The sequence below is a fragment of the Perognathus longimembris genome, chromosome 9 (genome assembly GCF_023159225.1).
Source record: "Perognathus longimembris pacificus isolate PPM17 chromosome 9, ASM2315922v1, whole genome shotgun sequence".
Taxonomy (NCBI): Eukaryota; Metazoa; Chordata; class Mammalia; order Rodentia; family Heteromyidae; genus Perognathus; species Perognathus longimembris.
Genome location: NC_063169.1, coordinates 13,387,051 through 13,675,408, shown reverse-complemented (window position 1 = coordinate 13,675,408; position 288,358 = coordinate 13,387,051). Strand labels below are relative to the sequence as shown.

The 288,358-nt window shown below is 43.2% G+C and overlaps 1 protein-coding gene across 2 annotated transcripts; it reads left to right on the top strand.

Moving 5' to 3' along the window:
• The first annotated feature begins 133,554 nt into the window (after window positions 1-133,554).
• On the top strand, window positions 133,555-232,823 carry Prdm1 (PR/SET domain 1). Of its 2 annotated transcripts, none has more exons than XM_048353755.1 (7): window positions 133,555-133,662; window positions 211,984-212,232; window positions 219,141-219,260; window positions 223,456-223,708; window positions 229,345-230,435; window positions 230,871-230,999; window positions 231,415-232,823. In XM_048353755.1, exons 2-7 carry the CDS (start codon window positions 212,050-212,052, stop codon window positions 231,988-231,990), a joined length of 2,352 nt encoding a protein of 783 aa, XP_048209712.1. In that variant the 5' UTR covers window positions 133,555-133,662; window positions 211,984-212,049; the 3' UTR covers window positions 231,991-232,823. The 2 variants fall into 2 exon arrangements, with proteins under 2 accessions (XP_048209712.1, XP_048209711.1); XM_048353754.1 differs by lacking the exon at window positions 133,555-133,662 and adding an exon at window positions 209,613-210,301.
• Window positions 232,824-288,358: the final 55,535 nt, after the last annotated feature.

Genomic DNA, 288,358 nt, shown 5'->3' with positions numbered 1-288,358 from the left:
TTGGCTAGCGAGTGTTGCTGCTCTTCGGCCAGGTTTGCTTTGGTTGTTTGAATGTTCAAGTTCAGGTTCAGCTAAAGCTGCCTTCAGCGAGTGGGAGGACAGGCCTGCTGGCTGGGCAGGAGTGAGGAGGAGTGACTTTCTCTGCAGTTGTGTGTCCTAGATTTTCTGCAGTGATTACATTCTGAGGACTCAGAAGCAGCTCACACTTTCAAGTCTGGCTGCTGACTCACGCCCCTCGCTCCAGGGCAGTGGAAAGGGTGGAAAGGAAGGGTGGAGTTGGAGGATGGGGGTTGAGGGACAGAGTAGGGATGAACAGGGGGCTGATGGGAAGTGAAGAGGGCTCTAGGACAGCAGCCAGGCCCCCTTGCTGAACACCCGGCTTCCAGTGTTCTCCAAGGCTCGTGAACCTCGGTGGAGGAGCCGGTGGAAACTGTCTGAATCCACGTTAACACTTTCTCTCTGCTTGGACGACTCTTTCCCTTGGTTTCCTTTGAGACCTTCAAGACCCATGGAGTCAATAAAAGGAAAGGGGGAAATGTCAAAAGGATATTTCTGTCTTGTTTGCAAGAATGGATGAAATGACTCAAAGAAATGGAGGAAAACAAAAATAGCCCCCCCCCCCAAAAAAAAAAATGTAGGGTGATCCGGAAGGGAACCTTTGCTGAGACTTCAAAGTATCATTTCCTCTGGCGACCTAAGTGACTCACAAAAGTTCTGGGTCATGCACACAGCTGCCCATCCACAGGGGCTGGGAGCAGCCTGGTCATAGCAGCAGCAGTTTGACAGTGTTGCTGGGAAGTTCCACACACCCGCCAAGGCTCAGGTACCCTCTGAGTCTTCCATCGGGTCCTTGCATGGATTCAGACATGAACTTACTTCTGGTGACCCAGGGCAGGGTGAAAGCCAGAATCTTATGTTACATTTGTGGTGAACACAGAGATGTCTTCCACACAACTTATGCTTGAGGAGCTTTGGATGGTTTTACTGAACCAGATAATCACTCTTTACCACCGACTCACTGGGTCAATAAATGTTTATCCTATGCCTACCCAGAGCTGAGTAACTTCATAGAATAGGAGCTCAAGATACCCACAGCTCATGTCCACTGGGAAGTCTAAGAGTAAATACAGGCCCACATAAATATAGGTACTTAGACTGTGTTGTAGTACAGGCTGGTAAGAAATAAACAGGATGCAGTGATACAATGAAGAATGAGGTGAAGTCCTTTCAAGTAAGGAAGAAATTATGCACTCTACTGGCTGGAGTAGAGTTGGGAGCTGGGATCTCTCCTGTGCTGGGATATCTCCCTGTGTTCTATACAGTGAACATTTAATCGTGTGGGACTCAGCTGTATCCCCTACTCATTACAAATGCTCAGGACAGACAAACACTGCACACAGGACACACAATGGTTCAGTTGCTACTATTGAATGCGTCTGCAATGCCCCTATCCACCCACCCACAGTTCATTCCTAGGACCTCACCTGTCATTCAGCAATGACCAAGAGACATGTTGGAGGATTCCAGACCCTATTCTATCACTCCCACTGGTTATCATTCTAATTCAAGAGTGCTAGAGCTGACCTGTCCCTTAGATATTTCAGGAATGATCCTTGTTCTTAGAATAGGGGAAAGAAGAAAGTACAGGTTCAGCTGCCTTAAGTCAGTCAACTTGGGGAAAATGGCTGGGATGTAGACAATGTTGTTGCCTTTGTCAATCTCATTATGAACATCAAGTAGTGCATATGATGCCTTAACCCATTTTGAAAAATCCCAGAATAAAATGGCAGAGAAGTTGAATAGATACAATTCATGCTTTCCTGTGTCATATAGCTAAAACGCATAAGGTAGGCCATATACAAAAAACAGCCTTAGGTATAAGGAGATCAGGTATTTGTATTATCTGAGCAAGGTTGGTTTGGGGCAATGTCATTCATTGTCCAAGTTGTCTGCTTTCTCTCTTGAGAATATTACCTAGCATTTTGGAATCTGTGTGCTAGGTTGTTCAAACAGCGAAACTCTCTGCAACTTTAGGAACAGGGAGAAGTGTGAACTGAAAACTATCAAAATAATTGTCCTTTTCCTACATAAATATAAAGCAAGCATTTACATGTTCAATATTTGTGGTGGCCAGCTTACATTCGCAGTATCACAATAGTTCAGAAAATCAACTTAAAGTGAGATTTGTTGGGGCTTAGGGTTTCAGAATTTTAGTCCATGCTCTTGTCTTTTGGTCCCATCACTGAGGACCTGTGGCAATGAAGAACATCTTGATGGGAGGGCATGGAATAGCCCAGAAGCTCACCTCATGGAGGCCAGGAAGCATGGGGGAGGGACCAGGGATAAGACACAGTGCCTAAGAGCACACCCTCAAGGACCTATTCTCTTCCACTAGGCCCCGCCTCCTAGGTTTCCGTCTCCCAATAGCCCATCAAACTACAAATCCATCAGAGGAGGAATCCAACAATAAAGTTAGAGTCCTCATGAGCCAATCACTTCCCCAAAGCTCCATCTCTGAACATCAGTGTATTAGGGACAACACTTCCATTTAATACAAAAGCCTTTGAGGGATATTTCAGATAAAAACCACAGTAATACTATTTAATGTCTAAATCGTATGAATGGAAAATACACCTTTAAGTTGTGAGGATCAACATATAATTCAGAATATATTTTGGGGAGATCTAGCAAAGTTTAATCACAAGTGAATCATCTTGCTCTCTCTGACCAATCGCTACTGAACTAACTGATCTGATTTTCTTTCTTTTTGATTTAAGGAAGTTCTTTTCGATCTCTGCTGAGATTTTTTTTTCTTGTTCTGGCTCCTGGCCAAGGGCTGCCCAGTTCCTCTGGATTTCAAGAACACTTGGATGTGGTTGTCCTGCTTGTTTTCCTGCCTCTGCTGTGGGTCCTGACGTCCCAGTGCAAGGGACTGTCTCATTCTTTGCATTCTCAGTCCTCATTCCTTGATTAAGCCCCATTCCTGCACACTTCCCTCACCAGAAGAAGAAAAAGAATAACATTAAATCTCAGGGTTGTGGATCATTACAGAAGTTCCTACTAATCGCATCTTTTTGGTTTTTTTTTAACTTAAATTTTAATTAATTGTAGGTGTCAGTGGCATCTTACCATTCACATATACAATGGCATGCCTTGACCACATTCAAGTACCTTTCTCACCTCACCCCACTCTTTCCCCTCAGTGCTCCTCTCAGTCCCTGCAATCAACAGTCTACATTCAGAGAGTTCTTTTTTCTTTTTTGCTCACACATATGTGAAAGAACTTTCGATCCTTGTTTTCCTGTGTCTAGTTTATGTCACCTCACAGATATCCAGCAATTCCACTCATTTTGCTGTGAATGCCAGAATTTCTTTATGATTTCTTTATGATGCACTAATCCTCTGTTGCATATATAATTTATGCTTTCTTCAACCATTCCTGTGTTGGTGGGACCCAGGTTTATTCCCTATCTTAGCTTTGTGAATAGTGCTACAATTAGTATGGGCTTGCAAGTATCTCTTTTGTTGGCTGGCTTCATTTCCTCTGCATTTCTACCTCAGAGTAGGATACCTACATCATAGGAAAACATCTTTCTTCTTAGAAAAAGAAGTCTCTCTTCATCTTAACACATCACTCTGGTGCTGCTATGTCCTTTAAAATGGAAGTTCTTTAAGTGGAGTTGAAAGGGCAACTACCTGGGACACAGAAACAAACCACCAGATCTTGTCTCTCCCAGAATAGCTACCCCTAGCTTTCTGCTACTCCACACCCATGTGCTTTATTCACATTTATTTAGACTTCCTTTTCCTGTCTTCTAGCCAGGCCTCCATCCTCTAATGTGATAGCTCAATCCATTTACTTCAATTGTTTCTATTCAACTCATATAATTAAGTAAAAGAGGGTCTGTAAAATAAAAATCTGTGTAACAGTAAGATGCTTTACAAATATAGCTTATTTCCAAGCACTAAATATGTGCTGTTTTCCCTGCTACAGTACAGATGAGAGAGATGAATAGAAAATTTTAAATTTCCTGATGTCCCGGGAGCTCAGTGGCTTAATAAAAGAGCTATGAAATGCTTAAGAAAATGGATGACTACAGGAAGACTTACAGCCTTGGATCACAACAGGAGTCCTGTGAGCCTGTGGTGGAGATGGGGCTTTTGAATGGACCAAGAAAGACACAGGGGGCTGGGGATATAGCCTAGTGGCAAGGGTGCCTGCCTCGGATACACGAGGCCCTAGGTTCGATTCCCCAGCACCACATATACAGAAAACGGCCAGAAGCAGCGCTGTGGCTCAAGTGGCAGAGTGCTAGCCTTGAGCGGGAAGAAGCCAGGGACAGTGCTCAGGCCCTGAGTCCAAGGCCCAGGACTGGCCAAAAAAAAAAAAAAAAAAAAAAAGAAAGACACAGGACATTTCTGCAGGCAGAAATGACACAGGCTTGACAAGCGCAAGGCGGATGATAAACCTACCACTCCCGCAGAGGTTCACCTGACTTGTGCAAAGTGAACCCCTGCTAAACAGAAAGGAATGGCTAATGAGGACCCTGGTCCCCCCAGCCAAATCCGGAAACATCCTCAGAGTTTAAATGTTCACACTGCATCTCTGTGTTGAAAAACATGTTAAGTGAAACACAAGGACCTTGAATAAATATGAAAAAAATTCACCTGTGCACAGAAAGATGCCAAGTCCCCTTCAGCCTGACTGAAGAATCTGAGGGCTTCTTTGACTACAGAGAATAGCCTGGGTGTGGGGAGGCTCTCTTCCTACTCAGAGGTGCAAACACTGTCCAAATGAAAGGTGGCTTTAGAAGGAATGCAGTCCCCATCTATCACCTGTGATTGGCTTTTGGACAACTTTTGTGGGCAGGAAGGCTTCCATCAGGAGCAGACAATTCACTCGATTACCTGTGAGTCTCCGGCCATCCTCTAACACTTGGAACAATGCCCCTCCATCCTGTGGAGGAAACTCCATCAACCAACTCCAGTGTGCAATGAAGCATTTGAAGAGTCATTGAATGTACTGTTTACTCTCATTCACCTTTTTTTTTCCATCTCATTTTTGAATGAAGGTAGATAAGATGTCTTTTATTTAAACCTGGGAGATTTTTTTTTTCTCTGTTTGGGGCTTTTTACCAGTTCTGTATTCAAAGACTCACACAAAACCCTATTTACTTTCTGTCCTGGACAAAAAAATGCTGTCAGTTCTGCCTTGAGTACTTCCTAGAAAACCCTCCCCTCCCCCTTAGCAGAAGTCTCTGCAGCTTGGCTGTAGGATGGTGCTTACCTCCGACAGCCAGCACTCAGGGTCAGATCTGCTCAATCTTTCTGGGTCCTGAGGTCACAAGACCATGCTCTTTCTTCAGAGGACACTGTGCTTTCCTGGGTACATTTCAACCATTCCCTACCCTGCTTCATGTTTGTATTTGGAGCCAGATCTAACGTGCTTATTGGAGACAATTTTGTCAGCTGTGAGTTTCCTCAGGCAGGAATCTATATTCAACTATGATAGCAAGAGGAAATTTTAGCCCAGGCTTTGGCAGGGGGGTGGGGAGGGGGTGGGGGGAGGAACAAGCTGAGAATCACAGCAAAGCTTCAAGGCTTTTCTAAGGGAAAATAAGGGCAGAATGGTATCTAATAAGATTCTTACACCATTCCTGCTTTTCCCTCTTTGCCACTGATTCAACAAAGTTATTGCTTCTTTGATGAAGTTCAAAATAGATTGAACTTAGAAGTGGTTGAAAATAGAAGCCACCTGCATGCCAAAGGTTCACATCTATTGTCCTAGATACTTGGAGGCTGCTATCTGAGGATTGTAGTTTGAAGCCACCCCAGACAGGAAAGTCAGTGAGACTCTTATTTTCAATTAACCACCAAGACAGCCAGAAGAGGAGGTATAGATCAAGTGATAGAATGCCAACTTTCAGCAAAAAAAAGCTAAGGGGCAGTATATAGGACAGACCTGAGTTGAAGACCCAGTACTGGAATAAAAAGAAGGAAAAAAAAACCCCAGAAACCAAAGAAGAAAAACATCCTATAATTTGTACTCAGACAAAACTAGTCACTAAGATGTTTGTAAGAATAAACTAGTAAGGGGCTGGGGATATGGCCTAGTGGCAAGAGTGCCTGCCTCGTATACATGAGGCCCTGGGTTCGATTCCCCAGCACCACATATACAGAAAATGGCCAGAAGTGGCGCTGCGGCTCAAGTGGCAGAGTGCTAGCCTTGAGCAAAAAGAAGCCAGGGACAGTGCTCAGGCCCTGAGTCCAAGCCCCAGGACTGGCCAAAAAAAAAAAAAAAAAAAAAAAAAATAAACTAGTAAAATAAATCTCAAGAAAATGTAAAAGAGGAAGTAAGAGATAGGCAGGTTCCAAGCTTCTCTTGTAAATCAGCAATGAGTTTAGCTGGCTAATCACAGCTACAGTTAGAGCAAAAGGGACACACAATAGGGCCATACAACACAAGCAGCAGTTTTCTGCCCATACCTTGCTAAAAGGAAACACTGATGACCCTTGTCAGGTAGACGTGGAGAGGGGAGAGTAAAAATAGACAAACCCTCCTGGTGTCCACCCACAGGGAAAGTTTTCATACGCCTTACCATGGAAACAATAACTTAGAGGAAGGGAAGGCACAGAACCTTGGGGACTTCCATTCTAAAGCCTTTCTGGAAGGGAAATACCCAGAAGTGCATCCAACAAGGAAGATACTACCCAATGGATTTGTGCAGAAATGCCAGCCGAGTCAGGACACCAGATGTGTCTGCACACGCTGTACTGACTCATCAAGGAGCTGGGAAGATCATCTCTCATCATCTACAGCACAGCTGTCCTGGTCAATCACAAGCCAGGGCCCATGGTAGATGAAACACCACACTGCAGTGCTCATCCCTATTCAGTATGTGCAGACTCCCTTTCAGAATCCATGTAGTTACAACATATAAAATCTTCTCTGATTTGGGGGTGGTGGGCAGTGGGAAGCAGACAAACAGGAGACCCACATGGAGATCTGAAGTATTGTGAAGTCAGAATACATCTCCAGCTACTGTGCCAGACAGATGGATCACCCTGAAAGACTGCTACTGAATTTTCACATGAAAAAAAATCACCCTATTTCTGTTTCCTTCCAAGAGAGTTCAGAAAAGAATTTGCACAGTCATATGAAAAATACTGAATTCCAACATTAGGTCATTTGCAGAGAAATGGATGGACCTCAAAAAAAATGATGTTAAGTGAAGGAACACAAGCTCAGAGAGAGAGAGAGAGAGAGAGAGAGAGAGAGATGGTACATGTTTTCTCTCATTTATGGATCTAAATTCTAAATGTACATGAAAGATATATAGGGTTTTAGGCATATATACACAGACTAAAAGATAACAGAATGAGGGGAGGAATCCCATGGTGTAACTCCTCTGAACAAGTAACAGACAGTTTAACAAGTGGATGCCAGGAAGCTGAACTAGTTGTGTTGGAGGGAAGGGGGGCGGGGCAGATGAATAGAGAGAATGGGTAGGCAAATATTTTTATTTATTTATGGTAGTGGGATCAAACATGGCCAGGGCCCCAGTTTCCTTACTCCTTCTAGTTTTTCAGGTTGAGTCTTAGGCTTTTGCCTGGGCCAACCTCAGACAATGGTCCTGCTACCTCCACCTCCCAAGTAGCTGGGATTACAGGTGCTCAACCCATCCCAGCTTTTCTTAGTATGATCATTTGAATTTAACTCTCTAGTTGATTGAGCCAAAAAAGCCACTCAGAAGCTATACACTGGAAGATTTGCCACACACATACAATAGGACATGTGTACAACAAAGTCCCTTCAAAACTATCAAGATGAAAGAATGAATGAAAGGAAGAATCTGGATCATTTGGGTTTTTGCTACTTATTTTATCATATCCCTTTAAATTTTCTTTTTAGGAGTATGCTTTATAATATAACAATACAGTAGGATCTTGTACATGTTATTTATAAACAAGTATACATCTATTGACATATGTATGTTAAAATTGGGGGCAATGTTATTTACAGGGGTATGTAATCAAAACCAAATTGAAACACTGAACATCTACAACCTACAACTGGCTGCAGTCTGTTTTTATAAATAGTTTTATTAGGACACACTCATTTATTTATTTATTTTTTTTTCATTTATTGTCAAAGTGATGTACAGAGGGGTTACAGTTTCATACATAAGGCAGTGAATACATTTCTTATCCAACTTGTTACCTCCTCCCTCATTTTCCCCTGCCTCCCCCCACACACCCCCATGAGTTGTGCAGTTGGTTTACACCATAGTTTTTTTTTAAGTTGTAAAATATGTTTATTGTAAAAACAGAATCAATAGAGGCAAACAATACAAATTTTATCTCAGAACATTGCTCCTCAGTTCCTGATCTAGCTGGCTCCCTATGTACCAACCAGTTCCCATTAGTCTTTCTTCAGATTTACACCATACAGTTTTGTAAGCATTGCTGTTGCATTGGTTTGTCATTTTATCCTTTGTCTCTCCATTTTGGTATTATCTTTCCTTTACCTAGTTCCAATGCACACATATATATATGCATATATATATATATTATACAATATCTGGGGTACTAAAATCAGGTACATTGATATCAGGGGTAAAACCACAGGAGAGAAATACAAAAGAAAAAGGGCACAATTTCACAAGGCATGTTGAAAATAACAACAAGGACACACTCATTTATATAATGTCTAGAGCTATTTTCATACTACAGTAGTTGCATCAGAGATATTACAGCCCACAAATTCTAAAATATTTACTACCTGGCCTGTCAAGAAAAATATCATTAATCCTTGATCTAGACAACCCCATTTTTATAGAGGAAGGGATTAAAATTTGGAGATGCGGAATAAATTGGAAAAGCAGAACTGGAACCATCGGAGTTCTTCAAGACTTCCTTTAGCCAATGCTGGGAGTGGTGCATCACACTGCCATCCACATGCTGTGTTCTTTGAAGGGTATTGACACTCAGACAAAATATTACTAGACTACAACACAAGTCTACAGTTGGCTGCTCCTGCCAGAGCTGATCTCCAGCCTTCCCTATGCTTCATTATTCCTGTAGCTGACTTGATTCAGCTTCCTTTAATTCAGTGCCTGGCCTACCACTGCCCCCCAAAAATGCTGTTGCCCTCCTCACCTGCTGTTTTAACCCAAACAGAAGGACCTCTGTTGGGCTTCTTTCTTTTGTTCATTTGTTTCACCATCTTGAAAGAGCTAGAGATGCAGTAGCAAGTAATATGAATACTTGAGACATCTGACAAAGGTATTAAGATTGGTAAGATCATAAAAGTCACTTGGAAATCTCCAACTTTGAAGTCATGAAGAGATCACACTCCACACTTGAACATCCATTCCTTCAACAGCACAAAGTGTCATACTGTTGAAGAAATGGGTGTCACTAAGTCATGCTTAGTGACTTAGAGTCAGCAGGAAGGCGCCTGGCAGCCTCTTCTTCTGAAGGGAAATGAGTCTAGTGCTGAGTTTCACACTAGAATTACATACAGCAGTGGTGGGTAAGTTTGGTCCCACACCTGCGGCATCAACATCACCTGCGATCTTACTAGAAATGCAAATTCCCAGGCTCTACCCCCTAAATTACTAGATCAGAAACTCTGGAGGTAGGCCACAGAAATTGTGTTCTGGCAAGTGCTCTTGTTAACTCATGCTTGCTGAAGTTCAAAGTAAGGAACTGGCATCACAGTCAAAGAGCAAGAGCAGAAGGAAAGGACTCTGTCTCCCACCACCATGGCCAGTAATTGAAGTCTATCCTGCCGATGCTCACTCCAACTATATATTTGAAAACTCCAGGAAGAGATACTGCTTCCTTGTCTTCAGAGGAACAATCAGTATTAGAGTAACCTTTGGGCACTGAATGGAAAAAATAAATTCCAGCTGGCCCAATGACCATAGTTCTGAACTCAATTATGCTCACTCTGTGTTGCTGACACAATGTATTTTGTTTAATGCTTACATTCAAACTCTATGTAAAAAATGATCATATATACACATATGATCAAACTGTAAAATGATCGTGTACTCATGTGTATGTGCATACATGTATAGATCATGTATATATACATATGATATGTATGTTGTGTGCATGGTGTATGTGTAAGCATGTGTATGTATGTGATCACTTAATACTGTGGAGTTTATAGTCTGCTGGAAGAGGTAAATTATCAACTAAAAATTTTAAGCAAATAAATATTAGGAACATCAAGTGCTTTGAAGGACAATAGCAAGTTGCTGTGTGAAAGTCTCATGGAGAAACTTGACCTCAGTGGGAGGCTTGGGCAGGCTTCCCAGGGGGGCTGACATTTGAAGTGATATATGCAGAAGAAAATTCCAATAAGTAGAAGAAAGTGCTGCCTAGTCAGAGAAGAAGTATGCACCAAGCCTTGAAGCAGAAGGAAGGAGACTGTTATTCTTAAGAACTGAAAGCAGACCTGTGGGCTGGCCCAGAGGGAGGGTGAACATGGCATAGGAGAAGGCAGAGAAACAAGATGCACCCACGTTGAAGATTCTCTTGAGTATTGTAATAGTGAGATCAGCCTGGCTACTGCATGGAAAACTGGAAGGAAGCTAAAATGGAGTGGCCACTGCAGTTTGGGGCAGGGGAAGGTGGAAAACATGAACAAACATAGTTACAATACTATTTAAGCAATAGCAGTGTAGACAATTTGGTGACAGAGTATGGGAGAGAAAAGTATGCAAGTCATAACTCCTTAGTTTCTGAAGAAACTGCTCACAGACAAAGTGCTGAAAGAGGAGCGCACACCGTGGGGTTAGTGTGAGCCTGGGAAATCTGAGAGGTCCATCTTCAATGAGCATTATTAGACTGCTTTGTGTTGCTATAACAAAACATTCGATTCTGGGTAATGTGTATAGAAAAGAGACTTATTTGGCTTATGATTCTGATGGCTAGTAGATCCAAACATGGTGCCAGCATATTACTAAAGATCTGAGGACTGTATCACAAAGGAAAGAAAACGGGAACTGTCTACCCACAGAAAAGACACGCATACAAGCAAGAAAGCAAGACTATGGAGCAAGTAGCCTCAATTTTTAACTGCTTTGCTAAAAGGCAACTCCTTTTACAACTACTTGAAGATAAAAAAAGAAACGTAAATAACTGAAGCAATGATAAAATTGTAATAACTGTTAAAAATAAAAGCAAAGGAGGCAGACTGATTGAATGTGTTCAGAAAGAAAATTGGTCCAGATCTCTGCCCTCCTACAGAACTCCGCGAAGGACCAGCATTTTGCATGAGCTATGTCAATAAACAGGGGCCTGGCAAACAGTTTGCTAGAGCTAGAAAACCCATCAGAATTTTCTTCTGGAAAAATATTATTCTGCTCTCTTAAACTTTATCACACACTTATGGAGATATCAATCTTTTCTAAGCAGGAAGAGACAGTCATTAAAATTCCATCAAACTAACAAAAAAAGAAATCATTGGCCAAATTGATCTGTGTGTAACAAGTGAGAGAAGTTTCCATCTCCTAACCTTTCTTCCTTAAGTCTCCATCAGGGACTCAAGACTTTTGAACAGCACTGGAAAACTCCTTTCTTGCTGCTAGCTAAGACAACAAATATAAATATCTTGGCTATAAAATCATGTCTCAGAAGAAAAGCATCAATCAATATAAAAAAATGCATCCCAGCCTCCTCAGAATACAGCCTTAGGATAGCTAGCTGTAGACACTGGGAACTAGGTTATTATAGTAACTGGTACAACAGTGGAGATGCTGCTTTAGATTCATAAAGTTCCTCTGAACTTCTCACTAGGCCTATCAAACATAACCTCACATCACATCTAGTCCATACGAAAGGACTGACAGAGACAGGTATAATGATGTAGCCAAGATAGCCTAAGTCGGGTAACCTTTGGGCAGAGGGTATCCTGTATCTCTGCATCTTTGTGTTCCCCAACAATACAAATGAAAATCAGAGCTGCACCCCCGTGGCTCATGCCTGTCAATCCTAGTTATCAGGAAGCTGAGATCCAGAGGATCTTAGTTTGAAGCCAATCCAGGCAGAAAAGTCTGAGAAATTCCATCTCTAAAATAACCAGCAAAAAGCCAGGCCGGAGGCATGGCTCAAGTTGTAGAGTACCAAAAGAGAATGCATGTCAGGAAAGTGTGAAGCCCAGAGTCCAAAGTCCAGTTCAAATAGGAGCATTTAGGAAGATTACTGGCTGCAAATTGCCATGAGAGAACAGAAGTCATCAAGTGTGCACTTAAGATTTGCATACTTTGGAGCATGTATACTACACTTTACCAAAAACAAAATAAGCATGCCCATAAACATTGTTTGATTTCAAAATGTATACCCTGTGCTAACCAATCTGAGGTTGCCTCCACACTAAGAAGTTCCTTTAAACTTGATTTTTTTTTTCATGGTTCTTTTGGCTAGAGCAGGAGTGAGAGAGTGGTTAGCCCTCAAGGTCTCTACCGCGAACTCCCATCTTCTGTTGCAGGCACTAAAGATGCCCCAACAGCTTCAATCACCACAGAAACCCAATGAAGTCCTTATTATATTATTTCACAGAAAAGAAATTTTAAAAAATGAAATTCAAAGGAGCTAAATGATTTACTAGATGCACCTGAGTCCAAAGCCTGTGATATTTTCAATAAAGTTACTAGGCAATAATAAAATGTGGCCCAAGGGAAAATATGACAAAATGGTGAAGTCCATTAGCTCCCAAATTTGAAAAGGCAGAAAAAGGGGAAGGGACAAAACACACACACACACACACACACACACACACACACACACACACACACAAAAACAACCAAGTAGCAAAGCTTGCATATGTATAGAAAGCTTTGCAAAAACTGCTATGTGTAGATTTTTGGGAAAAGCACCATGGAAAGAAGCTACAAATAAAGAATTTTAAATGCTTGAAGATTACAAGCCAGTATCATTTTCAGCCACTTGTGAACTTACAGAGAACTGCCAGAAGGAAACATGTCTTATTTTTAGGCAAATTTTCTCCAGCTGTTTTATTGCATTATAATATAATGAGTTTGAAACGAGTACATCATGCCATGTTTTTTTGGCTCACCTTTTCTCCATGTGTTTCCATGCGTCCAGCCACTTACTGAACTGCAGTACTTCAAATAGTTGACTGTCTTATTTTCTTGGGTATTCAAATATCGTGTACATTATATATCTACACATAAGGACAGCTGGCATCTTTCTCTGTGTTCTTTATGACTCTTGTTCATTTTTTTTACCTTATTGCATTAGCTGAGACTTCCAGTTCAGTCTTGGATATACTATAGTAAAAAGGTGTCTCCCTCCTCAATGGGAATGTTTCTCATTTTATGTTTGTGCTTTCCTTTCCTGTATTTCCAACTCTCACATCTCCTCTGTCTTTGTTTTCACTGTACTTGAAAAACCAGTCAGCTAAGTTTCCCATTCCATTTTCAGTGTGTGTGTGTGTGTGTGTGTGTGTGTTGACTTAGGGCCTCAGGCTTGCTAGGCAGGGAGGCACTTTGCCAATTGAGCCATACACCCTAATCCTTTTTACTGTAGCTATTTAGGGGTTAGGGTCTCACATTGTGGGTGATATGGCATCAACTGTGATTTTTCTATTTACACTTACCTGTGTCTGAGATAACAAATGTGAACTACTATATCTAACATTTAACTGGCTAAGATGGGGGTCTTGAGAATTTTTTGCTCAGGCTGGACTTGAACTTCTATCCTCTTGATCTCAACCTCCGAAGTAGTTAGAATTATAAGCATAAGAGGTTGTATTCAGCAAGTTTCTGGCTCTTTTCTTTCAGGTATGGGGAATGAAGGTGGCAGGGTAGATTTGGAACACAGAAGGGGGGTGGGGGGGGGGCGGGGAATGTCCCAGAACACTACTGACAAGGGAAGAGAAAAATAGCTTGAAAGATTTCTAGGACAAGACTGAGTCCCTCATAGCCTCTCACTAAAGCCATTTTCTTTTTGAGTCATCGCTTTGTTTTCATAGAACGAATGAGTCCAACAATGTTTGAAAAGATCACCACTCACAGAGCAAGAACTTCCCCTTGTCCATAGTATTTCTTCATCCTGCAAAACATTTAAAAGCTAAAGGATCAGGAAGATGGGTGTTTTTCTGCTTTTTTTAAACAAATAAACTAAAGTATGCCTGCAGAAAAGTGCACATTTTGGGTTGTGCAACTGGGATAACTTTTGTAACTAGCACCCCTTCAAGGAAACTGAAGGCTGCCAGCACCCAAAAGCCTCTCTTCACCTCTCCTCAGTAAATAACTCAAAGGTAGCCCATTCTTTTGACCTCAAGTAGAATTATCTCATTTTGCCTTTAAAAAATGATTTATACTGTCTGTGCTGTTTTTCTGTCCTTCTTTCCTTCACAATGTTAAGTTTGTGAAGTGCATTCACATTTTTATAGGAAATTTTTATTTCCATGGTGTATTTTATTGTATTAAGATATTACATTTAAATTTTTAATAATATTATGCATGGGTAATTGTTTGGCTTGTACTTTGAACTCATAAATAATGTTGCTATAAAAATTCTAAAAATGCCATTTGGGGCCCATTTTATTTCAGCTTTTAAAATTAAGTATCTTTGGGGAAAGGGGAAAATATTTGAATCTAATGGTTGGATAATCAAAATAGCAGTGTTGATGGTATATTTGGAAAGTGTTATGAAAACCTGGCCCTGAATTTATACTCTGAAATTTGTAGACTTATAATGATAAAATTGGTACTGAGAACTGTTAACATTTACTTTAAAAATGACAAATACAAGTTCCAAAGTATTACAAAAGTAATAAGACTAGTGTCTTCTCTTTTTTTATTTGATTTTGGGGTGGGTGGGTGGGTGGGTGTGCGCGCGCGCACGCATGCGCACCAGTACTGAGGCTTGAATTCAGGGCCTCAGGTTCTCACTTGGCTTTTTGGCTGAAGACTGGTGCTCTACTACTTGAGCCACACTTCCATTTTTCATTCGTTTCTCTTTTGACTTTATGTAGTTATCATTAATTAAAAATAAAAAAAAAACTACTGGTCAGGCAGCGGTGGCTCATACCTCTAATCCTAGCTATTCACAAGGTTGAAATCTGAGGATAACAGTTTGAAGCCTGTCTAGGCAGGAAGGTCCATGAAACTCATCTCCAATTAACCACCAAAGGCTCAAGTGGTAGAGTGCTAGCTTTGAGCAAAAAAAGCTAAGTAAAAATCTTTTCAGATTTATTGTGAAGGGAGTGAGAAATAAGAACTTGCCAAAAGAATGTACTCTGGAATGTAAAATGACAAAATCACATTTGATCTGAATAGAGACCCAACTGATCTGTAAGAAACACAATTGGTGTTTGTTTACAAGGCAGCACAGTGAAGTGGTTAGAAGTGAATCGCGGAATCCATCCACACTAGGAAAGGTTTCTCAGACCAGACAGCTGTCTTAGGAAAGAGGCCCACAAGAAGATGATGATCACGTTTTGTCTTAAAGATAATAGGTAAATTCATGTTTCTCAGATACCTAAAACAGGAAATGATGCAGGGGGAGAGGATAGGACTTAAAATATCAAGAGGAAATAATTGTTACAGTCTCAGAATTGTCTAGTCAGCCACAAAGTATGATTGGAGTAGGTACCATTGACTGGGCAAAGCCCATGTGACACACAAGTTCAAAGGAGGCCTAATGTACCTTTTCCTAGAATATCCTCAGTTGCTTTTGCTAATGAGACAAACAACTCCTGCCCAGAAATTCTATCTCCTATTGGCTGGAAAAGGAAGCAAAAATGACTGTAGTTTCTTATCTACGAGATAAAGACAACTAAAGGAGACAAGCGTTGTACCTAAGGCAGTGATGCTATCCATCTACTCCAAACCTCAGGAGCCCTGAGCATTTGGAAGATTCAACCCCTCAAATGTGGCCTGGGATAGGAGAAGCATGAGAAATTCTCCAACAGACAGAACTCTGAAAATGCACCTGCAGAACTGGCCCAGGACACTAGACGTGGTCTTCATATCCATGCTCTGTTGTGACCAAGAAGATCGTTTAAGGGATAAGGAACAGACTGATGAAACGCTATGTGTGGCTACATGTCTTGTTGGTATCTTTGCAAAGCAATTGCTCTCCGTGTAGTAGTGAAGATTCTCTAAGCTCACCAAGAACACCCATTTAAGTGAGAGCCTCACAAGGACTTATGATCTATGGTCTTGAAACACAGCAACCTGAACAGCCCTGACAGAAGAAACCATTTGGATCCCAGAACATGGCACTAGCCATTTAGGATATCTCCACCTTTTCTTCCCATCCCAGAACCAAAGATGAACACAGAAGGACACTGTCTTCCATACACACCACCCTCTTAACTTTCACCACTGATCAGAGGAGCAATTTCTCAATACACTATTGGCCCTTCGGCAATTCCTGCTTAAATATGTATTTCTGGGCCTGCATGCAACTTGGGTTCATGCACTTAATAATCCTTTCTGTTTTATAAGGCTAATTGCCTCTGTAACTATTTCTATACCCTTAGGTGCCAGCATAGTCTGGTTTTTTGGAAATGTGAGCAAGTCATTCAAACCAGCTTCAGAGCTGTAATTTATGGCCCACACTGAGTCACTGATCTCGGTTGGCTGCCTTTCTCGTGGCACACTTCCTTCTTTTCTGAAGGGATTTTCTTTGAAGAAGGAAAAAAAGAAAGAAATCACTTTGAGAGTACTTGCTGCAGAACTTTTCTGAAAGGGAGTTTTCTTGGAAAATTATGTGAATCCAATAGTGAAGTTCTCATAGAGCAAAAATTCTATTCGTGGACACATGCTGTGAATGTTTACGAAGGGCCTAAGGGAAATCAAGTGTGGTTGTCAAGGGCTTTTAAGACACTCCAACAACAACAATTGTCTCTCTCTCTCTCTCTTCATTTCTTACTGTAGTTGTTTATTTATTTTGGTGTATGCCTGGTACTGTGGCTTGAACTCAGGGCCTTGCTCTCGTGCTTGGCTTTTTCACTCAAAGCCAGTACTCTACCACTTGCGCCATGCCTCCAGTTCAGCTTTTTGCTGGGCAGTTGGATTTGTCTCCTCAGCTGGCTTCAATCCTCAAATATTCTGCTCTCACCGCCTGAGTGGCTAGGATTACAAGCATGAACCACCAATAGCTGGCCATAATTGTCTCTTAATAAGATAGATTTGGGGGGTAGGTCACAACTAAGATTGAGCCATTTAACTGCTGCTGAATTCTTCTATCATGAAATAAATTAGTGAGATAACAATTGTATTTTATCATGCTGAATAGACAAAGGTGGAAAATGTTTTAGATCCTAAAACAAAATATAAGATTTCTTTGGTAAGACAAAAAACCTTAACTTACAACGCATGTACTAGGCAGTAAACGCAAATATTATTTTAAAAAATTGTATAGTGAAGACTGTTCTCATATTCCATATCATGCAGGGTCTCTCAAAATAGGCTCCTATTATTGATCCAGTTCATAAAACCTTTTGACCGTCATGATATTGGAGCTGTCAAGTTGTTTGAATATAATGCCTTAAATGTACCCTGATGAATACTTTCAACTCCATCAGATACAGTGATGTTCTGGGCATTTCGTAGACACCGTAAGTATAATTATCAGTAACCTGAAATTTAGAGATAAGGAAACTGAGAGTAAAGTAGATGACTGCTGCTTAAGGTCTCATAGGAGTAGGGTAGTACCAAGAACTGGGGAGCCCCTACACACACACACACACACACACACACACACACGTCTGATGTAGGCACTTGAGTTTACTGTGCTTTATAAAGGTTTGTTTCCAATAAGTCCTCATTTTGTCACAAAAAGAGATCTAGTCAGGTATGTTTCTTCCTTTCAAACAGATTTTGGGTTTAAGTTCCTTTCTCTTCCATTCCTCACCCTGCCTTCCCCAACCCCAACTCCTTTCAATTTTAATGGCCTTTTCTGTTTTGTGGCTGGGTTTGATTTTAAGCAGACTTCTCAGGAAAATTGTGTACTTGTAAAACTGGAGGGTCAAAGACCTTCCTAACTGGAATAGGCAGGTCATAGTTGAAGGAAATGGAACTCTTAGGGAGGGGAAGTGACCCTCTTCAGTAAGTACTGAGAGGGATTTTTCTTAATACATGTGTGAGTTATGATATATCTCTACACTTCATTCTCTGAATTATGTAAAAACTAAGAGTGCATTTTCTTTTCTAAAGGAAATTCAGAAAGGGTTATCTCAGTTACCAAAGACAATCATTAAGAAATTTCAAGTCATACTATAAAAGTAGTTAGTGTCTTCCTACTTCTTTTTATTTTTTAATTTTTTTTTTTTTTTTTTTTTTTTTGCCAGTCCTGGGGCTTAGACTCAGGGCCTGAGCACTGTCCCTGGCTTCTTTTTGCTCAAGGCTAGCACTCTGCCACTTGAGCCGCAGCACCACTTCTGGCCGTTTTCTGTATATGTGGTGCTGGGGAATCGAACTGAGGGCTTCATGTATACAAGGCAAGCGCTCTTGCCACTAGGCCATATCCCCAGCCCAGTGTCTTCCTACTTCTAAATCTATAAGCAAATTGAAGCCTGCAAAGTATCTACATTGATTATCAGTGATTTTTGTGCCTTCATAGGTCCTAGCACCAAAATTATGGTCTGAGAATAAATGATACCCAATGCCAGAGCTTTCAGAAAGCCACTTTTCTCCTCATTCTCATCCTTCTGGTCTAACTTGCTACTCAGAGTCACAGGAACTTTCTAGACCTTTCTAATATAGACCTGATTTTCACAGACTGTGGTCTATTTAGATGAAATTTCTTTGAAACTGATTTTTCCCCTATAGAGTATTCTGGATTTCTTATTGAGCAAATATCTTAAAAATTCCAGAAGTAAGCATGCTAATATCTTCTTTATATTCTACTGCTCTTCTCGCATCCTGACAGTTATGTCTTCTTATTTCTAGACATCCATAACTTGGACAATCGGACTAACTGTCTTCAGATGGCTGGATGACACTCTGCCAGAGTGCCCCCATTACCAATTTTCTTCATGGCTCAGAGCTTGGCTGCTTCCACGGCATGCTTCTTAGCATCAACAGTATCTCCTTTGCCTGGCCCAGCAGAATAAAGGCTTTAGAGAATGCCACAGAAAAACCATGAATCCCAACGCTTCAGCCAGGCACTGTTTTGTCAAACTCAGGCCTTGATGTTACTCTGAAACCTACAATACCTTGAGAACAGATGTACCGTCCAAAATAACAGCTCATTTACATACATTACCTCGTTTCATTCTAACAATAATCTTGTGAGGTAGAAAGGACCAAAAATACTATTGTAATAGCTCGTATAAGGAAAGGAAGAGTCAAATAAATTATTTATTACTAAGACAATAGTGAGCTGGGAGTAAAGCATTTGCCTAGCATTCTTAAGTCCTTAGATTCTATCCCCACTAGTGCAAAAAGAAAAGAAAATTTTTAACTAAAATAAAATGAGAGAAGAGAGAGAGAAAGAAGTGGGTATTAGGCAGGGATAAAGACATATATGTGTATGTGTGCAGACATATATCTCTGTGTGTGTGTGTGCATGCGTGTGTGTCTCTATATATGTCTGTGTGTATATATCCACATATATGAAAATACCATAATGAAACTCTTGCAAATATTCTTTTGAAAAGGAGGGGAAGAAGGAAAATGGAGGGGGCTAACGAATTATAATAGAAAGAGTAGTTTATTCAGGTAGATTATGTTTGTAAGGAATCATCACGGTCAAGTTCCTTTGTACTATGAATTTATGTGAACAAGGAAAAGTTGGCAAGATCCTATTAAAACAACAGCAGTCAACATTGAACAGGCTGTTGTGCACAATATGTTTAAATATGCGTTACATCCAGAAAAGAGACAACTATCTCTACTTCAGGTGAAGAAACAGAGGAACCAAGGTAATCGCCGTTAAGATTTCAGCTAACAAGTATTTCTACAGAGCTTTTTGCACAAAACCCCTCTGGCAGTGCTGCCCCTCCTGGTGGATGGTTTGGGGGGGGGGGGGGCGCCATGTTTTGTCTGCTGGTCCTAACTCCACCCCCATGCCTCCTACTCATCCTCAAACCCACCAGGGTGCTTCAACACAGCTGTGGTGGGCAACTTAATTAGATATATTTTCATTGGTAATTTGAATAGAAGTAATATAAATAACATGACTGAAATTTTGGAAAATAGAAAAAGAAAAAAATAAAATAACCAAGAAGTCCCATGACCTCAACTTCTGTTTTAGGTGAAGTTTCCTCTAGCTTTTCCCCTGAACATCTGCTCTTCTCCTATCTGTAATCATGAGGTAGGCTTGTGTACATTTAGTTGTGCATTTTCAGTTGACCATGTGTGCCTTTAAGCGCTTTTACCTTGCCACCACATTGAATCACCATTAATTCTAGCAAGTGAATAAAACACAAATTGTTTCCCATTACCGTGTAGTACATTACTTAGGCTATGTCTACTTTTTCAGGTGTGTGGCGTTTGCCATATTTTGGATTGGTTCCCACAGTAGATTCCAAACAGAATCAAACAGCATGGATATTTCCTGCCCCTCGGTAGTGTCACATTGCTTTCCTAAAGATTTGTCTCAAACTGCCACCGGCAAAATATAAAGACCCATTTCATTAGGATGACTATGGCATTGTAATTTTTGCTATTTTGTTGCTTCTTGCTTTATTATTTCAAACTACATGTTGCAATTTCAAATTACATTTCAACATTTTCTTTACTTATATATGTTCTTTTTGTGAATGATCTCAACATGACAATCAGATTTTGATAGTGTCATTGAGTAATTAAAACAATGGTTCATTTCCAGAACATTAAGGAAATGTGTGTTAGGGGAAGAGTGACTTCTACAGTCATATTTAAATGATTTATAAGTTCTCCTTCACACTCTTCACCAGTCATGTGCCAGACATCAATTCCACTACATCAGTGTTGTATAAATGATCCTAAACGAACACACATTCCCCTTCTCTTTAGTTGCCTGTTGCTCACCTTAAAATTAGCACACACACAAAAGATAAAGGTGATATAATCATATGCTCAAATCCAAGCCTTACATCCCAACTCAGTTAACTAATTTGGGTTAAATCAAATAAACATGCTGAGCCTGTATCTTCATTTATAAAAAGAAATTAATTCTCACTGTGCACTGATGGCTCATGCCTGTAATCCTAGCTAGTTCGGAGGCTGAGATCTGAGGCAGGTGGTTATATACCAGTTGAAGCAGAAAATTTCATGAGATTCTTAACTCCAATTAACCCACAAAAAGCCTGAAGTAGAGATGTTTCTCAAATGCTAGCATGTCAGTCTTTTGAGTGAGAAAGTCAAGAAAGAATGTGGAATCCTGAGTTCAAATCCCAGGACCAACACAGACAATAACAACAGCACAACTTATGCAAAACTGTTGGAGGAATCAAATTTGTATTAAGACATGATGAATGATCCACTTTGGCTTAGTTTTGAAACCAACTGTAAAGCTGAAAATCCCTAGTAAAATAACCTGCTTAAAAAAAAAAAAGAAAAAGAGGAAAAAAATAATAAAACCTGCTAGTAGAAGAGCCAACAAATACAGCCTTCTTATTTTTAAACACTCAGAGGTATAGTTCAACAATACAAATAATAAAACATTTTCCTTCTGCTTGTACTTCAACTTTATTAAGAGACTTGGTATGTTCCACCAGAGGCTGCCGGCACTGGATAATTGGCTTTAGCTCATAAATGTCTTTTCTAGAATCAAGGCTCTGGTGGGAACAGAAACTATTGCATCTACAATGCAATCTCCAAGTGACACCACCATGGCTAGAATAGGACGCATTCAATAAATCTGTTTTGACTGAATTCAGACATAACTACATCAGAGTAACTAGAATTGAGCGAGTCTTGCCTTAAAATAAACAGGTAGAATGAAGAAACATAGCCCGTTTAAGAGAAGAAGATGCCCATTTAAGGGAAAGTAGAAGTTGAGTAACATAACTTACTATTGTACGAAAAATAATACACAAACTTAAATACCAAATGTACATAGTCCGCTTAACAATGGTCATAATAAAGGACCTCACTTCAGCACCCAGGGCAATCAGAAACCTATCAATGCAGAACATTAGCATGCAATTGAAAGCTTGCCACTATATATCCTGTTAGACATAAAGAATCAAATCTAATGGGTTTCATTTGAACAGCCAGAGAGTTTTGTTTTCAAGGAGAGAAGACCTGGTGAAATGAAAAAAAGAAAGAAAGAAAACTAAAAGTCAATGAAAGGACCACATCTACTAATGTGTTTAAACATTTAAAGTCAAGCTATTATTTCAAGCACATGTCAAAAGCTGGGGAAGGAGCAATGAATGACAAAATAACAAGTGTTTGTGCTGGAGAAGTCCCTGGGCTGTTCTGTACCTCCTGGAAATTGTTTATGGACATAAGTCCTGTGATCATGGGGCTATGATTAGCGGCTGCTGACTACGACAGCGAAGGAAGGCATGAATCACCCCGTCTCCACATAGGAGAAAGCTGGACATCAGCACTGCCTGAGAGGCAGACTTGGTTTTCCCATGCTAAGTTTCTGGGGGCATGATACTACAAAACCACATGGGACAGGAGGGAAAGGACCTGTGAGGTGGTGAGGAATGAGTTTTCATTTGGAAATTTCCCCTTCTGAACACTATCATTTGTGAAATTAAAATGTCTTCGTTTGTAATGAACATTAGAACCAATCATTTCTCACCTTTTCCCAATATTGATCCCACACATTTTTTAACTGATTGAATTTCCCAAGACTCCAGCACTGCACTTCTAGAATGATCCTAGCTAGAGCAACAAATCCAGTGCATTTTTATCCAAAGATAGAAAGGACACAATGAAAGGAAAGCAAGTGACAACTGGTGACATCCTCAAATTTCTAGGAATTATCTATCAATGGATTTGACTGGTTGAGTCTGCATAAATATCCCACCCAACTAGAGATGTTTTGATATCACCTGGAAAGAGTAGAGGGGAAAAGGCAGAAAAAGATCTTTCCTGAACACAAGTAAAGGTATACATCTTTGGGGCCGGGGATATGGCCTAGTGGCAAGAGTGCTTGCCTCATATATTTGAGGCCCTGGGTTCAATTCCCCAGCACCACATATACAGAAAATGGCCAGGCACTGTGGCTCAAGTGGCAGAGTGCTAGCCTTGAGCAAAAAGAAGCCAGGGACAGTGCTCAGGCCCTGAGTTCAAGCCCAGGACTGGCCAAAAAAAAATATATATATACATCTTTGGTGACTTCTGGACAATATTTCTTGGTTGAGATGGCTTATCTGTTTTCCTGCAAGAAAGACCAGGAATCTTAATGAAACAACTAACAACAACAACAAAAAAGCCAATGAGGTACAGTGAAAAAATGTCTGACACTAATTTTCTTGGCATTATTTCATTGAGAAAGATTTTTCTATACCTTACATTCCATACTTTAGTGTCCATTCAATACAAGGTATTGGACAAAAGTATATGCATTTGCTGTAGAGGTGGGTTTAGAAATGTACCCTCTTCCTTGTGTGTCCCCTGCTTACCCTTGTTAACTTAGAGAAAATAGGCCTTGGGAAACCAGTTCACTACAGGTAACCAAGCAGAAAATGTCCTCAGTAAGACCTGAGGTGGCATATTCAGGGTTGATGTCATCCTCTGATGTCCTTCCAGTGATTTCGTTAGAGGGTGAAAAAAAAAAAAAGAAGAAGAAGAAAAGAGAGAAAAAGATCTGCCCATGATCACTCACATAAAGGCAGGGGAACAAAATCCCCGGGGTTAGACAAGGCCTTTATCCACAGCTGAAACTGATGAGCCCTCCTGGCAAGACCCCAAGCCAAAAGACTTTGTTTCCTGTCTTCTCAAAGTCCTGACCTCCAGTATTTAAGGAACCAATAACATTTTTTTCTTTTCTGGAGTTATTTTTCTCATGCAACCCCTGGCAGCTGTTTGCCAGCTCAGCATTCAGACTAATTCGTTACAGAAAATGGGGTAAATGCATGTGCACCATGGTCCAAAGATTAGGACAAGGTCTAAATACATGTTAAATACAATCAAACCAGGTGTACGGTGCTTTCATCAGCTGTGTACATGGTAAAATTAGAAGCTGGCCATACTTCAATGTCTCACATTTGTCCTTTTGTTTTCTTTGGCTTTGGAAAGTTGTTCTCTTTTAAAAAAAAATGATCTGAGAAGAAATCACTGTCTATATGAACTCACACAAGTTGATTTTTAAAAACATTTTCTTCTATATTTATAGTAATGAGATTTATCTATAGCTAAGCAATCTTGCATTCTTATTTTGAGCACTGACAACTTCTTCCCAGTTGATGGGGAAGGGGCTAGTGAAGACATGCATTGCTTTCATTTCTTCAAACACTACAAGGTTGAAAATGCTCTAGCTCCTTTATATCATGGTAATATATACTCACACACGAAAAAAATAGTAATAAATATAAAAAAGGGAAAAATGTTATTTGTCCCACTTGTAGCTAAAATCCACTAGAAGCTATTTACATTTACTTCCTTTAAGAAAGAGTTTCCAGGAACTCAGAAACAATCAACGCCTCCTAAGATGGAGGCAGAACGACCTTCACTTATCTGCTTCATGCTTTCGTAGCACTAGCTGGTGAGGGAAAGGTGTTGAGCTGTTGCAACCATTTTTCAAGTTTAAAGTCTCCACAAAGATTGAACTTCATGTGTGACTTCACTGCTTTTTGCAGCATGTTTCTGTGAGTCTTCCCTTGACCAGATATAGCTTCCTCTATCTAAGCTGGGAAAAGGCTGAAGCTATATAGTAAAAAGGCTTCTTAGATATCAAAGAGTGTTCATAAAACCACATTGTGATGAGTACAAATGAACCAAAAATCTTATGGCTTATATTTCCCTAAAACACATTTGGATTCTTAAAAGAAATGAATAAAAGAAAATGTCCCCAACACAGTAGATTTGGCATATTGTTCACCATTGTTTAAAAGAAAATAAGTAAACACTTTACACACACACACACACACACACACACACACACACAGAGTTTGTCCATGCTAGACCTGAGAGAATATAGACATGTAGCTCAGCTGTTTCCAACCTACAACCAAGACCAATGTAAGCCCAAAAGTACATTCTCATTAGCATAAATTAATTGTGCAAAGAAGTTTTGCCTGTAGTATTTCCATGCAGATGTATTATGTGCTTTGATCAAATGTATTCCCTCTTATACTCCTGACATCTCCTTTCTCTTCTCTCTTTAAAGATATTTAGTAGGCTTCATTATACTATTTTAATACATGTAAATGTATAATTTTTCACCCTCCTATACCATTGGTTCCCACCTACCTTACATACACAGTCTCCCTTTTACAATCATTGTTATCATTTTAGGTCCAAATTCTGTAAATGAGTGAAAACATGCCATATTTGTCTTCATCTCATTCAACATGAGTTCCATCCATTTTCCTGCAAGCTACATCACCTCATTCCTCTGGAGGGCTGAGTATGTCTCCACTGTGTATCCAAACTACGTCTTCTTTCTCTGCTCATTGGTTGCCAGGCATTCCTGCAGACCCTTTAGCTTGGCTATTGTGAATAGTCCCCAGGACAAACATGGGTGAAGCCCATACTTTCATTCAACTTAAAATGGTAAACAATCCAATGGTTTAACATTTGCATTACAGAATGAAAGCAGGCCCCAGATACCAGCCATGGCGGACAATGTAAAGTAAGACATTAAATTTTTCACTTTAAATTTTTCACTTGCTCTTTCTTTTTCAGTGAAAAATTATTATCTACATATGCCAGTCACTGTTCTGAGCTCAGGGCTTTAATGGTAAATATGACAGATAGGGCTCTGTATTTATGAAGTTTATCATAACAGGAAATCTTTTCTGTCATGCTAATATTATGAGTCAATTCTTCAGCTAGTGTCAAGAACTTGAATTTAGATATCTGAATGAGTAACTTTGTGGATCTCCTAAACATCTGAGAAAGAAAAATGAGAAAAAAAAATGTCCCAGAGAGCCCCAAGTAGGCCTCAAGCTCACTTTGGGTTAGCTTTTTAGCAAAGATGAAATGCAAAAATGATGTAAATTGACTCAATTTTTTGAAGTCAACTAATGTTATAAAAGCAAGTCATAATCCCTTATAGGCATCCTGTTTTAACCAGCTCTAAGTGACCACTGTAACTACAGAGTAGAGGTGGTTAGCCGGTTACAAATCAGTTTAACAGGGCAAGCATTCAGATAGCAATGTATAGAGTTCCAGCTGTGGAAAGTTGCTATGAAGAATTTGGGAAAGGTAATCAGGCCCCGAGAACAGCTTCAGGTAGTGAAATCCAGGTCCAGCCCCTCTGGTGTCTGGATCTGCACATGTACCATGTAGCCCCCGGACCTTCAGACAGTTCCATCTTAAATCATACATCCCAACCCTGTTCCAAACTCAGGCTTCCTGTCCCTACCCCCTTCCTTGTATGGCTTTTTCTGAGGCTTAGGTACCCTCTATCCAAACAGGTACCTTAGTCCCTTATTTACATCTCCTCCTGTAGATTTTCCACTGTGATGTCTCATTGCCTGTCCCAATCAATGCCTTGGTCATAAATGGATAAATGGATGGATGGGTGGGTAGATGGGTGGGTGGATGGGCAGAGATAAGTGGGTGGGTGGGTGGGTGGGTGGATGGATGGATGGATGGGACAGATTTCTCTGGAAAAATTCTTGACCTGAAAGTCTAGTCTTTCAGAAAGTAATGCTTCATACTAGTCCCTAGAGAGGTGCCCCAACCAGATTTTTTCCATCTTTATGTCCCTGACGGAAGTCAACACAAGTGGACTTAGCTGCCAATCAGACCAGGATTCAAATTCCAGTTCTTCTGTTTGCCACTGCCTTCCACTGGCCACTGTGTGACACCCCTGAGTCTCAGGGTCTCCTATTACATCTGCTCATCAGGTTTGAGGAGGTATGAAGTTACTCTACAAAGCACCAGGCACATGCGCTACACTTCCGCTATACCTACTAATGACAGTATTAGCTTCCTCTATAGCTATTTGCCTAAAGTAAATCCAAGTCCAGTAAAGTAGGGGAAAAATCAGCCACATGCAACTAAGTTTTATTTGTGAGCTCCTCGTAGCTTGGACAGGCAGAAGATGGCCATTTTTTAAAAAATGTTGTTGAGTTCAAGCCACAATATAGACATATAGACAGACAGACAACAGGTAGGCAGGCAGGCAGTTAGGCTGGTGGGTGTGCGCAAGCGTGCACAATTATCACAAGAGAAACTGCTAGAGAGGAGCTGGAAAAGGAGACGGGGTATGATGGAAGACGTCAGAGCCATTCTACGTCAGGAAGCAGTGACAGTCAGAAGTATGACCAACTGGGCTGTGGCACACACTAAAATCCCTGTAGCATTTTTATTTTTGGTCTAAAACCAAGGTCTTTTCCTTTTCTTTTTTCCAAATTAAGCTCTACCGGTATGTACGATGTAGGTTGTCACTGGTCTCACTGCCTTATCTGCGTGTCCGGAGGTCATAAGCTCAGGGCAGGCTCAGAATGGGGTCACAGGAGGCTCCCTCTCTCCCTCCTTCCAGAGAGAAGATTTGGTGGGCAGCCCAGCCGGGGGCTTGTTCATGCATTATAGGACACAGGTGCCTGAGTTAGTAAGCTTACAACTCATACCATCTAGTTTTAACTGTGCCAGCTTTCTCAGAAATGGTCAGGTGACTCCAAATCTTGCCTTAGAAGATCCTGGAGACTGAAAGGTGTACTTCCGGTAGAGCCCTGGGGACTCACGCCTGTAATCCTGGATACTCAGGAAGCTGAAATCTGAAGGTCTTGTTTCAAAGCCAGCCCTGGTTTAAAAAAAAAAAAAAGTCTGCAAGATTGTTAATCTACAATTAGCCAGAAAAAAAGCCATAAGTGGAAGAATGGTTCAAGTGGCAGAATGCCAGCCTTGCTTGAAAAAGCAACAGAGCAATGTTCTGAGTTCAAGCTTCAGTATCAGCACAAAATAAAAAGGTCCTTATTACTCATAATATGAAGATCTACAGACCAAGTCATCATTCTAATAAGCATTCTTCATAACTGATGTATTAAATCACACTATCATCAAAGACAGTATCAATATGTAGCCAGGTACCAGCTAGCTGTTCACGCCTGTAATAGTAGCTACTCAGGAGGCTGAGATCTGAGAATTATAGTTCAAAGCCATCCTGGGTAGTAAAGTCTGTGAGATTCTCCAATTAATGACCAAAGAGCTGAAAGTAGAGTGGTAGAGCACTAGCCTTGAGCACAAAAGCTCAGAGTCAGCACTCAGGTCCTGAGTTCAAGCCCCAGGACTGACACACACACACACAAAATTATTTTACCAACAGCAAAACAATTGTTTATACCATTTAACAAATTATGCTTCACACATTATTTCTTGCAACCTTAGCTCATGTCTCTAACATACTCTATAAAATGCATTACACTTTCATCCGATTGAATAATGCATATGTCCTATATCCATAAAGAAATAGATGCAGAAAGACAAGCATCGCGAGTTTTCCCTGATGTGTTCTGAGACCCTGGGTGGACAACACTTCTTACGGAGGAGGCGTGGTGCAAGCGATCACCTGGCTACAATGAGCAGAGCTCTGCCAGTAGGAAGGGGAGCGAGCCAAGTCCTGTCGGTGTCTCCACAGACCACCAACAGTCAGGCCAGGAGAGAAGATTCACACTGGCAGGCGTCCCAGAGCCATTCGGTTTACATCTCAGGAAAGCAACCTCATGATCGGCAGCCAGGAGTGGGGCCCAGGCAGGAAGCTCGGCCCACGCAAAGACCCACTATCGTTAGTGGACATTTATGGCCCTGTTTCCACCCTTTACTCATGGACAATGTCAATTCAAGACTTTGAAGACGGTTCTGAGGAGGAAGTTGAAAGAAAAGTGGGATTTCGTTTTTGTAGACAGGAAGGGGGAAACCGTTCAATGGGTGTCAGCTGTCTGGAGGAAATGTAACAAGAAAGGATTTGAAGATAAGAATCCAAGGGGGCAGTTGGATAAAATGACTCAGTCCAGGGCAGAGATGGAGAATGAAATGAGCTGCTCTTGTAGTAAGTGGAAACCAGGATTCTCCGCTGGAGGCATTGCTGTGAATTGAGGCATACTTTAAAATGGAAGAAAGAAATGCCTGGATTGGAGGAATTCAAAACAGGCCTGCCACAGAAGTAGGCTTTGTCCCGTGGGAGGCGCTATCTTAGTGGCCTGTGGCCAGGACAGGGATGGCATCTCTACTCCATTCCCCTCCACATCTTCGCCCTGCACAGAGGAACTGTTGGTACTGCGTTTGTGGGCCAGTTTGTAGAGGGGAATGTTTCTAGGAGATGAAATGGGAAACTACACCAAAGGGATGAGAAATGAGAACAGAAAAATAAGAGAAGTCAGAACAAAACTACCAAAAGACAGAAGATTTAAAAAAAAAAAAGGATCACACACAAAAAAGGAATTATAATAGAGAATGAAAATATTGGGGCTTGAGAGACACCTATTTCATGAAAGATGATGTAAATAAACTAGCTAGCATTATCCTAGGTTGTAAAGTCGGCTTTTCACTCATATGATGCTATGACAGAAAGAAATATTCAGCCACATGGATCGCAGTCCCTGCCGGAAGTACCTAGAGCAAGTTAGCCTTATGGTATCTGGACCAGGGCTCTACTTAGCCGTTTGTTAGGCAAATATCCAGCCAAATTCCCCGAGCTTTAAGTCCTTGACTCAGCATGGAGATCTCAAGGGTACCAGGCTGTTGAGTTCAAAGTCCATAGGCTAAAACGAAAAAGAAATGCTAAATTATATTAAATGAATAAAAATACTCAACACAATAGTAGGAGAACCCAATACGAGCAGTCATTCTTTGAAGGCTATCTCCACAGAATTTCAGCCCCGTTGTATCTTTGCCTCTTGCTGGGGGCAGACACATTGGCCAATCTGCATATTTCAGGAAAGAGGAGCTCATTCTTTAGTCATGAACCATGATTCTTGGAGCCAACACTTTGGATCTAGTGAGTTAAGTTTAAATTGAGCTCCTATATTACTTGAGGAATTCTTTATTTGAGGAGTTCCATAAATTCTAACAGCCCTAATTTACTTATGGCCATGGATTTAAGGGAGAATGGAAGAGAGACGAGGAGAAAAGAGGTAGGAAAAGGGGAAAGGGAAGGAGAAGTGGGGAGGGGGGAGAGCCAGAGGGAGGAAAAGAGGGTGTAAGAGCAGAAAAAAGAACTCTAGAACCTCATTTTCTAATTCCTTATATTCAGCTCATTATGGTATAGTAAGCTAAACATATTGACTTAAAGACAGTAAGAAGAATATTTGGGGATATAATATTCTGCATCCTTAACATCTAGCAACTGTCTTTCTTCCATTTGAGTTTTGAAGAAATTCTTCTCAACCTCTTGGTACATTTAGGAGGCAGCGTTTACTTCAACTTAATGAGTTTTCTTTTCTTCTTGTTATGGTTTTTTAGGATTACATTCTATTTCTAATAAGTAATAAGGGGTTTCCAGTTGCAGTTGTGATAACATGGTTACTTTTAAGATATATTTAGGTTTAAAAAACATGGGAGAGATTAAGGGTATTGAGGAAAGCATAAACTATAATAAAGGGGTATGAAGATAGAGCAGATTGTGCAGGTGGAGGGATGGAAGGCATGCTGTTCTAGAAGACTGTGCAAGGAAATAGCTCTTACCTTGGGCAGTCTGGGTAGAGATGGGCAATAGGACTCTTCATCCCTCATTTGCCCCATGGCAAGTTACAGTATCCAACATCTAAGTCATTTGTGACCAGGAAATCCCAAGATCATTGTCAAGACCATCTGGACAAAATCCAGACACTGGCAACGCTGGGTTGGATCTAGAAAACAGCCTAAGTTGGCAGAGAAAGCCATGTCCACCACCATTTGTCTCCAATAGGCCAGATTGCATGCTGGTTTGCAAAAATAGCCTATGTATTAATCAGAAGAGGCTTGCCTAAAATGTCATGGCTTTTCAAGAGGAAGGGTTCTGTCTAGTGCAGAAGCTGTGATTAGTTCTACAGCTCCTTTGAGCAGCTCCCTTCCTCGTGTGAGCAAGGACTCAGGCGGCCTCCATCATTGGTACCATAACTGTAACTGATTTGCAGGCCATGTTCACAAGAAGAGCAAGAGTTTCTCCCACAAAAGAGCTTTCTTTCCTTAGAAGTGCATACATCACTTTTGCTTAAGAACCATCTTCTGGGCTTAGTTGCAAACTGTTCCCAAGTGTCCAAGAAAGAGAAGGAAAGTTACTAGTTCACCCCCAGATAATCTAAGAGTACTCTTTATACCTACAAGCATTTGTTTTGAGCTAAATTAGGAGTGAAGCTGGAGAATGGGGGTGGGGACAGAGAGAGAGCACACAACAGAGAATGAAGTAAGCAATTTCTGTTTTCTCAGGAATACTTTCCCTGAGCCCTTTGCCCCCTATCAAAGGCAAGTGAATTCTATTTTAATATTCTGGACAAAATAAACTTCATATTCTAGCAGGTGCCTCATGTATAAATCACCAATGGTAATGGAAAACTTCCCCCTCTAGATGAAGAGAAACTTTTCAAGGCTGATAAGGAGCATCCAAGAGCAATAAAACTGTTTCCTCCCCAAATAACTTGCTGAAAACTTTCTTAGAACTAGAAGTTGAGTCACTTCAATGAGCAGTGATTTTCTGTCATTATTATCCCCCAAAGCTTCATCTACAACTGATTTTCCTGTCCCCAAAGATTCCCTGTGTTCTCTTACTATGCTTTGTTCCTCTCCCAAACCCATGTGACCCACGAAAACTGAGGCTACTCAATGTGTTTCCAAGTGGGACAGAGTGACTGAAGCCCCCAGCACAGCAGACAAGGGGCAGTGCTACTACGGCTGATGGGAATCCCAGGTTCCCATCTCCCAAGGTTTCTTGGGAACATAGAAGGAAGACACGCATAAAAGAGAATGACCCTTCCCCAGCAAACCCAAACTTGCTTCCTTGTTCACTGTTTTGCCTAGTGCAAACCATTGCAGGGTAAAAGTAAAGACATGTTTCTGTCCCTGATTTTGCTAAGATTGTCTAAATTATTGGAGCCTCAAGCAACCTGTAGAACTAGGGCTGACTCAAGCTAATGCCTGAGGACCTGCAGAGGAAGTCTGGGAGGTGCAAAGCATGCATAGAATGAGATGTACTGGGCTGCAGTGAAGTGATCCCCAACAATGCCTGAACGTTTGTGGAAGGTCCACAAGTTGATATCCTCATCTAGGAGTAAGAAAACTACCTGGCCCTTTAGCCACTCTGCACTTCCTTCTTCCCATCCATGAATTGAGGCTAAAAGTAATGCCTAGCTCAAATAGGGACAGAGGAGTCAACGAGATAATGCTGGAAGACACTGGAACAGGGCTCCAGCAGTGCCATCTCCTCTTAGTTCATGAGAACAGGATGAGCTACAGGACACCGTTTAGGGACTATACAGAAAGCAGGATTTGCTTCCTCTACCTTTGTTCCTTGAATTCCTCTCTTTCTCAACTCAAACCCAGACTTCTCTCATCCCACACAGATTGCTCTTAAAATTTGGTCATTCCACAAGATTAATGAGAGAACTACAGTGCTCCAAAATTAAGAGAAACAAAGGAGAAAAGAGGGGATGAGTAAAATGAGATTCACCCTAGACAGGAAGAGCAAAGGACTTTATGATCCATTCCTAATAAAGTTCTGCTCCTCTTCTGTACTGCAATCTTCTGTCTTAGAAAAAGGCCCATGGTGGTACATCCTGGGTAGTTTTGAAATGCACATAAAATGAGATGGAGAGACCACAACATGTCCACACATGGCCTAAAGCCTCTGATTGACCCAGGTTCTTCAGAGGGAAAATGAATATTGCATCAAACTAAATGTGCCAACACCTAGACCTTTAATTATACAGCTTCACCATCTTTAAGGAGGCATCACTAATTTAAAATTGTCTGGCTATTGCCTACACAAGTAACATTTGCCAGAGAACAGAGAAATCCCTAATTGGGTCATAATGACCAAGGTCTGCACCATTTATTGCCCCAAGATAGCTAAACCAAGACACAACTCACCTTACTTCAATCTAGTAGGATGTGATGTAAACTAAGACGTAACTTTCATTGATGAAGGCCGCAGACGGTCTACAATGCAAGGAAATAGCCATCCAGTGGCTACCTTCACTCAGATTACATCTATGAAGTATTGAACCCAAGGAAAAACTCACTAATAGGAACAATTCATTCCTCAATCACTAGCAAGAAGTATGTGATAATAATACTTGTACTTTGGGAAGTAAATGTGTTCTTGTTTGTGTTTATAAATTCAAATCTCTCATTTTTGAGCAGACTACATCAGTACTTTATAAATGCCTGTTTCTGATATGTAGCACAAACACAAGCACACACTGGTTCTGTTTCATTGTTGATAAGTTGTATTTGGCTATTAACGTGCACACACACACAGTTCCACATGAAATGGTCGATAAACACATACTGCTATTAGATATTTCTTCTTTGTTTTTATGATGGTCCTGGGGCTTGAACTTAGGGCCTGTGTGCTGTTTCTGAGCTTGTTTTGCTCAAGCCTACTGCTCTACTATTTGAGCCACAGCTCTACTTCCTGATTTGTTTGTTTGTTTGGGGTGCTTAATTGAAGACAAGAGTCGCACGGACTTTCCTGTCTGGGTTGGGCTTCAAACTGTGATCCTCAGATCTCAGTTTCCTGGCTACATTTCCTCAGCAACACAAACTAATCACGTATGTAACTGGTATGAATTAGAATTAGGGATCCCCATAATGGTAAATCCAGAGGTGAAACACTCACTTCTCTTTAGAAGAGGGGCTATGGATGGGGGGGGGGGGGTTCTAGGAACTCATGTAGATGGAGACCCCAGGTGCTGCCGCGCTTTCTGGAACTAGTGGCCCGTCCCTGCTAGAGAGCAGCAGCTTGCGTTTCCCCTCCCAACTCTCTGTCAACGCATCAAGACCCCAGGGAGCGGTGCTCCTAGGCCAATGCCAGGGTGCTCTTAGGGATAGTACCGTTGGGGCTGTGGCTGAAAACTCTCCTTCAGCCTCTGTTTCCATCCACAGAGTCCCCACGCCTCCGCATGTGGCATGTAAGGAAGCAATCAGGGCTATTTTTAAATATTTGTTCAAGTTCTGTGCCTCGTTAGCAGTGAGGCTAAGGGAAAACAACAAGCCTTGCCATTGGGATTCCCCAAACTCACCTCTTAGGAATGATTATGGATGAATGAACAACCTATTCGTTCCTTTCTTTCATTCATCCATTTCTTTCTCAGGTTTTTTTGTTCTTTATTCAAAAATAGCTAGGGACCCTCTTCACCCCCAGCTGGTAGCTGCAGTATTACACATGGGGGACTCATCAGTAGCCATGATGAACAGCTCAGCAAGGACTTCAACAAGCAGTAACAACCCAAAGGAAATTCAGGGCCATGGCGGAAGATATGCTAAGCAGGGGCCTGACAGGTGATCCCAAAGGTAGGGACCCAAGCAGTAAGGCAGAGAAGGATACACATTAGAAAGGAAGTAATTGGCTCTGCTTTCAGTGCAAGGAACTAGGGTGGATAGAACTCAGCCCCTGCCAGAAAATGATAGAGCATGAGAGCAGAAAGGTATCCACAGTAGCATACCTCAGATACTCCCCAGTGAGAGAGACTCAGAACAGGAAAGGGCTTGTCAAAAATCTCATCAGGGGTTGATTCCATGCAAGAACAGCTCAGGAGATTCTTCTACAGAGCTACACCAATCAGGTCCTGAGGTTTTTCTCAGGAGACTTTCCCCTGGGGGTTCCATAAATACACAAATGTATATGTTCTAGTAATTATCACACAGAGATGGAGTACAAAGATGGAATGGTTTTCAAGTGGAAACGTTTGATTTCATTAGTGTCCCTCTATGAATGGGGCTGAACTCCAATATTTGGATTGTACTAAATAAATAAGGCTAAAAGAAAAGCAGCTGCCTTCCTAGCTCTGCCATTTCAGAGCTATATTCATGTCCCTGTTCAATCACCTTAAGAGACAGTGGTAAATCCCACTATTACTAAGCTTTATGTGGATATCTGTTCAAAGGCCAATGGTAACTCTAGGAAATGATGCTGAACTTTTTAAATCTGGTAGACACTGGCCGAAGCCCTCTTTAATCAATATGTTCAGCAGAGAAGATTCAAATAAGAAGAATGCAAACGTGGTTATTCCTTTATTACATTACCTGCGCTCCTCTGCAACTATCAAATTCTATCCCTTTGCGACCCTCTCCATCCTGCTAACTGAACACAGTAATGGATGTGAGAACAGTCCTTGCATTTTTTCCCCCTATCAAGTGTGTTAAAAGGGGAAGAAGGTTCCTGTTGTTAATTGTGGGGATCTCCACTCTTTGTTTTAAGGAAAGTTTAAACAAAATGATCACCCACTCTGGGCCTTTAAACAGAGTTCAAACAGAACAAAGTTCTCTTGCCAAGGTTTAAGGCAAATTTCCTCTGTCCAGATGGCTTCCTCGGGCTGGCCAACAGAAGAACCAACGCCTCACCCCTGCTGCCTTTTAATGCAGCAACTTGATTGTTGCTAATGATCCCCAGCTGTCCTGCCCTGCTAGCTCCCTAACCTCTGCCTGCAGCTCTCAGAAGTAGAGAAGAGCAGCTGAGGAAAGGCTGCGCCCAGAGCAATGCAGGGAGGAACCAGAAGAGTGAAGGCCACACATTGGCCACCTGGGGAGAAACTTGTTTACCGATAGGAACTTAGGGGGGAAACATCTGAGAATTATTTTTATATCAGATACATGAAGCTGATTACGGAGAATGTCACTAACTCTAGCAAACCCACCAAGGACCCTGGAATGGAAAGTGACTTTTCCTATTGGTCAGTCCACTTGTTACTAAAAGAGTAGGTTGGATTAGGGCTGCGGCCTTGAGGATTGAGATAGTGTTTCAGCCATGGGGGACCATTTTCTTCACTATCCATCCAGCTCGGCATGCCTATCACCTGCCCATAAGACACATATTCTCTCTCTCTCTCTCTCTATCGCTCTCTCTCTCGCTCTCTCTCTCTCTCTCTCCCTTTCTCAGCAGGGGTATGCTAGTACTAGGGCTTAAACTCAGGGCCTTGTGCTCTTGCTTGGCTTTCTCAGCGTCAGAGTGCTCCTACTACAACCACACCTCTACTTCCGGGTTTTTGCTAGTTAATTGAAGATAGGAATCTCACAGAGTTTTCTGCCCAGGCTGCTTTGAGCCATTATTCTTAGCCTCCTGAGTAGTTAGGATTATAAATGTCAGCCACCAGGACCTGTCTAAGACACATTCATTTTCTATCTCTACTCAGATATCAGTGGGTCACATTCAGGTCCCTGTATTGACCTCGATCCTCAAGTTTTTTCCTCATCCCATAACCCTTGGCCACATGCGGTGGGCATGAGAGCTTTTGTCTTATCATCTAGGGAACTCTGGGACAGGCTCCCCCTTTGGGGATCATTGGGAGAATTCCATGTAAGGCTCTGGCCAGCATCAGGTGCATTGTCAGCACTCACTAGCAAAAGGTTCCTTGCACTTAGTTGAAATGTAAGCCAATTTCTTCCCAATAAGTTAGCATTTGTGCATAAAGAGACTAATGTTAAAAAAAAAAAGTGGCTGGCTCAGTTGAAAAGCAAACTACCAATAGCAGCAAACAGATGGGTAGCTAGGATCTGCTCACCAACAGTGGCCCCCACAATCCTTCCAAATACCCTTCAAGTTTTTATGATTAGAACATACCTACCATGAATGTCAACTGCCCAATGGGCTGCCCAGGGCAAAGCCCCACCTTCTCAGCTTCACCACAGTCTGTGCCTACAACACACCTGGCAACAGGTACAGCATTTAAGTATCACCTTAGTCAAAAATCCTTCACTGAGGCCCCCTAATATATACCTCTATTTATATATTGATATCATTTAATTTTATTGATATAATTTACAAAAACTCACAGCCAAACTGACTTACATACGTGACCGTGTTTTCCTCATGAATGGAATAGTCTACCATGTCGGCTCTCACATGTGTCCTAGAGTATGAAGACCTAAATGCTGTCCTGGGCAACAGTTATAGACTATAAAGGCTTTTTTGGTTGTTGTTTTTACAAAAGGGAGGGCATTTTTTCAGGAAACACTGGCAGGCTCTTTGTAAGCCTCCTTCCAAGTCAATAGTATATGCATGATATGTGTGACACAAAATTAGGGGCAAGCCCTCATATTTTTCTGCAAGAAAGATTGGTGAACAACCATGTACAGTGTGCTCTCAGATTCCCAAACTGAAGAGTGAGGAAAGTGTAAAAGTAGCCCAGCTGGGTACTGGTGATGCTTGCCTATACTCCTAGATCTCAGCTGGTTTGAGCCAGGCCAGGGAGGAAAGTCCATGAGAGTCTTATCTTCAATTTACCACCAAAAAGCCAGAAGTAAAGCTATAGTTCAAGTGGTAGAGCACTAGCCTTGAGCAAAAAAAAAAATGTTCAAGGACACTACCCAGGCCCAGAGTTCAAGACCCAGGACCTGCATACCCTCCTCCCCCCCTCCAAAAGCAGCTTGGCACTGGTTCAATTACCATGTAAACTTGACTGCGCTAGAGACTATGATCTGGAAGATCACAATTTGACCCAGCTTGGGCAAAAAGCCTGAATCCATTTCTTTTTTTTTTTTTTTTTTTTGGCCAGTCCTGGGCCTTGGACTCAGGGCCTGAGCACTTTCTCTGGCTTCCTTTTGCTCAAGGCTAGCACTCTGCCACTTGAGCCACAGCGCTGCTTCTGGCCGTTTTCTGTATATGTGGTGCTGGGGAATCGAACCTAGGGCCTCGTGTATCCGAGGCAGGCACTCTTGCCACTAGGCTATATCCCCAGCCCCTGAATCCATTTCTAATGAACAAGTAAAACACCAGGCTGGAGGAAGGTGTGGCTCAAGTAGTAGAGCACTAACTGAGCAAGCGACCTAAGGGAGCACAAGATCTTGATTTCAAACATCACTACCTCCAAAAATACAAAATACAAAGGCAGCCCATTCTTCCCAGAGCATAGCATCCCCTAGGTACATGCCCACTGCTGCATGCATTTTGAATCACACTAATTTATGTTTGTTGAGACTTTCTTCAACATCTCAACATCACTTATCTTTAAAGAGGGTTAGGATGGAGCTGGGTTCCATCCACGCACATGGAGATGCTTTTACTTGAAAGCAAAGCAGAATAATCACTGGTCCCTTTTCCCAACTCTCAACTTCCCTCTCCAGAGGATGCGAAGATTTTCGTGCATATGCTGAGTCCCCCAAATCTGCCTTCTATTCAAAAGAACAACAATGTAGTATTAAGTTTTTGTGAGAATAAATAAAACATTATGTAATGATGAATCAACAATAGTAATAAGTCCTATAACAAAATAAAACAGCAGCAGCTGCAGCCTGAAACAGATGGTAAGGAGCCATGCCCAGAAATCAGAAACAGCCTTTGTGCTGAATCAAGCAGCGGTACACTGGGCACTCCCCCGCCCCCAACTCCCCAGCCCTACTTCCTTGAGAAACCCCCTAGGACCTCTGTGGCTTGGCCAGCGGGAGGTCTGCCTTCTGAAGAACAAACACATCATCAAAGAGAGCCAGTGGTATGAGACTTTAGTTGGCTCCATATTCCTTTTCAGCTTGGCCAGGTGCACTGAAGCAACATCTTCCAAGGACCAACTTCTTCACAGGTTCAGACACCAGGTGTAAGTCCAGCCACTGCCTCATCTGCAGGCCCTAGCTGAAAAGCTTGGAGAGATTAACATAGAATCAGGGCTGGTATCACGTGCCAAGGCCTGCCCCAAAGGATGACCTGGTGGGAAGTCGGCAGGGTGATGGCTTCTCTGTGGTTATAGAGACCGGGAAACTACAACTTCCAGGGCTTTGGGGCTCATGGACTTAAGATAGCAATATTAATTTGCTTCTCTGACAGTTATGCAGTGAGAAGGCTCCTTGGGTGAAATATTGCAGATTAGATGAATTAGGCCCCACAAGGGATGAAGGGAAAGGTTCTCTTCTCTTCCTGGGGGACCACCCTGCCTTGAAGGCTCCCCTGAATTCAATGAGTTGTGGCTAGCACAGATGTGATTGTAAAGGGCGTTACTGCTTTCATTTTATTTCCTTGTTTTAAAATCCTTGAAGGCAATTATAGACACAGATTTGTTACAGATGAATTTGGTGTCATCAAAAGCAAACTAGCAGAAAAGAAAAGAATTGATCATGAAACAAATAATATGGCTAAGCCTTGGGTTAATAATACATTTCAAAGGCATGTATCTTTCATTGCCTGAGCTACTGAATAAGCAACATGTTTCATAGCCATCTCTTTTATTAAAAAGAAAAAAAAAGATGAAGCTAATGAGCAGACAGACAAGAAGAATGATGTCCTCCTTGAGCAAGTCTGAAAATCCTGTTTTGTCTGCAGGGTAACAGATGCAGGCCAAGGGTAGTCATTTAAACTGACTTCTGGGGGGAAACGCTGCAGACAGCACTTGGCTACCTGACACACTATGCACCTGGGATGAAAAGTGAGGACAATGGAAGAAGGACAGATGCTGCAGACCCTGCTCCCCTCCCCCAAAGAGAGAATACTTCCCATCCATAGTAAAGCCGGGAGTGCTGACATAGCCACTCCTTTTTTCTCCCACCCAAGGCTTCTAGTGGTCATTTGAGTTGGGTGAACAATCATGTGAACAGCACTCTGGTCTCTGGTTTTACGAGAGATGCCCTTCTCATCAGAGAAAAATGGAATAGATAATGCAATGGGAATCATTGTCAGCAGGGAGACAAAAACAAGTTAATAATAACATGGTTTTGCTTATGTCTTCTGGCAAGTCTTGCAATGTAATGAAAAAGAAAAGAGAGGGGAGAAGAAAAGAAATGACAGAGGGAAAGGAGATAAGACTTTTCCAAATCATAGTCAGACCATAACCATGTTATATACAAATAAATAAATACATAAATAAATAGCAGGAAATTCTCCTTTAAAGTAGAATCTTCATATAAACTCTATTTCCTAATCTGCCATTCCGTTTCTTCTCTTTCCCTCTCTGCCTTTTGCATCTCTCTCCTTTAGAATCAACAAGAGACATAAAATGAGTTGAAATGAGTTGTTTGCAATATACAAAACAAAATTTTAAAATATGAATTAGGTTCTACTGGTGGCTCAGGCCTGTAATCCTACCTACTCAGGAGGCTTAGATCTAAGGAGCACAGTCCAAAGCAAGCCTAGACAAGAAAGTTAGTGAGATTCTGGTCTCCAATTAACCACCAAAAAGCTGAAAGTAGAGTTATGTCTCAAGTGGTAGAGCAGTAGCCTAGAACACAAAAGCTCAGGGACAGTCAGGCCCTGAATTCAAATCCAAGTACCAGTATATTCTCTCTCTGTCTCTCTCTCCATATGTATACTCTCTCTCTTCTTTATCTCCATATATATATATGCAGAATACTCGTAGGCATACTTGTAGGCAGATATAATATACACCGCAATGGCAGCCTAAGAAGTTTAGAATACAGTGATGCAATTATGCAAACAGAGCTCCAGATTATTTTATTATTTTATGAAATGTTTGGGAAGCCGGCCAAAGTGAAAAGGGAAATGCAAGTATGTGCTTTTATTGTTTATGTCAGGACCAGGGATAGTGGGGAACTCAATCTAATCCTCCAATTGTGACCAACTAGCTGTGTGTTCTCTGGTGGAACTGTAGTTTCCTATCTGCCAAAGCAGAATATTTGTTTCATGTTTTATAACAATAGATATGATGAAAGGTAGTAAGATATTTTCTACAAAGACCTCATCTTAGGAAACAAACAGTAGACACTTTTCACACTGTTTGGAGCAAAACAAATATCATAGTCTGGATATTAAGTATGTATAGTCAAGCCACTATCTTTTTGACAGTAAATCAGAGCTGCTTCATTAAATTGAGCCTGTTTGCTGCTGAGGTATTTGGGTCGTTTTATCATTCATTAAGTAAAGTAAGGCTGCTACTCCATCCAAAAATACTTAGTGACGATCTCATAGAGGTAGATGATTTTCCAGTGATTATGAATAAAGATAGACCATTTTGTAGTGATTTTAGAAGCTCTTGTACTTATTTTCACTTTTTCTCTCCCCCCAGCACTCAGGAGGCTGGTCAAGAGGGCTGTAATTCTTACTCTAAATAATAAGAGACTATCTTGAGAAAAACAAAAGGATGAGAAAATTCTAGTGGCTTTGAAAATAGATTACTTTTAAAGGACTAGGAATCAGACTGATACTAGACTTCTCTTCGTCATGCTAAATGCTACAAGAAGCAGCAGTGCCAGTTATTTTCTAAGGGAAATTTGTTTGAATTTAAAAATATTTGTCCCCTATCAAATGACCAATCATGGGTTAGTAAAGGCATTTTAAGCATGTACAAACTCAGAAATGTTACTAGAATTATCCAAGAATTCAATGTGAATAGATTAGGCATGAAGGCACTACCACTCTCCTATCTACCCCCAAAAAAGAGGAATTTTAAAAGAACAAGAACCATAGGAGAATCCCAAAACAGTGGAATCTGATTATGACACATATGGACTAACAGAGATGAAAATAACTACTGAGACCCAGCAGAGCTTGACACATCAGACTCTATTCAAATAGAAGAGATTTTCAGTGACACAGCATTACCTCCAAAATAACTTTAGTCAAGTGACTTGCTGTTTGGGTATATTAACTTTTAGAAGTCTTTAAAGCAGCAACGAGAGAGTTTAATTTTGCTATAGGAAAAAATGTAAATGACATAAACCTTGACAATTTAGAAGTGAGACGAATCAGATGTCGAAGCAGGAAAGGGAAGTGAGAGGTAGCATGATTTCTCGTGGGGGTAGAGATGTGTTTGAGAATGCAATAAAGCAAGGGAGAAATTTAAGTGTGGGTATGTTCAGTAATGAAATGTGCATTTTCTTGGTCAAAATGGCCAAGGAGCACTCTCTTCTCTTCCCTGTCAACTGCAATAAAATATAAAGCACATTGAAAAGGTGTAGCAAACCCACACTATCACAAAAACTAAGAGGAGGGGAACCATCAAAACATGAGAGATTTCAAAAAGGTTCTCAAAGATGAATGGAGAAACAGTGAGAAGAAATCAGAGTAAAGGCACCCCCATCTAGAATCTGGGAGGAAGAAGCTGGAGTGGAGGAAGAAAAAACCGGACTGGCAAAAAGAAACAGTAGTGATGTGAAAATTTGTGACAGGAAGCAGGGATGAGGAAAGTGGCTCAAATGCGAAGGTGAGTGGGAAGTCTTTGGAAGTTAGTCACTCATTCTTCCTGCTATACTCACATGTCCCTGCCTCTTTATTGTACCAACACAGCCACACACATCTCTAAGACTCTCCAAGGCTGAGGAAAGTCAGTGGACTCCCTGAAGAGAATGAGGATGCTTAGATGAAGACTCACATCCTGATATAGGGAATGTGCCACAATTTCCTCACTTTCCATTGCTATTAATGCTCTCACATGTCTTTTGGTGCACATGTGACACATTTCTGTTGCATATAGTAATCTAAATTAAATTACTGGGTCATGGGGTCTGTGGACTTTAATAGATAATAGCAAGCAGTATTCCAAAGTGGTTGTACCAATTTACACTCACAGATTCCTACTTGCTCTTCTATCCCTCTCAACACTTGGTGAAAATAGGATTGTTTTCTCTCTTAAACAATTGAATTCTTTAAACTAACCATTCTAATTATATGTATATTATCATATAATGCAAGCTATATATGTGTATTATTATATGCCATATATTATATGTATGCCATTATATTCTGGTTATATGTATGCCATTATACAATCATTATACACCATTTTATTACATATTCCATTATGTGCATTTTTATTACTAGAGAGGTTAAGGATAATTTATGTATTCATTGAATATTAAAATTGAGATATTGGGTATCTTCCTTTGTACAATGGCTATTCCATTCTTTTGCCCATTTTTATTGTATTGAAGGACCTTTTAGTTTTACAGTGTGCATGTGTTCTGAAAAACAACAGAGAAGCTCTTTATCCCTTTTTCTGCATTCTAGTTAAGAGCTCTCTGTTAATTACATGCATTGTAAGTTTTCCCACCCTGAAGCACAGAAGTAATAAATATTAGACAATAGAAAGAAATCCTGATGCTATTGCTGCTCAGCCTTTCAAGTTTTTGTCATTGCTGCTGTTTTTGTTTGCTTTCATTGCTTACTGTTGGGTCTCTCTTCATGCACAGTACCTGTGTAAAGGTAGAGCAATCTGCTGCACCATCGGTAAAATGCCCCGCGAAGAGAAGGAAGATAATAGACAACTACTGAATGAAAGATAGATATTCAATCATTATTTTCATGGGAGGTCCTAGTTATGGAAATGTAACCACTTAAAGTACATTGGATAAGGGGTTCAATTTTGTAGTCTGTACGTGCATATGCATGTACGCATGCGCACATGTGCACACACGCACACACATGCCTTCTGGTCTCATGGCTTGAACTTATGGCTAGGGCACTGTCCTCGAGATTTTTTGCTCAAGGCTAACATTCTACCACTTGAGCCACAGTTCCACTTACAGCTTTGTGGTGGGTAGTTGGAGGTAAGAATCTCACAGACTTTCCTGAGTGGGCTGACTTGGAACTGTGGTTCTCAGATCTCCGCCTCCTGAGTGGTTAAGATTATAGACGTGAGCCACCAGTGCTAGGCTTTTAGTCACTTTTTAAATACTATTAACATAATTATTATGTTGCTTTGCCACCAAGAAATATTTTTTAACTCTCAGACAACTTTTGAAATTTTTATGCGGTAACTGTTACTTCTCTTTCCTAATCAATAATGAATCAAACTTGGTTTCACCTGGCCTGCAGATAGAACCATCCCGCAACTCTGCTTAGGAGAACATTATTACATCCCTAAATTCTAGCAATTTAATCAAAGATTAGAAGAAATCCTTTCTCTCCCACAAGACTTGTTTAGGGTTTGTTGTTGTTGTTCTTGTTGTTGTTTTATTAACTGGATACTGGACTTTCGACTCTGGGCCTTACTCAACTTGATTGCTTGGCTAGTACTCTAGCACTAAGCCACACATCCAGCCCAGGGTTTATTTGCTTGTTTTTGCTCTTTACTTTGGAGTTTCATCTGGATAGAGTTTCATCTGTCTTGGACCTATAATCTCAGCCTTCTGAGTAGCTAGGATTATAAGCATGAATCCTGGATGTCTGGCTATTTCCTACATTTAATCCTTTGCTTTTGTATAAGACATATTAAGCATTGAGCACACTAAGAATTAGATTAAGTTTGAAAAAAGAAACAGACAAGAAAATATAGCTATAGAGTAAACTTAAATGAAAGTGAAATAGTTATTCAATCATACAGCTTGATGATCCCTGGGTTAAAGGTAATATATCCACCCACGGATATATTTGAAGCAAAGTATCTAGCAGATCCTAAATATTAAAAAATGTACTAAAGCATGAGTTGGTAAAGAGAATGAGAAAAGGGAAATAAATTAATACTAAAATGATATTGAAAGGTTCACATGATAGTTGGTAACCTAGTATACACTAAAATCTGGTTTCACACTAAAATGTCTGCTTTTCCCTGCTACCTTCTAAAATTCTTTTGTCATGAAATTGACTTATGGAAAGTACTGGTATTCCAACAAGTTGAAGGTAAGATTCAGTTCTTGGCTGGTCATGGGAGCTCATGAAACTCAGGAGGCAGAGATGGGGAAGATCAAAGCCATCCTGGGTATAACTTCCCTAAGACCTTATTTCAACCAATAGGAAGCTGGGCACAGCGGGGGATGTGTCTGTCCTCCCAGCCACCCAGAAGCATAAATAGAAGGCTCACAGTTTAAACTGTGATCCATTTATTCTGGATTACAATTTGGGCACAAATGTGAGACCCAATCTCAAAAATAATGGACACAGGCTGGGACTATAGCTCAAGTAGTAGAGCATCTATCTAGCAAGCACAAGGTCTTGAGATCAAATCCCTACCCCATCTTTAGCACCAAAATAGAAGTACCACTGACTTCAAATTGTTCACCTTCCTAAGTGGAGAAGACAAGTTAAACAAGTCAATCCAGAATGCCAAGGACTGCAAGAGTTAAACACAAATCACTGTGTCAATAGAGCTTACCTCAGGCCGATCATAGTTTAAACTGAGTCCCTGAGAGAGGAAGAGAGGATGGAAGCAGCCTCCTCCAGGCAGAGAGACCAGCTGTGGGAAAGGGCAGCATGCATTAAAGGAACTGAAAGCAATTCAGTATCAGCCAGAGTCAGTGTGGGCCAGTATTTCAAGACTCCACATTGAGAGGTAAAGAGTCCAGCTCATGAAAACTCTGGAAGCCTCAAACAGTAGTTTGAAATTAATTCTGAAGTCTATAGGAAGCCACTGAAATATTTAAAACCAGCAAGTGACTGTCAGATTTGTGTTTATAAAAAATCACTTTGGAGGGGTAGGACTGGAGGCAGAGGGTGGGTATTGGCTACAGTGAGAACCACAGTGATGGTCCCATAAGCCAACTTAGAAGCAGAAGGAATAAAGAAAACAGAATAAGAAAAACCAAGAGGGGAGGATAAGGAGCAAGTGAGAACAACTCCTCAATTTCCAGATGACAATTAGAGAAAGGAATATTGTGTTTTAGAGTCACTGATCAAGGAGGACACTTTCAAAGCAGGAGAGAGGCGTTAATTTGCTTTTCAGAACCTGAATTCCGTCCATCCAAATTACAATGTTCTCCAATCCCATCAGAGGGCCAGAGCACGGCGAAGAGAAAGCTCTGCTCTGTGGTGACCTAAGTCCTCATTCCATCTGAAGAGGAAGAGGACTTGCAGCAACAGCTGATTATAGTCTAGGGGAAGGACTCCAAAGAGGAAAATTAGATGTTGGTCAACCTCTATAGTGTCCTGGCAAGAAAGCAGGGGGAAATTGAATACAATGGAATGATTGGTGCTCCTGAATGTCAAAGAGAGAAAGAGAGCCCCCCCCCCCCATGGATGAGCCTCCCCACAGGTGTGGAGTCCAGGGGAGAGCCAGACAAGAGTCACATGGAGTAGACACGGTTGATTTGCTGGGAAAGTTATTATGCAAAGGCAAGAAGATGACAGTGTAGAAACTTAGACCCTCTACTTTAGGGAGCTGCCTCAGCCACATTTGATTATGGGAGATCAAATGTCTTCCTGTTTGTTGTTAGACTAAGAAGAGAAAAATGAGATGCTATTCAACCAACAGGCAGAAGTCGCCAATACCCCACTGTGGGAGGCTGTGGCTCTTACATAAGCAGCTATTTTGTAGACCAATGTATGAATAGGTCCAGGGACACTGAATTAACTCTGAGCTAGGTAACTGCTACCACACAGGTTCATAGGGACAACCACCGGCAGACTACCACTGCTGTTACAAAGCTTCTTTCTTTTTTAAAAAAATAATAATTACTTATTTATTATCAAAGTGATGTACAGAGGGGTTACAGTTTCATACGTAAGACCATGGGTACATTTCTTGTACTATCTGTTACCTCCTCCCTCATTCCCCTCTCCCCCTCCCTCTTCCCCTTCCCCCACCCCCATGAGTTGTTCAGTTGGTTTACACCAAATGGTTTTGCAAGTATTGCTTTTGGAGTCATTTGTCTTTTTATCCTTTTTTCTCTCGATTTTGATATTCCCTTTCACTTCCCTAGTTCTAACACCAAAGCTTCTTTCTTGAACCCTAGTATTCCTCCTTGGTACAACAGGCTAGACCAGTAGATGCCATCAGCTCTCTGTGCTGTCTCAGAATGATGCCCTGAGATGAGAATTCTGCAATTGGACTTGGAAATTCTCTTTAGCTCTGAAGAAGTATTTTAGGGATCCTCAAGTTCTCTTTAAGAACATTTTAATTTAATGTTTCTCTTTCAATAACAAAGTGAAAGTCAATATAAACATTTAAAAAAAATATCTTCATGACCCCTAACAGTCCACTCCTAACCTATAATGCCAGTGTCACTTTTTGTTTCTAGTTTATTTTCATGTTGATGGCAAATAGTGCTTTGTTGTCACAGACTAATGAGGGGGAAAAAACCCCACAGGGGGGGTGGGGGAGAATGCAATGGAAGAAATTCTGCAAGGCAAATACTAATAAGCATCCCAGCAATGCTCAGCATGTCAGTACCTAAGTAGGAAATAGTTACAACACTGAAGTGACAAGTACTAAGATGATGGCAGGCAGACCGGAAGAAAGAAACACATCCTGCTTTAGTAAATGATAAAAAAACCATCTTTGATCTTTATCAGAAATACCTCAGGGTGGAACTTTAGATCATATAGGCAGGGCAGTGAAGGTTGGAAGGACAGCAAAGTGGCCATGAGGGCCTTGGTTCCCAGCATCAGAAACCAAAGGAGGGGTAAAGGAAGCTTCCGTGGAAGGTAGGACAGGAAGGTAGGATGGAAGGCCTTGGGAGACCGAAGCATAGGCAAAAGTATTGTCAACCAGAGTGCTTCAGGAAGTGAGATTGAACTTGATTCACCTCTTCTCCTGAATTCACCAGTCATAATGGTTTGGTTGTGCTATATATTCAGACATTCAAGGTTTGAGTTGCTTTTTGCTTCTTGTCAATTCTGGGGGCAGTGTGTGTGTGTGTGTGTGTGTGTGTGTGTGTGTGTGTGTGTGTGTGTGTGTGTGCAGGTATTGGGGCTTGAACTCATGGGGTCCTGTCCTGAGCTAATTGAAGAAAAGAGCCTCATGAGCTTTCTAGCCCAAGAGAGCTTCACACTTTGGTTGTCAGATCCCAGCTTTCTAGGTAACTAGAATTATAGGCATGAGCCACTAGCACCTACCTTTGTGACAATTCTGAAAGCGGGGGTAGCCTTATTTTTACATTAGAAGATTTGTGCTTCTTTGTATTCTTCTGCTTGTGGGATGAGAAAAAGCACCATTGCTAGCTAAATGATATTCCTGAAATGTATTCATTTACTGAGAATCTATTCTGTGCTAGCCACTTAGGGACTCTACCAAAAATAAGTGGTCAGTCCCTGCCCATAGGCCCTTTCTACAATCTAGTTATCTCAGGAAGGAGCAGCCCACAGCCCTGAGCAGTGCTGAAGATAAAGGTTCTTCCCCTCTCTGATACCACACTTACTTTTTTAGTACTCAAATAAAATAACACCAATGTAAAATGTCTGTAGCCGAGGGGTTATTTGGTGTTCTTCAGTACCTCTTTATTGAGACTGTAGGCTCACATCCCACGTCAGCAGTGGCCTTGTTGCCTGGCATCTTCTTAAAAACACAGGATCCAGGTACTGCCCCAAACCTCTTGCCTCATCCTCCACATTCAGTTACTACCCACTGGGCCACAGGCACAGCAATATTCCAGAAGCACCATTCTCTTGACATGTTTGCCTTCTATCAGGAGCATAAATCTGCAAATACTTTGTATGCATTTTTCTAACAATGTTAATAATTTGGTAATAATAAGTTCCAATGAACATTTTATAATTTTTTAATGAAATTATAAAAATATTTTATAATAATTCATAATAATAATTTAGATCCAATCACATTCTGGATGAACACTATTGCAAGGGGCTTTGGAACCAACCACCAAAAAAGTGTGTCTGGTGAATAATCTAAAAATAAATTCTCAAGTTCCCTTTATAACTTCTGCATTTCTCATACTTAATTTTTTAACTTTTACTTCCAAATACTCTATTAAAAGGGAAAAGTCTTAATTGTTTTGGCTTTTCTCGGGAATGTTATAAGATTTTTCAGTCGTGAAACTCAATTTATTTAGATTATTGATGGGGATTTTTAAATTAAATCACAAATCGGATTCTTTCTACCATGGTTTAAATCTTAAAAATTAGTGATGTAACAATCACAGAAGTTTCCCACCAATTATAATGAGGATATGTATTTGCATTTCTTATTGCCAGCTGACCAGAATATCGAGAGATTTGTATATTCCCAACAATGGAGAAAGAGAGAGATCAACCTTTGCCAATGTTAAAGTATTTCAAGACTTCTATTGCTGTACACTCAAATAACAAAGAAAGTCAGAATTCTCTTAGATCTAATGTCTTCATCCCTTCATCACTCCACTCTCCAGGTTCAAGGCTCACCCCTACATTTCCAACCACCCTGTAAAGGCCTTCTCTGCTCCTTCCTCCCTGGCTATCAAAGTCTCAGATTGTCCCAAGTCTCTTCTGCTTTCTTTCCTGACCTTCTACTACTAACTTCAAACACCATCACACTGTCGGCACATTAACATATTCCTTGCTGTTAGTATCTCAAGATCTCCAAGATAGAATTTAAAGCTATAAATATGTATGAAAACTGAGCACATAACAGCTACTTAATAAATACTCACGACTTGGCCAACTATGTAAAACTATACTCTCTCAAATTGAGTAACAAGAGTGGAAAAAATCTTATATTACTTACAGTAAGCTAAAAATTGATTTGAATTGATAAGATTTGCAACAGACACCTGGCCAAGCTCAAGAAATGTGGGGGTTTCATGGTATTTGGTTGCTCTTTTTTGTTGGTGGTGGTATTCAGTTTCCTCTTCAAATTAGATGAAGAACTAAAAGAGACAGAAAAGGTTCTTTGCAAAGTACTTACAAATTTTACCATTCTGAGTAACAACCTGATGAGCACAATCACATGGGAGCTATAAATAAAAGGAACCAAGTGTAATAAAGACTGTGAAGCACTTACCTCTCTCTGTGCAATAAGACGACATAGCTCAACTTGAAACTCTCTATGCAATGACCCCAGTGTGGACCCCAAGAAAGCTCAATGTGGATTTTAAAATTACCTGCCTTCTGTTGTCTGTCTGATGTTTTATAAATGTTATGCTGTCCTCAAAAATCACTCAAATTCTACCTCTCCCAGAAGCTTTCTTCTGCTTCTATGGAACCACTACCCTTTTTTTTTTTAACTATAGACACTGCAATTAAACAAGATCTCCAGCCACCCCGAAAAGGATTTGTTCTCATAAATGCTTGGCGTTTACATCTTATCTTCTCAGCTAAGTTACAGATTCTTTTAGTAATTCTCCTTAAGTAGTTGTGCAAAGGAGTTGCCATTTAACAAAGCAGTTTATGAATACAGCACACCTTGATCGGTGTCGCCCTTTTCAACATTCTCACCCCCTCCCCCTCCCCTTCTCTTCCCTCCCTTTTTAAAATTTTGTAATGGATGCGTTGAATTCTCGAATTCATTCTCCCTCATTTCTCCTCTTTTGCTCATGTACATCTACATAAGCTAGTACAACGACAGAGAAAAAAAATGCTAGTCGAGCAGAATAATTTTAGTTATAGTTACTACAGAAGAATGAGGATTTGCCCAAGTCTTATAAGATGAAAAGTTTTAGAAGTAAAGCTGGGTGATGGTAGCTCATGCCTATAATTCTGGCTACACAAGAGAATGACATCTGAGGATTATCATTCAAAGACAGCCCAAGCAGCAAAGGCCATGAGAGTCTTCTCTCCAATTAACTACCAGAAAGCTGGAAGTGGAGGTGTGGCTCTAGTGGAAGAACACGAACTAGCCTTGAGTGAAAAAAACAAGGAAGAACTTGATGCCCTAAGTTCAAGCCCCAGTACTAGCCACAAGAGGAGAAGGGAAGGAGGAAGTAGAAGAAAAAGAAAGGGAGAGAAGGAAGGAGGGAGAGAGGGAGAGAGGGAGGGAGGAAGGGAGGGAGGGAGAGAGAGAGAGCAAACAGGGAGGGAAGAGCAAGTTTTAGCAAGTCGTGCTACTCAAGGAAGGTAGATGATTGAGAAATCACTATTTTGTATCTCAAAAAATAAAAAGATTTGTGCTCATAAGATTCTATAACTTGAGATATATATATGCTTATGAACAGACCGTCCACTGTCCTGAGCTTCAACTTCTAAGAAAGCATACAATCTCTGCCCATCAGCCTCAGAGAACCTAATAAATTCAGCCTGGTTACACTCTTCTAAAATCATTTGCCAAATCTTCATACTGGCTAATCTTCATAAACTATAAAATAGCTGTCTGTCAGTCTATCAAAGACAATGAAAAGATTTTTTAAAGTTCCTGGAATAAATGTCATTCTTAGTATGGGATTTTTTTTTTCTCCTTCTTGTTCTACAGGAAAATAACCTAAGACTCAACTTTATTACAATACCAAAACATTCCAAATATTTCCAAAGTCCTTTCATTCCTAGCACCCAGGCCTAGTCCACCACCACCCCCCACTCTCCAGTTCCTAGTGATAGATTTAAAAAAAAAAAAAGAACTTCCCCCAAGGTCTGCTGACGTCAATGGACTGTTTGCGTGCTGAGAGTCTTGCAGGCAGGTTGAAGACAGACAGTGTGTTGTAACTTTTCTTAAGGCCTCAATTATTCCAAGAAATCTCATTGCTAAAAGGGAGAGACCCAAAACTCCAGTACTCTCAAGGAAAAAGCAGCAAGTAAGTCTTAAACCAGCTGAATGTGCTGCAAAGTATGTTCTTCAACTAAAAGTTGAAATTCAGATTTTCGATCATGTCTTAAACCTCATACCAATAGCAAAATAGGGATCACATTTCCTTAGGAGAAAAAAATAGGCAAAAAAGAAAAAGGCCTAAATAAGAACAGTATCACAATTCCTCTTATCTGAGGGTTTTTCTCCCTTTGTTCCTTCAACATTTTCCAGATGCCATAAATATCCAAGAACCTAGGTTCTCATAGGATTTGCTAACCATGGGGCTGGGATTTATTTACTTGCAAATAGCCATTGGTGTGCAAAATCAGTTAATATTTACTAAGAAATAATAAATGTCCAACACTGGCCTTCATGCTACGTGGCATGGGACAGTGAGAATCTTAAAAAATTGAAGAGATTTTCCTCCTCTTCCAACATTTGCAAAATAAGTTTAGGTACGCACTCTGCATTCTTAATGCAACAGACATTTGCTACCCACCTGGTATTTATATGAAATAACTAAATAAAGCTATAAGCCATAATCAATAAAAGCAGAAAGGCCTATGCATCCTATGCTATCAGTCTGAGCGTATCCTAAAATGAATAAAGTAGGTATCAAGTGGGGGGGGGGTGTTGGCCCCAAGGGAAACTTTATATTTAGCCAGTCCTCAAGACTATCTACTTCCTGTACTATCCCTCCTCACAAACAGCACTCTGGGAAATAGCTCTGTGCTTTGGAACTGTTCTTGTTTACAAAGCTGTATCAACTGTAAGTTCAGCTTCAGGGTGTGCTTCTTTTTTCAATTTCTATATGAAAAGAAATGTTTCATTCCAAGAAAGACAGTATTACCCAAATGTATCACAAAACTGTTCCTTTGACACACTTCATATTTGTGGTTGTGAAAAGCAACTTTCAAATAGAAAATGCTGTCTAATAGCTTGTTCCTTTGAGTCTTTTTTATTAGGTTCAGGGGACAGAGCAGCTGACAAGTTATTTCAGTTCCATAAACCATGTGTAAAAATCTGTTCTTGTGGAGGAAGAAAGGGAAAGGGAAAGGAAAGGAAAGGAGAGGAGAGGAGAGGAGAGGAGAGGAGAGGAGAGGAGAGGAGAGGAAAGGAAAGAGGGAAAGTCTCCAGTAGACTTACTTCTACATAAAAAATACTAATGCCACAAAACATCAGGGCCAGTATCTTACTCAGTAGACTGCTTTTCTGTACATTTTAGGCTTTGTTATGATATATGACATTATGACATTTTCATAGATGTAGTGTACATGATATACTTTTATCCTATTCCAACTCCCCTCATTACTCTCCCAGCCCACAGCCCCCTCCTACCCAGTCCCTTTCTACAGATATGTGATGCATGAAAATGTCACGCGTTATTTTGTTCCACATTTAAATTCACTGTTTGTCTTAAAGGACAAACCTATTGGTAGGCATTATATTTAGAACTTGACTTCTAAAAGGGTACTTTAGACCTCTAGCGCTCTCATAGGCACTTACATTCTCTACCTTGCCTGATGGTTGTTCTTAAATATGTTTGTATATTCTTAAGTAATATTGAATTCCATATGCACAAGGAGATGAGTATTTCTTTTCCTGACCTTGAAGATAAATCACTTTGTGGGTTTCCGTGTGTGTGTGTGTATGTGTGTGTGTGTGTGTGTGTGTGTGTGTGTGTGTGTGTGTGGTATTTTTGTATGCCATGCATACACCAATGTTTTCTTGGGAAACCAGACATCCCCTGTAGCCTGAGTTTTCCTGCTGTCATTTCTCACTTATCCCAGAGTACTAGCTGGATTGTAAGTGGAGTGTGGCCTCTCCTTTGTTACCACTGCAGCTGTCTCCGCTTGGATGAGCTGTCTCAGGGCCTAGCGTAACGGTCTTGACCGTGACTGCTCAGGGGAGGCTATGAAAGGATAAACAGGCAGCCACATGAACCCCATGCTCTTTAATTATGAGGTCCTAACATGGAAGGAAGGCCGGCAGACAGGCAGACACATTCCAATTATACTAATACACCTTGTAAACATCAAATATTTTTATTCCGAGATTAAAGAGAGCCTGTATCCTCACAACACTCCTGAGACTGTGCATCTCAATGCTGTTGCCAGTGCTGCTGGTGAAACAGGATTTCCTTTGGTTAAAATAGACTTTCATAAAAACAACAGCCTTAAGTCTGAAGGTGGTCAAATGTGACCTCCACTAGAGACTGTTCAAATTTTAATTGTAGTTCTTAAAAGTCTTTTTTTTTAAAAAAGAAGAAAATATAGTTTTGATTCTCAGAGGAAAATGAAAAATCTGTCCCTGTTTCCTTCCAGTTTTTGCCCTAACCATGCTGATTCTGTGATCGGTTTGCTTCCTTGACAAAGGCTAGCTTGTAGGTGGTACCTAAGGCTTAAATGGGAGTGCTGTGTGGATCACCTGCCGTCATACAATGACAGCTTTCCTTGGGCCAAGGACTATGTTGTAACTGTCCCAGCCACACTTTAATCCAGTTCAGCTGAGGACCAGCAAACTGAATGAGTTAGGTGTGTTATCTGGGTTTCCAGAGACTGGTTCCCAGCCAAGACTGGAAGGCAGGGGCCTGAGGCCTGTCCAATATGAGCTGTCATTATATGCAAAATAATAAGTAAGTGAAATACCTTTGAAGCTCTGGATCTGTTCTCAGGGTTCAAGTGAGAAGGAAAGAAGGGAGGAAGGGAGAGAGGGAGGGAGGAAGGGAAGGAGGGAGGAAGGGAAGGAGGGAGGAAGGGAAGGAGGAGGGAGAAAGGAAAAAGAAGCAAGTTTCTATCTCATCTCTCTAGTGGACTTCTACATAAAACCTATTAATGCCCTCAAATCATCAGGGCCAGAAACTGTGTGGATCTTGTGCCACACGCAAATGTTAGAACTCATAAATTAACTCTGATCAGATTATGTTTTCCATTTCAATTTCCCCCAAGGTTTATTTGTGATATAAGCCCTTTCTGCATTAGAACATTCAGGCTGCCATACAGGGTGGCTTAAAAACTACAAAGAAATTGTATTTCTCATACTTGTAGAGGCTGTGAAGGATCATGTTCAACAGATCCTGTGTCCGGAGAGGACTTACCTTCTGTTTAGAGATGTCACCTTTTCATGACATCCTCAGATGGTGGCAGGGGGAGATCTTTCATATGGATTCTGATCCCACTCTAAGAGTTTTCATCTTTATGACTTACTACCTTCCCAGGACCACCCTAACCTTGAGGGTTAGGATTTCACAAGAATTGGGATCGGGATGGGGACGGGGACCCCAGCATCTTTGTGCACCATGTGACTATAGTAATTCTTTGTGGATGGCCTGCTACATGCAAACTTGTTTTTATAAAGATATTACAGTTTTGCTACTCAGGAGAATTGATAGTGACTCCTTGGACATGACTTTTACCGTGACAGGAACAAGCACTTCTGATATCTCAATCACTTTCATCTGACATGTTGCCGATCGTCTCCTCAACATGAATGCTAATACCACATACTGGGGGAATTCTTGCTTTATGAATTCCTCTATAAAGCAAAGACTTTCTGGCCCAAGGCAAATAAAGCAGACAATCTACAAGTCCTGACCCAGTGACTCTCCTGTTTGAGTGGTTGTTATGACAAAGCTCAGGATAGTGAAAGACTGTGAACAGTTCAAAAGACAAGAAGAGGTAGGCAAAGATAGTTCTGAGAAAAGACAAACCCCTGCACCTCGTGTTCAGCCCAGCCCATCTTGGGCTTTATCCAGAGTAAGAGTGGTGCAGAGGAAATAGTAGAAACACGGTGTGACAGGGTTTAAGGAAAGAGAAGGAACTGAGTCTAGAATGACTCCTAGATTCTTGGGAGCTGGAAAAGGATGACACCAGGCATTGAGTAATGAGGATGGAAAGAGGGACATGTGAATCAAGAGAGAATGGAGTGTTCTGAGGTTGAAATTCCTGCTCACATTCAAAGTTAAGGTGCAGAAGAGTGGTTGGTGCTGAAAATATATTTAGGATTTGTCAGGTTGTTAAAATGAAAAGAACAAACCAGGACCCAATGACTCACACTTGTAATTCTAGTTACTCAGGAGGTGGAGATCTGAGGATCAAGGTTCAAAGCCTGCCAATCCATGAGACTTATCTCCAATTAACTACAATAAGCCAGAAGTGGAGCTATGGCTCAAATGGTAGAATGCTAGCCTTGAGCCAAAGAAAAACAAAGACTCAGGGATAGCACCCAGGCTCTGAAATCAAGTTCCAGGACCTACACTATGAATGAATGAATGAATGAATGAATGAGCCAAATGACTTACCCAAGGAGGGCCTGTGGGATGGGTAGGAAGGTGACAAATGCCAGAAATAAGGGTGGTGATGGGCAGAGAATTATCTCTTCCATATTGGGGCACAGTAAATATGTTTTAATTAGATGTGTCTATAAGGAAGGTATAATAGGAATGAAAACATGAAAAAAAGAATGCTAGAACTAAAGAATAGTAAATACTAAACAGCGTACTAAGGCTTCTTTGTAACAAGCAAAGGAAATGTCTTCTAAAATTTACTGCATTTGATTATAAATACCAAATTCTATCTGATAAATTTAATGAATGTCATCTGGTTAAAATAATAATAATAGGTTATTTTTCCCTTTTCCTTAAACTTCTGGGAGAATTGCCACATTACAAGTAACCTCATTTCCAATTGCAAATTTGTTTTTACTTTTCAGAAAAACTGAAAGTGCTGTGTCTGAGCAGGAATGGATGTATCTGTTCAGAGCTGTCTGCTTTTAGGAAACTGAGTCGATGTCAGACATGCCTTCTTTTGTGTTTTTGCTAGGATTACTAATACATTTTGAAAACGCATCCTTCTTTAAATAGAAAAAGTCCACTGTCCTATATCACTTACATCAGAAAAGCTGCTTCTCATTTGCTGGGGGTTTTCATACTTGCAGCCTAAATTCAGGATGATTTTTACAAGGCGAGGAAAATATACATCCTTCTGCCCCCCCTCCCCCCAAAAAAGGAACTTTCACAATTAGTGAAAACCAAGAGTGCTGACACGAGGGGTTGGAAAGATGACATTGCCACAGCGCCCAGTGAGGGGAAGTGCAGCCCCCCCCACCAGCACCCCCAGCTGGAGGCTCCCACGCCCCCACACCCCCACACCCCGGGCTGACTAATGCTCTTCATGTGTTTTATCTGATTCCTGAGGCAGGTACCACAAGAAAGAGCAGAATGCCTATCTTTGCTTCTAATATTGAAACCAGCTGTGTTTATTCCTTTCTGACCACCTCTCCCTCTGTGTCCCCCAAGTCGTTTTCACAGACAAACTGTTCTCAGGCCAGATGAGCAACCTTTCAACTTCATGGTGCATGTGACTTATTAGCAAAAGCCTTTTGTAGGCTTGTTTTCAAAAAACGCCAAGTACCCAGTAGAAGCCAGGGTGATATATAAAAGGATGTCCTTCTCTTAGAAGGAGAAACTTCAAAGCAATCGCTGACATCCCAGAATTCACTGCTTTTCCGGTAAATATTCGCAGTTTGGCCCGAAGAATTTCAAGGTTTGGGTTGAATTCAAAGATGAAGAGCCTATGTTCTGTGGAGCCTTTCTTTTTTTGTGTTCTGGGCCAGAAAATCCTCACCAAGTGGATTTGGATGACATGACAAACCGAGCATTCAAAGGCAATAGGACTAGAGGTCACCTTGACTTTCATTGAGAATGCATGTGGTGGGGGGGGGGGAGAGGGGATGTGGCTGAACACAAAGAAGGAGGGTGGTGAAGGGGTGGGCAGGTGATACTACAGAAAGGGAGGTTGAAAGTTTCTCATACACTTCTGCTAAGAAGCACCATAAACGAATTGCTCCATTGTAAATAATTCATGAGTTTAAGATTTACATGTAAGAAACAGACAGGGGTTTTGATTTGAGGGGGATCGCTCTAATTTGTGTATAGGTGTCTTTTCACATTCTAATTTTACCACCTTTCACACACTATCATTTTCCCTCAAGTATTTCACAGCAGCTGAGTTGGACAATTGAGGCTTTCCACAAATATACCTTCTCTCTCAGTTCTCAACCTCACACAAACCTGACAAAACCAGGTGCTGGGGGCCGTGCCTCACACCTGTAATCCTACCTACTTAGGAGACTGAGATCTAGGGATCAAGGTTTGAAGCCAGCCCAAGCAAGAGTCTGTGAGACTCTTATCTCTAATTAAACAGCAAAAAACTAGAAGTGGAGCTGTGGCTAAAGTGGTAGAGCACTAGCCTTGAGAGAGGAAAAAAAAAAGCTCGGGTCAGTGCCCAGGCGCTGAGTCCAAGCCTCAGCACCGATGCATAACTGAATCTGCAAGCATGCATGTGCACACACGTGCACACACCAACGTGTGTGTGTGTGTTGGTACTGGGCTTGACCAGCTTTTAAGGCTAGCACTCTACCACTTAACCAACAGTTCCACTCTGGCTTTTTCAATGGATATTTGAAGATAAGAGTCACACAGACTTTCCTGCCCAGGCAGAATTTGAACCATGACTCTCAGATTTCAGCTTCCTTAGTATCTAGGATTAAAGGCATGAGCCATTGGGGCCAGGCTTATATCTTCTTTTGATAGGGGCATGTTCCCTCTGTCCATTACTAAAAGCCACCTCAATAAGATTTCTACTTTTCCATGTATGCTTCTAATGAGGACATTGTTTTGCATATGTTAAAGAGCATGCACAAAGTCTAAAGATTTCTGGAAATTCATGAGCCATCCCAAACCAAAAGAGTCAAAAGACATTGTGTTAAGGATCCAGTTGAGGGGAAATACAGACAGTAATGACAGTGGTTGGAATAACTGAGATTTAAACTGAGCACAGGATAAGAAGTCAGCAACACACAAATCCTAACACCACTTTTCCACTGACTCACTGGGCAGCTGTTCACTTCCTCTTTGCTGGAATCTCCATTGTAGAATTTGAATTATCCACCTAATGATCTGAGAGATAGGAGTTATTATTCATTTTGCTCATTCAAATGTGTGTGTGTGTGTGTGTGTGTGTGTGTGGTGTTTCATATTTGTGTGAAAGGCAGTGTTTTCCAAATGTCAGCTGCTTGAGAGAAAATTAAATCATTAAATCTCCAAACTCCTTAATGCCTAAGGGGACATGGCCTCCTGGCGATTGGAGATCCACTTGAGGTCTCTTGTCCTTCCTAGGTTTAAACAAATGATTGTTTTCCAGCTATGATAGTGTGCTTAGTAGGTCCAGAGTGCATCTTACAGGTATCAGTACTTGATGGAGTCACTATGAGTTCAGAGCTTAACAGCATCAAAAACTCCACTTCAGTCCATTGAGTCAAAGGGCTTCATGCTCTAAGCAATGGGTTCATGCTGTCCAAAGCCATCTAAGAGAACTGAGCCAGGGCAACATAGCCAAGTGAGCTGGCCTAGTTTGAGAATGAAGTCCATTCATCTGCAGAAATTTCTCTTTCCCATCCCTTAGACTCACTACAAACTAATTGCTTTTTCTAAGCTTAACTTCAGATCCAAGAAAGTGGGTTGCTGTTAAGGGACTGCTCCTTCTAGAGCTGATTTTAGCTTTGTCTCCAAGAAAGATTACTATGCCAAAAACAGAGGATGGGAGCCCTGAAATAAGACACACTCTTGTCTAAATAAAGCTGGAGATGTTTCTTATTCCTTCCTGGGCTATACTTAAAATTTTCTATTACTGTAGCCCAACAATTATTCAAATTGAAATGCAATAGAAAAAAATTGTAACTTTCGTAAGGTGACCTATTTCAGACTTTTGCATTCTATATCCTAAACTTGCACAGGATTTTTAACACATTACCTCTTAAGGTAAACTTCATTTTCTATTGATCCTCCCAAGCTTCTGTTTCGCAGGATATGTTTCCTTGCTTGGTTCCCAGATCTTAAGGGTTTATCTTCTGAGTCTGCAACTTTCACAGGGAGCTATGAGGATATATGCTCTATGTCTCCAAAGCCAGAGCCAAATTTTGTCTTGTGTTATTATATTCCATTGGACATTCTTAAATGAGTTGCACCATGTAATGATAGAAATCAAACTGACAAAGGATGATTAGATTATCTCAAGAAAGAATAGTTCCCAAAATGTAATCTCTGAATGAACTGATTCAAAATTCCCTGATCCTCAGTCCCCACAACTGGAATTTTCTCTTATAATATCTACGAATCTACTTTTCCCTATATTTTCCTAGAGATCTCTTGTATTTTCCTTGCTTGAACCCAGCTCTGCCACTACTTAGAGACAATCACTAGAAGAGTTATTGAGCGTCTCTGAGTCCACTTAACTTCTTCATCTGTACAATGTTTCTACTATCTGAACCTTAGGATCTATGTGAGGCACAAATGAGCCAATACGAGGAAAATGACCTGACATGACTAGATATGGTGGCTACCGATAACAATAATAAAATAGCAACATAAGTGACAAGTTCCCAGTACGGAACAAGAAAGACCAAACCAAAAGGGACTGAGAACAACAGTGGATGACATTCAGAGGAGCCAAGGTCACTGGAGCATCATGGGAACCCACAGGGATCATACAGCATCTAAGTGTAGGCCAAGCTGTAGGCCTAGGAAGCACAACACAACAGAGATGGCCACATCCAGTGACGGCCCCATTGGAGGGGAAGGAACTCAGCAACAAAGAATTTTTTTTAAAGGCTTAAAAACTCGAGCCACGTAGCAGCTTAAAGGAAGCAGGCAAGGCTTGAAGACTCTGTAACATGGTCCCAGACTATGCCAGACAGGACTGAGCTCAAAGACACGGACTGAGATACAAAGGATAGAACAGAAGCTCAGAAAGCAAAACTCAAGTAGGGCCTAGAGCTCCTCAAATTCTTTCAGAGAATTTAAGGTGAATCCTTGTCATAAATCAGTTTGCCTGAGAAGAATAGCCACATGGGGACTATCGCAACAGTGGGTCTAAAGAGACCCAGGCAGAAAGGCCCTGGCATCATTAATTACCACAACGAGAGAGAGAGAAAGTGAGAGAGCAGACACAGAAAACTTCCAATTGAGCAGGGTACTGGTGGCGCACGCCTGTAATCCTAGCTACTCAGGAGGCTGAGATCTGAAGATCATGGTTCAAAACCAGCCCAGACAGGAAAGTCCGTGAGACTCTTATCTCCAATTAACCACCACAAAACTAGAAGTGGAGCTGCAGCTCAAAGTTGGTAGAGTGCCAGCCTTGAGCAAAAAAAAGAAAGCTCAGGGACAGTGCCCAGGCTCTGAGTTCAAACCCCATGACCAGCCTCCCCCTCAAAAAAAAGAAAGAAAGCTTCCAATTGAGGTGGAATGCAATGAGGCTAGACGGTGAGAAAAATGGTGCGATTGGAGAAAAATAAAGGCCTTTTCTCTTCCCTGCTAATAGAGCCTTGAACTATTTCTTGCTTGGCTTCTTTCTCTGAAGAACAAAACGCCAAGCCACAACAGCACATCCTCTCGTAGCAAACTGGCTGGAGGCTGGGTGGCACCGTGTGACAAGTAGGGAAGCTTGTGCAAGCAAGGACAAATTGCGAGGCATGAGGCAGTCCAGAGAGAGAGAACCAAAGAACAAGACATCGGGTAGTGATGGACGTGAGAGGTTTGGGAGGAGAGGAGAAGAGAGTGAGAAGCTCCCATCAACTTGGACGCATGCACTGGGAAATGCTCCCATGTTAGCAAATCTTCCTGAAAGATGGGAATCCTGGCTTGTTTTGTGCTTCCTCAGCAGCCCCGTGAGACTGGACCACACAGGTCCCAGCTGGGCAACCATTGAAGTAACAATGGAAGCTGGGCACAGTGTTGCCTCTGGAAAACGAGGACAACAAAGCCAGGCACAGACCCAACCTACAGCAGATCCAGCCCTCTGCAAAGTGCCTACCACACCCAACCCCATTGTACAGCTCCTTGTCTCTCCCTTATACCAAGTATTTCCAGGCCTTCAGCCTGTTAAGCAATATGTCCTCTCCAAGAGAAATAGTCACGCTGTTCTCCCTCAACCTTGAGATTGCCCGCAGCCTGATCTGCTTGGTCCTGCCAGCAATTCCCAAGTCTTGGATTCACTATTGTGTGCATATGCCCATCCCAAGAACCCCAGGAGACCTCAGAGAGTGGCCCCTTCAAAAGGCCATGCCTCCAGAAAGATGATTCTGTCCAACCAAACCACCAGGAGCCCAGGATGAGTGAGCGCTTAGCCCTCGGCCACCAGGAGAATCAATTCTACACCTAATAGAAAAAAGAAATATGGAGGGAAAAAGAAAGGACTTCAATGATTCCAGAAGCCAAACGAATTCAATCTGGTGAGGCAGGGAGAAGTGCCACTAGACAGGCATGGCGAGTCCTCAACTGGACCCCACGTAACAGTTCTGGGGCAATTCAGAGTAACGCTAGGAGGCAGAGAAACTGCCATGGAGAACGAGGATGACAAGGGCTCATCACGGGGGGCTGGCCCACGGAGGCTCCTGCCGGAGCGGGGAGTGGGGCGCATGCGTACCACTGAGCACCCCGCGCTCCTATTTGCTGAGTTTCAGTGAAGGGAGACGCAAGCGTGCAGTGCGTGCCTGGCAAATGTCACCTCCCTGTACTCTTGCAAGAAATCTAGAACTGTCTCTCTTTTATTTAAAGCTGAAATGATTGGAGGCTCCGTTTCTCGCACATTCCAGTTAATTCATGGTGGTGCTTAGAGGTGACCACTGGTATACTCCTAAACTCTGAGCTTGTTCCCATGGCACCAAGTGAGCATGAAGCAGACAACATCGAACAACCAAACAGAATCTGTGAACCAAACAGCATCTGGGGTGTGTATGAAAATCATCTGCTGATGCCAAGTGAAATGAACTCCACGTTACAGAGACAAGAGTTATACCACTGTTGTAACTATTATCATCATCCCATGTGAAACCATACCTTTTGTATTTTTTATTATTATTTTTTGCTTGTCTGTTCCATTGCTTTGTTCAGTTTTGTTTCTCTTGTATTCCCTTCCTGTGGTTGTACCCTCACTACCACTATATCTCATCCGAATGCCCTGGACACAGTTTGTACGGGTATTAGAACTGGGGAAGGGAAAGGGAATACCAAAATTGAGAAACAAAGGACAAAAAGACAAACCATTCCAAAAGCAACACTTACAAAACCATTTGGTGTAAATCAACTGCACAACTCTGGGGGAGAGGGGGAGGGGGAGGGCGGAGGTGGGGGGAAATGAGGGAGGAGGTAACAAGTTGAACAAGAAATGTACTCACTGCCTTACATACGGATCTGTAACCCCTCTGGACCACACTTTGACAATAAAGAAAAAAGTTTAATTTAAAAAAAAAAAACTCTGACAAAAAAAGAAAATCATCTGGCAAAGTGAGGAATGAAGGAAAGCATATGGAGGTGGGTAAATCAAGGTATTCATAAAGGTACAAGCTGGAGGGGAACTGAGCCTAGGGGTTCATGTATCATCCTCTTAATTTTTTCTCGGTGTTTGGACCTTTCCATAAGACAAAATAATTTTCTTTTTTTTTTTGCCAGCCCTGTGCGTTGAACCCAGGGCCTGAGCACTGTCCCTGGCTTCTTTTTGCTCAAGGTTAGCACTCTGCCACTTTGAGCCACAGCGCCCCTTCTGGCCGTTTTCTACATATGTGGTGCCGAGGAATGGAACCCAGTGCTTCATGTATAGGAGGCAAGCACTCTTGCCTCTAGGCCACATTCCCAGCCCCCGACAAAATAATTTTTTAATGTGCCATGTGACAAGTCCTGGCTTCTGAGTTTGCTGTTGACTATAAAACTGCATCTCATTTAGAAAAGAATTCTCGCACTTTCCTAGGAATTTGCTTCTGTATTGGGGAAACATACGTTAGGCATAGTTCCATTGAAGAGAACATTTTTCAGGAACTTGTTGCTTCACAAAGTGAGAAAATTAAGGAAGACTCATTTCTTGTTATAATGGCAAGTGAAGAAAACAGAATACAAAAAGAAAACACAGCCTGAAATGAACATGTGAATTGGAATCATGTGGATGGAATTTATCTACAAACACAGGTAGAGGAAAGAGATTCACAAAATAATAACTGTGGAGTTAAGTCCCTGATTTTATAAACATGAGATTGAATACTTATTTATCTTAGGAGAAGAAAAACATCTTAAAAGGAATTTTATGGGGCTGGGGATATAGCCTAGTGGCAAGAGTGCCTGCCTCGGATACACGAGGCCCTAGGTTCGATTCCCCAGCACCACATATACAGAAAACGGCCAGAAGCGGCGCTGTGGCTCAAGTGGCAGAGTGCTAGCCTTGAGCGGGAAGAAGCCAGGGACAGTGCTCAGGCCCTGAGTCCAAGGCCCAGGACTGGCCAAAAAAAAAGGAATTTTATGAATGGGGTTTTTTTTTGTTTTTTGTTTTTTTTTTTTTTTTGGCCAGTCCTGGGCCTTGGACTCAGGGCCTGAGCACTGTCCCTGGCTTCCTTTTGCTCAAGGCTAGCACTCTGCCACTTGAGCCACAGCGCCACTTCTGGCCATTTTCTGTATATGTGGTGCTGGGGAATCGAACCCAGGGCCTCATGTATACGAGGCAAGCTCTCTTGCCACTAGGCCATATCCCCAGCCCCTATGAATGGGTTTTAAAGACACGGAACTGGGTTAATTAAAATCATTGATCTATAGGAGTCTGTCATCATTGGTCTAGCAGTAATTTTTCAATTGCTTATGACAGGCCTATGAATCCAATAGCTAGGCAATGCAAAGGCTATTCCAAAACCTTAGAGCAATCCTATAGATGGTATGTTTTTAATTCTTATTTTTCTATGAAAACCTAAAACTCAGAAGTACTTAAGGAGCATGGGCAGGTACCAATGATTCTGAATTCACCTGCCAACTTCAAGTCCTGAGTCACTCCATCAACCCTTACCAACCTGCTCTGCAGTGTTATTCTCTAGACTGGGGAAAAAAAAAAAGGTACCAGCAAATCCTTGCCAGAGGTCAACTACAGCTTTACATCTCTGACTGTGTTTGGATTTTCTTAGACCTGTTCTGATTCATATCACCCAGTCTTCTGGATCTGACCAGGATAGAGTTGATTAATCATGAAGACAGGCTAGCTTCTTCTCTTGAGCTAACAAACTGAATCCTAGCCCCCCACTTTACGAGTTGACTACCCCTGGTTGTCATTGCAATATTACCATGCTCTCAAGAGAATACTCATACAACAACGCCCATGACAGAGTCACGAGCCTTAGAAAGGAGACACATCTGTCTACAAAATGCCATTCCAATTAGAGGGAAATGGGCCAAGATCACCTAGTCCTCCCTATGACAGAAATCATTAGAGTTAGTCTGGGAACCAGGATGAAATATGGAGTCCAGCGTGTAAGCTGGGCTCTCTCTTGAAGTAGCCAGGAAAAAGTCAGACATCTGAGCCAGAGAGTAAGAACACTTTCCAGACAACTGTCATGAATGGGCTACTAGTGCTGGCGGCGCTTAAGTCGGCAGGTTGGCTGGTTCCTAATGGGCCACAAAGAATAATCCACAAGTCTGGAAATGATAGGCTTCAGGTGGTTATGAATAAGCACGAGGCCTAGAGCACACCTAGTTTATTTTCCTCTGGTAAAGAAGATACCACCTGCTCCTTGTGGCAGGCAGGGTTCTTGTTCTATGAACTGTGTTGACCTCAATAAATGGTGTTCCATACAGGACTGTATTGAACAACAAATTCCCCCAGAAATGGCCAGATGGCTTCCCCTGGTGACTAACACTGCCCACCACACACCAATTCCCCAGTGGTAGGTTAACCACTGTGGCGACACAGCTGTGTCTAAACAGCACCCAGCAGGGAAGTCAGTTCACTCTGTGTGCCAGGCAGTTAGAGACTTAAGTGCTTCTCAGTAATGAACACTACCTATACTTGGTCTTGTATTTCTTCACACAGCATAAAGATCAGAAGGCCTTCTACTCTGGGCCTCACAGCCTCCTCAGATTGTCCCAGAATCATTGGGATTGGGCTGGGGAGTTAACAGGGAAGCCAAAAAAGTAAAACTTCCTACTATCTGGGACCTGACTCTCTGAAATGGTGGCAGAGTGGAATCAAAGCAGAAGAATTAGAGGAGCTCAGTGATCAGTACTAGCTGAAACAGTCAGCAGCTTCTACCTCAGTTATCTAGCCTGTGATTTTGGTAAGCCATTGCTTCTGTCTGCCTTCTGCAGGGTTCACCAGAGCCAAAGACTTCTATTTACCTTGGGCCATGGCAATTTGATTACCTCACTTCAGATCTGGCTGCCATTCTAAACACGAACACTGAAATCTACACTACTTGGAGATAATTTAGATGTAGTTAGAAGAACTTCAGTCTTGCTGAGGGGTTAACCTGCAGAGAATTCCTGCTTTTGGACTTCTTTTTTAATTGATAAACTGAAATATGTTTTGCTATTCTAAAGGGACGAGAACTCTTATAAAATAGCTTAAAGGGACCTAAAGAATTAGGTCTTGGCTATTAGTTCAATTTATATTTGAATGATGACAAAAATTAGTAGTAGCTCAACATCAAGTTCAGAGCACCAAGTCTTTGTATGTATGTGTTTGGGGTTATGTGGGAGTTTTATTTTTATTTTTTAGGTATGTCTTTTGTTCTTTTATTCCTTGTCTTTTTTTGTCTAAAGGGGAAATACATACTGTATTTTTATCAACCCTCAAATGTGAAGAAAAAAAAAAAAACAGTTAAAGAGACTCTGCTGATGCAGCTGCAGCTGGATTCATTGAAGCCTAATTAAAATTCCGGTAACACAAGCACATGCCCAGAAGTGCTGACTACCATAGGCAGCAGCCACGGCCATTTTGCTGTATAATAGTAACAACAACACCACTCAGGACATGTTCAGAGTGAAACCCCAACCTCTATTTCAAGTTTGGCTTTATTTCTCTTTTTTTTAATTATTTTTTTTCCAAGTAGTCATCACAAAGAAGCTAGGCTTCGTTGCAGAAGAAATCAGATCCCATCAATTGCACATCCGCTCACATGGATTCAATCCTTCACTCATTGTTGTAGGAAAACTCTAGAATTGTAGAGTTATCAGTGACCTCAATGAAAGGCCAAAGTCTACAGGGTTAATACATTTTTAAAATCTTGGACTTAAATCTCAACGTGTTTTTTTGTCACACACAACAAAACTGATGAAGATAAGATTGAACAATAAACTTCAGAAAGACACCATGAATGGCTGAATGGAAGGAAATGGAGAGAGGAAGTTGTATATAAATCTCCTTGCTGACAACCTAAAACACAACAGAATACAGTAACTCATTTACCTGTCATTATTCTCAAGTCAACTAATGTAGATATACCTAGTGGTATTTTCCATATGCCACTCAATATTCTGAGCATTTTACATATACAAATGTATCTCATCTTCAAGTAACTTCATAAAGTAAAGAGCAATACTATCTCTATTTCATAAATAAAATACTGAGAGGGTAATATTTCATTAGTTAGCTAATAATTTTTTTAAAAAAAATCAGGATTTGAACCCAGGCAATCCGGGTTTAAAGACTGTGTCCTCAACTACTGTGGTAGATCATTTGCTTGCTAAAAATAAATTAACCATGTTAAAAACAAGGGAACCCACAAGACAAAATGTTGGAAACTAACTGTACAACTTGGGGGGGTGGGGAATGTTGAGGGGAGAGATGGTAGGAGAAAAATGAGGGAGGTGGTAACAAGTATAATAAGAAATGTACCATCTTACATATAAATCTGTAACCCCTCTGTACATCATCTTGACAATAAAATTAAATTTAAAAAAACAAAGGAACCATGTCTAAACTCTATAATCTAGATGATAAATTTCTTTCTCATAAGAATACATGAGAAATGAGTAGTCTAAGTTTAAAAACAATGTATGGTGGGTACCAGAATTTTTGCTATTGGAGAAGGAACTCAGATGAACAACAGGGAAACTCAGAATGAAGACTGTGCAGCTGGATTACAAGAAAAACATTAAACTCATACTATATAGATACTTACTATATCGATAGAGAAATAGATGCAGAAATAGTTCAGATACTTATTTGTAGAACTAAGACATATGCCTGCTGACAGAGCCTAGAGTCACTGAGATCCCAAGAGCAAGGAGCACATCTACCACAACCACCTTGGATTCTAAATACTACTTAGTAACAAAATGAAACCAGAGATCCTTGCAGAGGTAGCTGATTCTAGGGCTGGGGCAAGTTAAGCTTAAGAAATACAGGGAACATATTACAGTGCCAGAAAATAGAGATGTGCTTAAAAAGCAAGTGGATGAGGACATGTCAAAGGACATAGGAACCTTCCTGAAGGAGTTCCCAGTGACCAAACTTGTGGCAATTTAGGCCACAAAATAAATAGCATCCTATCAGCTTATTACCCAAAGTATAAAATAAGCATACATAAGTCTATGCTGATATAAGTAAACAAATAAATGAGCAAATGAATTTGTTCTCATGGCTAAATTCTGAAGAACATATGTAGACACCCTTCACCTAGGAGCCAGAGCTTGGGGCTTGGTGAAATTTATTGACTCACTTCCAAACATCACAGTGGGGAAGTGAAAAAAACCACAATACCTGGACAGTGGAAAAGCCTTTCTGGCAAATGCTACCTTAACCAAATGGTGAGGGTTCACATCCTCAGTGACATCATGTGCCCTGTCATGTCCAGAAGCACACCCGAAACCCCACAACCACACAATCGCTTCATGAGAAAACATCACACAAACCCACATTGGGGAGCATTTTATGGGAAATCTAGCCAGTATTCTTCAAGATTCTCAAGGTCCTGAAGAGCAACAACTAACAATTTGTCACAAACCAGGTGCTGGTGGCTCAGGCCTGTAATCTTAGCTACTCAGGAGGCTGAGATCTGAGGATCATGGTTCAAAGACAGCCCAGGCAGAAAAGCCTGTGAGAGTCTTGCCTCCAATGAACTACTAGAAAATCAGAAGTGGTGCTGTGGCTCAAAGTGGTAGAATGCTATTCTCAAGCTGAAGAGCTCAGGGACAGCACCCAGGCCCAGAGTTCAAGCCCATGACTGACAAAAGGAGAAAAAGAAAAACAATGGTGTAAGATATCACAAGAAATGTACACACTGCCCTATTATGTAACTGTACCCCTTTTGCACAACACCTTGTCAAAAAAATTTAATTAATAAATAAAAAAATTTTTTAAAGAAAAAATTTACTACTCCATGAACAGGAAAAAAAAAAAGAAGAAAACAGAATTTGTCACAAAGCATGGAATATTGGGAAGGCATGATGACCAAGCAATGCTGGTACCTAGAATTAGATCCTGGAGCAGAGAGTGGGCATGAATGGGAAAGCTGGTAAAGGCCGAGTATAATCTTAGTCACTGGCAATGCACCTGTGTCTATATCTTCGCTTTGACAATGTACCACAGCCATCCTAGCTGTTACCACAGGAATGACTGGTACGCAGTACTCCAGGCACTATCTTTGCAACGTCTCTGTAAATCTACATTCCTTTCAAAGCAAAAAGTTATCTAATAAATTATTATATTCCAAAATAGATGCAAAGTAATTGAAAGACCAACTATGCATCATGCCAATGAAAGGAAACTGAAAGACCATAACAATTTTTTCATTCTCTGACTGGGATTGAGACGCCTTAATTCTTCATAAAGCATTCTGTGGCAAGTGCTGAGCTCTTCAAACTCTCATCCATAACTGCTTACTTGGATGCATTCTTGTGCCAGATACTGTTCTAGGCTTTATAGATGTGCAGGTGAGCAAGATACAATTCCTCTCGCCAAAGAAGTTCCAGTCTGGTTGGGAAAAGATAAAGCAATACAAAATAAAACAAAAAATGACCCACGCCACCTAAGAAGGCATTTCAAGATGGTAGGAAGCTACCTAGGAGGGGAACCTGACCAGTCCCATACTAGGGCACTGAGTGGGAACAGAGATTTCATGAGTCCTCTCACACATGTCTTAGGACTGTTACAAGAGCCTCCCATGATGGCAATATTCAGCACCCATCTTTTAATAGCCTAAAGAGCATTGGGGACAGACAAGCCTAATCACATCACCGCTTCTGAACACTCTTCAGAGTTTTCCATTACTCTTGGTGTCAAGACAAAACACAACCATATGTGAGGGTTAGTTTCTGCGCCAACTTTGCTGGGTTCTAGCACCAAGTTATTAAGACAAATGCTATTGTAGATGTTAGTGTGACACTATTCCATTGATTATGTTTAATATCTATAATCAGTTAAGTACTACTTGGCTTCATCAAACCAGTGGATGACTGCAAGAGTAAAAATAGAAAAATCAAGACTTCCCAGAAAACAACACATTTTTTCCAGAACAAAGGAAGAATTTTACCTCAAGATTACAGCATCAACTCTTGCCTAAGTTTTAGCCTTGCTGCTAATTTGCTCTGTAAAATTCAGACTTACCAGTTACAGTAATTGTTTATTTCTATGATTGATTGTAGAATATTGGTTCCACCTATATCAAAATGGCTTGAATGTTTTACATTGTTATGCATATGTCTCATTTGTTCTGTTTCTGAAGAGAATCCTGACTAATATGCCACAATGCCCAGGGTCTGTCTGTGCACTTTGGTTCTTTCCCTCCTCACTTCTACCACACTTTCTACCCATCCCACACTGTTATCCATTCACTCTCTGGATGTGGCTCCGACTGGCACCTTTTAACTCATGCTGCTCCTTCTCCTCTCTGCCTGTATCTCTCTCCCTTCCTTTTCCTGATTGAAACCTAGTCATACCTGAGTTCTTAGCTCAGTTGTTTCTTCCTCTAGGAATCTTCTCTGAGCTTCCAATGTCAACCCCACCTATTAGAAGCTTTCAAAACACCTCCCATCTCTCCTGCATCACTGGACAAGTTGCAACTTCAGCATTCCCAACATGTAAGTTCCGTGAAGGTAGAAACATTGGCTGCCTTTTGGCTCATTTTCTGGAATTCTATTCCTTGGCTTGAAGAACAGTGCTGGAGACACAAAAGTCTCTTGATGGGTATTTGTTTCACCAATGTAACCAGATGTGATTAGACAAGAAAACAGCCCCTCTGCAAAGCCACATTCCTGGAAGTTCTTGTAGAATCCAGTGCCCCTCTCTGATGACTCACCAAGTTTAAACTCAAAACTCAGGGTCAATAAAAAGGGAACTTATGGTCAAAGCAGTCAGAAGGAGGGGGTTTTACTTGCCAGAGATAGAAAGTCTCTGCAGAGGGGCTGAAGGCGGTCTGTGTGGCTTTGGCCTCACATAGACACTGATTTCTTCAAAAAGACCCTCTGCCTCTCGACCTGAACTGGGGTTGAGGCAATACCATTTCCCACTTATTAACAGCTGCCAGTGAGATTCCCAGAAGTACCTTTTTAAATATTTAAATATCAATGTTACTTATTAAAGAGAAAACAGACATGCCTTACCATGTTCATTAGATACGTGCTTATATGTGTGTTTATAATGTATCTGTGTCTATTACATATGCATGTTCATGCATGGTCATTGTATATTAACATATATATACACACACATATATGTGTGTATATATATGTATATAAAATAGTGGATGGATTTTGAACTCAGAGCCTCACACACTTGCTAGGTAAATGCTCTACCATTTGAGCCATACCGCCAGCCCTCTAAATTTTGATAAGTTTAAGCAAGTGATTATTACATTTCTTTTGTAGGTTAGTTTTCCTGAGTGACCTGTACTGCATAAGCAGGTGCACTTCCCAACATACAATGCCACTGACAAAGCCAAATTCCAAAGACAGTAGCTATAGCGGATTCCCCAGTCCATATACATGGACATTTATCAACACATCACACATGCTTGGACATCCTTCCTAGTGAGAAGTGGGTCTACAGCCTCACCTTTTGAAGATGGACAACTTATACCTCACCGATAGCCACAAGATGCATTGACAATGCTTCGGTGTGACTACTGCTCTTTGCTATGGACACAAAGAGGGTCTGCCCTCATACACAGGAACAGCCATGACTGAACCAGCAGTAGGTCTGGCTCTCTGAAATGTCTCATGCCATGACAAAGCCCGGCCACACAGACCGGCCACGTGACAGTGCTTGAGGGGGAAGTCTCCATCTTCAAGTCTCCTCACTCAGGTGCCAAATACGAGTGAAAAAGTTGTTTAATCCCCTAGATGTTCAGAAGCCTCAGAAAAGTGGAATAAAAGACTCTCAGAAGGCAACCCCACTATGCCTTTTAGAAATTCCTGACCCAAAAGTATATTAGTTATTAATTTACACAGTTGTGTTCAAAGATGTATTTAATAGGTAGCCAGCAGTAACCAGAACACTATAGGAAAATGGAAGTCACTTCATAAGCATCAAAACTGTATTCCACCAACAGCTTTTACCTAAGACAAATTCCTCAAAAAATAAGCACATGAGCAATTAAAAGATTGCCTCAATATTTCATCAAAGGTTCTAAGCAGCTTTATCTACTGAAGGAGAGAATAGAGTTACAACTATCCTTCAGTGTCTACAGAGTATACAACCTGAGAGTATGTTTGGAGAAGGAAAACAAACTCAGAAAAATCTATACACTTTGATATGGTGTTAACAGGACACTTGAGTTAAAAAGAGCCAAAGAATGGTTTGAGAGAGAGAACTCAATTTGAGAATTATCAGCTAAAGCTATGGATATATTGCCAAATTTTTACTATGTCAGACTCCATATTAGCTCTTCAGCTTTCATGGAATTTTCAGGACCAAAAAATAAGCTGAAAATATACTTTCATCTCTTCCATGTAGTACACTGCACAAATAATTCTACCCTGTCACAACCATTTCATTGAATGTGATAATTAAGAAGCAAAATACAAATGGACAAGAATGCCTATCTTCATTTAATGCTCTATTTTTAAGAGAGTCCTTCCCACTTTGACTGACAGTCCTGGCCACAGAAATCACAGGCCTACTTGCAGTGCTTTTAGAGATGATCTGGGTGGGCGGCCCTCCCTACTGCTCCCCAGTGAATAAACTATCAGAACACCCAGAGCTTTTCTAGCACCAAAAGGAACCAAAAAATGTGCAGCTGGAGATACCAGCTGGACCTATCTATCTAATTCTGGCTCAAGTAACTCCCCAGAGTGTCCAGCTCTAGAAAGAGAAAGAAGAAGACAGTAATGCAGTCTGGGAAGTCAACAGTGTCTTGAATGAACCTATGCAGAAGGATGGGTGGCTTCCTCAGAGAAGACCTGACCTGATCTTATTTAGGTGGAGAGCTATCACTATTGCCATGAGACTCGTTCAGCAAGTGGCCATTTTCCTGCCGCCTCTCTTGGCCGCCCAGTCCCCAGTGATGGCATGCGCTTCCCTGGCCTCAGTGACATTCATGTGTTGATGCCTATCAGTATTTTCTCCTCCCCAGACCTCTGATCTGAGCTTACACCTGGACGGCAACACCATCTCCTAGAGACTCAGGCCTCCTGTAATGTTTTCCATTGGTGCATTGACCTCCATCTATTTTGGGTTCTCAAGTCGGCCACCTCTTATGAATGCCCAGCCCTTGATCCACACACCAGTCACACCAGGTCCCAAATCTATCCACAGCTCTCCAACTCCACTTCCCACTAGTCTAGGCGAAGAGACTACCATCCAAGCCTTGTAACTTGTCTTCATTAAAGGGTCACAACAGCCTTCTGACTACTCTTCCGGTCTGTGATCTTGACTCTGCCCTATGTCATCCATTCTCACAGACATTACTGAGAAATCCAGTGTGCTCACTTCCTCTGCCTAAAATTCCTCAGTAAATGCTTAGGATAGGTCCTATTTACTAATATGATTTCTATAAGTTGGCCCAGCCACTGTGTGTGTGTGTGTGTGTGTGTGTGTGTGAGAGAGAGAGAGAGAGAGAGAGAGAGAGAGAGAGAGAGAGAGAGAGAGAGAGAGAGAGAGAGAGAGATGGTCCTGGGGTTTGAGCGCAGGACATGGGTGCTGTCCCTGAGCTTTTTTTGTTCAATGTTAGTTCTCTACCGTTTGAGCTACTGCTCCACTTTCAACTTTTTGGTGTTATATTGGAAATAAAAGACTCATGGACTTTCCTGCCTAGGCTGATTTTGAACTGTGATTCTCAGATCTCAACCTCTTGAGTACCCAGGATGCACCACTGTTACCAAAGCTCCCCACCTTTTTGCCCTTTGCCTTTGTTTCCCTTCAAGCTCTAAAATTCAGCCATAGTAAATTGTTGTGGGTTGTGTGATCATTTTTTCAAATTCCTTGAGCCCATCAAGCTCTCCCTGAAAAATAGACTTTTATAATTGCTACTTTGGTATTGTCTCCTCTTCTATGCCATCAAATGACCAGTCATCTTTCTAATCCCAGTGCAATTCTTCCTCTAGTATTCAGACCAGCATGAGGCATTGTATTTCCCATTCCTAGTCACACCTTGCTATTAACATTTATTTATATGTCTTTATCTTCCACTAGACTTTGAGCTCTATGAGGGCAGCATGTATTTTGTGGGTAATTGGATCTCTAGAATCCTGCCTAGTATATGTTACATGTTAAGTGATCACATGATCTGAGGATCACAGTTCAAAGCCAGTCAGGGCAGGAAAGTCCATGAGACTCTTATCTTCGATTACCTACCAGAAAACCATAAGTGGATCTGTAATTCAAAGTGGTAGAGGACTAATCATAAGCCAAAGAGCACAGGCCCTGAGTTCAAGTCCCATGACCAACAAAAATAAATATTAAAACGATCACCTGAAATAATGGGTTTCAGATCTCTAAACATGAGCAGTAGCCAACCACATCTATGTCAAACAACATCCTTTGGAGAACTGGATGGATTTCCAAAGGTCCTTTATCTAAGATGGGCCTGAGGGCTGTAATGCATCCAGTCCTATTGGTTTCCCAAGTTGCAGCCATCACGAAGGTACTCAGATTCTCAGCAGCAGGTCTGTGCAAAGCTGCTCCTACAAGCACACAGTAATCTCTTCTCTTCCATCCAGGGACCTCGAGTGAATGCATCTCCTCCTCGTTTTCCTCCTCCTCCTCTTCCTCTTTCTCCTCCTCTTCTTCCTTCTTCTTCTCCTCCTCCTCCTCCTCCTCCTCCTGCTGCTGCTGCTGCTAATGGTGGTGCTGTCTGGTGCTGAGGGAGGCAGAATATAAAACAGAAAAGTCCCAGCCTTTCCAGAATAGTCTGTATTGGATTACTCCCTCAATCAGGGTTTTGAAAACTTGAGCATCTATCAGAATCATCTGGAGGGCTTGTGAAAGCGCAGCTGTCCAGACCTGACCCTGTAGTTTCTGACTCAGTCTGTCTGAGCTGAGGCCATAGAATGAGCATTTCTCACTGGTTTCCAGGTGCTGCTGCTTCTGCTGAGCCAGGCGTTGCAACCTTGAGAACACTGCCCCAAACATTTGAGTCACTGTTCTTAGTCACTCAAACATAAAAGTAGAAGCTGTCAATGCAGTGGGGCTTGGGGCCACCCCTGTCTAAACCCCTGGAGAGACCATCTCACTGCTGGAAATAAGAGCACAAAGGGAACACTTGAATAGGGATAAAGAACTTCTGAGAAACAAGAAATCAGAGATATAGAAACCCCAGCCCATTCTCTATTGAAGTTAAATATTACTAGCATTGCTGGTTGCTAGTGTCTCTTTCACATCTGTTATCCTAGCTACTCAGGAAGCTGAGATCTGAGGATCATAGTTCAAAGCTATCCCAGACAGAAAAGTCTAGGAGACTCTACTCTCAAATAAACTACTCAGAAAAAAACAGAAGTGGCCCTGTGACTCAAGTTGTAGAGTGCTAGCTTTGAGCAAAAGAAGCTCATGGACAGAGCCCAGGCCCAGAGTTCAAGCCCCGCTACTGGAAAAAATAAAGGGCTGAGAATGTGGCTTAGTGGTAGAGTGCTTGCCTAGCATGCATGAAGCCCTGGGTTTGATTCCTCAGCACCACATACACAGAAAAAACCAGAAGTGGTACTGTGGCTCAAGTGGTAGAGTGCTAGCCTTGAACAACAACAACAACAAAAAAAAAAGCCAGGGACAGTGGTAAGGCCCTGAGTCCAAGCCCAAGGACTGGCAAAAAACAAACAAACAAATAAATAATAAAGATCACCAGTATCACTCTACTAGCTTGGGATATACCCAATTAAACCAACTCTGTGAGTCACACACGGGGACTTGATGGTAGGAGTGCATACCCACGGCTCTTCCTTTCTACTTTGGGAATGACTATTCGCAGGTTCTCAGTCCTTGTAATTCAGGTGAGACAAATCTCATTGAACCACTGAGACCAGAGGAAGGCTCAAAACTTAAATATAGTCAAGAAGCACAGGCCCCGCCCAGCCTGGGATGACTGCTTCAGAGCTGGCATGAGATTCAATGTGGTCTAATGAGAGCCATCCCTCTCTGTGCACTGGGATTGCCAAAACAAAAGGCTGTGGTTCTGGGGGCCAGTTATACCACAGGAAAGAGGGGTGCAGAGAATGACACCAACACTGAAGAAAACTGCCACCCAATGAGAGGAGCATTCTCCTAACAAGAGCATTGGGATCTAGCAGAACCTCAAGGTAGATTACCCCGCCCTCAAGCTGAGCTTTTGACCCTTACTTATAACTGAAATTCTCGACTGATGTGATAACAATGAATTGTACTAGCCAAAGCACTCGTGGCTCTTGGTTTAGGATGCCTAAATAACTGTTCTAGTGATTGCTCTACAATTGGACAAATCTACCAGGTCCACAGTTTGATCAGCCTTCCTGGAATTCTAGTGAGTCTAGTGATCTTTGCCTGGCAAATTGTTCATTGGGCATAGCACTTAGCACCATGCCTCACGCCCTTTACCTTCCTTGCCTCTTGTGAGTCCTCTGAGTGGAAGAACTCTGCTCTTTGTATAACAATCTGTTGTGTGACCATGCATAGGCGCTGTTCAATTAGGCAACCGTTTACAAATAGCCCTTTAAAGAAAAATAACAAGAACAATCTTGATTTGTTTGTAGCCAAATAGAATGGACTTTTAAAGAGGAGGGAAAGGGAGCAGAGACCACAGGAAGTCATACTAAATTCAAATAGGTAACAACTCTCAAAGCTTAGGTAAACCTCCACTCTGCTCTAGAATATTGCTAATAAAATCCCAACTTCCAGTAGAAACTTCACCATGTTTTTTTTCTTGTAAAACCATGATGAGTGGGGGGTTGGCCAGGGAGCGGCAACTGAGATGGTGACTCTCACATAAGTCTACTTCCTCTTCCCAAAATCAGTTTCCTGAAATCCTGCCGCCTGATGCAGTGAGAACCCCCTGACTTCCAACTCAAAGCCTCGGTGACCTTGGGCGAAGAGGGGGCATTCTGTGATACATAGCTTCTTGCCAGAGCAGGGCTTGTGGAAAGCAATGACTACATGAGAACCAGAACCCACACAGGGCTTGTGAGCCATGGCCCCCACACAGATTTGTCACTCACATCTTTGTCCCGTTGCTTCCAGAGGCATCTATGAGATTCACTGCTGTGGCCACCAACTGTCAGGCCAACATCTCACAGTGAGAAGCGGCCTTTCCAGGAAGAAAACAGCATGTCAACACGGATGGAGCTGCCTTGTCAAATCTGTGTGGACGTCATGAGATTCGCAGCTTGCCTCCCAGCCTGCCTCGCTTGCTCGAAGCACGGGCAATGAAGTTCACTCAAAGAAAAACACAACTCCCACATCCAGAACAGCTGGTGGAAATCGTGACTTTCTGATGAGCTGACTTATGTCGCTGAGTCCAAACAAGTGTGAGGGCTTCAAACAGGCACAAGATCAGAAACAAAATTAGGTGTTTATTGAGTGCTGTCCCTCTTGATTTTTTTTTTCTTTTCTTCCTTGCTGGAACTTGAATCCCATCCTTAGCTTGATCTTGGCAAGGAATGAAATCCTTTATGATAAAAAGTTAACATGGTAGATAGAACATTTGTTATGAAGTAAGGGGTCTCCCCCACCCTTAGAAAAATAGTGTATGTTCTTTACAGCAAAGTCAGAAAATCGCAAGACAATGGCAAATCATGGCATTAAAGCCATATGTAATTTCATCACTACTGTTTCCATTTTATTGTTTTAAACCTTGGTTTTTTTACACACACAAGCTGGAAGCAGAGCCAGTGGTAGAGTGTCTGCACATGGGAGGCCCTGAGTTCAAGTCCTAGTATTGCAAAAGAGACGGAAAAAAAAATCCCCCAGTTTGAAGTGCAGCAGTTGTGGCTCTAGATAGACAGGTAGGGAGGATATCGCTACAAAAACGATTAATTTTGACTATCTTCTACCTGCTATATTAGGACCTTTTTCTCATGTCATTTATATATTCTTCTATAATATTTTAGCATCTGAATAATGTTCTATTACAGGATCATCATAAGTACTCAATAACCAATATAAATGTTTAGGACATTTCTAATTCTGTGCTGTCAACATTCACTTCTATGAGTGAAATTACTAAAGATCTTTGTGCAGGTAGATAGTTAGGAGACATAGTTTCTCTTTCAGGACATTGAAATCCATGCTGTAAATTCAGGCAGCATCCAGTGCTGAAGAAGTCTAGCCCTTTCTCCTGAGACATTTTTTGTTGTTGTTTTTTGGTGCTGGTCCTGAGGCTTGAATTCAGGGCCTGGGCACTGTCCCTGAGCTTTTCGCTCAAAGCTAGTACTCTACCACTTGAGCCACAGATCCTACTTCTGGCTTTTTGGTGACTAATTGGAGATAAGAGTCTCACGAACTTTCTTGCCCTGGCTGGCTTAGATCTCAGCCTCCTGAGTAGCTAAGATTACAGGCATAAGCCACCAGCACCTGTCTTAAAATAAATGTATGATAAGGAATGAAATAAAATTAAAAATAAATAAGAGAAATTAATTTTTTTAGGAAAAGGAAAACATAAAAATTATATCAAATAACACATAAGGCTTAATAAGTGGGATACCCAAAACTTTATCTTCCAGAAAACTCTAAATTTAGATAATTTGGAGCATATTCTACAATTACAAGAGACTAGTTCAAATGTTTCTACTTTCTCCTATATATTTTATAAATTAAAAAAGTAATAATTATATCTGGGTGTCACTGGCTCACACCTATAATCCCAGCTATTCAGGAGACTGACTTCTGAGGATTGTGGTTTTAAGCCAACCTGGGCAGGAAAACACATGAGACTCTTAAAAAAGAAAAAAGTGGAAAGTGAATCTGTGGCTGAAATGGTAGAGTGCTAATGAGTGAAAAAGCTCAGGACAGTGCTCAGGCACTGAATGCAGCACAAAGGAAAGAAAAGATAGAAAAGGAATACACAGAGACAGAGAGAAAGAGAAAGAGAGAGAGAGAGAGAGAGAGAGAGAGAGAGAGAGAGAGAGAGAGAGAGAGAGAGAGAGAGAGAGAGGCTGTGGCTTAAAGGGGTAGAGCGCTAGCCTTAAGCAAAAGAGCTCAGGGACAATGCCCAGGCCCTGAGTTCAAGTCCCAAGACCAACAAAAATTAGTTAATAATAAATACATAAAAGCCAGGCTGTGGTGGCTCATGCCTGTAATCCTAGCTGCTCAGGCGATTGACATCTGAGGACTATGGTTCTAAGACATCCTGAGCAAGAAAGTCTGTGAGACTCTTATCTCCAATAAACTACTCAGCAAAAAGCCAGAAATGGTGCTGTGACTCAAGTGGTAGAGTGTTAACCTTGAGCCAAAGAAGCTCTGGTGGGGGGGGGGGGGGGAGGGTGGTTGGGAAGAAGGAGAAAGAAAAGAAACAAAGAGAAAAAGAGACCAAGGAAGGAAGGAGGGAATGAAAGGAAGGAAGGGAAAGTAGGGAAGACAGGGAAAGAAGGGAAGAAAAAAGAAAACTAAGAAACACTCAAGAAAACTCATAAAAGATGGTATTTTTCACTCTAGATTCACCACTACCATTAAATAACCATTGTCTGGACTGAGAGGAAGCAGTCAGACACTCAACTGTTGGCATAAATAACACCCCCCAAGATAATTCTAGAACATGGGTAGCCGAGAAGTCTGCCTCCCACCAAAAGCTCAACAAATGCTGGTGACATTCTGGAAAAGCCTCACTCCGACAGCCTACCATGGCTTCAGACAGCGTCTCTTCATAGTGACTGTATTCCGTGACCTCTGACAAAAGTGTTCCCAACTCCACGCACCACACAGCTCCTGCCAGGTTTCCTTAAAAGTCCCATTCTCTTCAACACCAACGACTGAATTAAAAACAGTTGGTCAAGCGCCACTAATCGACAGCTGCTTGCAATTAGATGAAGTATTTAAAGCCATTCTCTTAACTACCTTCCCAACTGCCTAGCCATGCCGCATGCGCAATACACCGTGACAATTTGCCAGCCTGTTTAACTTATCTCCATCTCTAGCGGTTTCTATACCTTCTTTATTTTCTTCAGTCTTCCCACACACTGTCTGACTCTCCTAGTTCCTCTTGTTAAATTAGGAGACTACAGAAAAGAGATTAGTTAAAACCAGGTTGAGCCATTTGGTGCTAAGATGGAAAATTCGACCCAGGCAACTAAGAAAGGCAGAGTCATCTGCATGTTTCTCACAGAGAACAGAAAAGATGTCTTCTGTTTTTTTCTTCATTCCTTTTATACTTTTATTATGTTTTTTTAATGACTTGGAAACTTCACTATAAATTCCAGGATGAGAAGTAGAAGTAAAAGTTATGGGACTTTTGCAAATGGTTTGTAGTTTTCAGAACTCAGCAGACATTCTAGAGCAGAAAGGGAAACATTCAGATCACTTTCTGGGATGTTTCTTTTACAAATGAAACACACACACACACACACACACACACACACGCACGCGCGCGCGCACACATACACACGCTGGGCAGCAAGAGTCTAACTGCTAGTCCCAAGATCACACAAAAATGGCCAAACATGAACTGAATCCAGTTCTCAGTGCAGATCATGGTGTGAGATGAAAAAAAAAAAAATCTGCCGGATCCAGTGAGTAGATCCTTTTACCTCCCCTCCTCTCCTTCCTGCCAGGAAAACGTCCACCCCTCCACCACCACCCCCATCTTGGAGCTCAGGTGACTCCAGCTTCTCCCATCTAAAAAATATCTGCTTACACACTGAAACAGCAACGTAACCCATCACCAAAATTGGTTGGTATTTTGGTGGTGCCAGGGTTCAAATTCACAGCCTTATGCACTTGCATTTTATCACATGAGCCTTTCCTCCAGCCTTGGCTTTTGCTGGTTTTAGAGACAATGTCTTATGGACTTTCCACACAGATTAGCTTCAAACCTTCAACTTCCAGATCCCAGCCTCCTGAGTGGCTAACATTACAGGTATGAGAAAACGATTGGCAATGACCTATCTCCTGACAGCTTAGTTGGAACCTCCTTCAATTTTACAGAAAGCCAAGAATTGGAGACCAACTGAGTTGACAATAGTTTGAGGTTTTATTCCACGAATGGTCATTCATTTCTTCAGCTTCCATGACTAGATTTTTAGTAATTCCTGTTTTTCTTTCCTCCCTAAAGGATTTTCTACCCTAAGACAAAGCACTCTACGCAAGCTAGGCATGAGTGTGTTATTTCTTTCACACATGGGCAGGAAAAGAAAATGGGCATCCCTAAGTACTTAGCATCTTTTGGTCAGATTCATGTTTACTACACATAAGGAAAGTAAGTCCATTAAAAATACACATGTCTGCGTAATTCTTAAAAAGACTTCACAGAGTCCCAGGAAGATGTGTGCTTCAATTTGAATATCTTTCCAGCCATGATGGACTGAAACTTTTATCTCATGACATCATGAGATAAAACAAACCTTTCCTTCCTTACCTTGTTTTGCCCAGGTGTTTTTGGCACAGTGATAGTGTCAGCACAGGGGTGTATTGGGACTCTGGTCCCTCAGCTCGCCCCCTCTTTACTTCCTAGCCATAGGACAAAGCAGCTTTCCTATGCCACATGCCTCTGCCATGACATACTGGATTGCTACAGGCCCAATGGCAACAAAGCCAAGCAAACTGAGGTTGAAAACTCTGAAACCAGGAACCAAAATAAGCATTTCTTCCTTTTAAGTTGCCTCAGGCAATTTGTCATAGCCAAAGCAAGCCATGACAAACCTGTTACTTGAGCTGATCCACCCTTTGTGCAGAGCACATATTTCCCCACCCCACCCCCATCCCCGCAACCAATGGAAGCAATCTTTATACATTCCTTGGAGGCACAGAACTTTCTCCACTTTGGCCCAAAGTCTCCCCATCAAGCCACCTGCAAACTTATTGGAATTACATTAAGCATTGACTGCCTGCTATATAATCTTCTATCTTTCCTTTGATCTGATTTGCATGTCCATATACATACTCTCCCATCCACTCTTCTGCTTCTTCATCTTCATCCTTCTCAGACATCTTCCTCAGTAAGCTTGTACTCTTCTGGCCAATCACAGCATCAACTTCTCTGGGGACCAGAACCAACTGTAAGAGGGGTAGATAAGATCTGGAAGGAGGAAAGAGGTTAAGCTAGGCACACCTGACAAAGCATGCCCTTCCTCAAAAAATTAAAGCTACAATGACTTTGTGATCCAGTCATTCCACTTCTAGATATAAACCTAAAGAGTGAGAATCAGAGTCTCAAACAGATATGTATATACCCACATTTATAGTACCATTATTTTTTTTTGGCCAGTCCTGGGCCTTGAACTCAGGGCCTGAGCACTGTCTCTGGCTTCTTTTTGCTCAAGGCAAGCACTCTGCCATTTGAGCCACAGCGCCACTTCTGGCTTTTTCAGTCTATGCAGTGCTGAAGACTCGAACCCAGGGCTTCATGCATGCTAGGCAAGCACTCTACCGCTAAGCCACATTCCCAGCCCCACAGTACCATTATTTACAAAGGCCAAGAGGTAGAAACAACCCAAGTGCTGGTCCATACACAAATGTATATCAATAAACACAATGTGGCACATACCTATTAAGGAACAGTACTCAGCCTCTGAAAACAAAGACACTCTAGGGTGGGAGAGTATTTCTGTAGAAGAATGCTTGCCTAGCATGCACAAAAAAGAAGAAAGTTCTGACATGAGAGACAGATAGACAGGCAGACACACCGACATAGACACGGGCACGTTGACATACACAGTGGATAAACTTGAAGAAGATTATGCTAGCAAAATACACCCATCACAGAAAACTACACAGATGCTGGATGATCCCACTTACATGAGGGAACTTTCACAAGGTAAGAGTCTATGTCACAGAGGCGGACGTCGAATGGGAATCTCTGGGGACTACCAAGAGTGCGGTGTGGGATGGAGTTCCAGTTTTGCATGATAGTGCACAACCCACTAGAGATCCTTCGCCTTGCAGTGTGAATGAACTTAATGTTACTGAACTGCCAACTGAGAGACAGGTCAGATGCTAGATGATTATGAGTGTTTTACCCCAATTTAAACAAATGCCTGAAAATACACATGTGTTTCTTAAGTTCTCCATACAGGTGTTGACTACACAAAGCCACTCATATCACCAACAGTGATAGGAGCTTTGCTCAAACTGCATTTACTTCTTAATGGGCCAAACGCTACCGCTCATCAGCTAACTCCAGACAACTATGCACAAAGTGAGAGGTGCTGGGCTGACTGGAGCACTTTCACCAGGTCACATGCTGCCAGAGAATGTGGGACCACAAACACAAGCCCATGTCAACACTTTCGCCTTCCACTTTCTACGCATTGCTGATCAGGCTAAGTTTCATTTCACTGATTGGGCCATTTTCCAAGCTAGGGGTTGAGGGAAGGCGGAAGAACGTGTTAGGATCCAAGTTTCATATCTGCAAAAGATAACTGCTATTGCTTACTGCTGGGTTTTAAGAGACAGGCTTTCAGATGTCAGCTGCGAGCTCCTCAGACAGGCATGCAGACCAAGGCATCTGCAAATGTTTTCTATAAAGAATGAGATAGCAAATATGTATGCTTTGCAGGTCATCTAGTCTTGATTGCAGCTCCTAAACTCTACCATCAACAATACAGGAGGAATGTGTAGAGATGTACTGCAATAAAATTTTATTTACAAAACAAGCCAGGTGCTGGTGGCTCATACCTATAATCCTAGCTACTCAGGAGGCTGAGATCTGATGATTGCAGCTTGAAGCCCGCCAGGCCAAAAAATAAATAAAGTGCATGAGACTCTTATCTCTAATTGACTACCAAAAGAGCCAGAGTGGAGCTGTGGCTCAAATGGTACAGAAGTAACTTTGAGCAAAAGAAAAGCTCAAGCCCAGCTACCAGGCACTAGTTTAAGTCCCAGGACTGGTATCTAGGCAAAAACCAAACCAAATAAACTTTATTTGCAAAAACAAATAATGAGCTACATTTAGTCTTTGCACCATCATTAACTCTAGGGAATTCCTTCAAATACTTTCTTGTGAGATAATGAACTACCTGATTCTGCTTAACACACAAAACAAGTTTACAATTAAACTCTAGTGGAAAATGATCAGTTATACTGAGTGCCATCTTTAATAGGGGAAATTATTATAAACCAAGCCTTAGTTGAGAGAGAAAAAGCCAAAAGAGTCTGGCAACTGCAATCTGAAATTACTTTCATCTATTAGGCAGTAATACCCAAAGTATGATCATAATATTGGTACCACTAACAGCAGATGACATGTTAGAAAAGAAAATCCCAGGCCTATGGAATATCAGAACAGGACCCAGAAGACAGGATTTTAACAGGCTTTCCACATGACTCTGATGAAAGGCTTGTGCCCCAAATTCTCTAGCAACTATACAGGACTGTTGAAGCCATGTTATTTTCCCCTACCCCTGTGTCCACAAGGAGATAGATGTATATTTCTGACAGACATATAAGATCAATTCACCTAACTAAAATATGTTAGTGTTTAAGTTGAAATATATGTTCTTTTTTATTTCTTTTTCTCTGAATGTGGATCGCCTGCATGTAGAAAAGATTATTTAGCTTTAAATCAAAATATATTCATAAAGACTTTCTCCAGCTTGGTCTCTGGAATGATAAAAGAGTCTTTAGGCTTAGAGAGATAAGACACGTAACTTGCAATGTGGAATAAATGCCAGCTGGGCTGGAGCCAAGTATGTGTATCTCCCACGTGTGGAATTAAGCAACTCCCAAGCCTCACTCAATTATCCACTCGTATCACTGATTTACATAGGAAACCAAGAAAATTATGGGGGGGGGGGGTTGGATCTCAAGTCATGTTTAGCATTAAAAATCATCTAGTGAAAGGTATCTGGGAGACTTGGTAGGCTGGGAGAAGAACGAAAATAAAGAGGGGTGCGGAGAACGGAAGCTAACCTGAGCATGCGCATACCTGCAGGCCAGCGTGCAGAACTCACCTCGGGCCTGAGCAGAGTCCAGTTCTGGACATGGCAGAACAGAGCTGCAATGAGGACCATCCCCCACCCACCCCCCAGCTCTCCTAGAGGTGCAGGAGCATGAGATGTGGAGCAATCGGCTTCATTCGGTCTGTGTGTGGAAAGAGTAGGTTCACTGCTTCTATAATGTTTCATGGGGTTCAAGCAATTCTCCAATGCAGAATGTTCATCCTACGTTGCAAGAGGCTACTGACCTCAGAGAGAAGTCCACTGCTCACCAGCAATAAAGTCAGATGATGAGTTGACAGCAAAGCAGGGATCACTGAGTTTCAGTCAGGGGCTGGAGCTCTTTCAATGGGCACTGCAGCCATTGGGGACTTCTTCAACACTTGGGGAAGACTATGCAATTTTCTAGAGTTCCTAAGGCAGCCAGTGGAAGTGTGGCTATCATAAGATTATGCTAGCTCTTTTTTGTTTGTTCTTGTGCCAGTCCTGAGACTTGAACTCAGGGCCTGAGCACTGTTCCTAAGCTTTTGTGTTCAAGGTTAGTTAGTACTCTACCACTTGAACCACAGATCCATTTCTGGCTTTTATTGGTAGTTCATTGGAAATAGTAGACTTTCCTGCCTCGATTAGCTTCAAACTGTGATTCTCAGATCTCTGCCTCCTGAATAGCTAGGATTATAGGCATGAGCCATCTACACTGGCTAGCTCTTTTTTTATCCCCCATTTCCCCCCTCCCCCTCTCCCTCTTCCCCCCTACAAGTCGTACAGTTGGTTTACACCAAATGCTTCTGTAAATATTGCTTTTGGAATCATTTGTCTTTTTATCCTTTGTCTCTCGATTTTGATATTCCCTTTCCTTTCCCTAGTTCTAATAAGGCTAGCTCTTTTTGAAAACTTACTCAAAGTCATTTTGTGTACTCCTCCAAGTGGCCCTAATACCAACCCAAGACCCACCCAGTTATACTGGGGCAGAAAACCTAAGTTCAATAGATTTTTCCCAATACAGAGAGATGGTTACTATACACACACACACACAGAGAGAGAGAGAGAGAGAGAGAGAGAGAGAGAGAGAGAGTTTTGGCATTTTACTTTCTCTTGAAATTAGAGGGTGAACTCAGATCCTCACATTTACTAGACATATGCTCTTACTGCTGAGCCATGCCTCTGGCCCTGTTTCTTGCTGGTTAGTTTTGAGATAGAGTCTTGTTACCTGACAGGTACATACCTGGGCACAATCCTATCAGTCCCATTATGACTTGGATAATGGGTACCTGTCACTGCACCTACTTCTGGTTAAAAGGAAGTCCCCAGAACTTTTCTGCTCAGGCTAGCCCCTAACTATAATTCTCCTAATCTCAGCCTCCCAAGTAGGGAGAATTACAGGTATGAACCACCAGCATACCGTTTTCAGCCTTTTTTTTTTTTTTTTGTCAGTCATGGGGCTTGAACTCAGGGCCTGGGCACTGTCCTTGAGCTGTTTTACTCAAGGCTAGTGCTCTACCACTTCCAGCCACAGCTCCACTTCCAGTTTTCTGGTAGTTAATTGGAGATAAGAGTCTCACAGGGACGTTCCTGCCCAGGCTAGCTTCAAACAGCAATCCTCAGATCCTGAGTAGCTTGGCTTGGATTGCAGATATGGGCCAGGCTTCAGCTTTCTTTTTTTTTTTTTCTTTTTTTGCCAGTCCTGGGCCTTGAACTCAGGGCCTGAGCACTGTCCCTGGCTTCTTTTCGTTCAAGGCTAGCACTCTGCCACTTGAGCCACCTCTGGCTTTTTTTTCCTATATATGTGGTGCTAAGGAATCGAACCCAGGGCTTCATGTATATGACGCAAGCACTCTACCACTAGACCATATTCCCAGCCCCCCTTCATCTTCCTTTTACCAGAGAGAATAAAATCTTAAAACAAATGAGAGGCTGGGTGCCAGTGACTCCTGCCTATAATCCTAGCTACTCTGGAGGCTGACATCCAATGATCATGATTCAAAGCCAGCTGGAGCAGGAAAGTCTGTGAGACTTTTACCTCCAGTAACCAGCAAAAAGCCAAAAGTAGAGTTGTAGTTCAAGTGGTAGAGCATCAGCCTTGGGCATAAAGTTCAGAGACAACACCCAGGCCCTGAGTTCAAGTCCCAGGACCAGCACACACACACACACACACACACACACACACACACACACACACACACATACATAGAGAGAGAGAGGAAAAAGGAGGAGGAGGAGGAGGAGGAGGAAGAAGAAGAAGAAGAAGAAGAAGAAGAAGAAGAAGAAGAAGAAGAAGAAGAAGAAGGAGGAGGAGGAGAAGGAGAAGAAGAAGAAGAAGTTGTTGAAGCAAGGCAGTGATAGTGTGTGTTTACCATGTGTGTAGTGCTGGGTTCAATCCTCAGCACCAAAATTAATAATGAATAAGTTAATAAAAACAAATCATGCAAAGCTAATTTTTTGCTGTTGTTTACTGTGGTTGAATCTAATCCTACCTTATTGAGCACACCCCAGGTCAAAGGCCCTCTAGAATCACCTGTGATTTGAAATTAGCCCATCACTGCTGATGTCTGCAAGTAACTCTGAACTGCATTCAAAAACAATAGCAATAAGATCGATAAATGGCTAGAAGAATATATAGGAGAGTTAGGTTATTGGTAAATATAGTAAAGAACTAATTGGGTATAAGAATATTCACTATATCATCCCTCCAACTTTTCATACTAAGATTCTAAAAATGCTGTTGGCAAGCTATCAGTATCATTTATTATGTTTTCTTTTCATCTAATCCTAGTAATGAGAAATTTTTTTCAGCTTCATTTCTCTCACCCAGTGAGCCACCTCTCTTCCTGTTCTATAAACACAACTGTGAGCTTCAAGTCTTGAAAACTAGAACTCAAAGTCCAGCCAATGGGAGAAACTGGGTGCAAGTAAAAATTTTAAGGGCTGTATAAACAGAAATCCATCTGGAAAGAAGCTATTTCTATCAGCACAGTAAAAGCTAGAATAGAACTTCCTGATATAGATGTGCTGTTGGACGCTGCAAATCCCAGTGGGTACAAGAGCAGAGGCTTGCTCTTTCAAAGTAACTTCCCTCGAAAAAATGAGGCACTTATACCGAGCTCAGCATAAGGCCCATGCCTTTCTTTCCCTGTCTCCATGCCTCCTCCCTCCTCCTTAGTTGTGCAAGGATACTGCGATGAGGTGATTGCTTCAGTGTAGTCTCCAGATCAGCTTGCAGCCTTTTGGTTGAGAGAGTGACAATGGAGGTGTTGGATTGTTTCCCATGGATCTGTACTGTAAGCAAAACAAAATTGGAAATGAGCACTGAACAATTACTGGCAAGAATGCAAAGTTTACAAGAAGCTTGGCAGCGCGCTACCAACGCAGAAGAAAAGGACTTTTCCTCTTCTCAGTCTCATGCAGGAAGAATAGGAACCAGGGCTCCCTAAAGGAATGCCAAAAAACTGGTTTGGACTATTGTGTCTACAAAAATATACATGCTAGTGGGGACTGAGGAGCATCTAGTCAGACAATGGGGCAAATTTATTCCTGAGATGTTAACTTGGCCTGAATCTGACTGTCTGCCTGGAATGTTCTGGATGGCTGGAGGAGAGATTCGAGGCTCAGTGAAGTACACGCTGCCACTACTCGCCTACAACTTGCTATGAAGTTTTGCTTCTGATTTGATGCTTTCCAAACTTGATCTCATCTCAGAACAAATGCTCTTATAGAGCCTGGGAGAATATCTTCAACTGTGTTTGAATTATTCAAGGATGTAAAAAGATGGAAATGAATACAATTTCCATATATATATATATATATATATATATATATTGTTGGGTATAAAATAACCTACTATGTATAGAACTTAGTAGCACAGAGTTTTGGAAAAAAAATGAAAGAGGGGCTGGGAATATGGCCTAGTGGCAAGAGTGCTTGCCTTATATACATGAAGCCCTAGGTTCGATTCCCCAGCACCACATATACAGAAAATGGCCAGAGGTGGCGCTGTGGCTCAAGTGGCAGAGTGCCAGCCTTGAGCAAAAAAAGAAGCCAGGGACAGTGCTCAGGCCCTGAGTCCAAGCCCCAGGACAGGCAAAAAAAAAACAAAAAAGAAAGATAAAAAAAGACATAGCTGTGTGTTGGTGACTCACACCTGACTATACCTACTCAGGAGGCTGAGATCTGAGAATCATGGTTCAAAGCCATACTGGGCAGGAAAGTCCATGAGACCTAGAAACATTTATGTTAAATGAAGTAAATCAGGCCCAAAGAGACAAAGGTTGCACATTTTCTCTTATATGTGGAAGCTAGAATTAGTTTGTAAATATGTCAGGTGGTATGTGTGTGTATACAGATGTATTAACTAAAATAGGTAGATTCAAGAGAGAACTCAAATCATGTAATTCATTAGAAATGCAACGTCAAAATTCAACTAAACAAACCCCAGGAAACAGGAGCTTGATAGGGGTAGGGTAGGGTCAACGGGAGAAAAGTAGACAAATAAAGGTGAAGAGAGAAAGGAAGTCAAGAAAATAATGTACATCCTACAAAAGTAAGAAAAGTGAGGGAAAGGGTAGATTGGATGGGCCAATGTTGAAAGGGTGACATTGATCAAGATGCAAAGTATTCATTGAAAAAAAAAAAAAAACAAGGACAGGACATTATACGTATTATCGGGTTTAAGTACTTTGACGCCAATTACCACCCCACCTCGCAAAACCCCCAAACACAATGTATTGTTACCCCTGCTTTATAGATGAAAAAACGGAGGCTTTACAAAGGTCACCTGCTTAGTAAGTGGCAGAGTCACCATTGAGCCCCAGGCCGGCCTGATGACACAGGTGGATCTTTTAGCTACCATCCGACACTGCTCCAACCTTCGAAAGCCAATGGTCTGTGTTGAGAAGACACAGCAAGGAAAGAGCAAGAGCGAGAAACAGAAAGAGGAAGATTGGAAGGAAAAAAGGAAAACACCCAAGATGGGAATATTAGATTCAGCAGTTAGAAGTCAGAGGTATGGAGACGTGTTCATTCCTGTAATCCCAGATTTTGGGAGGCAGAGAGCATTTTGCATCAAATCTGTATAGTCACTTTGGTTTTTTTGTTTGTGTTTTATTTTGGGGGTTGAGGGTCTTGTTTTGTTTTGTTGCTTTTTGGTTTGTTGGGGTTTCTTTACTTTTTTGACCCTTCATTTCTTCACGTTTCAATTTCTTCTGGTACATTTTGAAGGAGATAGGAGCAAGTATTCCTATCTTTATAAAATCTTTTAAATCTAAACTCTTCCTCCCCTCCATGTTTTCTACATCTTTCTCTCAAATAGTTATTGAAAACCTACTGTATGGAAGACCCTATCTTTTATATAATATACTTCTTGTGCAGAATAAATCAATGTACTTCACTTTTCCTGAATGAAATGGAAACAACTTTCTATTGACAGAGTAAGACAGTGGGTACTGCCCTGTGCTACAAGGTAACGAGCTGGGAACAGGGGAGTTAAGTGTGGACTGAAAAGCATTAGACAAGGGCACTGTCAATGGAGCAGGTGAGTCCTCCAGCTAGCGCTGTGACAATGTCCCCAACCTTGCCAGGAAAGGTATCCAGCCACCAACATCATCGATATTATGATTCCCAGTGCTGACACTGGAGAAGGGACTTCATGGGAAGGAAAGCAGAGAAAGAGTGTGGTCCAGAATCAGAGTCCCACTGAGAGCGATGGGAACTGAGACTACCCCGTCTAGCTTAGTTATGGCCTGGTGGTTCCATGAGGTACCAGAAAAGGTTAATCTCATCTGTCTTAGTCATCACTACATCCACAGACACTTGACAGCTTACCTAGACTCTAGTAGGTAGTCAATTAACTGAATCCATTTATAAATGCCTTAACAAACAAGCCAGAAAATAACAAAGAGCCAAAGACTGTATCTGTGTTCCATGACATGAAAGGAAGAGCCATTCATCCAGAAAATGTTGAGGGGTTCACATCCAAATCATGCACATCTAGAAACCCATGACATCAAAATTCTATGAGTCTCTATCTCATAATAATCACAGTTGGAACCACAGCCATCCATAACCCTAACAGAAACTGTCACCGTAGGTAAGAACTGGAGGAAGGCAGCACTTGAGGGAATTACTCACTTCCTCACTTTTCAACCTGCTATGATTCGTAAAGATTCCGTGACCCTCAAGACTGGTCAGCCCAATATGGGGGCCTCCCTCTTGGAAAGATCATCTCATTCATTTCAGTAAGATGACCTCGCTGAACACTGCTTGCTTTCCTGGCATCCTAAATCAATAAATGTTTGGGAAATGCGGGGACATCTTTTTTTATCTCAAGTCCTAAGACCCCAGAGTCCAACCAATATTTGCCAATATCTAGTCCACTGAACAGGAATTAGGTAAATGGTCTTCCCTTTGTCCTCATCAATGTCACCTGGTTCTCTTCTAGTCACTCTTCCTTTGGTGTACTAGGATCCTAGCACGTTGGTACTTTGAAACATGTTTAAAAGACAGTGGCTTTATTTGTGCAATTCTTTTATTCTGGCCTTTTGTATTCTTCAACATATGTTTACTCCCTGTCTTCACAACAATTTCCAGAAGACAATGGTAGTGGCTGCCCTGAAGCCAACTAGACTGAAGTCAAGATGGATCTCAGAAGAGCAAATCTCAACCGAAGTCAGGAGAGTAACTAAACAGAGCAGGGGGAGTACAAACTGGCAGGAAGTACAGGACCATTGAAGAAAACAACTGGCTTGACAGAGAAAATATGGGTTTATAATACATTTGATTGAGTCTTCATGTGGTGATAAAAGGTGTAAAACTGGCCAAATAAACACGTGAAGGAAGCAGTACAGAGCCAGGCATGGTGGCATATGCTTGTAATCATAGCTAATCTGGAGGTAGGGAACAGACAGACTGAGGTCCAAGGACAGGCAAGGCAAAAGCTCCAGACCCTTTCTGATAAACAAACTAGAAGCAAAAAGACTGCGAGTATGACTTTAAGTGGTAGAATGCTTGCCTAGCAAATGTAAGGCTCTGAGTTCAAATCCCAAAAGAGCTCATAGACAGTACCCAGGCCCCGAGTTCAAGCCCACAACTGACATACATTCATACATACAAACATACATGCATACATACATACATACATACATACATACATACATACATACATGGCTAGACATCCTGACTGTAATCCTAATTATTCAGGATAGCAATTTGAAGCCAGCCTGGACAGGAAAGTTTATGAGACTCTTATCTCCAATTAACTACCATAGGGAAAAAGAAAAAGGAAGAAAGAAAAAGAAAAGCAAAGCCAGAAATGGAGCTATGCCTCAACTAGGAGAGTGCTAACCTGAGCAAAAGAGCTCAGAGACAGCACCCCAGGCCCTCAGTTCAAGCCCAAGGACCCACACCAAATGTGTGTGTTGTGTGTGTGTGAATGTGTGCGCATTGTGAAATCCCCTTGTATAATTAATATACCCTAAAATGATGAAAGACAGGAAAATAAAACAGGCTCTGGTCAGAGTAAGGCCCAGAAGGAAGAGGAGGAAAAGGTGAATGAGGGCAAATGCAGTCAGAGTATGTTATACGCATGTATAAAAATAGAACAATGAAACTTTGAAATTGTTCTAAGAAGTGAGGAAAATGAAGGGTAGGAGGATGGGTTTAATTGGGTACATTGCATGCATGTGTGGAGATGTCACTATGAAATTCTTTTATACAACCAATATATGCTAATTACAATGAAGGAGGGGGATCAGAAATTAAGGATAAACCAACTAGTAGGCAAATCCTTAAAAACTATTCCAGGGGCTGGGGATATGGCCTAGTGGCAAGAGTGCTTGCCTTGTATACATGAGGCCCTGGGTTCAATTCCTCAGCACCACATATACAGAAAACGGCCAGAAGTGGCGCTGTGGCTCAAGTGGCAGAGTGCTAGCCTTGAGCAAAAAGAAGCCAGGGACAGTGCTCAGGCCCTGAGTGCAAGCCCCAGGACTGGCCAAAAAAAAAAAAAACTATTCCGGAAATGGCTTGCGTCAAATAGTCTTATCTCTTTTCTGTTTGCCCACATACCAGCATTAACAATAAAGATATGCTGGATCGCTTTTCCAGATTCTTCTTTGTTCCCCCCAGAAACTGACCTGCATGAATCTCTCTGTTGGTCTGGCTCTTGGGGAGGGAAGGGAGGAGAGGAGAAGGGAGGAGGGGAGGGAATAGAGAAGAAGGCCTTTCTCCTGTAGAATTCTCTCTTCTACTAGATTTCCAGAGGGCTGGAGGGCTGGCTGTACCCTCCACCAAAGATCATCACCGGTCTTTGTCAGATAGCCTTGCCACACACTTCCCCCCGCTCTCTCCATTGCCCTTGCATGTTGGGTAGCAGCACCTGGCTATAATCACCCCAATACACTGCACTACCCACTCGCACTCCTAGATTATCTATGTCGTGCCAAAACCTTATTGCCTGCCCCATTGTTTCTAATTCTCTGATGCAACAGAAGTATAAAATCCAGGAAAACCATCAAACATCGCCAAACCATTGTCTCTTCTGCTAACCCTTGGATTCTCTAGCTTCTAGACTCATCTAAAATATCACCCAAACAACCCAAAAGAGCTCAAGGAGCCCCTGTGGAAATGACATCCTGAAATTTTCTTGTGTAATTCATATGCTGAGCACCAGTCTTAGGCCCTGTGCTACCTACAATGTACCTGCAATAAGATCAAGAGGCTCAACGTTTATTTTTCACAGGCTTCTTTTGAAGCCTGATCAAATTCCTCCATAGAGCTATACACAAATACAGGACCATGTTAATGCTAATAGGATGTTATACCCCACATCAAACTCATAAGTTTAAAATACAGATTAACAGAGCTGGGAATATGGCCTAGTGGCAAGAGTGCTTGCCTCATATTCATGAAGCCCTGGGTTTGATTCCCCAGCACCACATATATAGAAAATGGCCAGAAGTGGCGCTGTGGCTCAAGTGGTAGAGTGCTAGCCTTGAGCAAAAAGAAGCCAGGGACAGTACTCAGGCCCTGAGGCCAAGCCCCAGAACTGGCAATAATAATAATAATAATAATAATACAGATTAACAACACAAAAAATAAACAAAAGCTCTCACCTTCTTTATACCTGCAGTTCAAGGTCAAAACAGAACAGGACACAAACAGCATATCAACCTCCAGACCATCAAACAAAGAAGTCTAGTGACTCCAAACCATCAAACATGAAAGTCAACCTCCAAAACAATGAACATCGGAGTCTAAGCCGAAGGGAGAACATCTCTCATTCTCTGAATACAGAGCCATTCTAAGAGTTCTTTGCAGGAAGTGGGGGTGGGGGGATTGTTGTTGTTTTAATGTAATTGTTTTGAGTACAGGGTAGATCTTGGGCTGGTACTTTACCTAGAATATTTCATTGAACACTTTCAGCAACTGTACAAACCAAGAGCCCTCTGTCAGAATTCCTAGTTCATGAAACCGAGCCTTCCAGACTGTGTTTCCACCTCCAAGCTCATACAACCAGTAGCAAGTTGGGATTCCAATGCAAGATAGACTGATTCTAGAATCCAGGATCCAAACAACTGTAAAACTAATCAAGCCGAAGGCCCAGTGATGGAAAAATGTAATGTTGAGAGTTTGAAAGGCAAGAAAGAACTTCAACATCTCTGTGTTATATTGCTATATTGCTGTGTCCCTTTAAATCCTCAAGGCTACCCCCAGGAGCCCAGAGCTGAGTTGTGTGGGGGTCTAGGTTTGGCTTCTTTGCTCGGAACAGAATGTCTCCTTGGCCTCAAACTCCACTCTCACCACGCCCTGCGAGTTTCTCAAGTTCACTCCCTTCCAGAAACCCCTATTGTCCTGGCTTGATGGAGATTTTGTACTTCTCAAGGCCATACAGTATTTATTCTTGTAGTCCCTTCTAATGGACAAAGGCAAAAACAATGATATCAATGTGTTTATTACCTACAGCTCCATTCTCCTTTGTGATTCTTCAGGTATGTAACAATTAATAGAACAAGTTTCCCAGGATGTTCTAATTATAAATGTCTTCCCCGGGATGTGGAAGGGAATGGCCTATTTCACAGAAGGTTGTTTTATAAAACTCAAATCTCAAATAGAGCTGAAAATAAATGCAATTATTTCCCCCTGGCCTTTTTCTTGTCCCTCAAAACACTGGTATATCAAATTGGAACTTTAAATAGTGGTCATCAGCTTCTTGTTTGGCTTTAAGGTTAGAAATTCATTATGGTACTTGTCTCTTAGATTTGGGGGGACATTATCACAGCTAGTTCTATCAAGGACTCTCAGCCCTCGAAACTCAGTGTCCTGTTTCATTTTATCCCCAACACCAAAGGTTGCCTTATTATCGGAATTTGGTTAGAGTTGCTGTAACAAGATACCATAGACTGAGGCATGGAAACCACAAAAGGCATATCGCAGCACTAGAGACCAAAACTTCAAGATTTAGGGGTTCCGCGGGAGGGGGAGTCCTCCCGAGGGCTGTGGATGAAGATTTGTTCCAGGCTTTTCTTTTAGCCCTGTGCATGAGCATCTTGCCCCCATGTTCCTTCATTCCTCCATGCATTCCTTGTTCGAAATATCTTCTTATAAAGACATCAGTCATATTGGATGAGGACCCACCCCGATTGTCTCATTGTAATTTATTTCTTAAAAGATCACTGACTCCAAAATCAAATCTCCAAAATCAAATCACATTCATCAGACTGGGAGTTAGGGCTTCAACATATGAATTTTAAGGACAGTACAACTCAACCCCTAGAAATCAGTATTTTACCAATGGGTCGTATACTGCCTTATTCAAATCAAACTATTGATACTCAAAGTAGGAATTTTTTTGACAAATGAAGTCCCCCGTACTTCAAAAATAATACTTAGCCCAACCCAAAATAGATCAACTAAAGGCTTCTTAAATTGTTTTGCTTTATTTTCAAGAAGCAAAGAAGGAGGGTGGCAAGAGAAGGGGGAATAACAACACAGTTTATTGAGAACACAAAGGTTCTAAAGAGAGTCCATCTTATAGAGACCCTAGGTCCCAAGCTGAGATTCCCATCTGGCTAGGCATGGTGGCTCATGCCTGTCAGCCCAGCTCTTTGGAGGCTGGAGCAAGAGGATCTTGAGTTTGAAGCCAGACTGGGTTACCTAGGGAAAACTTGCCTTAAAACAAAATAAAACCAAGAAACTCCCATCTGAATTCCCTCATTCTACCACTCTGTGCTCACCTTCTGTCTCTGCTTATTAAAAAGATAGATAGGTGATAGATAGATAGATAGATAAATAGATAGATAGATAGATAGATAGATGTAGATAGATCTCTTTTTGGAACAAGATTAGGGCAATATATTCTCCATGCATTAGCAATGAGAGAGAGAGAGAGAGGAAGAGAAGGAAAGACAGCTGAAAAGCAAAGAAAAAGGTTGCTTGATGCAAGAAGCTACTTACTATTGACCTAGCAACTGCCTCACCATTATAGTTCTAACTAAAATATATAATACATGTGTGTGTATACATACACATACACACACACACACACACACACACACACACACACAAATTGGCCAGCTGGATACAGGCAGCTCACATCTATAATCCCAGCTATTTAGTAGGCTGAGATCTGAGGACCATGATTCAAAGCTGCCCAAACAGACAAATCCAAGAGATTCTTATCTCCAAATAACCAAAACTAGAAGCATGGCTCAAGTGGTAGAGTGCTAGCTGTGACTGAAAAAAAGCTGAGGTCTTGAGCCACTGATTTTCAAATTCCAACACACACACACACACACACACACACACACACACACACGGCCAAAATGAAAACATTATGTTTGCACACAATAAATGACTTGATTTATGTATTTTATCATATAAAAGTAGGTGGGTACTGATTCACAAAAAATAGGATTTAATGATTCCAACACTACCCCGTCTGCTACTTTAAAGCCACCTCTCTCTAACCCAGCCACATAGTCCTCATCAACAAAAAAGAAATATCATCAGAAATACTGACATAGGCCGTATATTTTGGGAGGGAAGAGGGGTTTTCCAACTTTTCAATAGGCTTTATTCCAAACATCCATTGACAAGTGAGTTAGTGGGAACTTAGAGCATGTTTTCCCAGAGAAGCAATGAGAGGGGGTAGCTGGGTGTTCGAGACTTCCCATTGAGCCTGTAGTAAACCACAGTGCTTGCTGGGCCCAAGAACTCAGTCAGCCTTCACGGTATACACAGGAAAGTGACCCATGTTCCAGTGCAGGGTGATTAGGAGCAAAGCCACCTACAGTACATGCCTTCATTGGAGATCAGAGTCTCATGGATTTTCTGTGTCCTGCCAGGCTTCAAAACATTGATCCTCTGCTTTCGTTCACTTGAGTAGCTAGGATTACAGGCATGAGTCACCAGTACCACAAGCGCCGGGTACCATTTTTACTCATCCAACTCAACAAGAACATCTATACCTGGCAGAAGGGTGTGTATTATAGGGCTATGGATGGGGCGACTCCCAAGTAGAGGGGAACAAGTGACTCAGCCTCAGTTGGAGCAAAGAGAGAGGAAGAGAGAGAGAGAGAGAGAGAGAGAGAGAGAGAGAACAAGAGTATAAGAGCTCCATGAACCTGAGAAAGGCTGGCAACAGTAGGGAGCTCCCAGCTTATAAAACACATCCTAACTCGGGTTTACAGCAAAGCATGAAATCAACAAGTGCATTTTCACTGTTTCTCCTAACGTAACAGATACACTTAGTAGTGTACTCTTGAACTAACACTCATGGTACAGTCTGGTTTTTATGGAAGTCTTGTGGCCCTAGAGGTCAAGTGTCTGCTGGGGGTGTCACACAGAGGACACGGCACTTCACTAGATCTTTTCAGAAAGAACAAATGAATTAATATGAGAAATAACTCCGCAAAGATGGGCAGTGAAGACAGAGAAGGGGAGAGAACCTGATGTCACCTTAGCTGAAATAGAGTTGAGTATCTTTGTAAGAGACGTGAAATGAACAGCAGTAGGAGATGTATCACATTGATTTTTAAAAAAGAAAGAAAAAAAAGAAGGAAGGAAGGGAGGGAGGAAGGGAGGGAGGGAGGGAGGGAGGGAGGGAGGGAGGGAGGGAGGGAGGGAGGGAGGGAGGGAAGAAAGAAAGAAAGAATTCACAAAATTTATATGAAAAAACTTCCTTTTTTTGTTTTTATAGTCATTGGGCTTGAACTTAGGGCCTGGACACTGTCCCTGAGCTTTTGTTGTTCAAGGCTAGTGCTCTACCACAGCTCCACTTCTGATTTTCTGGTGGTTAATTGGAGATAAGAGTCTCATGGACTTACCCTGCCCAGATTGGCTTTAAACTGTGATCTTCGGATCTCAGCCTCCTGAGTAGCTAGGATTACAGGAGTGAGCCACCAGCACCAGTGGGAAAAACACTTTTTTGTAAAATTACATGCATATACATGTTTATGATATGTTCAAGATATATTAAGCAATAAAGACAAGTTGCCAAACGTCATATATCTCAAACATGATAGTTTTGTATAAATATATTCTTGGGCTGGGGATGTAGCTGGGTGGTACGGCACTTACCTAGAATGCACAAGGCTCTTGGCTCAATTTCCAGCAACAGACATATACAAATATAATTAATATATAATAGACTTCTAAGGTTATATTAGCTATGGTTATTTCTGAAGAATTAGAAAACTTTGTTTTCACCTTCTAGGCTGTCCAAACGTTCATCATTTTTTCCTTTTTCTTACTACAGAAAATATACCTACCATAAGCCACATTTTAACCACTTTTATGCATATATCCTAGTGATGCTAGGTACATTTATACTGTTGTACAACTGTCACTTCTACCCTTTTCCAGAACTATCATCACTTTGCCACCTGAAACTCTCTACCATACTCTCTAAACAGTGACTTCCTGTCCTCTTCCCCAAATAATGACTTTATGACTTTGGAAATAATACAGAACAACTCTCCCCACCCAAAACGTGCACACTAACTTAACTAAGACAGTAAGACTGCCTTTAGAAAATGATAGGTGTACCCAAGCATCTACTAATACATACCATTTGAAAATAAAGTCAAACTAACAAGCAGGTTTTGTAAGTCCTGTGGAAATAATATCAGTCTGTTTCTGAAACAGGAAATTCCACAACACAAAATCAGATGGAGTACTCATCTGTCTACCATTAATTTGTGCAATTTACCATCCTTGGTGGAGCTTCTTTCCACCCTCCCGACTGTCCTACTACCAGATCATTGCTACATCCATACACAGGGACTTGGGAAGCCCCAAACTGCCCAAGGACCAGGGAGCCAGTGAGTCCTAACTCCTTCCCTCGCCTTCCCAGGTGCCTTTGCTGCTTCTTTCTTCCTAGGTCCAAGCCACCAATGAGTCCAGGGGCAGGGGAGAGCTAAGTTTTATTAACATGAATCATTGATGATGATTTTCTCTAAAGAATAGAGCCTACATACAACACACACTGTACACAGGGCTCACATGTCCAGGTGGAGAACAAGCCAGAGGGAGAGAGGGGAGTCAGGTGGATCTGAGTAGGCAGAAGGGCAGAGGGGAAGCGATTGGAAAGGACCAATCACGGGCCTCCTGAACACTGAGGGCCAGGAGACAGGAGAAGGGAATGCTCATTCAGGCGCCTGCGCAGTAGATGAGGGAACCCGGGATGGCAGGCCCTTTGGACCTTAGAACATACTCCAGAGCCAATACTGCCCACACCAGACGAATGAGATGTCAATCTTCTCAAGAAGTTCTGGTCTTTGTTTATTTGTCTGCCAGTTATGGAGTTACAAAAAGCTAGACATGGAACTTCTATTGTATAAACACAAAGCCATCTCTGCCTGGGAACTTTCACCTCACCAGCCACACTCTGAGAAGCCAACTAGAAGGAAACTAAGCAAGGTGGATGCTGTCTGCCCGCCCCGCTGTGGGTAGCGAGCAATGAATGGGTGGCTGAGGAATTTGGAGACAACTAAACAAAGTGAGTGGGATGGTGTTGGGAAAGCATGTCTAGAATGAGATTGCAATAAAGACAGTTGAGATCTACATATTCCTATCAAGAAAGCTTTCCAGAAAGATTAGCATGGTAGAAGGAAAGAAAACCTAGATAGTCTGAGAAAGTAACAAAAATAATGATATCATTCACTAGGGGGTCATGATTTCAAGGGCTCGGCATATATTAACTCACTAATCTTTATGGCATCATTAAGCAGACAGCACTGTGATTTGTCACCTTATTTATGAAAAGGAACCTGAGCTGTACATCAAGGAAAATATGATTATATCTTTGTGTTGCAGCACTTGCTTATTGAGTGTGTATTTTCTGCTCATTCAGAGGTCTAACCTATTGTTAGACCAGCATGTTTCGTGAGCCTCAAAGTCACCATCAGATGTCCAGAAGGTTACCAGATTCTCTCTTGCTCTGATCCCATTCTTTCCTATAAATCACTGGATGCAAGCCCAGCGTCTCCTGGACCCTGATCAGTGAGCAGAATATCTTAGATACCACGAAGAACATGCTACCATTCCACCATATGTTTATATTCTCAGCCTCTTGTGAGTTTCATTAACTTAACCTGGCCACACAGCCATCTTTGATCTTACACACTGAGGTGCATGAGCCATCGTCACAGAAGGCCTTGTGATGGCCTAGGAGGTCTTCATTTCTCCTCAATCCATAACAGTGAAACCTTAAAATTCATGATGTAGCTGGGTGCTGGTGGCTGCTGCCTGTGATCCTAGCTACTCAAGAGGCTAATAACTGAGGATCACAGTTTGAAGCCAGCCTGGGCAGAAAAAGCTGTGAGACTCTTATCTCCAGTTAGCCCCCAGAAAACTGGAAGTGGTACTGGTGGCTCAAAGTGGTAGAGTGCTACCCTTGAGGGATAAAGCTTAGGGGCAGCTCCTAGGCCCTGAGTTCAAGCCCCAGGACAACCCCAAAAAATAAATTACATGATATTGGATTTCTCCCTTCTTTCCTTGCTCGTAGTCATAGTCCACCTTAAGCTTGCCACATCTCCAGCCTTTTAATGAAGCTCTTTCTTTAAAGACATGTATCTATTCTTTACCAGTAATTAAAAGAACCCCTGGTCCCTTGATAAGACAAAAATAGCATGGGATTGCGTTCACAATTTACATGAGCAAGCACACACACACACACACACACACACACACACACACACAAAATAACAACGGAGGTAGAAGGAACAATGAGTACAATAGAGTAGTTATAAACTTTGCTTTAGAGTGTCTAGAACATACCATCAGCGGTAGGCTTCCAGAGCATGTTTTAATGGAAGGTATTTTCAACAAACATCGATGGAGCATGCTTGCAGGTGCCCACTCTGTACTGAGCTCCACAGATATAAACTTACCTTCACCAGCATTACAGTTGGATATGATCAAAACTTCTTTCAGTTGACTCCCATTGGGGTAATGATGGGGCAGTGAAAGCAATTCAAATCACTGCTAGTAAATGTTCCTCTCTGCCTTTCCCTTCCTCTGGCTGTGGCTACTAAATAGCATGCTTCATTCATTTTCACCACAGTTTTACTCATCACTTACTGGGAACTAGGTTCTTCCTGTAGCTCCATGAATGTTAATGATTCCTAGAATATCAAAGAAAATGCGTTTTGGAGGCAGAAGATCTCAGTGAGGTTCCAGTTCCACCAGTGAGTAGCTCTGTGAGGTTTTTACTCAGTCTCCTCTTTAGTAAATGTATATAATCATGATAATGCCTATCTGTCCTATACTTCTGGGCCTTTAAAGCCCTGTGGGCTCCAGACACTAGGCCTGCTGAGCCAGCTGGACAAGCTAGTCTTTCCCACTGAAGGAGATTATATTGTCTCACCCCTTCTTCCTCTCCAGACACATCTACCCCTGGTTTGCCCCTTAATAACACCATTCTATAGCACCTGGCCTTGCTCCGAGCCTTTGAATATGCATAGCCTATTACCAAGACTATGTTTTAATTCTCTCATCCTGGGTTGGTTCCATAACTTGGCTATGGTGAATCGTGTAGCAATGTACCTGGGTATGCAAGTGTCTTTACTTGTAATGCAAGTATCTGACTTATGATATTCTGGATAAGTGCCCAAGAGTGGTATCACTGGATCATTGAGTAGTTTATAGGTTGCACTTTTGAAGATTCTCCAAACTACCTTCCACAGTGGTTTCACTGGTTTACATTCCCACCAAGAGTATAATAGGGTTCCTTTCTCTCCCACATCTCTGCTGTCATTTGTTGTTTGTATTCTTGATAATGGCCATTCTTACTAAGGTGAGATGGAATCTGGTGAGATAGAATCTCAGTGTTGTTTTGATTTGTAGTTCCTTTATAGCCAGAGATGTTGAACATTTCCTTGAGTGGTTTTTAGCCACTTTTGTTTCTTCTGACAAGTTTCTGTTTGGCTCCCTTGCCTGTGTATTAATTGAGTTATTGATTCTTTGGTGCCTAGTATCTTGAGCTCCTTGTATAGCCTACATATTAGGATTCTGATGATATTGTCAGACATATAGCTGGCAAACATCCTCATTGTATAAGGCTATATCTTTTTGTTTAGTAACAATGCCCTTCACTGTGCAGAAACTTTTTAGCTTGATGTGCTCTCATTTGTCAATTCTCTCACCTATTCTCCGAGCTCCTGAAATTCTACTTGGGAAGTCCCTGCCTATGTCAGTAAGTCCTAATGTTTCCCCCAACTCTTTCCACAAGTACTTTCAAACATCCAGGTCTTAGATTGAGGCCTTTGATCTCTTTTGAATTGAGCTTAGTACAAGATGACAGGGATCCAGACTCAGTCTTCTGCATATGGATGTCAACTTTTCCCAACACCATTCATAGAAGAGGCTGTCTTTTTTCCAGCATATATTTTTGGCTTCCTTGTCAAATAAGATGGCTGTAGGTATATAGGTTTATTTCTGGATCTTCCATTGGTTCTCAGGTCTGTTTTTGTACCAGTACCAAGGTGTGTTCTGTCTCTGTCTCTCTGTCTCTCTGTCTCTCTGTCTGTCTCTCTCGCTCGCTCGCTCTAACTGTGTAGTCAAGTTCCAAGTCTGGAATTGTGATAGCTCCAGCATTGCCCCCTCCCCCGCTCCCCAAACACTTTTGGCTAGCTGAGGCCTCTTGCAGTTCCAGTGAAATTTTTTTTATTGTTTTGTCTATCTCAGCCCACAATTTATAATTATTTTATAATCTAAATGATGACAACAACCTACATAAGAAAAACACCAAGGAACCCAATGGGGGAAAAGAACTCAGACTCCAGTCTTCCCTTTCAAGAATTCTGAACTTTTCTTTGATGGCTGTGACAGTCTCCTGGCCCCCAAACAGAGCTCACAGTAGCAAGAACATCTAAGCCCAAACTCACCACCGTGTCCATGGGTATTGGCCAAGAGACTGGTTCTCTAACTGCTCTCGGCAGCCTCTCCCACCTCTAGCTTCCAAAGCTGCAGCTGGAAAGAGGGGCTGGGAGTATGGCCTAGTGGCAAGAGTGCTTGCCTCATATTCATGAAGCGCTGGGTTCGATTCCCCAGCACCCACATATATAGAAAATCAGCTAGAAGTGGTGCTGTGGCTCAAGTGGTAGAGTGCTAGCCTTGAGCAAAAAGAAGCCAGGGACAGTGCTCAGACCCTGAGTCCAAGACCCAGCACTGGCAATAAATAAATAAATAAAATCCAAATCTGCAATTGAATTAACTGTCTAGACACTGAGTAACTGAATGTAAGAGCTAAACATTTGTTTTTTAATAGTTTTCCCAAACTGGCTTTTATCTACTCTCAGATACACACAGAGACAATTCATTGAAATTTTAAAAAATAAATTAATATACAAAAGAGCACTTAAATTTGAAAGAAATCAAGCTTCAAAATATTAACATTGATTTAAAGCATATTGAGGCTATTATTTTTATTATAAAGGTGATTACAGAGGGGTTACAGTTACTAAGTCCTTTTTCAAATGTCACCTCTTCTCTCATTTTCTTCCAGTTTTTTTTCCTCCTACCCCCTCCCCCTAGTTGTAGAATTCATTTTCAATATCATGTCTAGTGAGTATCACTGCTGTATTCATTCATACTTTGTCCCACCACTGAGGTTAATTTTTCTATTTAATATCAACAATTATTTTTGCCTCTTTAAAAATGCAACCATTTCAGCCACTCTGGAAAGTGGTATGGAGATTCCTCAGAAGGCTAAACATAGAGCTCCCCTATGTCCCAGCAGCCCCACTTTTGGGCATCTACCCAAAAGACCACAAACAAGAACACACTAAAGCCACCAGCACAACAATGTTCATCACAGCACAATTTGTCATAGCTAGAATGTGGAACCAATAACTATGCCCTTATGAACACAAAAGATGATGCTAAGTGAAATGAACTCCATGTTATGGAAATGACTGTTATATCACTGTTGTAATTACTTTCAAGATGGCATGTGAAACCATAGCTTCTATTGTTGATGATCCTCTTGTATCCCCTTTCTGTGGTTGTACCTGCACTATCTCTGTATCTCGTCTGAGTACATTGGAAACCGTGTATACAGATATTAGAACTAGGAAAGTAAAAGGGAATACCAAAATCGAGAGACACAGGGTAAAAAAGACAAACGATTACAAAAGCAATACTTGCAAAACTGTTTAGTGTAAATCTACTGAACACATCATGGGGGGAAAGGGAAAGGGGGAGGGAGAGGGGGGAATGAGGGAGGAGGTAACAAACAGTACAAGAAATGTATCCAATGCCTAACATATGAAACTGTAACCTCTCTGTACATCAGTTTGACAATAAATTTCTTTTTATTAAAGCAACCATTCAGGGCAGGCGGGGGGCGGGGGGGGATGGAAAGGATCTCTTGACCCACCTAACCTAGACAATCTAAAGGAAAACCAATGGCTCCAACCAACTTTCTTCTAAAATTAGGGAGCAACAAAGTAAGGGTGGAGGGTCTCAGGGAAGAGAGAGTTCTTTCTTCTTTCCCAAATTGCCCTATTGTTGACTTTAGGAAGATTAACATTTGAGTCCAAGAGCCTCTAGAATCCACTTATTTGTCATTAGGGAAACAATGGGTTATGTTTTCAAAATACCTGAATAAGATAAACAAACATTTGGTTAATCTGGGATCTAGCCAGCCCTTCAATCATTTCTAGGACACTTTCAGAATGACATTTTTTGTTGTTGTTGTTAATCTCCTAAACAGTGTAGAAAAGTCTTGCCTGAAAATTGAACCAAAGTGTAAAAGGAAACCATCATTCATACTGGTGGAGTCCTTCAGTGTTGCCTCTCCTGGGACTCCAAGCTGCCCTGGAGCTAAAAAGGGGAGGCTTCTTAAAGCAGGGACCAGGAAAGAAATTCCTCTGCTCTTCAAGGCACTCGGGTAGATCTTTCTAGGGAGATTTCTTCAGGTTTCCCTTCCCCAGCTACTAGAATCACAAAACTAAAGCACTGCATTCCTGAAGCACCTGCCAAGTACTGGCATGTATATACACAGGGGTCTCTAAGCCCCTCTCCCCCCCAACTCTACCTTCAAGAAAACCGTGAAGCGGCCATCCATGTGGGTGCATAGACACAATCTACCTCTTATTTAAAATGCTACTTCCTTTGCTTTATTCCCACCTCTCGCACATGCACAAAATTTGAATCATATCCAAAACTTGAACCAGTAAGACTGATCACCTCGATCATTTTATTCATCTACTTTTATTTCTCAGGTCTGGAAATTTTAGAGTTTTTATAAATTTACCCAGGAGAAAAAAAATCCTCCATAACCACAGACAGGTTTCACAATCACTCCAAGAAAATGACAGGTTCTTCTTGGGAACAATTCCTTTTGATTTCTGAAAATTTGAAGTGAGAAATTTCATTTATGTTTTTCTCACCAAACCACAAAATTGGATGATGTCACTTTTATACCACAGGAATTAGTACTATATGCTCTCTCTGCAGATGTGTGTTCTTTAGTATAGATTGTCAAATTATATGTAGTGCTAATAAGAAAAGAGAAAGCAAAAGAGAACGCCACATCCCCTTTATTGACGATAAAGAACCTTATGCTATCTTGGATTTCTTCCCTTCCAATATTTTCTTCTTTAAAGACTTAGTCTGAGGAAATATTTGGGGCTTTTTCTCTTTGTGTCATTTCCTCTCAGTTACATACTGCTAGCTACTTACCTAAATTGATACCAAGCAATCAGGTTCCTGAAAATGGAGATTCCACTTTTTTTTTAATATCAGTAGTGGGGCTTGAACTCAGTGCCCGGATGCTGTCTCTTAGCCTTTTCCCTCAAGGTTAGCACTCTACCACTTGAGCCACAGCTCCATTTCTCTCTCTCTCTCTCTCTCTCTCTCTCTCTCTCTCTCTCTCTCTCTCTCTCTCTCTCTGTGTGTGTGTGTGTGTGTGTGTGTGTGTGTGTGTGTGTATAAAGCTAATTTTATTTAGAATAGAACCAGTAGGAGAATGAGAAAGGGAAAAATGGCTAAAGTACCTAGAGAAAAAGAACATTTACCCAGGGGAAAGGTGCAATCTTAGGAGACCACCTGAAAGAACAGTCTTCTATTTCCCCTTAAATAGCTATCTCTGGAAAGAAATCCAAAGCAGGCCAAGATTATAAAGACTACTGGAGCCCGATAATTTAGCAGAGGAAGGGAGGTAAAAGTTCAGAAAACAGACTGGACTATAGGGGTCAGAGAACAAGAAACTATCAATAAGGCGCTCTTAAGTTGTGGTTATACAAACACATGATAACCTTTTAAATATTCTCTCTGTGCCAAGTGAGGACATACAAAGTAGGTATACATGACAAGAAAAACTGAGAAATATCCAAATAAAATAGTCTAAAGGAAGCTGCATAAATTTGCGGACAATGCAATTATTACTAATGAAGGTGTATTTGTTGACTGCTGAAGAAATTCATGGAAGTAGGGTCTGTAAGGGCAGACATGGCAAGATGCTAGATTTTTATTTTTTGTAACAGGGCAACTTTTTCAAAAGACAGTTGCCATTTGACTGTATTTTTTGTCTTTTTTTTTTTGGGGGGGGGGATATACTGGTGATCGGACCTTGGACGTTGCACTTGCTAGGCAAGCGCTTTGCCACTGAGCTATATCCCAGTCCCCTGACAGTTGCCATTTGAAAGTTTGAGAAACTCTTCTTCCAGACACAAGAACAAGGAGAACCACAACCACCCCAACACACATCAGAGGCCTGATTTTTTTTTACATAAATTGATCATTTATCTCTAAAAAATTGTATAAAAAAGAGATGACAACAGATAATAGACATTTTTAAATTATTTTAAGTAGTTGTAGTAGTTTAAGTAGTTTTAATTCAACAAGCTGGATTATTAGTACAATGCACCTTGATCAATGTTACTTCTTTTATCCATCCCTTTCCCCCATTTTTATCAGTTCTATCCCTGCCCTCAAGTTATATGGTTCCATTTTCACATGTGTATATTGAATATAGTGAATAGTCTTTAATCCTTTCAAAAAATGTTTTTCTTCCAACTGCCCTTTATCACAGGGATGAAGCTCAATGCCTGTCCACTTCTTCCTCACTTGTTTATGAATGCCAGAAACTTCTCAGAGGGCTGGGACTACATGTTATCTGACTCTTCTGCATCTTTTGTTCTGAACAATTAACATGTAGATTCAAAAAGTTAGAGTTAAGCTGCAATTCTCAATTTCATTACCAGAAAGAAAACCAGAAATTCTGGCTAAAATCAAAACAGATTAAAAAAAAAAAAAGCAACTCTCAATTTCCTTTTACCCTGCCAATCCCATTTACCCTGTCACAATAGGAGATAAGATAACCAACCAAGTTTAGCAACAGGCTGTCTGTCACTACCCAGAACCTCATCAAATTGTGAGCTGATTACATCCTTGGTCTCTCTTTTCCCCCAATTACATACATGTAAGTGTTTTGCCTTTTCTAAATGTTAAATGTTTTCTATTAGGCAACAGTGTGAGATCCTTTTTTTTTTTTTTTTTTTGACAGGGGAACTTTTTCAAAAAGCAGTAACCATTTTCATTTTTGTTCCTCTTTTTACTGGATTTCCTGTTGAGAGTAGAAAAATTATTTGTCGTAAAGCGTATCTCCAAGTCTTCTCTTTTTAACCTTAGCTCTTTTCCAGCATAAAAATGATCAGCCTCAGCCAGATACAGATGTTCATGCCTATAATTTTAGCTATTCAGGAGGCTGAGATCTGAAGATCACAGTTCAAAGCCAGTCTGGGCAGGAAATTCCATGAGGCTCTTGTCTCCAATTAACCACCTAAATCCCACAAGTGGAGCTGTGGCTTCAAGTGGTAGCCTTGAGCAAAGTGGTAGCCTTGAGCAAAGTGGTAGCCTTGAGCAAAGTGGTAGCCTTGAGCAAAAATGCTTGGGGACAGTGTCCAGGAACTGAGTTCAAACCCCAGGACCCACGCCAAAAAAAGAAAGAAAAAAAAAGATTAGAGATTTTACCAAGGGGTGTTTATTTGTTTTCCTTTGCCAATACCAGGGATTGAACTCAGGACCTGGGCACTGTCCCTTAGCTTTTTCCTTCACACCTGGCCCTCTTACCACTTAAGCTACCAGCTTTCCTGCTAGCCTTTTGATGGTTAATTGAAGATATAATACCACATACTTTCCTGTCCAGCTGGCTCCAAACTACAATTTTCATCTCTCAATCTCCTGAATAGCTAGGATTACAGGAGTGAGTCACCAGCACCTAGCAAGGTTTTATTTTGTATTAAAAATTTATATTAAAATTTGACAATGTGTTTCATTGAATTACAGAAGGACAATTATTTATATACTTCCTTACTTATAAGCTAAAATTATGTTTGAGCTGCTTTGCTGGTTAGATTTAGTGAATATGACTTGCACACCTTGGCTTCAGTAAGGTAAGTAATAATCTACTAAAGTTGTCATTCCTCATCTTCAAAGACAAGGAGGTTCTCACACCTTTCTCTCAGTTTCCCTTGCCAGACCGAAAAAATAAAAAGAATACTATAAATGTCATCTTGTACATGATAAATCACATTTTTTATGGACCTGGAAGTTAATTTTGCTTAGAAGCATTTTTATGGACTTTGGAAGCTACAAAAAAAAAAAAACCTAAAAAACTAAAAGCAACAGATTTGTAAGATCAAAAACTTTCTTCCTGGGGAGCAGCATTTGTTTTCTCCTGCACATTCACCATTCCAGGTTCCCAACCCAGAACCTGAAAACCATACACTTAATCAAGGAACTTCAGCCATTGAAAGCAAATTTTTATTATGTCTGAGAAACAGTAAAACAATAGTGGAAAGCCTCCCACACTGTTCAGCATCCTTTCTTCTTGCTGATGAAAACTTGCTGTAATTCAGAGACTTGTATCCCACCCCCCCCCCCTCAATTAAGCCCATGAGACAAGGCTGGCCGAGGTACAGGGGTGAGCTTTGAGTCTATAGCGCTATAGTAATGAATGATAAGATTAGGAAGAGCGGTGTCATTTAAGACTGATCCATAAAATCCCATTTCTCTCCCACACTGTTTTGTCCTTCCCACGGAGTGTCAATCTATGAAGCCATCTCCCCACGTGCAGGTGGAAGGAAAGCCACTCTGATGAAAATGGCCACAGAGAAACATGAAACTCACATCTCTGGTGACAATGTTGAGCCACTGAATTAACCAACCCTGAAACTGCCCTAATTCTGAACTTTCATTAACGTGAAATCATTCATTGCCAACCTCCTCAGCCAGTGGATTAGTGGGGGTTGGTTATTTGCAAGTGAAAATGAATAGACTTTCTTCTATCATGTGCCATGATGGGGGAGGGGAAATTCAACATGTAGAGAGAACTTAACATCTCACTCCAAGTAGCAGGAAAGAAAAGAGAAAGGGGAACAGAAGACCAGATCATAAGTGCTCCACCCATGTGCTGTCTTGTATAACTCAAGTGTTCACTACCTCATTCCTACAGTCTGTAGCACACTACACTCTCTGACATTTTTCCGGAGAAGTGAGTAACATAATGTAAGCCCATCTGCCTGTAGATGACACAGAGGCATCGACCACAATTCTTATCACGATGTGATTATAGACTCCTGCGACTGAATCCCTAACTGGCACCTACGTTAAGCTGCTTGTGAGAGTCTAGGCCTTAGGCTGGGTGAAAGGAAATGGACTGTTCAGGGAGAATTCCAGAAGGAATTTCTTGGCCAAGTTATGGAGATATTTTCCTTTAATTTATCCAAACATTTCTCATGTATGAAAGTATTTATTTCAGGGCAAATCTGAAAGACCCTTGGAATAGATCTTGAAGAAAGAGTCTTAGCCAGCGAAAGGGAGCAGGGAAGTAGCTAGACAAGAAGGTTCTAGGGGGGCTGGGGATATAGCCTAGTGGCAAGAGTGCCTGCCTCGGATACACGAGGCCCTAGGTTCGATTCCCCAGCACCACATATACAGAAAACGGCCAGAAGCGGCGCTGTGGCTCAAGTGGCAGAGTGCTAGCCTTGAGCGGGAAGAAGCCAGGGACAGTGCTCAGGCCCTGAGTCCAAGGCCCAGGACTGGCCAAAAGAAAAAAAGAAGGTTCTAGGGAAGTGCTGTTGAGGGAGTCTATCTGGGAACCTGAAGTAGTCCAGCATGACAGATTAAAGGTGCACTCAAGGAAGGGAGCCATGGCCCTGGAGAAACAGACATGGGCCAAATAACAGGCACTAGACCCTAGGAGAGTCAAGTTCTTGTAGGTAATTGCAAGTGACAGAAGGACGTTATCCAATGGGCTTCTAGGGACCAGCAATAGAAGGGACAATAATGTGAAACAGTTAAGAAAGGGATAAGTCACCTAAAGCTAGTGCATAAAACCAATCAAAACCATGGCATGGCTTAAGAAAGCCAGCAAGAAAAATAAGGATACCTAAAAGAAATGGCTGATTAGTGGCAGAGTAGATGAAGCCTTAAGCTGTTTGTCTGGCCTGAAGCACACAGTAAGGGAGATGACTCTGCCACTGAGGGAAACCGGACAGTCCTAGAGAGGAGAATCAGGGCGCTTCATGGTGGGCTGAAAGCACTGCTCTGGCCACAGCTTGGAGAAGAGCTCCAGTGTCTTGACTGCAAACAGCCCATCCCATTGTCCTCCCTGGGATCCGAATCTCTCTGCACTGACCATCAGCAGCTGTAAATGAAGAAATGTCATGGACTCCACTGCTAGTCATTCCCATTCTTACAGTAACAGCAATCCTCAGTGGTAAGATACAAGCGTCCCAGTTTATTTTTGTGATACATGGATACAACACAACGTAATTCTAGGAAAATGGAGGAATAAAAACACACTTCTACACTTAGTACTTAAATGAGTTCAGAATTAAGTAGAGCTAATTAGAGGCCATTTTACTTTTTAAGTTTGGCTATTTGAACAAGACCAGATTATGTAAATGCAACAACTAGTTTGTTTACATTTAGCAATTTATTCATATATATTTATTATGTACTTATAAACATACATTATGTATATGTTGCATATACATGTTTTTACATATAACATATATTTTTATATGTTTAGAATTTTTTATATTTCTTTATTTGGAAATTGTATAGGAAATAGAAAAATGCACAATCATAGATATAACTTTTTTTGTGTGCATGCTGGTTCTGGGGCTTGACCTCAGGGCCTGGGCACTATCCCTGAGCTTTAGTGGCCTACCATTTTGAGCCGCAGAAGCATTGTGGCTTTGTGGTAGTTAACGGAAGATAAGAGTCTCACAGACTTCCCTGCCCACACTGGCTTTGAACTGCAATCCTCACATCTCAGCCTCAGCCTGGGTAGCTAGAATGACAGGCATGAGCCCCCAAAGCTTGGCTGAGTTCTTTTGTAAATAGATTTTTGAGAGAGAATCTCTATGTAGCTCAGGCTACAAATTCATGCTCCTCATACCACAGCCTCCAGAGTCCTGTATTATAAGCATGGGCCACCACACCAGGCCTGCCTGTGTCCTCAGAAACACAGATGTTTATGTGACTAAAATTTCCTGTAGCTTTCAGTGCGACTCTGTATGAAAGGAGAAAACAAAAGGAAGCTCTCTGGGGTCTAAGGCAGATGTCTGTGCCCTTCCCAACATTTGCTCCTTATCCCTATATGAAAGCCAGCAATGGAGTGCCAGTAGTCCCAACATAGCACATTTATATAAGACGTAACTGGGGCTGGTTTCCCTCTCACTTAGAAAAAATCACACTGGCTGTATAAAAGTTGAGCAGTAAAAAATATGCACTACACTACTCACTTTTCCCTGAGAATGCGATGTGGGAAACGTTCCTGTTACAAGTAATGATGACAACAGGTGTGATTACTCCACCCAAAGTAAAAGCCGTGAAACACAGCAGCAGCAGGAGCTGCAAGGTGTCTTCTCAGCAGAATGAGATTTCAGCACAGACCGAGCAAGGTTTACAATGGGCATAAGTAAGAAGGATAAGGCGATTCCAGAGAAAGGCAGATGGCATTAACATTTTTAAAAATGGAGTCCAGGGGCTGGGGATATAGCCTAGTGGCAAGAGTGCCTGCCTCGGATACACGAGGCCCTAGGTTCGATTCCCCAGCACCACATATACAGAAAACGGCCAGAAGCGGCGCTGTGGCTCAAGTGGCAGAGTGCTAGCCTTGAGCAAAAAGAAGCCAGGGACAGTGCTCAGGCCCTGAGTCCAAGGCCCAGGACTGGCCAAAAAAAAAAAAAAAAAAAAAATTGAGTCCAAAAGGAACATGGTAAATGCACAACAGAACTCGTGTCTTCTCCGTAGTGACTTCCCATAGACCTCGAACACCACCCAGGTGCCACAGTACCGCCCTATGATTCAGTCATTTCTTTGCAGGTGTCTGTCCCCAGCTAGAATACAAACTCATAAATATTTGGGTGTGATTTTTCATCTTCACATTCCCTGTACATATTGCCACACCTGGTGCAAGACTGGTATTTGTACTCACTTTCTCATTGCTGAGACAAAATACCTAACAGAAACCATCTAAGGGAGGAAGGGTGTCTTTGGGCTCACAGTTTCAGAGAGCTCAGTTCAGGGTTGTGTGGCTCCCTGAGCTTGGGCGAACATCGTGGTAGTAGGTGGTGGGTGGCAGAGAGAGAGAGAGAGAGAGAGAGAGAGAGAGAGAGAGAGAGAGAGAGAGAGAGAGAGAGACGCAGGAACTAGAGACCAGGAATAACAATAGAATGCTTCTTCTGGAACCTAATTCCTCCAGCTAGGCCCCACCTCCCAAAGTTTCCAGTATGGCCGCAGATAGGACCAGCCAACTAGGAAACTCGCACTCAACATATGAGCCTCATCCCATTAAAAAGAATGTGCACCGAGGGAAGTGATCTCAGTTGTGTGTTATAGGTACTGTTATTCCCAATCTAGAGATGCCTTGTTTAAAAAAATCAATTCACGGGCTGGGAATATGGCCTAGTGGCAAGAGTGCTTGCCTCATATACATGAAGCCCTGGGTTCGATTCCCCAGCACCACATATATACAAAATGGCCAGAAGTGGCGCTGTGGCTCAAGGGGCAGAGTGCTAGCCTTGAGCAAAAAGAAGCCAGGGACAGTGCTCAAGCCCTGAGTCCACCCAGGACTGGCAAAAAAAAAAAAAAATCAATTCACTTTCTTGATATAAAATATGAATATCATTTGAAAACGATGAGTAAATTAACAGAGGGCTCTGCTGGGGGGCTTCCCGAATTAGGGTCCCATTAATATTGAAACAGACAGGGCTTGAGGAAAATACACACAACACACAGGAGTTCAAATTCAGTGTTCAAGCTGAAGGGCCTAGCTGAGACAAGCAATAATCCATGGGTAAAAAAAGCCAAGGCATTTGCTGATCCCGAGGGGAGGCTGACGGGGCACACAGTGGCTCGTTCTGCAAGACTTTCACATGGCAAGGCTGAACTGGACAGCAGCCAGGGCCCATTCACATCAACACAGACAACCAGGAAGAGTCTAGGACTTCAGTAGCTTAGGCTCATAAACAAGAAAACTGCTCATGTCTTCAAAACCACATGATGCTGAGAGCTAGGTACTTAAAGAATGCTAAAACACAACAATAACACAGGCTGAAATATAGCAACTCTAGCTTTTGGCAGTAAAAGTACTTCATCTACCACTCTTTCCTCAACTTTAGGATTGATGAGTGATAAGAAAAAGGACAATTGTTTTTATTTTAAATGCCAGCCCTAGAGCTTGAACTCAGGGCCTGGGCGCTGTCCTTGAACTTCGGTGCACAAGGCTTGAGCCACAGCTCTGCTTTCAGCTTTTTTGGTAGTTAATTGGAGATAGAAGTCTCATGGACTTTCCTGCCCGGGGATGGCTTTGAACTTCAATCCTCAGATCTCAACCACTTGAATAGCTAGGATTATAAATGTGAGCCACCAGTACCTGGCAAGAAGAACTAATTTGTCCTTCACTTGTCTTCCTCTCAAAAGAAAGACACAGGGAAAAGATAAACCTCTGGACACATTGAAAAGATTTTTCCCATACCATTTAAATCAAAGAGGTTTATAAAGCAAAGATGTAGAATAACACACACACACACAAACACACACACACACACAAATGTACAAGGTTGGAGATTTCTTGGCAAAGTAAGAGAAAGAGATAGAATGTCCATGTTATTATTGTACTAAAGACCATGTTTTCTTCCACGGGACATGGTAAGAACCACGTGTTTTTGAGTCTAGAAGTCTGCTCTCAGAGTGAGAGGTAGCTGGTGCTGGTATCTCACGCCTGTAATCCTAACTACTCAGGAGGCTGAGATCTGAAGATCACCATTCAAAGCCAGCTCAGGCAGGAAAGTCCATGAGATTCTTACCTCCAATTAACCACCAGAAAACTGAAAGTGGCACTGTGGCTCAAATGGTAGAGCGCTAGCCTTAAGTTAAAAGATCTCAGGGACAGCGCCCAGGCTTAGAGGTCAAGCTCCATGACTGACCAAAAGAATAAAAAATAGAGTGAGAAGTAAAAGCAAGCACCATAGCCCTTAAGTTCATCTCCTATGATATCCAAATCTGAGTAAGAAACGGGCTCCTGACAACTATAAAAGCATGACTTCTATGAGCATATTTTGGACAGTGAGCAATGTAAGACCCAACTAATGATGTTCTTGACTGTAAGGGAATTTATTTTCTTACCTAAAGAAAGTCCAGAGGAAGATCCATTCTAAGGTTGATAACTTCAGTGACTGCAGCATGGTGAGAGACTGGGGTTTTTTTGCTTTTTGTTTTTTCCATCTTCCTGCTTCGTCTCTGGGGAATCAGCTAGATCTTCTCAGGGTCACAAGACAGTGACAGCATCACATCCTCAAATGCCACTTTCTAGAAGTCTGTGTCTCTTTTTTACAGGGAAGATGCTCAGAAACTCAGGTGCTTGTGGCAAGCTTGGTGGTGGTCCATCCTTCTGCTAGTCATAGGTGAGAACACAAATGAAGCCATGATCAGATTAGACCAGACAGGATAGCTGAGGTTCAGGGGCTGCCAGCGAGAGACATGTGAGCTCCCAGCGCAAGACAGGCTGTTACTGAGTCAACAGACGGCTCAACACAATAACAGAATATTTGCCATTAGGTGCACAGGGGGAACTTTCTATCATTTGTTTGTAGTTTAATACTTTGGCCCCTAAAAAAAGAAGCGTTTATTCTACTAGCTCTATCTTCTTCTCACTTCATATATATTTTTTCCAAGAGTCATGAGAGAGTGAGTGCAGACATAATGATATTTTACCAATAAATATTTTCAGTGTATTGTTTACTCCTGAGGAGTGAAGGCTTTCTTTGCCTTACCATCAAAACAAGGAAGTCAGTATGTAACGTTGACATGTGATCCACTGACCATATTCAAATTTTGCCAGTGGCTCCACTTGTGTCTTCTCAAATATTGTTCCCTGGGCCGGAAGCCCAATCCAGGAGTACATATTACAACTAATTGTCATGTCTTTTTAGTATCTTCTAATCTAGGACATTTCCTCAGCTCTTCCCTGTTTTCATCAGTTAGAAATTATTTTTGCTTGTTCGTTTGTTGGAGGTACTGGGATTTGAACTCAGTACTTGCTGGGCAGGTACTCTACCACTGAACCACACTTCTAGCCCAAGAAATATTTTGGATTTTTAATTGCACCAAACTATATTTCTTAGAATGTAGAAAAAAATCATCTATATTCTCTGAAGCCAAAATGGCTAGAGGAATAGTTCAAGTGGTAGAACACCTGCTTATCAAAGCCACCGCTCTGAGTTTAAACATCAAACTAATTCCAAAATAATAACAATCATAAGAATGATGGCATAAAACTAGATTACAGACAGACAGAGGCTCATTATGCTTTTCTGTTTATAAACATTTGCAATGGCTGATAACAAGCAAAACAAAACTTGCCAAATAAACAAACAAAAGCAAACCAAGTAAAACAACTGTGACATAGGCAAATCTGCCACTAACTTGACCTCCACGGCTTCGGGTCGCAGCTTCTTTATTTGCAAAATGAAGAGTTGGATTTTGACCTTTAAAGACTCTTCCGGTTCTACTGCAGTGATTCTGTTACTTTGAAATCCCCAGTCTGTCACTACATTGGAAATGAACTAAACAACTTGCGGGGGAGGGGGCTGGAAGGGGGAAAATGGAGAGAAATTGAGGGAAGGGGTGACACTGTTCAAAAAGCAATGTACTCCTTATCTGGCTTATGTAACCTTTCTGCACATCACCTTCATAACAATAAAAATATTTTACAAAAGAATAAGTTACATCCTTCAAGAGTTAAAAGAAAAGAAATTCCCATCTCTGGCTCCTTGTCATAAATTCCTTCGCAATCCAGTACATATATGCAAGCAAGGGATTTCCTCTAACTCTCCCAAAAATGCTCTCTCTGAATATGTGATTTACATATCTCACTTTCTGTTCTCCCCACATAGAAAGCACTAGAACTAATTCCTGTACATCTCAATCCTTCAACCCTTGCTGCCCTCCATGTATACATTTGTGTCTATGGCATGCTCTCGGTGTCTATGTTGTATGTCTGAGACGGCAAGCCAGGGAAAGCATCAATCCCACCGGTGGGTGTTTGCTTTAATCAGATTCATGACTGAGCACCTTGTCCACGTGCAGCAAGTGTATCATACCAGAATTCTAGAGCATAAATAGTGACCCTTCTGAGCAATCTGTTGCAGCTGGCCTATCTGTTCTCCAACAGAATATGAAATTCTTGGCTTCTGACTGTTTGCTTCTTTTCCTCCTGTCTAACATTGTGAGTTATAATTTGATGGATCATATTCCAAAGATAGATAAAGGATCTTTATGTTTTATTATAAAGAGACCTAATACACATTCACACACACACACACACACACACACACACACACACACTTTCTCTTTTCTCTCATTAAACAAAAATGTATACAATCTCTTTTCATGTGAAGAATATAAGTTCTTCCAATTTTCAAATTTTGCTTATAACTTATCTATTCAGTAGATTCTGCTCTATGGCATCCTATTTTCTCTGTGTATTTTTAAGGTACTAGGGATTGAAGCCAGGGCTAGGCAAGTGCTGGTGTTCCCTAGCTTTTTTCACTCAAGGCTGTCACTTTATCACTGAGCAACACTTCCACTTTGTGTGTGTGTGTGTGTGGTTAGCTGGAGATAACAGTCTTATGGATTTTCCTGCCCAGGCTGGCTTTGAAGCATAGTCCTCAGATGTCAGCCTCCTGAGTAGCTAGGAATATAGGCATGAGCTACTCCGCATTTTTGTTTTAGTTTGGTTTTTTTCTTGTCTTTGAGACAGGATCTTGATGCTCGCTATGCCCAAACTTCCCTGAATTCATGATCCCCCTGCCTTCACCTCCTATGTAGCTGGAATTCCTCTATGAGCCACATAAAACACAGATGTGGTCTTGTGGAAACCTATGCACAGTATTCTTCTTTGGAAGAAAAGAGGTGGTAGTGAGGAGTTGTTGAACTTTAAGATGTTTGGTTCGTTCCAACTGAGTTCCCATATGTTGCTAACATGGACATTTCACCCCAGCTATACTGTCAGCATGGAGAGGAGCTAGTCTAAAAAGGTGAAAATAATGCAGAAAGTTGAATTTCCTGCTAGGCAGTAAAATATAAGCAAAATCTTTTTTTTCTTCTAGAAAAAGAAAACAGTGAGCATAAAGTCCTGTCACAGGGTTTCAAAAAAGGAGCTTCTTACTGTTGCAAGTGACCTCACAAGTCTCTGCTGCTATGGTAATGTCATTTCCTGACTCAAAATCTCTAGTACTTTGCTCACTGAATTCCATGGAAATGCTTTGGCTGTGTCTACACACAGGGTAATGACAGCGAGCTGCTCCGGAGAGTCCTTTCCGATGGAATGAAACGGTACCCAAGGCTCCATGACAGAGAGGCACCTAACATAGCTCTTTGTAAGCACTCCTGTGCGCCTCTTGAACACCCCAGAAAAATAAAAGTACATTTTAAGTAAACATTTGTAGAGTAAATAAACGAAATCACCGAATAAGAAAAACTACATATTCACTATTTGGAAATATGATCATACAAGCTGTAGAAGATTCTTACACAGGATGTCAAACTATTGAATGTCCCAACAAAGGCTTTTAAAAATCAGAACAACTTAATTTTGAACAGTTAACAGGAAGAGAGTTACTAAAGGGAAAGACTATTTATTCCAATGAATCAACGATGAATCTGAGAGGTAATCATGTTTTATTGTACAGGGCCACTCACCCTTGAATCAAAGCACTCGCCACAGATCGCATTAACCCTTACGACACCCCTGAGGAAGCAGGTAGATGGCTAGGTGATCCTGGGGTGCCTGATGGGGAGTGCCTGAGGCCAGGACACTGAATGGACTTGTCAGAAGCCACATCAAGTGAGTGAGTAATGGAGAAAGGAACAGAACTAACATATCTTCTCCATCCCCAGCATAGTATTCCATTCTACCATGATTGGCCAAACACCCCAATTACTTCTTACTTCAAAATGCACTTTAAAATAAACCTTCCCTTCAAAAAAAAAAAATCAGTGGTGGGGGCTAGTGGCTCAGGCATGTAAGCCTAGCTACGCAAGAGGCTGACATCTGAGGACTGCAATTCAATAATCACACACACACACACACACACACACACACACACACACACACAGAAGAAGAGCTGAGGTTCAAGGGGTAGAACACTAGCTTTGAGTTAAAAAAAACAAGCTCAGGGGCAGCACCCAGGCCCTCAGTTCAAGCAACAGGCCCAGCACCAAAACGAACAAACAAAAAACAGCTAAAAGATTCATTAAGGGAGGAAAAACAAAACACAAGTCAATTGGACTGTGTTATTTTAATGAGTCTATGATTACTTAACATACCTGGAGAAGAAAACTGAAGCAATCATTGGTTCAGAAACAACTTCTGCATAAGACAAATTGTGATGTCTTTCGATAGATTCAAGTGAATTCTAATTTGCTATTATAGACAAACTCCCTGTAGGTCTTGCCCCTGTTTCTCCCATTATTATATTTGGGGGTGATGGGTAAACAAATTCTCTTCCTTGAACCCTCAGGATAAGAATGATCAGAATTCACACGTATTTTTAACTACAACTTCCCCTAAGAGCCTAGGGGATGAGGAGATAGGATGAGGAGAATATCCCTTGAACCCAGGGGAAATAGAACAACAACAAAATGACCAAAAGTTCCTATGAATTCAGTACGTGGAGCAATGAAATTCTTTACTGCCATCTTCGTTTGTGTGTGTGTGTGTGTGTGTGTGTGTGTGTGTGTGTGTGTGTTTTGTTTTCTGTGGTTTTTTTTGGCCAGTCCTAGGCCGCGAACTCAGGGCCTGAGCACTGTCCCTGGCTTCTTTTTGCTCAAGGCTAGCACTCTGCCACTTGAGCCACAGCGCCACTTCTGGCCGTTTTCTGTATATGTGGTGCTGAGGATTCAAACCCAGGGCCTCATGTATAGGAGGCAAGCACTCTTGCCACTAGGCCATATTCCCAGCCCCTCGTTTCTGTGTGTTTAATAATGGTCACTCAGGATAGTCAAGGTGGGTGGCCTGAGTCCCACCGGGTGGATACTGGTGTCTTCCTCTCCCGCCCCCAATCCCAGGGGCACGGTGGGTTGGGGGGCAGGGACTGGATTCTTTATGCTCTCTCTCTCTCTCTCTCTCTTCTCTCTCTCTCTCTCTCTCTCTCACACACACACACACACACACACACACACACATACACACACTCATGAAGAAAAAATTCAACTTGTGTTGCTGACTTTTTTTTCCCAACAACAACCAATGGCCAGCGACAAGACAGGTGCGCCCTGGCCGCGGTTGCCCATCTGGCTGCCTGGGCGCGGGGAGGGGCGCCCCTGCAGCGGACTCTCGCTAAGCCTGCAGTGCAGCACTGCTGCTTCTCGCTCTGCTCTCCCGGAGTCCTGGTTCCTTCGGTCCTTGGCTTTCCTTGTGGAGGCGCTTGCGCTGTGGAACGTGCCAAGGGGATCCAGGCTAGGGAACCCCCTACGCACCTTTTGGCTGCTGCCCATTAGGGTTGTTCGGGCACCCGCGGGAGACTTTGTCTCCCAGGGAGGGCACCTGGGACAAGGCTTTCTGCTTTGACATTCTGGGCTGACTGATTGTCACCTGCCAAGGCCTGCTGGCTTGGGGCAGCTGGGCTAGATGGAGGACAGAGGAAGACATGAAAGAGTGGTTGACAGCTCTGCCTTCCTCTCCATCCCCTGCCCTTTCTGGAGCTATGCATGCTGTACCTGCTACTGCCATCATCGGTCTCTCCAAAGGAGGGTGACACACACAGGCTGTGCACCCAGATGGTAGGGTCTGTTCTTCCCTTCACCCGTTATCATCTGCTCTGTAGCCCTGAGCTGGTCACTAACCTCCATGCCACCTAGGTCAAAAGGCAGTTAAACTATGACATGGTGTGTTTGAAGTGCTCCAGCACGGTGATGGCCCTTTTATGGCAGGGCTGCTTAGCAGAATGAAGTAATCTCAGTAGAAGGAGTGATGTGGAGGAGACAGTCACAGCCATCTTGGGTTCATGCTCTGCCTTCGTAACTAGGAATAAAACACACAGATCAGCCCAGACCAGCCAGGTGATGGGTGGCTCACACCTAGCTTCTCAGGAGGCTGAGATCTGAAGATCAAGGTTTGAAGCCAGACGGGGCAGGAAAGTTTGTGGGACTCTTATCTCCAATTAACCACAAACAGCTGGAAATGGAGCTGTGGCTCAAGTAGTAGTGCGAGAGGGAAAAGCATAATGGAGCTGCTGCCCATTTCCCCTTACTAATTCCTCTCTCTCTCTCTCTCTCTCTCTCTCACACACACACACACACACACACACATCATGGCATCATATCATATGAATTCTCTCTAGGGAGATTTGGCATGGAGCAGGCCAGATAGCTAGCTGAAGGGAAGCCCAATGCTGGCACTCCAGGCACCACTTCTGCCATACCCTTACTCCTGGGAAGAAACCTGAAAGGCCAGGCCCAAGTGACTCACACCTGTAATCCTAGCTACTTAGGAAGCTGAGATCTGAGGATCATGGTTCAAAGCCAGCCCACAGCAGGAAAGTCCATGAGACTCTTATCTCCAATTAACTACCAAAAAACTGTAAGTGGAGTACAAATGGTGAAGCACTAGCTTTCAGTGAAAAGGCTCAAGGACATGGGAAAAGATCTTTTCCAGCACAGCAACAGACAAAGGCCTAATATCTGTCATCTACAGAGAACTCAAAAAACGAAGCCCCTCCAAGCCCAGTAAACTAATTAGGAAATGGGCAAAGGAGCTAAAGAGAGTGTTCACAAGAGAAGAGATAAAAATGGCAAAGAAACATATGAGGAAATGTTCAACATCCCTGGCAGTAAAGGAGATGCAAATAAAAACAACCCTGAGATACCACCTCACCCCAGTTAGAATGGCCTATACTCTGAACTCAGGCAACAACAAATGCTGGAGGGGGTGCGGGGAAAGAGGAACCCTTCTCCATTGTTGGTGGGAGTGCAAATTAGTACAACCACTTTGGAGAACAGTATGGATGTTTCTCAAAAATCTCAACATAGACCTACCCTATGACCCAGCCATACCACTCCTAGGCATCTATCCTGAACAACAGGTCCCAAGATATCAAAAAGACATTTGCACTTCCATGTTTATCGCTGCACAATTCACAATAGCCAAAATATGGAAACAACCCAGATGCCCCTCCACAGATGAATGGATCCAAAAAATATGGTACCTATACACAATGGAATATTACATAGCGATTAGAAATGGTGAAATATTGGTATTCGCAGGGAAATGGTCAGAACTTGAACAAATAATGTTAAGCGAGACAAGCCTAGAACACAGAAAACAAAGGGGCATGATCTCCTTGATATATGACTGTTAAGGAGGGGAAAGGGGGAGACAGTAGAGACCAGGTCTGTGAAGCCAAAAACTTCTTGTCAAATAGTATATCCCACAGGTGTAGGTCAGTGACCCTACATTATGTATCCAAAACCAAACAACTACTCAACATATAAAGGTCAAAAATAGACCTCTCAGTGGATCACAATAGCTCAAAAGCTATGTATGTACGTTCATATAAGACTATTGTTGACATATTGTCTACTGTCAACATTACATTTAAAGCCCTAGGCAAATTTCCTTTGGCGTAGGCCATGTGGCTATTGTATATGTTCTTGGTACACTGTATATTATATATATGTCTACCTGACCTAGGGAAGAGAAAGAAAAACAGGGTGTAAGATATCACAAGAAATGTACACACTGCCCTACTATGTAACTGTACCCCTTGTGCACAACACCTTGTCAAAAATTTTTGTTTAATTAATAAATAAATTATTTTTTAAAAATTAAAAAAAGAAAAGGCTCAGGGACAGCACCTAGGCCCTGAGTTCAAACCCCAGGATCAGCACAAAAGAAAAGATAAAAAGAAATTTAAAAGCTGAAGCATTTTTACAAAGGAAAAAAAAAAAAAAACATAAGAAGACATCAAGCCATCTGCCATCTTCGAACCAGAGAAACCTCAGGAGAAGCAAAGCCTATTAATGCTGCACTTCCATGTTCCAGAACTGTGAGAATTTATTTCTGTTGCTTAAACCAAAGAGGGGAAAAGGAAAAAGGAAGAGAAGGAAGAAGAAGAGGACAATTATTCCCCTGCTAGAGTTATAAAGGGGATAACGAGTTCACATTCTCTCAAGGAGTCCAACTTCCTCTTCCTCCTTTACCTGGAAGGCATGAGGTGGGATAGTAGATTGCTGACACTGACATAAGCCAAGCAAACACACAGGCTTTCAGCTCTTCTGAATGAACATTATTCTGTTTGCTCTCCAGCTTTCAGCAGTTATAGCGACTTCTCAGGCACTATACCAAGAAGTATCATTAACAAATAAAACACTTTAAGCTGGGTGAAATATTGTGAGCCAATAGACAAAAAGAGATTACTTCTAAAAAAAAGGCAAGGCACTATACCAATAATTGATGATAGCCACATCATCGTTATTATTACATTAAAATAATTACTATTGTGTTCTTCTTGTTTAGTATGTTAAGTGTATTTACTTAGCCACCATTGATAGTACTATAAAGTGGCTGCTAGTATCCTTTTATAAATGAGAAAATTGAGGCTTGAGCAGCAGTTAAATAACTTGTCTAAGGTCACAGAGCTTTTAGGTAGTAGAGACAGTCCTTTCCTCTCATTTTATTAAAATAAATATTTCTTGAATGAAAAATAAATATTTATGGAGAGCTTCCCATATGCCTGGCATTGGAAGTTCCAGAAATGCAAAAGAAAAACATCCCTGTCCTCATACTGATGACTTAGAGTCTTGTAGAGAGCCAGATGCAATCGCAGAGAAGGAAAGAATATTAAGTTCAGGAAAAGTTAGGTACCACAGAGAAGAACAAGGAAAAGAAGAGAGAAGGGAATAGGTTGAGATGTTAGCTTTCTTAGGAGAAAGCTTCATCCAGCGGATGGTAATAGGGCAAAGAGCTGAAGCAAAGCCCATCTATCAGGGAACAGTGCAGGTGCAGGGTTCCTAATGCTGGAAACACAAGAAGGTCAATATAGGTAGAGAGGAATGAAATACAGTACTTCCAACAAGGCAATGTGATGAAAAACAAAAACACAACCTTGAGGGGTTTTTAGGCCTTCAGGTAGAGACCTAGCAAGTAAGCAGTCGAATGCAGGTGAAAGAGGGAGTGACCGCTCACAGGGCAGAGACCTAGAAGGACTTGGGCTTCTATTCCTCCACTCCTTATATAACAGGACCCCTCCGGGCTGAAGATGGTGGGTGCCACCCCCTCCCACAAGGGAGAGGGTGATGGTGGGGGGTCCAGGAGTGGTGCCGGAGGCCTGATGCAGTCCTAATCCAGACCTGCGAGGAAGCTCCAGGCCCAGCACTCGCTGAGGGGCTGGGTTTGGAGTGTGTGTTCAGGTGTCTAGACGTCTGGCTGGGGCAACCCAGGACAATCTCAATGGAGGAAGGCTGTGGTTCCAGGGGCAAAGCTTTAGACAAGTGAAACTGAGGGGGTGGCAGACAGGGAGCAGAGCAGGCTGGAGGCTGGTGATGCCAGGAATTCACCTTGCAGGGTGAAGGCAGAGCTAGCTAGCAACAGAAGACTGGGAGGTAGGGGTGGTGGTGCTAGGTGCAGGGGGTGGGAGAAGGGGGCGCAGGGAGTCACCTGGGCGGGAGGGGGGGCGCTAGGTTCAGGGAGTCCCTGACGGGGGCAGTCTTGTCAACTGAGACCGGGATCCCGCCTGATGTGCAGCACAGAGATGCGGATAGAAAAGCCCACTGGTCGGGTCGCATCCCCCATGCCCCGTCCCGCCCCGCCCAGCGGGCACCCCAGGGTCCCAGCTTCTGGCTGTCCCAGAGGCTGGGGGCCCCATGCTGCCATGCTGTCCAGGCAAGGGGTGCTGGCGAGGGTCCTGCTGCTCCCCGCCTGATCCTGGCGTCTGGAAACGTATCCAGGCTTCAATCTAGTTTATAAATGAAAGGCTTTCTTCCCTTGGCCCTCTACTGAGTTTCTGGGGATCAGGGAACCCGGGGTTCTTGCACACAGACCACCAAAGGGATTGAACCTCCCCGGCAGTTGGCGGGGAGGGGTGGGGGGATGGTCAGCCAGAAGTAGGCACAGGGGGCTAACCCAGAGGTGATGTAAGGACACTTCCGATTACTGGAGAATTTGGTTTGGGGGGGGGGGGGTTGCCAGCCTTGAACTCAGGGCCTGGGCACTGTCCCTGGCTTCGCTTTACTCAAGGTAGCACTCTACCACTGGAGCCACAGCACCACTTCTGGCTTTTTTCCTGTTTATGGAGTGCTGAGGAATCGAACCCCGGGTTTCATGTGTGCAAAGCAAGCACTCTACCGTTAAGCCATATTTCCAGGCCCTGGAGAATTTTTTTAATAGTGCTGTTATAGTTTTATTGTTGTTAAGTAGTTGCACAAAGAGATTTCAATGTGCCATGTCAGTGCAAGCACAGTGTATCTTGATCAGTGTCACCCCTCTTGTCATTCTTTCCCATCTCTCCCAACCCCACCCATTCCCTCAACTGTCCTAGCTGCAGAAATGCTTAAGGCCGAATTGTCCATTCATTCCAGCAATGCAGGCCCAGGAGAGCCCAGGCGAGGCCGGTATTATAGGCAGTGATTCTCAACCTTTTACTCCCCAAGCCCTCTTCAAAAGTGAGTACAAGCTGTGGATCCTAGCCCAAAAGACACACAACACTATTGAGATAGCTATTTGTAGTTCCACAAACAGCTCACCACCACCATCACACATGCACACACAGCTCTGCTGTCACACGTGGCTCCTGGATAAGCACTGTGCCTGGCTGGAAGGAGACAGGACCTGTGTGTGCCCTGCAAGAAAAATGGCGGGCTCAGTGAATCAATTCCACAGGGCTTGTCGGGATGTCTCTCCCCCAACCCCTCAGTAACAAGTGGACAAAGTGAATCAAAGGGATCCAGTGGGTTTGGTCCATATGAAAGACACAGACCTCCTGGGAAAGGAAAGATGCAATTAGAATGAAATCATTCCCTTGGGTTGTCCTGGCCTCTCAAACCACCAACAAAAATGTAATTAGGACCAAAAGAAAAAAAGTTTGGGAAGGAAGTTAGCAAATAGAGAAGGTTCCTTTAGATGCAATGATGACAGTTCTGTAATTTTGTTATTCCATTAACCAAAAAATGTCTATGTTTAAAAGCCAAAAATATTTGAGGGCCTCAAAGAAGCAAGACATGTGCTATTTGGGGATGGGGGTGGGGGAAACAGTGCTACACTTAATGGTCTCCAGGGACCATGACTCTCTAGAGCCTTTCTGGCCTGCTGCTCCTATGGGAGAATGAGAAGGAAGGAAGGAGGAGGAGGAGGTGGAGGAGGAGGAAGAAGACAGAGGAGGAAAAAAGAAGAGGAGAAGGGGCTGGGAACAGGGCTTAGTGGTAGAGTGCTTGCCTCATATACATGAAGCCCTGGGTTCAATTCCTCAGCACCACATATATAGAAAAAGCCAGAAGTGGCGCCGTGGCTCAAGAGGTAGAGTGCTAGCCTTGAGCAAAAAGAAGCCAAGGACAGTGCTCAGGCCCTGAGTCCAAGCCCCAGGACTGGCAAAAATATAAATAAATAAATAAATAAATAAATGAAAAGAAAAAGAAGAGGAGAGTGGTGTTTTGTTTAATGGTGGAGAATACCATATCTGCCAGTTTGATTTCACCAGATGGAGAAAATGCAGTAATATTGGGAAGGGGGAAAAAACAAAACAAAACAATAAAACCCTATTTCCTGTCTTTTGTTCTTCACATTTAAAAAAAAAAGTATTTTATGACTATTTCCCCCCCAGCATATTTTCTCCTCCTCTGGGGCACTTTTTAAAACCTGAAAGCCTGTATTTGGCAGGAGTGTCTGAATTCTCACAGTACTGTCTTCCTATCTCCTGCAACCAAGCCTGCTGGACTCCCTCCATGAGGTATACTTGTGTTTTACAAGCTGTAAAGGATAACTACAATAGCTAACCTTTTTTTTTTTTTAGTAAGGGAAATTTTAAACTTAAAACACTTAGTATTTATGGGCCATTGATTTCTTTTATTACCCATTTAACCATGTCTTTTCTTTGACATTCATCCAGGGGACCTCTCATCATCATGGCTACATCAGAGAAAGCCAAAGGAAAGGTCTTCATCATGTCTAATCTCCATCTCTCACCTCCCTCCAGAGCCCTTTACAATAAAGAGAACTCACTCCCACATCCTGACCCTCACTCTTCTTTGATCTTCGTGGTCATTTTCTTATTAAAAACAACTGCTCAGTTGCCACAACTACTACCACCACCACCCGTTTTGAGTTGTCTGAGTAACTATTTTCATCCTTAAATTTTTAATTTTGAAAATCAAGTCACAGATTAGAGTTATTATGGTAGCAAATACAATAGGCCCACTTGAAAAAGAGGAAATCTGTAGAGATCAACCTATTAATTTTCCACCAGCTCAAAAGTACTAAAATGCTACTTTCTGCATATGGGTCTCTGGTTTCCCTGCCTGACTTCTTCCTGTCTCAGTACAACCACCTTCATGTTTTCCTGAGTTGTTTCTTCTTTTGGACAGTAATTAAACATGAACGAACATTAAATTTCATTCCTATCAGCATGACTTTAAAAAATTATCTTCTGTAACAACTCCAGCCAATGAGGCAATATCAATTCCAATTCACTAAATTCCAGTGAAACAAAGTAATTTGAATAAACGCTCAGATTTCAGTTTAGAATTTTTTTTCTTACTTTGAAAACAGACACAATTTCATAAACTCATTATAAATAAATAGGTCAAATAACATCAAATAAAAACAAAGCATTACAAAATTATTTTTAGATTTTATATATCAAGATTTTAGTCAGGTTTTTTCCAGGGGGGGGTGGGGGGAGAAAGGCACTAATACTAGCCAGAGGTGAAGGGGGTGGAGAGAATAAAAGAGATATAGCAAGACTCCCTTAAGGGCTTGAGGTTTGGTTCAAGTGACAGAGAACTTCTTTTTTTTTGTTTTTCAAATTTTTATTATCAAATTGATGTACAGAGAGGTTACAGTTTCATACGTTAGGCATTGGATACATTTCTTGTACTGTTTGTTACCTTGTCCCTCATGCCCCCCTCCCTCCCCCCTTTCCCTCCCCCCCCAGGTGTTCAGTTCACTGACAGAGAACTTCTTAAATGAGAAGTGACAAGAGAACTTCTTCAATGACAAGTGACCAAGAACCTTGTAAATGCAAAACCCTAAGCTCCAGCCCCAAAACAAAAAAACAAAGACCTATTTTGGTATTCAATAAATACTTACAAAGTATTTAATGAATTAATAAATCGACCTACTAGAATTGGTAAGTAGGTTGTTTGGTTTGGTTTTTTTGTCTTTGCCACAAAGAAGCCAAGTACAAGAAACAGGAGACATACAAGCCCTGGGACTTCTTTCACTCAATCTAGGAAGGAAGCCAGAGGAAGGAGTGCCAGGGGTGGGGGTATGGAGGAGGAGCAGCATAAACCTGCCATCCAGATTCAGGGAGGGGGAGGGAGGAGCTAGGAGGATTGCCACCAGGCAAAAGCACAAGACTCTATTTGAAAAATAAACCGAAACAAAAAGGGCTAGGAGTATAGCTCAAGTCAAAGAGTGCTTGCCTGGCAATCACATGGGCCTAAGTTCAAACCCTGATTCTACCAAAACCTAAAAAGCAAAGACAATAGCTTAGTAGTGAAAGGCATAATATCTGAGGTTGAAACCTAGCTTGGATACTTACTTCAGCTAAATTACTTCACTGAATCTTATTTCTTCAGAAAGTAAAGTTCCTCTCCCAGCACTGGTTTAGTACTTAGGACATCTAGATGACATCTGAAGGCATTCTATATTTGTTCACTGAGTGCTTCAGGGTCTGCTATAGGGACTGGAGATGCAAAGTTTGAATAAACCCAAGCCCTTCTTCAAGACCTAAGTCTCTCAAAACTATGGTGAACACACACACACACACACACTCACACACACACATACACAAAACCAGGAGCACCAACAGGGCTGCTTCACACAGAAAGCAGCACGTGACAAAAGGTACAGGCTGGCGGGGGGTGGGGGGGAGAATGCCGACACAAGTAGTTGATTCCCCACTTAATGCAATCTGAGCCCATCCAGACACACACTCACACCCCGTGTTCTCTCTGCCCTCACCCCCTACTACAAGTGGATGTCCTTCATCTAGGACAGGACCAGAAGTGCTTCAGATTTGAGACAATTTTAGATTTGGCATAAATGCATACATATAATGAAACATCCTGAGGATGGGACCAAAATTAAACACAAAGTTCACTGGTATTTTATATGCACCTAACATAGGTCGAAGGTGATTTTGTGCAATACTATTAGTGTGGCTACATATGGTTACGTATGACCAATCAACTAAGGTCAAGTGCAAGATTTTCCACTTGTGGCCTATGTTACCACTTTAAAAGCTTTAGGGGCTAGAGGCCTAGCTCAAATGTCAGAGTGTTTGCCTAGCCAGTACAAGCCTCTGAGTTCAAATCCCATCAATGCCGAAAAAAGGGTTTTGTAATATTCTGATTAAGGATACACAACCTGTATTCCTCCCACTGTCCGTCCCTGATGTGGTACACTCACTCTCATCTGTAGGCTGAGTATTGGATACCTGAGACCTAGATGCTTTTCCTGTTTATGCACAAAGCTCACTGCTCAGCTTGTGCCATCTCCTTGCTCAATTATCACCTTTTTCATGAAGCTAACCCAGATTCATCTAAAATTACCCTCTATATCCTATATCCTATGAAATATGCTTAATAATTGTGTGTGTGTGTACTGGCAGCCTCTCATATATAAACTTATATATATAAACCCCACATATATAAACTTGGGGGCAAGGGACACTATTGTTTCTTGAGTATACCAAGTACCCAGGACAGTGGCTGGCACACAGCGGTGCAGAATGAACGAAGCGTGGCTGGAATGTCATTGGGGCAGGAAGTAGAAGAGGTGAATCAGGAGAGAGCTAAAGAGGCTTTGAATGCTGTGGTGAAAAGCTCAGATTTTTATCTAGTAAGCAACGGGAAGCCTCTAAAGATGAGTGGCATGCCCTGATCTGCTTTTTAGATAAATCACTCAAGGGAAAGACTGGAAAGGAAGAGAATGGCAGGCAGAGCCTTACACTGTAGAGGCTGTTTCAGCAAGTAAGCTAGGCAGTGGGGCAGGGAAGATCCAGTGGGGACCAGCAGGAATGAGAAGGGAAAGGATCTAGGTGAGGCATAATTAGGTTAAATTAGAGGACCTTGGCTTCTAGGTTTTGTTGTTGTTTTGTACTTGTACTGGGGCTTGAACTCTGGGCTTGGCCAGCTGGTGATCTATGAATTGAGCCATACCTCTACTTCCAGCTTTTTAGTGATGAATAGGTGACAAGAGTCCCATGAACTTACCTGTCTGGACTGGCTTTGAACCCCCATTCTCAGATCTCAGCCTTTTGCCTAGCTGGGATTAGGGGTGTGAACAACATGTCTTGGTAACTGACAAAGTAGAGGAAGAAATAAAGACTAAATGAGGTTCAGAGTATAAGTAGATGAGAGGGTGAGTGAAGTGAGAACTAGCTTCAAAGTTTAAGAGGAGTAAGTGATGAGTAGTTTGTGTCATTTCTGAAAGAAAGAATCTGGAGTTCAGGGAAAGAGGTTTAAAGCAGAGATTCATTCATAACCTCACAAGACACTAGTCCTATGTCTCTTCCTCCCTCTTGCTCTTCCAGTGGTGCTAGAAAGTGAACTCAGGGCCATGCTCTATAATTGAGCTACATTCCCAGCCTCAGTCCTTTCTACCAAACAATAATTTTGCTAATTTTAAAGGGAAAACAATTGTCATTTTAAACATTCATATATACTTATAAAAGCAGGGAGTCAGCCATAGCTATGTCTTTAAATTTTTATCTACTCTGTATGATTCTTTTCCCCAGAGAGCATAAAGAAGGTCATTTAAAACAAATATTTAATTAGTTCTTATTCTAGACTTCACTTTATAATAGACTTTCAGCTAACTGCCCAGAGAAAATAATCATCTCTTCCCCTCTGAAGTTATCATGTTTGGTTGTCAAATAACTACTGGCACAAAACCATACCCTTTCATTTTGTCAAAGTATATGGGAGAAGTTAAAGAAATTCAAAGGCAATATTATATATTCACAACAAATTTGAGGAAATGCTTTCAAAATAACATGTAATTAGTTAGTGGAAATTACTATCACAACACATGATTGAAGCAAATTGCTTTATGAGCTTTTCTTTCTCCTTAATCAAACCTCTACATAAAAAGAATGCATAGAAGGAACATATTACCCTGTCACTTAAAACTACAAGTAGCAGGAAATGGCATTGCAAAATTAATTTATTGAGCATTTATTTTATTATAATTTGTTATTTATAATTATGTATAATTTAGTAAGAAACGGTGCTAGGCAACTGTTCATATTTTACCTGGTTTCCTTTTGCTCCTTAAAGCATATACTAAGAAGGAAACAACTAACCAACAAGAGAGTTTAGGCACTTGAGCAACTTACGACCATCTTGCTATGAAGAGGTAGACATACTTTTAAAGGAGAAAAAAACAAAACCCAATCATTTGTTGCAACCTGCCCTGGCTTGCTACAGATGAGCCTCTGCTGAGGAAGGGAGGAAGGGTGGGAGGAAGGGTGGGAGGGAGGAAAGAAGGGAGGAAGGAAGGAAGGAAGGGAGGAAGGGAGGAAGGGAGGAAGGGAGGAAGGGAGGAAGGGAGGGAAGGGAGGGAAGCCGTGGCTGATTTAGTTTGCTGCTGACTCCTGTGACCCGGAGCCTTGGTCAGACACTGGGAAATGTGTCAAGTGTAAAATACCCTTGGTGTATTGACAAAAGACCAAATGGATGAATTGGAAGGGCTGAGTTCTTTGTAAAGGTGGAAATCCAGGAGCAGCCATGGTCGGTAAGCAGTAGAACTGGTGAAGTGATGATTTGTGGCTGTACCTGAGAGAGCCCCCCCCCCCCAACACCACCACCACCACCACCTCCCCCCCCCCCCCCGGCGCCCCACGCCGTTCTTGGCACCAGGCCTCGACGGTGGGACGAAGGCCGTCGAGCGTCCCAAGCCAGCGCTGATCCCCGGGCTGGCTGCGAGGCAAGACCCTTCGCTTCGGCCGCCCCAATAAACCACCTGGATGGTTCCCGGCTCCAGTCACGGCCTGGGCGCCGCGGGGAAGCCTCGCCGGCTTGGTGCTTCGCGTGCGAGCCCGGGGGAGGCCCGAACGTGCCGGCCTCTTCACGGAGGCCCAGGGACCGCTCGGGGCCCCGCGCGCGTCCTCCCCCCGCCCCCCCCACGCCCCTCCGCGCTCCCCGCCCTCCACCGTAAACACCTGGAGCTCCTATTTCTTTAGGAACGTCCTTACTGTCTACGGATCCCCTCAAAACCCTTACACAAGCCCCTGGTCGCCCAGATGCGAACCCCTCTTGGCAGAAAGTGAAAGCGGGGGCGCGAGGCCCAGCGGCGGCTCCGCGCAGCGCGCGCCGGGGCGGGGCGGGGCGGGGCGTCAGCGCCGGGCCACGTGACGCGGCGCCACCCAATCCCGGCAGCCCCCCCGCTGCGCGCCGCCGGGGCCTGGGAAGCCCTGCTGCTTCCAGGAAAGCCGTCCCGGGACTGGTGCTGCCGGAGCGCTAAGGGCTCTGGACTTGGGCCCTTTTCCTGAGCTTCAGGTCCCCCGCCCCGCACCCCCAGCCTGTACACCTTCACATATATGACCACCGCTTAGCTCGAAAGCTCCTGGGCAGCATGCAACCAATTGCACCCGCTGCAACGTCCTTTTCCACTGTGATTTGGGTCTTACCTACGTGAAGAATTACTATAAATTTCAGTTACCGTTAGAGATTATAGAGATGTGATTTTCAGTTCCATATGCAACTTCATTAGCTCCAATTTTAAGAGTTGCAAAAATAGAAGCTTCCTCCTCCTTCTCCTTCATCTTCCTCTTCCTCCCCCTCCTCTTTTTCCCCCTTCTCTGATTCTTGTTCTTTGACACAACCTAGCTAAGGCTTGTGCATGCTAAAGCTTACCATTGAGCTATGTCCTTAAGGTACTACCTACCTGACTGGGCTTTTTCTTTTAGATGTGTATAGTATACTGAGGCCTCTGTTCCCTTGGCTTTGTTTGCTGGAGAGGGCTGCACCCCCTCCCCCCAGTCTTCCAAAGCAGAAAAGCAAAGTAATAGTTGGTGGGGTTTGAAATCTTCAGTCCCCAAGACACCACCTAACGAATATGGCTGTGGCCACTTTTCCCAGTTTGACAGGTGGGGCCTGAGAACAGAAACTGACTCTTAGTTAAAAAATCAAGGCTGGTAGATGTTAAAGTCAGCCTTTGACGATATTTCTAAATGATTTTAGATCTTCTTTGTTTTGGTCTGTACTTTCCTGCCGGGGGTCTTAACGCTTAATTCAGTATCTTAGTTTAAAGGGACTGATGTCCTATCTTAGCTTAGAGTTTGCTCTTTCAAGGACTTTCGGGAGGCTTAACGGTGGCATCTCAGTTTGACTCCCAATAACCACCCGAAACAAAAGCTAGCTTTTCTACACTAAATAACAATGGAACTGGTTTAAGCCACCTCTGGGTAAGCAATTCCCACCCCCAAATCCCTCCTCACACCCAACCTGCCCCAAGGTATGTTTGTGTAACCGGAGCCCGCTTGTAGCGGCGGGGCGTTCCTTCTGGGGAAAGCTGAGTTTGCATTCGCTGGAGTTTGCTTGTTTTCGGAGATCGCCCCGGGCCCGCGGGGAAGGGGGCTCGAAGGTGGCCGGCTTTCCGCCGCCGCGTCTGCGGAGCTGCGCAGGTGCACCCCGGCGATCGCCACGAGGATTGGGGCGGTGGAAGGTCTTGCACATTACTTTTGTTCTTTTAGGACAGAATCAAGACGGGGGGGGGGGGGGAATCAACATTATTTGCACTAAGGTTGTAGTGAATAATGGATGCATGCACGTCAGGTGAGCTTGGTGGAGGGGGGAGGGTGCAGAATCCTGCAGTTGCTTCGTCGGTAAACTCACCCCGCCTCTGACATTGATATTTGGTATTTAAAAAAAAAAAAAAACGGGATAGAAAGGGGGGAAAAACCCACAACGGTTTGTTCGAATAGAATTCCGTGTCCGGCCTTTCGTGCGGGTGAAGGACACGCGTGGTCGGGACGGTCTTATCTGGGGCTGGTGACTTTCTCTCCGGTGCCCGCGGTTGGGCGGTGGAGAGACCCAGGGGGTCCAGGGCGGCGAGGCCGGAGCACCGAGTCCCGTGCCTCGCGGACACGCTGCGTGGACTTTCCAGAGCGCCGCGAGGGAGTGGAAGGCCGGGACGGCCGGCTCTGGGGATGGGGTCCCCGGGCCGCGGCGTCCGGGGCGCGGATGGGAGTGGAGGCCCGAGGGAGGTCGAGGTAAGGCGCGGCGGGGATCGCTGCGGGCGCAGCCGGCTCCGCGGTGATTTCCGCGCGGGGGGCGGGAGGGGGGACGGCTGCGTTGCTCTCCATTGCGCAACGGTTCCACAGCGCTCCCCGGCAAGCACGCGGGCGCCCCGGACGAGCGGGCTCCGCGGCGGGACCCGCGGGACAGACCCGGCCCCGACCGGCACCACGCTCGGATCGGATGAAAGTCCGTCACACCAGCTTTGAAAAAGGGGGAGAAGGGACCCCCAAATGGTGTCTCTTGGATGAGTCGAGAAGAACCAGGAATCTTGGGGTCCCGAGGATCCCCGAGACCGCTTTAGGGTGTCATCATTGGTGTCATCTCGAGCCCGGCAGGACTCGCGGGGTGCCGTGGGTGGTGCGAGACTGAATTTCCCGAGAAATCCATGCCCGGCTTCTCCCGCCGTCCCGGGCAGGCGCCCTGCCTGGAACTTCGAAATGTGGCGGTGTCCAAGCAGACAGCGCGGCCGCGTGGACGGCTGCGTGTCCGCGCGCGCGTGGGGTGAAGCTGCGTGGGGAAGGCGCGCCCCGCGCCCGGGTCCCCCGCATCCCCGCCGAGGGCCGCGCGGGCCACCCAGCTCCAGGGAGCGCGGGCACCTCTCGGGGAGCCTTCCTCCACCCACGAGGGCCTCCACGCGGAGCCCCAGGACGCGCACCCCACGGTGCGGGGGGCGGGGAGGGCTCCGCGGCACCCCGCAGCACCTTCCCCCGGCCGGCTCCCAAAGCCTCGATGAGTCCAGTCTCCAAAGCTCGAGTGACGATCGAGGTAGAGCCTCCTCCCGCCCCAGCCCCTTTAGGTTCTGGGTTCGCAGCCAGTGTGTGTAGGTGAGGCCCCAGCTGGAGGTTTGGGCAGGTGCCAGCCAGGCCGGGCGCTCGCCCAGTGTGGTCGCGCCGGCCGCGCTGGCAGGGGCGCTCTGCAGTCTCGGCAATTCCAGAGACGTTTGCTTCGCCACCCCACCCCCCACACACACACACACACACACACACACACACACACCTTTTATTCTTATTAAAGAAACCTCCTGCAGAAGTACTTTTCAAAGTTGTAGATGTGTTTGTGGTATGTGGAAGCGCATATCAAAATTTAAAAACCAGAGAGGGAACAGAAGTCTTGACCTGGGTGTTGCCTTCGCAGTTGTCCTGCAGTAGAGCAGTGTTAGAAGACAATTACAGAGGACAAATGGTTAATAAAGTCTCAGCTGTACCCTAGCAGGGGGAAAAAAAAAGAAACACCAGTAAGTGGGGAGAATAATAAAATATACAGAAGATACACGATACAGATGAGTGAAGAGCTCTGCTTCCACGGAAAGCCTCTTTTCCCAGGGAGATATTTGTGTGTGGTGGGGGGGGGGGGGGGAGGAGGAATTATTTGGTTATTTTCACAGTATACATCTCCCTTTGAATTAGACTTTTTTTTTCCATCAGTCAACTAGAATTGGTTCTTTAATTAAGAGAACAATTAAGTTTCTAACAGATGTTGTCAGCCACAAACTCTGATCCAGAATAATAAGTTGTAATTAATTTCGAGACATCTTTAGTTTATAAGGCCTGAAATTAAAATATGATGTGTTTTAAACTTGTGGTACAAAAACATGGGGAAACATTTGTTCCAGAGTTTTGTAGTGGAACCATTCCTAAGCTTGCAGTAAGATAGAAAGAATCCTTTTCTCCCGTTACATTCCTCACCAGTTTTGATTTCTTTAAAGTCTTAGGAAAGTCTGTTATTCAAAATACTCCCTGATAGGAAAAACTCAGCAAGGTAGGGTGAACTCTTTAAAACATAAAATAGTTCTGACCAGATGACATCTGGTCGCTGCAGAATCTGAGTGTCACAATTGGCTTAAAATGCTATTCACCTCACTATAGTTTTGTGAACATGTATTTAATCTGAAGTATTTAATCTGAATTTAAGGTTGCCAAACTTCTTGAGCCCTGAAATATAAACATGAAGATCTAGTTCTCTATAATAATTGTTAAATAAATGTGATAATCACCGGCTATGGTTAGTGCAGTTAAACAACAATTGAACTTTTCTAAATTGAGTAGAAGTATGCAGCATAAAGCCAAAATATTGAGTAGGACGCCCTCATGCATCCAGTCTTAATTCTTACAATATTGTACCTTTTCAACTACTAACACTATGTGGCCCACATTTGTCATTGTAAATTATCTGTTGCCTGGGCATTTGGAAGAGACAGAGAGTGGATATGTGTAGTTAATCCTCCGTTGCCAAAAAATAAATTAAAATCTTGGTAGTTTAGACTACATTTCAATGTATGCCACATTTTGAAGTCTATTTAGTTTTGAACAAACTTTAGCCTCCATCCAAAATATTCTATCGTCCTTTCATAGGTTTTGATTCTTACTTTAAATTAGATTTAGAAGTAAGTGCCAAGAGAATATGACAAAGCCCAGTCTCTGTCTTTGGGGGAGCTCATCTGTGTTGGAGTCTTTGGCTATGTCCTAGGTACTTTTTATTTTCTAGTGACAACCTCTCTGAGGGATAGATAGGGCTGTATGCCCTCTCATGATAGAAAGGGACTAGAACCTTAGGTTTGGGATACAAATTTAATACCATTTATACCAAATAGCCTTGTTTCCTGGCTTGAGAAAATCACATCCCCACAATTTTTGTTTGCCACACTTAAGTAAACAAGAAAAAAAATGCTGGCCTTGAAAACATGGCTGCTTATCTCAGGACTGAAGCATCCTTTAACTTAGGTGTTCTGTACCTAAGTTTTTAATTTATAAGCTGCTAGAATTCTTAGAAGCAGCAAAGTGGGTAATGTCATTTAAATGACAGAGGTGGCTAGGCATATACTACAGGGGTGTGGTGAAAAGCAGAAGGCATGGAACTTAATCGTCACAAATGAAAAAGCTTCACCAATAAATAAATTTAAGACTGGAATAAGTCATATAACTTTTTCTGAGAATTCTTTTAATTTATGTTTCTTAAAAACTTCCATTATGATCTGAGTGCCAGTGACTCAAGCCTATAATACAAGCTCTTCAATAGATTAAGATTTGAGGATGATGGTTCTAAGCCAGCCTGGGCAGGAAAGTCATTGAAACTTTAAGTCCCATTAAACACCAAAAAAAAAAAAAAGCAGACCTGTGGCTCAAGTAGTAGAGTACTAACCTTAAGCAAAAAAGGCTCAGAGACAGCACCTAGGTCCTAAGTTCAAGCCCGAGGACACCCTATCCCCACCCCCTGTTTCCGTTTGTTCTTTTTCTCATACTATTTGCTTACATGATAGAACAATTCTAGTGTTTTCTAAGCCAGAGCATTTATTGGTTCTCTGATGACCCTTGTCAGTTTCACTTGATCTCATATTTAGGAATCAGTTCAGGTTGGTTTCTGGAGCTGGTTGGAGGTGGTCATGTTAGGCACCTCTAGTTGACTGAAGTGCACTTCTAAGCCTTTGAAAGAAACAAGCAGGAAATGTTGTGCTCAGAAAACTCATATTCTTTGTATTTGTAAAAGGGATTTTGAAGTGCTTCCTTAAATTTTTAAGTGCGAGTTATGGAATCATTGGGGCCATTATAAACCAATAGACAATACTGGGAATCAAAAGGAGAGATGTCTGGAGGGTTGTAATGGATAGTTAGATGAGAGAATCCAGAAAATGCACTTAAAAGAAGGAACGAGACCTTCTATTTCAGTATTATTTAATTGTTTACCTGTTAAATCTTATATTGGAGGGGTTTTTTTTTCTCCCTTCAGAAATATACTTTAATTTGAAGGAGATTTTTCTCTCAAGATTTTAGCCACATTTGCTTGTAACCTTTAAAGTCTCCTATAAACAGAATTGTTTGTGTATGCCGTGAAAAGCTTTGTACACCAAGCAGAATGTCTTTCAACAGCTGCTCATGTAAAAGATGTGTGGGGTTTCCCCCAATGAAATTTTAAATATGGTTCTAAAATTCTAATACAATCTGTGGATAATATATGAACAAAAGCATGTGTGTTAAACATTACCATTGCCGAAGACAAATATTTTGTTTCTTTTGGCTGGGAGGAATACTTTCAACTCTAGTAACGATGGGGATCGTCGCTTGAAAGAAAAGATCATTGCATGTAGTGTTTATTCACATCTGACAACTGAAAGTCAATTTTTTGTAACTAATTCACTTAGGAAAATGGCATTGCATATAAGTAGAATTGAAAAACTAGCTGGTGGTTTCTGTTTTAGGCTAGAGTGATTATTATAGAACTGTATGTTTCCCTGGTTTCTACTTTACATTAGTACATGTGCCCATAAAGCACAAGAAAGTGGGATCTATGAATTGTAGGTATCCTGATTCCAAACTGAGTCTGTTTCTGGTGATAACTTTCTAACAAGTTTGTTCTCACAACATAATGTGGCTACCCTGACAACATTTCTCACTTTGTACTATCTGTATTGTATTCTCCTCTGGCTATCAAGTTGAGTGTTGGTGGTTAAATATTAACCTTCTTTTCCATGTTGTACTTAAAAATGTTATTTACTTATTATTGGTGATACAAGGCTTTGAGGTCAGGGCTTTGAATTTGCCAGGCAGCTACTCTACACCTTTAGCTAGGTCCCACCCCTAAAAGGATACTTGAAATAGGAGATATACTTGAGTAAAACTATTTAGCATACTCTGCTTGGTAATCAATCCTTTTGTACCTTGCATAAAGTCATCTAAATGATGAAGCATTTTATTAATAGGAAATTTAGACTGTAAATAAACTCCTAAGCCCAATGGATCCGCTTTGGTTTCTTTCTGTATATTTGACAGTTAACTTGTTGAGATTTTTAGATTCAGAGAAGCCAGTTCACCTAGTAAAATAATGATGACATTAATTCCCAATATTTCTAAGTATTTCACTAGTGGTTTTTTGGGTTTTTTTTTGGCCAGTCCTGGGCCTTGGACTCAGGGCCTGAGCACTGACCCTGGCTTCTTTTTGCTCAAGGCTAGCACTCTGCCACTTGAGCCACAGCGCCACTTCTGGCCGTTTTCTGTATATGGGGTGCTGGGGAATTGAACCCAGGGCCTCATGTATATGAGGCAAGCACTCTTGCCACTAGGCCATCTCCCCAGCCCTTGTTTTTTTTTCTGATGTCTGTCAGCCTAAAAACCCAGTCAACTAGCATGTAAAGGTAACTGCTTGGGCTCATGCTGTAATAGCTCAGTGAGTTTAGCCCAGCAAGCGTGAGATGCTGGAGTCTGTTCTCAGCAATATCTCCCCACCCACCAGTAAAAAGGTAACTTTTTAAATTCACCATCCAGCTTTTGAAAGATTTATTAACATACATCTTCCCATATTTAGTTATTGCAATCAACCTGGTTGAAATTTTTCATCCATATATTTTCTACTAATGTATTTTTCAGTTCAATGTAGAAAGTGTACGTGATTGAGGAGAACAAAATTGGTAGGCAAAAGTGATGCACAGTTCTTTACGTTTACATTAAACTGAGCTAGAGCACCAGCTTCTGGAAGTTTCTAGTTAGTCATTACTAAAGTGAAGTAGAGCACAGAAAATTGGTGCCCCAAATACACAGCTGATACTTCTTGATTTGGAACTCTGAAGGTTATGTGTTCCTGATGTCCAATATAGACCTGATATGCTAGGAAACTTTCCTTCCGCCAGAGACTCTCCTGTGGAGACACACTTTGGTTATACGTGCTGGCACTTGTGTGTTGCTTGCCCTGCCCTCAGTCCTCTTGGACTAGAGGTCATTCCATGATGAACTCAGGTATCCTGAGGTATACTGTAGCACTAGCTCGGGGCCTCCAATGCAATGGAGACAGACCTAGATGAAAGCTGGGGCGTTATTTAACTGTGGAGCCTCAGTTTCCCTATATAGATAGGATGATGCTGAGATGGTGTCTATTTCAGGAGAAAAATCCAACTTAAATTTCAAAGCTTCAGACTTATATTTAAAGAAGTATAAAATATACACATTTCAACTAGACAAAAGATACACAAGAATAATCCAGCCAACATGCCCAGTACACTTTGGAGATGTTCTCATCTCCAAGACACATCAAAGCCATCTTTGCCTCTGATTTTAAAAGTATATCCATCTATGTTGTATGTTACAGCCTTCTACACACTTTCTTTTACCTCTTTTCCTTCCTCTCTCACCAGTTATTTCTTGCTTATACTGTCATATGAACTCAGGTCCTTGAGCTCTTATTCAACTTCTACCATTCAGGCACTCTAGCATTCAATCTATGCCTCTACTGCCAGCTTTTTGCTGGTTTACTGGAAATAAGAGTTTCATGGATTTGTCTTCCCAGACTGGTTACAAACCTTGATCCTCAGATCTCCGCCTCTAAGTAGTTAGGATGTTCCTCACCAGTTATTTCTATGCATGAATTTAAGGACTTTGGTAAGATTAATGTGTATTTATGCTATTTGAGGACTTATTGAAAGCTCTGACAAATAGCATTACACTGTATGCTTGTGCTCTTTTAAGCTAAATATTATGTTTTCCTGACATAACATCTGTGATGATATATTTTGCTTTGGTCTATCCCCTTGCCAGTATTACAGAATCTATTGTTGGATGTCATTCATTTATCTATTTTGTCATATTTACAACTCAAATGAGGTTGCTGTAGATTTCTGATATGTCTCCTTCTGCAAAAGCACAATTATCTCTTTAAGGTACTACACAGAAATGGGATTGAGGATTCACAGAACAAAATAAATATGATAAATATCACCAAATTGTTCTTCCAAGTACTAGCAAGCATATGATTTCTTGTTGAGAGCGTATCATCACCAATACTTGATAAAGTCAGACCTTCAACTATCTTCCCACTTTTGATATGTATGCAAATGGTGGCTCATCCTTGTTCAAGGTTGCATTAATCTGTCTGCTGGACTTTGGGGTTTCTTGGCAAAAGGCTTGTCTTGTCTTTGCTTGCTTTTTATGTTGGGGAATTTGCATTGGTGACTGATTCTGTGTCTCCTCTGGAGTCCAGTTCTTTTGTTTGTGGAAAAAGTATGTTCCTAATTAAATTATTCACGGTGTCCTTCACAAAGTCTGAATTTTAGCTTAAATGTAGTGAAATGCACTATTTTTGTCCTTAATTTATCTAAAATGTCTTTTTGTGTTGGTTAGAAGAAAGTTTTTTTTCCTTCAAAATGGATATTCAGACACCATTTATGAATAATCCAGCCTTTCCTTCCTTAAAAAAAGTGCCACCTCTGTCACAGGTTGTTTTGAGATATATATATATATATATATATATATATACACACACATATATGTATATATACATACAAGTATGTATATATATACATACACATACATATAGATAGATAGATATACTTGTGCATGACTTTTCCTAAGTTTATTCATCTATTCTTGTTCCAGTACAGTGGAATAAATTGTTTTATGTCACAATATCTGGTAAAAACATAGTTTCCCCAATTATGTTCTTTAGAACTTATCTTGGTCATTCTTATTTTCTTTTTTCTTCTCTTCCTCTTTTTTCTTTTTCTTTTTTTTTTGGGGGGGGGGGGTTGGTACTTGGGATCAAACCCAGAGCCTTGCATAGAGATAAGGCAAGCACTGTATTGAGATGCTCTCAGAAGTTCGCCTTGTGGATTTTAGGGCTAGTATTTGTTCTTATACTAAATGGGAGAAGTATTATTTTTGGATGCTAATGTCTGCAAATAACTTCCCATGAAATTTCAAACTGAAAACAATATTGAATATTTCTTCTACTTTTGGAGCTTCATTGAAATGTGTTACATAGTTGATACCAAACTTATCTTCAAGTTTGCTGTTGCCTTTAGCTGTCCTGAATTTTGTTAATAATGTCTGACTAAGCTAAAAAGTGTTGGGTGGCATGAAAATGAAGGTTTTGTTTTCTTAAGTGGCCTTTCAGCTGAGTTGTGGAGGTAGGCCCAGGTAATTGCTTCTTTTCTTTTCTTTCCTTTTTTTTTCCCTTGTGGCTAAGTGGAGGTAGAACAATGGGGTGCTATTTGAGAGCTGCCCTTCTAACCTTTGCTGCTCTTAAAATGCCTTCAGGTCATCACAAGGTTCTTAGGGTGGTTTTAATTTTTTAATTTAATGTTTAACTTCTCAGAGAATTGCTTAAAAACATTTACCTTGCTCTTGCTGCTGGGGAAATGCTTAGATATGATCCGTATGGCTGTGATAACAATGTTATTTTGGACAAGTGATTAAAAATAGGGTTATCTAGTAGAGTTGCCTGTGACTAGTGGTCGAGTGCTCTCCTTGAGCAAAATCACTAAAAGACAGTGTTGTGGCCCTGAGTTTAAGTCCCAGTACCAGCACACCGCCCCCCCCCCCCCCCACACACATTGGGTTATCACAGGTGTGTTTAAAAAAAAAAAAAAAACTTACATTATTTTAAATTCTTTAATCCTTAAAGCATCTAGTATCGGAAATTAATTTTGATATTAAAAGGTAGAACAATATCTAGAGCTTTCATGTATTTTTTCAAAAATTATATTTGCTTATTACCAATTTAGAAAATACTTTGGGTTATCCTCATCAACGGCGAATTTGCATGAAAATTTGTATGCATGTTTTGCCTTCATCTACTGCTGTGGCTATGGCTTATTGTTTTCAGCTGCTTCTCTGCTTACCTGGAGGAAGTGTGTAGTCACTGGTGATTTGTCGCGATTTTTCTCAATTTGACATTCTTTTCTGTTCCAAGCATTACTTGGCCAACTTCTTCATTGTGTATGACCAAGAGAAAAGGAAACAGAATTAGCAATTCTTCCATCTAGCATTTAACTGGATGATGTGTTATTTTAGTGCAAAGATATTAGCTAATATATATACATATATATATAAAATCTTTCTCCAGGTTAGTAGATCAAGATATACTTAATGAGAAAATGCACATATATATGTATATATAATGTGTGTGCATATATATATAATTTAATATGGTTTCTCATTTGCATATTCACTCATCATGATCATATAATTAATAGTCCAACATAGGATACTTTTTGGAATAAAAGGGAGCATTAGGAGCAACTAAAGCCAACAGGATGACCAGAATATTCTCTACACAGAGTCATCAGGCACAAACTTCTACATATCATGCATCCTATAGGCAAGACATTTTGAATTAATTAGTCCTGTGAGGATGGGAAAGGAAGTGTTAATTAAAAGGAAGTGAACGATCCTGTGTAAGCACAGCCCTATTAATACAACACAAATACCCATAGGCTGTGGGCTTATTAGGTGCCAAGTGTGCCCTACTGAACTCCCATCTTGGTCCTACTTTTGTAGGAATTGTGTCTCCATCTTGTCTCCTAGTGATCCTTACACAATTTTTTTTTATTGTTAAAAATTACCTTTGCCCTCTGCAGTTATTCTTTTCGTGGGGTTGATTATATATTTTCTGGCCTTTGTCTTTCTTGTAATTTTCTTATTATATGGACCCGATTCCTCCAGGCAACATTGATGAAGTATTTTCGTTGACTGCTTGGGTTTAAGAAAGCCTTCTCGTAGCACCTGTATTTCTTCCTGTCCCTTTGCTCAGGATTGGGAGATGGCTTATTTGGATTATGAAGAACCTGAAAGACGCATAGATTTTCACCTTAGGTCTAGTGTTGGCCCAATGTGGATCCCAAGCTGGGCGGCTTTGGGTGGGTGCCTGTCTTCCAGCGCTGTTGCTTTCAATTCGCCCTAAATGGTTTGTCTCTCTTGAAGGGAAAGAGAGTGGGTGGTGCTTTGGTGAAGAGGTGAGTGGCAGAGGAGGGTTTCCTTCCCTTGTGAAGAACATGTGGACTGCAGAGTCATTTTGTTTATGTGGGTATTGTGCGACACCCCGACTCCCCACACACACCTTCTGGCCCCCATGCCCTTCCTGAAACCTATACCTGTGAATACAAAATATGGGAGTGTGTGTTTGCTGATAGATCAAAGGTTCCCCCAAGGGGCTGGAGCTAAACCATGTGAAAAGGGAAAGGAGTTGTTGTGGCTCTCTACAGCCTGACCTCTCCACTCTCATTGTAGCCATGCAGATAGAAACTTGCATGGCCAGCTGCCCCAGTGCCCCTGCCCGCTTCGGTGATGGAATGTGTGGATCTGTGTCTAGAGCTCTTAAGAGTTAGAAAAGGGGGTTGGGCTGTAACATGTATGTTGATGTAAATACTGGAACCTGATTGTTCATCTCTCATCAGAGTCCCTTGGTTTAGAATTCTTTTATTTTTGGTAATAATGAATGTAACTGTTGACTCATGTTGTTTAAAAGACTGACTGACATTTGTGGCCCCAACCATAAGCATACCCTGGGTTACTTCTTGAGTCTTTACAAATATTTACAGGCTGATAGAATATAGTTGGACGAAAGAGCCAAATGATTTTGTAATGGCTTATTTTCCTGATTTTCTTAAGAGTCTAGAAGACATCTTATCTGGAAAAAAGATATCTGGGGGGAAAAAAGTAGGGAAGGATAGGTTTTGCTTGAAGAGGGGTGTAATAGATTGTTCTAAATCTTACTATTTTCCTTTAAGAATTTTTTATTGTTTCTTCTGTTGCTTTTTGGTTTTTAAGTGTTTGAAAACCCCAAATCTGGACACATTTATTTATGGAGCGATGCTGTCTGGTATATATTAAAGTATTTTAAAGTGTTAAGAGTCGTTCATCAAAAGCCTCATTTACTCCCATTTTATACATTTTGTTGTTGTAGTTAAAACACTGTCAACATAAAATTATCTTTCCTTAGGGGGTTAGTTCAAAAAGTATCCGTATGAGCTCATCAATACAGCTATTAAAAATGCAAAGAAAGAAAGGAAGGAAGGAAGAGAAAGAAAGGGGGGGGAAGAAAAGGAGAGAGGGGAGGGGGAACAACTCTCTCTGCTCCAAACAAATCTTGTTATGGAAACAAGGAACTCAGCTGCATTTCTTCGGGTGCACTGTGTTAGATGTAGTAAGTTTGCTGCAGGACTTGAAACCTATTCATCCGGTGCTTGGGTGTGTTGGTGGGGTGGCTGGAATCTACTTAAGATAGAAAGAATGACACTTTCAAGAAGTATCTGACAGTGTTTAAACACCTCTTATCAAAACTTAATTTCCATGAATGATTGATTTGGGCACTTGAGGGAAGGCTGAAGGAATGTCCAATTATCCCCATTTTCATGTGCTAATGAAGCCGAAAGTGACTTAAGGGGATTTCTTCCAACTGTGGCTGCCTGTTGGGATATGCACATGACTTCTTAGGTTTCCCGCCCAGCGTTTGTCTCTACTAAACACTTGTCTCATTCTGTAACTGTGCCATTCAGTAAGCTGGCAACTTGGGCCATAGGCCTTGGCCTTCCCCTGTAGTGGACTATAATTAGTGAAGTGCTCAAACCAGGTGTTGCATTTCAAGAGAAGCTATATTGTGGAAATCTTCCAGTAACTTGCCAAATCAATGTTTGGATTTCTGGTTTGTTCTCAGACATTCCTGGGGTATTAAGTTTTGAGAAAAATCCACATAGAAAACGTTTTAAATTGGGTGGGTGGGAGGGACAGCTTTCAATTTCAAACTTTTGAGTTTAAAAGTTTAACTATTTGATTCAATTTTCACATACTGCACAAATATTTTCATGAAAACATTCAATCCAAAATGGATTTGAAACAGATTCCAAACAGGAGCCTGCGTTTTCTCTCTCTCTCTCTCTCTCTCTTTCTCTCTCTCTCTCTCTCTCACACACACACACACACACACACACACACACACACACACGAATCTCCCTAAAATAGATGCTGTTTGTGGACTGAAATCTTATGATAGAGTCCCTGTTCTTCCATGGTTCAGTACTAGAAACTGGGAAAGTCCAGTTCAGCCATCTTCTGGATTGAAGTCTCACTGGAGGTTATAATTCTGTGGGATTGGGGTTTTATATCTCTGGCATCTGAAGATTTCTGACGACTGAGATAAGTCACAAGCTGCATTTATGACCAGAGTAAGACACTTGTCGCCTCTTCCATTCAGAATGACAGCTCTCAGTCACAGCTCCACTTCTGTCTAATGTCTAATCAAAGTGTCTTGACTCCTCCCTGCCTGGCAAGTATAGATCCTTGTTTGGATTGTGGCATTTGAGCTACTGAGATGCTCCTGTGGTGACAAAGCAGGCTTAGGGGCCCAGGGCCTGGGGGTAATACAGTATATTTTGACACATAAGGTTTCTCTAGACTGTACTACTCAGTGGCAGCTTAATACCATTTTTATAGGATGTTCAAGGTGCAATGAGGAATGATAGCCATGCTCCAAGTTAATGCTTATTACTGATTGTGTCTCCGTTGAATTTCACTGAGGCCTAATACAATGAGATCTGACTGTCTTTCTCTTCTGACTGTCTCTCCTTTTCTTGCTTTGCTTTCTCACCATTCTGTATGCTGTTGTTGTTGCTTTGCAATGCATACCAGATTACTTTGCATGGTTTTGGGGAGTTGGGAAACTCAAATTTATTTGAGACAAATCAAATGTTGAGTTTTGTTATGATACTACTTAAGCAGATCATTTGCATCAAATTACCTACGCAGGACTGCATCTTCCAAATTACCTGCTACTTAGAATGGAGAAGAGGTTGACAATGAAAAAGTTATTTTCAAAACTTACCTTCTTTTTACTTTTTGTGTGTGTGCACCAGTTCTAGGGCTTGAACTCCAGCTTGAGAGCTGTTCCTGAGCTTTTGTGTTAGCATTCTACCACAGTGTGAGTGTTACAAACTCAGAGCCTTGCATTTGCAAGACAAGTACTTATCACTGAGTTGTAACCGCAGCCCATTCTTTTTGTTATCTTAACCTCCAAACAAAGTAGATAATGTATGTTATCCCACGTTATTGTGATATTTCCTTCCTTTACTATCAAAGGCCTTTCTTCTACTATCCCTCTCACTTGGGGAAAGGCCTTGGATACCTCACTGTTTTTCTTTTCATTGGAGCATCCTCTTTGTGTCTTCTCAAACCCTCTATGGACTCCCTCCAGCTCCTGACTGTCCCAGGGCCAATTCTGCCTTCCCAACAGTGTCAGTTTAAGCTTCCCAGCCATTAGAGGAGACGCCCCGTGAGGAGCTGGGCCAAGCTGCCTCTGCCCTACCACACCCCTGTATTCACTCAGTGTTCATTCAATGAAAGAGACCATTTTGATGAAATCTCTTTTAATCTCCAGACCTCTAATGGCTTTATAGTATGTACAGTCTGAACCTCAAGTGTCTTAATCCTGCATTCTTTCCAAAGCCTTTTAGGAAATGGCCCCAACATTCTTCGGCCTCATCCTTGTGGGAATCCTCTCCATATGCAGAGCAGAGGGACCTTTTCTGTGAGACCTCCCAGCAACTACACACTCCTCCACCCTTTCAAATGCACTCTTTTGCCCCTACTGTCCCTTTTATAACATCAGTGAGCGTGTTGACTATTTAGTAAGTATCACATACAGATGTACAGCGAAGCAGTTCCTGCTTTCTAGGTTTTTCTCTTCCTCCCCTGACTAACAGGCCAAAATTATAGCTCTAGTATAAAAGGGACTATGGGGGTGCTTTGGTGGTACCCCCTACCTGAACTAAAAGCAAGATATAGAGACTGGGTCTTTAGCCATCCCTGTTTCTCAGGGCTTGGCCCCGTGCTCTTCTTTGTGTGTATGTTGGGTGGAGCTTCTGGACTTGAACTCAGGGCCTGGGTATTTCCCCTGAGGTTTTTTTTACTCAAGGCTAGTGCTCTATCAAATGAGCCACACCTCTACTTTTGGCTTTTTTGGGGGGTGAGGATTAATTAGAGATAAGAGTCACAGATTTTCCTGACCGAGCTGGCTTTGAACTGCCTCAGATCTCAGACTTCAGCCTCCAGAGCAGCTAGGACCACACAGGAGAGCTACCAGAGCCCAGCTCTCACTTCTTAAGACAGGTACTTGATTACTAGCCATGGCTTATATTGCCTGGGTCTTCCCATCTTGCTGGTTTCCTGCTCTCACCTGTAGCTCATAGCTAGAATCTCCTCCCCTTCAATTCTGCCAGGAGGAATCCACCCTTTCTACAGGGGCCAGATCAAAGACCACCTTCTCCATAGGGTTATAGCTGTGTCCATGCTAGACATCCCATTTCCCTGCTGCAGACCACAGAGACCTGCGCAGTTCATCGCTGCTAGCATGGGAGGCCGTTGACATAAGATATTTGAAGAAAGGAAATAGGGCAAATTCCAAATCACTGAAATCACTCTAAGTGTGTATGAAACAATCAAGTGTCAAGATGGTACTCGGGCTTCCAACTGGATTCATGCCACTTCCACCTTATGGTATAGCAAGTACGAACACGGATACTTACCCCACCACATTCTCTTCCTTCTGGTGGAAGAGATGGGGAGCAATAGGCTGAAGAAAAAGAACGAGCAAGGCTAGGTATAGACTTGAGTGAGTGGTTCGCCTTCTTCAGGCAAGTCATCTTCCCCAGGGCTATGCTTTCATTCTTCCAGGAGCTTCTGCTCATTTCAAAGATCCCCATGGTCAGAGCTGGTGCAAAGGAGAAGGGAGAGCGAGAGGTGCAGCAGCTTCTGTCCATTAGGATGGGAGGAGAAGCTCTAGCAAGGTGGAGAGCCATGGAGGTTAGAAAGCACTTGGAAGTAAAGAAGGTACTAACTGAAGGGGAGCTTGCTCAGCGTCTGACTAGAGTGTGGTAGTGGGGTTATTTTTCTTCTCTTACTGAATATTTGAGTCACTGCTTTAGCAAATTAGACTCAACAGAAATCACTCTCAGGGGCTGAGGATATGGCCTAGTGGCAAGAGTGCTTGCCTTGTATACATGAGGCCCTGGGTTCGATTCCCCAGCACCACATATACAGAAAATGACCAGAAGTGGCGCTGTGGCTCAAGTGGCAGAGTGCTAGCCTTGAGCAAGAAGAAGCCAGGGACAGTGCTCAGGCCCTGAGTCCAAGCCCCAGGACTGGCCAAAAAAAAAAAAAAAAGAAATCACCCTCAGAGCTATGGGGGTCACAAGATGGGCTCTACCTTCTCTCATAGTGACTCTGAAAACTTTTTTTTTTTTTTTTTTTTGTCAATTATGGGCTTGAACTTGGGGCCTTGGCGCTGTTCCTGAGTGTTCTACCACTTGAGCCACAGCACCACTTCTGGTTTTTGAGTGGTTAATTGGAGATAAAGAGTATTTCAGGAACTTTTTTGTCCAAGCTGGCTTCGAACCTCGATCCTCAGATCTCAGCCTCCTGAATAGCCAGGATTACAGTCATGAGCTACTGGCTCCCGGTCTCTGCAAACTCTTTTAACAGGTGTAGTTAAGTCTTAACTTGAGGCAAGACTCTGCCAGGGCTCTCTTCTATGGGTGTGTCCAGTTTGAGTATTATTGGTATTACTATTTTCTTGTGCAGACATACTGTTTTTCAAAGAAAAGCTTACTTCGAATTCCAAATAAAAATATGTGACAGCTTAATTTTATAAATTCAAGCTAGATAGTTGCACATTAATTTACTGTCTATGGTAGACATTTGCATGCAACACAATTGTAATAAAGTAACTTGATTACAGTCTAGCTGGGTCTCATTTGTGAAATCTATGATTATGGAAGTGGCAGCCTTTCTGCGGCCAGGGCATCTACTTAATGTCTTCACATTGTTTTATGCTCACCTTCTCAAGACATTTCATTTCACAGAAGTGTTACCTCACTTGGTTCGCATGAAGATGGAAACCTGCAGAGCAGCTTGTGGTGAACAGAGCGGGGCTCGGGAGTCCTGCTTTAGTCACCAATGTGCACCCACAGTGCCATGAACCACAGGCGTGCCCGATTCCCACACACATGTGCACGCACACACACAACATTCCCCACGTAGTCCATATCACACACCACACTGCAGACACACACCTCACCTCACACATACACTACACATGATTCCACCACACCACACATACGATACACACAACCACAAGCATATGCCATGCCTGCACACACGTGTGCAAACCCATGGCTGTCTACATGGCTTACGCGTCTCCTCACTCCTAGCATATAGCCCAGACAGAACATTTTCCAGAGGAAAATTCTAGAGACAAACTTCTTCAGAAAATTCATCAAGTGAAGAGCTAACTCTTACTGATGTTTGGGGGGAAAAATTACTTGTTCCATTGTGTATTTGAAAATGCATTTATTGTCTGTCTCGCCACTGTCTGTGGCATGCACTGTTGTGTCTGGAACAGTTCCTCACACACACATAAAAAGATGCTCACAGAAGCCCCAATTCGAAACAGGGGCTCATGTCTACAATGTAGCTCCTCAGGAGGCTGAGGTCTCCCAATCCTCAGGTCTCAGCTTGCACAAGAAAGTGCATGACACTGTTTACCACCAGTGAACCACCCCAAAGCCCTAAGTAGAGCTATGGCTCAAGTGGAAGAACCCTAGCCTTGAGCAACAAAGTTGAAGGACAGCACTCAGAACTGGTTCAAGCCTCAGGACACCCCCTCCCACAAAACCTTGGACAAACTGTGAAATAAATGACTTGCCAAATATAAATTCTGAAGTGTTTAGGTTTTTAAAAAATTTTTAAATTCATTTCATCTTCCTTTAGTCTATAATAAAAGTCTAAACTTGATCAGTAATATGAATTTATTATGAATTAAATATAAATGATAATAGATTATTATAGCCCAAACATGTTGAAACCTACATTTAATCTATAATCATCACATTGCATAAGTTCAGATTTAGCCTGAGGAAGTAGAAAAAGGTTTTAAATAAAACCTTCAAAAGGGAGTAGTTTTTTCTGGCGACAGGTGTCTTCTCTCTTTAAATTGCCAACGTTGTGAATTATGATGGCGAAAATATGTTGGGGAGATGATGGGGTGGGGATTGGCTGGGTTAGCCTTTTGGTGAGGTAAGCTAGAAGAGGGGCAGGTCTGGAGACCTCATAGGTTCACAGAGTCAAGGATACAGGCCCAGGAGGCCGGAGAATTTCCTTCCATTTAAAAGGAGCACCTAGTCCTTGGGGGTAGCCCTGGCCATCCAGAGGTCACCTCTCCCCACCTCTTCCCCCCCTCTTCCCCGCTGGGAGAAGAACTCAAAGGTGGGGAGGTTGCTTTTCTTCCTTTCTTTTACAAGGTGGTAATCTCTTAGCAGCCTTTGGAAATAAAGCTGCTTTGAAAGAGGAGCTTTGCACATTGTAAACTTTTCCCTCTGGGCAAGGCAGCCTTCCCTAATGCTTCTTGAAGTTCTCTCTCTCTCTCTCTCTCTCTCTCTCTCTCTCTCTCTTTCTCTCTCTCTGCCCCTTTCCTTCCCTTCTCCTCCCCCCCCTTTTTGTTAACCCCATAGAAAGTGCACTTCTTGCACTTGTTAAACAATACCTCTTCTGTCCCATCCAGAGCCCTGAAAAATCATTAGTTTTAAGTTCACAGTTAAAGTTTTCAAACTCCTCAAGATGTAAATAAAAGGCAAGATACTAAACAATGGATGTGGTCTGTCACCTTTTATGTAAGGGAGTGAAGAAGATAACACTATCTATGTATTTGCATCCATTTGCCAAAGAAACAGTTGGAGAAATGAAGCAGAAAGTGGTAACAATAGTCTTTGTTAGGCAGGTGGGAAAAGCCGGGGAGAGTGAATGGAATGGGTGTGATTGGAGGAGGGACCTGCAGTGAGATTTCTCCTTGTGTCTACCTGGTCACTAGTGTATCTATCCAGATGTGGAGGGGGTGGGGGTGGGAGGAGTGGGAAGAGAAGAAAACTTTGCACATTCCTTTTCTTCATTATTTTTTTCATTTAATCAATCTCATAAATGTACATGTCACAAGAAATAAACAAGTAGTATAGGACTCATTTTGCAAACTCCTAACTCCCATTTTATTTTTATCTTTGGCTCCAACTCTTCAGTCTTTTCTTGCTTTATTTTTTTTTTTAGAGGAGATGAAGTGTGAATTTTTTAAAATCATGGCAAAATATATATGTAGAAATCATCATTTTAGCTCAAGGCCAGCCTGGGAAAACAAATTTGTGAGATTAACCAGCAAAAAGCCAGACATGGAGGTGTGACTCCAGTGATAGAGTAATAGCCTTGAGCATAAAAAGCTAATCAAGGAGGGAGGGGGAACCTGAGTTCAAGCCTTAGCACCTCCAGGCTCAATGGATCAGCATTTTAATCTTTTTGTTGATGTTGTTTGGCTTGGGGGATGGAACCTGGCCCTGTATGTATTGAGCTCCGCCACTAAGCCACACCCTCTTAGCCCCATTGTATTCATTTGTACATGTGTGATTCCCCAGCATTAATTCATATTGTTATACCACAGTCACCATTATCTGTCCCCAGAATGTTTTCACCATCCCAGACATATCTACATGTGCCCACTAACCAATATCTTTTCCCTCTCCTCCAACCCCTCTTTCTGACTCTTGTCTGGCTGTGCTTCTTATAAGTGGTCATACACTACTGGTCCTTTTGTGTCTGTCTTATGTATCTCAGCATACTGTTTTCAAGGTCAGGCACTAGTGTAACATATATCCTAACTTCATCCCTTTATATGGCTGACTAATATTCAATTATATGTATATACCACATGTATATGTCATTCATTAGTTGGTGGACAGTTGTGTTGTTTTCACCTTTGGGCTATTCTGAAGAATGCTGTGTATCTTCCTTCAGTGCTTTCCACCACTGTAGGTTGAAAATGAGTTCTGAGTTTACTTCCTAAAGGACAAAACAATTCAGAAGTATTTTTTCAGCACTGTCAAATTAGAAACATTGATCTTGTTTGTTTGGAATGCGTATTTTAAATTAAAGCACATTTAGATGATAGGAAGTGGCCACTGAAATGTAGCCATTTTCCCAAACACATTATGGCAGGGAGAAGGCAATATTAATGAAGGCAGACTAATAGGAAACACTCATGCTCTGGGTGTCTGAGTATGTGACTCCATTGTGACCTGGCCAGAGAGGGTGACCTGCTCGCACCCTTATCCTATCCTGCCGGAGGGCTCTGTGGTAAGAATAAAGCAACTAAGTTTAGAACCAAGCAAAGGGGAACGGTGCTGGGTTTGGGATCAGTTCACACAGTTGCTGGGCCAGTCTGACCCTGGCCAATGCCCCTCATCTCATAATGATGGATGAGGCAGCAGCTTTGACCATGCACAGCAATGCTGGCTCCAAGGCCAGCTGCCGGATTTCTTCCCCTGAAGGGATGTTGATTTAGTGGTACCCCCTCACTGTGGACCCTGTCAGTCATGGTGATAATGGGGAAGCTGGGCAGACCAGAGGCCAGGCCCACTTTCGGAATGGTGACTCTGAAAGGCTATGGGTAAGAGGATTTTCGGGGGGGGGGGGGGGGTTGTGTGTGTGTGTGTGTGTGTGTGTGTGTGTGTGTGTGTGCATGCGCATGAGCGTGTGCATGCCAGGACTGAAGCTTGAACTCAGGGCCTGGGCACTGTCCCTGAACATTTCATTCAAGACTGGTGCTCTGTGTCTGGGGCCACAGCTCCAGTTCTAGCCTTTTGGTAGTCAATTTAAAGGAAGAGTCTCATGGGCTTTCTACCTGGGCTGGCTCCAAACTGCCATCCTCAAATCTCAGTCTCCCGAATAGCTTGGATTACAGACATGAGCCACAGACCCCCGCCTTTCTCTGTTATTCTGAATGTGTCACTGGCTTTAGAGATGTATCTTAAGGAACAGACTGCTGCTCCAGTGAAGCTTCAAGGGACTTGTTTTGGTGGGGAAATGAATGAATATAATCGCTCAGAAGGTTTTATATGTGGCTGTATTACTGGGAGGGAAAGCCACACCAATCCCAAAAATATTTTCATCAGAGCTTCTCATCTTTGGCTAAGAAAATTCATTTCTTTTCTTTTCTTTTTTTATTGTAAAGGGGATGTCCAGAAGGGTTACCATTGCATAAGCCAGGTAATGCATACGTTTCTTTCCAGAAAGTGTCCCCCGCACCCCCATTTTCTCCCAAGAAAAGTCATTTTCCAGGTAACTATTTCCTCAACAAAATATTTCTCTTAAAAAAAATAAAGCCTAGAATGAAAAATAAATATTTGACTCTGGAAAGTAAGTTTGCTCATAAGAAAATGTAGTTACTGAAGCCATTTTCTAATGTAAAGATTTATAGTGGGTTGTTGTTTTTTAAGTTATGGACTCTTATTCTTTTAGAACAACTTAAATTAAAAAAAAATAACAACTTGAGAACCTAGTGCTCTACAGCTAGATGCATCGGCTATTAACATCTTTTGAGAGTTAATGAATCAATAATGCATTCCTAGTAACGAAAGTCCATACTTCACTTGACTGTCCTTGTCTGTTTGTTTACAATGCTGGGACTTGAACTCAGGGCCTGGGTTTACTAGGCTGGTATTCCCCTGCTGAACCATACCACAATCCTTGGTGTTTACCTGGTGTCCTCTTTCTGCTCACATCACACTTACTGATCCATTTCTGTTAGGTTCTTTTGGCCTTTGACGATGTCTCTGACTGTACTCATGCTATGCATGACTTGGAGCGTTTTGAGAAGTTCTGTCTAGGTATTTTGTAGAATATCCCCCAATTGGAATTTATCTGATGGTTTTTGATTTTGCTTTTTCCTTTGCATGGTTAGAGTGAGGTTATGGGTATTGAGGAGGAAGATCATAGAGGTAACAGGACATTTCATCACAGATCAAGAGATCACAAACTTGTCAGTGTGACACACATCACTGCTGATGGGAACCTGGATGAGCCAGCTGAAGTGGTGTAGGGGTCAGGGTTTCCCCCTTCTGAAACTGTATACCCTGTGCAAGGAAGTCACGGTGGCCAGTCTGTACTTGAGAAGGGAGTTACTTTACACTTTCTCCCAGGTAGAGAATCTATATAGATTACTTAGTGTAGAGGGTCATTATAATCTTCAGAAATGCTTGGAATTGGCCAGGTATTGGTGCCTCATGCCTGTAATTGTAAGCTTTACTCAGGAGGCTGAGCTCTGAGGAACACAGTTCAAAGACAGCAAAGTCTGTGAGACTCTTGTCTCCAGTGAACCACCAGAAAACAGAAGTGGCACTGTGGCTCAAAGTGGTAGAGTGCTAGCCTTGAGCAAAAGAGCTCAGGGACAGCACGCAAGCCCCAAGCCCTAAAAAAATAATAATGAAAGAAATGTTTAGAATCTTTTCTGTTTCTATTTGCTTTATGGATTATTTACTTGCCTAGTTTACCCAAGTAGCATCTCAAAATAACAAGTCATTGAAATGTGGATAAATCACAAATAGTGAATGACTTTGTAGTTTTTGATTTTTTTCTTCCTCACTGTTTTAGAACAAATTGGAAGCCAGGTGGGGAGGTGTGCTCCTATAATGCCAGCAACTGGAGAGGCTGAGAGGGATTGTTTGAGCCTGGGGTCCAGCTTAGGGATACATAAGGAGACTGTCTCAAAAAATAAAATGAGGGGGCTGGGGATATAGCCTAGTGGCAAGAGTGCCTGCCTCGGATACACGAGGCCCTAGGTTCGATTCCCCAGCACCACATATACAGAAAACGGCCAGAAGCGGCGCTGTGGCTCAAGTGGCAGAGTGCTAGCCTTGAGCGGGAAGAAGCCAGGGACAGTGCTCAGGCCCTGAGTCCAAGGCCCAGGACTGGCCAAAAAAAAAAAATTAAAAAAATAAAATAAAATAAAATGAGGGCCAGGAGTTTGGCTCAGTAGTAGAGTGCTTGCCTAGCATGCACAAAGCCCTGGGTTTGATTCCTCAGTACCACATACACAGAAAAAGCCAGACGTGGCTCGTGTGGTAGAGTGCTAGCCTTGCGCAAAAAGAGCTCAAGGACAGTGCCCAGGCCCAGAGTTCAAGCCCCACAACTGGCCAAAAATAAAATAAAATGAAACCCTAAAATATTGGATACATTTTTATTTTTGTTCATCCATAGCAAGAAGGAGTTAGCTAAAAATGGAGTGGCAGCATTGGAAGAATACCTGTAACTATTTCACATATTGGATATTTGGTCCCTAAATAAAAAACGATGCACTGTGTTGGTTATTGACTCACTTATTTTCTTTCTCCTCCTCCTCCCACCTCTCCTCTTTGTCCTCCTCCTCTTCTTTTTTTCTTCCTCTTCTCTCCCTTCCCTTTCTCTGAAGCTATTATATGAAATTGAATTATACTTCATTAAAGTTAAAGAGAAGCTTAAGGGCACACAGGTCAGTGGTAGAGCTGTGCTTAGCATGTATGAGGTCCTGTGTCAATCCTTGGCATCCAAAAGTATTTAAAATAAGAGAGAGAGAGAGAGAGAGAGAGAGAGAGAGAGAGAGAGAGAGAGAGAGAGAACTACTATGTGTTTAGTGCTCCTTGTAATGTCACACATTATCTGAGAAAAACTCAGAGCACACGGGGGGGGTGGGCGGGGTGGTAGAGCTCAGCACATCATCTGTATTTTAAGGATGAGGAAATTGAGTTGTGGAAACATTAAGTAGTTTGTCAAAGCTTATGCATGGTAATCTGGATCCAGTTTAGGTCTAAAAATCCCTTGAGTTCCCTTCCTATCATACTATTATAATTATAGTATTACAATTACGCACAACATAAAAATAATTGCATTATAATCCTATACAATACTAATATCAAATATCTACATTTATATTATATCATACCCAGCCAATATCAGTCTTTTGTTTCTATCTTTCGTGATGAATGTGATAAAAGTACATCAAAAAAAACCCAAAACCCAGCAAAACTTTTTAAAAACCCAAAAGCTGGGTATAAGTGGTTTATGCCTATAATCCTAACTATTCAAGAGACTGAGATCTGAAGATCCTGGTTCAAATTCAACCTGGGCAGGAAAGTCTGTGACTCTTATCTCCAGTTAATCACCAAAAAGCCAGAAAAAGGAGCTATGGCTTAAAGTGGTAGAATGCTAGCCTTGAGCACAAAAGTTGAGGGACAGAGTGTAGGCTCTTAAATTCTAATTTTTAAAAGGCACATTAAAATAAAAAGGCAGGCTGGGAATGTGGCCTAGTGGTAGAGTGCTTGCCTAGCATGCATGCAGCTCTGGATTCGATTCCTCATCACCACATATACAGAAAAAGCCAGAAGTGGCGCTGTGGCTCAAGAGTTAGAGTGCTAGCCTAGAACAAAAAGAAGCCAAGGACAGTGCTTTAGCCCTGAGTTCAAGCTCTAGGATTAGCAAGAAAAAAAAACAAAAAACAAAAAACGGCAAAGCAATTCTACAAAGTTACTTGTGCAATTTGTAAATTAAGTATTGGCTGTTAGTTACTTGGGCAAGTTCCCCCACACCTGAGTTTCAGTTTCCAAATGGATAAGTAGGAACTTCAAGAAGGTCATGGCAGAACCTCACTAGCCAGCAGTCACGCCTGCTTCCTATTCTCTACCAGTCGGTCTTTCTAGCAACCAGCTCAGTAGCTTCTGAAAAGTTCCATTCTACTGGTGTGGATTTGGCCTCTTATAAAGGTGGGAATTGTTAAGTAAAAGGTAATTTAAATAATTTATTAGAGATAGTTGTATTTGGTTTTTACTTACCAGAGAAAAATGCAAATGTGCACAAAAACTAGATTGTCAAGAGTAAGGAATCTGATACCAACTGTAAACTGAGCAGACTTCAAGCCTACCGCAGAGTCTTTAATGCTGTCTTTTTCCTTTTAAAAACAGAAGTTCCAAACTGGGTGCCAGTGGCTTGCACCTATAATAGTAGCTACTCAGGAGGCTGATATATGAGGATTGTGGTTCAAAACCCATGGGGACAGGAAAGTCTCTGGGACTCCTATTTCCAATTAACCACCAAAAGGGTGAAAGTGGAGCTGCGGTTCAAGTGGTATTGCAACAATCTTGAGCAAGAAAAGCTAAGATATAGTACCCATGCCTTTGAGTTCAAGACCCAAATATCACACACGTACACACAGTAGTTCCTGTTTTCTACTTGTCTTCCTAACTTTCTCCTCGGTCCCCAGTCCAACTTAAGCAAACGATGCTAAAGACGGAAGCGCAGGGTACATCGGTGGCAATGCAGAAATCAGCATTGTCCCTCCATTGAAATTCACCTCAGACTTGAATGGAGTGAGACAACATGCTACATTGCCTTTTACAGATACTAAGCGTGTCATACTCCCTAGGAGCAAAGCTCTCTTGAGCTGAGCACCAGTAGCTCATTCCTGTAATCCCAGCATTGGCTGGAGGCTGAGATCTGAGGATTGAGGTTCAAAGCCAGCCCAGGTAGATAAATCTGAGAGATTTTAATCTCCAACTAACCACCAAAAAAGGCGGGGGGTGGGGGAGAGTGAAGTGTGGCTAAGAGTGGTAGACAGCCAGCCTTGAGCAAAAAAAGCTAAGCAAGAGCAAGAGGCCCTACGTTCAAGCCCCAGTGCTAACACACACACACACACACACACACACACACACATGCACGCACGCAAAACTCTTGAGCATCATCACAGTTAATAAAAAGAAAGTAAAAGAAACCTCTCCTCAAACTGAAATATTTATGTCTTCATGTATGTGCACCACCAGCCACGAGATTGTCAGTAAATAGACTGGTAGTTTTAATGTAGTCATTTTGAGATTCATATTTATATTTCCTCATACTTAAAATTGGAGTTGGATGTTTATCCTCACACCCCCAAAAAATCTTTGGGTACAAGGGTAAAATAAAGCAAGAAACAGCTTAGGAAAAAAGAAAATGCAGAAATACAGTGGTATTTCTGTTGAAAGCAAGAGCCAACTTCTCTGAAAGAATAGGAACTACAGGATTCCATGCACATGTATATAATTAGGTATGCACCTTTACACACTGAACAGAATATTGAACATCATTTCATTATTTCTTGAAGAGTCTAGATAATTACCACCAATACTGATTATGGACTTGTCCAGAGACTTTGCCTTTCATCCTAAGTACTTTTGAGCTGCTAGAGATGTCTATAAAGAACTAGGTTTTCTGTCCGCTGTCTGACTTTAAAGTGCTTTATTAAAACTACGTTTCAATTGTGTTTTCTTCCTCCCTCTCCTCCGCAATCCAGGTTTTAACTCAATGTTGCTTGCTTGGCTGGCTGGCTTGACTGGCTTGACTGGCAATCTACCACTTGAACCACACCTTCCGCTCAGCCTTTTGATGATTATTTTAAAGACAGAGTCTTATAGACATTGCAGAACTACAATCTTCAGAACTCAGCCCTAAGTAGCTAGGAATTTCTCTCTCTGTGTCTAAGTCTTTGTCTTTCTGTCTCTGTGTGTCTCTCTCCCCCTCCCTCCCTCCTTCCCTCCCTCTCTCTCTCTCTCTCTCTCTCACACACACACACACACACTCCCATAATTGTTATACACAAATATATTATCATGCACAAATATATTGTTAAGTTACCATTATGCTGCTCAACTTTGCTACCACTTTGAGCCACAGCTCCACTTTGGTTTTCTGGTGGTTAATTGGAAATAAGAGTTTCACAGACTTTCCTGCCCAGGATGGCTTTGACCCACAACCCCTAGATCTCAGACTCTTGAATAGCAAGGATTACAGGCGTGAGCCGCCAGCACCGGGCCTCCATGTGCTTTTAACATTGATTTTATACCCAACCACGTACCAGACACTTGTGTTTAGTTCATTCTTTCAAGAGACGAGTTATCATGCTCGGGAAAGGGGAACTAGTGAAATCTCTCCTTCTTCTTAACCCTTAGGTCTGACTGGAATATGTGCTAACACGCCCATGTTTATGAAAACAACAATAAAACTGTTGAAATGGTCCTGTACAGAGGAAATGCTTGGCTACAGTCCGGAGCTTCAGAATGAATGGACAGTTTTCAGTGTGCTAAATTGTCTGTTTCTTGCTTTTGCAAGGCAGCGCATCTCTGAAAGAAAAGAATGTCATGTTAATTATTTTAAAAATCATTAATGCTTTTAAGCAAGAACATCATGTCTGAGCTATCTGGTGACGTTGAACTATGTTATCATATTTCAATTTCGCTCACATTTTAAAAGAGAAGGAGCCGTGGAGATGGAGACCTGATGTTAAATTTGCAAAGGCCTAAATGGCAAAATGCAAAATTGTTAGTGTGTCATTTAGGCTCTTCCCAGCTGTATCCCTGTGTGCTGTTGAATCCAGTCACCTGTATGCCATGTGCTAGACATAATCCAAACTACGGAGTCGAGGAGTAAGGGGTCTGAATTGGCACTGGAAGATACAAAAATGGTAGCACCTCCCTATTTCTCAGGTTTACTATCCCAACAACGTTGAAGCTTTCTAAATATTGAATTGATGTTTATTACCTGTTGTCATGCAAGTTTAAGACTGAGCTTGTTTTGTGCAAATTGTTTTCTACTTGAAACTCACAGGGACTCAGTAGCTGTTTGGCGCATTCATGTTTAATTGAAGAGATCAATGTAAGAATTCTTTTCGTGTCCATCTCTGGGAAGAAAGAGGTACAATCCTGCCTGGACTTTGATGGCTAACACCTGTAATCCTAACTAATAGGAGGCTGAGATCTGAGGATTGCAGTTTAAAGCCAGCTTAGGCAAGACATTTCATGAGGTAAGGATCTGTAGATAAGACTCTCCAGTTAACCAAAATGCTGGAACGATGCTGTGTCTCAAGTGGTAGAACACCAGTCCTGAGCAAAAAAAGCTAATAGACAATATCCAGGCCCTGAGCTTAAGCCCAGTGCTAACACCAAAGGAGGAGGAGGGAGGAGGAGGGGGAGGAGGAGGAGGGAGGAAGAGGGGGGAGGAGGAAGAGAAGGAGGAAGAGGAGGAGGAGGAGGAGGAGGAGGAGGAGGAGGAGGGGGAGGAGGAGGAGGAGGCGGGGGAGGAGGAGGAAAGAAGGAAAGAAAGAAAGAAAGAGAGAGAGAGAGAGAGAGAGAGAAGGGAAAATGCAATCCGTATCCTCCCAGAATTAAATTCTCCAAATTGTAATACTGTAGCATCTTCTTACTGTCAAATAGGTGCTCTTTAGGTAAGTTGGTAAATTATGTATAGAGGTCGGACACAAAATCAGTTGGCCCTATAGCATATTAAACGAATCTCTTCTGGTATTTAGTCATGGAAAGTAGTAAGAATGATAAACATGACTAAAAGTTGGTAATCTTATATACAAGAGACTTAGAACTTTTGAAACAGACTTCATGCGTTATGCAAATGAAGTGACACACTGCGAAGGCATTCTTTCATTTCCTTCTATAATCTTCTCTGCAATGCTTAAGAATCTGTTGACAGAGGCGGTTACATGCTCTACTTTTCTTTGTGAGTTTGTGAGTGACTTTAAGGAAATATGTCATTAGTCAGCTTTATTTAATGCTTCGGTGTTGAAGATCCTCCCCCAAACCTCTACATGCTAGATCACCTTGGAGCTACATCCCAGCCCCATCAGCCAAATTTTTGAAAGAATATTATATCTTTTTCCTTCTTTTCTCTGGTTGATCATGGGGCTTGAACTCAGGGCCTGGTGCTGTCCCTGAGGTTTTGTGCTCAAGGCTTGCATTCTACCATGTAAGCCACAGCTCCACTTCTGGTTTTCTGGTGGTTAATTGGAGTTTCACAGAGTTTTACTGCGCTGGTTGGTTTTGAACCTCAGTCCTCGGATCTCAACCTCTTGAGTGGCTAGGATTAGAGCTGTGAGCCACCAGCGCCCAGCTCTTTTTCTTTCTTGTATAGTTTTTGTTCTGGAAGAAATTCTATTTGTGCATTTGATTTTTTGTTGTTGTTGTACTAGCGTTTGAACTCAGGGCCTTGCACTCACAAAACTTGCTTGCTGGCTGAGGCTCTACTGCTTGAGACAAGCCCCCAGCTTGGCATTTGGATGGTTATTTGGGGGACAGAACCTCATGAATTTATCTTCCCCACGCTGGTTTCCAACCCTGATCCTCTCAGTCTCCGTCTCCTGACGAGCATGAGCCGCCAAAGCCCAGATGCGTATTTCATTTAAAGAGCTGAAATCTTAACATGTTTTCCTCTTATGGAGCAGAGGGCTGGGAGGAGCTTAACTTTCCCACCCCGGGTGACTCTAAATGAAGGTCATACCAGCAGCCTCTGGCCGTCCAACAAGGATGGGTGGCAAGTAATAGCTTCATTTGGAGTTCAGCCCTTAGGTACGCAAGCCTTTAGTTTTCCTGTCTTTTATTTTTTTTAATAGGGAATTATCTTTGCATGCAAAGATGGATATTTGTAGAAGGGAGATGATAGAATGAGAACGAAGGCAGATCAAGACAGTTATGGATGAGAGGAAGCAAACAATAAACTCTCATCTGTGAGAAAACATGGAACAGCAAAACCACAGACAGGAAACAGCTAAATCGAAACGAGTCCCGGCAGTGAGTTTCAGCAAATGGGAAAGAAAATGGAAGATGTTCTGTTTTTACCAAAGACATGTGTCAGAGTTTGAGCATCGCCTACCACAACTTCCATCTTTTCTCTTCCTGCTCACCCCCCACATTGTAGAAATTTGGATTCCCCCCCACCCACCCACCTTATTCTGCCAGGCAATCTGTCCTTTGCCATCTATTCAGATCTCATTAAACTGATTTACTGGGCCGCTGGCTCTGCTCACCCTCAGTTTATTCCTATTCTGTTTAAAATTCGGGAAGTGCTGGGGGAGGGGCAGGACATTAATCGTTGCACTTGTGCAAACGGAGTGCCAGCTGATTTATGGCAAAGGTTATAAAGGAAAAGTATTAACTGTGTTTCATTCCGTTTGGCAAAACCATCCTGCACAATGTCCACAGAAACCCCAAGAGTCCTGTTTTATAGAAAGAAAGGGAGAAGGGGGCGAGGGGGGGAAACCTCCACCAAAGATGTGCTCTTCTTCTTTTGAGCATTAATTAAGACTGTAAATCACAAGCCACATGAAACAACTGTATACGACAGAGCGTGGATGGTCCGGGCCTTTGGAGGGACTTGTGTGATCAGTCAAAATACCTACACCAAAGTTCTAATGGGAGGGCGGACTTCAAAGGGTAATTTTGGCATGAAGGAGAGGTCTGCTCCAGTAGGAGAGAAAGAGTTGTAAAGTACAGACTACTCCAGCAAATAGGTGCCCGGGACCAGGAGGGAGGGGCTTGGGGGGCAGAGAGGAAGTGAGTGAGCAGTTGAGGTTTGGGCAAGTATTAAGTAATGTATATACTATTTGGACTTTATCATTTGGAAATGTCTTCCACATTTGGGGGGGGAGAAAATACAATATATATATTTTTTAACCATGTGCAATGTTCTTTCACTGCTTTGCTGACTAGTCATACTTCCTACTGCTGGGATCAGGCCACTCCATTCCTCTAAGAGTCACTTAGCCCAAGACAGCAGGCCTTGGTGTGGGTTTACATGTAGTGAATTTACCTACTTAAATTCACTTGTTTCCACGCAAGGGCAATTTTCAGCACAGAAATCATAGTATGATCTTTGGAAACGTTCATATTCCTCTTCTGTACCCAAATTCACACTGAATACATGCAATTTTTCTTTCCTGTTATAATACATCTAAAGCTGATTTAAGAAGAGTTTTTTGGTTTGTTTAGTTTTGTTTTGGTGTGTGTGTGTGTGTGTGTGTGTGTGTGTGTAGTGAGTCTTGAACTCAGGGCCTGGGTACTGTCCCCTAGCTATTTTGCTCAAGCAGATGATTTGTCATTTGAGCATAGCTACTTTTCTGACTTTTTGCTGGTTAATTGAAGGTGAGAGTCTCACATATTTATCCTGACCAAGCTAGGTTCAAATTGTTATCCTCAGATCTCAGCCTCCAGAATAGCTAGGATTACAGGCTTCAGCCAATGGGTGATTTAGTATATTCTTAGCATTCCAAATGAAAAATATCAGGGCTGGGAATATGGCTTAGTGGCAAGAGTGCTTGCCTCATATACATGAAGCCCTGGGTTCCATTCCTCAGCACCACATATATTGAAAAAGCCGGAAGTGGCGCTGTGGCTCAAGTGGTAGAGTGCTAGCCTTGAGCAAAAAGAAGCTCAGGGACAGTGGCTCAGGCCCTGAGTTCAAGACCCAGGACTGGAAAAAAAAACCCAAATGAAAAATATCTCTATACTATTAATCTACCATTTAAACATGTATTGGTTTCTTTCAAGTAGGGGTGAGTTTTATGCAAATTATCCCTCATTTTGAATTGGCCAAATACCTTTTAGACTGTGTGTGTGTGTGTGTGTGTGTGTGTGTGTATAAGCTGTACCCAAGATTATAGCTAAGAACACATTCATAGCTGTGCCCCTGCCTGTAATCCCAGCTACTCAGGGAGCTAAGATCTGAGGATTACAGTTCAAAGCCAGCCTGGGCAGAAAAATCAGTGAGACTCTTACCTCCAATTAATCACCAGAAAGCTAGAAATGGATCTGAGGCTCAAGTGACAAAACACTTGAGCACAAAAGTTGTAAAATATTGTATTGTGACCCTGAGTTCAATACTCAGCACGAGTAAAAATAAAAAAGTGAAAAATGAACATGTCCGTGTTTGCAGTAACTGTGAAGTGTTGAAACCAACTTGAATATTCATTAAGCAAGGTTCAGCTAATAAATGAATAGTATGTCCCTATATCAGGATATTAATAGTACAGAAATGAAGGCATTCGGATGAAAATATGCTCACACTATATTTAAAAAATAATAGGTGCATATAATCCTATTTCTGGTTCTGTTTTTCCACTATGTTGAGTTATAGTTGAAATATACTAAACTACACATATTTCATGTGCACAAAGTGATAAATTTTGACAGCTGCAGACACACATCAACACATTCAACACAATAAACATTTCATAAGCACCTTCCCAGTAGAAGTTTCCTGTCCTTCATCCATTAATCCATCCTTCCCTCCTTCTCCATGTAATCTATTTGCATTGGAAGTAATTACAGATGAAGAGGGACTTAGTGCTGCTGCTTTTGGTATTTGCTTTCTATATGCCCTGCGCAGACCCCACCCCCAGCCTTCATCCCCTCATCCTTGATTTCCTGTATTATTCGCTCTCTGTCTCTGTCTCTGTCTCTCTGTCTCTGTGCCTATACTAAGGTTTGAACTCAAGGCCTTGGTACTGTCCCTGATCTCTTTTGCTCAAGGCTAGCGCTCTACCACATTGAGCCATAGCGCCACTTCCAGTTTTCTGTTGGCCAATTGGAGATCAGAGAGAGTCTCACAGACTTTTCTTCCCAGGCTGGCTTTGAACCATGATCCTCAGAACTCAGCCTCCTAAGTAGCTCTTTGCAAGTGTGTGTCACAAGCAAGGCAATTATTTAAAGCCCTTTTTTTAGACAATTTCTAATGATTTATTATTTTTACTGAAATCGACCATATTTCTCTTTCCTTGTGTGACCTATGAATTGTATCATTTCTATTTAAGGTTGAACTTTAGAATTGAACAATGTGTTAACTCTGGAAATCAGATTCTCCACCTTCTGTAATGTTAGCAGTTTTGTGTTTTCATTTTGATTTGCTTTGTATTGTTGTAGGCTATCTCTGTGCCAAGATTAGACTGGGGTATAAACTTAAGGTTTCTCAGGTATTTTCTTCTATATACATTGCTGGGTATATATGTATATGTGATGATATTGTATGTTTGTTTATTGTTCCTATCCTAGGGCTTGAACTCAGGCCCAGATATTGTCCTTGAGCTTTTGTGCTCAAGGCTAGTGCTCTACCACTTGAGCCACAGCACTTTTGGTGCTTAACTGGAGTTAAGAGTCTGATGGACTTTCCTGTCCAGACTGGCTTCAAACTGCAATCCTCAGACCTCAGTTGCTCCTGAGTTGCTAGGATGACAGGTGTGAGCCACCAGCTCCCAGCTAAGAATTGACTTTTAAATCGAATCCTCTACAGCTGGTTTTCTATGTTCTGCTCTTTAATGTCTGACTCCAAAAGGAGAGAAGAGAAAAACAAAAGGGGAGAAGAGAGCTGGTTCTTTAAGCTCCCTAGAATGTGCTTAACCAGAAGGGGAAGAGCTGGAAACAATAGTAGGTGAGCTGTGCCACAGAGACTGCCTGGCTGTCCGCAATACCATGATCAGAAGCAGCAGCAACTAACAATCGCATAGACCCCAATATTTGGAGGACAGAATCCTCATTGCCCACCGTGGCTTGCACAAGTGGCCTGAAAGCCATACCTACACAACTGCTTCCTGTGGTGCGGGGGTGTGGGGAATGGTAGCTGCTGCTCAACTAAAGGCTAAAATGACCAAACTTAGCCACAACGTACCCTCCAAGCTTTCTTTTTCTTGCAAGATGCATGCTTACAGTGGACTCCAGAGTTACAAATGAGTCCTGTTAGACAGATGTTTACCAGTGTGCTTTTTGTCTAGGTGTAAAGATTCTCTACTCAGCTGCCTTTCTAGAATCTTCTGCTCTCAAACCCTCTCCCTCCCCACCCCCCAATGCTAAGGATGAAGCTACAGCCTCCTGCATGCTAGACACAGGCGATGTCCCCAGCCCCTAATTGACATTTTAAATATATTTCTTTATTTTCCTACATGTATTTTCCAGAAATGTATCCTGATTTGAATAGAATGTGTTTTGTTAAACCCTAAAGGTATATTACTAATGATGACCAAATGTATATTTTGTGCATCTATTCAAAAGAATCTAGGCACCAGTGGATGGCTCACACCTGTCATGCTATCTCCTCAGGAGACTGATATCTGAGGAGCGAGGTTCGAAACCAGTCTAGGCAAGAGAGTCTCTAAGAATCATCTCCAATTAACCACCAAAAAGCCAGCCAGAAGTTGAGCTGTGTCATGGGACTAAAGAGATACCCTACCTTAAAAATGATGAGTGCAGAAGCAGGTGTTGATGGTTCGTGCTTGCAGTCCTGGCTACTCAGAAGGCTGAGATCTGAGGATCGCCATTTTTAGGTAGCCCGGGTAGGCAAGTCCATGAGACCCTCATTTCCAGTTAAAAGTAGGGGTGCGGATCAAGTGGTAGAGCACCCACCTCGAGTGAAAATGCAAGAGATAGTGTCAGGACCCTGTGTTTAAGCACTAGAACTTGCACTAGAAATAATAATAAGGGCAAAAATGAACTGAAAAAAATATTGAAGTAGAGCTGTGTCTCAACTAGTCAAGCATCAGCCTTGAGCAGAAAAAACTCAGGGACAGAAGAACGCAGACTCTGAGTTTAAGCCTCCTCCTCCCACCAAAAAGAAAAAAACTTTTTTTCCCAAAATAAACAAGTTATCCTCTTCCTTGCTCACATTTTACAAGTAGACCACAAACTTAGAAGATATAGAAATAGCTGTTTTAAACTGATTCTGTGGTCATCGCTACTCTTTTGGTCTACTTTGGAGGGATGGAAAGAGGCTGCGAAGTTTCCTTAAAGGGTAAAAATATTCCTTAGAAAATAGACAAAAGGACCTTTTTGAATGTATAGATTTTATGAAATAAAGAATATAAGATAATATTTGGTGAGATAGGAGTATAGCTCAGTACTAGAGCAGTTGTCTAACCTGTATAAGGTCCTGGGTTTCATCCTGAGGAGGAAAACAGTATTTTGATGTGTGAATCCAAAAGAGTTTGTTTTGAATTTTTTTTTGTTTTAAATTTCCACTGAGGAGAGAAGTGAATCCTTTTATGTTTAAATTTGCTGTCTATTTTATAAGGATTAAACTATCGGCTACCTGGAGTTAGCTTCCTCTGTCTCCCTTACCATTAAATAAGCGTATAATTTCAGTCCCAATCTGTTCAGTGAAACATGAATAAAAGCCAAAATGAGCTAGTTTGCGGAAAATGGGTTAGCCACAAGTCCATTGTCATATAATATTAGAAATAAGTATTTCTTGTTGACATCCCTGACTTAATCAGTTTGCTAGACTACAACAGCTTAGTGAGATTGTGTTTAGCCTCTTTCCCAAATGGTAATTAAGAAATGGTTTTGGTTCCTAGTGGAGGTCTGCCCACCCTGTAAATTACATCTCTTCCCCCTCCCCCTTTCAACTCCCCAAACTTCTGTAGAAAACCTCTTCCTTTCCCCCATCATTGTGTCCAAATTACTCAAAACACTCCTGTGTGTTTGGACACAGCTCAGGGTGGAAGAAATGGTTAAGCAGCCAGCCATGTGTTGGAAACTCCACTAAAGGCAACCGGTATCATCTGCTTAACTCTTCCTTATCTTGCTCAGGGCTTAATGGCTACTGCCTATTGTTCTTCTTTTCTTGGCATTAATGAAGAAATAAGAGCATCCAGCAGATTTCCTAAGGTGGCTACCAGTAACCTGCTGAATTGACTTAGTTGTCTCCTTTTTCCCAAGATGGTTACAACAGAAGAGAGCATGGGGGAGAGAGGTACTGTCAGAATAAGGGCAGTGTTTGTGGACACATGCATACACACAAAGACGAGCTCACTGCCTGTCTATCCACATGCAAGCCAGAGTGTTCAGCCCCGCTAGTAAAAGGATTGGAGAGGTTAGCAGATAGTCTGCTTAAGAGATACAAACCCAGTTCCTGTTCTACTTTCTCAGTGATTAAGAACCCTCACAGCAGAAGCCTGCAGCTTTTGTGTAAAGCAGACTTTACAAATCTGGATCCTGGGGCCCTGGTGTCTGAATACATACCTGACTGCAGGAGATCAGATGGCTATTTCTTATTTGTTTTAGTTGCAAGAATTATAAATTGTTAGTTAGGGATTAAGGGTAAATCCTAAGTGCTAGATTATATGTGGGTTTTCTTGTTTTTCTGTCTGTGTGTTTAATAAATTAGTATTTTTTGCAGGGGAAGCTAGAAGCTAGTCATCATGCAGTGTATATAATAGAGAATATCTTGGATAAAATAGACTTAAGAGGAGCATCAGTACTATTCAGTATCTGGCCTCAAATCTGTCACCATTTCTACCCTTCAGTTTTGCCAGTCTTTTTACCAATGCTTCCTAGAACATGTGTTTTACTTGTTTGTTTACATATTCTTATTTATTTATTTATTTGCTTGAAACTTGAGTCTCCCTAAATTGCCCAGGCTCTGATTCTTTTGCCTCAGCCTCTGAAGTAACTGGAATTACAGGTATTGCTGCCGGGCCGGCCTGGTTCATGCTTCCTAGAAATTCTTGAATTGTCTGCTCCAAAGTGGATCAAAGATCTCGAGATCCACATTAAGAACCTATGTTTCTGGTCCTGCAGGTAAATGGGCCATTACCTCTCTTGTGATTGTTAAGCTCAGATAGAATTAAATCACGTTCCTTCTCTAAGGACAACCTATCCACCTAGATAAGACCAGGGAAAGTTAAAAAAAAAAAAAAAAAAAAAAACAAAGAAAGGATTACTCTGATTTCCAGAGAGAATTAGGTGGTAACAAAAAAACCAAATTCCATTTCCTTGAGGATTTTATTTTCCTCAAGACGGGGAGAAAAGGTCAGCAGATACACAACTTTGCCAAAATGCATTTTCCTTTTAAAGTGCCTAGAAAGTCAAAAGACTGGGAATATGAAGTCTAAATTAACCTTTTAAGATAAGACGACTGGACTCACTGAGCCTGGAAAACACAGCCTTCAAATTTATGTTTACTGATTTCTTTAAAACATTTACTATTATCTTCTGGGTAAATCATCGTGACTAGACGTTTCCTAAGATCCCCACCGATTGAGGAACTATCCGGATAAAACCACCGTCACTATTAGGACACTGCTCAGATGAGTGGGAACAGCAGTGTGCTTGCACAAGGGAGATAGGGATGTTGCTAAGAGGCAAAACTGGGATTATGGGTCACAAGTCCACACTTTTACTGCTTTCCTTAAGATAGGTGGCTTAAAAAAATTAGTTTCGCATTAGACTGTTTAAAGGAAAAAAAGCAAACTAACTGTAGTTTAGTAGGTTTTCTTCCTGGTATCTGGAACTCTGCCCTCATTTATTGTGTCTTATTCAGAATGGCATATTTTAAAGTTGAAATTACACTGCGGATAGTCAACCGGGCCAAATCTATGCCCTGCTAATCTAAGAATGATCTGAGAAATGGATGTTGTTCTTTTTTATTAGGGGGCGACAGTGGTTAGGAAATGTTTTCAGCAAAAGCTTTGCTGGCATTCTGAGTATTTTATTCTAAGAAGCAATCAATGGAGGGGCAAAGGAGAACTCTCCCTTGGCTTTTTATGTGGCTGTCCTTGATTCTCTTTTATCTGAAATGGGTGGGCGAAACAATACATTTGGGGAGCACTCTCTTTGCCATTCACTTCCATGGGGGAATGAGGGGAGATTTAGAAGAGAGTGTATGTTCAAACAAACAAAATGTATAGCATTCACTAAACATAGGGTAAACAAAACCAGTGCTTGGTGATCTAGAAAAATGTCCTCAATAATATCTCTTCTCCCCTACCTAGGTTTATGTCTGCCTGGGCTATTCCATTATAAAATGTACTCCACATTCAGTGCCACTGAGTGTCTGTTTACCTTGAACAAGATAAAAATAAAAAACACCACCACTGTGGAAGAAAGCAAAGTATTAGCCTGCTTTAGAGAAGAGAAACAGAACTGCTTTAGAGGAGAGAAACAACAACAACCATGAAATCCCTGGCAGGATGCTAATCAGGCCCATTCAGTAAAGCCCTAATTAATGTAATTAAAATCTGTCAGATCAAACTGATTAGCCTGATACTCAGGTCTGGAGAGGGAGGGGAGACAGCTGCTGCTAAGGTAGGGTTAGCTTTCAGAAGAAGGTGGTGGGTGTCCCAAGTGATCAAAGCAACGCATCCTCCCTTGCATGGAATAAGATAGATCCTGGCTGGAGGTCCACACTCCTGCATCTCTAGTTGTCAGTGCACCGATGAATGGCAGGCCCATTTGTGAGTTGTGATGGAAGACAGTGGCAAGGACAACTTGCTCTCCTTTTGGCCAGCTAGAATCAGATGAAGCATTTTCATCCACAGGCAGTCAGTCCCTGCTGCAGCCGTTGGCCATGACCACCGACTCACCAGCAGGAAGGAGACACAGGCAACGAGCATCATGTGATCTTTCGATAGGGCTGTTGACACAGGCCATAGTCTAGGATGGGAGAGAAGCCAGTGGCTAGTACCTGGCCAGCTCTGCTCTGGGGAAAGGGAAAACTCCACTCAGGGACAACCTTCCAGACATTCCAGGCCGCTTGAGTGGAAAAGTGAGTATTTCATCATTAGTAGCAAAGTCTTACTCTAGACAAATGGAAGGACAAATGAGTTGAAGGGTTAATTCTCTGAGCTTCTAATGACATCCTGAGAACTTATTCTTTCCTATAGGTATAAAATGCCATTCTTTCTAATAATTTTATTCGGAAGCAGGAAGCTGATGGCAGGAACTTTACTGACTTAGAAATTTAAATAGAAAAACGCACTCTAAGAGGTGGTGCTAACTCTGTGGAGTAACTGGTATGATTTTTTTTTCTGATTTTTTTTGTTTTGTTTTATTTTGTTTTTTGACAGTCCCAGGGCTTGAACTCAGGGCCTGAGCACTGTCCCTGGCTACTTTTGGCTCAAGGCTAGCACTCTACCACTTGAGCCACAGTGCCACTTCTGGCATTTTCTATATATGTGGTGCTGGGGAATTGAACCCAGGGCTTCATGTATACAAGGCAAGCACTTTCCCACTAGGCCATATTCCCAGCCCTCTGATTTTTTTTGAAGAAACAAATACTCAGGACTAAAGGTCATGAGCTTTCATGGTGTGTTATTATTATGTTGTACCCATTTTGATTTTTCTGCTAATACCTGTGTCAGAAATACAAGGAAAGAAAGAAGGACTCATGGAGGTGAGGGGAGAATTAAGCATGCCACCTTCTTTCCTTAATTGTAGTAGTTTATAGGGTCATCGCCTTCACTTTTAGTCACAGCTTAGCAATTTAAGTTTATATTATTTCACTAGTTTCTAACATTGAAAGAGGTAAGAGATGCCATTAATTTGAGTTTTATTAGCAAAGGACATTTTCGTAATTGTCTTTCACAGTAGAATGAGGCTTCAGTGACAGTACCCAGAGAACAATGGACAGACAAATGAGTAGTTGGGCAAATTATAAATTGAGGCTTGCATTCCTTCTTTTCATTGCGTGTGGCTTAGCTAGTCCTCGAAGAATAGGAAAATGATGGGAACTAATATGGAGAATATTGTACGGTAGGATCCCAGAGCAGTGACTTATCTGTCATCCTCATCATATTTAATTGTAATTTGTCATAATGGTTGTGCCCAAATAGCCAAAATAATAAGGACTTTTGCTCAAAAATTTAAGACTAATAAGCAAGCCATTTTGGCAAATATGAGCCAGGAAGTTAGATGGTTGCTCTGGCCAAGCGAGAAGGAATTCCCTAATCAGGACCTCTGTTTCTTTCCCGAAAGCAAAAAATGCAGAATCCAGGCTGGAACTGCACAGCTCTAAATGTCTGAGTGAGACGTTTTGATAAATATGTTCCAAGTGGGAGGATAGTCTTTACTTTTTAAGCTGTAAAATTTCAGATTCAGCACTTCTTAGACAACTTGAGCCAGGCATTCTCAAAAGAAATGGTAATGATTAAACAAGTATTGTATCTTTGTTTATATTTGATGTGGCATGAATGACTAGGAATCCCCTTCATTTTCCAGACAGTTCCTAGAAGGGGCACCATGCCTGCCCCAAAGAAGGTCCAGAGACACTGTAAGGGTGTCTGTGGAAAGTGGCAGGGCCTGGGTACACAGAATGGACAACACGGGGGTGTCGCCAGCCCAGGACTCAGTTCTGACCATTCCAGCCTCGACCAGGTTCAGCCAAGCCTCTATTTGACTCGGCCCCCTTTTCTTTCAGTTTCACAACTTTATGGCTCTCCTGGTTGCATTGATACCCTTGAAAAAGACAGCTGAGCTCAGTGAGTGAACCGGTCAGCGTCGAGGCGTTCTCAGGACACCAGTGCGTTTCATGGAACCCTGAAGGCCAGAAAAGGTAAGAGAAGGATTTGCCCCTTATCCTGCTCACTTTTCCTCTTGCTTCAAATTTACACTCTTCCATTCCTTCATTGTTACAGTTCCTTTATTTTTCCCTTTTAAATGTGAAAGGATGACTTCTCACTTCAGATGAGCACATTGGGGAAAAACAGAGTGGGCCGGTTTGCAGGCTGTGTACACGCCACAGTTTAAAGATGCTCGTGTAGCAGAGCAGCAGGCCGCAGGTGTCAGAGACGATTTCAATACCTCTACAGTGCAGGTGCTCCCTCACGCCATTGAAACGTGGAACTTCCTTTCACCGACAACCCTTGGAGGGCTGCGCTAATTGCGTGCACCCATGCCTGTTTGCATATGTGTTATATGCATTCCTTCGGGAAATAAAAACCCAAAGCCACAGCTTCTAGATGCGCATCCTACAGCTCTGTTAGACTTCTGCATTATGGCCAGTATACTTGGAGAAGGCTGTGTGTGTGTATGCACGCACACACACACAGACACACACACGTGCATTTGTTCTGTGTCAGAGTGTATCTCAGCACCTGGCCCCTGTCTATAATAGCTGTCTGTTGAACAAATGAGTATAGAAAAGCATGAAGAATGGCTGCCTTTTGCCTCAAATTCAATGGGTCCCGTGTTCTTCCAAGTCTCCTGTTTATGTCTTGTCTTTCGGGCCTTCAAGCCATCTGAATTTAAGCAGTCGAGAATTCCAAACCCACACTCCTCCCTCCACACTAATCTGTTAATCATTTTCTCAGCTTTCCTAGACATAAAACATGGGAAGTGATTTGAATTTTGGAACTCCTGGGGCTTGGTGGAGTGTAGTCCTAGGGGAATGTATTGTGGAAGGAGTCGAGGCCCTCGTGGGTTCGATGTGAACCTGGAAATGCCACTTCACCCTCCAGAGCCTCTCTTTCCACTTCTGCACTGTGGCTCCTGAGGATGAGTGTTGCTTCCACAACCAGACTTCTTTTTGATTTTATCTGTTCTGTTTGTTAAGGTTACTTAGGATTTCGGAAAGTTTAATAGAAGGGAGGGGGGAAGGGTAACCAGCGGTGGCTCCATTACCAAGATAAAATGACCGGGAAGGGTTACATTGTCACTGACATTGCCTTTCAGAATTCTAAAATTGGACTGAGAGTATAATTTCTTAATGGTAGAGTGTACCCTTGTTTTGAAAAAGGCCTTTCATCCCCAACACTCCAGCCCCCTTCAGAAAAATCAAAATAAAATTATGTGATTTGAAGAAAACATAAGAACATTACTGAAGTGAGAATGAAAGCTTAAAAGAGAGTTACTATACCTCAGAATTGGTGTTTTGTTTTGTATGTGTCAGCCAGAATTGTCTGTGGTACTTCCAGATATAAAGTATCAAGGTTTTTCAATGTTTTCTTTTGTTTTGCAGTGCTGAGCATCAAACCCAGGACCTGACACATGTTAGGCAAGTACTCTTCCATTGAGATGCTCCCTTTGGACTGGTTCTCTCTTTCTCTCTCTCTCTCACCTCTCTCCTTTTGAATTAGGATCACTGGGTCTGAAACTTAGGACAAAGTTAAGAAGATCAGCAAAGCAAGAGGTTTCCTTAAGTATCTCTGGGAGTGAAAACCATGGACACGAGAATATGTGAATGTAATATGACCCTTGTTAATGGTTAACACTTGGAGCTGGACCCGGCTCCTTGAGCAAACAGGACTGCAGTGGAATGGGTCTTCTCTCCCCTCCAGTCCTCTGCATAGGGACTAAGCTTGAAGCTTGAGGCCACCTCTTCCCAGACCCAGGGAGAGGACTCCCAGCAGGGGGGCTTTCACTGCCTCTTCAAACAGGAAGGAGAGGAATCATATTACTTAAACTGCTATTTTCAAATAAAGAAGGCCAAGAGGGGGATTGGTTCTGTAAATGTCTTCAAGATCACAGGGTAGCTGACCTGACTTTCTCAGCTGTTATTTTGCTTGTTTAAGTGACCCGTTGTCTGAACAGGTGTGAGGTACAGCAAAGGATTGCTTAGGATAGCTGGCATAGCTTTCTTTTCTGTCTTGCAAGAAAGAGGGGGGGAAAAGTAGACCCTAGTGTTGCTTGGCTAGGGAAATACTGAAGTCTGAGCCCTAGAAGGGGGAAATAAATGATGTTGGAACCTGAATTTCCATTCAAGAAGGTAAAATTTTTCTTGAAAAGGTGAGTGGGTAGCTTATGGAATGAGTCTATTGTATTTGGGGAATGATGTTTCCTGTTCATTTTCTGAGTAACAAGTTTATTTTCTTTTTCTTTCCATGTAGAACTTGGCTAATTAAGATTTACATTTTTTTTCTTCAAAAAAAAAAGTAAAAATATACTAAGCAAAATAAGCCAGACTCAAAAAGACAAATGTATAATTCTCTTTGTATAGTGTATTTGAAGTGGTCAGTCAAATTCACAGAGGCAGAGGGAGATTGCCAGGTACTAATGACTAGGAGGAATGGTTAGGAATTTATTGTTTAGTAGGTTAGTAAGTGAGGGAAAAGTTTGGGGATAGATAATTACAATGGTTACCCAGTGTGAATGCATTTACTGCCACCTAAATGGGGTTAAAATGCTAAATTTTGTCTGTAATTTACCATAATAAAAATCCTTTGTTAAAATGTTGTTCAAGAACGTAATGATTATGAGATACATTAGAGAACATTTATAAAAACTTGATCCAGAAAGGTTTTCTTTTCTTTCATCCCTCTCTCAAGTGAGGTAAATGTTTCAGCAAGATTTTTTTAACCCTATGAAAGACTTCCCACATCCTGTGTGTTCAAGGTAGAGTCTTCTTAAATGGTTAGTTAATGATGTCCTTTATGTGTATGTACTTTACGTTTAACTACCGATTCTAAAAATAATCGTCAACGTGATGTTAATGATTTATAGCTTATCTCACTAGTCTGTGGCAGAGTAAAATATCTATCATATTAAATTGAACAATTATTTGGGGCCTTTTGGGAGAACAAGCTGTCTCTTAATAGCATTTGATGGTGTATTTGGGGGGGTGGCATAGCAGACTTATCTCATCTACTTCTCAACTAAATGTGCAAACATATATGACTTTTTAAAAATTCATGATGAAAAGGTTATTAAAACCTAAATATTATCAACTTATTATTTTTGACAACTTAGTTCTTTTTGAATATAATTTTCTTTTAAATAAATTTTAATCTTCAGTGTGCTATTTTATCCCACTTAGACAAAAGGGACACAGTTCTACTTCCTGTTGTTTCACCTGGTGATTTTATTACAAGTTCAGGAGCACAGTAGACCTACTGCCCCTTATTTCTTCTCCACCCTCACCTTCTCTGCAGATAGAAGGCCTTGTCGCAGCTAATTTTTTTTTTTAAACAATTCATTTATTAACCTTTGCTGCAACACTGAGACTCAAACTGGGTACTTGATGCTTTGCTTATTGGCTAGCATTCTACCCATGGAGCCATGCCCACAATGCCTTTTATATTTTATTCAATGACTTCTGTTTCTTTGTTTATGTGGTACTGAGGAATGGAACCCAGGACCTCATGCATGCTAGGCAAACACTCTGCCACTAAGCCACATTCCCAGCCCACAACTAATTTCATATTTATTTCTAGCCCAAACTAGGTAGAATCTAACAGAAGGAAGATCACATAGTGAAAACTAAAGCTCAACTTAAAGTTAAACCAATCAAATCGGATAAAGCAGAAACATTAATGATCTCGTAAGAGAAGCATTCTTTCCTTTATATTTTTGCTTCATTTTGAGAGATTTTTTTTGTTTTATTTATGGTTCAAAAAAGAGACTTAGACTTATTCATAAAAGAACTATGTATATGTGTGTATATATATATATATATATACTGATTACTATACTTACAATCTATTATATAAGTATCCTAGACTGCTGTATTCTTGTTGCTTTGATTCTCTTAAATGTACCTATTGATGCCCACGGATAGAACTTTAAAAGTCAGTCCTCCAAGGAGTTTGTTGGTTGTCTTGAGACCTATTTCTTGAACAAAAGATTGAAAGGAGATCTCTGCATCGAGAGGCTTCGGGAATAAAAATGTCTTGGCTAATGTCCCTTTCTTGTGGTTTATTTTTGCAGTAGCAGGTACCTTCCCCAAATGTTTACAATACTCTGTGTGGGTAGAAAGTTCATGCCGGAGAGCACCCTTAGCCCCTGGCTTACAGAGTGGCGAGGGAGTCTGAATGAGTATCCAGGGTACAAAGGTTATAAACTACTTGTAAAAAGTTACAGAGGAAAAGCCCTTTGGGGGTTTCATCGCAGAGCGCCATCTTTATGTTGGTCTCTTTGTTTCATGGGGGCTAAAATCTTGGCTCTTAGGTCATCTCCTCCTGGCATTAGTCTGTCTATGCGGGGTTAAGTAGTTGATCGGAGACTGATGGTGACTGATGGGAGGGCTGCCATGGTTTCATGGTCACAGGCAGATAGAAGCATCACTTAAACAGTATTGCACTCTTGTGGAGTGACAGCAACGAAGATACAAACTCAGGATCTTAACAGAGGGATTTTCAGATACTTTTTGACTTTGCAGCCAGTGCCCTGTGTCTTCATTCTTCTGAACAGTATTTGAAAATCTTCATCTGTATGTGTGTGTTTGTGTAGTCCTTATACTTGCGCTTAAAATGGAAAGCTGAATTGGGCCTTTTCCCCTCTTGTCTGTCTCTGTTTCCTGCTTATAACAAATTATAAACTAAGTGTATGAGATGGGGATGGTGGGGGGGTCTCTTTGGTGGTATTTGCTTTGCTTTCAAGATTTTCTTTCCAGAATATGTATTTTTAAAAAGAACCCAGCATATTGATAAGATAACCCTTCAATTTAAACAATACATTGCGTTTTCTTTTGTCCTTTACAAGCTAATATAGGAAAGCCATGGACATTTCAGCCTAAGAAAAGATGAGTATGTAAGATAGAGAGTCAGCATTTTACTTCTTTATGTAGGACTAAAAATAGTTTCATTCAACTTCATTGGTTATTTTAAGGTGATTGTATTGAAGTTTCTAAAAGGAAGAAGGCTCTTCACTTAACGCTTTTCAAATTTTTCTTTACTACAAATTTCTGCTGGGTGCTGATGGCTCATGCCTGTAATCCTAATTATTACTCAGGAGTCTGAGATCTGAGGACTGTGGTTCAAAAGCAGCCTGGTCAGGAAAGGCTATGAAACTTATCTCCAGTTAACTGCCTGAAAACCAGAAGTAGAGCTGTGTCTCAAAGTGGTCGAGTGCTAGCCTTGAGCAAAGAGAGCTCAAGCCTCACAGCGCCCCCCCATTACAAATTTCCTTAATCTTTATTAGAATAATGCTTCTGTCTTCCTTCCTACATGTACTTCTGCACAGATATAGTACAGATCTTGCAAAGAGGAGACACACTTTGAATTCATTGTGATAATAAGATTTTTGACATTCCCTCCATTTTATTATTGCTATCACAAACACTAGACATTTACTACACATTTGGGGGCCAAATCTTTTGAAGTACCCATACAAATAGGTCTGGAATACCTATCAAAACCTATCAGGTTTTATCAATGAAATAGCCTTTGTTCCATATACCTGATATGGACTCTGAGGAAAAAAATCATCTCACAAAGTTGGGCTCTACCTCATGGGTTAGACTTGGCTGGCCAGACCCAACTGCTCCCCCTTCACTAAATGTTGGCATTTTGTAACCCTAGGGTTGTTGTGAATAATTAGTTACCCCTTCCCATCCAGAACTTCTTGGTTCACAGATAGCATGCAGCTTTGACCTGAGATTGTTAAAAACAAAAGTCACTGCTAGCCACGCCAATGGTTCCTGCCTATAATCCTAGCTACTCAGGAGGCTGAGATCTGAGGATCGTGGTTAAAAGCCAGCCTGGACAAGAAAGTCCATGAGACTCTTAGCTCCAATAAACTATTCAAAAAAATCCAGAAGTGGAGCTGTGGCTCAAGTGGTAAAGCACTACCCTTTAGTAAAAGAAGCTCAGGGACAGCACCCAGGCCCTGAGTTCAAGCCCTAGGACTAACAAAAATTAAAAATTAAAAAAACAAAAATCACTGCTAATTGAAACTTCCTACCAGTAAATACCATTTTGGCTTGTAGGAGGCTAGGCCAGGAGCCCTTAAATAGATATTTCATAATGCCCTGCTTTGCAGCTTAGGGAAACAAAAGAAGACTTGGCTTTTAAAGAAGTTCCTTTCTTTGATTTAGTTATATTTGTGTGAAGCAATTGCTATCATTATTTTGGCTGGATAGATACATGAGATACTTAATGTGGATGAGGCCAATTGCATGCTTAGCAACCAGGTTCACTACTATAACTAGCTGTTCATTCTTCTCCTGTATTTTATTTACTTGGTAGAACATCTTAAGTGGAAAATGTTTATCATTTCAGTCTCTGAAACCTCAGGGAAGGAGAAGAAGAAGAATGGATTATGTGTCCCCTTGAAAAGCCTGCAGATTAGATTATCAGTGCAGTTAATACTTAAGGGACCTTGTGTCTCTCTAACTTGCCAATTTCTATTTGTTGAGTGTTGCAAGAGTTTGCTAATTAAACAATTCACGAGGTGTTTTGAGCAGAACTTGTAGACATTTCACCAATTGAACAATTTATTACTGCAGTTGAAAAAGCTTGGTGTTTATTAACTTTCTTGTCATGTTTATGGAGAATCAAGGGTACAACTCCTAGCCCCTGACTGGAGATTTCTAAAGGGTCCAGAGTCAACACTGAGACTTCAGTTGCCCTTGTTCCTGTTGTTATTTCAAGGTGACACCATAGATTGTAGAACTTGAACATTTGGGTTAAGTGAAAGGATTCTTTTGACGGAGTGGCCAAATAAAACGCAAGCTGTGTATGGAAGGAATGAGAGGGAGGGGTCAGCCTTAAGCACAAACAACGTTTTCACTGAAAAGGACAAAACACAATGTTTTAGATATCAAAAGTAGAAATGGAGGTATTTAAGATGAAAAGGCAAACACTTTCAAGTTTTTCAAGATTTTCCATATCATGATTCTTTACAGATGACACTACAAAGCAGTTTTTATTATTGAAACACAAGCCTCAATCACGAAGGCTTTGTGGCATAGTTTTGCCATGCTTGAGGGACAGACCCCTCCCCCATGAGCGTTCTGAAGCAGAGCGAAGGCCCACCGGGAAGGGTGGGCCCACAGACCCAGCCCTCAATGCTGGGCAGTGTCTAGGTGCTCCACCGCACCCCATTTCTCCTGCACAGTGGAGTTGGCAGTTAGGCAGAATATTGATCTAGTTTTTCTGCCACTGGAAAGACCTCTCCAACACATACACACACACACACACACACACACACACACACACACACACACACACACACACACACACACACACACACACACACTCCTGCCCTACAATGGCTATCAGCTGTCATGGGCTATTTATCAGACACGCAGCCTGCTTGGAAAGCGAGAGGAAGAAGGTCCTGTGGAGGGAGTGCGTGTGTGTCTGTTTTCGCTTTGTAGTGGTCACTAAAGGAACTACTTATGCTTTTTAATTAGAAGGGTGGGACCAGATTCTTCCTAATTGCAACTTCAGCTGCTAGACAAAGCCTTTAAAGGAGAATGATTTTGGAAAAGCAAGTCATGTCCAACCGCTTTTGCATTTCAACCCTAAAATTTTTCTTCGACTGATTTCTCATTTCCCGCTTTCCACGCAGCATCCCCATGCAGAACCCCGTCAGCCTCCAGTGTGTGGAAGTTCACGGTTTTGAAGCTTTGGCACTGATTCTGTTGGTTACGTAGCTCGTGAAGGTGCGGAAGGCATGCAGGACCTGAAGAGTTTGTGGGACATAAATGGGCGTGGGGCTGAAGTGCCCCAGAAAAAGGAATTCAACAGAGCACATTTAGCCAGAAAGTGTTTGCCAGAAATTGCAGACAGCTGCTCGTGCTAAGTAGGATTTATCCTTAGAACTAGACAAGGAAATTTGTATTTCCTGTTTTAATTAGAAGGGACTTTCACAACATAAGAATAAAAGGCATGGTTTGCCCCAAAGACATGCATCTGCTTTATATAAAAATAAATGCATTATAAGTGTGAGAAATTGCTTGAAGATGGCCATGATATTGAGAATATGCTGTGTATTTACTTTATAGTCATCTGAGGTTTTCTTTTCCAGTAAGGTTAAGAACCTCAAGAATTTTTATGAGTGGTTTAGGGAAAAGCATGCTAGAGTGCTGTTGTTCATGTTCCGTTAGGACAGAAAGGCAAGAAATAAAGGGGGGCCCTTTGTTTCATCCACCTGCCAAAGAGATTCACATAAATACAGGTGTTTTTTTCTTGTAGATGCTGAAATGAGCCAGTGGCTCATTTTAATAACCACAGTTATTGATTTAGAGTGCACCGTGAATGAAGTATACATTGACAGGTGTGTGAGAAGAAGTTATTTTTTTCTTCTAGATTTGTAGGAAAACTTACTGGTTTCTTCTACAATATGGATTTTTTTTTCTGTATAACAAATCACCTTCCTATATCTAATGTCACTGTTTCAATGGGAAGGATGTCAAAGAACTATTTTAAATCATTTGAAGTGAGAGCAGATTCCTAGAAAAAACACAAATCATCTTGTACAATAGACTAGATCCAATAATTAGGCAGGCCTTGCTCTCCATAAAACTGTGTTTGTTCTTTCTTTGTGTGTCCATGCTGAGGCTTGAACTGAGGGCTGTTTTACTTGAGGCCGAATCTGTAGCCCTTCAGCCCTACCTCCATTTCCAGCTTTTTGTTGGCTAGTAGGAGATAGGTATCTCCCAGATTTGTTGGCCCAATCTGGTTTTGAACTGCAATCCTCAGATCTCAGCCTCTTGAATAGTTAAGATTATAGGTATGACTCACCAGTATCCAAATTGGTTTTTATTCTTACACTCTTTGTACTCAATGAAAAGTGTATTGAATCTTGAAGTTTATGTTATTAGAAAATTCATTTTCTTTTTAATTACACCAGTATAAGACAGAAATTAATGAAAGTTATCATTTGAAAATGCAATTTTTGCTATTGGAACAAATAGAACTTGATACAAATCAATTTACAGTCTTCCTCTCTTGTTCTTGCAGCAGGTCCTGCTAATTTTCCATTTTGGCAGGGAGCGCATCTTCTCTCCCCCTTTCCACCCCTCCATCCAATACCAAGTTTTAAACTCAAGGCACAGAACTCATTCAACTGGTGCTCTACCACTTGAGCCATTCTCATCCATTATTTCGTGTGTGTGTGTGTGTGTGTGTGTGTGTGTGTGTGTGTGTGTGTGTGTGGTCGTGGGGCTGGAACTCTGGACCTCAGCTTTGTCCCTGAGCTTCTTTTGCCCAAGGCCAGTGTTCTGCCACTTTGAGCCACAGCGCCACTTCTGGTTTTCTGGTGGTTAACTGGAGAGGAGTCTCACAGACTCTCCTACTCTGGCTGGCTTGGAACCGTGATCCTCAGATCTTAGCCTCCGGAGTAGCTAGGATCACAGGCATGAGCCACTGGTGCCTGGCTCATTACTTCTTGATTATATAAGTTAATGTTCTTGAAATGTGTTGTCTTCCTCTCCAGGACCTAGCCTTCCATTCTTTCACAAAAGTTCTTTCCAGCTCTCCTGATTTTAGGAACAGCCTCTAAGTCAGTGTGCACTTCTACACCAAAGTACTATGGATTAAGGTGGTTTATAAACAACAGAAATGTATTTTGGAGTTCTGGAGTCAGGGAAGTCCAAGGTGAGGATTTATTGTACTTGGGTTCAGTCTTCCTTGCTTCCAGGCTGCAAACTGCCACTTTGTCATTGTATTCTCACAGGGTAGAAACTCAGAGCTCTCTATGGCCCTCTAGCCAGGAACTTCACCATCTGAGCCATGCCCCCAACCTTTTTTTATTTAGTTATTTTTTATATGTTCTCACATTTTTGCCTAGACTGGTTTCAGATCCTGACTGGGTATATATTTGGAAGGTAAAGCCAGCAAAATTTGATGATGGATTACATGTGGGTGGTGGAGACTGTTGGACATAAGGCATCATAAGTGAATGATTGATTATTCCTGAGTGTGATCTTAGTGGATGGAAATATCAGTCACTGAAATTGAAAAGTAGGGGGCATAGCAATTCGGGACAGGAAAACAATTCTGTTTGGGATTGTCAGGCTTGAGATGCCATAAAATATCCAACTTGACATGCCAAATAAGAAACTGTACATGTGGCTCACTTAGTAGAGCTCTAGTTAGTGAGTGAAAATGGCAGGTACGGAGTTCAAGTCCAGGGTTTGGACCTAAAAATGAGAGGAAACTGTTTAAGGATTGGCTATCCATGCATATCAGTGTAGAGCACTTGTCTAGCATGTGCAAGCCCTAGGTTCCCTCCCTAGGACTGCAAAATATAATTTTTAAAAAAGAATTGTTTATAGAAATCAAGTGTTCAGAGTGTATCTCAGGCTGAAGATAAAAATCAGAGCTTTCAGATGGTTATTTAAATGCAAGCATTAGGTTTGACAGTTGAACTCCACGTTACTCCATGTTTTCAAGCAGGAAGGTGAGGATTCAGGCAATGAAGACTAGCAGTGAGGTCGGAGGAAACTAGGAGAGTACAGTGGTTAGAAGACAAATCAAGGATTTTCCCAAGAAGGACATCAGGACTCTATGAAGTGCTGCTCACAGAGAATCAAGATGAGAGTGGAGAACTAACTGCTCACTCACTTGGCAAGGTGGAAGTCATTAGTCACCATGTGGAGTGATTTCAATCCAGTGGGAATGGGAGGTTGCAATGAGAAGGGACTGGAATGAGAGGAAGAAGAGTCGGGAAGACACAGAGAACTCACTTGAAAATTGGGGGTTGGGTAAGTATGGGAAAGGAGGGACTGTGTTATGCGAATTATACAAGGAAGAAGACATCCTAGACTCCAAGTTGGGTGAAGTGACAACTCCAAGTAAGAACAAGTGGCAGCTGTAGGGAAATGAAAGGGAAGAGCAGTTGGTCATTGGATAGGTAAACCTGAGGAAATTTTAGTGTCTCTGTAGGAAAAATATGCTGGGAAAACTGAAAAGGAGGAGGAAGGAGAGAAAGATGAACTGTAGAGGAAGTGTGCTTCCTGGTACTGTGTGATGTGTTGTTTGGTAATGGCAGTGATGAGATGAAGGAGAAGAAGCAATTAGAAGATGTCACAAGCAGCAAGTAGTACTGGTAGGGAGGAAGACAGCGAGGTGGGTACAGAAATCTTCGGTCGGTAAGGAGAACGGGATGGCCGGATGATCTGTGGACCAATGCTAATAAGCGGTGGCTAAGTTGATGTCTGATAGATCACGCTTAAACCAGGTGGAAGTTGGGGGAAATGATCCAGAAGTGGTTACAGAAACAAGGAGGCCCCCACTCTGGTGCCAACACCCCTGCTTCTTTTTAGCTGAATGTCCATGGAGTTAGTTGAGCCATGAAGCAGCTCCATGAACGTAGACTAGATACCTTCCAACAGTTGCAATTCACATTATCCTGAAACATCTAGCTCAGGAATTCCCAGCCGCAACCGGATCTACCCATCTTCCCTTCTGGCTGAACTCATCTGCCTTGTGGCATGACACTTTTGTTGTATGGCTCAAGGTGACTTCAGATATCATCATTTCTGTATTTGAAGATCTTCTACTGTGTTTTGGTGACTGTCCCAACAAAAAGTCTGACAAAGTCCAAGCAAAGAATACAGAGGTATAAAACACACTTTTTTTTTTTTCTGTTTAAGTTGAAGTCTTAATAAGGAAATTGAGGCTCAGAGACATTGAGTAATGGGCTTAAAGCTCTCAGCTAATTAGGGGCAGAGGTCTTCATGCATTTTAGAAGCCTTGGGGATTGTTAATGATATCCACCCAGCAAATTCAGCTCTGGCCCATCCATGGTTCGTTTCTCCTTCAGAAAAGAATCTGAGAATTTAGATACTCTAGGAGCCCTGGAAGTTAAGTAGGTCAGTTTCAAAGCACAGTTATGAGAGGATCTATTCTTTTGTTCATGTATAAAGTGCAGAAATTCACTTCTCACAGTTTTCGAGGCTAGATGGTCCAAGATCAGGCAAGAAGCAAAGCAACAGTGGCTCACGCCTGTAATCCTAGCTCCTGGGGAGACAGACCTAGAGGATCAAGGTTCAAAGTAGAAAAGTTCAAGGTAGAAAAGCCCACAAGACTCCACCTACAATTAACCAGCAAGAAGCTGGGCTGAAGAGATAGTGTGCCAGACAAAAGCAAACTGAGACCAAAAGGCCTTGTGTTCAAGTTCCAGTACTATTAATTAAAATAAAACAATGAAGTTCACCCTTTCATTAGTGTTAGTGAGCATGTCTAGCTAAATTTTTAAAAAAATCTCTTCTATCTCTTGCCTTTATAAAATTTTTGGATACTTAAAAAGAAGTTATTGATCATTTCAAATATAGAACTGCCTATAAATCATAATGTATGTATGTATGTGTATACATATATATGTATTATGATTTATACAAACACACCCCTATCATGTGCAGTCTTTCTTCCTTTTCTTCTTTAAGATGATATTACCGAAGACTGGAGGCATGGTTCAAGTACTTCCTAGCAAGCATAAGGCCCTGCCTTCTCAGTTCACTGCATCCATTCCCACCCCCAAAGATATAAGTACCAAGGATAATTTTCTATTTCTTTTTTTTTTTTGGCCAGTCCTGGGCTTGGACTCACAGCGCCACTTCTGGCCATTTTCTGTATATGTGGTGCTGGGGAATTGAACCCAGGGCCTCATGTATTCGAGGCAAGCACTCTTGCCACTAGGCCATATCCCCAGCCCAATTTTCTATTTTTTTATCCTACAGGAAGCTGAATATAAGGAAGGAAAATGTGGGACTCTTTTGGGAGGCTAATTCATAACATGAAAATCCTTATCTTAAAACTGATTTTCCCACTGATTTAGACCACAAAACCATGTAAGATACACTTCTATGATTCTGATACCACTGCATAGAGGCTAATAGAATACAAAGGAGCAAACTGTAAGTAACTGTAATGGGATAAATGTTAGAAACCTGAGCTGCCCTTGGCCCTTTAAGAGTGAAATAACGTTCCTAGCACATCGCCTCAAAAGGAATTATTCCCATATAGAAAAGTCAGTGCATAGTCCCAAAACTTTTTTTTTAGTTTGTTTTTTTTTTTACAACATAGCCCCCTCTACCATCCAGGACCCGCCCCCCAAAACACACTTCTTTGTCTTGTAGATTTTCGCTTGTAGCAGCTTGTTTCCAAACAGGAGGATAACGAATATGTTCCAAGAATGTTGGTTCTTCCATGGTTGCTGTTAGAAAGGTTTGCTGAAGGGCATGAGAGGTAGAAATGAATAATTGCTACTGGGCTCTGTTTTTAAGAGCTAAAGGAAATGACAGTCGAGTCTCCTTTCACCCCCTCCCCTAGAAAAAAGTCTAAATGAAGATGGATGGATTCCCCTTCCCCCAAAGGGCGAAGGGAATGCCTTCCATCTACAGTAAGAATAGCGGGGTGGCCCTGGGTCCCCACCAATGCCCTCCTTCCCATGTGCTATTTTCCTGGGGCTTCCTGACTGCTACTCAGCTCTTAAAACCTCTACCTCCAGGTCAGGCAGAGGTCAATGTAAACTAACTCAACACCTCCTTTTCAGATCATTCTGCAAATGGAAGTGGGGGGAAAGTGCCCAGGAAAATCATATGTTTGGAATTTCAAAGGCTGTCTTGTATATATAGCAAGTATTTGTATCCACAGGCTTTCCTAGTTTGGCTAATCTTGGAACCAACTAGTTTGATCTACCATTAGTTTCACAAGTCGTCTTTTCATTCTGAATATATAAATACATTTTACCAATAAACACCTCCTAAGGTGCCTTCCACTCCCAAGAAATGAAGAAGAAATGAGGGGTCACCTTTTAAAGCAGAAGCAAGGGTTGCTAGCATGTCAGGCAGGTGTGGAGTTTCTTCTGGCATTAAGGTATTCAAGAATCAGATGTCACTGCTGGGCTTGTGGGGCAGCCCTATGCATACATTCAGAGTGAGCCAGGAGCTAGCTGGGCGCCAGTGACTCACACCTAGAATTCTAGCTACTCAGGAGAATGAGATCTTAAGATCCTGGTTCAAAGCCAACCCAGGCAGGAAAGTCCATGAGACTCCAATTAACCATGGAAAAGCCAGAAGTGGAGCAGTGGCTCAAGTGGTAGGGTACTAGCCTTGAACAAAAACACTCAGGTCCTGATTTCAAGCCCTAGGACCAGCAGAAATGTACACAGGAGGGGGAGAGGGATGAGAAAAAGAGAGAGGGGGAGGGAGAAGGAGGGAGAGGAAAGATGGGGGGTCAGTTTAGTAATTCTTAGTTCCTTTAAAAACAGTTTTCAAAGCCAGCTGCTGGTGGTTTATGTAATCCTATCTACTCAAGAGGCTGAAATCTGAGGATTGCAGTTCAAAGCCAGACTAAGCAGAAAAGTCCACAAAACTCTTAGCACCAGATAGCCAGCAAAAACCAGAAGAGGAGGTGTGACTCAAGAGGTAGAGCACCAGCCTTGAGTGATAAAGCCAAGTAAGACTATGAGGCTCTCAGATTATGCCTGATTACTGGCATACACACAAAATACCACCAATATTTTTTCAAACAGATAGAAAAAATATGAGAAATATATTATGATCAATCCCCCAAACATTTATTAGTCAGTTCTGGAAATTTCATGTTAAGTTTATGACCTGCAGAATCAAGCTCTTGATCACATCATTTGTTAGCTTGAGATTTAAAAGATGGGTAATGGCTGGGGATGTAGCTCAGTTATAGGGGGCTTTCCTAATAGGTATGAGGGCCGGGGGCTGGTTCTGAGCACCACCAAAAAAGAAAAAGAGATTGAAAAATGATAGAGACAGACAGACAGATGTCAGGTTGTTATTTTGGCAAATTTCCCTCCTATATGCTAATCTAATTTTGTTTTCCACTGCATCAGAGTGTGTCTTGTCGAGATTTCATCTCTATTCTATTTACCTTTTAAGAGGGAACAGCATATAAAATACCCGAGTTTGAGACTGTCTGAGGAAAATCAAAGCTTGCTCATTCTGTAAAGGGTAACAATGTCCTACTACTACATTTTTACTCTCAATCCAGCATCTGGGATGGGCTCCAGCTATAAGAGGAAGTGCATTTCTCATAGATGAAAGAAGAAATCATTGTCCTGTCTAAAAATAGCATCGTGTTTCCACCACCGGAGGTGGGATTTAACAGTAGTTGGTGAGGAAAAGAGACAATAATTGAGTGTGGCTGTTTTCTCTGCAGGGCCCAGCCCAGGTGGTGAAAGTTAAGCATCATCGTTGAGATAAGCCCTAAAGTAGTTTGCCTCCACATCTCTTTGGCTCCTCTGCAAAATGTCCTCTCTGGGTGTTGAGCCGTGGACAGACGAAATCCAGGCCCGCTCACTAGGCAGAGCAAGGGTGATCGCTCTGACCCTGAGTGAGCTGCTTAGCCAAAGAGGAAACCATCAGGCTGTTAAAACTCATTGTCTGTAATGGGCCCAAATAGAGACTTGAAGGGAATCTGCCAGGCAGCTTGAATTGGGGTGTTTGGAAGACAGAGGAGATTCGTTCTGTTTCCACATGAACCAGTCAAAGTGAGCAGCCGCAGGGTCAGGTGCCTGTCTCCTGAGAGCATGCAGACAGCTGACGTTTTCCTTGGTCCTGAGTAGCAGAGAAAACTTGGCTTTCTGGTTCTCCTGGCATTGGAGGTGCGATCTGAGCCCTTCTGTTCCTGAGGTTCCCCTGCTTAGTGCCAAGGAAAGAATGCACTGGAAGAGAGTTGGCTGGGGTGGGGCCTGGAGGGCTGCTTGGAAAGAGTCCTCAGAGCCTCACAGATGCAGCGGAGTTCTCACTTCAGTCACGGAGCTGCTTCCTGAATGTGGGACAATTGATGAATCTGTGTTTCCTCAGCTTCGAAGGGAGATAGAGTTCCCTGCTCTTAGTCTACGACGTTCCCAGCCACCGGCCACCACTGTGTGCATGTGACTGGTCTTGCACACAATAGCTAAGCAGCCCATCTCCCCATTTATTTTGGTCGATGGGGCACTGGGAGGTTGCCTAACGGCTGGAAAATGTCTACCTTTAGGCTCTTTGTTGATGGTTTTATTTATTACTTCTTTTTTTTTTTTTTTTCGGCCAGTCCTGGGCCTTGGACTCAGGGCCTGAGCACTGTCCCTGGCTTCCTTTTGCTCAAGGCTAGCACTCTGCCACTTGAGCCACAGCGCCACTTCTGGCCATTTTCTGTATATGTGGTGCTGGGGAATCGAACCCGGGGCCTCATGTATACGAGGCAAGCTCTCTTGCCACTAGGCCATATCCCCAGCCCCTATTTATTACTTCTTCAACCAACTTGGGCAACTACTCTTTACCTACCTGTCTCCACACAAATCCACAACAGCTAGACTCAAGATAGCAGTCTATATCCAGAAAGCTTTCTAGAATTTAGCTCCTTTACAACACCTCTCTTTGAATAAGCTGGAGTGCATAGTGGATAAAAGTCTTGAAGGAGGAAGAACTCCTAGTCAGCAAGTCCACGTTTACTTACATAAATCTTACTTACATAAAACATGTGTCATTCATAATATTCAGTTTATTTTTGTTGTTATTTGAGACTGGAACCCAAACTCCCTATCTGATATGCTCATTCAGTGGCTGGTGTTCTACACCCTGAGCCATGCTTCCAGTCTCCACATTACTTTTAGTGTTGTATCTGAATAGTTTTCAAAATATGTGTTTTGTGGTTTTGTTTTTGTTTTTTGCCAGTCCTGGAGGCTGGGGACTCAGAACCTGAGCACTGTCCCTGGCTTTGTTTTTTTTTTTTTTTGCTCAAGGCTAGCACTCTACCTCTTGAGCCACAGCACCATTTCCAGCCTTTTGTATTTATGTGGTGCTGAGGAATTGAACCCAGGGCTTCATGCATGCTAGGCAAGCACTCTACCACTCAGCCACATTCCCAGCTCCCAAAACATGTGTCTAATTACTGTACAAATACATGACCAAGCTACCTATCCAATAGTATCATGTAAATAATATGCAGTGATTATAATATCATCTGTAGTTTCTCAGTTTGTCTTATGCAAAAACTGGGTCAACAGGCCTGCAGATAAGAGTTTAGGATAAAAGAAAATTGAGACTTTGTTGCTTCCATCGATTGAGCCTTGGACTTCCAAAAATCAGGGGGCTGCTACGTAATCCTAATGGATTGACTTCCAAAATTCCTTGGATTTGTCCTGCTGGTCTAGTCTCTCGAGGGCTTAGCTGAGCCCCTGCAGATAGATCTTATGGTTTACATACAGTAATTCCACTTAGCCCTGCTGTAAATTTAAGTCTATTGTATTAATGCATTGAAAGGCAACCTTGACTCGGCCGTGAAGGCTGAGCCCGTCTTCCAGACAAATTGAACAGAATATCAAGGATTTTCAGTTCATTGGTTGAGAGGCCCTTGGAGAAGCAGGCACCCTGTCCAGCCACTCACTGTCTATGGCTCCTGCCTGTTCCTTCCAAATGGGACAAATAAAGAGATTCAGTGTGTTCTCATTAATGAGCCAGCTTTGGTGGGGGCTTTGTTCTTAAATGGGGGCTTTATCTTATCCCTGCTGGTTAAGCCCCTCCGAGGATTCCTCACCTGTCATAACTGTCATACATTTAATTCATCACTCTGGTGGAGGGGAGCTGGCTGGTTATGTGATAAGATGGGAGGAAGCTGACAAGAAGCCCCAGCTAAGACAGCTTCAGAACTCCTCCAGCCTGAGGACCCCATGTTAGTGCAGATTGTTAAATAAGCATTAACCAAGTAGGAGAGAATCTTTGGCTGCATGATTCTCAAAGCAGCTTGAGTTTTAGCATCCAGCATTTCAAAAGATAATACAGCAACAATATGTTTACCTTCAGGAGTTCAAATTAACGGGTGTTAATGGTGGGTGTTTTTAAATGATGTTTTCTTGTGCCTCGTTTATAAAAATTTCAAGAGTTTTGTCCTGACTATGAAAATAAGACCCATTCTCCAAGATTAGGAAAATATTGCTACTTAGGAGGCTGAGTTCCAAGGATCAAAGTTCAAAGCCAGCACAGGCAGAAAAGTTGATGAAACTCTTACCTCCATACACTCCAGAAGTGGAGCTGTGGCTCAAGTAGCAGAGCTCCAGCAGCGAGCGCAAAAACTAAGTTAAGCACCCTAGACAAGAAGACCCTGAGTTCAACATCCATTACCAGTACTGTGTACTCCTCTCGGGTTCTCCACTTACTTTCCTCAGAGATGCCATTTACTGTTTGCTTCTTTTGTAGCACTCCATATGTTTATCTGTGTGCAATATATATAATCTCCTTCCTTCCTTTTCAAATAAATTATAGTAGCTTGTAAAACACTCATTAAAACTCACATTTGTAGAACCCTCTCCCACTTCAACTCATGCACTTTTTAAAAGCCTGATTAAACTCCCAACCACCCATAGTCATCCAACTGAATGCTGCCAATAACCAGGCTGCACTGTTGGGGGTTTGGGCCAGAGATGAGCAACCTTGCCTGGAAACAGGGCCCGTAGAGAAAGCGTTCCAACTCTACATGCTGTGACCGACTCATTTCACTTCCGGCAAAGAGAAGACAACCGACATTTTCTTTGCTCACATAGCAAAATTAAAGCTTCCTCCTGCTCTTATCCCCTCCAGGTTGTTTTCTGATACATAAAAGAGACCATTTCTTTAGGAATTTTCTGTTTGATGAGCATTCTCTGGAGGCATTAGCAGGCTTTCTACCTTTGGTCAGTAAGAATAGACCCTACCATCTACCCTATTAGCCACCTTTGATAAAGTCACTTTGCTTCTCTTATAAAAGTAAGAACTACAGGGTTGTGGGGTTTTGTTTGTACCATTCCTGGGCCTTGAACTCAGGGTCTGTTCCTGGACTTCTTTTACTCAAGGCTAGCACTCTGTCACTTGAGCCACAACTCCACTCCTGGCTTTTTTTGTTTTTAGTTTAGTGAAGATAAGAATCTCAGAGACTGTCACGCCCAGCCTGGCTTTGAACCACAGTCCTCAGATCTCAGCCTCCTGAGTAGCTAGGATTATAGGTATGAGGCACCAGTACCCAGATATAGGGGTTCTTTTAACATCTAAAATCTACCAAATGTTTAATAGCTTCGCACAAGGTCAAATCAGTTAGGAAACTTAATGCAACGCTGAGAACAAATTCAGTAACTCCATCTGTATGACTGCCAATAACATCTAAGCTAAAGAATAAAAGGCCCAGGTACAGGGATGCAAGCCCCTGATCCCAGTCACTCAGGAGCTGGGATAGGAGGATCAGTCAGAGGGAGGCAGGCCCTAGCAAAAGCAAGAGACTCTATCTGGGGGTCGGGCTGGGGGATAAAAACCTAAAGCAGAAAGGCCTGACAGTATGTATGGCTCAGTGGTAGAGCCTCTGTCTAGCAAACATGAGGCCTTGAATTCAAACCCCACTACCACCAAAATAATCAAACATACAGTTCCTGAGAAAGCTGCCTTAAGATGGAGAACTTCACAACAATCCCGATTTTTCAAAATTATTTATAGGCTTGTGCAACTCCACAATGTCATTCAGAATTTAAAAAAAAAAAATGGGAGGGAAAAACTGGGAGAGTGAGCAAGGGAAAGGATGACATTGTCCTTTGAGACATGTACGCATGACCTGACTTAGGTAACTGTTGTAAGCCCTCTACACATCACCCTTATCATAACAATTTAATTTTTTTTATTTTATTTATTATTTTTTTTTGCCAGTCCTGGGGCCTGAGCACTGTCCCTGGCTTCTTTTTGCTCAAGGCTAGCACTCTGCCACTTGAGCCACAGTGCCACTTCTGGCCATTTTCTGTATATGTGGTGCTGGGGAATGGAACCCAGGGCCTCATGTATACAAGTCAAGCACAATTTAAAATTTTTTAACAGTTTAAAACTAGAAGCATCTTTGGAATTTAAGGAAAATATGACAGACTGTCCCCGCTCTAACAGCAGTAGATACTTTGAATGTTCTTTTATAGTTGTGTCAGTCATGGAAAGCAAGCAAGCCGGAATCTGAGAAGTAGAAGGAAAGGCCTGTTAATGAATTTGGATGACAGGGAGTCCGTTGTATTCCTTTTCCCAGTTTGGCAACACTGTGCTCTGCTCAGATACCAGGGAGAAAGAGACAGGAGCATCTCAGACACTGTAAAGGACACGTGCCGGACACGTGCAAGGTAAATCCCCTAATTCAGTCCATTCTTCCAGCATTCTCTGGCAGACAGCCAAGCTAAATGTTTCGGCTGGATAAAAAAAAAAAAATGCACTCTCATGCTCTTCGCTCCTCCTGGTTGCCTGACTGCAGGGGAAGGGGCTGTGTCAGAGAGGGCAAAGCAAGTGCAGAGCTGCCCTCTAGCCCCGTCTGGGGTGTCTTCACGCTAAAGCATCTCTCTCAGCCCTTTAGGGACTAGCATTGGCTTCACTGATGCCAGAAAGAAGAACATTTGAAAACTAGGCAGTGCAGTTCCTCCCTCTTCCATCCACCACCTCCCCCTGTATTTGTTTCTAATGATTAGCTTTTCCCATTTCCTCAGTGACTGTCATTTTCCGTCCCTGGCATGTTTGGTTTAGCTCCATCCGTTTTCAAAGGCAGTTACATTTGGCCCCCTGAAAGATGCAACATATGGACCAGTGAGCGAGTGTGTGTCAGATGCAGATTACAGTTAACTGAAATTTATGACAAAAGTGCTGACTTCATTAAGACTAATTAGAGGGACAGAATTGGGAGACAGCATTCAAATACCCTTTTCTAATTGTTTTAGCTGTCTCTCCTTTACAGAAAAGAAAGGACATCTTTAGTAGTTGTAAGTAGACTACAAAGGGATTACAAGACATTTTTGCACGTGCACATGTGTGTGTATGTGCTTATCTGGATCATTTTCCCACATCATTTTTGTTTACAAACTTCTTAAGTAGCTGAATAAGAGCCAGATCATGTGACTAGTATTATAATCTGTTTAGCAAATTTCTCTAAGTTTGACTGTTCAACTCATTTTCACTTTATTATAACTGTATACAATATAATTAAATATGCCTATATGATTTTGTTACTTCTTGTTGGCTATTTTCCTGTGGAGACATACTTATCATACAATCACTTGACCAAAGATTACAAACCTTTAAGGTCCTTGGTTAAAATTTTTTTCTGAAAAGCAACATTGACAAGGTATGGTTTGTAAATATCTATAAATTGAGATTTCAAGAATTAACATATTTTTTTGGTTAGTCATGGGGCTTGATATCAGGGCCTGGGCACTGTCCCTGGGCTTTTTTTTCTCAAGGCTAGCACTCTGTCTCTTGAGCACTACTTCTGGTTTTTTCTGTGTATATGGTACTGAGGAATCAAAACCCAGGGCTTCATGCATGCTAGGCAAGCACTCTACCACTAAGCCACATTCCCAGTCCCAAGAATTAATATCTTTTAAATGCTTTCCTCTATGTAAACATTGGTGATAACATTAATTTGTGGATAATTATCCTGTAGCATAGTGCTTCTACCTTTAGTTTACTAGAGAACCTCCTGGGCTCTGACTGTATGCTAGCCCTTATGCCATACCCCAGAGAGTAACTTTTGTTATCTTTAAATATTTACTCTTTCAGACAATCTCAAACAAACTTCCAGGATATTTCCTTGAGCAAACATGATTTATAATGACCTGCTTGAATCAATTATGTTAAGAATGCCTCTTGTCATGTCATCTATTCAGGTTCTAATTTACAATGATCAGAATTCAGTAATTCTCTATTTATTTTTTAAAAAATAGCAAGTGAAGATGATGCTGACCTACTTTGAGCAGAATGTAGACATTTGAGTTTATTGTCTCCTGTTGAATGTTGCTTTGTTTTTACTTGTCCACACTCCTGGGGGTGCTTTCCTTCCCAAGTCACAAAATTCCCTCACAACTGGAATTAGGAGCACAATCAGTGATCACAGACCCTTCTAACGGATTATTCTGACTTCATTTATGTGTTTGGCCTTCTTGCCCCCATTCTTAGTTAAGAAGCAGAATCTCTATTATTAATCCACAATCTCCATCAACTACCTTGCCAGGAGGCATTAAGGAAGAAGATATTTTAGGTATAAATAATATCCAAATGGTGGACCTCTGCTTGAGTACAGCAGTGGTTCCCAAACATGGCAGTACACTGGAGTCATGACGGCTGGCTCCCACCCCAATGCTCTGATTTAACTGGTGTGAGGTGAAACATGAACATCGATTTCTTAAAATTCCAGGTCATCCGATTGTACAGCTAAGGTTGAGAGCCATTGAAAGCATTCCTGGGACGTATTTGAATGCTCTACTCTCAATGTGCTCCATTTTCAGTTGTCTTTGCCTAGGCTCTTAGATATGTATCCACGCCTATTATGAGAAAAAGCTCTCTAACTTCTCAGCTATTACTTTGTGAGCAAAAACCAAGAGAAGAGGAGAGAAAGATAAAATTCACTTTGCAAATAAGAACAATATTACTCTGCAGGGTTATTTTGGGAAGAAGTGTATAGGACTTAAGCACTCTTCTAGATTGTAAATAAAGTAACTCTGAGAATTAAGACCTTTCTTGTCAAAGTATAACCCCTAACTAGCTATAAGGCATCTTCCCTATTCTTTGTCATAGAACAGGGAAGAGGAAGAGAAAGAGGAGGGGAGGGGAGAAGAGAGAGAGAGAGAGAGAGGATACTATTCTCTCTTCCATTGTCCCCACCCCCACCCCATTAGTTCCCCCAGTTGGTTTTTTCTCTATGATCCAGTCCTAATAAAACTTAAGGCCGGATACCCATATTGTCGCATGTCCCATTTGGGAGGTTCAGCCCAGATGTGAGCGTGGCTTCTCCTGTTGGCTGTGGTACCGCCTGCGTGGGGGAGCTTGGGGACAACCTCTCCATAACCATTTATGTCCTGAGCCCCTGGTAAGTGAGAACAGAAACACGGTGGGGTGGATTTACTTGTTCTCTGGAAAGAGGATGGTTTCAATCCTGCTCATCCCACACAGACTTCCAGGGGTGCTTTGAAGAGAACAGTATGCCAGCGGGCCTTTGAGCTTCCCCGGAAGTCACAGCCTGTGTTGTGCACAGATTTCACTCTGGTGGGTCTGGCAGGAGGAAGTAGTGATGTTAGGAGGGAAGCGAAAGGATGAGAACTGGCTGCTGGCTCTTCCTTCCCCACAAGGCCAGCAGGAGGATTCAGGACTGTGTGCTTCCGGTTACATGGAGGGCGTCAAGCCAGCATTCAGAGGGTTAAGTGATACTGTCGATATTGTAACGAGGTTCAGAACATTACTGTGTTGTTTCTTCAGTTTTAGGAATATTCTAAAAATGATTAAGCCGTTACTTTCTTTTCCATGTCCTTTGATTAGTATTAAGGACCTATTATTTCCGTTGATCGTTCTGCCCAGATAATAGGTGGTTAAGGTATGATATTATTTAAAAGGTCTTTGTGACTTTGAAGTTTGTGCAGAAAGGGAGAAGGATGTCAACCCGTACATTTGTTGAGACTCTATGTGGCACCTAAGGCCCATGAGAAAGATCTGGTCCCGGTACTGGCTCGAAGGCTTGTCGTCTGAATGTCCCAGGGTCAAGATGGGCTTCCAAGTCTGAATTGTTCAGACTCAGGAGACGTCATGTTGGTATGCGTATGTTCAGTGAGGTGTTCTTTAAACGTCATGTCTCTGCAGCCGGAAACAGCATGAAGGTTGACTCTACAACAAAGCCAATAGCAGCCCTGGCCGGCCGTGGGGGTTAGGAGGGAGGGAAGGCCACGGGAAAGCTGTGATTCACAATGGCCACTTTGGTGGCGTGGGTATGGTGATGGGAACTGCAAAGGAATGAAACTGGCAATGGAGAAGGCAGTTACAAGGTCATTGGAGTAACTGAGGGGTGAGAGGATCTGTGACAGGAGGACTGAAAAGTGAAACAATTTGGAATGTTCCGTTTTCTGGGTTTGGGAATTGCAGATTATTGTGGACCTTATTTGTTATTGGGGAAGCGAGGAAAAGACATTCTCTTTGAAAACAGAAATGAAGTAAAATTTTTAAACATTGTCATTTTTCATGAACTTCAGACTCAGACTGAATTTTTCACTGTATTCTCTATAATACTTTAAAAAATTATTGCATAAGTAAGATAATGAGTAAATTTATTTTTGAATGGTGTTACCCCCCTCCTTCATTTCCTCCTGTACCCCCCTCCTCTCCTTCTACCCAAGTTGTAAAGTTCATTTCCAACATAGTGTTTTCTATAATACTTGGAAAATATTTTACAGCTGGACATAGTTCAATGGTAGACTGTGTTCTTAGCATGCATGAGACTCTGGATTCAATCATCAGTCTCCCCAAAAGGAACTAGTAATGCATGTTTGATCGTTGATTATATTCTGTGTCAATTAAGAATCATGTAAACATGGGAGAATGTTCACAGTGGTGAGGGATAAAGAATTAGAAAATGCTTCTGGCAATATATAGGATTCCCATATTCAATACTAGAATCTACACTAAGTGGCTCACAATGACTTTTTGTTAAGGTTTACTTGGTGGCAAGAAATAGTAAGTTCATCTAAACCATGTCAGGTACACAGCTTTCTGTTTGGGATTTATGGATAAGGCACACCAGATAATTCCATGGGCTTCTCCGGGCAAATGCCACAAAGCTGCCCCTGGCATCTGAAACCAGGAGTTGGAAAGACAATGGTTTTCTTCTTTACTCAAGGGCCATGTTTTGACTTGGAGTCCTCTTTTGAGCCATTTTTCCTGTTTATTTTCTGCCTGTCACCACACCTGATGCTTTTTTGATCAGAGATTCTAGTCCATGTAGTAAGTCTTGGTGTCGCATTTTGAATTCTGAAGGACCTGACTGGTGCCATTTATCTGGGGACAACCGGTTCCTAGCAGGCTCACTGCTATCACCTGGCCTACATTAGTCTTTGTGGTATTCGCATTTCAGCAACTGTCAGTGTGTGTGTGTGTGTGTGTGTGTGTGTGTGTGTGTCCTACAGGGGCTGGCTTTTAACTGTGATCCTCAGATCTCAGCTTCCTGAGTAGCTAAGATTGCAGCCATAAGCCACCAACACTTGAATGTTGGAGGGTTTCTGCATAAAGGTATTGTGTACTGTAACCAGGAAGAAATTGGGCCTTGGCCCAACACAAAAGATGGGAAAACTGACATACATTGAAGGGTGTGTGTGGGTGTGTATGTGTGTGTGGTGTGTGTGTGTGTATCTGTATTTGTAGTATATATGCATATGTATATATATAGTTTGAGATTAATACTTATTATTTCTAAGTCTTTGGCTTAACTTTGCATAATTTTTAAACTATTGGTCCCAAAAGCACCAGTCATAATGATTATCAGTCAAAATGGGGGGGGGGAGTTGATTTTGATTATTGAAAAAGAACTTGGTGTTTATGATTAATATTTACTACATCAGCATATCTCATACTTAGAAGTTTTCTCTAAAACTCAACTTTCATAAGTGAATCCATGTTTGAAAAAAAAGAATTTTTTCCATTAGCTTTCATTTTTATGGCAAAACACTTGAAAAAAACACAACCATTTTCATGTACTAAATTAGATTTCTAGGAATGAAAGATTTTAGCTCTGACACTTTACCAATTATATACGCTCTAAAAACAGCTAGATTTGTATTCCCAGTGATATAACACTTGGCAAGAATGGATTCCTTGGAAATCCAAGAGATAAAACAGCCCTATATTAACCATAAAGTCACTGGTTTAAGTCTCTTTTCCACTAGCCCCAGCAGGCCATTATGTTTGTTTTCCAGTTTTAACACACTGAGGCTTTTATTAGTATCAGATGCTCCTCAGGATTTCCAGTGGAAAGACACACAGGCCCTTAACTGAGTATAGACAGTCTCCATTTGGGTAGAGTTACAGAAAGTTGCCTCCATTCCTTACCTTGCTCTTGGTCCAAGAGCTAAGGAACTTGACATAAGACGGTCATAAAAATCCCTATCGGTAAGATCAAAGTTCCTAAAACATATTATCTTACAAGGTGGGACTATCATATGATACTAGGATTAAATAATAAATAAATATTGAAAATAGTACCACTTTTTGTGAACAAAAACTACTGTTGTGAGAACTTTAGAGATGAAATCATCATATTCTCTGTAAAGTCACTCAGAATTGGGTGGCATTGCTTTTATCTACATTACTCTTCCATTTTTAAAATCCATAAAGAGCTGAAACTTTACTTACTAGTAAAAAAAACCGATATTTTTCTCTGAATAGTTCTGAACTCCATAGCACTACAGACAATAATCCAAGTTTTAGATTTGAATTAATACTCTCTGAGGAAGTCAATCTTGAGTAAAATGTAACTTTAGACTACAATATTTAAGATGCAGAACTCTATTTAATGGATACAAATGGATTATATACAAAGTGGTCGCATAACTTATCTTTGTCCTAAACCGCCCTACACATCCTAAATCCATTTTGCCATACGAATGATCAGCCCACCAAGCAGCAAGGAGTTTGTCTTGTTCACTGCTGTAGTTAATCATAATTATGAAGGTGGAGTAGCTGGGAAGGGGAGACAGGCCCAAAGCCATGCAGGAGAAACTGTTTTTAGGAAGATTCCAATGTACATACCTGTGAGAGTGGACACATAAGGACCGCGTGAACCACTGTTACCCGCAGCAGCTAGGGTGTTTGCTTGTCCGTCGGTGAACTTATTGTCAAGGGATAACTTCTTTCCTTCTCCCAGATATTGCACATTTTTCTATGTGTATCTTCTGCCTTGGAACTTTTTGTTGTTGTTTTCTGTTTTCATTTGCTACTAACATTGGGATTTGAACTCAGGGCCTTGCACCCTCTCATTGCTTTTTCATTCATGGCTAGTGCTCTACCACTGGCTCCAATGCCTCCATGTCGGGTGTTTTGCTGGCTAGTTGGAGATAAGAGTCTCCCACGAGTGTCTGCCTGGCCTCTCTCTGATCTGTGATCCCTAGATCTCAGACTGCGGAGTAGATAGGATTACAGGCGTGAACCCCAGAGGCTGACTGCCTTGGAACACGTTTAAAGCACTATGTCCAAGGGCTACGTGACAGGAGATGCTTTCTCCAGAAAAAGAGAACACATCTTGAGAGCCCCACTACCCTTCCCTCCCAGGTGTGACCTGAGGATCATTTTTCACCTAAACTTTTATCATGACATTCATCAGTTATTCAGCTACTGCCAGGCAGGCACTGTGCCAACCTTGGGTTTGCAGAGATGCCCGCGATAGCCACAGCGTGCAAGGTGGATCTCAGAGACAGATCCTATGCAGTAGAATGGGTTTACTGGAGAGGCCTGAGCAAAAAGTGGCCAACAAGATGAAAGGAAGCTCAAAGCCCATGTTCTCTAAAAGGAAAGCCATTCCAGAGGTCACGCCTTTGCTTCCCATGCCTAACTCTGACCATCAGCCAGCAACTTCCTAACCTGCCTGTTGGCTTGTGAGTTACAGATAATTGGGACTTCTGGAATCAAACACGCTTCTAAGAGGAGTGGGCATTGCGGTTCATGCCTGTATGCCCAGCAGAAATCAGAAACATTGCAATTTGAGGCTAGGCCAGGCAAAAACTGAGACCTCATTTTAACCTATAAGCTGGACATCATGGCATATATGTGGACAGCTACAGGTATAAGAATCACTGTCTGAAACTAGTTATAGAAAATAGCTTGAGACTCTACCTGAAAATTAACCAAGCTAAAAGGGCTTGAGGTTTGAGATATGGATCGACTGGTAGAATGCCAGCCTCGCAAGCTTGAGGCCCTGAGTTCAAACCCCAGAAGTGCCTAAATGAATAAATATTTCCAAGAAGACCAAAAATCCTATCAATGGATGTGTGAGTTTAATATGCATAACAATCTGAAAGAAAATGTCATGGGTTAGGTTTTCAACCATACAAGTGGTTTAGAAAAGCCTCTCTTCTAGAGGCTGGAGGGACATTATCACAAGAGAAACTTTCCTCAAGCCCAGCAGAACCTTTTTAAATGAATGAAAGTCATTGTTAACAAAATAAGAGATCAATAAGGAAATAAGCCTGTGATTTGTTTCAATCTATTCTGGGTAACACAGCAAGACAAATTGAGGCGGTGAAAGCTTCGAGAAGGTTGAGGTACCTGTGATTAGTTCTTTCTGGCTGGGAACCTGTGTTTACTTTTTTGTGCTGGTATTTATACTAGTTAATGTGTTGCACCAGATAAATCTACTTCCTGGGTTCATCTTTCAGCTTGAGCTCCTCTCTCTGGCTGACAAATGGCTGCCGTTTGACAGGGTTTATCAGTGGAGGCCCTGCGAGGTGCCGCCAGCCACTTGCTCAGATGACCACAAAGAAAAAGTGAGTTATCTGCAGTTTTCCTAGCTTATCCGTGGTGGTGGGGGAGGGCACTCACTCAACGACAGATGCAGGTCATGCAGATGCTGGAGAGGCGCTTTGCCTCCAAACACAGAAGTTTTCAGCCTCAAATGGGCCCCTCCTCATTTCCTAATAAGATTGCAGCACGAGACATAATTTCCAATTTCATCAAAAGACCAAAGTTAAACCTGCGTGGTGATGGTTGACATCTTTTTGAACATGTTGAAAGGGCTTTCTATTGTCTGGCACTGGGAAATCGTGTTTCTCAAAATGACTTCAGTCCCAAAACCAACTGGCTCTTTTGGTAGGGCAAGAAACAAAAACAGGTGTGGGCTTCTCCCTTCCTATTTAACTTTCATTTCTGTTAATGTATTGTAAATCCGTATGTATTCATTGTATACATGAATGGGGGGCGAGTTATTGTGAACATTTTATAAATACAGATGATGTATTTTGATTATGCTTCAATTTAACTTTTAGCTATATGAATACAAAGTTGATAAACAAGTTAAACTGGTTGAGGGTTTGGAGGAACAAATTAAATAGAATTTGACATTTTATTTTGTAAATTATTTTAATCCATTAAATATATGAGTTGCCCAGTCCAGCTGTTAGAAACGGAAGACCTGGGGTCTGCTAGGTATTGGTGGCCCACACTTGTCATCTTAACTACTCGGGAGGCTGACATCTGAGCATCGTGGTTTGAAGCCAGCCTAGGCAGAAAAATCCCCCCAAATCTTATCTCCAATTAACCAACAAGAAGCCAGAAGTGAAGGCATAGTTCAAATACTAGAGCACCAGCCCTGAGTGCAAAGCTAAAGGACACTACCCCAGGTCCAACACACATGTGTACATGTATGCACACACACACACACACACACACACACGCACATACACACAAGACAAAAGAAAAAAAGAGCTGGGTTGTTCACATTTGTACCCCACCCCTGACAATTTTGAAGCCATTTCCCAAAGGCCTGTAATTACATCTATAAATATTTTATGTGTACTATATCTAAACTTTTAAGGTTTTCTTTTTTATTGTTATTGTAAAGATGATATACAAAAGGGCTGCAGCTAAAGGTTTTCTTTTTTTAATACAAGAAGTCATATACTATTCCTGACTATTGGAATTCATCCTAAGCCATATGTATTTTAAGGAAAGATTGTTACACACCCTTTAGGATATAAAATAGATGAGTGTTATTGGTTTGGATGCAGCCTTCTGCTCTACTCCATTCCTCAACCTCCTTCTTTCTCCCTTTGACTACATAGTTCTATGAAGACTTTCTTTCCAGCATTAAAAATATCATCCCTGGGGCTGGGGATATGGCCTAGTGGCAAGAGTGCCTGCCTCGGATACACGAGGCCCTAGGTTCGATTCCCCAGCACCACATATACAGAAAACCGCCAGAAGCGGTGCTGTGGCTCAAGCGGCAGAGTGCTAGCCTTGAGCGAGAAGAAGCCAGGGACAGTGCTCAGGCCCTGAGTCCAAGGCCCAGGACTGGCAAAAAAAAAAAAAAAAAAAATCATCCCTGGGCTGGGGATATAACTCGATTCGTCTATGCAGAAGTCCTGGAATTGATCCCTAGCACCAAGAAATAAATAAAGCCAAGAAGACTGAGTTACAAAGATTTGCTCCTCTCCTAGATTCTAGAAGAGCGGGCACACGCAAGCAAACTGGCCTGCAAAGGCCCCATGTGCTTTGGTGGGGTTGCATCTTTTGGCTGGCCAGGTGCTGAGTGCTTTTCTCTATCCAGCTGGTGTTGGCAGACAATTGGCAAAGCCTCGGCCACAAATGGAATCACTGAGGCATGTACTCCTGCACACACAAGCGCGTGCAGAGTTGGCAGCCAGCAGGGATCTGGCAGTTGGATCCTAAATGTGCCCCCCCCCATGCCACTTGTTGAGCTCACTGCAAAAGCGTGGCTTAATCACAGACGTGCCCATGAGCATGATTAGCTGTTAACCGATTAGTGACCTGTATGAAGCCCCCAGCGTTATTGATTTGAACACAGCCTTCTGCCTTACCTCCCCCAACCTGTCAATATCCTCCCGCCTTCTCTTTTGGGGCTTGGGGAACAGGGGAGAATAGATGAGATGAGGGGTCCAGATGGGAGGGAAAGAAAACTGAAGAGATCCTGCCGGAAGTAGGTCAGGTACTTGGGAGATTAGACTGGCTCGCCTCATCCCTGAATGCAGGAGTGGTGGGCAAGTCTCATACAATTAGGAGGAATTAGAACAGCAGCAAGTAGCTGGGATTTGCCAGATTTAATTGTCTATTGTCAGGAGCAAGCTCTCCTCCAGCAGATCCTGGGGATCCTGGCGGCAGGCTACCTCCTAATACTTTTAATGGACTGCCATTGTGGCTTTAGCTCTCCTACAGACAGCACCAGTTCTTTTCAAAGGAGAGGCAGGAAAAGCCCTGGGCTGTTACTTTCTCTGTGATTGGTTGCATTGTAGGGTAATTCTGTGTTGCCCTTCAGGCCTCGGGGTGCATCTTCAGGGGGCTGGGGGGGGGAGGGGATGGCTATTGAACGTCACCAAACATCCCACTTCCCCAGGGAGTACTTTCAGGAAACAATGAGCCAAAGATGGAGACAGATAAGTCCTGGCCGGTGGCTTCACCATCTTCCTGTTAAAAGGGGACTGGGCTTATTCAGTCCTCTGTAGAGAGTTTCTCAAAAGATAAGGAGTCTCTTAAGCTGTGGCTTGTTGTAATACTTTGCCTTCTCTTTCCTCAGCACCCAGGGTAGCAGAGGAGGAATGGAAAGGACCTCCAGGCAATGCCTGTGGTTTGAAGTTTTTGTTTTTTTTTAATATTCACCTTTAACCCACTTCACATTGAAAAGGTTTTACTCTTGGGCCTACTGGCTCTCCTCTAGCCTGTATCTTTGGCCTGGGAGTTGGACTTGGGGGTCCAACCTAGAACTCGGGGATTAAGGGTCCCTCAGAGCTCTGCTTTTATTTGGAAGCTGGTAAGCAACCAGAACGGAGATCCTCAGCGCCTTGCATCTCAGGTCCATGGTTTTTTGGTTAAGATCAGTTACAGTAAGGAGGGCGGGAGAAAGTGCCTTCTTTCTAAGCTTTCTGGTCCCTGACCCTGGGTTTTTTGGTTGTTTTTGTGCCTGTACTAGGGCTTGAACTCGGGGCCTTTGCACTCTCCTGTGGCTTTTCCTGCTCAAAGCTGGCCCTTATTCACCAGCTTTTTGCTTATTAATTGGAGATAAGTTTGTGAGACTTTTCTACCCTGCTGGCTTCAAACTGCCATCAGTTTTCCTGGTCCTCAGTTTTCTTAGCAGGAAAATGGGGCGACATTCTGGATTTGTGATCCTCAACTCAAGTGGGGTACCAAATACTCTCCATGCAGGGTTGGGCATTGCAGTGTTGGGGAGCACATGATCTCAGCAGTGAGTTTTAATTTTGTCTATTCTCTCCTAACGCCTGGCACACACCCATGCACACACATGTGCGCACACACATACATTAAGTTTCAACAGCCTTGACTTTACTTTTTTTGGGCCCTCCTGCGGCTTGAATTCAGGGCCTGAGCACTGTCCCTGGCTTCTTTTTGCTTAAGGCTAGCACTCTACCACTGGAGCCACAGCACTACTTCTGGCATTTTCTGTTTAGAAGTGGTGCTGAGGAATTGAACCCAGGGCTTCATGCATGCTAGGCAAGCACTCTACCGCTGAGCCACATTCCCAGCCCCTGGCTCTTTCCTTTAAAAGGACACGAGGAAGCCAGGTACTGGTGGCTCACGCCTATAATCCTAGCTACTTGGGAGGCTAAGTTCTGCAGATTACCAGTCAAAGCCAGCTTGGGCAGAAAAGTCTTTGAGACTCTTATCGCCAATAAACTACCAAAGGGAAAAAAAATAGGTGGGGGAAAGTGGAGCCGTGGCTCAAGTGGTAGAGCACTCACTTGAGTTTTTAAACAAAAAACCCCAAGGACAGTGTCAAGGCCCTGAGGTCAAGCCCCAGGACTGGCACCAAGCAAAAAGAAAAGATGTGAAGAAATCACTAGTCTCACTTTTAATTTTTTAAGAGAAAAAAAAAGTGATCAGTGTTCCTTGATTGTTTGGCTAGTATTCTGTGTTTTCTGGGAAGCGCAAGAGCCAGGCATAGTGCAGGCTTCCTTTCCTGCTCCTGTGTTCTCAGCTGCTTTTCCCTGGCTCTGCTGCTCCAACCAAACTTCCCACCGCCTTCCACCCTGTTCCTGTCCTGGCTTCTCTCCTCTTCCTCCTCTCTACAGCCTTCCTTATTTCTACCTGGGTCCTCCCCTCTTTCAGCCGGAGAAGCAAGTATTTGTCACACAGGTTCCTTGGTGTAGAAGCTACTCTTCCCCCCATAAATCCCAAGAAGAGATAAGAGGAAGCTGCATTTCAAAATGTGCACCTGCCCCGACACTCTCCTCGTGAGAACTTGTGCTTTGCCTTTGGTTGTGCACATGTATTCCCTTTTCACCAGACATGGGGATTACAAGTCGTCTTATGGGTTCAGAAATGATTCCCTTCCCGACAGCCTTTTCAGGAATTAAAATGCCTCTCGTGTCTGAAGACTCACCATCATCAACACACAGAAAGAAAAGTCAATTGGAAACTCACCTTGGTTTCCCCCACAAATATCCTGGAGAGTCTTGTTGTTGCTAGTACTACTTGTTAAGTTGGTGGATGTCAAACTAAATGAATAATGTCCGACTATGTAAATGACTTTTCTTTAAGAACACAAGAAGTGGACCTGTGGCTCACACCTAGCTACACTGGAGGCTGACATCTAAGGATCCCAGTTCAAAGCTTGGCCATCATGTGGGCTTTATAAAGGCCTCCGGAGAGCACAGATCCCGTCTTCACTCCTAGACAAGGGGCAGTGCTTTACTTTGGCTTTTCAGCATCTTTGATTTTTTGTTTCCATTACAAACCAAGCCCATAGTCCCTTAGGCACTCCATCCTCAAATCTAGACTCTAAATACGTTGGTCAAAGTTTGAGGGAGGTGAGCTGTGTAACAAGATGGAAGCTGTTTTGGTGCTATTTTGAAATTGATTTCACCCATCATTGAAACATAGCATACACTTATCATACCAGTGACACATGCCGCATTGTAACGTGGCATGTGTCATACATACATTCTCTCTCTCTCACACACATCCTTGCTCTTCTTGTCTGGCATTCAGAGAGAAAGAAGGCAGCCAGAAAGCCAGGCCCAGTGATTTGAGTTGAAAAGGAGCTGTTAAAGTTTAAAAACCAATGTCCCCTCTAGTTCTTCAGCCTGGCTTTGAGACACGTGGGAGGGCTTCAAAGCCACAGTGCCCCTCTTTAAGGCTCAGGCTTACAGTTGGTCCCCAAATGTTTACCAGCATGAAGATGCCTAACTTACAGGAAGTGGGAAATGGGTGGGGGGGGTGAGGGTGGGTGGCTGGGTAGGGAGTGGGGAAAAGAGGGTGTGTGTGTGGGGGGGGTTCTCTTGATGTGGTTAGCCTGTCATTGACCTTGTTTGGGTATAGCAGGAGTTGAATTAGAAAATGAAAACACATTTCATCTTAAGTGTATTTTATCCCACTTTTTACTTTCCTTAGGAAGAAAAGAATGTGTGTGTGTGTGCATGTGTGCGTGTGTGTGTGTGTGTGTGTGTGTGTGTGTGTGGTGTGTTTCTCCTCAAGTGGAATCAGGTCTCCAGACTGCATGCTCAACTTCCCTTCCTGCTACAGGAGTCTTTCCCCCCCAGGGCAGGCATCTGGCTGCCTACTTTGCCATCCCCAACCACCCAAGTGCTGGGGGGGGGGGGGGGAAGAAGAAGAAGAAGAGGCAACACCTGGCCCGGTAGCTGAAGCTGAATGAACACAGGCATGTTGACCTGCTGCAATGCTGTCCTCGAAGAGAATTATAGGATTGCTACCAAATTTAAGAATTCTGCCTAGAATTAAAAATGCTGCTCACTTCAGATAACTGATGAGGATTGTTTTAACAGTACAAGAACTAAAACTGCAGCAAGGTATTTCTTAGAACAAACATTTGGAGACTTTCGATTACAGAGAGTGGTGGTGGCCACACAGATCTGTGCGTGCAGTATAGCCGCTCCCAGCTTTAGTCAGCCAGGGAGAAGAGCTTTCTGGAACGTGGGGGTGAAGTTCACAAGGTCAGGCCTTCTCCCTGCCCTGTAGCTCTTCAAGCTAGGTGATACCTATACCTACATGTTACACTAGGAGTCTGCTTCCCTACTTTCGATCCTTCTTCCTTTCTTTGTGTCCTTCATTTTAAATTAGGTTATTACTATCTCTGACTGTTCTAATCATAATCAAAAGTTGGCTGGAGTTGTTGTCGCTGCTGCTGTTGTTCCCTCAATCACTTTGACACACACCAAAAAGCAACCATCGAAAGGCTTTGGGGTTCCAGCACTGTCTCCGAATGTACTTTCCTCCAAGTCCCTCTCATGGCCTGCTCCAGCTCAGCTGAAGCACCTGGAATTAATTTTAGGGTTGCCTGGCTAAGACCCACACTGCTATTTGATGTTTGCGTCCTCTGTAGACTCAAGCCCATTTCACCACCTCTGAAGGTGAGTGCAGGCTGATACTAATTAACAGTGAGTTGATTCACTGGCATCTTCTAGTCATTAAAGCAAATATTTGGCTGAAAATAGCTCTCTTCTCACCTTGACTATCAGCCTTTCTTTCTCTCTTTCCTTTCTTCCTTTCTTTTCTTTTTGCCTGTTCCTCACTCCGTCCTGGCTGAGTCACAGGTTTTTGCGTGGTATCTGTGGCTCAAGAATAGAGTTCTGATTCTGAAAGGGAAGTGAAATACTTGTTAACTGATCTGTCGGAGATTGTGAGCAGCAGCAGCCTAGCCTACAGTGTGACTGCGTTGTTTTTCTGTCCACTGGGGTGCTGACTCAGCAGCAGTTAATAAACCCTCTCCAGAAGACTGGATTTCTCCTGTTTAATTATCATCTCGAAGCTTTCAGAGAGCTCTTAAGAATTGTTCATTTTATACCCCTCGCACATCAGCTAACTAAATGTCCTGTTTCCTCTTGATGCTAGCGTCCCCTCTGGCACAACATGCAATAGCAGGTGGCCTAGCACTAAACAGGGTGTGTGTGTGTGTGTGTGTGTGTGTGTGTGTGTTACTTATGTCCCCTAGTGGGAACTTAATTGTGTGCTACAGAGCTTGTAGAAGGGCTTTAGACACACATGCCGTTTTGTAGCATATAATTGTTGACCTTTCACCTTCCTTTCTCCCATTCCTCCCCCTCCCAAAAATATATTCTAGAAAAGTTTCCTGAAAGAAATTTTAAAGATAAGTAGGCCTGCTTTTATGATGGAGTTTGGGCTTTTGTTTTGCTTTGTTTCATTTCTTCCTGTAAACAAATACCCAAATGTCCATTTCATTGTATGACTAAGCTGGTATCATTAAGTCAGGGCTGGGCGTGTGGATGTGGGGGTGGATGTGGGTGGTTGTGTATGCGCATGGGTATTTTAAATACTACAAAAAGATACTGCAACCTAAGTTGGAAGGAGAGACGATTCTTTTAAAATTGTATTGCTATTTTTAAGTCATTGTTTTCACCCAGGGGCTTCAGTTCAACAAGTCAGATCATGAGCACAGTCCATCTTGATCAATGTCACCCTTCCATCGTTCTCCCCCATCTTTCCCAATAGAGAGCTGGCTCTTCTTACACCTACCTAGGAAGAGGGGCCCGGGGAAAGTAGGAGACTATAAAGAGTAAGTAACTGGAGTGGGGTGCTAGCTATCCATGGGCCCTTTGCCTCACGGTTGCTGGGAATGAAGAGGATTCCTTGCTGAAGGCACAAAGACCACGGTAGGAAGTAAAGCCTCTGGTTTGTTTTGTAAGGAGAAGCAAGAATGCGCGGTCCACGCTCTTCATAATAAACAAACAGGACATTGTATGCCATCATCACAGGATATCCTTCCTTCACCAGAGGACCGGGGGCCGAGAGGAACAGCCAGCCGGGCTGAGCGCAAGCCCCGCGAATGCCTGCCTGCCTCCGCGGGCTCTCCACTCCTCGCGCGGAGAAAGCAACCATCGGTCTGATTGTGACCCTTTCCTACTCCCCTGTTCACCCAACAGTGCAGAGCGGGAAGTCAGTGGCACCCCCAAATTGTGGCTGGCGGCAGAACTGAACTCTTCTAAGTTATGGGGAGGAGGGGGGGGGGTCACTGGATGGGGCGGGGCGAGGTGTGCCCCCCCCCCAAGCTACCTCGTGTTACCTGAGATCACTCAAAGTAAGTTCTGTGACTGCGGGTTCGCACGATGATTTTTTATTTTTCAGATTTCTCTCACTTGAGCGCGCGTCCTCACTATCCTCCCCCCCCCCACACACACACTCACACACACACACTCACTTTATTCTATCACAACCGGAAGCAGGGCGATCTGGAGTATTTAGAATACAATGCAGCCCAGAGCGAAACGCTGAGGGCTTAGAAAGGGAAGTAGGAAGGCTCCCAGTCCGTGTTGAAATGTCTCTCTGCGAGCAGAGAGGAAGCGCGGCGGCTCTCGCAATCCGAGGCGGGGAAAAGCCCTGCGCGCCGCGGCGGCGCAGCCCGGCCCGGCCCGGCCCCGGCCCCGGCCCGGCGGTGGAGCCCAGGTACCTGGCCACGCCCCCACTCCGGGCCGCCGGTGGGAGTGTACGAGACGAGTGGTTAATCTGCAGCTGGGAGGGAGGGGAAAGCCGCCGGTCTGGTTAACACAGACGGAGCTGCGGCTGGCGAGACACTCGCTGGGCCCTCCAGTGTCGCGGAGAGGCTAGCGCAGCGCGCAGCACCTGTGCGCCTCCTACAGCCCGCCGGGGACCGAGCGAGCTCCCGGGCTGCGGTAGAAAAGGGGAGCGCGCGGCCAGGCGCGCGACGCTCACGGCTCCGCCCGTCCGGGAGACCGCGGGGAGAAATGCGGACGGGGTCGACATGAGCCAGACTTATCTCCGATGTTGGATCTTTGCTTGGAAAAACGTGTGGGTACGACCTTGGTAAGGAATCTGATTTTATTTGATTCGATCTGATCTGGAAACAAACAAAAAAGAAAGAAAGAAAAACTGATCTGGAAACTTCTTTTTTTTTATTTTTCTTTTTTTTTTTTTTTTTTATAACGTAGTCGCAATAAAAGCCAGAGGTACTTGGGTGCGCGTACGACTGTCAAACATTTATCAGACTTTTTCCTTATGAATCAGTAACCCTTTCGGTTCTGCACGGCACTGGCAACGCATTGACATGTCAGTCGTGGCTCCTGCCCACACCCAACACCCCGCCACCGACGGCCACAAAGTAGCCATTCCGGGCGGGCTCGGGCTCCCGGGGGCACCGCGTTTCCACGCTCCTCCGGCGTCGCGACTGCGCGTTGGAGGTCAATAAAAATCAGCCGGCGCGTGCGAGGGGGTCCCCCGAGGCGAGCTTCGCGTGCAGTCATTATTATTTTTATTTTTAAGCAGGAAAGGGGGTCACGTTTAGCGACCTGGGGGTCAAGCAGCGAGAAGCCCCGCGCGAAGGCTCTCCGCCGCGCGCACCGCGGCTTCCCGTGGAGAGAGCGCGCGTGGGCCTCGCTCATCCCGCACACGCACTGCCCACCTCTGCGTGTCTCTCTTTGTAAAGCACCCCCTTCCTTTCCACCCCAGGGAGGCGGGCGGGGGTGGGGGGAGTAGAAAATCGGGAATGTTCTTATCCATGTCTGTAAGTGGGTGATCTGCGGGGTCGGGGGCATTTGGTGAATAACTTGAGTTACGGTAATCTGGAGCCCAGCCGGGGCTTCTGGGAATTTGCACACTTTCAGATGGGCGTGCAAGGCGCGATTCGCAGGGTTCCGAAAGGGATTCCTCTACAGGGAATTCTATGGAATCGGTTTCTAGGTTGCTCCGATTTCTTTTCCTTTTTTCAATTTGGCCTCAGAGATGCCCACAGACCCAAAGAAAGTTAGGGATGCTTCCATTATTTATTATTATTATTATTATTATTATTTTATTATTCAGTGGTCCACAGGCGCTGGGAGAGGCTTGCAGCTCAGGTCCGGGATGCTGGCGGGGCGCTCCCGCGGTGGATGCGGGCGAGGCGGCGGGGAGGGAGGGCGGGACGGAGGGGGGCAGTTGTTTTGAAAGTTGGTTCCGAGTCGGGAGCCGGTGGGAAAGTTCAGTCTTCCCCATTTGGAAGAGGGCTGGCCGGGTTCCGCTCCCGCTGCACACGCGCTTTCCATTTTTAGCTTCATTGAGAGGCCGACGGGGCTCCTTCCTCTTCCTCCCCTTGTTTGTGACACTTCGCCCGGGCCGCTTTTCCACGGCGGGGCTGGTGGGGGGGGGGGACTGCGGGCCATGGTCCTCCCCCCCCCCCAACCTCCGCGCGCGCGCGGGGACCCAGGGCGGCCGCAGTGCCGTGCGAGGTGAAGGCAGAGATGGGGCCGGGGTGCTTCCTCCTCCTTCCCGCCCCCACCCCCGGTTGGAATCTAGAGGATCATTGTTAAGAACCTTGCTTCTTCAAGCTGGACGCGGCTTTGGGGTGGGTGGGGAGGGGAGGCCTGGTGGAAGGGGGGGGCTCTTACTCAGCTGTGCCAAGCGCCCCACATCTGCGGTGTTAGTCACCCGCTCGCGCGCAGGGAGCCGCAGGATCGGCTGGGGCCCCTGGGATGGCGGGCAGGAACCTTAGCCCCTCTCTCCTCCCCATCCAGGCTGCCCCCAAGTGTAGCTCCGCTGCTGTGACGTTCCCGGGGTCGGCAGGAGGGACCGAGAAGACCATGAAAATGGACGTGAAGGACGCGGACATGACTCGCTGGACAGAGGCTGAGTTCGAACTGAACTGTACCTACATTGTCAACGACCATCCCTGGGATTCGGGGTCGGATGGGGGGACCTCGGTGCAGGCAGAGGCCTCCTTACCCAGGAATCTGCTTTTCAAGTATGCCCCGGACAGCAAAGAGGTAAGCCTCTTGGTTGATTGATGGCTGAGCGACTTAGGCACCTGGCGCCCTATCTCTCTACTGATGATGGCTTGGAGGGGTGAGGTGGGCGGGGGGGGGGGGGGAGTAGATCAGATCCCATCTCAGAGACTCTCTGCAAGGATCCAAAGGCTCACTTCTTCCCTAGTGCTCTGTCCCGGAGTCAGTTCCCTCTCATTTCCTCCAGCCTTCAGCTGCTCCATGCTAATTAGTCAGCAGTTAACTCTTTTGGCAAATTGGCCTACCTTGGGCAAGCTGCTGGGCAGAGCCCTGGGGCCCCACCAGCCCCACTTCCACCCAGGGTCTTTGTTTGTTTAGGGAGGCCACTTTTTCTTAGCAAAGAAGTATTTCCAGTGTCCTTTTGTGTGTGTCTCCCTCTGCTCATGCCATGGCTTTATTCTTTTTAACGAGCCGGCTTTATTAGCTGGGTTTCTAAAATGATTCTCCCAACGTTGCCGTGTTTATGAACCCAAGTGCTGGCATAACCCAAGCCAGAGGGCCATGTAAAAGTGTCCTCTGTCAGATGACTTCACTCACCCGCGGCCGGTGGGCCGCAGCGCCTTTGCCCAGGCCGCATTGGCCAGGCCCATTTCTCCCTGGCCTCTGAAGTGGGTACACTCTTTGTTGTTTCAAAGAGGCTGAAAACCTAAACTTGGAATGAGCAAGCGATTTGTGTTTACCCTTTTTTTTTAACATAACAATTAGAGTGAGGTGTGAGGTGTCGCTGTGAAATAACTGGCAGAACCACCTCCCTTTGGGGGGATATTTGGCTTGTCCAGTTTGCTCTCCCTGGTGGCTGGGCAAAGGGAAGGAATCTGACCCTCAGCAAGCTCTCCCCCCCCCCCCCCCCGCAGATGATCCCATCCTCCCGATGCCTTCAGAAAACAGTGCGAGGGGAATCCTGTGGCCCATTCATTACAGCAATGTCAAATCACTTTCCCCTTCCCCAAGGAACAACACAGCATTTGAAGGAATCCGGGAGTCTGTTTGGGAAATGCTTTGTCTCTTTCCTGTTTGTGTGTCTGACTTCAGTGTTTTTAGTGGAGGGGAGACACAGCTGTCTAAAATTAAACAGAGCAATTCTACTTGGAGCTCCATGAAAAAGCTCATTCCCCCCTCCTTTTTTTTTTCCTACTGAGAGAGTAGTGGCAGGTTTTATAAAAAGCAAATTTTAAATTGTAGTTATCCGCGAATGTTATTTTTTTTAAGTTAACCCCAGAGGTCGACTTTAATTACACAGCTTCCTGAAAGTAATGCTCTTCTCAATAGAAAGTCTCTGAAAATGTGGTCTTTGGAATCAATGTAGCATTTGTTTGGGTGTAGGAGAGTTGGCTGTGGTTTTGAAAGGTGTAGTATGTTGTTGTTGTTTTTCCCTCCTATCAGTTTTGATATTGGTCTGTTCACACGGTCATTGGTATGATTGTTGTCCTCTTGTCCCATGAAGACTGAAATCAAGAGCTCCTATTCTGTGAGGCATCTCTGCCCTTCGTTTATCTCACCATTTTATTATCCTCTCTTCAGCTCTTAGCTTAAGTTTTTTTCAGTTTTCATCATTCTACTGGAAACCATAGATGAGTCAAGTTATGCTCTTAGATCATTTAGTGCAAGGTTCAGGGAGATAGTCACTTGCCCACAGGCTATAGGGAGAGCCAGACCCGCAGTGGAAACAAAGTTCTCCTGCAAGTGCTTCTTAGATGATGGTACACTGGCCCCTCTTGGTGTCACTGTAGCTTTAGTTATTCTCAACCTATTTGAGACAGATCCTTTATTAGGCTATTTGGCTTTGTTGTTGTGGGTCCCCCCCCCCCCTTTAAATGTAGAGTTCCCTATCAGGATGTTAACCAAAAAAGAAAAAAGAAAAGAAAAACAACAAATAAAAAGTCACAGAATACGTATCCTTGAAGGAGAGCCCTCGAAACTCCTGGGGCCAGGGTTCTTTTCTATTCCCCCATGTTTTACTTCACGGAAGCACTGGACTCTAGGAGAGAATGCTTCCATCCCTTACCACGAGAGCAACCAGGAAAAGGATTTGAATACCATCGTGATGTCTGGAACTTGATCTGAGATCTGGACCTGTTTTCCTGTGTCTTTCTCCTTCTGTGTTGAGCTTTGGGAAGGAACAGCTCCCTGGAGGTGGTGAAAGAGGAAGGTGGAATTGAGCCATGGAGGGTGTGCTATCCATAAACCAGTTCCAGGACAGAAGCATTAGGGTTCAATGAGGTGTTTACAGTGTCATTATTCAGTTGGTTCTTTTGTCCTACAAGCCACAGAAACAGGGAAGAAGCTTTTCTACGTGTAGTTTTTATCTGACTAATCTACCTTGCCCTTCTTTAAGGACTTTCATTAAAATAGAAGATGTGACATTGTGTGCTTTTATGCTGACATCCTGGGGAATTTTTTTTCAACAAGATCATTTTTCATTATGAATTTGTGCTATGTGTCAGCACCTTTTTTCCACCCTCTTGGTTTAAAAACAAAACATACAAATCAGATTTTCTGATTTTGACCTTTGCTTTTAAATGTGTACCTTTATTGAAGCTGTTCTTGCTTCCTTATTTCTGGAACTAAAAACTAAACATAGACATCTTATTCAGAACTTTTAAGAGCTTCTTAAGTGGATGGGTTATTCTGTGATAGGGAGTTTCCCCTTTGTCCTGAATTAATCTGTGAATATGTGACTCTAGAGAAAGTCCATCTCAACACAGGTATCTGAGATGAAGTAGGCTCTGGGCTGGGATTGCTTATTCCTAAGAGACACTGTCTTCTGTCAGTCTGACCTCCCAAAGTCCTAGGCTGATAAACATCAACATGGGGTGTGTCACACCCGGGGTCCTTTCTGACTGAGGTCCTTTATTATCTCAGGCGGATCTGTGGAAAGATCTCCTCCTGGAAGTGGCGCTGTAGCTCAAAATAGTAGAGCACTAGCTTTGAGCAAAAGAGAGCTCAGGGACCAGTGCCCAGGCCCTGCGTTCGAGCTCCAGGGCCAAGAACAACAAAAATCAATCCAAAAAAATATCTCTACCTAACATGCAATTTCTGTCTTCAAACTCTGATTTGGGAATCGATGAACCCAGAAATCACTAGGTTTCCTTTAAGACTGAGAAAATGAACTAAGAAAACTTTCCAAAAAACATTTCTGTGTTCACTCCTTTTTCAAGTGGGGCAAATTACACACGGAAAGGTCTCCATCCACTAGGGAACAGGGAGTCCTTGGAAAGCAAATTTCCGTATCATCAACATAGAATTTTAATTAAGTCATTTTTGCGAGAGGGATGGGAAGAGATAGCTAGTAATTAAGATGACCCTAGTGTCATTGAAGGGGAGGGTTATTCGGGCCACATTGAGATCCAAATAATGCTTCTGCTTAAAAATCCACTTCTCTGTGTGGGTTTATATACATTCTAAATAAAAAGCAGTTCACTTTTCAAGCAAACTTAAGATGGTCCTTATTGTCAAACTTTCACCCCTCCCACCCATCCAACCCATCTTGGCTATGCACTGTTCATTGTGTAAAGTTAGGAAGAAGCCCCAGCTTTTTTTTCTTAATCTGGAAGCTTCTACCAGGGTGTGTTCTGTAGCTGAGGCCACTGACAGAAACAGATGTTCTCAAGTGGCAAAGGGGCCTGCGTGGCACATAAAGTACGCAGGAGAGGGCTTCTGGAAGTGTGGACAGCAGTGTCCTCTCCCTGGTAGTTTTAGAGAAGGCACACAGCAGCCCGTCCCCAGCAATAATTCTTTAGGACCCTGGTCAGTTCCAATGAGATGATTTTTTTTTTTTCCTTCCTGAGTTAGGTGAATACACTCTTAGGTCTTTTTGCACTGTAAAATTGCAAGCATGCAACAGGTTTCTGTGCCACATTTTCTTGTCCCAAGGACAGAATGCTGCACATAATGGATGTGGAAGGAGGAGTTTGATCTTCAAGGACCCGAAGGAGAACTGTGACCCCCTTCCTCCTCCTCCTCCTCCTCATCCTGACAGCAACACTGGTTCCTGTCCCCTCTCAGGTGACATGGACAAAACCCCTAATCTTAAAGTGCTGCAACCTTTCTAATGTTCTTTGAACAATATCTCTGATGTGAATTTGAGCTGAAAGTGTCTATTGTCTCTCTTCTTCTGAGCTTAGAGCAAATGTAAGTGATTTGTTTTTATTTTATTTATGTATTTTCTTGGTTTGTGTTTGCCTGAGGCAGAATCTTGCTATGTAGGCCACGCTGGCCTCAAACACGTAAGCCTCCAGTCTCAGCCTTCCAAGTGCCCAGGTGGCAGGGAACTACCACATCCAGTGATGTAGGCAGTTTATAAGCTACAGGACTCCTTGCGATCTCAAAATTCTACAGTGATTTTGCCTCTCTTTACCTCTAGGTGTTAGCTTATGTGTATATTCTACAGTTCTCTCTATATAGGAATTTTAAATATTAGGGCTCTCTTTCATGCATTTAAGCTAACCTCGTACCAAAGCCTTCTCATCTAGTTTTTGATGTTGTATGATGCTGTGTGTTGAGACAAGGTCTTGTAAATTTGCCTGGGCTGGGCCTGAACCTCATCAGCCTCCTGCTTTAGCCTCTAGGGTAACCGAGATTTCAGGCCAAGCAAGCATTCCTGCTTACTCTCTTATTACCCTCAGGTCTTGCCTGCTGACTTACATGTATATGGTTGCGTGTCAGTGGCAAGTGCTGTCAGTACTGCTTTGTTTCTCCTCAGTGATTGGTCCCTACCAGGGCCTTGATGTCTTGTGTCTTCTCTACATTCCATTGTTGTAGGAAAAATGACTCTAATTTATTACTCTAGTTTTCTGTGGGTGCCAAAAGAAAAATAAGTGTTTTCTTGGTGGAAGTGATAACTGGAAATCAAGAGTCAATGGCAATTTGGAAAACAAAATAAAACTTGTGACCTTCATGTGCTGTTTCTTGTTGGTAACCAAACTCTGACTCCCAGAGACTATAATTTAAAACAAAGTTGACGAACCAGTTGAGTACCTTGCTTAAAATTACTACTTTAAAGTGGATGTGTTGAAAATATCAGCTGCTAATTATTAGCTCACCAACAAATGGTATTATTTGTTTTTCCTGTTTGTCATTTCAGTGTTATGGAATAATCACTTCAATGTGAATGCCTAATGATTTGTGTGTCACAGAAGGCAATTCCATGAATTTTCCAAATTAATAATATGTCCAATAATATGTCCTGGACAATGAACCTCTGAACAAATAAGTCTACTGGGGCTTTCAGGATGTCTTTTTATCTTGAGACTGCTCGGAGATGCCCCCTTCCATCGCCAGCGGTTGAGCTGCGAACAATACCAATGACAACCAACTGTTCCTGAAAGGGCAGATAGATGTAAATGAAGGCTGAGGAGGAGGACGAACTGAACATCTGCTTTTTTCAGCTCTCTGCCAGAAATTCATAAAGGACCAAAAATAACACTAGAGCTTACCAGCCTTGTTTCAACTTGTGTTAGGTGTAGGAAGTTTTTTCTCTTTCTTTAGAGTCTTGAGTATGCTCCATTGACATGTACATTGAATATTAAATTCATTTAGAAAATAAATCATGTCCTGATAAGAAACTTACAGGAGAAAGACTGCTGTGTAGGTGTTCCTTTTCCCTGGGAGACAGCAGCTTAAATTCTTGATGAGCTTTAATAGGTAGCAGTGGATTTCATAACCCAAATTTCACACTCCATTGTAAGCCATCTGAACCAGTGAGGGTTCATGTGTCTGTGTCTGATATTTCAGGACCAAAATCACACAGGAGCTACCAGGAATAATAGAACTGGGAGTAAATTTTCTCCTTCTCTATTTTGTTTCTTTTTCTTTTTCTTTCCTGTGTTGAACTGGTGTTTGCTGGGCAAACAAGTGACCTACCACTTGAACCACACCCCCAGCCTTGGTAATAAATATCTTTTACTCCACCCATTGGTCTATTTCAAAAGGTATTCTGTAATTAATTTGTAGGCTGTTTTGAATCAAAAATAGGAAAGGGAAAAGACTAAGACCAAAATGAAACTAACTAGAAAATGGTATAAAGGACTGTTTCTGGAGTTCTTTTAGATAGTGATGAATTGCTTCCTGATTCTTGATTGATTTTTTTTTTAATTCTCTCAAAAGAAATTGAGGATCAAGCAGGAGCTGTGGCACAGTTAGCATGTTTCTTTGGTAAGGCCCTCCAGAGTCAAAATGCATTGAGTCTAAGAAGGTCATTTGTTCAGATCTTAGAACCCACAGTGCTTAGAACCCACAGCTCCTCAGTATAAATTCCATCTCAAAGGAAGACCTTTGACCACTCTTGAATAGATGTCAGAGAAGAACAAAGTTATTTGAAAGATCTTTCTTCCATTAAAGAGAACTTACAAGCTATGGGGGTAGGGAGGAGAGAGCTCATCTGGGATGAAAAATAAAATAACAACCTTAATGTGTTTCTGGTTCCTTGAGCCTTTGTGGAACAACTAAAGAGCATCGTTTTGGTTTCTGAGGTTAAAACTGTTTTATTTCCCTAGAGTACACTATGTTTATGGTTTGAGGGAGAATGAAATAGGAAACTAGGAGGAGAGCTGCAATCATCTAATCTTGACCATCTTATTCTACTGTGTCTTATTCTCCAAACAGAATGGTTATCTTCTCTGATCTCCTAGCATGAGGAGTAATAATAAAGTAAAGCCCTTCCGTTGGTGGAGAGTAATCCCTTGGACTATGTGAATGCTTGGCTGAATATTTGCTTCCTGATTTGAGATCTTAGATAAGTCGGTCCTCCTACACACCTGTTCAGAGTTGAGGCTTCACCAATGTCTGATCTGCCCTGTTGACTGGATTGCCACTTGACAGTTCAGTTCAGTGAACAAGCGTGGGTCACGTGTTACAGTACAAGTAATTGTTTCCCATGTTTGTCCTTTTAGATTATCGGAGTGCTGAGTAAAGAATATATACCACAGGGAACTCGATTTGGGCCCCTTGTAGGTGAAGTCTACACCAGTGAGACAGTTCCCAAAAATGCCAACAGGAAATATTTTTGGCGGGTAAGTAAGAAAACAAAACAAATTTTTTAATGTGTTTAATGTTAGGGGGGGGGGCAGGGAACTGAAGCTATAAGAGCAAGCGTTGAGAAACGCTGGGGTTCACCCACAAGTATTTGTGGGGTGGGGATGGGGGTTCCTCGTGGAAATAGGGAATTCTGAGCAATGAAACTAGTTAAATGTTCAGTCCAGAAATACAAAGGGTGGGTGGTTAGTAGTGGCAATAATGGGCTCAGTGGGACTGACTTTTTGCAACTCATTAGAGCTTTGTGATGAAAGGAAATGGTGCGCTGCTTGCTTCTGGGCCAGGTTCATTTTTATGCCTCTTCAAGGAAGTAGTAATGAGACACCATGACTTAAGATTTCACCCCTTCTTGACTGCTTGCTGCGTTAATGTTAGTTGAATGAAGAGTTTACATAATTGATACTTTGGATAAAAACAACCCTGAAAGATGGGTGAGGATGGGTGAAAGAGGGCTTAGGGAAGGGGGAAGGAGGACCACGGAGGCCCTTAAATTCAACTGCACCGCAACACTAAATTTAACGTGTAAGTTACTTCCAAAGCATAGGAAAGTGCTCACATAATGTGAGATGATAAACTCCATTCTATCATACATTCAAAAGACCCCGTACTACAACAAGGCACTGGTGGCTCACTCGTGATCTGAAGATCATAGTTCAAAGCCAGTCCGGGCAAGAAAGTCCATGAGACACTTTGTGCCAATTAACCAACTAAAAGTGGGAAGTGGAGCTGGAGCTTAAGTACTACAAGTGACAAGAGTGCCAAGCTTGGAAAAAAAAAAAGAAAGAAAGCACTGCGTTCAAGCCCCAGTTACCTGCACACACAAAAAGACCTAGTTTATATGTCTCCTTTGGAATATCAATATCAAGGCACTAGTGAGATGGAATTTTTTTCGTTCAAGTCTGAATCAAGACTAAGCACAGAGAGAAGTCAGAGTCCATCTTCCCATGTCACTGGTATATTTGGTTTTTCAATTTGTCCAAATGGTAGAACACTTGCCTAGTCAGTACCACCAGAAAGAAAATCGACAGATGCTTACTTACATTTCATAACCAATTTTATGTTAATGGTCATGTATATTTAATGTTAATGTATATTTTCACATACACAACACACTAGCTGAATACTTTGATAAAATGGCTACATAGTAATAACCAAAATTGAACTGCTCACTTGGGCTGGTATTTTAACCTAAAAACGTTAATATCTTTTTTTTTTTTTTTTTTTTTTGGCCGGTCCTGGGGCTTGGACTCAGGGCCTGAGCACTGTCCCTGGCTTCTTTTTGCTCAAGGCTAGCACTCTGCCACTTGAGCCACAGCACCACTTCTGGCCGTTTTCTGTATATGTGGTGCTGGGGAATCGAACCCAGGGCCTCATGTATACAAGGCAAGCTCTCTTGCCACTAGGCCATATCCCCAGCCCCCGTTAATATCTTTTGGACAAGTATAATGAAAGATTTTTGTTAGGAGATTACTTAGAAGCTATTCCCAAGAGACTTGGTTTTTTGTGTGTGTGTGTGTGTGTGTGTGTGTGTGTGTGTGTGTGTGTGTATGTGTGTGTGTGTGTTTAACCTAGGAAGTCTTAAGTTCCAGAAATGTATTCTACTATTTGTTGAGCACAAGAGAACAATTACAGATTCCCTAAGAATTGTGTGCTGTCCTTTGTTATTTGCTAATTATTCATGCTTAAAATATATTCACTACATCACTTATAAGAAAGGGGGTGCACTTTTGTTTTGCTTTTATTGCCAAGAAATTCTTTTGAGGCATATATTGAGGTTGTAATTAAGACAATGCAGCTTGTCTCTTTAATATGGGATCATTTTGAAGAACTTATTTTTTTTTTTTTTGGCCAGTCCTGGGCCTTGGACTCAGGGCCTGAGCACTGTCCCTGGCTTCTTCCCGCTCAAGGCTAGCACTCTGCCACTTGAGCCACAGCGCCGCTTCTGGCCGTTTTCTGTATATGTGGTGCTGGGGAATCGAACCTAGGGCCTCTCGTGTATCCGAGGCAGGCACTCTTGCCACTAGGCTATATCCCCAGCCCCAAGAACTTATTTTTTAAAGGCAAGAAATACTTATGAATCTCCTATGTCTGTCCCAGTTTCCTGTTCACTCCTTTTAGTGACTCTTTACATAAAAGTAACCTTCTTAGGAATTAGCCTCCCAAGAAAGACTTGCTTAGGAGGATTTATTCAAACCTCTCCTTTACATGCCAAGAATATAGTAGGAGATAACTTCTCTGATGTTGCTAAAAGCATCCTGACTTTTGCTGGCTGGAGGAATCTGAACATCTGTTGGGAGGAAAGAAAAAGTTGTATGCAAATTCCACAGGCAAAGAGATGTTGGAGTTGAGAAAGCAATGACATTTCTTGTAACTGTACTGTGAGTCAGCACGTTTTGAGTCTTCTTGATAATAGATGGAAATGAAGCCAGGTGACAAGCCACCGTGTTCATTTGACGTACGCACGCCTTTATTTTCTGGTGGGTGTGTTTGTATGTGTGTGTGCGTGTGAGCTCATGGCGTTGGCAGCTCTGTTTTTAAAGGAGGATACAGTAAATGGTAGTCCATGGAAAGCTGACTGGAATCAAAATACCAGTAGCTTTAGAAAGCAGTTTCCGCCCCAGTGAGAAGGGCTAGAGTAGTGATGGAACCCTGTGTTCCTGGAAGTTTGCTCATGAGAGTAAACAAACTTGAAAACCCCTCTTGATAGCCCAATTCACCCAGCCTTGTTCCATTTTCTCTTAACAAAACACACCGCAAATGCTCTCACAAGCTGCTTTGATGAAGCCACATGTATTTCCCCCTTCACAATTTACAGGAAGTTACTCTTAAAAGAAAGTGATTCTGATGTTTACTGCCTGTGTTAAAGGGACAGAGTTCCTTTTTATTTCTGGTCGCGTTGGAGCGGGATACGGAAGGATTCAGAGACTAGCGTAGTCGGGGGCAGAGAGGAAAGAAGTCACTTTGAGGGCCAGCACATGGCCAGGCATTGGCTGTCCGTGGTGAAGAAAACTCTTTAAGTCTGAGGAGGTGAGATCTTTGCCGAAGGGTAAGGAGTGAGCTTTGCCATGTGGTTTCAGTGAGCTGCATCCTTTGATTTTTCCTATTCTTAACTCTGTCTTTTGGCCAGCACCGTATGTACATCTGTGAACCAGAGGTAGTCTTACTCCAGGACAGACTTGGAATTTTTTTTTTACTTTAATTCTATTGTCAAGGTGATGTACAGAGGGGTTACAGTTACAGACATCAGGTAGTGAGTACATTTCTTGGCATACTGGTTACCCCCTCCCTCGTTTTTCTCCCACCTTCCCTCCCCCGACCCCCCCCCCTCCAAGACTTGGGATTCTTCTTTATGCATTCATTGCATTTAAAGAACCGCACAGTTTCTGCCTGTCTTGTTTTGTTTTGTTTTCCAAAAGCTCAAGCCTGGGGCTCAGCATGTGGTGTTTTAGCCAAGCTCTTCTCAGATAGAAGGGGGACTCGCTTCCCTCCTTAGGCTGGAAAAGAAGAAGCACAAGGCTGAACATGTTTACCAAGAGGAAAAGTGACTTCTTCCGTACACTGTCACACTGTGGCCTCTGTCCCAGTGCTCTCTTTGTTATGGCAGGTGAAATTCACCTTTGCCCCACCCAGGGTTCCCACAAAAAGGCACAGTTCCAAGTATTCATATGAACAAGTGTTACTTTAGGACTCAAAGGTTGGGGGGGGGGGTGGAGGATGTTTGTATAGTTTGAGCCTTGGGCGGGGGTGTAGGAAACAGCTAGCACAGTGGCCATAGAAAAAGCTGAGCCTCAGTTTGACGCAGTCAGCTTGCTCTTCTACCCAGTGACTCAAAGCACTAAAAGTCACCGTGGTCCGAACTCAGGTTAGCAGCGTCGCCCCGTTGTCATTCACTGTTACAGCCAAGTGCTTCTCAGTGGTAGTTGAAATCAGTTTCATTCTTTGGTTATCCGCCACCCCCAAGAAAAGACCATACAACTGAAATGGAAAAGGTAACTGACACCCAGTGCCTTACCTGTTTCCGCCCTGATTTCTGCTGATTCAAGCTGACGCTTGCCACCCTGATTGATTCTGGGCAGTGGAAGGGAGCAGGAATCCAGGTGCTGAGAAAGCTTTCCATCGCTCTGGGCTAGCTTCCTTTCCGAAACAGCACGTCTGTCTTCTCTTTTTGGACAGATTTACTCCGGAGGGGAACTTCACCACTTCATTGATGGCTTTAACGAGGAGAAAAGCAACTGGATGCGTTATGTGAATCCGGCGCACTATGCCCAGGAGCAAAGCCTGGCTGCGTGTCAGAACGGGATGAACATCTATTTCTACACCATTAAACCCATCCCTGCCAACCAGGAACTTCTTGTGTGGTATTGTCGGGACTTTGCAGAAAGACTCCACTACCCTTATCCTGGAGAGCTCACGGGGATGAATCTCAGTAAGTGGATTATTTAAAAAAAAAAAAAAAAAGTAACGCCAGTAATGTCAGTTCTGGCCCTATGAGCTAATAGCATGTTGTTTAATTATATGTCTTCGTCATCTGTTTTACAAAGTAGGTGGCTTAAACTAGGGACTAGAAAGAGGGATTAAAAAAAAAAGTAGTCCCTATCCCTTGTTATGAAACATGATCATCTACTTTGAATATGGAATTCAGAAGGGTACAGTAAGAAATACATACTGTATACTGTAGATGCAATTTTATTATTTTTTTGTAGATGCAATTTTAATGTATACAGAAAAAGATTTGGTTGAAAATTGAATAGGGATTGTGGTAGGCATACTGAATCCCTTGTGAGTGGCTGGAACTGTATGTTGGAATAGTGTAGCGATTGCCCCCCTTGAATAGGCTGATCTAGAACATCAAAGAGGTTGTTTCTAAAAAAAAGTCTTGTCATGATTTTTCAACTATTATTCAAATGGAATAACCCTAAAGATTTTATTTCTTAGCTTCCTTCCTTATGGTAAAACAAATTAATCTGATCTTCTAATCAGATTTACAATAACCACCTATCACTTTATCTTAACAAATTGTCAGTTCCTTCGGTTTATAAGCTTTTACTTTCTCCATTTGGTTAAAGTTGCTGTCATGACCTCTTTCTGCAAAAGCCTTCTTCACTTTAGTTTATGCTCAAAAGATCATTGGGAATAATTTAAGAATTAATTTAAAATTCTAACCTTAGTTGTAACAATGGTTTTAAGTTCGTGGGCTGCTAAATCGTATAGCAGTTTAAAAAGAAAGTTCCTTTGGGTTCAAAAGTTAAAACTATGTCTGAGATTTTCATAACTTTTTGTTTTGATATCATTTTTAATTTAAAGGAACATTTCAGGGAAAGAATTCCCTGTTACCCTTTACCCCCAGACCCATCCATTTCCTTTGTTTCTATATGCAATTCTAGGCATTCATTGTTCCTTAGCATTTTTATGCTCAAGGCTCTACCTCTTGAGCCACAGCTCCATTCCTAGCTTTTTGGTGGTTAATTGGAGCTAAGAATCTACAGACTTTCCTGCTGGGCCGGCTTTAAGCCTCGATCTTTAGATCGCAGCCTCCTGAGCAGCTAGAATTACAAGCATGAGCAAACCACCATCTACCTGCCTTAGACTGATTTTGTTTTTTTAAAAAATATCCTCTCATTTGCTTTTCCCGAAGACCAAATTGTTTTCGTTCACATGCAGACATTTGGAATAAACATTACTTTTTTTTTCTTTTCTTCTTCTTCTTCTTCTTCTTCTTCTTCTTCTTCTTCTTCTTCTTCTTCTTCTTCTTTCTTCTTCTTCTTCTTCTTCCTCCTCCTCCTCCTTTTGCCAGTCCTGGGGCTTGAACTCAAGGCCTGAGCACTGTCCCTGGCTTCTTCCCGCTCAAGGCTAGCACTCTACCACTTGAGCCACAGCGCCGCTTCTGGCCGTTTTCTATATATGTGGTGCTGAGGAATGGAACCCAGGGCTTCATGTATATGAGGCAAGCACTCTTGCCACTAGGCCATATCCCCAGCCCCTAAACATTATTTTTAACATCAATTGAAATTTTTAGTCAACTTTAAGATCAAGTAACATGCCGATTATATATCCTACTCATCAAATAATACAGCTCTCCTATCTAGTGTTTCATTTCAAACTGTTCTGTTTGCTTGAATTCCTTTGGATCTCTGCAAGTAAGTCTAGGACTATGCAAGTTTCATAGGATCTCATCCTAGGCGTTGGCGATGTGGCTTGGTTGGTAGAGGGCTGGCCAGTGAACAAAAGAGGCAGCAGGTACCGAGTTCGAGTTCCCATCTTAGACCTAGAAAAAAAGAAAAGGATAATATCCTAGGATTTGCAAACAGAAACCCTCAGTATACTCCCAGGTAATGGGAAAGATAATGGGGTGTTTGGGAACAAAGTAGTTTCAACAGGAGTGCTAAGGGGCCAGAGGAGAAAGACACAAAGGGACACTGCTTCTCTCACCTTCTCACTTCCTCTTCTGAGACACCTTCCATTTCTTCAGCCCAATCACTTAGGAATTTAGGGAATCTTTCCCTTTTAGTTTGTTAAAACAGTAAGACCACTGGGAGCACCCCCTTCCCCCACCCCCAAGCCTCCCCTCTCCCATTCCACTCTTTTTTTATTTTTTTTAATAACCAAAAAGGGTCAAGTGGGGGTGTAGCTTAAATGGTAGAGTCGGCCTGGAGTGGAAAAAGCCAAGCCACAGTGCAAGACTCTAAACTGAAACCCTACTAACCTGTGCACATGCGTGTGCGCGCACATGCGCGCGCACACACACATTCTTAATAATTATAACCACAAAGAAACCTTTTCCATACTTGCCTCACTTCGTGCTAGTCAAAGGTTTTAAAGATCTAATATTTTTGTTTCCCAAAAGAGTCAAGTGTTTATTCCTTATGTTCAGAAGCATTCTGTGTGTCATGCGTGTGAGGAAACGATGCCTTTCTCCTTCCAAAGAAATGTCCCCCTGGATTTCTGCAGAATTTTTCTAAAGTGGCGAGTTAGCAATTTTAGGTCCTCATCATTGTTGTCCAACATCCATAATAATAACAATAACCAGTCACATAACAAGATTCCTGCTGCCGATTGTGAAACCAGTTGGCTTAGGTGTGGCAACTGATGATTGAGACTCTGATCAGGAAAATTTCCACTATTTCATCAAGCCTCCTAGGTGGATTACGTGGCCACAGTGAGCTGTATGGGGTTCTATGCTAGAGCATAATAGAAGTTTGTGCAGACCTCCTGTATGGTACTTCATGGTAATGATGGCTTAGAAGGGACAAGGACAAACTAAAGAAAAATAAGTAACCAGAAATCAGTTATTGGCAATTTAAAAAAAAAGGATAGCAAAAAGAAAAAAATGGACTATTAAGTTCCTACACCACCCAATTATTTTTGTTCTATCTAACTAACCCATCTAGAAAACAGTTGACCAAATTATAGACTTCTAAATGTTAATCTGCTTTCTCAGTTTCAGTTGAAAACAGACTTTGTTTTGCCTACTGCAGAACTTCTAGGTTCTTTCTTGTAGTCTTGGGGGTTCTTAATATAGATCGAAAATGTGAGTCGGCATAATTAAGCCATTCAGAGCCTTCAGAAGCGGCTCACTCTTGAAATGACTCCGTCCGCCTACAGCCATTTAAGATTTAAGAACAAAAACAGATCTTGATTTTTCTTTTTCATGTTAACTCAAACTGGTGCTAAGTAGGAGTCAGAAATGACACCAACTCTCCTGATTACTCAGCTGCTGAAGGATGCGTTTTTAAAAATGTCCCTTCATAGAGACTTCACAATTTCCACCTACAGAGCATTTCACAGAGGCTAACTAACGTTAGCTCCTCTCGGAATATTTTTTTTTTTTAGAATAAGGCACAAATCTGCTTAGCTGAAGACAGCAGAGAGAGCAAACATTTATTATGCATTGACTGTACACTAGGCACTGTGTACTGAGTATTTTTTTTCGTAGAAAATGAAAGATTCTGGCTTTTTTTCTTGGTGCTTGAAAAGAACACATAATTCTACATGAAAGCATATTCAGTTCTGTGAATAGACGCAAACTTTGGATGCTTTTTAATAGCCCAAGTTTGTTATTTTTTTAAGACAATTGCGAGCACTGAAAGCCACTGGGGAGAAGCAATTCTGATTCTTAGATGTCATTTGCCTCATAGAAGTGGCGCCAAAAGTTATGAGGTGACACTTCCATACTTCAGTTTCCTTACAGTGGCTCCTCGTACCCTCCACCTCCATGAAATTCCTTCCCAAGGCTGTGAGATGTCTTGCCTATCAGTTTTCCAACTTAGTTGTCTTTCCTTGCCTTTACCGCCTCAGCTTCAAAAGACAAAAGTGACAATTTGAACTTCCTGCTGCTGGCCCTCACTGAAAGATTGATATTGGCCTGATAAGCAGTATTTATTTTGGGTTAGTGGCTTCAGATAGTGCCCTCCCTCAACAACCTTTCCATCCCTGCCTCCATCAGTATCTTCCCCAATACTGTTGTTCCCCGTGTTTATTCTTGGGCCTCTGGCCGGCCCAGAGGAGCCCTTGATAACAACTAGCAGATAACATTCTAAGAGGCCCTCAAGCTGGAATCAAATCCTCCCCACAGCTTGTCAGCCTGGATCTGAAAGGTTTCGTTCTGGAGTTCAACGAGTCTCATAGGGTAACAAGCCTAGAGTTCTTCCTCCATTAAATCAAGCCAGATATGTGTTAGGTGTTTTATTTATTTGTTCATTTCTATTTTGGGGGTGTCACTCTACGGGTTTGAACTTCAGGTACTGGGCACTTTCCTTTTTTGCTCAAGGTTGGTGGTGCTTTACCACTTGAGCCACAACTCCATCAGCTTTTGCTGGTTAATTGGAGATAAGCTCACAGACCTTCCAGCCATTCCAGGGTGGCTTCAAACCATGATCCGTAGATCTCAACCTCCTGAGTCTCAAGGATTACACGCACGAGCCACCAGTGCCCAGCTAAGCAGGCACATTTTGTAAGGTACTAAAGAATACTTACTCACTGGCCTCCGAACAATCCCAGAACCTGCTACATCTTCCATTGCCAAAGCCAAAGCGCCCTGCCGATACTCCACATTGCGCCCACACCCAGGCTATTGCTCTCAGTATGTTCCTGGGGCAGTTGTGCTGGTTTAAACGAGGGCGCTAGGAACCAGTGCGCATCCCACGTGTTTCTCTGGTTGTAGGGCCTGAGCAGAGGCCTTGCGGTGTTTTCTGCTCTGACAGGCGTTTTCCTGACGGCCTCGTGTGTTCTCTATGTGATGGACAGGCGCGGGCCACCGAGAGCCTAAAACGGTTCTCATGGCTCGTGTTCTTAAACAGTCGTTTACTGAGGGATCTTTGCCGACTTTGGGATAAATGCTTTCTTCTGAGCTGCCTCTGTTTTCCTTGGTGCTATAAGTAATTGAACTGGCTCAGGAAGTACCTGTTGTGGTTTGGCAGAGGTGACTGGTCACACCTCAGGATTCCAAGAGACAGCTCTGCGGGTAGCCTGGTTAGACCAGAACCAAGGTGAAATGCCAGTACCATCAGCCAGTGCAGCAGAAGGGGTGGTGTCCGTGTCCGTGTCTATTTGGCACAGGTGCTTTGAACAGAGCTCTGCCTTTACTTCCTCCTAAACAAGAATCAAATGGAAAATTAATGGCTATTCATTACTTGAAACGAATATTTATCTTTCACATCTAGTTTGTGGGGTACACTGACGTCTTTTAGGTAACCTAAACAGAGCATCCGAATGACAGGTGACAACCCCAGTATTTTACACACACACACACACACGCACACACACACACACACACACACACACACGCCACCTCTGCTTTTGATGCATTGGTCATCCTTGTGTGGACGGCCTTCTTCTGTCACACAGTTTGTCCAAATGGAAGCACTGTCGTTTGGTTCTGGAGGAAATGGAGCCAGCCCTTCTGAGTGGGTGGCCGGGGCCTCCAGAGTAAGAGGCATTGAAGCCAGGTGGCAGTTGTTTGTCACCAACTGCTGCTCAGGTTTTCACAAGAACAGAACAGCTCTCATGATTTCACTTCAGCTGGTACAGCCCTCTGAGTAACCACTTTTGTCTTCTTTATTTCAGCACCAGCACACAGCAACCCAAAGCAAAGCGGTGCTGATACACATGAACTTTGCCCAAAGAACGTTCCAAAGAGAGAATACAGTGTGAAAGAAATCCTAAAGATGGACTCCAACCCCTCCAAAGGGAAGGACTTGTGCCGTTCTAACATTTCACCCTACACTCCAGAAAAGGACCTGGATGACTTCAGGAAAATCAGGAGCCCCGATAAGCCCGTGTACCCTCGGGTAGTCTACCCTATCCGAGCCCCTCTGCCAGAAGACTTTTTGAAAGCTTCCTTGGCCTATGGGATGGAGAGACCAACTTACATCACCCATTCCCCACTCCCATCGTCCACCACCCCAAGTCCTTCCGCCAGAAGCAGCCCTGAGCACAGCCTCAAAAGTTCCAGCCCTCACAGCAGCCCTGGGACCACCGTGTCCCCCCTGGCCCCCGGCTCGCAAGAACCCCGGGACTCCTACACCTACTGGAATACACCCTATGGCGCCGCCGAAGGCCTGGGCTCTTACCCTGGATACACCCCTGCCCCCCACCTCCCACCCACTTTCCTCCCCTCTTACAATGCTCACTACCCCAAGCTCCTGTTGCCCCCCTATGGCATGAATTGCAACATCAATGGCATCAACAACTTCAGCCTGTTCCCCAGGCTGTACCCTGTCTACGGGAACCTCCTGGGAGGGGGCAGCCTGCCGCACCCCATGCTCGCCCCGGCCTCCCTGCCCAGCTCCCTGCCCTCTGAAGGAGCCCGGCGGCTGCTTCCTCCTGAGCACCCCCGGGAAGTGCTGCTCCCAGCACCCCACAGTGCCTTTTCCCTCACCGGGGCTGCAGCCAGCATGAAGGACAAGACCTGCAGCCCCACGAGTGGCTCTCCAACGGCGGGGACAGCCGCCACGTCGGAACACGTGGTCCAACCCAAAGCTACCTCAGCAGTGATGGCCGCCCCCAGCAGTGAGGAAGCCATGAATCTCATTAAGAACAAAAGAAACATGACGGGCTACAAAACGCTCCCCTACCCACTCAAGAAGCAGAACGGCAAGATCAAGTATGAGTGTAACGTCTGTGCCAAGACGTTTGGCCAGCTCTCCAATCTCAAGGTAGGCCTTAGACAGTGGCGCCCACCAGGGCATGTCGTGTGTGGGCTTGGCTCCCTTGCTGCTGCCTACGAGCTGCTTGCAGACCCAGGCCCAGCCTGGTGTGTGCGTGGATTCCGCTTTGCTCTTGCCCTTCCTAGCTATGTGGCTTTGGGACAAGTTGCCTTCCCTTTCCTGAGAACAAACATGTGGCAATTGGGCGACTGTCACGCCCTGCTAGCCCATCACGTTCGCTCTCGTAGCTCAAGCCCCACTAGAACATTCTACAAACACAGGAGCTTTGCGATTCTGTAAGGCTTTGTCTTGATGCCTTGCTTGGGAATATTGCATCACTAACCCCTGCATCTTGGAGCAGAACTATTCCATGTCAGAGCTCACCCCGATCTCGACAGCACAGCTAACCTCTCTCCCCCCACCCCCAATGTGGCTTCTTCCCAGGTCCACCTGAGAGTACACAGTGGAGAGCGGCCTTTCAAATGCCAGACTTGCAACAAGGGCTTCACTCAGCTCGCCCACCTGCAGAAACACTACCTGGTGCACACAGGAGAAAAGCCACACGAGTGCCAGGTGCGCGCAGGGCTTTCTGGGTAGGACTTTTGACCTTTGTAGAAAACATCTGGAGTTGCCCCCCACCCCCCACCCTGTGAAACCTGCACAAGAATCCTGCCTTGGTGGGGCTGCTGGCACTACCCAGCTTCCCGCCCCCCCCACCACCACCACCACTCCCACCCCCGGTGCTCCCTCTAGCCGCTGACAGGCCGCAGTGATGGATGACAAGCTAGCTTCCAGAGGGTGGGAAAACAGCAGGGTAACAAGCAGCATCTCATGGGCTGCGTTCCCACATCCCTGTTTGAGAGGCTTCTTGCCTTCCAGGTTGCTGGGCGTTGGCCCGCTTGGCCCTCCTTGTTGGCATGTCTTAATCGCTGGTCTTCCCTGTCTCCTTCCTTGACCCCCTTCCTCTCCCCCCCTCCCCCCACTGTAGGTCTGCCACAAGCGATTTAGCAGCACCAGCAATCTCAAAACCCACCTGCGACTCCACTCGGGAGAGAAGCCTTACCAATGCAAGGTGTGCCCGGCCAAGTTCACCCAATTCGTGCACCTGAAGCTCCACAAGCGACTGCACACCCGGGAGCGGCCCCACAAGTGTGCCCAGTGCCATAAGAGTTACATCCACCTGTGCAGCCTGCAGGTCCACCTGAAGGGGAACTGCCCCGTGGCCCCCGCGGGCGGGCTGACCGCCGAGGACCTGACCCGCATCAACGAGGAAATCGAGAAGTTTGACATTAGCGACAATGCCGACCGGCTAGAAGACATGGAGGACAACATCGACTTGACTTCTGTGGTGGAGAAGGAAATCCTAGCTGTGGTCAGAAAAGAGAAAGAAGACACTGGCCTGAAAGTGGCTTTGCAAAGAAACCTGGGGAGCGGACTCCTCTCCTCAGGATGCGGCCTCTATGAGTCACCAGACCTTTCCCTCATGAAGTTGCCTCGCAGCAAACCACTACCTCTGGGACCTGTAAAGGTCAAACAAGAAACAGTCGAACCGATGGATCCTTAAGATTTCCAGAAAACAAGTGTTTTTGTGTCCTTTCTTAAGTTATGACTTGTGTGAGTCAGGGTGCCTGTAAGCAAACTGCTTGTACATAATTCCAGATCTACCAAGAAAGCTCTCTTGCTGGCTGGTGGGTTTTCCTCACCTCCCAGAAATTAAAGAAGGACTCCAAAGTTACTGAAATCTCAGGGCATAAATGAGGCAATGACTCTCTATATACATATACATATATATATACATATAATATACATATTATATATACTTATTTACACCCATGTCTATATATTTGAACCTGTGTATTTTGAATATTTGTGTGGATATGTTTGCATAGCCTTCCCATTACTAAGACTATTGTCTAGCCATAATTATTTTTTCAATGATAATCCTTCCTAATTTATTATACAGTTTATCATTCAAAAAAGCAATAATTAAAAAAAAGTTTACAATGACTGGAAAGATTCTTGGTAATTTGAGTATAAGTATTGTATTTTATTGTCTTGTGGCCATTCTTTGTAGATTAATTTCTGCACATCTGTTTTAAGTACCTAAGATTTATATGACTTCAGTCAACCTCTCTCTATATCGTTTCAGAAATGAGGTTTTGGTATTGCCAAAGTTAGACATTTGGTGTGTTACCTCATAAGATCCTATGTATACAGCCTTGTATAACTTGGGGGTAGGTGTGCAGAATTACCCAATAATAACTTGAATAGAAAGAACAAGAAAAGGAATCTTCTCTGTTTTGGTTGATAGTTGTTTTGTGTGTTTTTTTAATTTGTTTATACCAGTGACAATTTTTACCAAAAATATAACAGGAAGGCTTTGCCAACCTGTATCTCCCAAAAGAAAGAAAGAAAGATTCCCTCCCTATCTTCAAATCGAATGACCAGAGTGGCCACATGACTTTTGCATCCCAATGTATTATCTGAAAATGTGAAGAAGACAAAACTCCATGTTGAAAACCACTGAGAAATGGTCCCAAAGCACAGAGGGTTTGTGTGTGTGAGAGATTTGAGGGCTTCAGTCTGGGTGTCATTTTGCTGTTGGTTTTTGTTTTTTGTTTTGTAAATGTCAAAATTGCACAAAGGTGGTGCTGTACCGGGAAGGATTTGCAGTAGCTAGGCTCGGGCCACATTTTCAAACACAATCAAAAAGTAAAGAGAAGAAAAACGGGTATTGTGGTCATTTAGGTAAAATGCGGGTAATGAAGATTCCTATCCCCAACACATTAATTGTATTTCTTTTTTTTTTCTGTAAAACTCCAGTTTCCTCAGTATTTGTGTTTTTGCATTTATAGTTAATTTAACTGAAGATGAAAGGGCATTGCAAAGTTGTTCAACAACAATTACCTCATTGAGTGTGTCCAGGAGTGCCGAAAGGGATGTCTTAGCTCATGATTTGCTATTCCAGAGAATACAAGAGCGTGTGTGCTCTGCAAAGATAGACCGAGTCTTTCTATCTTACTGTGCTAATAAGCCCAAAGATTACCTGTTGGCATTTAAAGTGTAGCAAAGAATGGTGTATATTTATAAATCTATTTATACCACTGTACCCTGTGTATGTATATATATATATAATATATTTATAGCCACTTCAATTGTGAGCCAAGCCATGTAAAAGAACCTACTTTTCCTAAGAGCAAAAGAACCTCTTCCTGAGACTTTGCTTCAAACTGAATGACATCACATCGCATCACATGAGAGCTCAGGCACCCTTGTGCCTCTTACCAGAGAACCTAGAACCTCTAAACCAGGAGAGGACCACATCACAACCAGAAAGAAAGAGATCCGTCATTTGGGTTTTCAAGGATAATCTGATTCAGCCATGTTTTTGTTTTGCCAGGTTATGATTATGTGGTCATGGTCAAGTCACAGAAATACAAAGCTCATTACTTTTACCACTCTGCTTCCTCTCTTCTCCCTCCTTCCCAAATACTGACACATCACTGTTCAACCCATTTTATGTGTTTAATATTTTGTTCACATCAACTAAACAAACTTCAAACAATCCAGGGAAACAAACCCAAGAGCCTTACTTGTCTGTTCCTATAACTGGCAAGACTTTTTTTTTTTTTTTTTGTTCAAAGCCTAGCACAGGCTAGCAATCACTCAAAGACCCCTGAGCTCCCCCCACCCCCCACCCAGCTCAAGACTGACCATTTTTGATGTGTGGGTGTTGGACAAACACAGTCTTTAATTGTAGGTGAGCCAAAGCATCACACTGACGTTGACACCAAATATTTTAAATTCCCAATGGACACCTGTAGTGTTGTCCCTTTGTGTGTTCTTGTCTTTGAGAATTTTTGTAAAGATTTCTCCTCCTATCACCCCTTTCCTCTTAGGCCTCTTACATGTGAATGTTGAGCCCACAATCAACAGTGGTTTTATTTTTCTTCCCCTCTCCTCAAAGTTAAAACTGACCAAAGTTATTGGCTTTTTACTTTGCTAGAACAAAACTTATCTTATGTTTACGTACTGGTTTACATTGTTATTTATGTGCAAATTGTTCAAATGTAAATTAAATATAAATGTTCATGCTTAAAACAATGCTTGTCTGGTGTCATGCATGAAGAGCCAGTGAGCTCCATCTTATCCAATCTGGGAAAGGCAATGGGAAGATGACTCCAGTCCATATTTTGTTTTGTTTTGTTTTGTTTTGCCCGTCCTGGGGCTTGAATTCAGGGCCTGAGCACTGTCCCTGGCTTCTTTTGCCTCAAGACTAACACTCTACCACTTGAGCCACAGCGCCACTTCCGGCTTTTTCTATATATGTGTGGTGCTGAGAAATCGACCCCAGGGCTTCATGTATATGAGGCGAGCACTCTACCACAGGCCACATTCCCAGCCTCCAGTCCACAGTTTGAACACTATGCAGTTTGCCCCTCCCCTTCCCCTGACCCTGCTGGGTCCAAGAGAGAAATTTAACAGCATGGATCTGTTGTTTCTTTCTCAACTCTAAACCGTGTAAGAGTTTTCTGTACTGATGGGCTAACCACATTTTCTAAGAAGGCATTTCAAGCTTTCAAGCATTCGTAAGCGAGGGAAAATTTGTTAGCTTTCATTGATAGATACGGTGACAAGGAGGTCAGAAAGACGAATCCATTTCAGAAATGCCTTGTGACGATGTTCCAGCTTACAAGTGTGCAGACCTAGCCCCCTGGTAGGGGAGGGCGAGGGCTCCCTCACTACCCACTGCGGAGGATTGCTTCCGCAGCGGACACGAGTACACATGCCGCTGGGAATGACTGTGCCACCTTTCATGTTCCTCTTCGCCTCTTCACCTGTCAAGTGCGTAAGCTACTTGTGCACGCGGAGCGAATGTTCAGAAAGCTGACTGTTCCCAGAATCTGGGTGGGCACGATTTGTGTGAACTCCGGGGATCGTAATGGCCATGGCCACAACCTAGGAGCTGAGTGATGACTATGCTTTTGCTGGGTTGCTCCAAAAACAACCTATCTCCATAAAGAAAGCACAAGCAAATGTGAATATGATTTGGTACGTACAAGCAGGAGATGCTTCTAGAAAAGCGATAGTGCCTTCCGTGAAGAAATCTAGGAGCCCTTTGTAAATGATTTTTTTGTGGTTCTCATTTCATCTGTTACCACATTCTCCATTGCATGTGAAGGAAATAACATTTCTATATTTGGGCACTGAAAAACACCCTATGTTTTCTTTTGTTTTCAATGTTTCGTCTTTAAGGTCACTTAAACATCTGTGGCAAGAATTTGGCATGCCACCACCATGCAACTGGAATTAAGAAAGCCAGAAGCCTGTTGTTACAAATATACCAAAAGGTGCTGTTCATACTCCTAAATTCTGCAGTATCGTGGTCATGATAATTTTTCAGACCAAATCCCAATGAGATCCGTAACTCAGTGGTTGCAAGGTCAAATAAAAAATTCTTTACTTGGAAAGTCTTGTTTTCCTGAGTTAGACTTTGGAAACTCTGGTGGATGGACTTAGCTGTATAGGAAAATATTGTGTGGAAAGATAATATTCAGCTGGGAATATGGCCGAGTGGTAAAGTGCTTGCCTCACATACATGAAGCTGTGGGTTCAAATCCTCGGCACCATATGTATAGAGAGAAAAAGTCAGAAGTGGTGCTGTGGCTCAAGTGCTAGAGTGCTAGCTTTGAGCAAAAAGAAGCCAGGGACAGTGCTCAGTCCCTTTGTTCAAGCCCAAGACTGGCAAAAAAAAAAAAAAAAAAGATATTCCTTGTGAGCTCAAGTCCACAGGCAAAAGTCCATATCCCATTGAATTCTGGCTTCCTACAGCTTGCAATGAAGCAAGACTGAAGAAGTCACCTTTCTCTGAATTTTTCTGAATTCAATTAAATAAAACTGATAGAAATAATAACTAAAATTTCCCACTATGAAACAATATACAGTATTATGGGGTTTTGTGGGCACATTTCTAGAGGGTTTGTTTTTCCACTGGAGGAAATGAACTTGATATAGGATCCCTTAATTGTCATGCGTAAGGTTGTGTGTGTGTGTGTGTGTGTGTGTGTGTGTGTGTGTGTGTGTGTGTGTGAAAGTAATTGGAGGCACGCGAGGAAGGATTTCTAATGTAAAGCTCGGCCTCTGGGACTATCTGGTGGAGGAAGGCAGGCCGCAAGGCGGACGGAGCAGCTGAAACAATGAAAGAAGTGGAATGTCAGTGTTCATGGAACCAGGCTCGAAGGTGCTCCTGTTTCCTGTGAGAGTCCACAGAGTTCTTGCTTCACAACACGTCCACTTCATGCACTTCCGGCCAGGAGAAATCACTCTGAGCACCAGGCATCTCTTTGAAGTCTACTTCTGGGTAGACAGAGGCTTGAGTAAATGTTTCTGGCCCCGTGGAAAAGCCTCCATCAGGTCCATTTCCAGGCTTCAACAGCTCAGAATCCCCAAGCCCATCTGCTCAAACTGCTGCGCCAGCTGCTCCCTAAATAAGCGAGGAGTCATTTTAATCTCAATACAGCCTTAATGTATGATTCAGGCAAAAAGTGCAGCAAGATTCCAAGATGTTATTTTTGGCCAGATTTATGCAAATACCCTTTTCTATCACCCGGTTTCGCAGAATACTATAAACTAACAAACCCACTCCAGGTTTGCTTTTCCTTTCAGATTTGGCAAGTACTCAACCAGCGCTGGCCCTATGAGCAACTCCTTCTCTGAAGTGAAGATGGAAAGTTTTTAATTTCTCATAAACATGAAGGGAGTCATCTTTCAGTCCTCATCTTCCTCTATCAAGAAAGAGGAAGTGACAGGTGAGTAGCACTGGATAGCTTTGGTAAGCAATTTCCCAGTGTGTGAACCAAAGGGGAAGCTTCCCAGCTTCCAGCATCTGAGGATTCGCCTGCGGGTCAGGGCCACCAGCCATGGTCTCTTTTGTGGACAGCCAAGCAAAGAGAGGAAAAGGAAGCACGTGAGAAGACTAGCTCCCTGTAAAGTCTGTACCATGCAGGGCTCAACAAGTGTCTCTTTGCTTGGGGGGCTTAAGGTGGACGCGTTTGAAAGCTCAGGATGCACAAGCGCATCCTAGGTCTCCAAGTCTAGCATTTCTAGCAACTTTGTATGTGATCGTGTACCTGGGACGAGGTAGATAGAAGGCTTGGATAGGGAGTGTTGGCGTAATGTTCCTGAAGCCTTGTAAGACATCGTGTGTGTGTGTGTGTGTGTGTGTGTGTGTGTGTGTGTGTGTGTGTGTAATTAGATTTGGAGAGCTCACTTAATTCTGAAGAAGAGTCCATCATACCATGAAATGGACTCTGTTGTATGTTTTGTTGAATCCTTTAAAAGAGATTCCTTGCAGTTCCCGGGAATCATGCAAGAGGAAGGAAAGGGAGGCCCGGGACCATGATGCTCAGCGGCACTACTTGAGTCAGAGCAACCCTCTGGCCAGTTGGTTTCCAGTGCAGTTTTTACCAGAGAAGACAGCGTCTCTGTCCCCAAGGGCTGGTTCCCATCCACACAGGTAAGGGAAGTGAGGCACACCTTCATCCCATTCCAATTACCACCTGAGCTCAGGAATCAGACAGCGATGTACTTGTGAGACCCACGTCAGTAACTCTTCCCTGGTGCTCAGGCCAACATCTAAAAGTACTCCGAAGGTGGAGACTGAGATTGAGCCCCTGCCTCCCTGGAAAAGGCGGTGTACCCAGAGTTTCGAGGCTTTGCTCCAGTCTTCCAGTTCCGTATTCTACCTTTAATATACTAAGATCACATCCTTTTCTCTTATGCCCTTTTGATTTGTTTTCCTTGGATCTCTGATTTGTTGCTATCAGTAGATATTTGTTGTTCAGAGAGCACATGTCAGGGAAAATGGAAATGAGGGGCAAGCTTGCATGGGAACAGCTCTTGTGGCTTCTTTTGGCCTGCAGAGGTCTTGCAAATTTGTGAGAACTTTTCCCAGGAATTAATCTGCGCATCTGAAGGGAATCAAGGTTCTTTTAATGGAAATAATGGGTTATGCTTTAATCAAACCCCTGCTAGGCCATGAATCCTAGGATGCTTCATGGGTTTTTATTCTTTCTTCCTTTCCTTTCCTTCTTTCTTTCTTTTAAAGAAAAGGAATAGCCGGCCGTGGTGACGCACGCCGGTAATCAACGAGGAAGATGAGGCAGGAGGATCATGAGTTCGAGACCAGCCTGGGCTACACCTTTAAAAAAAAAGAGAGAAAAGGAATATTGGTAAGAAGAATGAAGAAGATTCAAGTTTGTGATACAAAAAAGACCAGAGGACAGGAATAGTGGCAGTTGAAAACCCAGGACAGAGACCCTTCACGAGATGCTGAAAGTAAACATTTCAGTGAGCGAAGCAATCAGGACCTCAATACCACTTTTAACGGCTCGAAGTTTAAAAAGGGGAATAAAGAAAAACTGAGCTGAGAGAGGGAAAGGTTAAGGCGAGACAGAAACCGTGAGTAGATAGATGTGAAAGGCCTTAAAAATAAGTGAAAAGTGAAAAAAAATGGCTTTATGAATAAACCGTTAAAAGCAGAGTGAGTGAAAAAGCCATTGTGCTTCCAGTTCTTACTGAATCACCGAGCTGACCGGAGCAGCGCCTCCGCCCCTCCCCTGCGCAGGAGCAGTTGGTGGTAGCAATCTCTGTGGGCGGACACCATTTTCTACTTGAGTGTTCAGTTTCATTGTGATTACCCCTATCACCACCACAGACGCGGTGGGCCACCTTACATCCTTGAACACACATGCACACACACACACACAACTTGGTCATCTCTGCAACCTGCTGACACCCCAAGATGAGGGGCACACACAGCATCTGCAAACCAAGGAATGGGAATGAGGAGAACGTGAGCGGCCTGGTGAGAGGAGACACCAAGCGGGAGACTCAGGGGACCCCCCCCCCACCAAAGCAGCAATGTGGTTTCATCAATCCTGGTGCTGTGTTCCCACAGGACACCCCAGCTCTGCCCGGAGTCTCTTCTGTGCGGAGAGTGGCAGAGGAGTCGCCTCAGGAGCACATCGGGGTGCAGGCAGAAGGAGATTGCAATCGTCACTGCCTTCCCTCCACCCTTGGCACAGTGGAGGCAGGACGGGGGCACCAGGGAAGTAGGGCAGTTCTACCAGTGTGGCTCTGCGCTCCTCCGGCTGCTTTGAAGAGGATGGGGAACAGAAGTGTGGGGGACCACAGGAAGCTAAGCTACGGTAGGCCCAGTGTCGTTAAATTAGCCAGTGTCCAGTAATGACATGAACCATTCCTCAGAGCACCCCCCCCCCCACGTACACACACTTCATACCATCAGTAGGACGAGGGTCTAGATCTGCACACGCCGCGCCCTGGTGCTTACATGCCTTCAGGGCCAGGCAAAGGGGACATGAGCGATCATCAAATCCCGAGCTGCATGCAAGGGCTGGGTGAGCACTTGATGGGTGAGCACCCTCTCTCCCCGACTGCTCACACCCTCATCTCGGTGGCCGACTCCAGGAGGCAGCATGAGGCTCATCAGAACCCCAGGGGCTGGAAAAGCCAACCCCGGGAACTCTTGGACCCAGAGGAGCAGTTAAGCCATGTACGCAGCAGGGAATACAATCAAAGAATGAGTCCGAGTCTCACGAACCTACTTCCTTTTCGAACAGGGTAAGACTGTTGTTCTGTCCAATGAGGCTGAGATTTTCTTGACAGCACCAGGAGGTCTTGTTATCTGCTCTTGCCGCTGCTGCTGGAAGCCCCGGCCCTGTGCAGGTGGAAAGGCTTATGGCATCATACTCTCTTACCTGAGGTTTGTGAGGAGGAAGTAGACAGGGCTGCCATAGTGCCAGCCCAGAAATGGAAAACTAAAAGGCATCAGGTGTCAAGATGGATGCCCAGGATGCCTAACAAGAGCATACTGGCACCGGAAATGAACTCCGCTTTCTACATTAGCAGACTGAGTTTTATAACACTCAATGACTGCCTTTGGCTTCATCGGGAGCTTGACTCTTATCTAGTTCTCAGACATGTCAGGAAAGAGAAGATTGAGTGTTGGCCTACTATTGTTCTGAATCCATTTCGCTTTTTGGTTGTGTGTGTGGTTGGTGTTTTTTTTAAGTTGTTTCCTCTTTTATTTATTGCTATCTTCAAATCATTGTGCAAATGGGTTGTAATGTAACATGTCCATTTACATACACAGTATATCTTAATCAGAGTCACCCTCCCTATCATTCTTCTACCCCCTTCTATTTTTTTTCTTTTTGCCAGTCCTGAGGCTTGAACTCAGGGCCTGAGCACTGTCCCTGGCTTCTTTTTGCTCAAGGCTAGCACTCTACCATGTGAGCCACAGCGCCACTTCTGGCCTTTTCTATGTATGTGGTGCTGAGGAATTGAACCTATATGGCTTCGTGTATCCGAGGCAAGCTCTCTTCCCACTAGGCCATATTCCCAGCCCCACCCTCTTCTATCGGTTTCACCCCACCTAACTCCTCAAGATTCCCAGTTCCATTGTCACATATGTACATTGAGTCTTGTGGCTGGGTTTGCCCACCATTTCTCTTTCCATTCATCTGCCCCACCTCCTTTAAGTCCCTCTCGCCCTCAGTCAAGGCCTATGTTAGCTTCTAGCCCCATGCAAATGTTCATGCCTCTGAAGCTGAGGCTCCTTCCAGATTTTTCACTTACTGAAACGTTTTCATCATTCTAGGGGTGGCATCCCCGCCCCCCCAAAAGTCCCAGAGAGTTTGTATTTCTGGTACTTTAGCAGAAGGACAGATGTCAGGCTTTTAGCCGTTCTGTCAGCCACAGGTCAATGGGATTTTAAAGAGGAAACTGAGGCACCAAGCTAGCCCCTCCCTCTCAGAGACCTGATTGCAGCTGAGGGGCACAGTGGGCCCCAAGGAGGAGGCACTGGGCGGTTATGAGAATTGAGATGGTCTTTCTGAATAAGCTACCTTTAAAGCTCATTCTTGCTGAAGCAGGGACTCTGTGTTTGCTACAAAGGAGAGGAAATATATAAATGGAGGTATTTTCTGTTTCAAGTGCCCATAAAAACAAACCATGCTGCTTTTGAGTGAAAGAAGGTATGTTCTCTGTGTTAAATACTGCCCATCTATAGTTGCCTGGGGGGTGTGGAGGCAGGATGGAAGTTGAGAAAGAACAGTCTGGTCTACCTTTTTTGTTGTTGTTGTTCTGAGACAAGAATCCCAAAAGGCACAGCGCCATTAAAGATTATCCGAAGACTTCTCGTATGGCCCACCGGCCATACAGCTTTTTGTAACCAACAGAAAGGCTAGGAGATTTATAGTCGTCTTGCTTCAAAATGGTAATTTTTGTCTCCTCTGGCTTTGACCTGCATGTGGATTCCAGACTGAAAATTACATTATCCAAAGCAAACCTTTCAACCCACCCTAGATAGGTCACAGCTGTTTCAACTCTCCCTCCAATTGGAGTGGAGGAGCATAATATATTATTATAGCTCATCTGTAGCCTGGAGAATTATGTGCTCTTAAAAAGACTAACTGAAAAGAAAGAAAAGGAAGGAAGGACTCTTACAACTTAGAGGTGAGAGAAGCCTCTGGTAAATTCAGGTCTGAATTTTGTTCCCATCAACTGAGCCCAAAAGTGGAGACTTGGAAATGACCGTTTGCTGGTGGACACTACACCCTGTGTGTCTATGGGCTCCACTGAGAGTCAGGGAAACACTTGTTGGGGTTCTGCAAAAGACAGGTATTTCTGAAAGATTTTAAAAGGAAAAAAAAAAAGAGCAGGGTCATGTCTTTGCTGAAGGTGCAGACTTCCTTCCGTACTTGGGTGTTTCTTCCTTCTAAGGGCCGTTTGAAAGTTTTTCCTGTGCTTCTAACTGAGCAGAAACCACATCACGTCTTTTGTCATCACCTTCTGCTCACCGCTGGAGACCCTGGTGGTTAGAGAGGGAAAGTCCCTTTTGATGGTACATGTGGGGGTAAAAGGTGTTAGGGACCAAGGAGAGGTACTGGGGGGAGGGGAGGATGGAGAGGAGAGGTCCCTAAGCTCGTCTTCCTGGTCTCCATAGTCCTTAGGCCTCTCAGAGGCCTGGCAATCTTATTTCATAGTCATCATGACTCCCCTCTCGTGGGGTGAGGAGAAATAGATCATTAAGCAAAGGAAAAAGCATTCACTTCAAGGGCTCTGTGTTCCCGGGAGGCTCCGAATGGCCACAGTACTACTGCATGGCTGGGGAGAGCTTCTCCCTCCCTCCTGAGCATCTGTGTGGATGGGAGCCTGGAAGGGAACAGAGGAGGTTAGCACAAGGCACTGTGTCTAGTTTCAACTATTTTAGAACAGACTGTAGTAAGTGTTGTTTCTTTTCTCGTTTCATTGCACACAAACACATTCCCCTAAAGTGTACCATCTTGGAAGCATTTGAAGCCTTTGGTCCAATGGTATTAAATGTATGCTCCTCAGGTCTCTCGAACCTTCCTATTGTGCGAGACTGAAACTCACCAGGTGCCAAGGGCTCATGCCATAATCCTAGCTACTCAGGCTGAGATCTGAGGGTTGAGGTTTGAAGCCAACATGAGTAGGAAAGTGGAGGAGACTTTAGCTCCAATTAACCATTTTTTTAAAAAGCCAGAAATAGAACTACGATTCAAATGGTAGAGCATCGGACTTGAGTGAAAAAGCTAAGGGAAAGTGCCCAGGCCCCAAGTTCAAGCTCCAGTGCTAGCACACACTCACAAAAAAAAAAAAAAAAAAAGAAGCTGACACCTTGTGCCCTGAACAACCCTGGGTAGTGACACTTGATCGTGTTAGTGATCACAAGTGTTTTCCTTTAGTTTCGAGCCTTACACCTAGATTTCCTCACCAAGGCCTCTTTTGAGTCCATACATCAACAGGCCTGCTGTTGGATTAGCTCTGTCATCAACCCTCATCACACCCGGTTGATCACAGTCCCAACTGTATGCCCTCAGCCCTCTGGGTAGGAGCACTCTGCTGTTTATGGAGTTGTTATTTGTCCCACCAAACCAGTCAGGAATGAAAATAACTATCAACTCCTTCCATGTTTACAAGCCTCTTGGGCTATTGCACATGTAATTTAGAGCTGCCATCTTGTCTCCTTCTCTCTCTTTCTCTCTCAGTGGAATGGAATGTCCTCTCCAGCAACCTGGTGACTGCCGTGACACAGAGAGGAGAATTTTCTAGTCAGGCCTTGGTTGATAGCCTCTTTGGTAGCAGATTGTTTGGGTGCTTTGTTGCTCTGCAACACTTCCTCATACAAGTCACTACTAAACAAATCCTCCCTATAGGTTGTCCAAGCGCAGAGGACAGGTAACAACTCTCACCCAATCAGCGCCATCAATTTGTCATTCCCTGAAAATAGAGTCGTCCCTCCAGTCCGTCCTGCTCCTGTCCACCCCGGCACTGCCTGGTTGGCGGGAATGGAGAGGAAGGCCTTTGAGCAAGGGCGCATTCCAGGGGAGCGGCTCCCCCACATTTACCACACAGCACACTGGGGCGGGCCGCGGGCGGTGCCTCCTGCCTGCAGCCACCCTTGAAGTGTTGTTGTTACACAACAGTCATGAACTCTGGAATGTCTCTGCTCATTTACTGCATGACTGTGTCACTCGAAATGACACTGGCAAGCTTCAAGCTCAGAACGAAGTTGGCTTGGTTTTCAATAGATCAGAGTCCTGCCCAGACCAGAACAAAGCTTCTAGGCTTTTACAATATACTTCTTCACTTACTTCTTAACACTAAGACTCTTAAAACACTGGAAATGCGAGAGAGCTAAAACACAGGAAGAGATTTACAAATCGTACTCCAATAGTCTTGTAGGCTCTTTGAAAATACTCTGCACTGCTTTGACTATTGCACCTGTTGGTAAGCTTTCTAGAAATTCACTGAGCACTTCTTAGAGTCATTTTTGGTCTTCTCTTAGCTACGGCTGTGGCTTTTCCTTCTTTGGTTCATTTGCTTCATGAGGTAAATGAAGAGAACTAGAGATTAAAGTTCCAAAGAACGCCTGATTCATGAGTCACACCTATTTTTCCTCTGTAGTATTCATTTAAAATGGCATGGTTCCAGAAGAAGAAACAGAAAGTAAAAATGAGCCTTAAATACAGCTTCTGTGATACAACAATAATTACGAAAAGAATGCCTCACATTTGATGTACTCTCAATAAGTTACTAGATCTGTCTCAGGCATTGTCTTATTTTATCCACACAAATACCCTTTGAGGTGAGGGTTTTAGTTAGTTAGTTAGTGCCAGTCCTAGCTTAAACTCAGGGCCTGGGCACTGTCCCTGAGCTTTCGTGTTCTATCCCTTGAGCCACAGCCCCACCTCCAAATTTTTACTGGTTAAATGAAGATAATAGTCTCATGGACTTTCCTCCCTGAGCTGGCTTTGGACCACAACCATCAGATCTCAGCCTCCAGAGTAGCTAGGATTATAAGCATGTGCTACTAGTGCTGACCTTAAGTTTATATTTCATATAAGGAAAAAGAAGCCCCCAAAGAGTATATAAATTAGATAAATCAGGGAAAGAAACCTTAACCCAAGGGACCTAGAAAACATTACTAACTTGTTTAAAATCATACCATTAGTAACTGTGGTAGAGCTGTGTCTTTCCTATGTGGCTCTACACTAGCACATCAGCCTTAATCCCAAAAACCACAGAAATCATTAATGATGTAATTTCAAACATATTCTGAAACCTCCTTTATCATGTATTATCAAATTAAAGAATGCAGAAGGATGTCTGAAAGGCAATTCACATTTTACAGACACAACGCTTGTGTTCTTGGGATCTATTTACTGAATGAAAAATGCTCACGAAATCTTCCCTACTAACACTCTTATTTTTAAATCCTCTCATAGATACATAAAATCCTAAGACTTTCTTTATTTTTGTTTCAAGTTATGGGTTTATAAGCTTAAAGAATTTCGCTATTTTTACCCATCCATTCCTTCATCCATTCATGCGTTCAAGCATTTATTGCTGGCTTGTTGTACTCAAAGCATTGAGCCAGCCCAGTGAGTGCCAAGTATGAACAGCACCAGGACTTTAACCCCAAGAAATATCTACTTTAGGAGAGAAAGTGAACTGTATAATTTGATTAATTTATTGACCTCTTTTAAATAAATTAGTTATCTTAATAACTATTAAGAAAGATCAAATTTGTTTAAAAACAGGAAGGCTGGCCTCAATCACTCAGCCACTGTTGTTGATAGGCAAAAGATACCAACAGCATATTATGATGTTTTGGGTATCTTTTGCCTATGTTGATCTTTGGGTCAAAGAAGTTACTTGAGAAAGAAGTAGAAGTTACTTGAGTAAGAAGTTGTTTGAGTATGCATTCTGACTATATTTGAGTTCCGATATCTAACAGAAAATTCCGCATTCTGCATTCTGGAATATGTGTATGAGCTGCCATGGGTTAGACCAGCTGGGTGACGGTAGCATGGGGCAGTATATCCACAGACAGAATATCAACAACCGTGGCTGAGAGGTAGAACCCTTGCCTAGCATGGGCGAGGAGATGATTTTCAGCACTTTAAGAAACAACAACAGAACTTGTTGTCAGAATATCAACAACAATTGTTAAATCTGGCTAGATCTCATACTGTAATGAAAATGTGTGCTGTCATGAGTAGGTGATCATTTGAAGAGTAGGTGGTGATGACAAGAAATGACAAATTAAGTCCAACAGGCTCTGTTAGGGGATGGGTATCATCAGGAATGTGGCGGGTGAACTGCGAGGGAGATCATGGTTGAAGACTTTATATGCATGTATGAAAACAAAACAATGACACAAGTTTAAATTGTTTTAAGCAGGAAGAGGAATAAGAGAGAGGGATACAAAATGGGTAAGGCTGATTAGAGTACATTTTGTGTGTGTGTGTGTGTGTGTGTGTGTGTGTAGTTATATCACAATGAAATCCTTCTTGTATAGCTCACATATGCCAACTTAAAAAAAAAGAATAAATGGTTGGTTTTTTGAAATAGGACTGCACCATCATTTAAACAAAGTTCTAAATTGTTTTGGTCTTTACAAGCCTTACATGAAAACATTCACTGCTATGATGTCCTAGGTTTTCCCTTCAAAACATTCTCATGTTTAATAAGGATGCACAAAATCTTCTTAGCCAGCCATTGTTTTCTATCAAAGGAATGCACTCTGGAGCAGTAGTGCAAATGTTGGGGGTGTGGGAGGCAGGCTGGTGTCAGGAAATGGAAAGAGAGCTGTGCTGGGTAACGTTGGAGGCAGGTGATGAAGCAAACGAGGTTTATGCCAGGTTTGACCAGCTGGGTGACTTTAGCAAGACTTCCCCATGTCTTGTTTCCACATCTGTCAAATGCAGTCTTAAACCGGATGACCTCCCGTCCATTTCTACAAATCAGTGCGTGGAAAGCTCATTGCTCAGTTTCATAAAAACGGAGTGCCATTTACAAAGCCTTGTTGAAATGCCACATCAACCGACGACACTCCCTTCTGGTCTCTTTGCCTGGCACGGGGATTTGGTCACGGTGGCAAAGGAACCAGGTGGACTTGCCCTGTAGCTCTTGGCTCAGCACTGTAGGAGCTGATGAGTCAGCACGTGGCTCTTTGCCCTATGGGTCAGGGCTGCAGGTGCCCAGGTGGGCCTCGGAAGGCGGTTGATGCCAACCCTTTGGGGTGAGGCAGGAAGTGGAAATGTGGATGGTTTCAATGGCCTCTCAGATTCCAGGGCACTTTACTCAAGCTTAGGAGTGTCACCCTCCGTCTTGGCCAAACTGCCACCTTGGATAATTATGCTCTTCAAATGACTCCCATTTCAGTGCCATGTGGCACCTCTGCTTCCTATTGCCTATGTGGTGGAGTTGGCTGGTTGTTTTCCAACCCATAAACCTGATGGCAAGGCTTTTATTGGTTGAGGGGTGGAGTCCAAAGACTAAAGAAAACATTCAACACTCTCCCCCATCCTTTTTCCTTAAGGGCAAAGGAAACTTACTAGCTCGAAAACACAAAACAAAACCAACCCCCCAAATGATGTCAACATTGGACTCAGGTCTTAGAAATCCCTGCGGAGATTCAGGAAGATTAAACACCACATTTGGTGTCTGAAAACCTTTTTTGTTTTGAAGGGGTAATGGGATTGCGAAACTGCAGAGCTGTGTGATCCTTAAACTAGGAGATGTCGACATAATTGTTTTGAGATCCACCAATCAGACCACACATTTTGTACTACCAGATCATAATGAGTGTTCATTAAGCATCACGATAACAACACCCTCCTTGTTTATTAACAAAGGAGCATTCTCCTTGTGTATCACCCATGACAGCTGCTGCGGGACAATTAAAGGCATCTACTCATTCCCTCTTTTTCCTGATTGATTCCAGGGCTGTCATGTGCTCAGGGTGTGCTTTTCTCCTCCAGGTTTTCCTTCCTTCTTCCTTCTCCTCTTTTGGCTTCCTCTGAGCTGAGTTAGATTCCCCTGTGGAGAGGAAATCTCTTCCCCAGTTCAGTCAGGCTCTCTGGGTGATGCTTAACTTGAATTTTTCCAGGTCACTGGGACACCATTCTGTGAACTGGAGTCAACACTTGCTAAATGGAATTCCAAAAGCTGAAGACAACTGCCAGCCTCCCGAGATGACTGATTTTTCCAGAGGAGTTGTTTACTGCCTTCGCTGGGCCAGCCAATGGGTTATCTATTCTGAGTATACATGTAAATGCTGGAACATGTTCTACTTTTGGAACATATCTATATATCTAGGTTATTTTTATCTACTTATTTTATTGGTCTTCCCTTTGACTGGTTGTCTGTAATTTAGGCAAGTTATTTAACCTTTCAAATACCATGTACTTCTCTCTTAAGTATGTATCATTGGCAAAATTGAGGGGTTTGTTTGTTTTGATTTATTTTGTTTTGTTTTGAGGCAAAGTCTGTGTAGCCCAGGCTAGCCTTAAATTCACAATCTTTCCCACCTCAACTAGAGTGCTGGGATTACAGGTATGCCCAGTTACAGTTGAGTTTTTATTTATTAATCCAATATTTCTGAGCCCCAACCTATATGTATAATGCTGTGTTTTATTTTTGGAGTTGCAAGACACAATGCTTGCTCTAATTTACTAAGCACTTGCAATCTCATTAAAATCATTTGAAATATAGATGGATCTGATCCCCAGCACAAGAAAAGGAGGGAGGGAGAGAGGGAGGAAGGGAGGGAGGGAGGGAGGGAAGAAGGAAGGAAGGAAGGAAGGAAGGAAGGAAGGAAGGAAGGAAGGAAGGAAGGAAGGAAGGAAGGAGGAGAAGGAAGGAAAAAAAGAGAAAAAGAAGGAGGGAGCACAGGAAAGAAAGAAGGAAGGGGAAAAGAAAATAAAGAGCAGACATTTATACATGAGAATAAAACTAACAATGCAAGGCAGAGAGCAACAAAACACTGTTACATGCACAAGAACATTCATTGCAATATTTCTCACTATAACAACATTTTGGAAAATATCTAATAGAAGACTGGCAAAATAAATTATGACCATTGATATGATGGACTACTATGTTGTACGTTTTTATTTAATAAGGCGTTATACAGAGTGATTACAGTTACATACATAAGATAGTAAGTACATTGCTTGTCAAACTGGTTACCTCCTCCTTCAGTTTTCTCCCACCTTCCCTCCTCCCCAATATCCCCCCCCCCCTTGCAGGTTTTTAAATGAGGCAGCTCTGAATATGCTGAAATGGAAGAGAACTAAATATATCTTTAAGAGAAAAAAGGAGAAAGTATAATAGTGTGTACTGTGCTTTCATTTGTGAAAGGGAAACACAGGAATATATGTGCAAAGTCTTGCAAATGCATTGAATTTGCTTTTCTTTTGTCTTGTTTTTATATTGCTAGGAATCAAACCCAGGGCCTTACACATGCTAGGCTACCCCTGAGCCACGCCCCCAGTTTCACATGGAATAGCTTTGAACAGACTCACTGGAATCTGGAAATGGGAATGCCTTCAGAAAAGACACAGGAGCTAGGAGACATCAAGGGAGAGCAGCTGTTTATTAGCCTTCTGTAACTTTTGAATTTTGTACCAGGTTTATACTTTATGAAAAAATTTAAATAATATTTAATGTGCCCTAACCAGGTACTGGTGGCTCATACCTATAATCCTAGCTACTTAAAAGGATGAGATCTGAGGATCACAGTTCAAAACCAGCCCGGGCAGGAGAGGCCATGAGACTCTTATTCTCCAATTGCCCACCAAAAAAGTTGGAGGAAGCGTTGTGGCTCAAGTAATACAGTGCCAGCCTTGAGCAAAAGAAGATCAGGGACAGTGCCCAGCCCCTGAGTTCAAGTCCCAAGATCAACACACACACACACACACACACACACACACACACACACACACACACACACACACACACACACACGCCTGGGTCCTTTGGCCAGCTCTCAATACTGAGAACTAGAGAATTACGAGAGTCAATTAGGGAGAGCCTTTCTCATAGAGGCCTGAAGATGGAGTGAATTCACTTCAAGAGGTTTTGAGATCGCTCTACTGGAGGAAGGGGTGGGTGTTTCCTGCCCAGTCTCCTTCCAGTCAGTTCCAACCTAATGTTTCTGACATGAAGAGAAGGATGGGGAGGTTTGTAATGGAGGCCCACATGCATGACATGTAACGTGACACTTCAGGTTACCCCTTCAGAACCATGATTCAAAAGGGAAGGGTTCTGAGGGCACAGCAGAGTAAGCTGGAAGGTTCTTGCCTCCTGGGAACCTGGAGTGACTGTCACATTTGTGGCTATCCTCTGTCACTTGAACCCTCATCACCAAGTAGAGCACAGAGTGTTCCTGGCCCTTGTGATGACTCCAAATTTCTCCTGGTTCATTCATACCCAGGCAAGTTCTCGAGCACAGTGACCTTCCGAGCCACATCGGGCCTCAGGGGCAAAGCTGGAGCTTCGCTCTGGATCTTCTAACTCAACTGAGTCTGGCGCTCTCTTACGACACTCCTGCACGCTGACCTTCCCCTTTGAGTTTCTGTAGCTCTGACCCACAGGGCATGGTGTGATTTCTCCAAACTGCCAACTCTGTGAGGGCAAGCTGGCTAAGTCACACCTAGAGCTTGCCTTCAGGAAGTTCCAAGGCAGACAGTTCAGGCAGTTGAAAACAGGTATGTGGCAAGGGTGAGGAACTAGAAAGTTCTTTCTCCTGCTGGAAATGAGGCGCATGCTATCACACACACACACACACACACACACACACACACACACACACACACACACACACTTTCCAGGTCAGATGCCCTTCAAGGTACACAAACCTCCCTGCTATGGATCAAGTTCAGTCCAGAGATTTCTGTGCCAAAAATGTGTACCTTGAAAGCCCAGCACTGGCAGCTCAACGCCTATATTCCTAGTTACTCAAGAGGCTGAGACCTGAGGATCGTGGTTCAAAGTCAGCCCAGGCAGGAGTGTCTGTGAGACTCTTATCTCTAATTCACTACCAAAAAAGCCATAAGTGTTGCTGTGGCTCAAGTGGTAGAGCGCCGCCTCCCACAAAAAAAGCTCAGGGACAGTGCCCAGGCCCTGAGTTCAAGATTTCTCCTCAGTTGAAACCCATTTCTCTTCTGCTCTTTGATGCCACCTTGTATAATCAAATCTAGAATCAAGGTGACTGGAATGGAGCCCCCCAGTTGGCTGGTGAAGCTTCATTCTTCCTGGACACCAACCCCACATCTTGTCAGAAATCTCACCTGTGTGCTTTGACAAGGTTTACTTTCTATTTACTAAGATGAACTTCCTCTTTCATAAGGACTTCAACAAACAGCCTCTGGACCTCTTAGAGTTCATGTGGACAAGAACCAGCTTATCTCAGTCCTGCCTCGAATCTCAGCCCATTTCCACAGGCACCTGACTGAATCTAGTCTCAACCAACGCCTCCTGCTTTTGTAGTGGAATTTCCACCACCTAAGCAACATGACTCAAAGCGGATCATGCAGCTGCTTAAGGTATTCCTTTGGAGCTGAATGTTCACAACAAAAACCACCGACCATCTTGCCTTTTTTTTTTTTTTTTTTTCAAATAGCAATGGCCCAGCAGCTTAGCAGCACAAGGAGAATTTCCCTGTTTCTAGGGTAGAAGCCGGGAGACATTTTCTTGACTCTCCTAACTATTGAGTGGCTTTCACTTTCAACTTCATAAGTCCTACCTTATGTCCAACACCCCAAGTTTTGGTGGATAAAAAGGTGTTGGCACTTGTGAATGGAGATGGGAGGGAAAAACTGAGAGAGCAAAGGAAGGGGTGACATTGTTTGTAAACAGTTGTACTCTTTACCTGAATTATGTAACTGCAACCACTTTGTACATCACCTTTGTAATAACAATAAAAATTTTGTTTTTAAAAAAGCACCTAAGCTAACTTCACTCCTTAATTCCAGCCACAGCACAGGGGTTCTGCAGGCTGTCTTTGTACAAGACTTCTACCAACAGGAGAGGAGAAGAACTGGCTCTCTCAATGGATAATGCCACATCTTCAGGCCTGGTCCTCTCGTTTGCCAAACTGGTATTTAATGAACAAGTCGAGACTGTGCTTCCTTTTAGGTGAGTTTGTGTTTCATGAGATCATAAAGCTGAAGAAGAAGTCATCCAAACTCACTGCTTCCTCAAGGAGCCGTAGTGTCTGGCCTGAGCCCAAGTGCTTTCACTTCTTACTTCCTCCCCGGCAGACTCCTCTGGAGACTCTGAGAAGCAGCCCAGACATATATCCTGATTACAGATTGTGGCCCAGAAATGGCATGTGTATAAGAATCGTCTGATATTTGGACAATAAGACCTCATCCTTTCAGAACACTGATCTCTGATGCCACACACAGGCAGCTCACACTTGTAATCCTAGCTACTCAGGAGATTGAGACCTGAGGATTGTGATTCAATGCCAGCCAGGGCAGTAAAGTCCAGGAGACTCTTACTGCCAATTAACTAGCACAAAGCCAGAAAGTGCCAGCTTTGAGTGGAAAAGCTAAGGGACAGTGCTCAGGTCCTGAGGCCAAGCCCTACCACACAAAGGAAAACAAACAAAAATCCTCATCTCTGATCCACCAGAAATGGGGTTCATAAAAGGGCTAAAACGCAGCATGTAGTGAGTCAATTGAGCCCCTCATTTTGAGTCATTTAGACTGGAGTCTGGATACTTTGTAGACAAGCCTAAAAGGTAAGGAGTCTGCCTTCAAGGCCACAGAAAACTGGCAAAGCACAAAGCAAAAGGCAGGGCCAAAGGGAATAATCAGACAAATCAGCTTCCAAAAGCCAGCAGGCCGCAGAGGCAGCGGGACGCTGGGCAGGTGGAGGGATTACCAAGACATTGAGGGGAGGCCTTCGTGCCAGGGCTGGTAGCTCCCTCCTGACACTGAGAAATGCAGTGACTGTCTGCATCCTCCTGTCTTCCCTCACCAAGACAAGGACAGAGCAGGACCGACAACAGTCTGTTGAAAAGACTCATGTAAAGAAAGGAATTCCCATGCACACTCGGTGAAGTTTCATTTCCTGAAACCGACCATAACACCAAGAGTAAAAGTGACTCATTCTCCCTAGGACTTGTGGATGGCCAAGTTTTACTTTATGTATTTGCATGCAACTGATCCTAAAGATAAGGTAGGTGTACCATCATGTATGAAACTAGGTTCTGATGACCAGAATATTATATCACTGAGTGACAGGTTCTCCGATTATGAAGCAATAGCTCACCGTGACTTCCGGAGTCTGGGAAGCACGCATGTTTCTCCACTGGAGCAGCTTTCATGGCGGACCCAGGCGGGAGCTGAGGCAGGCGGATACTTTGCATACGGAAAAATCTCCTAATCCCTTTGGAGGACCTGGAATGTATCCCTCCCTTTTTGAATAATACTACTTTACTTCCTGGATTATAAAGATATGCGTTTACTAGAGGGAAAGGAACTGGATTTGTAGCACATTTTTGTGTGATTATTTCAGTTAATTCCCTGTATGCAAAATGAATTTACCAGCTTTGACGTGACAGAATGAAGAAATGGAGTTTTATAATTGAAATTCACATATTCAAAAATCCCTATATTATTATTAATTTGGTCTTGTTTTGTTTGTGCCAGTACTGAAGCTTGAACTCAGGGCCTTGAGTTCTTGCTTGACTTTTCTACTCAAGGCTGGTGCTTTATCACTTGAGTAACACCTCCAGCTTTTTGCTAGTTAATTGGCAGTAAGCCTTGTGGGTTTGAACCTCAGTCTTCAGATCTCAGCCTCTGCAATGGGATTACAAGTGTGAGCCGCCAGCTTCCAATGCTTCCTTAATATTTGGTTAAATAACATTTTATTATCTGATTATGGAAAATTTCCAACATCTCTAATAGCAAAATGAATTTCTGTGTACTCATCACCCAGCCTCAACTGTTAACATTTTTGTCAAATTGTATGCAAGTGAGCCTATATGAAACCCCCCTTCTGTTTGAATTTTCCAGCAGGCTGGAATTATTTGGGGGTGACCTCCAGCACAGCAGAGCAACCATGAGTGTGAGGAGAAGGATGTAGGTGTCCATCCTCCCCAGGGGGAAGGTCCTCATTTGTGATTCATTTTTGGTGCTCCCTTCCTTCTTTCCTTCTCCTTCCTTCCTCCTTCTTTCCCTCCCCCATTCCTTGCAAATATTTCTGCTTGGAGGGCATTGCTGAAATTTCTGAACTTTGTTTAGCCCTAGGTTTATTAGACTAAGTTAACTTTTAGCAAATGATTTTGTTCTGGAGCCAGAAGACTTGGGACAGTGTAACATCCCTGTTCCCTGGGGGTGGACAGGGCCTGCAAAAAGGCCAAATGGGGTGATGTAAGAAAACCAGATTCACAGGATTGGGCAGAAGGAGCCCAGGCAGTATTTCCTTTAAAATGATGTCTCAGAAGTTATTTATATTTAAAATATTTTTATTACCAGTAACTAGGACTTGGGGGTGATAGAAAGGAGAAAGCAGTATCCTCAGCATAAAAAAAAAAAAAAAAAAAAAAAAAAAAAAACTTTGTTGGGTGCTGGCTGGCTCTAGCCAATCAGAAGGCTGAGATCTGAAGACTGTGGCTCAAAGCCAGCCCAGGCAAGAAAGTCTGTGAGACTCTTATAATTACTAAACTACCAAAAAAGACAGAAATGGGGCTGTGACTCAGGTAGAGCACTAGCCTAGAGCAAAAGAAGCTCAGGGACAGACCCTGCGGATTGGCAGGAAAAAAAAAAAAAGCTTATACTCATGCCATTTTTAACAGTGGAAAAATATTATGGAATTGATATAAAAAGCAGAGTCACTGCTAAGGAACAATTTTTAGTTCGTTTCATACGTTGGTTTGTTAATTTGTTTTTATGGTACCAAGGATTAAACTCAGGGCAGGTGCTCTACATTTTGAGCCATGCCTCCTTTTGGTTTTGGTTATTTTCAAGGTAGGGTTGCTCTTTACCCCCCAAGCCAGCCAGGAGGGCAAACCTCCTCCCTGAGCTTCCCCACAACGCCATAGAGGACAGATGCGTGCCACTGTGCCTGGCCACTGAGCCCCGGGGAATACTATGTCCAGACACTGGTTGACATGGCGTTTCATGAACTTTTATGCCGAGCTGGCCTCAAATTGTGATCGGCAGATCACTCCCTCCAAGTATCTAGGATTACAGGTTTGAACCACCTCCCCCGCTTGCCGTTTTATACTCCCTGGTTGAGATCAAATGACAGGCAAACGTGGTTGTTTTTTTTTTTTTTTCTTGACTGACAAAGGCAGTCCTCTGCCTGTCTTTGAGAAGACCTCGCAATAGGAAGTACATCCTATCACAGCTGCCAGAAGAAAGAAACTGAATGATATTCTATGAGGTTCAGTCTATGAGGTGTCAGTCAGAACATCTCTGATTGGTAGATGTTGGCCTGACTATGATCATCTGATAAAAAGGTATCCGAGAATTCTGGCCCAAGCCCGTCCCACTCTGTCTATGAGAACTCATGTGGGTAGAGCGGGACCTTGTCATCAAGGCTGGACCCTGCCCTGCGCGGAAGAGAATTGCCCTGGACGGGTCCTATAGCTGCCATCAGAGCTCAGTCTCCTCCCACCATCCTGACTTCTGCCAGGAGTTGAGGAGAGAGACAGAGAGATGGAGAGCGAGTGAGAAAGACAGACAGACTTGAGTCCTACTGAAGCCACTCCAGTCGGTGAGGAATAACTGGCTTCCTGGAGTTGGGTCATGGAGTCCCCACAGCGTGAGAAAGTCCAGTCTGAGTTCTAGGTCCAAAAGGGAATAAAAGGCAAACTCAAAGAGGTCGGTGCCAATGCCTCACACCTGTAATCCCAGATAGTCAACAAGCTGAGATCTAAGGAGAAAGGTTCAAAGCTAGTCCAGGTAGGAAACTCTGTGAGACTCTTTTCTCCAAGCAATCATCAAAAAGCTAGAAGTGAAGCCATGGCTCAAGTGGTAGAGTGGCGGCCTTAAGCAAAAAAGCTTAGGGACAGCACCCAGGCCCTGAGTTCAAGCCCGAGGACTGACACAAATAAAATGATAACTAATATAAAATAGTCAAATGAAATGAGATAAAATGGTAGGCAATGATAACACTTCCCAGCAGCCTTGCACTGAGCAACAGGAGCAGAGCACTAATGTTTGGACTAAGTAGTCCCAGGAAGAGATGCACTAGGAAGGAAAGGCACTCCCCAGCAGAACGAGACCCCATCTTACCCATCTTCATGGTCAAAGAGCTAAGGACATCTTTATCCTCAAATGATAAAGTAGTACATAATGCTCATAAAATGAAAAGGATGAGAAATTTTCATTTGTATGTTCGTTTTGACAGCTATACCAAAAGTTTGTAGAATTTTTAAAATGTCTTCCTTGTTGCATTTTAGGTGTTTTATGTTGATCTTTTTTTTCCTCAATAAAAAATGTACTTTTTTTTATTAGAAAAGATGAGAACACCTGGCATTTAGCAGGTTTGCTTTAAATCTCCTGCAAGGGCTCTCTCCCAGTCTGGTATGTGAAGAGACAAGCCCCACCACCATTACCACTAACTACAAATTTTGGGGTGATAAGGCGCCCAGAGTGGGGGAGGGAATGAGGCTGGTGATTTGGTTGTGGGTGTGGGTATGGGTGCTTGCGTGCGCACACGCATGCGCACACACGTATGCACAGCCCACAGTCCAGTCCTAGGGCCTGAACTCAGGGCCTGAACTGTGTCCCTGAGCTTTTTTGCTCAATGCTAGTGCTCTACCACTTGAGCCCCAGCTCCACTTCCAGCTTTGTTGTTGTTGTTGTTGTTGTTCCTGCTTACTTGGGGATAAGAGTCTCATGAACTTTACTGCCCAGGCTAGCTTTGAACTGTGATCCTCAAATCTCAGCCTCTGAGGCATGAGCCCCTAGTTCCTGGCTGGGGAGGGGGGTGGGTAGTTTTAATAGTAAACCATAGGCTTTGGGGAGCAGGAAGGCAGATAGAGAAGGCTTTCAGTGAGGGAACAGCAAGGAAAGACTGGAAGAAGGCTCAGCTGGTCACCTTGGTAATGCTTCTCCAAGCATGGTCGGTAGGCGGCAGGGAGCAGTTTAGACCGAGTGTAGATGTCTAGGTCTCATCCCAGAAAACCTGACTGGAAAGATGTGCAGTGAGCCCCAGGAATTGCAGGTAGTTCTGGAAAGTACTAAGAGGCTCTCTTTAAAAGCTGCTGCAGGACCCTGAGAGGAGAAACTACATGGTGAGAGTTTCCTAGGGCATCCTCCAGCCCGCGAAGCGCCTAGCTCAGTGAGCACGGAACTCAGCCCTTCTGGTTCCACAGAAACTCCTCCCGCAGTGATGTAACCATGGCTGCGGAGGGCGGGTGCTGTCACCCCGTTCCTGCTTCACTTGCTCCTTGACTGACAGCTTGAGGGCGGGGCACTGTGACTGCCCTGGGCCACCCACTATAGTCCCTGTGGTGACACACCACTGTCAAGACACCTTCTGGGTGGTATCAGAGCCACACGAAGGGCACGACACCATCAAGGCTTTGTGCCCTCTCTGGGGGGAAGTCTTCTTTGCCAAAGGGTCTACATATTTCAGAAAGGAGAAACGTCATATGGCTCCTCAAAGCACCCCCACTGAATTTGATTGTTTATTTGTTTTAAAAGTATTCTGGTGGTAGCTCACACGTGTAATTCTAGCTGCTCTACAGGCTGAGACCTGAGGATCGTGGTTCAAAGCCAGGGACAGCTCCCAGGCCCCGAGTTCAAGCTCCAGGACCAGCTCACTCACACATGTGCACACACACACACACACACACACACACACACACACACACACCCCAAAACTAGTATTCTAGGCCAAGCATCGTGTAGCTATCTGTAATCCTGCATTGGGTTCAGCCTGGATTAAACACCTCTCTCACACACAAAAAGCACTTGGGCTGTCCTACCTGAGGCTCATGTGATTGCGTTCATCCCGGAGGGGAGAGGGCACTTACCAAATGGAGTCACCTCTTTTCCTACAACGCCAGCAACTTTAGGCTCTGCTATCTCTAGGTGAAGCTTTGCAATCCAGCAGTGAGCTGTTTGCTCCGAGGGGCAGACCCAGCATGAACACATGTCCCCAGTGCTTGTTTAGCACATGTGTAGCTGGGCTTGGCGCCAGTAACACAGCCTGCGGCGCAGACCTCTGGGTAGGAGGCCCAGCGCTGCAAGGCCCAAGAGCCTCCGTTGGATAATGGATGTGCACTATACTCCTGAGGACTATTTGATCCACCTTGGCTCAATACAAGATTGTGATGGTTATTACTAAAATTGGTTCTAATAATAGCAACAGCCATAAACATCACATTGATGGCAATGAAGCTTAAAAAAACAATCCCCAGCTGAAAGGTTATTTCTTTAAAAAAAAATCATTTTCCCCTCAATCCCATCTGCATTGTGTATAGTAATCACCACATGACTGTCCAGGGTGCAGGCCACATTCTGAACTTAGTTTTGAGAAGCAAAGGGAGGGATGGATAGTGGTGAATACAGCCACGATACTCAATGTGCTCAATGCACACCTGTGAAGATGGTACCGGGTACCTGGCGGGGGGCGGGGGGGGGGGAGGCCTTGGGCTAAATGGTGGGAAGAGTGATGGAGATGCCTTGTAATCATAAATGGAAACCCCTCTGTGTAACTAAAGATCATTCTTTTAAAGGCTAAGGGGGAGTTGTATGTATTCCAGAGGCACTACAAAGGGAAACTAGAGGAAGCTGCTTATCAGTTCTGAGTTCGGAGACCAAGAGGTCTGTGACTCTAAGCGGTGTGCTCTGGCCTGTGGGCAGCCAAGGGAGAGAAGCAGCCGGTCCAGGCAGACTGGGGAGAAAGAGGAAGTGAGGCAGGTGCAGAGATCTGCTGGCTGGAGGGATTACTGACTGCAGGCCCTCCGCAGAGCTCATCCTGTCTGCCTTCAGCTCCTGGGGCTTGCCAAGGGAGGAAGAGCACCAGCCAGAGATTCCTCCGAGATGAAAGGGATGCCATGGGCACCCCAAGAGAAGCAGACTTGAGGGGTGTTGGGGGGAGGGGAGGGTGCAGATAACACGAAGACGCATCACAGAGCAAGTCCACTGGTGACTGACGCTCCCAGCACCTTATCTCCAGAGACGAGGCCTCCCTCCCGCTTTTATGAATAAAACTTATAATAGCTCCTTGTGCCGCCATCCAAGTTATGCCAGATGGTTCGACGTGATTATGTGTGACGAAGAGGCGTGTAACAGGGTGGCTGCCGGATTCCCCAATTCTCTGTATCACACAAGTGAATCAACTTGGAAAGTCTGAGTAATTCAGGCAGGGCTACCACCATACTTGGGCTGCTATTTCCTAAAGAAACTGGGATCTTTCCCAAATTTCCCAGGTCTAGCCGGGGCGCCTGACCCAGGTAAAGGTATTGGATGCCACCCAGCCACAGCAAGACGGGCCTGCCACTGCTCAGGAGGAATTCCCCTGTCAAAGGCCCCACGCGTGAAATGATGCTTTCCAACGACACCTTCTCAAATGAAAGTAGAGCTCCAGGGTGAGGAGGTGCTGGCCAGGGGGACACAGACTGCGGGTCAAATGTCAGGCCATAAACTGTCAAGATGACACACGAGGAGGAGGGCCTGCCTGGGAATGACTCATCGAGGTCCCCAGCACCCCACTGGCATGTGGGGGACACTTGGTATATGTTCGCAGGCTGATTTGCAAGGAAGTCACACATTACTAGGCCTTAGGGTTAGAAGCTACTTTTGGCCCAGGCTTCTTGGAAACCAATGGAGGCTTTTGAGCCTGGGCGGCCAGCACGGAGGCCTGTGTTAGCGACACCACGCCCAGCCAGATTGCTTGGAAGCCACACATATGGCAAACAAACGGGGGGGGGGGGGGGGTTGGGACCATGTGCTTATCCCGGGTCCCCCTATGCATTGCTTCCCCTCAGAGGAAACAGCCCACTCCTGGAGTTCAAAGCTTCCCCACCGCTGGGACAATACCTATCAGCTGGCTGGGTCCTCTGGGTGTAAGCCCACCCTGGAGCCAGCTGCTCAGCCCCGCGGGAAGCAAGGCCGCCTCTGGCAGGGGAGACAGGGAGCCAGGCTTGCTCCCGGGAGCCTGGCTGAGCCAGCAATTACTTTTTATGACATGGCATACATTATGATGATGGTTTCATTTGTGCTTATTGCCTTCTATTAAAAAGCAGCTTGAGTAAGATGATTATGGGCATCCATCTTCCCACCTCAGGAATCTACTCTCAAATTTTCAGAGAACTATTGTTTTTCCTAGACATGTCATTATGATGATTGGTTTTGTTCTGGTTGTGATATGTAAATGACTGGTTGTTACATAGGCTCTTTTTATTAGCCATTGCTCACAACCCCATTGCTTTGAGGTAAACAGACATGGGGTGGTGCCATGTGGGGCACTGGGAGGTCAAGCAAGCTACATCAAGTCTCTCTGGGGACCAGGGTGCTAGCCTTAGTCCTCGTCTTCCTTCCCTAACCAACTGGCCAGGACCAGCCTGGGGCGGTGTGAGCAAACACGGTGAGGGCTTCCCAGCTGTGCAGGTCCTCGCAGCTCCTAGTCCAGCTCTGGTCCTATGGTCCAGGCCACGTTTTACCAAGGGCCTCTGGTGCCCTTAGCTCGGGAGGGAGCAGGCCCTGATAGACACAGTCTCCTGACAGACAGCACGAGCTATGCTGATGACATCCCCAAAGGAAGACTCAGCCCCTGCGAGCTTGAAGATGCCGGAGTCCTGAGTTGGAATGAAAGCCAAGTGGGCCACGAACACACCCCACCATGAAGCCTCCCTTCACATGCCTAAAAGCAAACGTGACATCAGCAGTGGCGTCTCTCCATCACTCAGGAGAAAAATGCCTTAGAGTCACTGCCAATGATAAAATAGAGGGTTCTTAGTCAGCCCCCAGTGGCTAACATCTGCAATCCTAGCTACTCAAGGAGCTAAGAGCTGAGGGTTGAGGCTCAAAGCCAGCCCGGGGAAGAAAGTCTGAGAGACTGTTAGCTCCAATTAACCAGCAAGAAGCCAGAAGGAGAAATGGAGTTCCGTAGTAGAGCATCAGTCTTGAGCAAAAAAACTAAGGGGCAGTGCTCAAGTCTTGAGTGCAAGCACCAGTAATGAGTGTGTATTATCTGTGTATATTCTATATGTACATATTATGTATGCACAGTTGATGTGTATTATGGTATAGTGTATATGGCATATATGTTACGTTGTATATAACACAATGCACTTATCTATGCTTTTTGTCAAATATGCAGAAGCTTGTAAAGTAACAAATACTAATGCCTTCCCGGGCTGGGAATGTGGCCTAGTGGTAGAGTGCTTGCCTCGTATACATGAAGCCCTGGGCTGGATTCCTCAGCACCACAGACATAGAAAAAGCCAGAAGCGGCACTGTGGCTCAAGTGGTAGAGCACAAGCCTTGAGCAAAAAAAGTCAGGAACAGTGCTCAGGCCCTGAGTTCAAGCCTCAGGACTGGCAATAATAATAATGCCTTCCCAATTTTCATCCTACTCCTCAGAAGTTTTGTGTGTGCCATTCAAGTCTGGCTTCTATGCACAAACCAAGACATTTTCTTTTGCTGTTGCTATCTTTGACCCTATACTTGCAGCCAGCTCTCATGAATGTTTCTCATCTCTGACTAAGCTTTCCCTTTCCATCCCAAGTTCTTCTCACCTTGCATTTAAAATATCAGTATTCTGTGGTGAAATGAGTCAGGGTTTTGGAACCACATAACTGAGGCTCAAATCTTGGCTTCTCCACTTGGGAAAATGCCACCTTCTTTTTTAGTTTCACTTTCTTTGTCTTCTCACAGAGAAGAAATGATACTTACCCCTTGAGGTTGTTGAAATGGACAAAGGACTAGCACACAGTGACATTTTAGTAACTATACACAGTGAATATTTCCTAAGTGACCTTCAAGATCCCTGTAAGTGATCTTGCTTAAGTTAATCTTTCTTAAGGTTTTATTTGGATAGTCTCTGTTTCCCACTGTTGATGGTATGATGATATATAGTCTTTAACCAACACATCAACTCCAGTACCTGGCTCTAGAGATCTCACTGGGCCTGGTGGGAGAGACTCTTAGATTAGATTAGAAATATCTGCTACAGAAAGGAAAGTAAGAAACAGCAACCACCCCGATCTACAGAATAAAGTCCAGCATTACTTCATCTTTCTCCACCCTCCTACAGAATTCCTTCCTTATATGTGTTGTTTTGCCCTCTGGACTGGTTTCATCTGGCCCTGTCAGACACGGTCCTGTTTGTTTATTTTAATATTTATCTCTGTCTCTCTCATAGATAAAGTCTAACGACAAGAACTTTCTCTTGTTCTGTGTCCCCGGAGCCTGGCTTTTGGCATGACACCAGTAGGGGCTTGGTGTCTTGCTCCCGTAGTTCTCTCTCACAATGTATGCTTCTTTGATGACGAAACTCTGCCTTCCCAAGCGAGTCAGGATCTGAAGCCAAGGATCAGGCTTGATTGGTCTTAGTATGTGCCACACATGATCCAGCCTGGTATATAAAATGTGCTTCCGAAAACTTGGATTGGCTGGTTGCTGAGTTTTTAAGGAAAAGCCTTGCATTTGCACCTGTGATTGCATCACAGGCAGAGCTCTGAGGCTGCAGGCTGCGCTTCTTTCCAACTCCCTTATTGGAGACCACTTGGCCACTTCCACTGGTAGTTTCCCTCTGGTCAATTCTCCACGGTAATTTTCATAAGACCACGTGTGAGTTGGTAAGTTTTATGAGATCACATGTTCTCAGAGCCACCTTGTGCCACTTGACTATTATAGCTTTCTACTTTCAGTCTTAGCATCCTGTGAGTACAAGAAGAAAGCATCTAAAGGGCTTAGAAGAGGAACAGTAAGCCAGGTGCCAGTAGCTCAAACTTTTAATCTTAGCAACTAAGGAGGCTGACACCTGAGGATTCTAGGGCAAAATTAGCCTGAGGAAGAAAGTCTGTGAGAGTCTTCTCTCCAATTAACCAGCAAAAAGCCAGAAATGGAGCTGTGGCTCAACTGTAGAGTGCCAGCCTTGAGCAAAAGAGCTAAGGAACAGTGCCAGGCTTTGAGTTCAAGCTCCAGTACCAACACACACACAAAAGGAGAAACAATATGGCTCTCTAAATCTTATGGGACAGAAGGATAAGCAAGATGGAAAGCTCAATTTTCATTTTTGCCAAGGTCCATGAATTCCTAAGGGAGGAGTGATAAAGGATAATTAATTCTCTTTTTAAAAAAGATTTTTATTGGGGGCTGGAATGTGGCTCAGTGGTAGAGTGCTTGCCTAGCATTCATGAAGTCCTGGATTCGATTCCTCAGCACCACATAAATAGAAAAAGGCAGAAGTGGTGCTGGTGATAGAGTGCTAGCCTTGAACAAAAAGAAGCCAGGGACAGTGCTCAGGCCCTGAGTCCAAGCCCCAGGACTGGCAAAAAAAAAAGAAAAAAAATATATACATATATATATCCCCCCATTGGCCATTTTCTACTCCCAAACATATTGTTTTTAATTGAAATTTCTCTTGTTTATTTATGTCTGAAATCACATAACATCAACACTGATTGATAACATTATGAAGAAAAAAAATCATATTCTGTCACCTCAATAACTGCTTTTATTTTCTCTTTTCCTTTTATTTTTCTGCAAAGGATATTTTTTCACATAGTTATACCCCGAGTTTTCTGAGAAGGATAAAAAATTTTGCTGCTACAACTATGTTCATCACAGCACAATTTGTCATTGCTAAAATATGGAACCAACCCAGATGCCCCTCAGTAAATAGTGGATCAATAAAATGTGGTATATTTACATAATGGAATTCTATGCCTCTATCAGAAAGAATGACACTGCCCCATTTGTAAGGAAATGGAAGGACTTGGAAAAAATCATAGTAAGTGAAGTGAGCCAGACCCAAAGAAACATGGACTCTATGGTCTCCCTCATAGGGAATAATTAGTACATGTCTTGGACAGTCATAGCAGAAGATCACAATAGCTCAATAGCTATGCCCTTATGAACATATAAGATGATGCTAAGTGAAATGAACTCCGAATTATGGAAACAAGTGGTATATCATTGTTGTAGTTATTTTCAACATGCCATGTGAAAGCGTACCCTTTTTTCCCCTCTTATTCCCTTCCAGTGGTTTTTACCCCTACTATCACTCTAACTGATCTTAGTACCCTGGAAACTGTATATATACGTGTATTGGAACTAGGGAAGAGGAAGGGAATACCAAAATTGAGAGACAAAGGATGAAAAGACAAACCACTGCAATAGCAATACTTACAAAACTATACGGTGTAAACCAACTGTACAACTCATGGGGGGGAGAGGGAAAGGGGGAGAGGAATGAGGAAGGAGGTAACAAGTTGGACAGGAAATGTACTTGCCTTACATATGAAACTGTAACTCCTCTGTACTTCACTTTGACGATAAAGAAGAAGAAAATGCTGCTAAGATAACAAAGCATCAAATGTTTTTAGTTTATATATCTTTTTGCCAATGTCTCTGTCAGTGCAAGGCCTTGGGCAAACTCTGGAGCTGTAAAATACCAAGGTTGGTCCTGGGGGTGCGGGGGGATGGAAATGCTTGGTAAAAGAAACTCCTTTGCTTACAGAAAGACATGTTATTCATCCAGTCCTATTTTATATAGGCTTCCATAGGCTGCAAAAGATGGAGCACCTCATTTTGCCCCGTATCGCACAGGACTAGCTTCCATGTGCTTTGAACCCCAGAGATGCACCATCAACCCTTATTAGCTCATTAGTTACAGATTCCATACGGCAGATGCACCTACCTGCTCAAATTTATTTCTAATGCAGTGTTGAGGTGCTGTGAATGTTCCTGAGGACAGAAGGCTCTGATGTGCTTTACTGTGAAACTGAGTGTGTTAGATAAGCTTCATTCAAGCATGATTTATAGTGCTGTTGACGGTGAGTAGTGTTAATGAACCATATATGTTTGATGTGTGTGTGTATATATATATATGTATGTAACTGTGTTATATACATGTACATTCTTCACATAGAAATACCCAGGAAACATGGGCATATACATATACAGACATACAGAAACACAGACATACAGAAACACACACACATACACACATATTCTTCACCAAGAAACATGGCTATGTATTGACCATCTGATGGAAATGTGACTACATTTCTGCTGGGAGTAATGGCTTAGTATTGGTTAATTCAGTATTCCCATCGACTTGTTAGAATAAAACTACAGGGAATAATGAGAAGCAATGGTAGGGAGAGAACTATAATATTTATCAGATTCTCAAGAGGGCTCTGCATAAAGTTCAATTTTCACATTTCCGTTGTAGGGAAAATTATAGTGATCCATCAGATCAAACTGTGGGAGTAGGTTCAGTAGGACCAGGTGGATCAGCCCAAGACAACACTGGCTGCCATTTTGGTCTGTGCTTATCCTAGGGGAAGTGAAGAACAGGAGAACAAGGACCTTTGAGGCCAACAAAATCAGTCGTATACCATAGACACTCTCCATCAGCTCACAGGAATACTGTGTTTTAGAGCATTAAGGAAACTGAGTACTCAGATCCACCTGCCAGTCATTGAAAAGTTATCCTTTTAATTAAAAAAAAACAATATGTAAAACTTAAGAACATGATAATAGCTGCTAACTCATTGCCTGCTTACTAGGAATGAGTATTATCACGCAACCCTTACAATCACCCCGGGAGGGAGGGCATGACAAGGCCTAATTAACAGATGAGGAAACTGAGGCTCAAAGAGGTCAAGCCACCGCAGGTACCATAACTATGGTGGAAGGCGGGGCTGGGATTGGCGCGCAGGTCTGCTTTAAGACTTCAAAGCCCATACTCCAACCCACTGGAGTGACCTTGAGCTTCCCAGGTGGGATAATGACAGGCTGTTTGCCTTGACTCTCCACCCAAGTCCTTTAAGAGTTAGGCGCCCCAGTGCATTCACGACGTGATTCATTCTGTTAGCTCGTGCTCAGTGTCCACTTCTAGCAGCCTTCAGCTAGGGTGGAAAAAAAGTAGGACATCGTCCTCATGGGTGATGAGCCTTAATTCTTTGGCTCTTCTCATATCATGAGGAGGTGACAAATTCAAGGTGTTTCTAAAAATAGTGCAGAGACTTCAGCTTTGCTAGAAAACGGGTTGTTCTGACCTTTTGCCTCGAGGCCTCACCTCATGCGGGTGACAAGTTCACTACTTCTCATGACATTTGGTTTTCCTCACATGTGGCTGGTTAGGAGTCTAGTTACAGGAAGTCAGAGAACCTCTAACCTCCTCTGGGACTATAGACAGCTTTTCTACTCCTTTGAGTCTTCCGTCTTTGAGATTCTCTCTGAGTGTACCCCCCCCGCCCTCTACCCACCCCTTGTGCTCATAGCTGCTGCTGTGTACCGGGGGCAGGTATGTGAGGGGAAAGAGGGCCAGGTGACCCAGTGATCAGGGCTTTGTCACCTGAGAAGCAGAACTGTTCAAAGATCCTAGCCCCAGCTCTTTGGAGGAAGGAGGTGCTGGCTGAAGAAAATCATCTCATAGCCCCATCCATCCCTGTCCCAAGGCAGGAGTAATTACAATGCACGGGCACACAGGCCAGTGAGAGGCTTTCTACACAAGAATGTGAGCATGCTGCTTTCCTGCCTGTCCAGTCTACCCAAGTCACTCATTGGGGGGGGGGGAAGAGGGGAGGGCATGAACTCAGGGCCTTTTCATTCAAGGCTGGTGCTCTACCACTTGAGTCACATCCACTTCTAGCTTTTGGTTGATTAATTGGAGATAAGAGTCTGGTGGACTTTCCTGCCTGGCCTGGCTTGAGCCACGAGCAGCCAGCTTCTAAGTTATTCTTCCAGGCAAGGACCATTCTCACATTGACCAGGCAAGTGGGAACCAGGACCAGCATTCAAGGCAGAGTCCACAATGCTTAGTCTGGATTGTGTGCACCTGAACTTTCCCCAGGGAAGTAGGCCAGTCTGTGGAAGCCGGCCAGTCTGTGGAAGCCCTGCCAGGTAAGCTGTACACACGCTGCTCCAATCATGTGGGAAGTATTTGAAATCCTTTTCTGCTTTTAAATGAGACTTGTTAAAGCGCTGTGGAAGTGGATGAGTCTGGAGGTGGAAATGGTGTGGATGTGGACAGGAACCAGCAACAGTTCTAACAGAGCCTCCCTCTCCCTTCCTAGAAGCCTGGCTTTCTCCACACCGAGCATGTGAGGGCTATAAGCAGACACCTCCCTAGGTCGTGCTCTTCCCGAAGCAGCTCCCCTGAGTGGGCTGCCTTCTCTGCACCCAGGGCAGTACCCCTAACACAAATTCCCCCTGAATCCAGACATGGTTACTCATCCTTGTAATCCCAGATACTTAGGAAGTTGAGATCTGAGAATCAACAGTTCAAAGCCAGCCTGGACCAGAAAGCCATGACATACTTATCTCCAATTAAGCATCAAAAAATCAGATGTGGATCTGTGGCACAAGTGGTAGAGTAATAGCCTTGAGCATTAAAGCTTAGGGACAGCATCCAGGCCCTGAGTTCAAGCCCAGGACTGGCACACACACACACACACACACACACACACACACACACACACACACACACACACATTCTCTCTCTCTCTCTGTCTCTCTCTCTCTCTCCTCCAGTCACGTGATATGCAAAAGCGGCACAAGCACCCCTGTCCTCCCCCTACCCCCCAGTTCAATTTCTTCATGTTTACAAGAGATATACCTGGCACTGATGGACCTAGAAGGACTTGGGTGGTATTCTGGTGTCTAAATGCACAAGAAGTGAAAGAACACAGTCCTTGGAGCCAAGAGGACAACATCTAAATGCTATTTCTACAACCTATGAGCTGTGTGTCCCTGGGCAAACCTCTTCTCTTTTGTGTGCCTTGGTCCCTTGTTGTACAGTTGAACTCTCAGGTGGGCCTGACAGTGAAAGGAAACTGGTTATGATATTGCCTGGCACACCAAGTTCCCCATCCACATTAGCTGTGCTGAGAAATGGAGAGAAGGATGGCTGGCATGGGTGATGGGACTCTAGCTTTGGGAAGTGAATTTTTCTTTTGTTCTTTCTCTCTTTTTTTTTTCTTCAATCACTGGGCTATGTGAATTATGCTACTCACACTAGAAAACCCAAAAGAGGGGCTGAATTTTTCAGCCCATGCTTGGCTTACTTTCTACTACGCCAGTGGATCTAATGCCCCTGGCTGGGGTCCCTGGATTCCATTTCCCCTTTGCTTCCTCCAGACATTCCCCAAAGTCCTTAGGATAAAGCATCACTCAAAAGTCAATTTAAGGGGCTGGGAATGTGGCTTAGTGGTAGAGTGCTTGCCTAGCATGCATGAAGCCCTGGGTTCAATTCCTCAGGACCACGTAAACACCACGTAAAAAGCTGGAAGTGGTGTTGTGGCTCAAGTGGTAGAGTGCTAGCCTTGAGCAAAACGAAGCTAGGGACAGTGTTCAATCCCTGAGTTCAAGTCCCAGGACTAACAAAAAAAGTCAATTAAGAAAAGAAAACAGGGCTGGGAATATAGCCTAGTGGCAAGAGTGCCTGCCTCGGATACACGAAGCCCTAGGTTCGATTCCCCAGCACCACATATACAGAAAACGGCCAGAAGCAGCGCTGTGGCTCAAGTGGCAGAGTGCTAGCCTTGAGCGGGAAGAAGCCAGGGACAGTGCTCAGGCCCTGAGTCCAAGGCCCAGGACTGGCAAAAAAAAAAAAAAAAAGAAAACAAGGGCTGGGGATATGGCCTAGTGGCAAGAGTGCCTGCCTCATATACATGAGGCCCTGGGTTCGATTCCCCAGCACCACATATACAGAAAATGGCCAGAAGTGGCGCTGTGGCTCAAGTGGCAGAGTGCTAGCCTTGAGCAAAAAGATGCCAGGGACAGTGCTCAGGCCCTGAGTCCAAGGCCCAGGACTGGCCAAAAAGAAAAAAAAAAAAAAAGAAAAGAAAACAAGGCTGTGGCCCGATGCTTCTAAACTTCACTGTAACCTGGAGCTGCCAATTTCAAACACAAAGCTACATCATAAACTTAGTACTTGAAAGAAGTCTGTCTGGAGGCATCGCAGATCACAGCGCTCAGCCACAGGTCTGGTTCAAGGGAGCTGCACAGCCTGGTGCTAGCAGAGCCGCCCGTGCTGCGGGGGTCATTGGGAGGCCCTTTGAAATGGTTTCTCAGGCAGTGACTCTTCCATCTCCAGTGGAAAGAACAGACCAATCATCATCTCCCCACTCCACAGCCCACCTTTGAGCTCTTAGGCCTCGATCAGCCTGAAAGTTTACGTAATCGCTCCTATAAGAGGTATTTTCTATAAAGGGGCTGTATAAGAGGAACCAAATGAGAGAAGCTTGTCAGGGGGAACATGCCTGTAATCTAAGCTACTCAAGAAGATTGAGATCTGAGGATCATGGTTCCAAGTCAACTAGAATAGGAAAATCCATGAGACTTCTTTCCAATTCGCTAGCAAATAGGTGGAGCTGTGGCCCAAGTGGTAGAGTATATGCCTAGCAAACATGAAGCCCTGAGTTCAAATCCCAGTCGCACACACATATGCACAATTTTTTAATACATTGAACCGATTGGGGAAGAGAAATGTAGCAAATCCATATTTGATGCATGTTAAACATATGAACCACAATTTATTTTCTGATTATTTCTATATTTTAACTTCAGAACAAATATAAAGAAATTTTACAAATTGCTGAAAACGCCTAAGTAACAACTAGGAGACATTATGGGAGAGGAGACTGTTTATTAGCCTTCTGTAACTTTTGAATTTTGTACCAGGTTCATGTTTTATGAGAAATTTTAAATAATATTTAACATGCCGTAGCCAGGTACTGGTGGCTCATACCTATAATCCTAGCTACTTCAAAGGATGAGATCTGAGGATCACAGTTCAAGACCAGCCCAGGCAGGAGGAGTCATGAAATTCTTATTTTCCAATTGTCCACCAAAAAAGTTGGAGGCAGAGCTGTGGCTCAAGTAGTACAGTGCCAGCCTTGAGCAAAAGAAGATCAGGGACAGTGCCCAGCCCCTGAGTTCAAGTCCCAGGACCAACACACACACACACACACACACCCTCAAGCCTGACCTGGCTCTGGCCATCCCTAGCAAGTTCGTTTTGGCATCTGTGAAGGAGGGAGGGAGGGTTCCACACCTGGAATCTAGTGTGTTCTATGGAATGTCAGACTCTAGGATGGCCAGCTCCGAGTAGGACTCGGCACTGCTGGCTGCTAGCCACGACCCCAGCTTCGGAGACACACGGGTTCCTGATCACATTTGGTCTGCTCAAACCTGTGGTGGATGCTTCCCATTTCCTTGCCCATTGTGCCAGGCAGCCAGTGCTGTCTACAGACACCGCATGTGCCTGAGGGAACTGCTCGGCTGTAAAGGATCTTGGCCCTGTCCAAATTGTAAATGTCTTGGGGTTTATATTACCCCAAAGCTTCAGGTTTTTGTTTTTTGGTGTCAGTCCTGGGGCCTGAGTTAGGGGCCTAGGCACTGATCCGTGAGTTGTTTTGCTCCAGGCTACAGACCTACCACTTGAGCCACCCCTACTTCTGGCTATCTGGTGATGAACTGGAGATAGGAGGGCCATGGCTTTCCTGCCTCGGCTGGCTTTGAAACACCATCTTCAGATCCCAGCCTCCTCAGTAACTTAGCAGCCTTACAGGCATGAGCCGTCTCCACGCAGCCCCAAAGCTCAGGGTGGAAAATGGAGGAAATAAGAGTTTGTTGTCCCTGACCAAGTTACCATGTCAAAGACAAAAAAAAAAAAAAAACCGCACACGCGGAAGCCTTTAGAAGGAAAATGAAGCCGGAGATGCTTATCATCTGTGTCCGCGCATCCAGCCGCTCAGTGGAAAGTGGGTTTCACCTTGAACTCGCGGCCTGAGCTCCGCGAGGGGGCGGAGCCTGATCAGCACACTCCAGACCCGGGCTGGCTGAACAGGTGAGTGGGAAACAGAGCGGCAGTTTCAGAGCCCGCTTTCGGTAAATGCCGGCCTGCCAGCCGCGAGCAGGTGGGAGATGAGGAGAGGTTTCCTGGCCCCTGCCCTCCACTGAGTCACTGACTCAGTGTGAAACAGCGCCTGCCCTGCCGGGAGGAGGGGAGCACTCCTCCCAGTTCACAAAGCAGCCTGCGGCCACAGTGGGGGCAAAGGATGACTCAACAGCCTCCTCCTCATTAAGAACAATAAGACTTGGCATTTATCTCCTTCCTTATGTTTTCAAAGTGCTTTACAATCATTCATTAGTTCACTAGCGCTCCCCACCACCCAGACTCTGCCTCTTGCTGAGCAGGCAGAAGAGCTAGGACTGGCAGGACCTGCAGAACTGGGGAAAGTGGGTCCGGGGAAGGGGGGTGGGGGGATGGGGAGATAGCCAGGGCTGCAGCTGGAAGAAGACAGTTAAGTGAAGAGGTGTGGTGTGGTCTCAAGAGTAGGTCAGGCACTGGGGATAAGTCGTGGTCTACCCCACCCTTGGGACAGAGACAGAAGGCAGAGGTGGTGGGGGTGGGGTGGGGGGAGTTAGGGTTTCCTTAAAACCAAGCTGGGCCATGAGGACTGGGGCCTGTCATCCTAGCTCCTCAGGAGGCTGAGATCTGAGGCTAATGGCCCAAAGCCAGCTAGCAAAGAAAAGGCCGTACCACTCTTATCTCCAACTGACTAGCAAAGAATCAGAAGTGAAGATGTGGCTCAAGTGGTAGAATGCCAGACTTGAGCAAAAAAAAAAAAGCCAAGTAAGAGCACAAGGCCCTGAAGTCAAACCCCAGTACTGGCGCGCACACACACACACACACACACACACACACACACACACACACACACACACACACACCAAAAACAAAAACCAAAAAAAAAGAGCTAAGCCAACTGTGGTGCTGCATGCCTATAATTCCAGCACTTGTGGGGATGAGGCAGAAAGATGAAGTCCCAGGCCAGCTTGTGCTACACAGTAAGTTTCATACCAGCATGAGCCCCAGAGTCTCAAAACAAACAAAAAACAGGTGACATGGGTATCCTGGACAGTTGACAGTGCAGTAGAAAATAAATGTCCCTGCTTTGGGAGTTGTTGGTGCATCTTGGTATCCTCCCTCCTTCCCTCCCTCCCCCCTCTCATGTATGTGTGTGTGTGTGTGTGTGTGTGCGTGTGCATATGCACACATACATGCACATGCATGTGCAGGTATTGCAGGTATTGGAGCTAAGCTCGGAGCCTGGGTGCTATCCCCCCTTAACTATTTCACTCAGGGCTGGTTCTTCAACCCTTAAGGCACCCATTCACTTCTGGCTTTCTGTTGGCTAATTGTAGATAAGAGTCTAATAGTCTGTCCGGGTTGGGTTGGCTTCGAACCAGGATCTTTGGATTTCACCCTTATGAGTAGCTAAGACTATAGGCATGAGCCACTGGCATCAGCTAGTGCTGTTTTTCTAAACGGCCATGTTCTATTTACAGCAAATATCCAGATTGTCAGGAATTATCTGTCCAACTTGCACTGAATGAGGGGGAGTAGAGCCAGTGCGAAGCGTTAAACACACAGTGATACGGAAATGATGGCGAGGGAAGTGAGCTTTCTCTCCTCCACCTGTCTCTTGAACTTCAAATTATAGTGGGGGAAAAAACCACAAACAGCTCTGGACTATGTAAAGTGGCAGAACTTGCAAGTGTACTACAAGAAGCTGGACAACCTGATCGTTCCTATCTCGGTATGTGACAATCTGATAACTGTTGTAGATGCCAAAGTCATAAGCCAAATGAGCGACCCAAAGAAAGCGTTAGTCATCTGTCTTCACGAGCGATCACAATACTTCTGAAGCTCCCTTCACCCGGAACTTGCAATTTAGGGCCTGTCTAATGACAGGGTGAGCTCTTCTTATTGATCTTCAGACTTCTCAGTAAATTAAATGGCAGGTACACAAAGAGGCGAGGGACAGAAATGTGACAGCCACTTACAAACTCTTGCTCAGCTACAGTGCAGCTTTCATTCAGTGCCCCAGAATGCCAGAGCCAAAAGCTTACGGAGAACGTGCAGAGCCAGTGTCTTATCCAGGCAGATAGACATCACCTGTTGATTACCCTTTGATTTGTGGCCCTGCTCATGGCCTTGGGCTGTATCTTGTCAGATCTCAGAAACTAAAAGCAAGGTGAGTACTTGGCTTAAACTTGGCTGGAAGATTCTGGAATGATAATAATAATTAACACAACTCGACTTCCACTTGCACTATAAACAGTAATTAATGCACAGAGCAGCCCAATGAGGCATCTCAGTTTGGATTATGATCCTTATTTTGCAGACAGGGAAACTGAGGCCAAGAGGTTAAGCGTCTTTTTCCAGGGCCACACAAGGACTCAGTAGCATACCTGAAGTTGAAATTGAAGTGTGTCTCCTGTTCTGAGACTTAGATTATACCTGTCTGTAATCAAGGACTTAGGAACAACAACAAAGCTAACACCTATTCACAAAATAGGAATAAAACACAAGATGAAGTATGGAGTGAGTCTTCTAGTTCTTTCCAAGCCAATCATCTACTGCTGTCTGGCAGGCAGGCATCTATCAGTGTTATATATGTTCTACGTAAGGAAAGACAGTGCTCCAAGGCCTGCAGGCCCCAGGTAAGTGCAACTGGACTGTGGCCTCCTTTCTCTGCCTCCTATATTTGTGTATGTGGACCGAAGCAATTTCTAGAGTCAATGTATTGCCACAACTTCTACATTTCAAACTGAAGACAGTTTCTCAAATGCTCTGTGAGATTTTACTTTACCCAATTATTACATTAACTTAAAACTCCAAATATAGTTGGACACCAGTGGCTCATGCCTGTCATCCTAGCTGCTCAAGAAGCTGAGATCATTTGTTGATCCAGGCAGAGAAATCCAAGAGACTCTGATCTCTAGTCAGCAGAGAGACAGAAGTGAAGCTGTGGCTTCTTCGCGAGGTGACGGTGGCCCCGTAGGCCCTGGTTGCCTCTGGGAAAGGGGTGGGGGGGTCAACGTTCCTCAGCTCCCTTTGCTGACAGTGGAGCCATGATTTCAACCCAGCATGGAGATCAAGCTGACCCCCATGCTCCCTGTGTCACCGCAGTAGACGGTGTGGTGTTCTTGTTGTCTACGCCTGGTCACATGTTTGTCCATGGTGGCAGGATATAGGGGTGGCCCCTTATAAACAACTGGTGTCACACATGGAGGTGCAGTGGCCTCCCTAGAATTGGGGTGCTATTTGCAAAAGGAGGGGGGAAGGATGCAAGGCAGGTGAAAGCAACCAGAATTGAAAAGTTAATGTTTTGCCATATAGACTAGCATGTTCTCCTGAGTGCCATTTACACTAACGTGTTCTCCTGAGTGCCATTTCACCCTCACTCCTGAAGCTCTGGCCCTTGAAATTGACACATGGTGACACTTCAGGAACTTGTCAGTTACTGTGGCTCTCCTGCGGGCTGGGGTATTTCTAGTTCTTCAGGATACCACGGGAATGGTCCTTAGGAGCTCTCTGTCAAGCTGAGTCAGGGACCTAGGATGGACAAGAAAGCAGAGAGCATGAGCGCCTTTCCAACGGCCATGTGTGAAGGAAGCCCATGGGAAAGTGCACGCCCTCCGTCCTTCCCTGCTCACTCTTAATAAATCCTTACAAAACCTGGACCTCCCATCACCCCGTCCTGAGGAACCTGGGTGAAAACCTTCTGCTCTCCCCAGCCCTCTGGCCAGCCAGGATTTCCTGGAAGTCATCCTTCCCCTCCACGTCCGTCCTGGTCCTTTTCCCTAGTCTCTCACTCCAGTCGCTCCTGTCCCTGCCTCATGATCTGTCTCTGCATTGCTGTGTCCAAGGCCCCCCGTGGTTCCGTCCTGAGGGCTGCCACAGATCAACGGGACTGCAGAGCAGAAACACAAAGCTCAAGGAGATCGGAGTCGAGGTCCCCATTCCCCACCCCCACCCCAGGCTATGGGTCTTCCTTCCCCCACCCCACCCCGCTACTTTCCCCAGGCTAGGTTGTATGGCCTCCCGCCTCTTCTGGAAGATTGTCAGAGAGGGAGAGAGGGAGACAGAAAAGAGGGAGGGAAGAAACCTCTCACTAAAAGGGTTCCTTTCAGCTCAGACCACACCAGGGAGGCTCTTGTGTGGAAGGCACTTGGCAGGAGGAAGGTGTGAAGCCCTGAGTTCAATCCTTAGTACAAGTGAGCAAGCAACCAGAAGATACACTTGACCAACACCCATTTTCCCTTCGCCATATTTTCCTCTAAAACGCAAGGTGCAGCATTCACGAGCTGGGAATGCAGAATCGCAGGGGCTACCCCAGCTCGGAAGCAGGCTCTGCAGCACCAACACTGCCCCGGCCTCTCACCCCCTCTTCCCTGGCCACCTCCGTCAAGGCTGCAGGCAAGTCAGGAGGCAGAAGCATCATACTGCGTGAGGTAGGTGCTCATCCTGTGCCATTGGAAAACACTGCTGCAAGTGTTTAGATCACAAGGAAGGCTAGAGTCCCAGAAAGGCTCGAATGTGTCTTGCCATCACCTGCTTTCCCCAGAGCCATTTTCCTTCATCCGGATGTGTGTCACTGTAGAATTGTACTTCTTTTTCATAGCAGTAAATGTCAATTATTTTCACCATCTTTTAAGTATGCAATTCACTGGTATTTAACAAAATCATGATGTTATAAGACCATAACACGTGGGCTGGGAATGTGGCTCAGTGGTAGAGGGCTTGCCTAACATGCATGAGGCCCTGGGTTCAATTCCTCAGCATCACATACACAGAGAAAGCCAGAAGTCGTGCTGTGGCACAAGCGGCAGAGTGCTAGCCTTGAGCAAAAGAAGCAAAGAGACAGTGCTCAGGCCCTGAGTTCAAGCCCCAGGACTGGCAAAAAAAAAAAAAAAGCACCGTAGCACTAGGCCCCAATTCTTTTCATTCTCCCCAATAAAAACCCTTTACTCAGGGCTGGGGATATGGCCTAGTGGCAAGAGTGCTTGCCTCGTATACATGAGGCCCTAGGTTCAATTCCCCAGCACCACATATACAGAAAATGGCCAGAAGTGGCGCTGTGGCTCAAGTGGCAGAGTGCTAGCCTTGAGCAAGAAGAAGCCAGGGACAGTGCTCAGGCCCTGAGTCCAAGGCCCAGGACTGGCCAAAAAAAAACAAAAAACCCTGTACTCATTAAAAAGTAACTTTCCTTCTCTCATTCACTATGCTACTTTCTTTTTTTTTTTTTTTGGCCAGTCCTGGGCCTTGGACTCAGGGCCTGAGCACTGTCCCTGGCTTCTTCCCGCTCAAGGCTAGCACTCTGCCACTTGAGCCACAGCGCCGCTTCTGGCCGTTTTCTGTATATGTGGTGCTGGGGAATCGAACCTAGGGCCTCGTGTATCCGAGGCAGGCACTCTTGCCACTAGGCTATATCCCCAGCCCCACTATGCTACTTTCTGAGTTTACCTATTCTATATATCCCATATACATGGAATCATACAATATCTGACTTTTGATATTTGGATATTTCATTTAGTCTGTTTTTCAAGGTATCAGAATTCATTTCTTAACTGGGTATGGTGCTACATGTCTATAATCACAGTACTCAGAAGGCAGGAAGATCATTGTATTCAAGGCCAGCCTGGGCTGCAGAGTGAGGCCCCATCTTAAAGAAAAAACGTTCCTTGTTTGAGTGATAATATCCCACTGGGAATGGACAGATGACGTTTTGCTCATCCAGTCATCTGTTGCTAGTCACTTAGGTTGCTTCTACTTTTTGCCTATTACTGGGACCAGTGCTAGTGTCAACAATGGTATACACACCGAGGACTTGAGTACAATTCCTGAGTCAGATGGTAGCTCCATGTTCAGCCTTTTAAGAAACCTCCCGTTTGTAATCATGTTTCCGTGGAAACATTGAGTTCGATCTCTTAGGTGCAGATGGTTCGAGCGCTCAAGCTGGGATTAGAGACCAGTAATGGCTGCAACATCGGGCAAAAGCATGCCACAGAAGCACGGCGGGGCCTGGGGCAGTCTGTGCCAAGTGCTGCCCAGCCTCCCAGACCCTTCCCTTCCCTCATCAGAAACCGGAAAGTGCAGTGATGAACTGAATGAAGTTCTCTCTACTGCCCCTAGCCACAGGAGCCCAACAGTCATCACCCAGCCCAGAAAATGGTTACCTTTGCAGGGTACATCATGGCATGCATTTTTATTGTCTGATATACAATAGAATGGGTGCATAAATAGAAAATAAACAATGGCAAAAAATACCTTTTGGGGCAGTGCTGAGTTTGAACTCAGAGCCTGGTGTTTGCTAAGCAGGGGCTCTACCAAGTAAGCCACAGCCTTAAATAATGTTTACTGAATGCCACCAAATCCATTACTCAGTGTTAAAAACAGACAGAAGTGGGCTGGGAATATGGCCTAGTGGTAAAGTGCTCGCCCTGTATACATGAAGCCCTGGGTTCAATTCCTCAGCACCACATATATAGAAAAAAGCCAGAAGTGGTGCTGTGTCTCAAGAGGTAGAGTGCTAGCCTTGAGCAAAAAGAAGCCAGGGACAGTGCTCAGGCCCTGAGTCCAAGGCCCAGGACTGGCAACAAAAACAAAACAAATAAACAAAAATAGACAGAAGTGAAGCTCTCTGCAAGAGGGGAGCAGGTACCATGTCTCCTGTTGAATTAACACACCCTGAATCAGTCCTACCACGAACCCCCCCCCACCCCGCCCCCACTCCACTCTTCCTGAGCACTGCCTCTCTGCCAAGCAGCCATATCTACATTCATGATTTTACCTTCCCATCAGAGCTGAGCTGACTGGGCCATAAGCAGCCACCTGGGCCAATCAAAGAATTGTCTCTTTCTTTGGGAATGGCCCTGTCATGGTGGGAATTTAGGACCCTGAGTCAGCTGTATCTTCCTAACCCCGTGTCTGGAGGGGAAATGGGAGTTAGGCAAGAAGGCTGGGTAGTTACAAATGAGAGCGCTGGAGATGGGTCGATTGACTAACCGGGGGAGGTGGAGCCAGAGTCCTGAAAGTCTTCCACCTCGCTGTCTACCTTACATGCCATGAAATCCACCAGCTGGGTTTCTAATTAAAGTTGGCTTTGGAGAATTTATGTTCATTTTAGTTGTTTTCTATTACTTGGACTCAAAGATCTGAACTTACTCAATTTGCTTCTTTCTGTTCATTCAGAAGCACTGTGTAGATGTCCAGAAATGCTTAATAACCTGAGAATGAGTTAAATTCTTGTCCTGACCAACAAGAGATAGCAAAATTCTCTATTTTGGAAGGCAACTGGCTTCCTAGAATCAAGTGGGAATTTACCCACAGCTACGATATCAGTTTTGTCGCAGAGATATAAAGTAGCTTACCTAGTTTTACCTCCTAACGTTCTACCGATCAACTCAAATGACTGCAGAACCTGACTCCAAACTTCCTGGAAGGAAGTTTATCTTCAGGACAAATATGGCCTCCCGTTAGTCTCTGTTGGTTGGGAGGGGAACCATAAATAAATGAATTTTATGGGTAATCTGAAAGTCATACTTAAACTCTGAGCTTAACAAATGGCTCCTCTTCAGCGTTTACCAAAACTGTGGACAAGGAATAAGTGGACTGAGACAAGTGGAGCTTTTCTCTTCTATGTAATGGGGAAAGTGGACAGGTGGAAGGAGGACACACATCAGAGCACCAGCTCAGCCATCAGGAAAAAAGAAGTTAATGGGCTTTAGTGACAAATATTACTGAAAGATGGATATGAGAATGCAGCGGGATAATGGGTTTTGCTTGCTTGTTTGTTTGTTTGCTGCCAGTATTGGGGCTTGAACTGAGGACCTAGGCGCTGTCCCTTAGCTTGTTTCCCTCAAGACTGGTGCTCTACCCCTTCAGCACAGTTTCACTTCTGGATTTTCAGTGGTTCATTGGAGATAAGGGTCTCAGGGACTTTCCTGCCTGGGCAGGCTTTGAACTGTGATTCTCAGATTTCAGCCTCCTGAGTAGGTAAGATTACAGGCGTGAGACATCAGCACCTGGCAACCTCTTACTTTGGGTCCATGGTCCCAGCACACTTTCTCAAAGTTTGCATGGTTGCATTTATAAACCAACACAGTCTAGATATCCCAGGGGATAAAAGTGGAGCTCCTATTAAACGAAAGCAATGCGCACGGAGTTTCTTCCTGTTTGGTTTTGCTTAAAATCTTTTATCAGTATGAGCAGTCCCCAAAGACATCAGAATGTTAAATCCTAGCCTCTGCCAAGCAATGAAGTCTGTACCACCATCTAACTCGTAGCCATTCAGCTTTGACATATAATTTCGAAGCAAGACATCTTCTTCCCTCCCCCTTTCTTTCCCTTTGCCCTGGAAACTGCTGCCTGGTCACAAAGATGGGACACAGAAGCACGATGGCTGACCAAAAGCACTCTCCAAAGGGCGTAGCCCTCTGCCAACCGAAGCACACAATTCTTTGTGGGGACCTTTCAAATGTAGCATTTCAAACTTGCGCTCAGAAACTGTTGGATCATCCATTTGTCTACCTTTCGATTTGAAGGGAAATACCAGAACAGACTACTGTGAGCAGAATAAGACAATGGTGTTTCATTATTCATGGAAACATACTGCTCGTGTGTGTGTGTGTGTGTGTGTGTGTGTGCATGCACGCGCATGCGTGCACACACACGCACTTGCTTTTGGGTTTGAGCTTTTGATGAACTGAAAATGTGCTCTGAACTTATTTCCCTTTTGTGAAATCCTGACACAGCATCTCTGGGTTCAAAGGAAGCTGTATAAAAGGACCAACAAAAACCCCACAAAATAAGACCACCTTAAAAATCAAGTTTACTGGCTAAATGGGATTAAGCTAGAGTTGTGTTTTAAGTAGAAGAAACCAGAAAAAAAAACCAAGTCTCTGCTGCGCAGTGCCCACTTCGATCTAAACAGCTCTGAAGTCCAGATGCAAGCTGTCACTACAGCATCTCTTGCAGAGAGCGTGGGAAGTTAAAAGTCAGTGTTTTTGATTAATTAATAATCATCCTCAGCTGTGTTGGCAGATGATAAAAACAAATTGTCTGCCTTTAAAGTGAGGGTGGAAGATGTGTGCTTACCCAGAGCGAGCGGGAAGGAGAGCAGCTCTGTTGGCCTAGTGTGCCCTTAACTGGTCTGGTGGTGCTAGAACAAAGGCAGTGTTGTACGCCTCTTACCCTATAAACTCATGGTTAGGAAGGTTCGGCCATAGCCGGGACAGTCAGTCCAGGAACGAGGCCAAGGAGGCCACTGGCTAAAGAATAGCCTAAAGGACAATTTTATGGCTACCAAGTTGTGTTCAAGAACAACCCAACTTAACATGGACAGGAATAACTGTTTCTCTGTGTGTGTCATTGGAAAAGTTCTTTGAGTTAGAGTCACTAGACTCTAGCTGAGAAAAGTGTGTGTGTGTGTGTGTGTGTGCGTGCGTGTGTGTGTGTGAGAGAGAGAGGTTAAGGTAAAGTTTGATTTTATTTGGTAATTTAAAGGACAAATACTAGATTACTCTCCTTTTCCATTCCTTCTTTCCTTCCTTTCCCTTCTCCTTCCTTGCCTCCCTCCTTTCTTTCTTTTCTCCCTTCCTCCCCTTTTTCCTGGCAATGCTGGGACTGTCTCCCATGAATCACACCATAAGTCCAGTGACAGTTGCTTTGCTTGTTTGCTTTGGGGAGACCAGTGCTTGCTCTGCTGCCCAGGCTGGTACCAAACTCCTGGCCCCAAACAGTCCCGTGGCCTGGAGAGTAGCCGTACTGCAGACACATGCCACCACACCTAGTTACCTCTCCTTTCTCAAATACGCCATCTCGAAGCAAGTCAGTGGCTTGCTGCCGTCCTTTCCAGAAGACTCTGTGCTGTAGCCCGGTGTCCTTTCTCCCGCAGCCTGTCCTTCCTTAGCCACACTTCTCTCACTCTTTCTTGCCCGGTATTGATCATCCTTTGCTTCTCAAATGAATGACTTTTTGTCTTTTTGGGAGGTCCTTGGTATGGATTATTCGAGAGAATAGACACGCATGCCACCTTACCCACTGGGCTAGAGGAAAGCTCCGTGAAGGGGGAGCTCTGCTGGATGCTATTTCCTCTTCGTGCGATGGTTATGACATTTGTCATCTTCTTTATATCCCAGCTGCCACCAACACCATGAAGACTGATTCACTTTTGCCTGCTCAAACTTTCCTGGTCTGGAAATAATCCTTATTTCCTGTATTTACTTCCATCCATTTTGCACACTCAGTTTCCCTTGAGTCTATCCTGTCCAGCCTCTAACCTCTGTGCAGACTCTCTTCTTTCAAAATCACCCAAACTTAGTGCTGCCTGTGGCTCAAGAGTCTTCCCACGCTGAAATCCAGAACATACCTCCAGCCTAACCCACGCTGCGTCTGTGTTATCAAATGTCTTACATCCTGTGCAATTGAGCAACGGGCAGTCTCTCTAATTCACTCCTAATTTCCTACCTTTATCCCTGAGGTAAAATTGACTCAGCCTTCAAGTAAGCCTTCAAGGCATAGGCAAATATCATCCCTCAAGGATTTCATTTCATGTTTGGGTGCAATTTCCCTTCTCTTGATCTTTAGCCAGTATTCTCTTCCATCTCTTCTTTCTTTGTGTGAGACTCTTTACTTGTGGTTCTAAGGACCTGATCAGAAGCCCCTAAGGGCTAAAAAGTCAAATTCACCTTTGCCTCCAAGGCCCAACCTCTGTTGCTGCTGAATTGTAGAGTGAACAAGGTGGCAAGCTCTCCTGCTTGCTGGAAGTGTGCAATCTACCTTTCTTCCTCTGAGACTCAGGCACTTGGATAAATATTAAAAAAATCAGTCTAGGAGGGGCACCAGAGACTCATGCCTATAATGCTAGTTGCTCAAGAGGCTGAGATCTGAGGATTGAAGTTCGAGGGCAACCCAGGCAGGAAAGTCCCTGAAACTCTTACCTCCAATTAACACCAAAAAGCTGGAAATGGAGCTGTGACTCAAAGTGGTAGAGAACTAGCCTTGAGCAAAAAAGCTCAGGGACAGTGCCCAGACCCTGAGTTCAAATACCAGGACTGTCAGCAAAAGAAAAAAAAAATCATGCCAGTGCTGGTGGCTCATGCCTGTAATCCTAGCTACTCGGGAGGCTGAGATCTAAGGATTCCAGCTGCAAAGTCCATGGGATTCGTATCTGCAATTAACCCACCAAAAAGCCTGAAATGAACTATGGCTCAAGTAGCAGAATGTGAGCCTTGAACAAAAGAAGCCCACAGACAGCACTCAAGTCCTGCGCTCAAGCCCCAGGATACACACACACACACACACACACACACACACACACACACACACCAGCCTAGATATAGTGGTACATGCCTGTAATCCCAGCATTTGGAAAGCCAAGGAAGGAAGATAAAGAGATCAAGGGCTACAGAGGGAAATCCTATCTCAAAAAAAGAAAGAAAGAAAGAAAGAAAAGAAAAGAAGTCCAAAATTCTAACATGATTTAATATTCACTTAGGTTGGTTTTTTTTTTTTTAATTGCTACACAACAAACACCACCAACTTTACGGCTTCAAACAATACCCACTTACTAGCTCCCAGCTCTGTAAGTCAGAAGTCTCCTATAGTGGCTGGGGATATGGCCTAGTGGCGAGAGAGCTCGCCTCGTATACATGAGGCCTGGGTTCAATTCCCCAGCATCACATATACAGAAAACAGCCAGAAGTGGCGCTGTGGCTCAAGTGGCAGAGTGCTGGCCTTGAGCAGGAAGAAGCCAGGGACAGTGCTCAGGCCCTGAGTCCAAGGCCCAGGACTGGCCAAAAAAAAAATAAAAAGAAGTCTCCTATAAACAGTGTGGCTGTGTCTTTTTCTCAGCGCATGCCATAGGGGCACAGGACTGTTCGGCGGGGCACTGATTGGCCTGGGATAGGATGTTGAGCCCATGACCATCCTCTGGGTGGACTGGGCCTTCTGGGTTCCCAGGTAGCTAAGCTGGCCCTGACCTAGAGCCTGGGCTCTGCAGTGTCTGTCTTCAGGGCCCCCGTTAGTATCCACCCCGAGCTTCTCTGCTCAGCCTGGGCTCTTTCAGCATCTTTCTAGAACAGATTGTATTGTCAACCTTGGATGACAGAGTTAGCAAGCCTTCCAGTACTGTAATAAGTACCTGAGATAACTAACTTATAAAGAGAAAGAGGTGGTCTTGGCTCATGGTTTTGGAGGTTTTTGTCCATGACCAATTGGCTCCATGGCTTTGGGCCTGTGGCAAGGCAGCAAATCATGGTTGAGCATAAGTTGAAGTAAACTGTTCTCACTGTGGCAGGAAAGTGAGGAGGTAGAGGAGGCTAAGGTCCTAATTGTCCCCTTCAAGGTCATGACCTGAAGACCTCCCCCCACCGCTTCCAGTCTCCACCACCCTTCAGTAATATCATCCTGATGGCCAAGCCTTTAACACAAAGACCTTTGAGGAGAGGGGAGTTGGGGGACCTACACTTGCTCACATTAACGCTTGGCCACAGCTTCTGTTCCTGAATATAATACCTTTGTCCTCTAAAACTCTATCACCATACTCCAACTCTGGTGAGTAGCAGCCATTAGCCCACACCCAGACACAAAATCAGCTCGCAGCTCTGGTGTACCGACTTCGAGGGAAAATATTCTCACTAACGCTACCAGTTAAGGCTTGTGTGACTTTGGCTAAGTCACTGTATGGATTTAGAGCTCCGTTTCCTCATCCAGATGATGAGGAAATGAAACAGATAGTATCTAAGATGCATTAGGTCCCAGCATCCCATCATCTTTTATCTTACTGTCCTGAGGCCTTCCTTGAGAATACTAGCTATAGATTCAACAAATGTTCATTCAGTCACTATCAAAAAGACAACTTCTGTGCTTGATGGGTTGGTAAGAGAGACTATGAATGAGACATAGTTACTGTTCTTAAGGAGTTTACAGTCCAATTTTTTTTTTTAAGAAAGAAGCCAGAGGCTGGGAATATGGCCTAGTGGTACAGTACTTGCCTCATATACATGAAGCCCTGGCTTCAATTCCTCAGCACCACATATGTAGAAAAAAGCCAGAAGTGGCGCTATGGCTCAAGAGGTAGAGGGCTAGCCTTAAGCAAAAAGAAGCCAGGGACAGTGCTCAGGCCCTGAGTGCAAGCCCCGGGACTGGCAACAAAAACAAAACAAACAAAGAAAGAAAGCTATAATCCTAGCTACTCTGAAATCTGAGATATGAGGATTGCAGTTCAAAGCTAGCCTGGGCAAGAAAGTCCATGATACTCTTATCTCCAGTTAAGCATCAAAGAAGCCAGAAGTGGAGCTGTGGCTCAAGTGGTAGAATATTGGCCTTGAGCAATGAAGCTCAGGACAGAGTCCAGGCCCTGAGTTCAAGCCCAATAACTGTAGGGGGGGGTCGAGGAAAGGAGGGAGGAAAACAAAGGAGGAAGAAAGAACCAATTTTTAAAAGCATATATAACTGTTTATCAAGTAATATAAACTGAGGGAAACAAATTGAGGGGAGGAGTGGGAAGGAGAGGACTCCCTCATTTGCTTCCTGGTTCTCAATGAGCCTTCTCTTCTGGGCCTGATGTTGGCAAAATTATTGTTTTCCTTCTTTGTCTTTTTCTTTCTTTCTTTCTTTCTTTTTTTTTTTTTTTTTTTTTTTTTTGCCAGTCCTAGGGCTGAGCACTGTCCCTGACTTCTTTTTGCTCAACGCTAGAACTCTGCCACTTGAGCCTCAGTGCCACTTCTGGCTTTTTCTGTTTATGTGGTGCTGAGGAATCGAACCTAGGGCTTTGTGCATGCTAGGCAAGCACTCTACCACGGAGCCACCTTCCCAACCCTGTTTTCCTTCTTTTGTCTATTTCTCTTGTGGAGGATGTGACAGGCAGCCAAATTCACCCTAATCTGTTATTCCATATCATCCAGAAGAAGTCCTACCAAATATTTTTGGTCATACAATCTAATAAAAAAATGAATATAAGGGCTGGGAATATGGCCTAGTGGTAGAGTGCTTGCCTCGTATACATGAAGCCCCGGGTTCAATTCCTCAGCGCCACATATATAGAAAATGGCCAGAGGTGGCGCTGTGGCTCAAGTGGCAGAGTGCTAGCCTTGAGCAAAAAGAAGCCAGGGACAGTGCTTAGGCCCTGAGTCTAAGGCCCAGGACTGGCAGGGGGAAAAAAATGAATATGAGTCCTATCATACTTATATTCAATTATAAACTATGTACATGTATACTTGTAAATATGTACACAGTAAATTATATATAGTAAATGTTAGGAACAACTAGTATGGCCACTGAAGCTTAATTTCTCTCTTGTTTTTTTCAGATTAAAATATAAATGTAAACAGAGTACTGGTGGCTCATGTTTGCAATCCTAGCTACTCAACAGGCTGTGCTCTGAGGATCAAAGAAAGTCAACAAGACTCTTTTCTCCAATTAACCATTGAAAAGCCAGAGGTAGAGCTGTAGCTCAAATGGTAGAGCATTAACCTTGAGCACAAAGCTCAGTGACAGCACCCAGGCCCTGTGTTTAAGCCCCAGGACTGGCGTGCATGAGCACACACACATACACTCATACGCACATACTAAATAAATAAAATCTAAATGGAGGCAACATATTTTTTTCTTGGCTAGAAGCATGGTTCAAGTGGTTGATCAACTACCTAGCAAATAGAAGCTCTAAGTTCAAACTCCAGTACCATAAAAAAAAACACTCCTAAAGTACATTACATGCATGCACGTATTACAGTGAAACTCCTTTGTACAATTATTATATGCTAATAAGAAATATGTGCTAAAGGGGCTGGGAATATGGCCTAGTGGCAAGAGTGCTTGCCTCATATTCACAAAGCCCTGGGTTAGATTCTCCAGCACCACATATATAGAAAATGGCCAGAAGTGGCGCTGTGGCTCAAGTGGTAGAGTGCTAGCCTTGAGCAAAAAGAAGCCAGGGACAGTGCTCAGGCCCTGAGTCCAAGGCCCAGGACTGGGGAAAAAAAAAAAGATGAAGAAATATGTGCTAAAAACAGAGGTGTATTAAATTTTTAATTGCCTTCCTGATTATATTTGGCAAATTTCCCATGATCTTTTCCTTTATCTTCTTTACATGTCAAAATGGTTTAAACATTAAGTACATTCTAGAACTACATGTTGGCCGGGGGACAAATACCTATCTTGAGCATGGCTGTATTGGCCGGACTGCCTGCATCATAGATGATATCATAGAATACCAGACACTGGGTACATTATAATAAACAGAAAGCTATTGGCTCAGGGTTCTAATGACCAGGAAGTCCAAGGTTGAAAGGGTGTTGTTATCTGACACAGGCTTTCTTGCTGAAGGAAGAGTAAAGGGTGAGGGAGGAGAGGTGAACACCCAGCTTTTGTTAAAGCCCATCACTGCTTTGATCCGCTCACTCTGCTCCCTGGCCCTCATAGCGCTCGGGAGGCCCCGCCTCTCAGCACTGTTGTAGTGAGTCCCTACACACATGCTATATGGGTGACATGCTCCAACTGTGGCTGGTGGGATTTTTTTCTTTTTCTGCCAGTCCTGGAGCTGAGCACTGTCCCTGAACTTCTTTTTGCTCAAGGCTAGCACTCTACCACTTGAGCCACAGTACCACTTGAGGCTTTTTTTTGTGTTTCTGTGGTGCTGAGGAATCGAACCCAGGGCTTCATGCATGCTAGGCGAGCACTCTACCACTAAGCCACATTCCCAGCTCATGCTGGTGGGCTCTACCACTGCTTCTTAGGAGAAAGGAAGAAGATGCTGGGATTCAGTGCATTTCTGCCCTGGAACTTAAGAAGATGGGAAGAGCTGGCCCACCCCTTCCCTCCGCCATCCTGCTCCACCGGGCTCCAGCGCAGGCCCGCAGCACGGACACAGCCCAGAAGCCAGCCACGCCCGGGGCACAAGTCCTTTCACTCGGCCTCTGTGGCTGGCTGCCGCTGGGGCCCCCAAGCCTTCTGCCCAAGGGTCATCTCATGGAATCGGCAGGAAATGGATGATTAGCAGAAAGCTACTCTTTCTCAGCTTTTATTCCTACCCTGGCGCCCTGGCTTCGGAGGGTGGCTGCCTCTCAGGGCAGTTCTGCCTATTTGAAATCACATTTCTTGCTCTCTGAAATTGTCCTCAAAGACCCCACTCCCGGCAGCCTTAGCATCTCCTCCCTTCTCCCACCGAGCGTCCACGCTGTCGCAGCCGTCCTGGCTGACGGCCGAGCCCCGGGAAGGGCGGTGTGTTCAAGCCATCCCACACCTCACCAGCTTCTTGGACCATTTTGCAAACCTTTACATAAGAACAGATTGCACAAGCCCGCATGTGCAGTGCTGAGGGAGAAAGGGGAAGAATGGTTTCCACTTATGACTGGGTTCCCGGGTATTCATTGGGCCAGGGTGTTTCAGCTGTTTTGTGGATGAGGGGGCCCAGTCATGTTAGCACTAGAAACCTCCCTGGTGTCAGTCATATGCGTTACACCACCTCTCCCCACAGCCCATGCTATTCCTTTCAGAACCCCCACCCCGGCCCTCCCCACACCCAGCACCCAACAGAATGTGTCAGGAGGTCTGGGGGTTCTCTGTGGCCTCCATCTTAGATCCTACTCTTCCCCCCTGTGAAGGGCAGGAAGAAGGCCCCCCTGCGAGAGCCAGGCCCTGGCATTTGTGCAAGTATCTTGAAGGAAAGCTGGTCCCATGAAATCGCAGTGCCCGTGTGATGTGGGAGCGGGCAAGTACCATGTTCCCACACTGTAAGTCACAGAGACACTGTTCAAAACGACTGGTGGGCGGAGGAAAGTGAAAGAAAAAGAACAAGAGGGAACAGAAACCAGAGTGAGACACACAAAAGGACCAGGCAACAGTGACAGTGCCAAGGCATGAAGAGGGGCATGAAGGAGAAAGGAACAAGGCCCTGAAAGGGAATCAGGGGAAAGCAGGCCAGTGAGACTAGGGAGGAGGAAAGAAATTAGACCAAGGAAAACCCAGTGAGATGAGAGGACACACTCTTTTGTTTAAGGAAATGGGAAGTATTCTGCCCAAACATTCACCAACAGAGGATGTTGTTGGCCATCTGCAACAACAGTGGACACATCACCTGAAAAGACACAAGTACAGGCTTGGGAATCTGCCTCTGCTTGCTGAAGGTCTCAATTCAGGCAGAGAGTCCTGTGAGACTCTCCATAAGGAGAAAGGAGATCAAAGCAAGCAGAGGCAAAAGGCCAGAAGGACTCGTATGCCTTCTCATGAATCGATCCCCAAAGAGACAGTCTATGGTCTCAGGGGGCATAGGCTTCAAGAAATTCTAAAGCAGGACAGGCGATCAAGAGGTACATAGACAAAGCTCCCAAAGGCTCCCAATATTATTTGGACTGCTCAGATAAGCATAGGGGCATGAGAATATCAGCTGACAGAATGAGTAAGAAAAAAAACTTAATAAAAAAGAATGCAGAGAATGCAGGGTACCCGTGGCTTATACCTATATTGCTAGCTACTCAGGAGGCTGTGATCTGAGGATGGAGGTTAGAAGTCAGCCCAGGCAGGAAAGT

What these genes read in the sequence shown, in the direction of transcription:
- Prdm1 (XM_048353754.1), top strand. Translation starts at nt 210,260, where the DNA reads ATGTTGGATCTTTGCTTGGAAAAACGTGTGGGTACGACCTTG. An exon ending in AACGTGTGGGTACGACCTTG is followed by an intron (nt 210,302 to 211,983) that starts GTAAGGAATCTG and finishes CTCCCCATCCAG; the next exon opens with GCTGCCCCCAAGTGTAGCTC. An exon ending in ATGCCCCGGACAGCAAAGAG is followed by an intron (nt 212,233 to 219,140) that starts GTAAGCCTCTTG and finishes TTGTCCTTTTAG; the next exon opens with ATTATCGGAGTGCTGAGTAA.